At 36.0% G+C, this 288,358-nt stretch overlaps 1 protein-coding gene across 1 annotated transcript; it reads left to right on the top strand.

The window, feature by feature from the left end:
- Positions 1 to 48,105: 48,105 nt before the first annotated feature.
- DIAPH3 (diaphanous related formin 3) lies at positions 48,106 to 285,130 on the top strand. Its single transcript, XM_082771110.1, has 28 exons — positions 48,106 to 48,393; positions 55,488 to 55,520; positions 67,964 to 68,137; positions 74,079 to 74,183; positions 80,662 to 80,792; positions 85,081 to 85,155; positions 85,241 to 85,310; positions 85,684 to 85,820; positions 86,287 to 86,392; positions 98,406 to 98,516; positions 98,947 to 99,065; positions 99,216 to 99,332; positions 100,242 to 100,360; positions 100,507 to 100,571; positions 101,015 to 101,119; positions 103,581 to 103,910; positions 104,790 to 104,904; positions 147,867 to 147,962; positions 148,924 to 149,018; positions 154,651 to 154,752; positions 174,293 to 174,532; positions 179,860 to 179,989; positions 193,639 to 193,764; positions 202,613 to 202,776; positions 206,408 to 206,543; positions 223,765 to 223,860; positions 224,297 to 224,356; positions 283,185 to 285,130. The coding sequence occupies exons 1-28, from the start codon at positions 48,253 to 48,255 to the stop codon at positions 283,442 to 283,444; spliced, it is 3,558 nt and encodes a 1,185-aa protein (XP_082627236.1). The 5' UTR covers positions 48,106 to 48,252; the 3' UTR covers positions 283,445 to 285,130.
- The last annotated feature ends 3,228 nt before the right edge of the window (positions 285,131 to 288,358 follow it).

The following is a 288,358-nucleotide window of genomic DNA, read 5'->3' as shown; positions in this document are numbered from 1 at the left end:
AGCTTGCAGGAGTCATTAATTGATCATTCAGCCATGGAGAAGTAGCTAAAACTGCTTTGGACTTACTAGTGCTGACCCTGGAGGCAGAGTAGTTGTGATCATGCAGCACTATGCCTGACCCAATAGGCCCTGCAGATCTGAATGAGATCTGCACGGAATCAGCTGTATCACTTTTCTCTCCATAACAGGGTAATTCACCAGCTGGATACTCACCCTTAATAATCAAGGGTTACATGCCAACCCTAGGCAGAAGAGGTGGTATGACTCTTTTTACCTTCTCTTAACAAGTAAGCCATATTTCAACCACTTTTTAAAAATGACTAATGACCTTGTGAACACCCTATACTCACGCTCATTCATCTTTTCACCAGCAGATGTCAGGTCATACATTCTTGCATGAGGGGAAATCAGAAAAATGTGTTATAAGATCTCATCAAGAGGTATTTTTGTGATCTGCTCAGTAATTTTTAGCCTAAGCAGAAAGTGCTTCTACATCTTCTTTCACTAAATTCTATTTAACGTCAGATAATTCCACTTAAATGTAATGTATTTAACAGATGGCATTTTCCCCATTCCTCATGGTCTCTCCAGTTGCATTTACTGCAACTGCTGGTAGTAAGTTTGAATACTGGCAGCAGTATTTCAACAGAAAGATAATTGCCTGCAAGATACCTCTTCCCTACTTTCTTTTTTGCTTTTTTCTTATTTAAGAGGATGGGAATTCTGTTTCTTCCGTGCCTCATGGTTCCTCCTGTAGACCACCTGCTGGAGGTTATTACAACTCCACCATCACATCTATGACATTTTTTTTCCCCTAATTTATTTAAATTTAACTATTTCTGATGAATTCTTCCTTAAGAAATTGTGATTCTGGCTTATGATAGAAGTTATTATTTCCATATTTGCAGTCTCACTGACATGAAATTCAAATAATTGTATTATGATCAGAAACATGAAATGGATTTCATTTTGCAGAAAGTTGACATTTCAGCCAGGACAGATGTCTGTTATACTGATTTATTTGATTAGGACAAAATACTGTGAAACATTTTTCCATTATGATACTCATCTGCAAGAGAAGATTTCTTATTTATGTATGAGTAGAATGAAAGTGCTTTGACCTAGGACTGAAGAAAGTTCCTTCTCTCCTCTTCATATTGCTATTTTATATTTCTGTGTATCTCTGGATGCTCGTTAGGTAGCAAGACTTGAGACTTTTCCTTAGCAAGCTGGCAAATATCCTCCTCCTCTTCAGCATAAAGTGGCACTTCAACACTAAATCTGAGCTAGTATTTTGGCAGAACAGGATGAGGCAGAGATTTCTCTTTTATGGCAAACTTGAGCTTCACCTGCTCAGGCAGAGTCCTCTTTGAATGTATATAGCAAACAAGAAATTGGTAATTCTCTAGGAGGGCTGAACAGAATTCCAACTCTTGATGGCCTGTTGTGTTGGGTTTATGTGGCAAGGTTTTGGTAGTGAGGGCTGCAGGGGTGGATTCTGTGAGAAGAATACAGAAGCTAGAAGCTGCTCCATGTTAGATAGGGGCCTGTTTCAGCTGGCTCCAAAAGGGACCTGCCAGTGGCCAGAACCTAGCCATAAAGTGATGTTTGTGCATCTGTGAGAGCAGATTTAAGAACAGAGAGAAAAGAAAAACAAAAACAAAACCAAAAAAAAAAAAAAAAAAAACAAAAAAAAAAAACTGCTGGGCAACAGCAGCTGGGAGAAAGGAGTGAGAACCAGCCCTGCAGGAGGTGCTCCAGGCACGCAGCACAAGTTCCCCTAAGGGCTGTGGAGAGGTCCCTGGTGGAGCAGGCAGCCTATGGGGCAGATCTCCACACTGCAGCCTGTGGGAAGCCCCCGCAGGATCAGTTTGGGAAGGACGGCATCCCATGGGAGGGACACCATGTGGAGCAGGGGCAGAGAGTGACTGTGAAGGAACAGTGAGTTTGTTTTGCCTGTGACAATAATTGTTGAGTGATCCTTATCTCAACCCTTGAGCCCTTTCCATCATATTTTCTCCCCCTTTCCCTTTGAGTAGGGAGAGTGGTGGTAGTGGAGCATGGCTGTCCAGCTGAGCAAACTTGCCACACCTGTAAAGAGGAACCCTGTGGTAATATAATAGCTTTGGTTTCTTTTCTTTTTCTTTTTCTTTTCTTTTCTTTTTTTTTTTTTTTTAATTCAGTTTTCTTTCAGGGAGAAAAAAAAAAAAAAAAGCATTACTGAATTTATGTCTCTTGGCATATGAGTTCTAATTAAAAAGTAGAATCTTTCAATTATGGCATCACATGTTAAGAATAGACACTTGGCTTCTTTGTCAATGGGGGACATATTTTTGGATCCCATTTACAAACTTCACTCATAACTTTTATAAATTTTCCTCACTTGATTAAAAAGTTTTATCACATAATGGCAACGTTGGAAGTTGTGAAACATATATGGTGTCTTGGTATTTGAATAACAAAGCAAACATTGTGAATCCGTGTCTGCCTTCCATTCAAGGATATATTTATCTGTTTACAAGACCTTCACAAATCTCCATGGGATTACAAGAGTATCACATTAAAAAAAAATAAATAAACACACAAACCATGCTCTTCCATTTTGTTTTTGTTCTTTTTGAATTTTGAAACACCTTGCAAGTGTGTGGAGTGGGTTTACCTTGATTGGCTCCCAGACCTCCACCCAGCCACCCTCACTCACTCCCCTTCGTAAACAGGACAGGGGAAGAATTAAGATGGACAAAGTTGTGGGTTTAATGAGAAAACCAAAAATTGCACATGTAGATAAAGCAGTCTGGGTCAGCTGTCCCAGCTGTGTCCCCTCCCAAACTCTAAATCCCCACCCCCAGCCTTTGTGGGGGGGGATTGCAGAGACAGCTTGATGCTGGGCAAGGTCTGCTCAGCAACAGCCAAAACATCTGTGTGTTTCAGCCACAAGTACAAAACACAGCAACATATGGGCTTAACTCCATCCCGGCCGTACCCAGCCATACAGTGAGCTTCTGCCTGATCTCTGTGGATATGGAATCTCTTTCAGTACTTCCTAAAAGATCTGATGTTCCAAGTTTACCAAGACTGGGGAACATTAAATACCTGCAACTGGATACTTTTATTCACTGTGCCATGAGGTCTAAATTACTTCATTAAAAGACAAACAAACAAACAAAAAAAACACCACCAACAATAAACATATTCTAAGCAGTATCGTCTAAAAATGAAGATTTAAAAAAAAATCCTCAAGCCAGAATTGTTTGAAAAGGATATTTTTTGTATCTAGAGCTCTTCATGCATTGTAGGAATTCAGATTGTACAATCATGTATCAAAGATAACCATTAAAAGCCATAGCATATTAAAAAGAAAACTTTGGAGACAAATTACTTTGACATGGCAAATAATTCTTGGCACTGACAGAAAGAAGCTGTGATGTGAGCAGTTCTCTTATTTTGCTCATTATAATAAATGCCATCCCACAGATGGAATTCAAGCAGTAATTCCAAAAATATTAAATGATCTACTTTAAAAAATGAGTCAAGTGAGTCCTCCCTTTTAAAAGGCCGTGAAAAAGAAATTGTCTTTTTTCAGACTTGCCAGCAGAGAAGGGGATAAGCGGGAAGTACAATTGATCTCATCTAAAATCTTACAGTCAAGAACATTTATTATAGCATAAGGCAGAAAGTGAAAGATGCTTATAAATGAGATCCAACTGTCTCACCAGATGCATTCTGCTGAAATACTACTCTTCAGAGTGAACCTTTAAAACCTGAATTTGGAAAGCATAAGCCATGCTAAAATAAATCTAAGCTGATATATTCATTTGTAACAAAATGAATGTGACACATCATGGCTATGATGATATGTAATTTCACCCTGATAATTCAGTTTTCAGAGGTGATTTAATTTTTTTTAAAACAGTATTGAAAACTACAAGACATAGATTAGAATAAATTTCCTTGCCTCATACAGATATTAATTTTGACAATGTTCTCCCTAAAACTGAAATACAAAAGGTAAATCTGCTATTTTCTAAGTCATGTATGATGGAAGGGGTTGATACGTAATTATTTAAGTGCTCAGTAGGATTATCACTCTAATGTTTAAAGACTCAGCAGGAGTAGAAAAGGATAAGAAAATTAGAGCATGATTTATACATGTTACATTAAATAATCTTTCAGGCATTAATGCAATCCAGAAGAAGAATACTAACTCATCCTACTGCCCTGTGAAATTTGAACATAAGGTACGAGGCATTGTGAAGTTAAACTGCAGTGAGAGATATGACCATGGTATGGAGCTGTTTGATAAATGCTGTTGCAGCATTTGCCTTAGACGATCCTCAAACTGTGCCCATTAAAGTCAATGCAATTTTTTGTTGCATCTACAGGCAATGAATGAGACCTAGATTCTTTGTATGTGTTCTCACAAGCTACTTGATATTCTGAAATACTGTGCTGTCCTCCGTACAATTGTGTGTGTGTATGCAAATGTATGCAGACAAACATGCTATTAAGACCTAGATGTGGGATTGAATTTGGTGCCTTCACACTCGAATGTCTATCAGAACGAGTTACCATCCACCTCTCATATCATTGGCATGTGTAGTCTTCATTAACCAAGCTGTATTAAAATCACAACTCCAATATTTTGATTTAGCAAAGCGTTTAATCCTGTGCCAACTTTAAGTTGTAAGTAGTAGTGTTGACTTGACGGTGCTCCTCACATGATTGAACTTAAGCATGTACTTAATTGCTTGATTTGGGGCCAGAGTGCTGAGAACACTGTGGGAGGGAGCCTCGGGTACTCTGCTAAGCCAGACACAATTCAGGCCGTAATGGCTTAGTTCAAAACCCTTCCTTGCCGACAGGCTGAAACTTTGAAGAAGTTTTTTGTGGTTGTTTGAAAGGCTCATCGTGGCTCAAAATTCAAGGCAATAGGGGGAGTGAGGTGGTAGTACAGACTGGTTATAAACCAGAAAAAATAAGATCAGAAAGAACAAGAAGATTATGAGATACAGCAAAATGTCAAAACTAATAAGAGGAGATTTCAGCTATCCAGACACTCAGGAACAGGGACACAATAAGAGAAATAAATCAAGCAACAGTCATGTACTATATCCTCAATGTATTAAAAGGTGACAAGAAAGACAAAAGTTCTGACTTTCAACAGTGCAGCTGTTAGGAAATAGAGGTGGAGGACTCACTAATGACCACAATCCAGTTGGATTCATTACTGCAGACTGATACCACAAGAGGAATTAAATAAAAATAAAATAAAATAAAATAAAATAAAATAAAATAAAATAAAATAAAATAAAATAAAATAAAATAAAATAAAATAAAATAAAAATAACCAAGTACTTTGAATGTAGAAGAATTGAGAAGTGCTGAAGGGGATCCAATGGGTTAAGCACCTAATGGGAGAAGGGGAGGGAGGGAAGGACACAGAGGAAATGGAAACTGTTCAGAAAGCAATTACTGCATATCCAAAGGTTATGTGTATTATCCAACAATATGTGCAGTAAGAGGAGAACAAGAACATAGCAAATAAAAACAGAATTGAAAAAGATATTGAGAGATAAATAAAAACAATACATAAGCAGCTTAAAATTTCAGGTGCAGAGGGAGAACAGAAAATGTATACAATTAATTTAAGATAAAAGAAAGCAAAGATACAAAAAGTTCAAGCAGATAATGAAATGAAGATGGTAGAAGATGGTAGAAATAGACTAGTACCAGAGTATATCTCTAGTATATTAAGAAATAATCTGCAAAGAAAGCAGCAGGTTTTCAGGGTGAAACGAAGGCAGCATGATACTATGAGTTGGTCCAACTCCCATTTCTCAAGTCTGATATTACTACTACTGAAAGGTTTAAAACAATAGAGCAATCGACAACACTTGTTTTTAGACAAAATATTCTCCATTTACAACATACTAGGAAAAAGACGATCCTGCTTTCTCCATCTTACAGCTGACATGAAGAGAGGTAAATTCACAGAGTTTTCCCACAACCTTCCACCTTTCCCACAGTGACCCAGTGTACTGGGTCTGGCTGGGATGGAGCTAACTTTCCCTGCAGCAGCCCACATGGTGCTGTGCTCTGCACTTGTAGCTAGAACAGCCCTGGTATCACACCAGTGTGGTATCTATTGCTTCACAATATTGGCACAGCATCAGGACACCCTCCAACCCCCCAAGAGACAACAGGGGTAGGGGTGGGCAAGTGATGGGGAGGGGGCATCATCAGGGCAGCTGACCTAAACCGACCAAAGGGATATTCCATGCCATGTGATGTCACATTCAGCAATAAAAGGTGGGGAAGGGGAGGGAGAGGTAGGGCTCTCGTTATGAAGGTGTCTGTCCTCCCAAACAACGCCCCTGTGCGTATTGAAGCCCTGCTTCCCAGGACGTGGTTGAACATCGCTCATTGATGGGAAGTAGAGATTATTTTTTTTCTCTCTCTGTGCTTCCACATGGCCTTTTTTTTTTTTTTCCTTCCCTCTCCCTTTTCCCTTTAATTAAATTATCCTTATCTCAACCCATTAGTTTTATGTATTTATTTATTTACTTATTTATTTGTTCTTTTTCCAGCATACCTTCTTCTCCCCCTCTTCTGAGGAGGAGGGGGAGTCAGGGAGCAGTTGTGGTTGAGTTCAGCTGTCCAGCAAAGTAAAACCACCACACCCAGATGAATGAAAAGTAACTACGTGTTATCCTTAGCAGTCACTGCAACACACTGAGGCAGTTGCCTCTTCCACTGCCATCCCACCTCCACAGCGTTACACACAAGCTGGAAATTTCTAGAGGTGATTCTCTTTCCTCCTTTCTGCTAGCTACGTAGGAAATCTGTGGATTGTCCTCCTCAAGGCAGTCTTTGGAAATATGTGTTCTTCCCTTCTACATCCCCCAACTAACAACCCAAGCTCATTCTAGAAGAATAAGGCAAGGCAGGATGGTTCAGGTTAGAGGACCTATAATTTCTTAGAAGTGTTACATCTTACAGCAGTAGGATCTATAGTTTTTCACATCTATTTGGCAGTCTTATAGCACTCATTTGCCAGGAACAGAGCAACTGGCTTTTAAGCTGCCCAAAATGATGTTCCCAGAAGTAACCGTTCTATGTAAGCATGTTTTCTCTATAGCAACATATATTTGCCCCCAAACTATAGTTGTAATGTAAAAACAATTGCATGACACAGCAAAACAATATATTGATAGCCAGTAAAATCACACTACTTCTATGTTAATCAGTGAAGTCAACAACAGAAAATATTTGGCTCAGAGCATCTCTGAACTTATTCCTATATTTGAATAGGAATAATAAACTGTGGAGGAGAGTATTGTTTCTTTAATGACTCCTGTTTAAACTTTTCATTCTACTGAGCAGATTTTCTCTGAGTTTTCTCATTCAAGATTCTGTACTGTTTGGGAAAGCAAAATACAACATAGTCAAAGCCATAGGAACAACTGTGTTAAACAACAGATGACAATAGGAGGTTGTACTATTTGAGAAACTGTTCCACTCAATCAAATGCTGCATTTGGAAGCAGCAGATATGAGGGCAGACACTTGCTTATCACCGTTTGTAATAGAAGCACAACTGCAGCTCCAGTTCTACTTGAGATGGTGCAGCACACAGTGGGATACAGAAAAATGATAGCCAGAGAAGCTGCTCAAAGCCACAAGAGAAATCATGGGTTGTTTTAACAAAGACACAAAAACTCCTTGATATTCATGAGATTCAGTCACTGCTGATAAAAACCTTTTGCTGATGCTTAACCCTTTATAACATAGGGTGGTTTTCATTTTCACTGCAGTATACGTGCAAGCTGTTGTATGTAACAGAGCTAGTGGAATCATCCACTGAGGAAAAAGATGAGGATCATATACACCATGCATTATAATGGACTGTCAACCAGCATACATACTGTATATAAATGTGTCTTAATTTTATTTGTTCTTCTTTCCAGTTCTGCATCAGTGGGAATCTGCACTGAATGGCAGTGAAGCACTTAGACCCTTCTGCTCTCCTCTGCACCTTTCAGCAATAAAGAAATAAATAAGACCCCAGTCCTGAGGGTGAAGCTATCCTGCACTTGCAAGGAGACTCCTGACTTCTGTTGTTTCACACAGATCAAGTTAAAGGATTACGGTTTAAACTGCTAATTGCAATATTTTGTCCATTTTATTTGCATACTTCTCTTTTTTTCCTACAAATTATTCTGAATTTCAAAACATGGAAAAACAGGACTCCTGCATTTGACATAAACTTTTCATCTGATTTTTAAAAACAGCTGAACATATATTTTATTTGCACAGAAAAGAGTTAAAACCATTAGAAAAAAAAATGCTTTGCTTAAACTGTATTTAAAAAAAAATAATTCTCAAGTTTTTTAGGTGAACTAAATTATCCTGGACACATATAAATAAATAAATAAATAAAAAGGAAGAAAAAAAAAAAAAAAAGGAAAGAAAAGAGCAAAGAAGAACACGAACATATATTACTAGTGTAATTCATCAAAAACAGGTGACACTTCAATCTAATCCAGAAAATGAAAACACAGAACTTTATAGAGTTATAGGAAGTAAGCAATTTAAACGTACCATGGCACAAGGTCATCTAACAACGAAACCAGGAAGATACTCTTTTTTTTTATTCGCTCTCCTTCACTCCTTTAATCCTTCTGAATCTATCAAGTACAGATTAATATAAATCTTTTTAACAGCTAGAGGTGATCTTCAAATCAGAAAATTAATAGTAGTGGTCCAAATATTCTATAACTGGTCCATCTTTCCATTTTAATATGAAATGAAAGGCCACTTTACATAACTAAGCTATCACTGTGAGAAAATGTTTCTTTTTTACATAATAAAGTAATACATGTCTTAATTAATTTGTTGATTAATTTAAAATATATATTTTTAGGTAAAACTCAGAGATAGTTCATCTTGCTTAAAAGGGTGCTGATGTGGAAAAACAATTCTCAGAATACACTCACTGCTACTGATTCAAAATGCTTGCAGAATCCAAGTAGCCAGAGCTAAATGTAGGAGGCAGTGAAAATACACTCAATTTGTTTTGAAAGTAAACCTCCAAAGCCATTTCATAAGCAAAAATCATATTCGTATCACACAGATACTGTGCTTAAGTTTATGATTCCAATTAAGCCTGGAGAGCTTTCAATACTGTAGGAAAAAATAAAAATAAAAATAAAAAACTTAATTAATTCATATGTAAATACTTAAGAAAAAAATAAAATATCACACTGAACAGTGATCAAGTTCAGTATTAATATCATAAATTAAGACAGCATTTGAAAACTGACTGTCTAGAAGAATGATCGGAGTTCATACAGAACAATAAATTGTGATTTCAGCAGCTTATAAGCACCATGGAAACAACTGTGGTGTTGTATTCATTAAATCTCAGCGGTATATATATGAAAAATACTTAATATTGAAATACTGCTAGCGGTCTGGTGGCAGCAGGATATTACTCAATCATCCTCCTGAAGAAATTCATGGTAGAACTAGCAGACACTGTGTTGTGTACAGTTCAATCTGTCAATTAAAGATAGTACCCATGCTTGCATTTCCCACTACACAGTTAAACAAGCCAAAACCAAAAAGCAAAATGAAGCAAACAAACAAAAACACCACCACTGCCACCAAAAACAAACAAGCAAAAAAAATGAAAACCCCTCTATTTCTAGTCTTCTGGTTTTCTTACTGAAAGTGGTTTTTTTTGTTTGTTTTTTTTTTTGTTTGTTTGTTTTTTTTTTTTTTAAGAAACAAAAAGGCATTTTCTTGCTCTGCTGGGTTGTGGGAAGAATTAGCTAAATACCTCTTTGAGGTTCTATTAAGAGCCAAAAATAGTTGCATTGGAGGAAGACATAACCATCCCCATACTTCCCAAAGTCTTTAGGGTTGTTGGACCTCCAGGACACATGCAATTTCTTTACACCACTGCCTGCCTCTACTTACATCAGTATTGCTCTGTCCCTGGGCTCAGCTTTCACACAGAAGCATGAAGAGAAGCCAGCTGGAAGGGACAGGAGCCCATGGTAAGAGCACATAACTCTTCTTGCTCCTGCTTCTCTCCCTTGGCTGCACTGCCTGACATTGTGCCTTCTGGAAATGCAATGCATATTCAGACAATATAATTTTTAAAGGTGGTCACTCAGTTGGCATGTAAATTAGCTATGAGATTGATGGGGCAGGATTCAGGTCCAGACCATAGATACCTAAATATGTGTAACTGCCTCTGCTACATATACAAGATCTCACTTCAGTCAACAAAGATTAGTTTGGAGCCCACACATAGATGCTTAATTTCATTTTAGATGGATGTGCTAAGGTCTCAAAGAGATCAACCAAAGGTTAGCAGATGTAATACAGTACTTATCCTCCTGGAACAGCAACTGGTATTTGGGGAGTACCCTACATCATCTGAAATGACACTGAATGTCTAAGTGTGAACAAATGGATGAATCAATCCAGTCAGTGATGGTTGATGCATTTCATTCATCCTGTGGCAGATACCTGAGCTTCACAACTTCCCCTCTACCAACCTCTACTGCAAAATGATTAGGATGTATTTTTGATACTGCCTTATGTGCAACTAACATGGGAATATCTTTCTTCCTCTCTCAGATTTCCAGCAGATGAACATTGTTTAAAGCCTCACCAGTTTAAAATAAAGTTGGTAACAGGTCCATAATTATGTCACATTTCCCTGACCCTCATAAACCTTGTCACTGTACACCCTATTACCTAAATTCTACTGCAGAAATTTTATAAATAGAAAAAGAAATGGCTCATCCACCCCCAGTTCATAATTTGGAACTTGTTAGACCATGCACAGCATAAAGATTGGGAACTACCTTAGTTTGATAAGTTGAATTGACCAATTTGGCAATTTTCACATAGGGAACTAGAGGGGAAAGGAGGATGCTCCACTGTCCATTGAAAGCTAATTCAAAAACAGTTTCAAACTGCAAGGTGTCCAGAGCCAGGAGCATTCTCCTGAAGAGTCATACTCCCATTTCCTTCACTGTGGCTTCAATGTGGAGGCAGGCACACAGGGAAGATCTCTACAGTTTTGCCATTTGGTCTCAAGAGATCTTGACGTGCAGCAGACACCAAAGAGGTGCCAGGACATATCTCTGCAGCAAAGATGAAGAAACAAAAAATAATGGACAGAAGTTACTGATGGAAAATAAGTTATTTCCTGACATTTTTCTTAGCTTAAATGAATGAATATGATACTTTTGTAACTGTTGTTTTGTCTAGACATTAGATTAAGGCCAGGTTGAATGGGGCTTTGAGTGACCACATCCAGAGGAAGCTCATGGCAGGCGGGGTTGTACTAGGTGGTTTTAAAGGTCTCTTCCAACTCAAACCATTCTATATCACCTAATTCTTGATATGACCCGTGACAAAACTGAGCAGGAGGAAGAGGTCATCATAGCCATCTGACGCATTGCAAAAAAGGATTACACTTTATGCTGTGAATGACATGGGATTTGGCATGAAATTAGACTGAGAAGGAAGTAGGAAAATGGATAGTACAAATAGAAAAGCCAGAGGCAAAATGGTAACATAAGAGACAACAAATATATGCATTAAAAGGCATGAAGGTCCATGAATGTAGAAAGAATACCCCAAATTGATGCCTCGTGCAGTCAAAGGTCAGAGATAAAGAAAATTAAGCAAAGTGTAAGAGACTGGAGGCCAGTAGAAGCCAATTTACCTTGCTTAAATACTGTTGTATAGACTATCCCCTTTGGAGGATAACCAATAAGAAGTTTTGGCTGTGGTCTCTTCTCTTTTTTCTCCCCTAATTTCTCATGTGGCAAAGAAAAGGAAGAAAATTTAACTCTGAAGGCAAGATGATTTTCACCAACAGATGCAAGGAAATGGCAGGACCCATGCAGTCATTGTGTGATGTAGGAGAAGAGGTCTCAGTCCTCTCATAATTCATATCTGGTAGACAAAGACAAGAGATGGCATTCAGGGAGCACAATAAAAAATACCACAAAGTACAAATTCTATTTGTAATTGTATTGTAGCTGCTTTCAGCTGACTTCAATCATTTCGGACTGAAATCTACCCAAACAATGCATTACGGTATGAAGTATTTTATAGATGTCATCTAGAATTGCAGGACCTAGTCATGGCCAGTATGCAGGACTCTCACATAGGTTACAGGGATGACCATTTGTATTTATGAAAAGCATTTGATCTCAATATGTTACAACAGGATAGGAAACTGAAAATTTTTAATACTTTAGATAATTGCCCAGAGTTGCATGTGGTTCCAAATCTTCATTCTGGATTTACTATTTTATAACAGCACAAAGGGAATTTAATTTTTCAAGTAGCTGGTAAAGCTAAAAATGAAATATCATAAGAAAAAATGCCTGGGGTAGACCTTTCTGACCCAAACTTCTCTTTTGCCAGCAGAACAATTTGTCTCACCAGTCACTGTATGGGCTCCATCAATTGTACAGCTGATGTTTTTTTCTGGACTTGCATCAAACAACCTCAGTGCATCGATCAGGATGTTCTTAAACCTTTGTCCTTTGACGCTAAATCCAAAAGTCCCCTTTTCATGAGCACTCAACAAACAGACATTGATAACCTCAGAACATAACAATATGATGGATTTTATCTTGAAGGACCTAGAATAATTAAATGCAACCAGCTTGTTTCTGAAAGGTTTCCTTCAGCTCTGCCTCAAGGATCTGACATATTTGCTGCTTTTTCTGTTTTTTTTTTTTTTTTTTTGTTTGTTTTTTTTTATTTCTTTTGCTTTGTCAGGGAAAGCAATGCTGCTATATATCACACAAAATAGTGATGCAGAGAGGAGTGATGAGTGACAGAATCCAGCAGAGGAAAAGAGTTCAAATAGAAGAATTTCATATCTTAAGCTGTACAGGATTTGGCCAATAATGTAAAACTGTAAGACTTGGCAGATACCATTAACCAGGATTTTCTTTCCTAAAAGAGTATATATATATATATATATATATATTAAAAAAAAAAAAAAAAAAAAAAAAAAAGCTTTCTTCAGAAAAGCAGAAGTAGTCAACAAAAGCCCTCATCATCACTAGGAATGCAAATACAGGGTAAATGTCATTTATTCAGTGACATTACTGAAGAAAAATTGTGAAAGGCAAAGCCTGGAAGTAAAAGATCCCAAATTCATACTTCTGTCCATTGTTCATTTTTTTTCATTCATTTATTTTCACCCTATGCGTCTGTACAATTATGTGGCTTTGGGCCTCATTATATCCAACAGCTTCCTAAATAACTAAAATCTCTTTGTGTCCCAACTTGTAGAATTAGTTTGAGTGTTTCATGCACCTAAATGTACAAAAGATTTTGTACACAAAAATTATTTAAAAGATTTTCTTTTTAAATGTTCTGTTGTGTGGTCATCTCCATAGTCAGTCTCAGCCTAAGAGTGAACTAGTGAACTTTGTTTATCACACAAATGTTCTGCCTCATTGTATACATTCAACTCTCCTTGTAGTAGCCAGAAGTTTTCGTGGAAAACATTGTTCTAAAGAAAGAAATGATTTTTGGGTAGATAAAGTCTTCAAAAGACGTTTAGATGTAGAGCTTAGGGATATGGTTTAGTGGAGGGCTGTTAGCGTTAGGTTGGAGGTTGGACTCGATGACCTTGAGGTCTCTTCCAACCTGGAAAATTCTGTGATTCTGTGATTCTGTGATAAAGGAAAGAAGGAAGTAGTAACAGTTGAGCCCTCTTGGTACTCCATCAACAGAAGTACAGTTACAGTAAGATGGTACAGCATAGGTGTGCAAAAAAAAAATAAAAAGAAAAAAAAAGCTAGCAACAGAAATTCCCACAAAGTGTTCAAAGTGTTGAGAGACAGATAAATTACTCAAGGGTCTCTGGCAACCTGAGACAGGGTTAGTTCTTGCCAATGCACACTTTGAAGAGCTAAAGCAACACAAAAGCTGCCAACAAAGCTGCATGAGAATGCCAGACAGGGTTTGCTGGGGGAGGTGTGGCTCAGGGCAAGGCTGAGGGAAAAGCAGTGCTGAGAAGCAGTGCTGGGCATAGCTGAAGGAAATAGCTGAAGGGGTGAGGAGGGATGGAGAGAATAGATGGGGCAGCAGCTTACAGGGCAAAAAAAGGTTGGCAAGCAGCTGGTGAGGAAAAGTGGTGTGTACACGGTGCTAGCAGCTGGTGGTAGCAGTGTGGGGCAAGCACAGGGAGAACCAGCTGGGGCAGCAGGAGGCACAGCTAGCAAAGAACAGGTTAGTTACACAAATAACATGAACCACCACATTGGCTCACTCCAAATCAGGCCATGCTACTCAGTAAACTCTTATAATTTCACAATGTGAGTAAGAATAATTGCAGGAGGGTGATCATTTTACTCCCCAAGGGGAAAAACAAAACAAACAAACAAACAAAATAACACTATAAATTGTTATTGTTGTTCTTTAAGAGTTAATAACTGTTACTTTGCTTTTCTTGTCTCCCTCAAATAGGAATATTACTTCTTATGTCTATTGATTTGTGTGTGAGGTTTGTGCTTGTCAGGCACAGACAGATACCAAAGCAAGTAAAAAATCTGAATAACAAGTAGAATATACACGATATCAGTTTCTAAAAGCTAGACCTCCCTCTTTCATAATAATCACTCCTCCCACGATCTCATTTTGATAATGCCATAATAGCTGAATAAACAAAATTAACTAGATTAAAATTTGATTATACAGACCCACTAGATTATCGGTACATTCTTTTGTAAAGGAAATACTATTTTAAAGAAAAATATGAAGACTTATCTGATACAAAACCCCAGTGTCCATACTAAGTAAATACTAGCTGTAAATATAAAGTAAATACTTTTACAAAACAGCAAAGACATCCATTTAATCATTGGCATATAGCAGGCTCTGTAAATCCTGGGTAAGTTAAGATCACAAAATCAATTAAATTATATTATTACTATTCTCCCAACTCCCATAGTTATTTTTGATATTTCATTTTCTGACTGTCAGTCTAAATAAACCACATAGAAATTTAGAAGATATATATAGATGGTACCCACATTTAACTCTTATCACTGAACATTTGCATTTGAATCCAGACCTTTTTTCACTGTAGAAAAGCCTATGGAGATTACAGAGATGCTGCTGAGAAGATGGAGTCTCCAGATAACTGAATAAGAGGACAAAAGCAGTGTTAGGATTATATTGGCAATAGACCTCAACCAGATGTTCACTGACTTTTTCTGCCTTTTAAAAGCAGTGAAGCTTGCCTAAGTGAGACATTTTCAATAGTACTACTGTACCTTGGGGACTCTGAACAAAATTGCTACTTGCAAATGTTGATATTTTTTTCCTAAGAATGACAAATTTAGTAGTTACTTGTTTTTATTTCTAGCCTTCATGTTTGGTTAGCTTTCTTATAACTACCTTCAATCTACTATATCATTCTACATGTGCAATGAGCTCTCCCTGACCAGGAGGCAAATGATATATCTCCTACCCTAGTTTTCTGCTTTGCTAAAATTCAGACACCATCATTAGTCATATCATGCCATTGTCCTGATGGAAAATGCTGAATTACCATCAAGAGAAGGTCTCAAAATTATAAAGAACATTGTGTTTTGATGTGTCCTGTTTCCACCCCTTCAAAGAAGAAGCTTTCTTCTCTCAAAGCAAGAGCTTTCACCATGTGTATACTTCCACTGTTCCTATTCCTCTTCCTCTTCTCTATCTGCCAGGAGCTTTTTTATTTCCCAATTGATTCTTATTTTTGCCATTGAGTTTGTGTGTTGCTCCTTCGTTGTTTCTTCCCAGCCACCAATATCAGGGTCTGCTTTTCCACTGCACCACGCCCTTGGTAATCTTATGCCTCATTTACTGCTTATTCTTTAGCAAGACCATGTTCCCCCATTATTAATATTTCTGTCTCAGAGACAAATATCTGAAGGCATCAAGATATTAAGTGCTTTTGGAAGAATGAACAATTCTTCTAGAGCTAGATAGATTGGAAGGCACTATAATGAAAGCTTAATTACTCTTTTACAGACAATTACAGAACAGATCTTTTAAAGTAGAGCATCATCCTTTTCTTTCTGTGATCAGATTTCCTCCAAAATCAAGGACGTTACCCTCAGTTATCTGCAACCTCTTGGAATTCATCAGATGACTCTTATGAATCTACTGATTAATCTACTCTATCTGCTGCTTAGCACTGGTGAGGCCACATCTGGAGTACTGTGTCCAGTTCTGTGCTCCCCAGTACAAGATATGCACATCCTGGAAAGAGTTCAGCAAAGGGTCACAAACATGATTAAGGGACAAGAGCATCGTCCACATGAGGAGATGCTGAGAGCGGTGGGACTGTTCAGCCTGGAGACGAGAAGGTTCAGGGACATCTTATCCACATATACAAATACATGGATGGAGGAAATGAAGAAGTTAGAGCCAGGCACTTCTCAGTAGTGCCCAGGACTAGAGGCAATGGGCACAAACTGGAACATGTGAAATGCCATTTGAACATAAGGAAAGACTTCATAGCTGGGAGGGTCATCAAGCACTGGCACGGGTTGCCCAGGGAGGTTGTGAAGTCTCCATCTGTACAGATACTTAGAACATCACTGGACATGGACCTGGACAATCTTATGTAGCTGATCCTGCCTTGAGCAGGGAGTTGGACTAGAAGATCTCCAGTGGAGCCTTCCTACAAAAGTGATTCTGTGATTATGTGAATCAGTCAAGATCCTTGTGTTACAGACTGATCTCCATGAAAATGGACATTGAGTTCAACAGAAAGTTTTACAAACATAGGCAGAAGTTTATCTGAAATTCTCTACTGTGTAATTTTTTATATACAGGATATTGTAACTGACATAAATGGAAATACAATTTCTGTGGGTAAAGGTCTGTGACAGATAAAAACAATTCTATACCTAAACTTATGGTGAGAACACTTTTCCTATATTGGTGTCTTTTTTTTTTTTTTTTTTTGCTAGATATCCTAAACCCTTTATAAAAATTAGCTCTTATCAAGTAGAAGCAATTTATCTCTTTTGTAAGTTTAGGCAAATAATCCATCCAGAATTAACATGCAGCTTCTACCCCCAAGAATATTTTGTAGGAAATTATTTTAAAATAAGATTCAAATCTTTATAATTAAGAAGGGCAAATATATTAATAAGGATAAAGGGATACATTTCTAATCTCCAAGTTATGCAAATTACTTTGTGATTTATGTCATCTACTTCAGAACCAGCAGAACAATGGAGTTTTTTCACACGCATGACAATCCTTCTCATTTATGTGCTTGACACATTGCAACTGGATATTTATTCTTACGTAGGAAAGTCTAATGGCATTTAGACTAGAAGTGGATATTTTTATTTAAATATTTTAAAACCACAGTGTTTTACCACTGTGCGATTTTTACTGGGCGATCACGAACCGCATGAAGTTCAATAAGAGCAAGTGCCGGGTCCTGCACCTGGGATGGGGAAACCCTGGCTGCATGTACAGACTGGGCGATGAGACGCTGGAGAGCAGCCTAGAAGAGAGGGATCTGGGGGTTGTGGTAGACAGCAAGTTGAATATGAGCCAGCAATGTGCCCTGGCAGCCAGGAGGGCCAATTGTGTCCTGGGGTGCATCAAGCACGGCATCGCTAGTAGGTCAAGGGAGGTGACTGTCCCGCTCTACTCTGCGCTGGTGCGGCCTCACCTCGAGTACTGTGTGCAGTTCTGGGCACCACAGTATAAAAAGGACATGAAACTGTTGGAGAGTGTCCAGAGGAGGGCTACGAAGATGGTGAAAGGCCTGGAGGGGAAGACGTACGAGGAACGGCTGAGGTCACTGGGCCTGTTCAGCCTGGAGAAGAGGAGGCTGAGGGGAGACCTCATCACAGTCTACAACTTCCTCGTAAGGGGTTGTCAAGAGGCAGGAGACCTTTTCTCCATTAACACTAGTGACAGGACCCGCGGGAACGGGGTTAAGCTGAGGCAGGGGAAATTTAGGCTGGACGTCAGGAGGGGGTTCTTCACAGAGAGGGTGGTTGCACACTGGAACAGGCTCCCCAGGGAAGTGGTCACTGCACCGAGCCTGTCTGAATTTAAGAAGAGATTGGACTGTGAACTTAGGCACATGGTCTGAACTTTTGGGTAGACCTGTGCGGTGTCAAGAGTTGGACTTGATGATCCTTAAGGGTCCCTTCCAACTCAGGATATTCTATGATTCTATGATTCTATGTTTAAAAATATTATGCTTTATCATTTACATGGTTCTCTAATCTCAGCCTATTATTGTTCAAAATATTTGTTAGATACATAACTACAGGTGATTAAGGGGAAGTACTTCTTTCAGACAAAATTTCATGTTTCCTTTATATCTTTGCTATTTTTGGTCTACATTCCAAATACTGGACTAACCAGATATCAAATAGGTTTGAACCCTGTTGATAATAGACACATCCAATAAGTTTTAAGCTTAGAAGAGAACTGTATAAATTCAAACGTTTTGTTTCTGTCTCTCTTCCTTCTCACTCAGCTAATGTAACAATGAAGAACGAGATAATAATACCAGGATTGAGCTAATCATTGCTGTTACACGGTGTGTATACAGCACACTGAGACTCTGTATGCTGTGGTGAGGGATTAGAGAGAGGATGCCTAGATAACACAGTGCAGCAGTACAAGGAGATTCCTGAGCTATATCAAAACAAGATGAGAACAAGTTACTTGCTAATACAGCTGGATTGCTTTAAATAAGCAGATTGTTTATAAGTAGATGGGAGAGCTCCACATAGTGCTGCATGGTGTCATGTAGACATGCCTTTCTGACAGCCAAAATGAGTGGTAGGTGCAAAGTTCTCTTTTTTTTTTTTTTTTTTTTTTTTTCCTGTTTCCTTGCCTTTCTGCTCAGAATATGTTCCAGCACCTCTCATACCATGTACCTGATGGTTCTCACCCTGAGAAACACACCGTGGAAAGCATTTCACAGGTTAAGAAAGAGTGAGGGGGAGCTTTGCCAAGGAGCTGCTGGTGGCAGAGCATGGATTTCTGTAGGGCTGTAGCCAGGGGAATGGAGCAGTTAAAGGAACAGTTAAGTTGTGCAAATCAATGATGCAGAAGAAATGCACAGATGCTAGGTATCCTTTTAGTCTTTCAGGGAAATCCTGAGATGTGAAACTGTCACAATGGTGAGCCATAGGCTTATTTCTTTTTGCACTGTCTGCGCACCTTCAGCCATTACCTTCTTAGCACCATGCTAACCCCCATCCTTCTCTTTTGCCTTTTGGGTGCATTCACTGTGCTGCTTCTACAGTGTCCCAGGTAGCATGTTCTCCTCAGATGCACTATTTTTTATTTTTATTTTTTTTAAAAAAAGGAGCACTTTTCCTTTGTTGGTACTTTCTATACTTACCAAACCCACTAATTCAATAATCTTACCTCCATTTCCCTATTTAATATCCAAAATTCCTTTGACTATAATAACTCTCCAATTTACATACCCCAAGCCACATCTATGTGCTGGAGCAGCTAACTAATTTACACAATTGTAGGGAAACATAATGTCTTTTCAAATGTAACTGATCTTGTGTAAAGACAGAGAGAAATATTGGAAAGCCTGATCCCAGGAGGACTCTCAAATCTGGAAAGTACATTCTGTCAGCAATATCACTTTCCTGTAGTCAGACTCAGAAAACTTCATTACAGTCATGCCTAACAGGCAATGTTTTTTCACACTGAAGTAGAACACAGTTCTGCTCCTTAAGGTATACAGAGCAAGGGATGGTGGAAAGGCAAAAACGAGTTCCAAGTAAAGGGATCTATTCTTTGCAACAGAGCTTTGGAGAAAATAAATACATATTGAGAACACAGTCCTTAAAACACAGTACGAAACTTATTATTTGCCATTTATTGCCCTTTGGTTTACATTTCCAATAGTAAATGAAGGAATTTTCAAATATTTCCACTGGAAAAAAAAATATGAAGGCAAGTTTGAAGAAAAGACACTCTTAACTGTACTTTTGTTAATGCTGCTGATATCAGTGACAGCATCTCAAGCTTAAGGATAGACTAGTAAACTCACTAAGTCATCAAGGTAATTAGTTCTACCTACTGGACATTAAAACTGTTTAGTTCAGCTGATGACAAGGCACCCACTCCTTTGTGAAACAGAGTTAATGCAGCATGTTATAGGAAACATATCTGAGCATCTTAAAAGATATGTTTTCCTTTGTTATGTATTCATTCATCTGAAAGTCCTTCATAATGAAATCTGTGACTGTTCTGCATATAGAAATAAAGGAGATCACAAGGCCCCAGTTTAATAACAAAAATCACTTAAATAATTCTGATTATGTGAATAGGCCCACTGGAATATAAGGGCATTTTTCATGTGCATAAACTTAATTTTGTGTGTAATGGTACCTTAAATATTTTGGTCTACAAATAATGTAACTATGTACATATATCAAATGACAAGACACATTTTACATACAGATCTGGAAGCTCAAGTTTCCAATAACTTTATTTGTTTATTTATTTATTTATTTATTTATTTATTTATTTATTTCAATAAGTTTTTCAGAGAATCAGTAAATTTCCAGTAAAATCATGCAACTATACTTAGGCATAACCACACACTTAGACTACCATATCAATCAGACCTTGGCTAACAAAGGCTCTGGGGAGACATCACTGCAGCCTTCCAGGAAGTACCTAAAGGGGGCCTACAAGAAAGCCAGAGATGGACTCTTTGTCAGGATCTGTAGTGATAGGACAAGGTTAGTGGTTTTAAGCTAAAAGGAGGTAGACATAGATTAGATATAAGGAAGAAATTATTTACTCAGAGGGTGGTGAGGCACTAGAACAGGTTGCCTGCAGAAGCTGTGGATGCCCCATGCCTGGAAGTGTTTGAGGCCAGGTTGGCTGGGTCTGTGAGCAACCTGATCTAGTGAGAGGTGTCCCTGCCCATGGCAGAAGGATGGGAATAAGATGATCTGTAAGGTCCCTTCAACCCAAACCATTCCGTGATTCTATGATAACTATCTGAGAGTACTATAGAAAGGTACTGGGATTTCCACATGGCTGCGTCTCATCAACTTTTTGTAGATATATTTGAGTTCATATAGTTAACAAATTTCAAAATGTCAGCAGAGTTGCTGAATAACCTGCTGCTTTTAAAATCAGAAGCTTTTCTGAGAAAAAAATAAAAAATTCTCAATTGTTGAAAAAGAGTTTACAGGAGACACAGCACCACTTGCAGAACCACAAAGTTGCCTGTAATAACCTCCGCAAATTTATATAACACTTAAATTCACAAGTCAGTAAATGAAGGAAAAAACACCAATTTTTACATCAATAATAGAGAAAGGCAAAAGTCATTGTACTTGAGAAATATTTCCTTTTTTTTTTTTTTTTTTTTTTTTTTTTTTTTGGTACAAAGATAATTTGAGATAGGTGATTTCAGAAGAAAAAAATACTAATTTTGAAAATATGCAATTTAAAGTTTTATGATTTTAATCTGCTTTTCTTTCAGAATATCTCTACTTTGAAATAACTTTACCTAGTTGATCAAGACTTAAAGATAAAAAGAAATACTAAATTTAAAAAAATCTGTGAATTATCTGCAAAACAATATATCAATCTGCAGACACATTGGGTCCATGCAGTATATCATATATATTAGTGACTACAGCAGAAATTGCCTCTATGCAGGAATGCCTTTTACTTTAGGGAAAAGTATCCATCTCCACCAGAACATCAAAACCTTCAGAAAGTTGTTGAGGCTTATTTCCCTTCCGCACTAAGCATAGAGAGCACACATGCCAGAACTAAGACTCACATCAGTATAGGATGCATCATATACAGTAAGGCCGAGAAACACATATGGGAAGAGTATAGCAGCCTTCATGTACCTATACTTTTTGCAATGGCATGGGTAAGAAGACTCAAGTTGGTTTTGTGTCCATTATTAACCTATACCCATTCTTTTTTCTTAATAAAGTGTCAATAAAAAGAAAAAAAAAAAAAAAAAAGCGCTACTAATTAAGTAGTGAATTAGTCTTATGTTAAAAGGAGATTGAGCTCCCATTTTGTTTCACGGAGGTTAATAAGAGACCATCAACAAATAACTGTTTTTGCCTAATTTTGACTGCATAAGGCAAAGTAGCAATGATGAAGATATTTACACCCCTCAAGACATCAGCGTTTGTGGAGATACTTTACTCAGCTTCTTGAAATCCCCATTGATCTCATGCCATCAACTCATACGGCTCAAAAAGTCAATAGGCCATTACTACCCAGAACAAACAACAATTGCACCTAAATACAAATAATCTTCTGTTTTAAAATGCTTTAGAAATAATTGCTAAGTTGATCATTAAAAAGGAAATGAGATGGTCAGAATTGTAATAGCATCAATAATTAGTATCAATATCTGATGTTAATTCTTATTAATAAAATAATAATACTGCTACTAAGTGGCTAATAATTTTGTCAATAGTCAAGCAAGACATTAACCAAGGGGCACATCCCAGCATAGTTTTACATGAAGTATTTTCTTCCTCAAGTCTGTGTATATCGTATTCCTGATTGCTTCACAAAACACATTGAACTCACTAGCTATTGCACTCACTATGTACAATTTACTGGCTGCATTACAGTTAAAAGTAACAAGGAAGTATCGCGTTATTGACAACAGAGCCCTGAGGCACCACCATCTTGGCTGCTGGGCCCAGCCCTGCCGCACGGTGGGCCTGTCAGAGCCGGTTGGAACCCACTTTTCTTTAGCACTAAAACTTTAGGGAGGAATGAATGTAATCTCGCTTTTCAAAGCTTCGTGGTGAACTGAGACAGAAACACAACTTTTATTCACACAAATCAAAGTGTAGCAGCTGCTCCTGGCTGGTCCCAGAGCTCCATGTGTAGCAAGCATGGATTTGGAAGCATATGCTGACCACATGGGTTTTATCCTTTGGAGAACAGTGACAGCTGTAATGCTTTTTAACTGGCAAGGAAGTCCTCACCTTCACTGAGAGCTACTATATAGACATATACTTCTTCCAGTGTGTATGTTCCCTTTAATTTGATGCATTGCCAGAGCTGGTGCTAATCTGTCTGCTACACTTGTTGCAGGAGAAAATCAAGGCTTAGAAAGTTCTTCCAAATGTTAAGAAATTCTGGTGGAGATGGACCACAGTAACCCCAAGGTACTGCTCCCTCTGATGGATGCCACCTTGCCAAAACACCCAGCTTCTTGTGTTCTCCCACTGAATCTGAAACTTTTATACCTGGGGCTATAGGAAACAGGTTTTCATTTTGTTTGGCTTGGGTCCATCTTCAGGTTCCTGTTCCTCTGTTCTCCATATTCAGAATTTCCTTCTCTCTGTTCTTCCCCCCACCCCTCATCTGATGTTTACCAATTATTCTATTAGTGAACTGATGTAATTAATTTTACAGAAATAAAATCTGCAGAAAACAGTGCAGAATTATGAGATTTGCTACAACTGACTATGCTTATTACCTATGGAAATACAAATGCCCAAAGAAGATAAAATGCTCATCATTATAATGAAAAATGTGAGAGAAAATCAAATTAGAATTCTGGTACTTATTAACTAAAGAATGCTAGTGGGGGAAGTAAAATTTACATGAAACAATTAGAGATACCAAGTATGCTCAAAACTCTCAAAATACATTTTAAGAGTGTAAAGTTCATGCTTCCCCACACAATATTATCATGACAAATTGATTCCAATATTAAAATCCTATCAGTACAATGCATATGTCATTTTTGTTGCTGTAATATAGTTTTTTACAATGATCAATTCCCAATTATTAGCCTGAAAAGCATCTTAATAGACAGAAATAGAGATGAATACCTCATTATTATACAGCCAACATCAAGTACTTTCATCATTTCTTCCTTTTTCTTTCAAAGGAGGAAATTAAACCTCTGCTTATAAGATTTAGTGGTCCTTCAAAAAACAAAGCCATTAGAATGAGTGGCACATGATCAGAAAAAGTATATTCTGAGTGTCTGAGAAGTTAATAAGCTGTTGGACTTTGAGATATTAAGACAATAAATTCAAGATACAAATTCATGTACAAGAAAAGTTGTAAAATGTTCTATAGGATTCCATTTATTCACTTTGTGACAGTGAGTCCCTGTATATTATACTTCAAATCAAAATCCATAATGAAGACAGGTAGAAATAAGGAGGGGGGGGGGGGGGGGAAGAGAAGGGGGGTGGTGGAGAAGGACACTGTTTTAAAGGACAGAGAGAGCTTTTATCTGGTCCCTTGTAAGAGGAATTCTATAAGAGGGACCAAGTTAAGTGAGAAGAAAGAAAAAAAATGAAATTAACAAGTCAATAACCTTGATCATTCTGTTTGCATGTCTCCTCTAAGCCTATCAACTTGAATTTAGCTGTTAGGGTGAGGATTAATCTTTGAAGTATATGTGAAATCCACCAATTACAATTATTTTTATCACTTATACTTGCATGTAAATAGCATATATATGGAGCAGAAGTAGTCAATCGAGTTCCTTACATTTTAACAGTCAGCTACCTGACATTGTGTTCTGCTAATGTATTATGTGGTATCATATTGGGAAAGGACTTATAGAAAAATATTAAAACAAAGAGACAAAAAATCCTCAAGAAAAAGTCATCAAAAGCTTTAAAAAAAAAAAAAAAAAAAAAAAAAAAGAGGGAGAGAAATAAACTTATGGATGTGGGCAGTTTGTTGCATTAAAATTTAATCACTAATGAAACAATATTTGTCAACCAAATCAGTGGGGTTCTAAAATACAAGATGTCCAACAATTTTCAAAAATGTGTAGACTTCACAGTAAAGGAATTATCCTATAAAGAATGATAATGAGCTGAATTTGCAAGTGTTACTCAGAAGATATTCCTAGATGGGATGAGAGCATGACAAAAAACACAGAGGTGCTTGTTTGAAAAATTTTAAATAATGAATATAGGTATCATTAGGTATTACAATGAAACTCTAAGGGAGGATAACCAAGGTGATAGTAAAGGAGACACAATGTCAAATACATTTTCTGCAATAAATGAGCAATCCAAATCCAAACAGTTTCTCTTCTTTGCAGCCACAGCCTTAATGACAGGAATATTTCCACCAACACAGTGTTGGAAATGAGGCTCTACGATCTGTATTGACCATAGGAAGTTACCACTGCATTAAAACAGAGGCTAGGAGGAAGATTAATGAGTTGGTGAAAACCACATCTCAGCAACAAAGATCAGAGTACTCAATTGCAGCATACCGCCTCAGAAAACAGCTTCAAATTTTCTTCTTAATCTATGGGAATACAATTACAGACTATGAACAGTCCTTACTCTCTAATAAATAAAGCATCAAATAGAACAAAATGAAAAATAAATGGGCCAATTGCTGTGTGAGGTCAAAAAACCTGCTTTACCCTTTGACTTTAACAGTATTGCACTGGGTGCAAATTAGTATTAGTATTTGAATAATTCTGTACAAGACGGTCAATTTGTATGATGAAAATAGAACTTGCCTACTCAATACTCTATTTACAATTGCAAATGAAGGACTAGATTGATAAATCATCCAATTTCTGCCAACTTGAACACAAATAAGTTACCTATAGGCTGGAATTAATTTGTTGCAATGACATTGCAAGGTCAGGCGTTCTGAGGAAGCATTGTGCTAACCCCTCCTCAAAGGGACGATGGCAGAGTCATCTATTTGTCCCCTTCAGGTTTAGAACTGATGTCTTTAGCAACTTTTTTTGACATGAAAAGGTGATGGCAGGCCAGAGGAGGAGCTTCTGAACCAGCAATTTTGCAGTGACCTGCATACTGAAAGGAGAACAGTAGTTGCATTCCCAGTATTACTGTTGGTTCAGAGACTGTGAAAATGGAATTCAGTGAACAAATTAGCATCCCCACATAATCTCACATGCCAGGCTGCTATGGGGAATAGGTGAATATAAAATTCCTATCTGCATTCTTCATACGTTATTTTAACATGCACCTTTCACCTTGGAAGTGTGGCCCAATGAATCACTTGTCTTATCTAGAGTCTTCTGCCTTAAAGTTTTGAGGAGGAAGTGTGAAAAACTACAAAATCTCTCTGCATGAAGAGGAAAAGCAAAACAAAATACAAAGTTAAAGAAGAAAGAAGTTTTTCCTTAGCTACTGCCAAGTATCAAATTAGTTTCTGTTCATTTGAAGACTTACTTTGTATTAGCGTTTCTTCTGACATTACAGGAAACAGAACTTGCCTGAGGCTTCATCCTTTAAAGACTATTTCTGAGATGTTTTGCCTGTAATTGTTAGTTGTCGTGAGGTTGGCTGGCTCTTGGATCGTGGTTTGTGAGGACAGAAGTCTGAACAAACATATTATTTTTAAAACCATGATGATATATGATAGCAAAATGTCATTCATGTTCCATTTCTGTGTAGCAATCCTTTCTCTGCATACATGAGATATATACATAACAGTACATTGAAAGGGGAAATAAATCCTATTTGAAAGAAAAACAAAACCAAACAAAACAGCTCAACAGTTTAAAATGCAAAATGCTTAGTTACCTAAAAAAAGAAATCCATATCAATTCCTATGATTATCCTTGCCTCCAGATTGTGATGGAAAAATTAAGCAATTAAAATAAAAATGGGAAGCTTTTTTTGAGCCTGCTTGGAGCATTGAGACTGAAGGACACTACAGTAGTAAGACTTAACTTGATCTGTCCTGATTCTGTTTCTTACTTAACACACAGTCCTGTACAGACAGCTCAACTGATTTTATAACCAGGTAGTAAAATTATTGATCCTAAATACAGCTTCTAAATACCACTAAGAAGCAACCAGTAGTAACCATGGACAGCCATTTTAGAAAACTATATTTTATACTGTGAAAAAAGATAATAAAATATGAGATCTACTTTGCCTAATTTAGGTACTTGTCTTGACCTTAATGTCAGAAGGAAGCAATTCTAAAGTGAGTCCTCAAGTTCCTTCTATATTCAATGGCAAGAAGCATGTGCTTCAAAACACCTCTGAAAGGAAATTTCATGCACCTAATTTTGGTGTCTAAAACTAAGTGCTTAGGAGTATTTCCTTACTGTGTGTCGAATATCAGGGTTAAAATTTTGTAAACCTTTGTATAGTGTGAACGAAGCAAGAAGAGGTCTGTTTTTCTGTTTTCTTTCATTCATTTTCTTTCTGCAGGAGCACACCTCAAAGCAAACTGGCTCATATGCAACTTACCACATCATTCTAGGAGTAGTTTCTCCAGACACATTTTTTTTCAGTTGGTGCCTATGAAACTGTATGAAAGAATATTAATATAAACACAACTGGATAGTTGTAGTTGTAAATACACTTTTGAATGAAATCTTTACCTTCTTGCCACTGGAACAGCCAACTAACCAACTGCACAGATACCAGATATGTCATGTCACCCTCTAGGTTTCAAACCAAATTGAACTTACAATGTGCTGTTATCTGCTTCTTTAGGCAATTAGGGAATGATACTCATTAGTTACTGAGTGGTGTCATAGATAGCCCTCCTAGAAAATGGCTGTAACATTGTGTTCTCTTATCGGACATAACTGGTGAAATATTTAGCTATGGCTGTAGCTACCCTGTACAATTAAGACCAATAGCTGAAAGTAATTCCTTTATGACAGCTGTTAGGTCAGTGAAGGTTATTAAATATATGATTTGTTTCTATAAAAAGCAGAACACTATGAGTGGAAAAAATAGGTCTAAGTGTTGTATTATTTAATCTTAAGTAAGGTATCTGAGAAAGCACATTTTATGGTGCTAGGACTTGTACAATATCATGTAACTTTTCAAAAAATTACAAGTTACGAATTTATACTGCAAGGTTAAACACTTTTTTTGTAGCTTTTCAGTCTGACAGTACAAAGTGCTAGTTATACATGACATAATGAAGTCATACAAGACAGAAATGAATTATTCATGAAACCGGTCATACCGATTCTGAAAAATTTTGCATGTATTATTTTCCATATATTATTCTACAGAAAAGAAAAACTGGGATCAAATTGCGTAGACGAGCTTCATAGACAAATAACCAAAATCACTTAAACTTTTCAGTCCTTGTTTCTCAGATAGCTGTGGTTCAATTTCACCCTGCCGAATTCAGGTCTGATATTCAGGTCTGTTTGGGCTGGACACAACCACGTAGTCTGTAAGTGTGTTTGAGATGGATATAATAGCAAAGTAAGCTCTTATCATACTACAAAATCTTGAAAAAATTAAATGCAATGTTTTTCTCAGAGACACTATAACATAGAATATAGAGCATCTGCTGAATCTAACCTTCACCCTTGAATCTTACTATGACACTTGCTTCCCCCTTAACATCCCTTCATAAGGGATCTCTAAAGTAGTATAGAAGAAAAAGAATATGAAATAAATTATTCCCAAGTTACTTTGCTTGGTGAAACTTGCAGGTTTTAAGGTGAGAAAACAATAAATTTATCTTTTTCATAGAATAATGTCATTACTTATTAGATCCACTTATTTCATTACTGTATTTGTTTAATAGAGTTGACTCTTCAGTGATTTCTGTGCATGTATTCTTGCTCTGTTACAGAAGAACATTCAATTTTAGAGACAAAAAAAAATAAAGAACTGTTTGAATTCATGAATTCATTTATAACAATGGAGGAAAGAATGAGTAAAGCAGAATGTTAGAGTAGAAAATTTTCCTTGCAATGAGCAAGGCACTACAAATACACCTAGTGAACTTGAAAGTATGTTTTTTGTTCTCTGTGATGAAGAAAAATGTATAAGGCAATTCAGTCCTTTAGAGGTCTGAATTTTGTCTGCTTTGATATGAATACTGAGACAACTGGTTGGAGAGCTGTTCCTGATAAGAAATAAAGTGAAGTAGGAGAATGCATTTGAACAGTATATGGATAGTCACACTTGTAACGATTAAACACCATTTCATGCAGAGTAATTTCAAAAGCAAAATCATTACAAAGGGAACAAAATGTACTTTTACAAGAGCTTTATCTGACACGACAACACTATTCTAATATTAGTAACATATACTGGTTTCATAGTCTCTGTTTGTTTATACATCTTACTATCTGTGCCACAACCCTAATAATTACAAAACTAAGTATCACATATTTCTGCATATAATTTCTTTCCATTTTGCATTCTTACCCATTTTCCTTCTTATCTACTTTCTCAATTTTGAACCTTTTTGCTCTCACTACGTTAACTTCTGAAGAGAAGGATCATGGTTAAGTAGAAAGTAGGAGTGGAAAGATGATACCTTAATAGAGATGAAACCTTAATAGAGTGTAAGGGCATTAGAGAAGAAACTACAGATTTCTGAGGAGCCACAAAAACTGAGACATCATCTTGAAAACAGTTTCAACACAGGGTTCTTTCTAGTATTCTGAATCATGTGGCTATTTCATCTCAAACCTTCATATGCTAGTGATTTGCAAAGTGGAAAAACTCCATGCAACAGTACAGGCAGTGCTATGAAACATTTTTGCTGAAAGGGTCTGGAAAGGAAGCAGTCTTGATGGACCATAACTTCAATATGCATCAGCAATGTACCCTGTTGTGACAAAGGTTAAATGCATACTGGCCTGCATTAGCAAAAGCTTAGCCAGCAGGTCAAGGAAGTCGATTATTTGTCTTTGTTCAGCACTAGTGAAGTTGCATTTGAAATACAGTGATCAGGTCAGCACTCTCCAATATAAGAGAGATGTTGTCAAACTGGTGAGAATACAGCAGAGGGTCACTAAGATGGTTAGAGGGCTTGAGCACTGGCCATATGCATAGAGACCAAGAGGAGCTGGACTTGTTCATTCTGGAGAAGGCTACTGGGGGATCTGCTTTATTTTTTTCACTTTATTCTTTTTCTTTCTTTGTTTAAAATAGGAATATAGAGATGGAAGAGCCTGTTTTTGAGAACTGCACAACCGAAAAAAGGCAAGAGACAAGTCACTAGTTTCAACAAATAAGTTCCAGTTGAACATAAAGAAAAAATTCTTTCCAAAGAGGATGTTAAGTAGTGGAACAGGCTGCAGATATTATGGTATCTTCACTTTGGAAATATTCAAAACCCAACCAGGCAAGGCCTGGAGCAACTTCAACTACCTTCAAAGCAAACCCAACTCTGATGAGGCAGAGGGACTAGGTAACTTTCATAGGTCTCTTCCAGCCTGAATTATTTTATGAACTATGAGGAGATCATTTTCCTACTTATCCACAGAGCAATTACAACGCCATAATTCTGCAGTCATTTTTATACAGCATAAAACAGCTGAATAAAGAGTTCCAGTCCTATTCTCTTGCTCGGCTATTCATTCCCATATATTAACTCCTCACTTGTGCCAACACAAAAGCTCATGCTTCCAGGTGCTAAACTAGATGGAGAAAACAGTCCAAGTTAAAAATGGAATATTTATCTTGCCTGCCCCTCTGTCATAAGCTCCCTTTGTCCAGCACAATTGTTTGTGTGACCACAGCAGCAGGAAAAGTAATCTGGGGAAGGCTGAACTGCCTCTTTTGGCAGCTGCAGGAGTTTAAAGTGATGGTTAAACCACAGCATAAATTTCTCTAGCTTATCCACAGCCAATGCCCTTCAGCTCTCTTGCAATAAACTGTTTCTATGGCTATAATCTCTCCTTGTGGTTTCTGCTCAAAGACAGCTAACCTCAGCTGGTGAGCTGTGGCCTCTGTGGCATGTTACATCTGCTGTGTGATACTGACTGTGACACAAGCCAAATTATCAAAAATGTCAAACGATTTTTCATCTTTTTTTTTTTTTTTTAATGATTATTATTATTATTTTAATTTGAATTCCCTATTTACAAGAATTAAGGGCTTCAGCTGCCCCGAGAGGGTATCTCGCTTTATTCTCTAGAACATTATGACAAAACTAAAGTCCACTGAAAGTGATTTGATCTGGACCTCTATTTTATTTATTTATTTATCCATTTATTTATTTTCAGTGGAGGAAATTAGAAGGCCTTGTCACTGAAAATACTGTTCTTAATTGTCCACACACATCATAGAATCATAGAATGGTTAGCGTTGGAAGCAACCTTGAAGGTCATTCAGTTCCAACCCCAACATGCAGGGCTTGCACACCATAGACAGCCCAGTCCCCTTCTCCACTTGGGCTGGCACAGACAGCAGCTCCCTCATTTCCCCTTTTACATGCAATCCCTCTTGCACTGAAAAAAGGGGGATTGACTGGATATCCTTGATTGGATAACCTTGACTAGATGATCTTTAATGAAGAAGATGCTCTCACCTTGCATATACCCTTACACATAATTAATCCATTTGGGCCTAAGCATCTTTCCACATAACCATAATTCATAAAACCAAAGCCAATATCATTACTTTGCTAAACAGCATAGGTACAAAAAAAAAAAAAAAAATCAGATTAGGTTCCTATTTTTATTTTATTCAACAGAAATTCAAAATTATTGCATTTCCAAACATATTATATAAATTGCCACCCACAAAATTATAGAGGTCGTCACTGTTCATGTCAAGCAAGTTTGTTTTGCCTCATGTGTATGTTCATAGATAAAACACCCAAAGAAAAATGTTAAATACACAAAAATGTTGAATACACAAAGACAGGTCACAAGAATTTTATCAGCTTGACTATATTTTCAGTGATCTTTAACTGTATTTGCCAAGCATAACTGGCCAGAATTTGGGGGTTTTCATTGTGTGAAGGATAAAAATACATTACTGGAATGTCATTTAGGACTGGAGTTCAGTTTCTGCTCAGTCACAGATTCACAGTGTGGCTGGTGACAAGTCACTTCAGCTACTTCAGTCCTCAGTTCCTTTTTCTCTCAGATGGCGGTGAGCTTCCCTGCTTCCCAGTGCTGTTCTGAAGATCAGTACATTTGAGTTTTGAGGTGGTCAGACATTAAAGGCTTGAGGCCTATAAAATGACATACCTCAATGAAGATTCTGAGTAAAAGCTCCCTTCAAAGGAAAAGGGAATAGGGAAGATTTGAAAGAGCGTTTCACCTAAGAGGTTCAAAGCACAAAAGAGGGAATTCCTTTTACCTAATTTCAGTCAGGTGCCTACATTAACTGACTAGTCACAGAGTTAAAAGACTCGACTTACATAATATTCATAAAGCAATCTAAGTTATGTGGCATTGCTTTGTAGATGTAATTCTGTGGCTTCATCTACAGCAAGCAGCCTTCCTTGTTCCAGACATACACTGACTCTGTCATAGCTAAGCACACATACCAGCCCCTCACCTGCCCAGTGGACTTCTCTTCTTAGTCTAGGTTATCTTGGTCTGTGCATACACCTATGCCTAAGCTAGGAACACTGACAAATGCATGCAGGCTAAAATCCTCTGAAGAATATGAGATTCTCACACTATCACACCCAGTTCTTAACCCTTTTCTAGTTCCCTTTTTGTATGGTTGCTGTCAGCTAATTGTTCAGTCTGGCCTCTGTTTTGCAGTTTGTGAGTTGGGTAGGATTTCTCTGCCTGTTAAGAGATTGAAGGATTGCCTCTGGAGTCCAAAAGATGATTAACCTCCTAACTGGTGGTCTGAATCTCCAAATAGACAAACTGAGAAAACTGGCTGCAGTGCTTGGTACCCCAGGAATCACAATCAGTTCTTTAAAGACTTTTTTTTTTTTTTTTTTTTTTTCAGATTTTGGATGCCTTGACATTCATAAAACACTCAGGCACACTCTTATATTGTTTTAGGGTAATTTCAATTAAATTTAGCCCTTTACTAAGAAAAAAAATAGAAACATTTTTTATTTGAGGAATATAATACACAGAAAATCCACATTCCCTTATCATGCAAGATAAAATATTCTTTCTTTGTTAACACTATTAAGGTTGCACTTGTCCTCCCAATAGGCACCTTTATTAAAATTACTTTCTTACATACCATCCAACACTTATGTAAGTGTCAGATACTTTAAAAATCTGTCACTTAGCTAAAACTGACGGCCTTAGAGCAGAACATAGCAACTCAGAGAAACACTTTAAATTCTCGACCACTTGATAATGCACTACTGTAAAGACAGATTTATAACAACTTTTTAAACTGCATTGCCAGTCTTTGATTCCTCTTTTATTGCTTTCAGCTAATTTTCTGTTGAACACTGAAAGCAAGCATGTATAATGAAAAGAAACACAAGAAGACTCATAAAACGTATGGACTAGGCTTTTCAAAATTAGGCATAATCTAGTGTGTATTTCTAAGTTATGCATATAGAAACTAATAGTAGATAACTGACCACGTTCAACACAAATACCTGACTTGTACTGCACGGCAGGTATTGGATGTGTGAGTTAACTCATTCCACTGGTTGTTTCAAGTTGTGAGTATCTAACTTTGAAATTCTAGTCCATATATCCATTTACTACAATAAATCTATGTATTCTGCAAATTTAAGAGCAAGGAGTTACAAAAAGCAGTTATCATACTGGAGTATGAGATGTTCTCTGCAGGAAAAACAAAAAAAAAAAAGCTCACAGACAGCTTGTTTATGACTCGAAGAGTGTAAACACGCATCTATTTTATTTAACTCAGTAATCTTCTGACACAACTTGTGATGTGTTTGATGAGCAGGTTTCTTGTTCATCTTCCATCATAGAAGTAGCTCTGCTTTCCTCAGGGGTATTGACAGCTGGCAGCAATCAAAACCATCTAACTGCCAGTATCTCATTTAAAGAGAATGACATTCAGCTACAAAACTCCAAAATGCCTTTAACTCACTGTACTGTACTATGCATCTCAATGAAAAATATGTTCTCACTTAGAAAAAGAGATATTTAGACTTTCATTTCCTGGGAAGGTTTTTGTTCATTAGCCAGTACTTCAGAGGTACACAGCCCATGACAAGTTCACTCTTGACCAGACAATGTTCTAACTTCAGCCACAAGGTAGACTTGTCTATCATAATCCATTCTGAGTATGTTGTTTTTGAGTTAAATAATATGAAGCTGGCTTCTTTAGAAATAGTGTAATTGTTTTATCTGTGACCTTTCAAATAGAACAAGCATATCTCAGGAAACCACACTTTAAAATCAAATCACTCTGCCTATCCAGCTTTTCAATCTGCACGTGGCAAGTTAAAAGTAAGTTATCCCATAATGTGCTGCAATAGAGATTCCCATGTAATTTTGCCTTTTTTTTTTTTTTTTTTTCTTTCCTCTAGGATTCTCAAATAAGAAAAATAAAACCAACCAAAACCTTTTTTAAAGTCACAAATAGAACAAATAACTTTTTTTCTGGAAATTGCTTTGTCAGCATCTTGATTTGACAAGAAACATTGGAAACATCTTGTCTATCTGGAAAATGTTGGGTATTTAGTCTTCTAACCTGGAGTACGCTAAGTAGTTTGACACTACACAGTGTCTGCCCAATGCAGTTCCCAGACTGCTCCTGTATCAGGTTTTGATATACGTGTAGTGCAACTCTCTGGAAAAGCCAAACGACCAACTTGAATGCCCTCTTTACTCTAGAGAATTCTATATACTGCTCTATGGCAGGACTAACCAGAAGTGCTGATAGCAATGGCAACATCTTTTTCTGTGCTGTATGCACATCGTCAACACTTGCAATTCCTGCAGAGTAGTAAAGTCCATTTTCTGTTATTATTATTAATTATTATTATTATTAAACTTAATATGCTGGTAATGGCTCTAGTTATCATAGCATGAAGAGATCTGTATCTGAATTTGAACTCATGTATCTTTCTGTCATAGGCCTATGTTCTTCTTTATCCTTATAGTCTGTAATGTCAGAGCGCTGTTGACTCTACTTAAGCACATTTTGGCACTCCTGAATTCAGTTTCCAGGCAAATGCTAGCTAAGTTATGCTTTTATATGTTAATTTTGTCTCTTCCTGTAAACTCGGTTGTGTATTCCATTTTAAATTTGGACTTTTATCAGATTTCTTTCCTGGCATTACACATTTGGCTCCTCCATCTCTCACATACTCATCTATTTTTAGATTTTTTAAATGCATCTTTCAGGCATTTCACATTTATGTGTAGTGCCCCATTCTGTCTGTCTTCATAGTGTATTATCATGACAAGGTTACTTAATTAAAAGCTATGAAACATAACAAGTGACACAGAACCAGCTGCAGTCAGAAATAAGGGACCTTTTGATTGTCTTCTTCCCCATTCAGTGTTTACATGGCAAACGTAAGTGTTCCTTAAATGTTTTTGTTTTCTTTTCATATTCCAGGTAGAAGTGCTACTGATCTTTTAGCTGTCCTATTTTCCCACTCAGATTTTTTCCTCCACCATTTACTCATTGTGCTTGTGTTCAGCAACCCCAGCAGGCCAAAGCACAGGTCTTTATTCAGAAACACATGCTTCTGCGTAATAAAATATGAGTTATTGTAGTTCCTTTTTTTTTTTTTTTTGGCTTCCTAGTTTAAAACCAGTCATTTATAATGATAGTACCTAATTCCTCACTTTTTTATTTGCTTTTAACATGACATATTTGCTACAGTTTGCAGCTATTAAATTTTTTGAAGCAAACAAACAAACCCCCTGAATTTACAGGTCAGTTAAAAAAGCTGAATAGCTGAATACATTCTCTATTTCATATTCAGCATGTAACCTGCTGGTCAGACTCACCCAACTGATGAAGTGCAAACTACATGTCTTTATTTATTTTTTTTTCTATGTTAATGCATACTGAAAGAGATACACAACAGCATAAAATACCTGAAGCTAGGAGTTGTCCGCTATCAAAAAGCACAAAAGACCAATTCTGGGGTCTGTAATCAAGGGCTACAAAAGTCATATTGACTCAGGTCGTTTCCATGGAATATTCTATGAAATAATTTATCCAGCAAAACATTGGAGTAGGGGAGGGCTGGTACTGCTATCTACTCATTCCCAGAATAAATAACTCCATTGATTCAGAAAACCGACTACATTTCTCTCAGCTATAAAAATTAATCAAAATCTTATCTGTATGGTTTTACAATACTCATTTTAAAATTGTCATTCCTCTGCCATTTTTCCTATATCTGTATGGTCTTCCAAATATATTTTGCAACAAGAAGGTTTTTTTTTTTTTTTTCTTTCCATATGGGATTAGAAGCCATGCATAGAGCAGTTAAATAATAGTTACCGTTTTTTTTCCAGTTCTACTTCTGATCTCTGAGTGCATTTTTATGCCAAGGTGTTGTAGAGGGTCTGTACCTTTCTACTGTTATCCTAAGATGACTATTGCATCAGGTAAATCAAGAGTAGAGAGATTAAAAAATGTCATTAGCGCAGCTGTTTATTGTTTTTCCCTTGAGGTGACATCAGACATCAAACCCTTGCAGGTTAAAGCTGAGCCAAGGTATACTGCAGCAGATTGCCCATCTGGTGTGACTTCAGAATATTAAAATCTCCTGCAGGCTATCAGCACAAGGACCAGTCAAATCCTTTGTAGTGATCCAGACATCTTATTTCATACTGCACAGAGTGGTGTGATCTCCAATTAAGATGTTCAAAATCATCGTTATTAGCTTGTGATGAATGCTGATTGTATTATCCAACCACAACAATTCTGCAATTCATCTGTATCTGTCCAGCTAATATGTACTGAGTGAAACAAGGTTTTGCCCCAGAACCGAAATATTACAAGAAATCAGGGGCTGTCATTTACAAAGGGTAAAATCAAACACCTTTCTAGACTCTGTTGAACACTGTCACCATAGATTAATGTGATACAATTCCTAAGTGATTGCCAAATTGTGATTTACATAACAAAGACTGATCTGAATGAATATAGCTTGCATAACCTCCCAATGTAAAAGAAACAGCTGTACAAAGACAAATTTCAGTTCCAGATTTGCAGGCCAAGTTTTCCTGTTTCCAGCTAAAACATAAATGGATAATTATACCCTTCCCCAACTCCTCTCACAAGCCAGGCACATGTATAGTTTGAAGTTAAAAATAACACAAAAGTCTGAAAGCTTTATTGAACAATGTCAACTATAAAATATGGATTATTTAGTACATATGGTGAACACTGGCAAATTACAACATGCACTTAGTGATTGGAACATTAAGTTTAGAAAGCAAGTATGTTTTATTCTGATGTATCTGTTCTGGTGAATTTTCCCAAGTCAATGCAGCAGAAACTCAAAGGGAACATCTAGAAATCAAATAGAGTTTAGGTTTTCTAGCTTTTGCATATAATGCAAATATCAATCTTTGCATTAATCATGGTGTTTATTATTGTAAAATGCCAGGGTCCTTGAGCTGAAAGCATTTTGAACAAAAACAAGGCAATTTCCCCTGAAACCTTGATGTCTCTTTGTAGAAGGAGATAGTGAACAGATCAGAAGCAAGATCTATCAGTGAGAGAGGCTTGCAATTAAAATCTACATTTTTGTTGGCATACTGGTAAAGGAGAATTTTAAAGAAACATTTTAAAAGGAATAATGAAATTTCTTGCTGGTGCCTACAGATGACTTCCTCATATAGTTAATGGTATCTGGGGAGAATGCACAAAGGTACGTATTTAGAAACCTAACAAATCCACGATGGGACTGATGTCATGCACTGAGTAGAGAGAGAGTTCATTTTTTTTCATATTTCAAAAGGACCCAAGGTTGAAGTGAAGTTTTAATAGTGATTAAATCAGTATATTTTAACAGAAAGAAGGGGGTGGTGAGAGAAAGATGAAAGAGAAAGATGGAGTACATTTTGCCAAGCAAATGTGCTAGAAAACTTGGGTTAGTAGCAGCATTCATCCTTAATCACCATGCAAGTTAAGTCCATCCAATGGAACAGTATATTTGTAACTTATCATTTCCTGAAGTTTTTAAAGCAGCTTCATGTCCGTAATGATGACAGATTTCAGCAAAAGAAGTAAGGGGAACATTAATTACCTTCTGGAGAAAAAAAAAAAAAAATCTGTCTTCAATTTTCAGACTATCAAAAACTATTGTCAAAGATGTGCAGATTATCTTAACAGTATGATTATTCAAAGTTTTATTCTCTGAGGATTGCAAGAGAATTTTCTTGTTAATTCCAATGAGTTATTAATATTGCTAGTTAAGTATTTCTACCTTTCCTGAACTAATATGAATAGGCTTAATAAAATCTAGTGAAAGGGAGTGAATTTATTGACTGGAAATTGCTGATGTCCTCAGAATAGTTTAAGAAAATGAGATTTATCTAATTTATTTTCAGCTTATAAAAGTTAGTCACCTAGTCTAAGCCAGTTATGGAAGCACCTTCTATTGTCAGTGAAGACAGAGACAGAGAAGGATCTCCAGAGGTTTTTCTTTTCCCTTGTTTCAAATATGTATTTTAGGACTAGATGAGCTGCCAGGAGGCAGCTACAGGTACTACATCATCTTCACTAGCTAGAAAGCTTTGGTTAAGTATAACTTCATTAACCATAGGAAGAGCTTAGTTTAGTTCTGTATCTTCCAGATTGCCCTAAGCTGGAGAATATGAAACTCCCCTATGTATAAATGTATAATAGCCCCCATATATTTGTGTTGTTTTAAGAAATGGTAGTACTTGGAAATATTTTCTCATTTGAGCTATACACTGACACTTATTCCCAATACCATCACTGATTTGTGCCATGCACAGCCGTAGGTAAATCACACAATGTGAGTACAGTTAAGCATAATCATCACAGGGATGAGAGTCTTACAGAGGGGGAGGTGACATTGCTCTTAGGGAGGGTAGGTGAGTTAAGCTCACCATACACATAAACAATGCAGTTTTATTTGGGATGAGCACCTTCCATTGCTCAGTTCTCAGCACCACCCAATACACAAACCTGCCTGCTGCTCCTGATGCTGAGCTGCACGCTGCTCTTGCTTTGGTGCATGCTGTTCTTCCTCAGAGGATCCTGTATCTTGTTACTCTATTCCTGTTTCTAGAGAAGATGGAAAAAGAGTTGATCCATGTACTGCTCTGAATTGTGCATGTTTCAAACTGCTTTTGGGACAACATTGTTCCTTTTTCTACACTGTAGTTCACACAAAGAAAGCTGTTTTGAACATACATATCATCCACCCAAATCACGTATCTGAACAATCACAGCTTGGCCACCTTTATTAATATCTTAGTACAGTCAGCATCTGCAAGCCTGTATCACTTTGCAGCTCATAATATTCACTCTCTTTTAATAGGACTGAAAAAAGGTCTTTGTTGACACTTTTCTAGCTGGCAAACATGCACCTATCTGATGTCCAAATTTGAAACTCAAAAAACGTAAGGGTAAATAACAGCTTTATGAGCACTTATTAGGGCATAGTGATTGATTCCTTGGTGACTCCCCACTTGATTTTTAAATCTTGGCACAGTTTATTCCAACTTCTTTGAGGAGATTTCCTTTTCATTGGTACCAGCATAATTGTTCAAAACAAGGGGAAAATGAACTCATGAATAAAAAGGAATGCAGTTTTGTAGACAGATGGGGAAAAGAAATTACATTATTTTCCAGGGACTGATGGATACATAATCATGGATTTATTTTTACTTTTATTTTTTTCAGATTAATGCTGGCTGTAGAAGTAACAAACAAAAGGTCTTGAGCCTAATGAGGCCACTCAAGGGATTCATAAACAGGGTAGATCCTAGCGTATCTCATACCACATTATGGGAGAGAGGAGAGACCTTCACTTTGCCAGACAAGCTATTGCAGACAAGTGTAAAAACCAATGAGACCTTCATTGGGCAGCCTATCTTCCCCTATGCTGTACAGCCCAGATTGTTCATGTCAAGACTTTTTCCAGATCAATGAATCTTACTGTCATAGCCCTGAGCGCACAAATAGGCCTTAATTATCCTCAGCAGCTTCACCTGAGGCCTGCATTCACACCATCCACTCCTGGGCTCCATTTTAGCTCCATGCCAGGGCCTTCTGCCCCTTCTTCATCTCTACCGTGGGAGCGCTGGTCTCTGGCCCCAGCCAGGAAGTCTGTTGATCCTGAGCTGTGGTGTGACTTCCACACTCGACCTGTTTCATCACTGTGGACATGCCCACACATGAGCGGACTGTGTCTGACCCTCATTACCGTCACAGGACCTGACACTGACCTTTGGATTAACTTCCTGGCTCGACCTCATACCTGCTTCATCATCTTAGTTCATCTTTCTGGACTCCTGGAAGCACCTGGCTCCCATCCCCAGGCTGGCCTTGCTTAAAGGTGGTGAAATGGGCCCTGGCTAGCAAGGTCCCCTGCCCTGCTGGCTGTGGTGTAGCCCTCAGCTCCACATCCCTTAGGGAGAGCTGGCTCTCAGCATGCTCAGACACTTACACAGAGGTTGAGATTTTGTTCTCTGAACTTTCTGCTTATGGAGTAATGGAAACCACATTGACTACCCCACAGTTGACTCAACAAGTACCTTTTGGTTTCAAAAGTTTTTCCTTCTGCGAGGTTGTGCCACAATAAACTGAAAACCTTGTGCGAGGATATTGTTAACTACTGCCAGCCGAAAGGCACCCCTGTAATTATTACAATAAGTTTTCTCTCTTTTGCCACCCCTACCCCTTCAAACAAGCACTTGACATTTAGTTACTTCTCCAAGTCCTGGAGGATGACCTCTGTATCACAATTCAACATAATCTCCCTCATTTCCGTAGGAATATTTTGTAAAAATAAGTGAAAGTATTCACTTTTTTTAACCACCAGCTTTAACTTATTATAGCGGAGGTGAAGGAAAATGGAAACTTATGAAGTTTATTCTGATTCATACTTGTCAGAGAACTGTCACTTAAGAAACGAGCTTAGTAGTTCTTGTGATACAAAGCACACCTTCCAGATGCATTCTTCATCTTCCTACGACAAGAGATGACACTTCTGTACAACATAAGAATAGCAGCACATTGTACTCAGTTTGTAGAAGTGTAAAGTTATGTGCCCTACAGAGCCATTAAAAATCAGGCAAGGTCACTGAAACATGCCAGGGAAAAGAGGATCAAAAAGTAATACGCAGATTGGAAAGCAACAGGGTGAATTCAGTTACCCAGAAAATCTCTGGTTTCATATAGAATATATTTCAGGAATTCTCCCAAATGAGACTTTTTCTTTTAAAATGAGAGGAAGGATTTTTCTTAATGTACATCTACAGTTCTAACTGTAGCTGAACATTAAGTTGCAATAACTGTGATGTGATTACATCCATTATTCCTGTGAGAGGAAAAACTGGAATGATAAACTTAAAAAGATGGATTAGAGTGAGGAAATTGGTCAAAGAGAAATAAAAGCTCTATAAACAAATTACAGTCAATTCTGAGACTTCCACAATACATAACTAACTCACCAAAAGCATTATATATGCACGTACATGTATATATTTATATATATATATCTCAAAATGAGATATCTGTCAAAAGATAATCAGGGTTTTTTGAAAGCAGAGAGTATCACGTCCTAATAGGAAGTAATATAAATTATTGTGCGTAAAAATAGAAGACAGAATCTTAGAAGGAAATTTGAAGAGTGAAGCATAAAAAATGATGGAAGTATATTAAAAAGGAAAGCTATGAGGAATTCAGTGAGTTATCAAGTAGTGGAAGATAATTATGTCCCAGCATTCTGACATAAGCATTGAAAACTTTATGGTAAATGCTCTGAAAAATTTCTGTGCTTGATCACACTGCTATGGACCCTTGTATCCAAAAAGAACGTCATCAGAGTTTTATTCTTTGGAAATGTATTTTCTTCTTTTGGGAAAAACAAAACAAACAAAAAACACACTTTGTATTAATTTTGCTAGGGACATTTAATAGTATAATGGTAGAATAGACAAGGTCTAAGCAACTCATTTAATTCTGTAGGTGGCTCTGAAAATCCCACACTTCGTTTAAAATTATGTAACATAGCCTTTACTGCAGCCCATGATACTCAGGCCACTTACAATTTTTAATTTATATTAGCTGTCAGGCTTGGCCTAGTCACTTCTACTAGAGTTAGAACTGAAGATAATTTGGCCCATAATTAAATTACAAACCTGAACTTTATAATAATGTAGTATGCAAAGTATCCTAAATAGTACCACAAATCACATCTCCAATATCCTCATAAAGATCCATTTGATGAACTGTATAATGGACTTCACTGATTTTTTTCCTATCTAGGCAGTATCTTGGAGGAGGTATATTAAATTTCCTCAATTGACTGAGAGGATAGCCTAAAATATTTTGTGAGAAATTATTAGTAACATGTAATCTACAATAAATTAATGGAGCAAACTACTTTCCTACTTCTTATATCCTCATCTTTAACAGGGTGACTTTGAAAGCTTCAAAAAGGAGAACAGTGACATTCAGACTACAACTACTTCTGAAAGTCCTTAATTTAAATTCTAGCTAGAAAAAAAAAAGTGTGAATAAATACATTGGATGTAAAATTTTGTTTGACATTTCAAAAAGTTATGACTGATATAAAATCAATAACAGGACTGTGACATATGCTGTCTTCAGGGATACCTTTCTCATCTTTACATTCTGCTACACAGCTACACGGACAAAAGGAAACAGCCTCAGGTCGCACCAGGGGAGGTTTAGATTAGGTGTCAGGAATAATTTCTTGATGGAGAGGGTGCTTAGGATTAGAACAGGCTGCCCAGGAAGGTGGTGGAGTCACCACCCCTGGAGGCATTTAAGAGACGTGGCACTTCGGGACATGGTAGAGGTGGTGGTGTTAGGTGATGGCTGGACTTGATGACCATAAAGGTCTTTTCCAACCTAAATGATTCTGTGATTCAGTACCAGCAGAGTCTGCTGAAACCACTTGTTTTGTTGCTTTCTTCAGTAGCAACTCCCATGTAATAATTAAAATTGTATAAAAGTACTTTAAAGACAAATCTCAGTGGAAATTTCATTTCAGACTGAGGCTTCTAATTATATCTTTGTTAAATGTCTGAAATTCAGTGCTGCACATAACAGAAAAGAAGCCCTCCTCCTACAGTATCTCTTCACAACCTGAGTATTTTTTATAAGTGGTACAAGATACATATTGCATTGATACTTAAGACTGGTACTTACCATTGTACAGGTGTGACTGCCCAAAAGAAGCAATAAAGAATCAGAATCAAAGTCAACAAGTTTCCAAAAGTATTTTTGTTAGTAGCAGAAATGAGTTGCAATAAATATGATAACCATCATATTATTATTTTTTTTTTCTAAGAGATAAGGATGAAAACCACTGTTTTCAGAAGATACTAGTTCAGAGATTTTTAAGGAACTAGAAATATATGTGCCAAGAAGCCTGTTGAGTTCAACTTTACCAAATCTGTGATCCAAATGGCTCGGAGCTGCTTATCTCTACAAATAATTCAACTTCCTGGATAAAATACAACTTTCTTTAATTATACGTCCTGTCAGAAGGCCCTACTTCAGCCTAAAATATCCCAAATAATTTAATTATTTTAATAAAGCACTCTCATAAGACAAATAGCATCACTCATTCTTAAACCACCACATAAGTAAAATGATCTTGTTACCAAAAAAGAAACCAAGGAATCTCAAGGAAAATTATTATTTTTTAACAGTTTAGCTGAAACTCAGCTTTCTGATTCCCTTTAAGTAGAGATTCATAGCAAATGGAAGTTTTCTTGCTGAAGAGCTTAAGCAAAAGAAAAATTCAGTCCTGTATATAAAGACTATTAAAACCCAAACTCCTTTTCTTCCCAGTTTAGTAGACTCATGACTCTGTAACTATTCATAAATATGTAACTGTGTATCAGAAATTTTCTAATAGCTTTTTCCCATGTAAGGACGTCAGGTGATTGTTTTATTAGGCTGAAAAATTCTAGTTGCTTTCTTCTTCTGATTGTTAATTGCGATCTTACAGCATAGAGTTCTAGCCAGAAATTTTCAACTTTCCAAATAAATACATGCTAGATGTATTGTATGTGTTGTATTATAACATAACATAATATAAAATAACATATTTTAAAATAACATATCCTGCACCTGGGGCGCAACAGCCCCAAGCAGAGCTACAGGCTGGGGAGATGAGTGGTTGGAAAGCTGCCTGGCAGAGAAGGACCTGGGAGTGATGGTGGATAGTCGGCAGAATATGAGCCAGCAGTGTGCTCAGGTGGCCAAGAAGGCCAACAGCACCCTGGCTTGTATCAGGAACAGTGTGGCCAGCAGGGCTAGGGAGGTGATCGTCCCCCTGTACTTGGCTCTGGTGAGGCCACACCTCGAGTACTGTGTTCAGTTTTGGGCCCCTCGCTACAAGAAGGACATCGAGGTGCTTGAGCGGGTCCAGAGAAGGGTGATGAAGCTGGTGAGGGGCCTGGAGAACAAGTCCTACGAGGAGCGGCTGAGGGAGCTGGGCTTGTTCAGCCTGGAGAAGAAGAGGCTCAGGGGCGACCTTATCGCTCTCTACAGATACCTTAGAGAAGGCTGTAGCGAGGTGGGGGTTGGTCTGTTCTCCCACGTGCCTGGTGACAGGACGAGGGGGAATGGGCTTAAGTTCGCCAGGGGAGTTTTAGGTTGGATGTTAGGAAGAACTTCTTTACCAAAAGGGTTGTTAGGCATTGGAACAGGCTGCCCAGGGAAGTGGTGGAGTCACCATCCCTGGAGGTCTTTAAAAGACGTTTAGATGTAGAGCTTAGTGATATGGTTTATGGTGGAGGACTTGTTAGTGTTAGGTCAGAGGCTGGACTCGATGATCTTGAGGTCTCTTCCAACCTAGAAATAGAAATATGACTAAATGACAGTCAAATGATGTCCAAGAAAATACAAGAATTCCAGCTCTTTACAGAGGAAAAAGCGTAGTAAATTTTCCTCAACAAAACTTTAATTAATTTAAATTTCATTTCATTCTATTTAATACATGCACAACATGCATTTTCTCATAAATTTAACATAAATTTGTTCGCTTATTAGTATGATAAGCCAGGTTCTTTAGTAAATTTAATGTACGAACAATTTGAGTTTTTATCTCCATTTATCTTAATAACGGAATAATAGGCTTCTCAAAATACCCATGCTGTGAAAATCAAGTAACACCTAAATGCAACCTAGGTTGCATTTAAAGATATTACATTGTATTACATTTAAATTATTAGTGACTGCTATTAAAACATGAAAATGCAACTGTCACGGAGTTCCTTAGACAACAAACAGCATCAATGGGTTCTAAGAAACAGCATCAATGTGTTAAGATGAAGACAGGCTGTGCTTTTCTAACTCAATTTCTATGAGCATTAATTTGGCAATCCTATAACAATATCAGTGTAAGTACTTTATTAACTGTTAGGGAAGGTCTAAGATACATAGTCAATTGATATTATTTACAATAGCTGTGAAAGTTTGAGGGATTTGGAACAGAAGAGCCCATTTGGTGCTTTTCATGAGAAAAAGAAGAAATGATTTTCCTGAAAGGTCAATTCCAACAGTCATTTGTTTTGCTCCTGCCAAGCCATGGGAACTGGGGCTCTGTAAGGTTTTGCTTGCTGGAGTTCTTACATAGTGTTAGCAATAAGGACTGCTAAAATTGTATGATTGCTGTATAAAAACAACAACATTGCTCACAAAATCCTTCATAACTTTTATGTGACAGTTTAAGAGGACGTACATAAGTAAAGAACATTTAATTAACTGTTTTATATTCTTCATGTAGGCAAGAACTCGGCATCTCTAAATGAAATATGGAGAACTGCCTAAACTCGGTCAAAAGCCAGCTTACAAATGCAGTACACAGAGATTTATTTGAAAAACTGCCTCCCTGGAACAATGAATATCAAGAAGGTATTCATTTTTGTGGGTTTAAGACTTGAGTCACATTATAAAAAAAGAGATGGAACAGAATTGGGAGAGTCTAGTTAAATCCACCAGTTCAAAGGACAGATTTCGGAAATATCCCTACATTTAACTTTACGCACTTGCTTTGTCTCACACATTTTTATAACTGAAAAACTCTCATTCCAGAACAAAGATAATGCAAAATTACCAAGCTATACGCGTGCTCCAGCCAATATGCATGCTCCGTGTATAATCTCCGCACAGTTACGGTATTACTGATTCATTCTCACACGTTCTCCTCAGTTATGATTAATCTTGACCAACGAAGCTATTGGAAGAGTGTATTTGTTCTGTCAAGCACCTAAGAAGCACAAGAGGGGCAGTGTGAAAGATAATAATAATTGATCAAAAGTACTAATGTTTATTTTTGGCTTAGTAAAATTGTCTAATAAATTATTCTCTGTAGTGTTTCTCTATTATCGCAATACAGTACTTTGAAAGTGATATATTGGCACAAGCCATTGTGTTCTACCACAGTGCAATTAGGAGGTCCATTTAAACAGCTTTATCATACGCATACATAGGCTGATTAATTTTCTAATCAAATGTTCCAGGAAATCATTAACCATGACATTAAACAGTGTCGTGCTAATTATACTCTCCACAAAGAATTCCAATATAAATTTACAAAAGATCTATAGAAATGTGCCAAAGAACAAACAGTTTAATGTATTCAAATAATTCCAGCATCTACTCTAAGTAGCCCCACAGCTCCCAGCCTTGGATCCCAGTCCTGCAAAGGTCTAGTCTGGGGCTGATTGCTGCTTACTGCATTTTATCAGAGCTCCACACAATTGCAGGCATTACATTTTGTAGGTCACTACTTGTGTGAGTCATGCTAAGAAACGGATATCTTTAATTCTACATCATTGTGTTGGAAGGCACTCAAATTATTTGGAAGCTGTGTGTAATGCAATTTTTTGGGGTGGTGGTGAGACATTTTATTCTCACTGCACTCAACAGAAAGCTAAATGATAAAAAAACAATACGGGAACCTGAGCATCTTTGTTACTGAGCAACAGAAGAAAAAGGAAACTTGTGCTGTTTTAGAAAATGCTGTAGGTACGAATCCAGACCATTATCTTTTTTTCTTAATGATGCCTAACATTGCAATTTAGAAACACATTTTCCAGTATATATGCCTCCAGTTTTCATTATTATTCCAGCTACTCTTAATTTAAGATAAATGCAAGGTATTGATCACATTAACAAGAATTCAGTTCCCTTCTCAAGCATATAAAATTCAGTAATCTACGGGGCAATGACATCTCTATTTACTTGTGTTTTTCCTTATAAAATGCAGAATCTTGGAGGTCCATCAGTTGTGGAAAAACAAAACAAAACAAAACAAAAACCTCCAACAAACAAGGAATGCAGGCACAGCTCCCTCCCTACTTTGTGTTGGTCTTGCTGGCAGTTTACAGCTCCTGGGCCCATCGTGAACCCCAAATCTCCTCCTGAAGTACTCAGGGGAACCCCAAATCCCCTCCTGAATCAGTCAGGGGAACCCCAAATCCTGGTCAGTGCAAATACTGCTGCTCTTTACTGTAGGGCCAACCTTTCCCTTGGGTTACTCGGCTTTTGAAGAGGCCGTACCAACACACGTGTGTCAGACAGCCATACACCGTTCTGTGAGCGCACAAATTTATCGTTTATTTGTGTTTATCTCTAAATGCCCACACCCTTCCACCACTGAGGGAACCACCCTCTCAGGGCAAAGCGCCACAAGCCACCTCTTCCTTCGCTTTAAGTGGCGGGGTAAAACTTATTAGGGCCAAAATTAAACCACACCAAAATAATACAAAATATTCTTCGACACCCCACAGACCGTGCCCTTCCCGCCCCACCCCGCTCGGCTGCTCGGGACTACAACTCCCGTCATGCCTCTCGCCGCGCGGCCACCGCCTCCCTGCGCGGGAACGTGCCGCAGTGCTCTCTGGGATACGTAGTCCGCGTGGAGGGGGGAGCGGGACGGGGGGGGTGCACATAACCAGGTGCGGTCACTATCACCCCGCGCCAGCCCGTTCACAGGAGATTGGCAGGAGGCCAGCCAACCGCGACGAGCCCCCGCCGCTCCGCCGCCGCCGATTGGCTGGCGCGGGGAGGCCGGGGGGCGGGACCGAGGCAGTGGCGGGGCGATTCGGACGGCGGCGGCAGCGGCCACGCATTCCCGGGCGCTGACAGCCGTTGGCGGCCGTTAGGGAGCGGCCGTTGGCCGTTAACACCCCCCTCTACCTTCTCCCCTCCTCACCCCCATCCCTGCCCCACTTCGCCACCCCCTCCGGGATTAGGGGCTGCCGCCTGGAAATCCGCCGGCTGGAGGCGGCGGCTTTACCCTCAGCCCCCTCCCTGCCGCCCTGCCCGGCTTAAGCCGCTCTAATCCTCCTCTTCCTCCTCCCCCGGGCACGGCCATGGAGTCGCAGCGGCCCCGTTACCGCGCCCCTTCCTCGCCGCCATCCCGCGGCGGGAGGGAGCCCGGGGGGCTCCGTCGGAAGGGCCCGCCCGGGGCCGGCAGCGCCCCGGAGGCCGCGGAGGGCAGGAAGCCCAAATTCGTGAGTACAACCCTCCCTCCCCCCCCCCTCGCGGCCGAGGAGCCTGTCCCCTGCCTGCCCTCCTGCTCCCCGTCCCCTCTGCTTGGCCTTCCTCAAAGGGCACGGCTTTCTCTTGCAGCACACGCTTTCAGGTCTCTTTTTGGCGAAGCTTTGTTTTCTTAGTGGCTGTGGAGTGTCCAGGAGGTCTCCAGCCCTGAAGCGATGGTACTCCTACTGGCACTGTCACGTTTGGTTTTGTCACGGTGATGTGACCTCTCTAGTGAAAAACTGACCCTTAAGTTTAAAGTATTTAGCTCTTCCTAACCATGCCTTTACAAGGTTTGGTTAGCGCACCAGGAAATTGGGCAGCTCAAAAGAGCAAACAATTGCCTATGAAATAACGTGTATGTAAGATGTGCTGGCTAAAATCTACCTGAGGTTTCCAAATGTTAAAGCTGGGACAAATACACTTTCTACAAGTCTTGCATCCACCACACACAGACCAGCTGCATGGCATGCTCATATTGACGTGATACACATTAGTTTTTATGCTCAGTTCATGTGCTCTGGGCTGTGCTATGCACTTACAGGAGAATTACCCTAATATTTGTGTATTGCATTCCTGACTCTAAGGCCTCTTTGCACAATGTACAGTACCTGAGTAGCTGTCACTGGAGCTTTTGGGAAGGTGTGCCGTACTTCACATGCAGCTAGTTACAGCTAGCCAACAGGTGATATTAAACTGCTGGCTGGACAAACCTGTTTGGGAAGGTCACAAGTTGCTCATGGCGTTCCTGGTTCCTGGAATCCTTTGTGTGTTGCGGTTGCTTTCTTATTGCTGTTCAAGCAAAGGCCTCATGCCTATTTTTGCATGTTAAAATTGAATGTGTGAATCAGAATCACGGAATGGCTCGGGTTGGAAGGGACCTTGAAGCTCATCTAGTGGGATGCCACCCACTAGATCAGGTTGGCCAAGGCCCCATCCAGCCTGGTCTTGAACTGTGGCCAAGAGCTGTGTGCTCATCTCCATAATTGGTTAAGTGTGCTACAGGTCCTTGCATTTTAGCCATGCAGCTGACAGGGCTAGGTGATGTGTCGGGGAACATTCTTCAGCCTAGAGGCCCTGCGGGAAGTCCTGTGTGGTCTGCCCGCTCCAAAAGATTGGAGGGTGTTACTGCTCTGTGGCTTGAGGGCTGGGTTATTCCTGTGAGACGCAGATTTGTTTGTAATGGAGACTGACAGCAGTACTGAGGTCAAGATCTTTTATTTACTAGTGATAAAACAGCTATTACGTTCTTATTCAAATAGGATATTGCCATCCTTTCCACTGTTTTAACACATGGTTGGGGGGAAGAGAAGGAATTAAGGTGTTGCCAACAATCCCCTGTCCTCCCTCTGACCATGTGTTAAAATAGAAATACAAAAACTTGTAGGAATTATAACACTGCCAGATATGTGATGCAAGCCACTGAGATTTATTTTTGGAGATGAAGTCAGATTGGCTCTTTAGTGAAAGGATGCTTCTCTTTTAGCGCAGATGAGCTTGTTTTGTCTGGCCTGGAAAGTCTAGGCACGTATCAAGAAGGGCTTAGAGCATGTGCAGATGTGGGCATCAGCTGACTGACTTTTTGAGGCTACAGTATTAATAGATATATATATACACCAAGCCACAGAAAGCAAATGAAGTTGAATTTGGGAATTTTACTTCATTTTTTTATGCAGTCATCTTGAGGGTGTGGCTTTACTTGTTTTTCCCCCGGTTTCCAAAACTCTGTAAATAGAGATGACTGAGAATGTCCTGAATTCACGAGAATGCCTTGTGTTTGCAGCTTTCAAAAGTATTTGAAAGTCCCATACTACATCTTGATAAGTACTCTCAAAGCAAACGTGTTGCCCTGGGATGTTAATATGGGACTGAAGAATGACATTTCTCTTTCTAACCTGGGCTGTGTTCTAGATACACTATTAGCATGCAGAAACCCTTAAAAAGTCAGAGTTGATATTCCTTGAGCAGAGTATGGGGGTTTTGTCTCTGCCTTCATATAAAGTGCTGGGAGGAGTGTATTTTACCAGTCTGACTTGTGGAAGTTAATGGTTGCTAAAGAGCAGCAGGGAGTTCCATGCCCCAAAATCTAAGAATTTGCTGTAGTTGCTATAACCTTTGAACTGTAGTCTCTAATTCCTGGTTTGTCCCAAATAATAATCTTCTGTTGAAGAAACAGACATGGTAGTACAGGTTGTGAATATCTAAATAAAGTTAATAGTTGTAGACCTTAACCAGCTTCTCTGATTCAGGCTGGGTCACTTGGAGGGTACTAAGAGAAATGCTTTTTCTTTCTGTCGTATCATAGATTTCTGCCCTAAGATATTGACATACAGAATATTCATCACTTCTTAAAACTAAAATTGATAAATTCTTTCCCCTCAACCTCCTGCTTTCTTAAGAGATGTTTGTGGGTGTGGGGATGAATGGTGGGACAAGTGGTATGTATGCCTTGACTTGTTCATATCTAACTTTCCATGTAATACATCTTCAATATACTTTCATTAGTTAAATTAATTTTGTGTCAGAATACATAAAACCTCTCCTCACCCTGCTGAATTATCTATAATCCAGTCATAAATACAGGGTGAGCCTTTTCTGGGTTTGGCATACTTAGAGTGCAATACTTCTTCATTTAACCTGAATTATGTTTCTTATGTATTATACATTTATCAAATGCGGTTAAAATTAGCCATTAGATTCAGTGAACTAAAGTCATCCAGATTGTATTAGTCTAATTTTTCTTAGGACAAAGACTTCAAAATAAATTCCAAGTTGGTGTGTTCCAATCAATGCAACGTATTGATCTATCACTTGGGAGCTACCGAATCAACAGTAGTTAGGCCAGTCTGGAGAAGAGTTTCATTCCCTGACAGACCTTAAGGTGAAATTGGATTGCTGGTTAACAAAATTGACAGTGTTAACATGCAATTTTTTTTTTTATTTCTTCCCTTAAGAATATTCTTGTTTAGCAGGAGGAAAAACTCTTGATTTTTACCACTTCATTTAGAGGAGGCAGGAAGAGTCTTTGGGCTAAACAGTTGTTAATTCCAATTAAATGTCTTCTTGAAATACTGCATTCCCAAATAAACTAGTTTTTAGAAGAAGTGAATGTGAGTTGTAGTTCCTCAGTTCTTTGTTATTTTACTGAATAATAACACTCAGGAGAGAAGAAAAAAAAAAAGGAGTGGTGGTTAGTTTTGAAGCACTTACTTGCTTGGCTGTGTTTAACAGGTCCATTGTTTTGGAAGAGTGGGATTCTTGGAAGGGTGAAAGATTGGCTATGATACTGTGGTAGTTTAGCTTTTTGAAAGTTCACCGTTGAGGGCTAGAGGTTGGTAAAAAAAAAAAAACCAGAAATGGACTGAAGGATGGATGAGGTTGTACCTGTTTCCATGTATGTGTCAACCGAGTAGGAAATCTTGGAAATTCACTGAGCAACTGTTTGCCACTTCCTCTCCATGATATATTTTGTATCAAAAAATAAAAATTAGGAAATCATAGAAGCGGATGCTGGATGACTTGATTAAGTGACTTTTAGTTGCACTTTACCAGGACTGCACCTTGTAGGTGCTAGTCCTCAAAATGTCAACTTCAGTTCCTCGCTGAAGTTAGAAGTGTTTCTATTAATATCAGTATATCATTGACTAGTCCTCAGTGACTTTCAGGTTATGTTTTTGATTAAATTCTTTATGAAATTTGTATGAGTCAAGAAACTTTCTTGTTTGCACCAATCTGTTAAAAATAGACAAATTAACACTTGCATTTAATAGTGTTTATAAATCAAAGAAAGATGTAGTTAAAAGCAAAAGCATTTCTGTTTGACTGGCGAAGAGGAGAAAGGTAAGACCGATCTGTGTCAATATCTTTAATTATGAAGTGACTGAGTTATTGCTGCAGTTACGCTGCAGTGTAAGACCTTGAATCTAAATTAGTCTTTTAAAGAAATGATTGCTGAACAGATGTTACCTAAAACACTTTATTGCTGCTTTGTAAAATTGTAAATTCCTCATGCTGTTATTTTTGTTGGCATGAATTAACACTGTGGGTTATGAAATTAAATTTTAGTGCTGTGTTCTAGCACTTTGTTATATAACCTTACCTGTAAGCACCAATTTTGAGTTTAACTCATCAATGTCTAAAGAATATTGCTATGTAGAAACTGTCATGTTAAGATAATTTTGCCCTTAATTGCTTTTCAAACTACTTTGCAAGCAACAAAGAAAGAGTGTATGTGTGCAAAAGCCATTAAATAAATGCTGAAGTAGTATATTGGAAATTAAAAGTATGAGATGCTGTTGGGTTATACTGCAGTTTCTAAAGTGCACTTACAGACTGAGGTAGCAAAATTACAGAGGGAATATTGTGACAAAGGAGCTCCTGAAGTAATAACATCCACTGTTATAACCTAACTTACGTCTCTGTGACTGAGTCCACGGGCTTCCTTACAACCAACCTGCAGTTGTGCTCCTACTGTGGGATTGTGTTTGGGGAAAAACAGCTTGTATTGAATCTTTTTGGTGATAGAATCAATGGTAGTGTGTGATAAGTTCTTTCTCTCCTTCTAGTTTAAAATGGTACTGTGAGTTTGTGTGATTATATGTACGTTACCTCACCTAAAGATGTACAATTTCAACATCCAGGCTTAAGTCGTCCAGTTCTAAAACTCACTGCGTCTTGTTTAAATTCCTCTATTTTCTTTCTTCTCTTGTGTAGTCTGTAAGCTGTTCTTTATGTATCAAGCTCTATGTGTGTGGTGTTTTTATTTGTGTGTGATTTTTCTTTCCTTCTTTTTTGGAAGGACATTAAAAGAGATCAACGTAGCGTACAGTTTGATAAAATATTTGTTGTTGACTCAATGTTATTTTCCACATCTCTATACCCTCAAATGCTACTAGCAACTGGTTTTACTTCATGCATCCTTGCCGGAAGAGGAAAAGGGTGAGGGAGAAAGAAAAGATTGCCTGAGTTGTCATGTTTTAACCAGCTTCTCTAACTTACAAGCATTTTACCATAATGTTCAGACAAACATCTTCTGAGGTGTCTTACAGCACTTTAATATTAGAATGCTGAAGGATTTGAGCATTAGGTTGTAGGTACTCTGGGGTTTTTCTTGCTCTCTTAAGAAATCTTGTAAATACAAACTAGGCCCCATAACACTATCTGCATAAGCCCTTATGTGGGTATTTTCAGCCTCCTCCTCTGTTAGCAGTCAGTAAGCTGGAGGCTTAGGAGACTCATATCTGTATATTGAATTTCTTATACCATTATGGTGTCTTTAATTGGTTGAACAGCAATCTTTTTCTTTCTTTTTTTTTTCCCTCCAGTAATTAGCCAGATGACTTGTGTCATGAGGTGTTCTGATGTGCAGCATAGGGAACTTCCAGTCTTTCCAACAGTAAATTCCATTGCTGAACTTCACGGTGTAATTAAAAGGTATAACACTGGCTTGAACTATTCCATTCACTTGGTCTTTTTCAAAGAACAAAACCTGAAGCTGAAACATGTGCCCTTGATCCCGTGGATGCTGACAGTGTCTTCTGCTGAGTGCCGCAGAACATCCAGTCTCTGTTCCTACAATGTGGTGTGCTGTGTGTGTCAGTACAATGGCATGCTGTGTCGGTCTGACATGTCTCAAACTTCCATTTGAAGCAGATTACACAGCCTCGTACCATGCTGGAGGAGCTTTACAATGGTATCTGTATTGTCTGAGGCTATTAGCTGAGCATATGAAAAATGAATAAATACTAATTTCTTACGAAGTTCTGTTATAAGACCGTGTGTTCACAGTTCTTCAGTCTACTTCAATCAGTGTTTTCCCACTGACTGTTGTCTGTAGCACAGAGTGGGGTTGCTGTAAGTATGCAGTACTGACCTAGCTCCAGTTTTTATTGTTGGTGGTATAACTCACACTGTGTCACTGAGAACTGAACGTTTCCTCATATCTGATTTGCTTTTATTTCTAACTTCATAGCCACTTACCATACACTTCTTCCGTAGTGTCTTGATAATACTGAGGGTAGAGCTATCATAGTACAATAGTTGGCTTAGCACAAAATACTCTTCAGTATTGAAGGAGGAGGCATCAAAGATGTTGCAAGCAGTAATACTTCAGTGTTGTTGATTTGGTCATGACAACACAAGAGCTTCTAAATCTGGTTAATTTGGATAGAGCCCTTGACAATTGCTGCAGGTGCTGCCAAGCTTTGCACACTAGGCAAGGAGGGGAGCCTAAGAATAGGGAAAGAGTCAATCTCACCAAGCGTGTGGCTTACTGCTCTTCCCATTTTCCTGCCGAGCCTGTTCTCAGCCTTGTCACACAAAACTATGAATGGGATCCACGCAACACTGACTTGTCAGTCCATATATTCTTTGCTGCTTCTCTTGGGTTTTATGAAAGAGCTCTGTCCTAGTGCTTGTTGTGTCTGTCAATGTGCAGTGCAACCAAGTTTGTTCAGGACCCGTTGTTTCACATAGCAATAACTAACTGGTCATGAATGTTTGAATGTTGCTGTTAAGAAATACTTGTGTGAGTTTCTACTCATGAGAGCTTCATGTTTGGCTTGCAAGAGGCATTGCTTGAAAGCAGCGAACAGTCTCACTTGCTTCAGTTTTGCAGCTTGGCAGTCAGAGCTTTGAACTGCTGAGAGTTGATCTGTGTTCTTCCATTGGACTTAAAACCTCTTCACTCGTTCCTTGGTGGAGTCCACACAGCCTTTTCCAGAAGACAATTCTATTTGCTGAATTATGGGCAGCGTATTTTTTCTAATATATACATGTTCTAGTATATTTAGCTGTAAATATGATAAAACACAACTCGTCTCAAGCTTTTCTTTGTCTGTATTCTTCTGCACAACGTTATTCTTTTTAAAGATCAGATTGCATTTTTTCTTCTGTCTGCGCTGTATTTCCTCCTCTCCCCCCCAATTTGCTGTGCCAACAAAGTACAGCTTGTGAAGGAAATTATTACAATTCAACACTGAATTTGCATCTTCTTTTAAATAACAGTAACCGACACTTTTTTTTTTGATAACACGATTTTGACATGACTGGTTTCCTGTTTGATTTACAGCATTTAAATATCAAGACACTGACTGATGATGTGGTAAGACAACTTATGTTTTGCTTTGGCTTTGCTAAGCTAATAACCTTATTGCTAATGCAATATAAACAACCTTTTTTGCTACAAGAAACTGTCTTAATTGGGAAGTTAATTTAGTTAATTAGTGAAGTCTCACTAAACTGTTAATTATCTGTAACATACTCTGTTTGAGTAGTGAAAAATCTATGGATGGCCTAAAAGTATGTTCTAAGCATGGCTAAATGAGCTTGACAGATAACCGTGCCACTTTATATGTGGTATAATTAAGGAATCTGACTGCATGTTTAATATTAAAGTTATTTAGATCGCATGTCTGGCTTAAAATACCATGCTTAACTAACAGTTGCTTGTAAAAACTCATTAATGCTTACTTAAGCAATGTTAGATATGTTCACTATGTGCTAACAGTGTTTCTCAAACTTCGTCTGTCTTGAACAGCAGAAGAGGTTATCACCAAGCAGTTTTTTTTCCCCTTGTAATTAAAATGCACTTGATTCATTGTCTGTGCTATTCTTTGGTTGATAAGAATAGCTCTTCTGAAAGTGGATTGTTCTACAGAGTCTTTGAATTCACTTAAGAAACGATGTTCTGTAGGCATTTAAGGATCAGTTATGACTTTGGTATCTATTTTTTGCTATATATCATTCTGCTGAACTACTGTGCATAGCTGAGAGCTATGTATAGAGAGCTTGACACTGGACAACATACAACACACTTGCACCAGGAAAGAGTGCTGTTCCTTAGTTTAGGAAACAATGATCCAGTTATTGTTGATTAGCTGTGCAAAGTTGGTAGCATTGAGCATGTTACTGCACCTTGACTCTGTAGCTTTTACGGAAAGATTTTATATCCCTTATTCTAATGGGTAATCATTGGCATGGTAACTTGCTCTCTGCTGCATTATGCTTTACAAAATACAAATATTTTATTAATCCATTTCTTACAATTACAGTTTTGTATACCAGGAACTATGGAATACGTATATTTTCTTTTTAATTTTATTTCAGATAAGTTAGCAGAATTTCAGTATCTTTAATGCAGACTGCTTTTCTGTATTAGGATTGTACTGAATTATTTGTGAGATGGTGCAGATGAATTGTCTACTTAAAAAGACGAATCCTTGTAATGATGAGACCTAAAACACCTTGTTTTTAGAACACAGTTGACTAATGTATATTCCTTCTAGCTTTTTTGTTCAGGCACTATGAAGGCAGGAAACTTATTGCGCAGAAGAGGTGCATGTAGGTATCTGCCCAAGTATCCACTTGAAAGATCACAGTGGAAACAAGCCCGTTTCCTAACTGAAGTGCTGCACACTCCAGTAAATGGTTTGTAAGGCTCAAAAATATTGCTAATACACAGATATTTTTTAAAAAACTTATTAAAAAGAAATCTACTTATATGTAGACAAAAGTAAATGCATACTAAAATTGCTTATCACATAAAGTAGTGTAGATTTTTTTTAACAGCTGCTGTATAGAAAGGCTTTATAATTTGTGATATATAGAGAAACAAGATTCATGATGAAGTATGTTCTACGTATTTAAGATGTGACTATGTACAGGCCTAAACTCAATAACTTCTAATATTCTACCATGAGTTAAATGATGCACTTTCCAAGAAGGGTAAAATCATCTCTGGGAGAAGAACATATTGGGAATAAGAAGCCATCTAATGAAAGGTGTTCTTCTGTGCATCTCTGTTTATGTAAGTCTTTCTCTTACTAAGCTCTACTGCTACCAGTGGAATTTCTCATACTAAGAAGTTAATCTTTGACTGTCAAAGAAGGAATATACTTTATTTTTTTTCTAATCTTCTGAAGCTTTAGGGAAGAAAAAGAAGTTAAGATGTCTTTGACTCAGAATCTTTGTCAGTAACTTCTTTGATCTTACATGAAATATTTTATCTGGTAAAGGAAAGTAGTGATTTCCTTTTACTTTCAAACACACTGAACTAAATTGATACAACCTTTATTTTGCTGTATGTTCCCACTTCTCTAAGACTAATAAATATTTCAAATGGAGGCATAGGAGTGTTGTTTAACTCTCTCTCCTTTGTATATTGTTAATATTATAGCAATTCTTCGTGTATCTATGGCAGGGTGTTAGAGCAGACTTCCATGACTAAGCTGTTAACTTGTCTGACTAAATGACTGACAAAATGTCTGGAAGATTGACCAATGCTGTAGTTGTTAAGCAGATTCTCCAGATATTAAGTTCTGTTTACTGAGGATAGAAATAGTGGGCAGTCAAAAATACAATCTTGAAAATTAGAGGGTGGTGTTAGGTTTTTCTTCCTACTTGCAAGGCAGAATGTGGGGGGCACCTGCAGAAAGAGAAACTACACACAATGCTCTTAAGTTTTAACCTATCAAGTAGGAAATAGAGGTTTTGTACCTGTATACTTAATACCACATCTTCGCTAATAGATTGTGCTCACTGATCATTGACAGTGTCTTGTTGGTCTGTTTGTGCTTTTTTTTTTTTTTTTTTTTTGTGATAATGGGAGGGGAAGTCTGTTTAATACTTACCATAATGCAGTTTAGGCTAAAACTGAACAGTTTTGTAATCATGCCTCTTACTAATGAGGTACTAGAAGTAGTAAACAAACAACACACATCAGGTTGTCAGGATTTTTTTGTGCTACAAGGTTTTCTACTTTTCTAGAATAAAGACTTTACTATAGTGCAGCAACATCTTCTAGCAATAAATTTGTCTTGTATGGAAAGCCTGCTCTTCATCTGACAAAGAAAACACCAGGATCCATGACAATAATCTCTTTTAGCACTTGCATCTGGGACCTTTAGGTTAATTTTCTTCTCCAGAAACATTCCAGATCTTTACACAGTGATTTTTGGATGGAAACGGAGCATGATATTTTACAATTTCTGTCTTGTAAAGTTGATGCAGATTGATCTGCTTGGTATAATTGGACAAATGGAATATGAAAATACAAGAGTGATTCTCTCCCTTGTTTAAAGGTTGTCAAATCTGTTGGATTCATCCTGAACTTGAGAATTTTACATGACTTGGCTTGCGTGCTTTATGTGGTCCAGGCATCACTGTTCCTGGTGCTAAACCAAAATGCAGAGATTACAAAACTAATGCCAGAAACCTCAAATCTCATGGTAGGGTGCAGCTGTTGCATTGGCATGTTAGCTTAGGTCCAGACCAAGGCATGTCATATCTGATCTGGTAAGATCACGAAAAGAAAAGAAAGGTAAGAATGGAAAAGTCAAGGAATCTGACTGTGGTAGAAGAATGACCTAGTTTGTTGCTTCTTTTTCAGTATAGTGCAAAGTATATCTTCTGTGGCAAAACCACTGTAACTGTGCTACTGCTTACCTAGCTTATATGGGATTGTGTCTGTCATAACCAAGACTCTTGCATCCTGCATAAACCTAGTATTTCCATCTGGTACCTGCTAATTTGGTACAGCTACTTTTTCTGGTTCTCTCTCTTCCCACCTCCCCAAATGCTGGGGTCTTGTCACTACAGTAAATAGCTTAAACAGAGTATATTAAGAAAGATAGTTCGTGTTCCTAGTGCATTTTATAAAATTTAAGGTTGCTCAGCCAGTTACGAGATAATGGATTAAGTGCACAAGTTTAAGCATGTTTAGCACCGTTTTTTAGATGAACTCTTCCTGGTGAGATACATGGACAGTGTGCATGGAAACTTTTCATTTTGGAGTCCTACAAGATGTTGCACTTCAGCTTTTGCTTCAAGTATGGGTAATAGGAAATACACTTGGTATGTGAAGTCAAAAATTTTAAGTCTTGCTTTATGGATCTATCTTTGTACAATAACCAGTTGTTATTATGTGCATTGATACCAATATTCATGGTCCAAATTATCTCTGTAAAAGTCTGGCTAAACTGTCAGAAGTTGTTCTACAAATACTTACTGGTATTTATTCCTTTTCTCTGGAGTCATGCTCATTCTTCCACTGCCTGTTTGGGTCTCGGGGCTTCAGTCTGGGAAGGGAGCATAGCAAATTGTGTGTTTCCCAGGTCCTTCACTGAGCACAGCATCATAGGGATGGGAGCTTTTTTCTGCTGGAAGGACCATCATGTCTACAGTTGGCTTTTATTCTTTTTCCTCTCTCCCTTCCCCCTTCTCATCCAATGTCAATTTAGAGGAAGTTGCAGGCTTGAACTGAGGTAACAATATTGATGTTAAGATTGTTGATTTATTTTACAGATATGGCCATAGGTACTGTTCCTATAGATCTGTGGCAATTGTATCTGAGGAGATGAATTGTCATGCTATAACAACCATGAACTTTGGAAGAAATGCACAACTGACAGTTTTTCTTTGTCTAAAGAATTCCAACTTCTTTAGACAGTACTCCACGTATCAAGGATCTGTGAGTGAGTGTTCCTAGTATTCCTGTGCTTACGGAAATAGGAACTTTGTGTTTCCAAGTTTGATATAGGTGCTCTAAAGGCATGTCAGAAAACAGTTCCTCAAAACACTGCATTTCACTTCATTAAGCTTGGTTATAATTCTGTTAAGACACTGAGAACCTGCTCATATGAGGAGCTGAGAACTGTTCGGGTTTTTTATTTCTTTCTTCATGCATTCGCTTCCTTGAGCTTATCTAAGACACGGAGAAGAAAGCCAATACCCACTTGATGTAATGTTCTGTCCTTGATGTAGGTAACCTCTGCTGCTAAATCACTTCAGTTGTTCCCTACGCTCCTTCTCTGTGGCTGTAAATAAGACCAGCCACGCCAGTTGATTCTGCTTGATTTGTTGGCTCCCAGAACATTCACAAAGCGAAGCTATTAGTAGCATTTCTCAGAAAATAACTTTTATCTAGGAGTTGTCATCTGCAAATGGTTAATCACCTTCAACCTAAATTGCTCAGTTAACTTAAAACTGAATACAAGCACCATGGGTTTTGAGAGCTGTAATAATTTAATTACAGTAAAAGTGCTTGAGAATCTATTGTGGCATTTGTTTTTTTTTTTTTTTTTTACGTTTAGTTCAAATTCAGCAATATCAAGCAAATAAAACTTTGCTTTTAAGTAGACCATCTGTGTCCATAAGAATGAATTGATTTATTGGGCGACGTGTCGTCCTGCGTGTCTGTTCTGTGTAAAATTTCACCTTCGGTTGTTAGCAGCCTCAAAGATCCCATGAAAATTCTTGTAGGAAGTCACATTCCCTCAGTAGCAGCTGATGCAATCAGGTTTTTCCATGGATGTCCCATTCTCTTCTGAGTATCTTTCTCTTCCTGAGAAAGGCATTGAATCAAGGCTGGAGTGGAGCATTGACAGAACTAAGGAGCTCTTTTTGTAATTCTGGGTATGATACATGCATCTATTGGATTTTTAATTAAAAATAATAATCTTATAACAATAAACGATTTGTGTTAATTAAAAAGGGGAGATAAAGATGAGCAAGGCAGGATGGCAGGTGGAGTAATACCTTTAATTCCTGCCTGCAGCTCTGTTAGAAGGCGATGCTTCGTTCAGCATGGGTCTTGATGGGATGTTGAGCCAGCAATTAATCTAGTGTTAACTAATCTACTGATTCCTGCATTATCAAGTGTGCAAGTTCAATACGCAGTATTGTTTTATGGAGAATGGTATAAGAAGTTTTCACAAAGATCTAAGTGAGAGCACAAATACGTGTACTTTCTAGGGACCTGATCAGAAAGTGGGATGAGCCAGAAGGTTTGACCTGGGACATTCTATGGATCTCGTTATAATTTTGATCTTCAGGCCCACAGTATGTGCATAAAAGCAGTTTATTTCATAGCCTCTCTATTATTCTACAGAGAGACTATGAAATAGAAAAGTAATAAAAGTTTGGATGCTATTCATACTGTGATGGCTGCTTCATTTTGGCTTTTGCAGCTATTATTCTCATTATCAGCGATTCAAGTTGTGATACCTAATTTGCATTCAGTCTGAAATCAGCTCTGAGGGGGTGAATGCTGCTTATCTGGACTTGCCATTTTATCTTTTTCCTTAGCATTGTGTGTCATGGCTTTTTATAGGCTTTGAGAATGTCTAGAATACTCATTGTTTCAAACAGTGAAGGAGAACATTGTGTAATGCTTGATAGCAAGTGTGTGGGCTTTAAGTCCTATTAATATTTTAAGTAGCAAAAATACTGTTCCTGTGCTAAGAATAGTTGACCTTGCAAGCAAGTTGGCTACGTGTGTGGGCCATGTTGGGCAGAATAAGTTTTTCTTTCTCGTTGGGAAGGAAAATGGGGGAGGGCTAAATGAAAGTGGTAACAGCAGAGGCAAAGCTGCAGCTCCCCATCCGCAGGTCCAACCAGAAGTGGGGCTGAGCAGGCATGCACACAAACACAGGTGTGCTAATATACATGCATATGCCTGGCCACACTGATCAGCACAGCCAGCCACGCTCAGTGCGCACACAAACAGCACCAGCAGCCTTATTCTATTCCCCTGTCTATTTGATCATGGTGATGTTAGGGGGAAATGCACACCCAATGTAGGAACCTTCCAGTAGCAGGGCTCACCCACCCACTCTACCTGCTTGCACAAGCCCCTGCAGCTGCAGCCTCAGGCTGGGTGCTGGCACAGACCTCCTCACATGGAGGCTGATCACTGCTGATCACTAAATATCACTCCCTCACACACCCTCCCTTGCTCCAGTTGCTGGCACTGTTGGTACAACTATGGTCCCACTCCACTTGCTGGTACTTAAGGATACTCAGATTTCTCCAGTTGTTGGCACATGAGCTCTCAGACTCGTGTTGCTGATACATGCATTTCCATACACATTTGTACACATGAAGTAGAGAGTCAGGACAAGAGTTGGAATTGGCTCAGGAAAAGTACTGGAAATATAATTTAATATGATAAGACAAACTGCACTGGATCAACTATCGAACTCTTTACACAAAACTGGCCCATCTAAATGCCTTGTAACTTCATTTCCCTGTTCTCGTTCCTCTCCAAATCTCTGAGATCCATCATGTCCCCTGCCTTTGGCTCCCCCTGAAATGTCCCAAGATGTGTCTCATGCATCTGCCAAATACTTTTTCCCTGCATCTCATAATGTGTGTCATACCGCAGCGCAGCAAATCTCCTTGGTCTAAAAGGTGCTCTGGAGAGCTCATCGTGCTGGCTCTCAGGAGTGTGCTGCACTTGGACCACGGTGAAGAAACTGCTGGGAAAACCTTGGCAGGAATCTGGACCTTCCTCTGAGTCAACAATGTGGGGTGTTACCACGTGCCATTGTGCCCCTGGCTTATGGAGATTTGATGGGGTGACTGGTCCTGTGATGGGTTTGTGAGAAGCCGGGTGAAAGAAGCTTGGGCCTAACCACCCACCTTTTGTGCTCCTTTGTGCAGGATGGCTTTTTATCACACAGTCTTGATTCTAATTTTGATCCTACTGCTGCATGCCTCTTTTCTTCTTGTCATTCATACAGATGATGGACATTGAAGAAAACTTGTGATATGTCCTGTCAGTTGCTCCCTTTTAAGCAATTTCTTTAATATGACTGCATTCAAAAAATGTTCATTAGAATTTAAGTCCTTAAAGGAGCTGAATGTTGCTCCAGTGATGCCACCTTTGAAATAAATGGTCACCTTTACATTACTTCTAGTAATAAAAAAGTCCAACTCCCATCTTTTTAGCCCTGTGTGCATGATTTTTTTAAAATTTGAAGTAATGAGGGATTCATTCAGTCACATACCTTGTGCTACCGAAGATAACCAAGACAATTTTTAGTGTGTAGGTGCTGTCAACACTGTATTCTACACATGGTAATAGTGTCTCACACTGCTTAGAGTCTCCTACTCTACAGAGGGTATTACTGAAGTCGTAGTTTGAGAGGTTTTCTGTGGAACAAAGTAGTGGAAGGAGTGCTACAAGACTACTAACTATCTTACAAGATAGTTTTAAAATCTATTATAGGGTAAGGCACCATAGAGAGTTTCTGAGAAGACTCCCTCAGAACAGGCTGATGAATGTAAAAGGCTGCTTAAAAGTTGTCTTATGGTAACTTATGTTCGTGTGTTGACTGTGATTTACTTTTCATTGTGTTTCAGTTCTGATGCGGAGTTTGTGTTTCAGTTGCCTTGTCACTTCTGTCTTGCAAAGAATGCAGTCTGGCAGATTGAAGTGCATGGCTAATTATGGAAGTTGCAATCTTTGGCAGTAGCAGGCATGCAGACATAAAAACTAAAGTATACCCAATCAAACCACTGCTTTAAATTCAAGTTTATGAGAAAAGACTCCTCATGCCTCTCACGTTGGGAGATCTAGTCTTAATAATGAGAACTGTGTGAATTATATATACATGTATGTATTTTGTTGGTAGCTTCTCTGCTGTCATAAACAAAAAATGAACCATCTGCCCCGTTTCTGCTCTTTTATTCCATCTTAAAATAAAGAAAACCAAGTAACCTACCCCCCCCCCCAAAAAAAAAAAAAACAAAAAACAAAACAAAAAACAAACAAACAAAAAAAAAAACAACAACAAAAAAACCCCTAATTCTAGCCAAATTCTAGCCAAATTCTGGCTTTCTCCACTGATTGCTCAGAAGCCTTCATTCCTTATTGCATTTGAACTCTGGATGGTCTTCTGAGTTCAGTCAATGCATCAAGATTGATCTGTTTGGAGAATTTCAGAGACTTTACTATGGATATATTTTGTATCAAGAACATATGAAACACTATTTATTCTTGGTTAATTTTAATAGTGACTCTACAAAGACTCTAAGGGAAAAGTTTCTCCTCAGAAAATTATTGTTCTAAACACGTTGTTTCAGTATGGATCTGTATGTTTTTATTGGTAAGTGCAAGGCAGACATCTTTAATTTACAGACAGAAGGTGAGACCTTCCTTAAACTGTAGGGACACTTTGATACAAAGCTGTCTTTAGATATTCCCTATCGGCTAGCCTGGCTGAAACTGTTTTTGATGTAACATGGAAGATTATTGAACTATATTTTTGCCATTTGCTCTATGCACTTGGATCGCCAGCAGCATCAGTGGTAAATTTCATTACAACCAAGCAATGAAATTTCTGTAAAGTGCTTTTGGTGGACCATGAAATTATTCACTTGTTTTGGAGTATTGAGAGGTATTAACTTTTCTGAAGCACCATTAATGCGAAATTCAAGAGAGAAATGTATGTAGAATGGCCACACTGTACTGTTCAGGTCTTGTTGTGAATTTCCTTTTTTTAATCTATGGAATTCATATTTTTAGAATGCATCGTTCTAAATTATTTCAAGTAATTCGACATGTGTAATGTGCTTTTAATCCTAGGATCTGATTTTCTCTTGCTTGTTCTGCCTTATCAAACGTATTCTGAGAGCACATTTCCCTTCTTTAGGACAAATGGTATAGAACTGGGTAATTATGAGGAATATAAATATGACCTAATCTGTGGTGTTGCAAAATATCTATCATACAGCGAAGCATGCTAAAGGAGGTTAAAAGCAAAGCATAAACTAAATGTGTCAACAAGCAAAAGGAAGTAAAATTTCCCTTTTCATGGATGTTTTGGCCTTTGTCCCTGAATTCTGTTCTTCTGGAGTAAGAGTAGCTCTGGGACTGTGTGGGGTATTTCATATCACAGGTTAGGGTGGTTCCATCTGACCAGCTTCCTTTTGTCTTACGAACTCTTGCTCCTGTTTGTGTAGCAGGAGAAGGAAGAGGGGATGCTTGGGGAATGAAAGCTGTAAAGAAGGGGGTGGAAAGGAAAAGGAGACGTTTGGAGGAACAAGTGCTCTAAAGAAAGGGCTGAGATTTTTCAGGAGAGCGTAGGGCACGCCTTGCTTAAATCTAAATTACAAATTCTCTGCATGCTGAGTCATGTGCTGAAGTCTGTTACTTCAGCCAAAGTATTTTTCCTGTACCTCTGCTTCAAATCTGTGTACTAAGAATCTTCAAATAGAATGGTTTGTTTCTTAGGTTGTACCCTAGATAGCAAATGGGCACAGGAGAAGCTATTGGCTAATGCTTTTTTTTTTTTTTTTTTTTTTTTTTTTTTTTTTTTGGAGCAGGTGTACTGTCTTTCATGGCATCTGGAGCCCTGCTCCAGGTGGGGCCTTGCCAGGGCAGAGCAGAGGGGGACAGTCCCCTCCTGTGACCTGCTGGCCACCCCTCTGTTGGTGCAGCCCAGGATGCAGTTGGCTTTCTGGGCTTCAAGCGCACACTGTTGGCTCATGTCGAGCTTTTTGTCCACCAGAACCTCCAAGTCCTTCTCTGCAGGGCTGCTCTCAATGTGTTCTCCCAGCCTGTACTTCTGTCTGGGATTGCCCTGACCCAGGTGCAGGACCTGGCACTTGAACTTGCTGAATCTCATTAAGTTCGGGTGGGCCCACCTATCTAGGTTGTCCAGGTTGCCCTTTGGATGGTTTTCCTTCCTTCTGTTATATTGACTGCACCACCTGGCCTGCTGTCATCTGCAGACTTGCTGACGGTGCATTTGATCCCACGGTTGATGTCGTTGATAAGTACAGTAAAACAGCACCAGTCCCAAGACAGGCTCCCGAGGAACACTGCTCGTCACCAGCCCCTACCTGGATATAGAGCCATCAGTCACCACTCTCTGGCTGCAGATATCCAGCCAATTCTTTATCCACCAGATAGTCCACTCTTCAAATCCATCTCCAATTTGGGGATAAGGGTGCCATGTGGCATTGTGGCTTTACAGAAGCCCAGGCAGATGACATCAGTTGGTCTTCCCTTGTTGACTGATGCGGTCTCTCCACTGGAGTACTAGGCCCCCAGACTGGTCAGGCACAGTTTGCCCTGGGTGAAGCCGTGTGGGCTGTGTCAGATCCCTTATAATATAATATGGTGTGTTTTTAAGATTCCGATCCAGTCACTGCAGTTTGCAATCTAGCTTCCCCTTTTGTTTGCTGTAGACTTTTATTTTTTTTTTTTTTAAGGACAGGAAGGGAAATTGCTGTCTGATCAAGATGTAAGATGGCTTTTGTCACTGACGGCTCTATACTTTGCTTCCAATGATGTTCCTCTCCCTTTTGCTTTTGTTGCATTCTCTTTCTTCCTGGGTCTTGCCTGTGTAATTATTCCTTTAGAGTGTGATTTCCACGCTGCCTGCTGGTTTGATGTGACACTGAAGGGCCCTATCTTCCATGCTGAGTTCTTTTATGTTTATGCTATATTTATTTTCTGCTTTTGCATGTTCTACAACCATCTGTATGAGTGGCTTGCAATCTATTTCTATGTTCCAAAAACGTTCCCTTTCAATTTTGAACAGGAAGAATTAATTTTTTTTTTTTTTTTCTTCTCCTCTAAACCTCTCTTTATGCATAGGCAATTCCTGCTCTGTGTTGACTGGAGTGGTACACTTGTACACAATTTTTGCCTCTAATTTTCTTTGTTCTCTCTGATCTTAACTCCACAGACTTTACTTGTCATTTAATGTGGTTGTTTTGATGTTCTTATTAAATGGTATATCAAGATACTTATCTTCAAGATGTATTGAAGCCTTAGAGTATTTTTTCGCATAGCATTGCAAAGACATAAGGCTATCAATATGGTTAAAATCTTGTCCAAAATTTTACGCATCAAATGCTACTGTAACTTTCTGTTGTGTTGACAAGTTTAATATTGCTGTTCACATCTGTTCAAAAGGCTGCTACAAAGATGATTAAGATTTAGCACATTTAATTGAGTGTCAGCTGCTTTTGTGTTCTGTTGGGCTTTGCCTGTATACGTTAAAATATACAGTCTCTAACACTGAGCGTGTTTTAAAATTCCAGTTAGTTAAGTCTTTACTGAAAAGTAGTTAAATACCAAACCAGGAAAAAAAACAAAAAACAAAGTGAAGTCAGAGTGTTTGTCTCATGTTGATGATAAAGGCTAAGTATTCTTTATCAGACTCTGAGTGTATCCTACTTAGTTTTAACAAAGGAGCTGAAAGTTTTTATTCTTCTCCTCAACTAATTTTTAAATAATCGTAACACAGAAAAGTACAAAGTTTAGGATAAAGTCTTTCAAATAAAGAAGAAAGAGAACAGTGTCTTAGTCATACAAACTTGTCTTTTAATCAAAAGTAACTTGGTTGCATATCTGTATATTTTGTTGGAATGTCAGAAGTACTGCCATTTCAGACTAAGGAAAAGCATTTTAAAGCTATGCTTTGGTAAATAAGCCTACTTTTTCCTATTCTACGTGTAATGGTTATGAAGAACTCTTCATAAATCTTGTGCTGGTTTTGTAGATATCTTTTTCCTCAAAACTTTTTCCATAAAATTCTCACGTGCTGCATGGTTTCTCCATATTTCCTACTAACTGAAACGCTAAGACAACTGACCATTATAGGTATTCTTAGGAAACCCCATAAAAGTAAGACAGCTAAATAATAGGTAAGTTAGAACAGAAAAATAAGAATGTTAAGATTCCAGGAATACCCATTAAGACTACCCAGAATGGGAACATTGTGTAATATACTATATCCTTTCTGTTTTCAGTTGGATAGATTTGCCAGTATAAGAATTCCAGGAAGCAAAAAGGAAAGACCTCCTCTGCCACATATGAAGCAGTCCCACTCTACAGATTGGTCATCCACAACTACTGATGTGGAGGATTTTGTTCCAAAACCCCTGTCAGAAAGAGAAATCATAGCACTGTTTGAAAAAATGATGGTAAGTGTCTTGTACTGACTTTCTTCACTTAAAGAATAATATGGCTGATGGATGGAACCCTTCTTTTCCTGCATGCATTTTGATCTTTTACCTGAATTATTATTATTGTTGTTAGTTGTAATTATGTGTTTTCTAGAGTGTTTCTGGGGAGGATAAAACCTTTGAATTATTTTGGCAAAATTTTTGCCCCACAAATACTTAAGGTAGAAACTTGAGGTTTCTGATTATTAGAAGTGAGATTATACAACAGGTTTTGAGGAGGAACAAGAAAAGGGAATCCTGCTTGCTTTTAAGATGACTTGAAACATAAAAGAGGCTTTATACCTTTGAATGTCATGACACGGTTTTGTTCTGATCTAATGTTCTATGCCACTTTTTACACAAAAAAGACTTAGCATTCATGCTTTTAAAGCAGTGTTTGTCTGCTGTACAAAGCACACACAGTCACAGTTTACTTCCTTCTTCAGGTGCTATCATTGCTTTGCTACAAAAGAGTGGCTGTCACTTGCCAGAAAGATCATGTGGCATTGGTACCACCTCAATAGGTTGATTTTTTTCATCTTTAAGTTATTTTTTTTGACATTGATGATGATGGGATTTTGGCAATTGAAAAGTAAACATGGAATGGCCTTGAGAGAGGAGTGAATTCTGAAGAGCACAAGAGGATGTTAACAAGGAGAGTGATTCCTAGATTATTCCTTTCTATGCCTCAAGTAACAAGTAATTGTCCCCTGTGAAGCACAAAGCAGCTACCAGGGACTGGGATGTGGAGTAAATTAAATGTGCTGAGAGTGAAGTGCCTTTATGGAGGTTATAATTCCTAGTACTCAGCAATGTTTAGTTTTGAAGATGTATTTGTACTGCTGTGGAGAGTTATGACTGAGCGATCAGTGACTGCTTTTTTTTTTGTATGTTTTACTCTGTGTGCATGGCATTTCTGTTCTGCATTGATTTTGTGTGAGTTAAGTCTAGTGGTTGGCTACTGTTGCCTATCTAATTACTGAGGGAGATTTTGATGCGATTGGAGATTATATTCTATTCTTATATTTGTAGAAGTAGGATTTAGGATTTTCGTGGTTATGCTGACAAAGAGGAAGGTTGATTCACTGTGTTACCAACTTCTTGACTTTCTATTTGTTGCTCATACATGGTTTGTTTTTCTTGGTATACCTCTGTGTCCAACTATTTTGATTCTGTTAACAAATTCTACTATGAATGGTAGTTGCTCAAATGTTAAAAAATGGAAGCTTTTTTTGTACAGTTACACTCAAAGTATGCCTCCTTGCACAGTCCTCTGCTATGCAAGCTGTATTTCTCCACCATCCTGCAGAGATTTCAGTGTAGGATAGTGTGTGATGTTGGGACTATGCCATAAAAAATAGAAACCTAAATTAAAAAAATAACATAATCCTAGGAAAAATCCTAGGAAAGTCACTGTTGCATATGTAGGTAAAGAGAAGTAGTTAAAACTATGGATCATGAAGCAATTTATACCTGTTTTATAACTTTTTTGCCAAGTCTGTGTTTAAGTAGTATGTTAAAGTATAAGATCCTGGATGATTTGAATGCCTACCTAGTTTGTTTGAGTAACAAAGTACTTGAAGTAGTGTATCAAGGAAGCTATCGGTATTGTACATGTATTAGCCGTAACATGTAAAACAGATGCAATTCTTCAGATTATCCACATTTGAATGGACTGGGATAAAAGTAGTTTAGTCACAGTGGATTATGTAGCTAATTAGATATTATAGCCCCTGGTTTGCAGTTTTGATTAAATTAACTTTTTTTTTTTTTTTTTTTTTTGAATGTTGTAATCTGGCTTTTAGAGGTACTTTTGCCCAGAATAAAAATAGTCAATTGGTCAGTACTGAAGGGAGCAGCTTCTAAATTCTGGCATTTCACTGGATGAATTACTTCACCTTTTCAGTTTTTGTGGATGCACAGTGCTTTGTTTTCTCAAAACGTTATGCATTGGCATCCTCTGAAGTTTTGATGGCTGAAATTATGGAAAAGCTCAAATTTTGATGGTGAATTTATGGAAAAGTTTATACAAACACAGCATCGAATCATTAACTGTTTGGCTCCTTTCATTTCTGGTTAGTGCAATGAGGAAGATAACCATGTGAAATGACCGGCTCTTATTTTCCAAAGAAGTATCACTCACCCATAGAATAAATGACTTAAAAGGAAATAAAAGAATGGAGTTGAAATACTTTTTGAAAATGAAGCCACATCTGACGTGCCCTTTGTGCCATTGTATACTTCTAATCTGTAAAATTCAATTGCTTTAGTGATATTTCCTTTGTATAGAAATGACAAAAAACAAGAAATGACTTACTGCACATATGGGCAGAATATTTCCTATAAATAAACTCTCTGTTACATCTTGGATTATGGAATATGTTTAGTGCTGTTAGGCTTCTTACTTTCCTTGCCGCCTTTTTTTCCTAATGTGATTAGACATTGGGTATTTTCTTCAAGAAAAACAAGCCTGTTGTTTTCTCTTGATTATTTAATAAGTTCAGGAGTTATTTTTCAGAAAACTTAAAAGAGCAAGTCTGAAAGAAATACAAGACTGCTTTAAACAGAAGAATGAACTTTGCAGTAGCTACAGGCAAATGCAAAAAGCTTTTCTTCTTTTCCCTTCCCCTTTATGTAGTATATATGTGGATTTCGATTTTATTATGAAAGAAAACCTTTGGCATATTGCAGGCAAGGCACTGAAGATGTGATAAGTTTTGGAAAATGTTGAAAAAGATCTAGCCATGTATTTTTGCGAAACTTAAAACTGAATACTTTGGTTTCAGTGTTCTTACACTTCTATTTATATGAGCTTTAAAAATGCAATTTAGGTATTAAATAAAATCCAGCTAACCTTATTAAACATACATGTAAAATATATTAACTTTTGGGGCCAGTATTGTTATAAAATTATATGCCTGTGGAAAGAAATCTTGAGGCACAGAATTCCAAAGACTGTTTTTTTTCCTGCAAGTTCTAATAAATAAAATCTGTTAATGCTAAGATGGACTTGATTTTAGTTGTTTCGAGTATGGCCTGTCATGTGCATATCATAAGGGATGTGCTGCCTGGTAGTAAGAGTTGTCATAAATATGTTGTTCTTCATTTTAATAGAAGGTAAAGAATTAATTTGTAACATTACATGAAATGAGAAATAGCTGTGATAGCCATGCTAACAAGGGAAAGGCTAGAGAGAACGCTAACATTGTTGCATTTTTGACAATCCAACTTGATTTTTTTCATAATTTTTAAGCTGAGGAGATATTGTAGATAAGGCATGAATATTTTAATGCAGTTGATGAGAATTTAAAAATGTATCTTTTCTTTAAGTATTTTGTCATAAACAAAAATTCTTTCAAAGCCTGTAAAGTAGAAACATCTTCCTTATCTGTTCTTATTTTAAATGCCTTTTAGAAGTCCCCAAAGCTTTATATCCAAAACTATACATTAATGTCTGAACTCACTGATGAATTGTAGTCCTGGCTAGTTATGTAATTAACTGCTAAAAGCTTAAAATGTAGGTTTCCAAATTACTATGTAAAGCAGGAGTTTTAACACAGGAATTCACATGCCCTTCCTTTGAGCAGGTGATTACTGAAGAAGATGACTTTGATTTTAATGTACTAAAGACACTAGTTTTTGTGGTTGATTATGTGCACTTTTTTGTCCTTTTAAAAAAAAAAAAAAGCTGCAGTGACTTTTGAAAGCTTTAGTACAGACAAGTAACTTTAAATATCTTTCACCTTTTTTTCCAAATGTTGTATACATAAAACTTATGTTCTACTTTGTTTTGTCCCAAGATATATGAAAGTGTCAAACATTGTCAAACATCATCCCAGTGATGTTTTTAATATATGCATACTTAAGCCTGATTACTTTTATTTTTATTGAATACTTGAATATTAGTGCAGAGGTTTTGGATGACTGACTTTCCAATCATACTGGTTTATTGATTTGTTTTGATCCAAGAAAAACTAGACAATGCAGTATTCCTTTTCAGGCTAATGCCTACACCATTGGTTTACTAAGAGGCAATGTGCAGTACATAGGTACTATATTAGGCAGCTGTCACATTCTTTCATGGATTGTGTTTGTCAGGAGGACAAGCGCAGTGCTTAGCTATTTCTTCCAGATCCAGGTAAATAAGAAAATAAAAGATTTAAGAACATTTGAGTTATCCTCAAGGGAGTTCTTATACCACGTGAAATGGATAGGAAAGACAAAAAAAAAAGAAAAAAAAAAAAAAAACAACAGATGAACTGGTGAGATTTTCATAACTATGCAGGGAAGATGTGACTATCAAAGTGAAGAAGAAATATTCAGGCGTGTGTGTACTTTTGTACTGCTGGAATTTTGATCTGGGCATAAGCAAATAGTTTCTCTATGATTTGTTGATCAAGGAGATACAGTATTTTGGAAAACAGACCAGCAGTGGGGAAAGATGGAAGTACGTGTGGCCTTTCTTGCTGCTAAGATGTTTTGCATTAATTTTCAGATGTAGGAAGCAACGCTAATATGTAAACTAGTTGCCAAGGAGGCAAAAGACTATACTATTATAATTTTTTTGAGTTAAAGAACTTTTTACAACATGCATCCTGTGCTTATTTGGTACTACAGGTAAAAGCAAAGATATTTATTAAATGCAGATTATACTGAAGTGAGGAATTTTTTTCTAGTCTTTCTGGAAAGGAAGTGGTAACATTTGTGGAGAAAAAAAAAAAAAGAGAGAATCTACATGAAATTGCCTTGTTTGTACTTTGAAGACGTTCAGCTTACAGGGTCCAGCATTTTCTGCAATATCTTCTCACAACTCAGATTTATACAAACTGCTAAATCTTTTTAGAAACATTTGATTCTATCCTATTCAATATGAAAACCGGGAAACGACAGGCAAACTTAACTTTCAGTGGTCTTGAAAAATGTTGGTCTTTAGCTTGCTTTCCTAAAATTCTGAGGTAATGAATTTGATTGCTTTTTGTCTTAGATTTCTGACTAGGTGAGATGAACTTTGACATCGAGATTGTTACCCACTTACTTTGTAGCACTGTTCCTGCCAAAGATGGTGGGGTTTTGTCTCATGAGTCTCAGCTGAAAGTAACTGCAGTAATTCTTGCTAAGCTTGGTTGACTGTCATAATGCTGTATGTGCACGTACGTGTGTGTGTGTATAAATTGTTTCTAAATGCCCTTTTTACCTTCAGCTTGATAGGAAATGTCCATTCTCACAAATGTAGAACTGATTACAATGATCAGAGAATTCCGAGGCTACAACACTACAATTCCCTGTGTCAGTAATGTCACCGAAGAGCTGCTCAGTGGCTTTCAATACGGTTCTGCCTCTGTGCTTTTTGGCCCTGGGTTTTTATGCTGGCATGAAATGTGACAGTGGTTTTGATGTTTTTGTGATCAAATCATCAAGAATTTGGTCCTCACATATTTAAAAGGTGAATATTATTCTGTGAACCGCTTTTAGGGCAAAGCAGATTCCATTGGCCAGCATTAAGTATTTGGGAACTGAGGGGAAAAAAATACAGAATTGATACGTCTTTAGAAAGATCTTTTTAAAGAGACAGGTTTAAGTACATCTTTAGCAAGTGTTAAATGACTTTGTTCTGTAGTTCAGTGTGTATGAAACTGTAAGTGATTTTGAAGAAGAGGTTATGGTGGTAATGGTCATGATGCACTTTTTTATACTGGCACAGTTGCCTTTTTTTTTTTTTTTAATCTGAGCTGCTGGGGAAGATAGATACACTTTTTGATGGCTTTAATAACATCTAACTTAGTTGTTTTTACAATGACTTTCAGTTGCTCAAGTTCATATTTCTGTGTCTTTTATTATTTTTAAGTCAGTCCTTTATAGTTAAACAACTGTATTGTTTGGTGCCATTTAAAGTTTCTTTTTTTTTCCTCTCCCATTCTAGGAAGATATGAATTTAAATGAAGACAAGAAAGTGCCATTGAGGGAGAAGGATTTTAATACCAAAAAAGAAATGGTGATGCAATATCTTAGCACTGCTTCAAAGTCTGTAAGTAAATTTTGCCCAAGTACATGAAACATGACTTAGTGTTTACATTACTTACTACTGGTGGGAAAAACCAAGCGCGTGTGTTACTTTCTTCCTACTAACTTGTTCCTCAGACAAAAACATTTTTAAAGGGTGTTATCTTGTAATTTTGCAAGCTGCAATGAAAGATAACTAGTGTAGAACCAAGCTGTCTGGAGGTTTTTTTTAAGATGAGCTACTAGTCCTTCTATAGCATAAAAATTCCTTCGTACCAGGAGATTATGAAGGTTAGCCTATTTTTCTTTTTCAGATGTTTCATGGGAAATCAAGAAACTTAGGCCAGTCTTACAACACTCTTGGTGTTTCTCAGCCCAAAACAACATGCTAAGTTTATATGTTGTTGATACCCCAAGACTCCACACTCATTCTAAGAGCTAAATTGTTTGGTCTAAAAAGTAAAATAATAGTAGGTCTAGGTAGTAACATAATAATTCAGCCACCCAGTAAGTGGGAGGAGGTGTTTCTGTGAGGCACAGATTCAGCTGTGTGATATAGTAGAGCTTCAAGTGAATTCAGCTTAATGCTGGAGCTGCTGGGATGGGAAACTCCCATATTCCCACCACCCCCCTCGTAAACTCTGTTGTCAGCGTTCTCTTTCAGTCCTCAGCAGTATTGGACTCTCCAGGTACCTCCTCTGTCTGGAAAGAATAATGCGCTGCGTGCCCTGGGCACTCTGCAAACTTTCAGTGTACCTTGACTTGACGAAAGAGGTGTCAAACTTTTTCAGAAGAGCTGAAGTGCTGAATAGGCTCCTGAATATTACGCATAACTAATCCTATCTCATGTCTTTCTTCCTATAAGTAACACCATAGTATTATCCTTTGGTGGTTCATATTTCTTAAACTTCAAGGAGATAGATGCCAAGCTATCTTATGTTGGGACAAAATTACTTATTTACAACCCCTCTACAGAGCTTTTACCAGGTTTCATTTGAAGCAGTTGTTATTACAAAGACTGTTAACATTAAGAACATCATTGACTTCAGCATCAGGCTTTCTCAGAAGTGAAGAACTCTTTTCCAGTATTCTCAAAACCTGGTTCTGTTGGTGATGCATGTAGAGATTATGCTGGGTTAGGCAAGGCTATGCTCAGGTGCTTATTTATGTATAGAAGACTGTGAGCTACCTCTACTTGTGCATGAGATGTCTAAAATGAATCCATCACTCCAGGACTCAGAAAGTTGTAAATAGCCAGAATTCTATTGACATGCATAGTCCAGTGCTCATTCCTTTGACTCCACTTTGCTTAGAAACTTCTTAAACAGTTATCTGACTGTATGCTTCTCTATGTCAGTCTACAAGCATGCTGTGTTCATCAGTCTCTGTAACGTTTTAAGGGGCTCCTGGAGAAGAATTGTTAAGAATGAATGATCTCAGTGCATGAGGTACTCTGCCAATACATTTTTGTTTTCTTGTAAAGTACTGTGTTTAGACGAAGCCTTATTTCTTCCTTTAAAAATGTTATCACCTGAGAGATATATATCATACTGCTTAAACCATCAAGGCTTGAAAGCCTTGAATGAAATTTCTGTCTGCTATGGTGTCATGTCCCCTTAGAGGGGACAACAGTTGTGTTTACAGGCTGTATATTCTCATCTACCAAATGTGGTGTAGTTCAGTCTGTTGTTGAGATTGTAGTCCCCACTGTATTTTCAGTCTTTTTGTAGTTGTTTGTATATACTACGATTACTTGAGGTCAGAAACAGTGTCACATTTTAAAGTACTATATAAACATGTGAAAAGATGTTCCAGCCCAGAAAAGTTTAAAAAACAATTTCCATGTTATGGTGTTAATACTCAAGTGGAAATAAAAGCAGCATAATGTTAACCCGCCTTAAGTTTGACTGCTCTGTATGTTAAACACACGCAGACTGGGTTTTTAAAGTGAGTTTTCTTCACAAGATTTCATTTTTGTTGTGCAGCTTACTCCCTTGTAATGTTGTAACTGAATTAATTAATGCTGACTTCATACTGCATCTGCTCACAGACCAGTTGTTCTTCAGTTGAGCAATTAAATTTCTAGAGGCACTGATGCCTCAAGATATTTCCTGTTTCTCAGTTAACTTGAGCATTTTGAACTTAAGCAGCTTTTCCCATGCAGAAATATAGCTAATATAATCAGTTGCACAATTGGTACCAGCTACAGTTCTCATTTTACTTGAGCAGCGGCAGATGTGTCATATTCTTATTATGTTGCAGAGCTGTGGCGTAACTGAATGATAAGTGGTGCTTGGTACTGTGGATACATTGCACACGCACTCGCATGGTTACCGGCATCTTTTGCAGAGGGTAATGTTCAGGTGGAGTAGTGAATCTGAAATAGGACGGCTGGGTGTCGATGCGAGTCTCTTGCTTGTGATGGTGTCTTTGGACAGGTCAGATGAGACTCCCTGAATTGTTGTTCTAGTGATTATTTTTTTGTAGTCTGGCTGGGCCTTTTTTCCCCATGAACTCTTCACATGTTGTTCTTACTTCCAAATTACTTCCAAAACATTTTCTAATTATCTTAACTTTGTGTCCTGTCCATATGACTGTCCTATATGACCATTTTGGCATCAAAAGAAAGCCATTTTACTGCTTATTTATAAAAGTCTTAGCTATATCCACCTTGGTCAATTTTACAGCAAGAAGTGCTGGGGGATGTCACTGGAAATGACAGATTCACCACCCAGGTTGTTAATCCATATGCTTAGGCATACAAGCAGTGCCTATCAATTAGTCTATGCACAGCAGGAGCTGCCAGGAGAATTTCTGGTACTTTTTGAAATTCCCACCTGGAGAGCTACTGCAACATTTAGTCAAATACTTTGTTGTGATGGCTGCTAGGAGTGCAGTTGGCCATCTTGTCTGTAGTCAGTCCGTTATCTCATCTTTGCAGAGACTAGCTGGGGAGATCCAGGGAACTGTATGTGTTACATATGCACACTAGCATAGCCCCGACCCACTGTTACACCACAGATGTGACTTAAATTTCCCCCTTATATCACAGCTATATCTGAAATTCCACAGACTGTGCCTCAGGGATATACACTGTCTGTTCTTAAAATGGTTGGGCATGTATTATAACAGGATGTGCTCTGTATACAAGCTGTTGAATAATCAGACAGCAACCCTTGTCAGTGATACCCCTTAGGCAGTTAATTTGTAGTGTTTTATGCAACTTATGGTGTAATTGGTTTTACCTTTCATGTTTTATTAAGTCTGTTATTCAGCTCTTACTGGTATAATTTTTTTTGAGATCTTCTACATTTGGCTTCAAGATTTTCTCCAGTTACTTCTTCCTTCCACTTTAAATACAGCTGTGTCGAAGCTATAAGGGACCTGGGCTTTCTTGCCTGACAGAAAGAAGTTATTACGCCATCTTGGTGAGGAGCGTGATTTTGGAAGCATTCTAGTTTATGGAATAAATTTGCCAACTAGGTGGCTTTTTACGGTGTTTAGTTTCTGGCATTACTAATGCGTACTGATAACTCTTGGACCCAGAGAATATCTGAAAGGGGTTCAAGTAAATTCCCTTTCTTTAGCACCTTTTTAACCTGAATATTATGTAGCTATGAACTAACCACAGAACATGAAAGAAAATTTAAAACACTGAGTGTTTTTGTTTGTGGGAACATTTTTTTACTGTGGATTATTCTTGTCTGGGTTCCCTTGATTCCTGATTCTAACACTCCCCAGTCATCTCATGTACTTTTTGGTGGTGTACATTTATTGGAATTGACGCTCATGTTTGAGCAGTTATGGATCTCTGTCAATTCAGAGCCATGTTTGGAAAGACATTCCATTTATTACGTATGGTATACCAAAATAAAATGACTTCTTATTTTTCCTCGAGATTCCATACCGTGCTCTTTTTCTTTTTCTTTTTTTTTTTTTTTTTTGTCATTGGGAATATCCATTTTTATAAGTCTGAGGAAATATAATTGGAGCAGAGAAGTAGTATAACCTCCAGTGTTCTGTTATCACAGAATAGAATGATGATAGAATGATGAAGAGACCTCTAGAGTTTGTCTTGTCCAACTCCTTGTGTAGTTCATAGTGAGGCCGCACCTTGAGTACTGTGTTCAGTTTTGGGCCCCTCGCTACAAGAAGGACATTGAGGTGCTTGAGCGGGTGCAGAGAAGGGCGACGAAGCTGGTGAGGGGCCTGGAGAACAAGTCCTACGAGGAGCGGCTGAGGGAGCTGGGCTTGTTCAGCCTGGAGAAGAGGAGGCTCAGGGGCGACCTTATCGCTCTCTATAGGTACCTCAAGGGAGGCTGTAGCGAGGTGGGGGTTGGTCTGTTCTCCCACGTGCCTGGTGACAGGACGAGGGGGAATGGGCTTAAGTTGAGCCAGGGGAGTTTTAGGTTAGATGTTAGGAAGAACTTCTTTACTGAAAGGGTTGTTAGGCATTGGAACAGGCTGCCCAGGGAAGTGGTGGAGTCACCATCCCTGGAAGTCTTCAAAAGGCGTTTAGATGTAGAGCTTAGTGATATGGTTTAGTGGGGACTGTTAGCGTTAGGTCAGAGGTAGGACTCGATGATCTTGAGGTCTCTTCCAACCTAGAAATTCTGTGATTCTGTGATTCATTTTTTACTATTTCTAAGAGCGGAGACTACAGTTTGCCAGGGCAACCTATTCAGTGCTTGACCACCCTCACAGGATATTTAAAAAAAAAAAAAAAAAAAAAAGAAAGAAAGAAAAACAAGAAAAAGTGGTCTTTGTGTTTTTACAGTTTTCTGTGTTCGAGTTTGTGCCTTCTGTCCTTTAACTGGTCACCCTTGGCGAGTTTCCTGCTTTACTCCCTCTGGTCAAATACATCATAATATTCATACTTATTCATAATATTACCCATAGCCTTCTCTTTTGAGGACTAAACAATTCTAGCTGTCTCAGCCTCTTCTCATACTTAAGAAGATCCTGTCCCTTCATGACCCTTTGCTGGAGTCACTCCAGTATGTTCCAGTAAGTCTTGTACTGAGGGCCCCAGAACTGGATGCAGCATTCCAGATGTGTCTCACCAATGCTGAGCAGGGGGGAAGGATGAGCATCACTCATCCTTCTAGATCAGAAGGATGTCTTCCCCTGTGGTCAGCTAGTTTTCCACCAGGACCTCCTGCGCACTGTTATTCCCCAGGTACGTTTCCTGCTGTGGAACTCCATGAGATCCCTCTCTGCCTGTTTCTCCTGCCTGTTGAGATCTTTCTGACTGTCAGCACAGCAGTACATCTGTCTGGTCTGTAAACTAGTCTTCCCAGTTTTTGATTTCACCTCTTCCAGAAACTTTTTCATGATGTTTTGCTTCCGAGAGCAGGAAATGATAGCTTTCAGCACTTCTTGAGGATCTACCAAAATAAGAAACTATCTTCTATACAAGGCTCTGTATAACATAATGAGACTATCTCACCTTTTATGGTGGATAATTTCAAGTTATTATTGCACTGCAAGTCCAGTTCTCTTCATTTTCTGATTTAAGCCAAGTCAGGCTTATAACATAATCAAGTATTATCAAGTAACTGTCTTTAATGCCATATCACAGAATAGTGAGTATTTCACACAGAAATGTTATTCTGCTCCCAGAAAAGGGAGTCTTTCCAGCATATCAAAATGGATCTACCCAAATATAGGTTGTGTACTGTTTTTTATTTGTTGTTGATGGCTTTTGTTTTTGAATTTAGTTATTTTTTTCTAAGAACTGCATCTATCCTTACGTCACAGGTAGGAATTATGTGGAGTAAACTTGTTTTCCAGTGTCTACAAATTTTGTCTTTGCTGCTAATTTAGAAAAAAAAAGGCGAGGGGAGAGGAGAGAATGCCCTTAAGAATAGGGTCAGTGTCTCTTAGATTTGCAGTTTTAATTGCAAATTGTAGGACTTCATTGGTTCAGTATTACTGTTGTTTTCTTTGAAACGTTGGATGTTCTGTATCCTCCAGACAAGTCATTAATATCTTGAACTTGCTTTTAAGCAACATTTGACATCACAAATGCAATGATGAATCAGTCAGTCTTTCAACCTGTATTGCTTAGATTAGATACAATGTAATATCCTGAAGGCTCTTCTGGTGCTCTAGTTCTTCAATCTGTATTCTTATATGGATGCAGCGACCTGTCTGGACACTTGCCCTGTGATCAACTCGGAATCTTTTTTTCTTCTGCTGAGAATTGAAAATTAAGATGTTTGTAATGCATAAACAGAATCCATGCATTAAAAAACTGTATTTCACCACGTATGCAAGATGCATACATTTGTTGCCTGCTGCTTTTGACTACTGGTCATAAACTTGATCATAAATCAGCAAAAATGTAGTCAGCATTCAGCATGCATAGTAGATGGACAACAAATACTGATTTAAGGATAAAATATTTTTCCTATTATTTTAAGAAGTGAAACCAAAGGTTAGCTATTAGTAATCTATTCAAGTGTACCAAATAAAAAATGAATGCATTTTCTGTGTTTCAGGGAAGTCTCAAGAACCGTCGGAAGATTTCACCCCAAGAGTTTATGCAGGAATTAAAATCTGGGTCAACAGATGAAAGACTAGTCACTTGCTTAGAATCACTTCGTGTGTCCTTGACTAGTAATCCTGTCAGGTAATACAGAATTTGAACATCATTAACAAATTTTGCAAAGATTGATCACGTTTTTATTTCCTCATGGATTAAAATTAATGGCTCTGTAGGTGGCATGTTTCAGGGTTTTCCATTTAATGAATGTATATGTATTAATGAATGATTATACCTTTTTTCTTTTTCTGCATTGATTATGCATCTTCTGCAGGTCTGTTTTTAAGTAGATGTCACTGATCTGTACAAAGTAATTCTAAGAGAATGTGAAACAAGTACAGCTCAGAGCAGATCACTGTTTTCTTGTGCTAAATAGTAAAAAGTTTTCTTTATTTTTCTTTTTGTAATGTTCTCAATTCTTTAATATTGTAATATACTTTGTCAGGGTGATCAATAATGAGAGATAGGCACCTTTTTGTATTTTTTTTTAGCCAGAAAACATAGTTTCATACATACATTTACACACACACACACACACTCACTTTATATATATATATATATATATATATATACATATAATAGATGTATAATATACACGCACATTTATACTATTTTATTCTATTCTTTTATACTCTATATTTTACTCAATTTTACTCGAATTTATAGCTTTTTGCTGTAGATCATCTATTTAAGCCACTGTTTGAACACATGATTTTGTGAAGTGTTTTTGGTTTAGTGTAAAATAATACAAATGAACTGCTGGGGATGCTTATGTAGGTATGTGATTAAGAGGATTCAACAATTTTCTTCTTTCTGCAGCTTGCTGGGCAGAGTTGTTGATGTGTTGTCCTTTGTATGGGCACTTGCTTCTTTCCTTCTATTCATCTGTTTTTGGATTGGGTTGTCTTATTTAGAACATATAATGGTCCACATGGAAAAAATATGCTTTGAATCAACCTGAGTGCTTCTGACAGATGGTCTTACAGTAGATACTGCACTTCTTCCATGAATGTGAAACTACTTTTTGATATAGTATTTCATTCCTTTCTTTATTTCAAAACAAACAACAGCTTAGGGCATCTCTTAATTACACGTATTGATTTAACAAAGAAAACTTGAGCTGTTGACTGCAGAAGTCATGTGTCTGGAATAGAAACGCAAATCATAAGACATGCTCGTAAGTTTAGAGCAGTCTTTTCTCTCTGTTCTTGATACGACTGGATCATTTCATTTTTTTTGATTGTCATCCCCTTTGCTGCCCTTTTCTCACACACCAAGAGAAAAGTTAATCCTCCTATATGAAAGAACATACAGTGCTTGTATTGGAGTAGAACTCATTAGGAATTTACTGGATATATGGCCTAAGCATAGGTCTGAATTGGAAGGAGATTGACAGCGGCTTGTAAAAACAGCAGTAGACATCAATGTTGCAAAAAAAATGTACACTGCTTGTCCATAAACACATTTTAGTCTACAAATCAAATAAAGGATCCCGACCATAACAACATACGGATTCTAAAACAGTCTGCTGATGTATTGACTGGTGGCAAAAAAGACTGTTAAGATAGACCTCACTAGGCTTAAACAGAGCATTTTAAATAGTCTCAGGAAAAAACAAACAAACAAAACCCAACAAACAAACAAACAAACAAGCTGTTCATTAGGACTCCCTTAAAAAACAGCAGAAATGTAATGGCAGTGCAGCGTTCTCCATAATAAACACTTGCAGGCTCAACATTTTTAAAGCACATGCCCGCATCTTTCTAATGAGTAACATTAGAACATAATGAGTAACCCCATGAACGTTTATGTTAATTGGGTGCAGATATTCACATTTCTGGGCTGTAATCTTTTTGACAATATAGACAAAAAAAAAAAAACAACACAAAACTTCTTCCAAATATTTTAATCAGTTTAACTATTCTTGACATTCCAGTTGATAATGAAAGATGAGGCTCCACAACATTGTTTTCAATTAATTGGTTTTGGAAAGCATATTTTTAGCTCACAGAGAAAATCAGAGTCAAATGGTGTTGTTGAATAGTTTGATCCTGGTACTTTGAAAAAAAATAAATTTAAATCTATGGCTTAGTGCAAAAAATAGTATTTGTTTCCCATCACTAAAAAAAGAAAGCCTCAAGAGCGAAATGTATCCACCGATCTTGATCACTGTTCTTCAGGTAAATAAATAGGATGTTATTACCTCACAGGTCCCAACACAGTTGGTAAAAAGTAATTTGGAGATTTACCACAGCTAAATAGTATTACAAATAACATCGTAGTGCAGCTAACAAGTTATCTACAATTGTTGCTTTTCCTTTTGAATAATAGTTGCAACAAATTTGGATATTTTCATTAAGAGAACTTTTCTTAAAATAATTTGAGAATGGGACACTGATAGCTTGGTATTTTGTCAGACTGACAAAAAGCTGTGTTGGCTGTGGATATTGCAAGTAATCTTTGTTCTGCTGTTGTGGAAGCAGAGGAAAGGACAATAATAATGCAGCAGTATTTTATGCACTAAATCATTCTCAGCGCTCTCAACTGCTGGACATATGACAAAGTGGCTGCTCACAATTCTAATAAAAAATATGCTCAGAAATATCTAGGAGGATCATCTTTAGATCAGATATAGCCAGTTATACTCAAAATACTTGATGGTTGTTTGCCTTCAAGTGTGTTTAGAACAGAACACCAATCTGGGAAGGAGAAAACCTATTTTCGTATATATTTAGGTTTATACAAAGAACGTATAAAATCATCTCATCTGGTTCTATCTATAATTTTAAGACCATTACAATTCCATGTCCAGCAGATGCAAAGCACATTTTAATCCATTCCTGTGATGGGATTGGAAGTACTTGGTATTTCAAAAGAGCTGCTGCATCTACCTTGTGCTACTTCCAACAGAATGGCTTGTTATTTGTTAGTGCTAAGATCCCACCATTATAGAAGTATTTCATTATTCTGCTTAAAATGATATTATAATAATCAATTACTACAATAATACTTAAATTTTAATCAATAATAAATATTTTGTTACAGTGTCTGTGAATAGACAAAACAAACAAAAAAACAATGGAGAGGCTATACTGCAAGTGAAGTGAACATGATAATTTTTTGACTAATTCTGATCAACCTCTTTACGATGCTGAACTTCTGACATTGCACATGGGTTGCTCCCTTTTTACATTTTTTTTTTTTTTTAGTGCATGACAAGGGATTTCCTTAGCTTAAAATGTTTAAAAGTAATAATGTAAAGAATTCAGAGAAACTATTGTTACAACACCCCCAACAGAATATGTGTTTTGATGATGAGGATGGTGAAAAGTATTGCATCTGTGTCATGCTAGCTATATATGCTCCAGATAGAGATGGTTTTCTAACCGGTTAGTAGTTAAAAGTAGTATGGTAATTTAAAAGTGGAAACAAAAAGAGTATGCAAGAGAGATCCATTATGAAATAACTTTGTCTTGTTGGCCAAAGACAGTAATAAGAGATCCAAGGACTTGCCTTATGGCAGTAGTATGGAAAGTTGACAAAATGTGTCAGGAGGTGTTTCCTGCCAATTATGGAAAGAGATGAGTCTTCAAGTATCACCTTCCCTTAAATGACAATGAAGTGCAAAGAGCAGAATATGCCTGCTGCTATGACTATAAATGATAGTGTTGTCCATGAAACATAAGGTTAGGTAATTGATCAAACATTATTGCTTCAGCAAGATCAACAGCTACTGTCAAAGGGATGGCTGCACTACTGCTGTCAGCCACTGAGGAGAAGGACTTTGTAGATGCTCTGCCTACAGAGAAGAGAGGATTTGACCAATAGTAAACAGGACTGTGAAGCAGTTGTCATGTGTAGAAACAACTTGCCCAGGTTTAACCCCACCAAAGATAGATATAGCAAGAGCTGATTACCTGTTGTTGTGTTCTCTTGGAAGTATTCATATAAATTAATATCTCAGGCAGCCATTTCTGCAATTCCTTTAGGTATTTACTTCCTTCTCTGACTTTTCTGGTTATATTAGAGTATAACCAGAGGTTATACTTTTCTGGGAGGTGCTAGAACACTGAGTCGCAGAAATTGTTGTTTTTCTTCTCTTCTTTTGCAAGATCTTTAATAATTACAATTCTCTACCAAAGAAAGTATAACTGTTCATTTTAAAGTAAAATTAAAAATTTTAATGGATACTGTCATTTTTATTTTTTTAATGTAATTGGGTCAATGAGTGAACGCAATGTATCTTGATCCTCAATTCAGTAGAGTTGATCTTAAAATGATCCAGTTACACTGCTTTTGTTTATTCTGAAAATTTTCTTTTATTGTAAATAGTCTTTGAAGTATCAGTCATTATAATGTCTGTCTTTCCATGTAGCTGGGTTGAAAACTTTGGCCGAGAAGGTCTGGGGCTGCTCTTGGACGTTTTGGAAAGGCTGGTTGAGACAAAACAGTAAGGATGTCTTTCTATAAAATTATCAGCTTTTCTTAATACATAATCAGCATTTAATTACAATATATTTTTTTAATTTATTCAGCCAAGACAAAATTGTGAAGAGGAGTCAGCATAAGGTTATACAATGTTTGAGAGCCTTCATGAACAATAAGGTATGGGATTTTCATTAATCTGGAAATTTGAATTACTGCTGTTCAATCAGATGATGTAAATTATCAAAATACATAAGCGTGTGGAATTTGGAGAAGCAATGTATTTGTCAGCAGTGGCTTGAAGATCATTCTGCTACTTCTCGACAGAAATATACTCTGAGAATAGTGTAAACTTATGATGCTGATGTTTGTTCTTGTTACAGAATGAGTGACCTGTTTTGCACCTTTTCCTCATTTATTTTTTTAATTATTTGAATGGTTTAAATGTCATTTGAAATACTTACTTGAGGGAACTGTTACATTTTGCTTGGTATTCAGTATTGTCACTTGGTTTCCCTCCAACTCTTCTTACAACCATTTTTCTGTTGTTTAGTATGGATTGGAAAGAATTCTGGGAGAAGAGAGGAGCCTTTTGTTGCTGATCAAAGCAATTGATCCCAAGCAAACTAGTATGATGACTGATATAGTTAAACTCCTTTCTGCAATGTGCATTGTTGGAGAAGAAAGCATGTAAGTACTGTGTTTAGCCAGAAATAGTAAAGTGATTTTAGGATATCCAAAATTATAATTGCACCTAAATGAAATGCTGAAATTTTCAACTTATGTTTGAAAGTAATATCTGTACTATGCTGTCATTGTTGAAAATACCTTTTTCTGTAATTTTTGTTATGGTCATATCAATAAGACTTTTCTTTTTGTCATGTGAAGGAACTGGTTCGATGGAAAGTAGTTATGCAGCCATTTTTTTCTGTAAGATTTTTAGCATTACTTTTCAGGTATCTTAACCAATGTAATCCAGTAAGTCATTCTTCACTTACAAAAGTCTCCAAAGGAAACAAATAATGCTTAAAACTCCTACATTTGTACTTGAGATACTGAAACAGGTGAATTTTTTGGCAGCATGAGTCTTCAGATAACAAATGAAGAAGAAGGTTATATAACCTCTTCTAAGTGAAATGCTTTTATTTTCTTACAGCCTTGAAAAAATTTTGGAAGCTATAACAGCAGCAGCAGAGGAAAAGAATGTTGATAGATTCTCTCCTATTGTGGAAGGACTTCAGGATAACTCAGTTCAGCTGCAAGTAAGAAATCTTTTTTGCACAAATAGTCTTTGCAACAAGCAAAAATAAATTTACATATTTTCCTGTTTTGGGGCGGGGAGGGGGGAGAAGGAGGAGAGATATGGTTTCAAATGAGGGTCAAATTTTGTAGTTTTTTAAAAATATAATCTTTTAAAATGCATCATAGAAAGATTCAGTTTTAAGATATGTTGGGGTGTTGCAGGTTAATTTGACTTATATTTACTCAAATCTTACAGACTTTAGGAAGTAAACATACTGCCTTTTAAAATAAAGCATGAGTCATGCATTCAAATGCAAAAATATCTCACTTCTGTTGATATCAGCTAAAACTCATATAAATATTAATAATAAAAAAAGCAAGAAGAGGAGGAAAAAGCAAAAAAGGAGGAAGAGGAGAGGGAGCTTAAAGCCCCAGTTTTAGTAGGGCTGCAGAAGGAAATTATAGACTGTAAAACAAGCTTCCTTCCAATATTTCAAGGCTCTTGAGTCTGCATTTACCAGACTGAACACTGGGTTCATGTAGTTTTCGGTCTCTACATTTGGTATTTTTGCAAGTATCTTTGCAGTTCTTCAATATTAATTTTACATATATGATCTTATATATTTTTATTTTCCTCTGGAATCTGTTTCATCTAAATTTCAAGGTGAACGATGTTCAGTTAATCAGTTCCTATTGAGTATGATTTTTGTTCCATGTTTTAGCGTCCTGGAGATAGTAGGCAGTAGGTATTTGGGCCAGGAGTGCAACTGCAAGCTTGGGCATGTCAGTTTCAGGGCAACATAACATTTGTCTCGATGCACCTGTTCTTTTTTTTTTTTTTTTTTTTTTTCTTGACTTGCTTGTGAACTTTGATATTGGGTTGAGATAAAAGTAAAAAAATACCTCGTATTTGATCAACCTGAAAAAAATGAAAAATTTATCATTTTCTATTACTTTTATTGGCATTGTGTTAGTGTAATAAATATGGAAGAAATTAATATATAATAGTATGTACTAAGAAAATTTTAATCAGAAATATAATCAGTAAAATAATTAAAAAAACACAAAACCAACAACACATCAACAACACAGAAATTAGTTTTAATGTTGAATACTGGTAGTTCAGTTTCTCTTTTTATTAATTGAGCATCTTCTTTTTTTGACATGAATGTTAAAAGTTTTAAAAGTTTTAAAATACTTTGATCTAGTGGGGAGAAATGCTTTAGATCATGGAAAATGATATCTTCCTGTTGCAAGGGATTATATCTAACTTCAGAAAATGTAAGAGTCTGTATTTTCTACACAGCATATAACGGTTTGAGAATTTCCAGAAGGCGGATCACACCACTAACATGAGATGCCTAAAATTTAATAGCGTACAGTATTTCTCTGACCGTTCTTTGAGCTTTGTAGGGATTCAGTCATGAAATAACAGCATTTTGTTTTGAGTGCTAGGTTTCCAAATGTGATTCCTGCTTTGCAGAGTTGCATACGTTCATGTGTGTAGATTTAATAAGGAAGAAAAGAGCTATGACTCACTTTTCTATATCGTTCAAAAAGGGCATGAAAACTACCTTACAAGCAGCGCCTTAATTTACCTGCTGCTTCAAATAAATTAATTCTACGTACTTCACACTTTACCCTAGTCTCCACTTCTACATTTTTAAAAATTAAATAAATGTATAAAGGCCTTTATAAACCTTGCAGTATAAACTAAAGATGAGCTGATAGTTGCCATTTTAGATGAACATTTTTGAATAGGTTTCAGAAATTGCAGTCTTTGGTTAGCAGCCCCTTTGAGAAACAGTAATAGCTGCTATCTCTAAGTAGTTAGATCTTTTTTATAAATATTATTGCATTCGTACTTACTTAGAATCATAGAATACCCTGAGTTGGAAGGGACCCACAAGGATTGTTAAGTCCTACTCCTGGGTCCCCAAGGGACTTTTTCCTGAGATGCTTACCATTTGTAAGATACTGCTGATGAGATAATTGGTGCAGAAAATTTAAACTGATTTGCTAACTGTGTAGTAATGCTTATTTTTCTAGGATTGCCCTTCACATGCTAAACAAGTACTTTACTATACTAGTTATATACAGGTTATATACAAGTACTATAACTATACTAGTTATAGCTTCTTATGCTTGTGCTGTACCTCCATTTGCTGTGAGAAACTGAGAATTTACTCTAAATGTTATACTTGCAATACTTATGCTAAATACATTAATCTGGATTTACTGGAGTGTTACTCTAAGGTTCCTAAAAATAATTAAGATTTCACTGTTACATTCACTTTACCTTTTGTGGACATGAAAATTTCTGATGAAAGTTCACATTTTATTTAAACTTGCATTTGAACACTAATTCTAAAAAGCTTTTTTTCTTTTTCGGACTTTACAAGTGGTGGCTAGATTTGTTGTTGTTGCTTAAGACCAGAAAAATCAAGGCTCCTTGTGTCTCATGTGAACCAGTTGTAAACTTTTTTTAACAATGACATTGACCTGGTGGTTAATTTGACAGTGTTTTAATGAGACAGAAGTTTACAGTTGTCAGTTACTTGGCATACTTGCCTTGATTATCTACATGATATATGTAGTCTGCTTTGTGGCAGTTCAGTTTGACACTAACAACTGACCTTTTCAATTTTGAATTGACTAGCATTTCTGTTACTTGAAGGCTGAATATATAAGAAGCCTTAGTATGATAATTTTTGCATTTTAGTGAAAGCTCTGTGTATTTACTTTTTTATTTGCTGAAAGCAAAGGCTGTTCTAATTCTGAACTTCTGTAAAGATCATCCAAAATTATGGAAAGAGTACTTAAATATTTTTGGTTCAAGGCAAGATTGGTGATCCTAGTTTGAGAATATTGCTATAGCCAAGAATAATACTGAATTTATGGTTTTGTTAAAGTAAAGGTAGTTTAATATCTTATGCCTGTGCTCAAGAAAATGCATCCAAGGCAACCTGGTACCTTATGTACTTGTGGCAGCAACTGAAGAAGTCTAAATACTTTAGTTGTTGAAGTTATGGAGGCAGGAAATACTGTTCTTCTGTCACAACCCATTTTGATGTATTTAAGACCACAACAGCAACCAAAAAAAAATAGAGTTGCCCAGTTCTTCCTCAGTCTTCTTGTAGAATCAGATGAATGCTTCCACTCTCTAATCATCATCTTCCATCACTGTTCCTTGGGCAGGCAGTTTAACTAATGGAAGAAAGCTGTTCTTTTCCTCTTCAGTTCTAGTGGCAGATGTGATCTTATTATTTCTCAGTTAGAACAGAGAAGAGGTACAAAGTGCAAGAAGTACAACAAAGTTGCTATTCTTCCTTTTCCAATTAAGTTCCTGAAAAATGAGTGTTGCTTATTCCTGTGGAAACCTGCAGATGCTTTATGCCTATCCTAAAAGAAGCATTTTCACATCAAAGTTCTCATGAGTAACATTACTCTCAGTATTTATAGGTTGTCAGATAATAACATTTCATTTTTCTTTTTCATCTAATGTAAGAATGTGGGATCATATGGTCTGTGGTATTTTAGTTAGCTGAATCACTTGCTGATTCTTGGACATTCAGTGCTAATGAGATACTTTCCGTAACTGAGTATCTAATATGAGCAAAGCTTACTTTGTCTAAATGCAAAGACTGATAATATTTGTTTAAGATTCATGTAAATGTGCAAAGGTGCAATTGTACAGACAATACATCTCAAAGTCACTGCTAAAAACATTTTCTCATTAGCAAGGGGAAATAATTGATGAACATCAATAGGGTCTATAACAAACCAAGTCTATATCTGGTTTAATATCGGCAAATAAAATTTAACTAAACCTTCATTATCAGTAGTCTTTTCTACAATTTGCAGTAAGAGTGAGAAAAGTGAAGTAGGAAATGTTGGTGCAGTTTTCTTATTCTGAAGATGTGACATAAGATGATACTTAGTCATCTATTTAGAAATGATAATCTTGTCTATGTGAGGAAAAGCTTCTCTGAGCTACCGAGATATGGCTAGCATTTTCCACTAGAAAATCACCAGGTATATTCTGCCTTGTGTTCAGCTGGTAAGAATAGAAGTTTGATCTACTGGCTGTATAATCCTCAGAAAATGCATTCTGTAACTTGATAGACACCACTGTTTAGAATCAGAGGAAAATCAGGATTAAAATTTCAAGTTGTAACTTCTCACTTAGCAGAATGTATCTTATCTCATTGGTCTACTTTCTCATACAGAAAAACATTCAAAATTTTGCCATTCCAGGTGAACTCTATCATCATCCATGCAAAGTTCTTCCCTACCAAAAATATTGTCTGTCTACCTATCTTCCTATCAGTGTATGTTCATCTTGTAGATAAACATACAAAGCCAAGTATTGTACCTGCCCACCATGTGGCAGCAGGGAATTTAAAACATTCCAGATGGAATATACTTTCAAACCTGAAAATCTTAACATGGTAGACTATATTCAGCTGTAGTTCTTAAGGGATGAAGTAGGGAAAGAAGCATCTAACCACACAGACAGGTGAACTGAAAGGTTTGCTCTAAGCTTTTCCCTAAAGAAAGTGCCTCCATATGCCTTAACTGCATGTCTGTTATAAAAAAAACAAGATACTCTAAGGATGAAAATACTGTTTAGTTTAGAGCTGCCCCTCAGGAAATAGCATAGAAATTGCAGTCCTTGGCAACACAGCAAAATTTTAGAAAGTGCAGCAGAGAGCTGTGTATTACCATGTGTCTTTCAGTGTTAGAGCCAAAAATAATTTGACTTTTTCAGGCATCTTCTCAATGCTGACAAAATACCTCTGTCTGCAGAATCTACAACTTCTGATGAATTGGTTTTAAGTACAGATCATTCGCTCAGAATATTTTAGTCACGATGACTTCTGAGGAAGCTAATTGACTAAACCTCATGCTACCTCACCAGGAATACTTCACTAAACCTCATGCTACCTCACCAGGAATACCTCTTCATTATTGAAGATGAGTTGCCTTTTTGATATGGACATGGCCTTGCCTCTTTTTGCCCATGACTGAGAATTCAAAAGACTGTCAGTTTCATTCAAGGTAATAAGGTGTAAAAGAATACTGTTGAATTGTCAGTTTGGGCCCTCTCCTCTGGAGTGCAAGTAATGACTGATTCTTCTGCGTACCAATAGTTGACACTTACAGAGCTGTCAACTGGAGCATCACAGCATTTTGAATAAGTGTTTTGTACTTTGAGAATTGTCAAAGAATGATGTTGCAGTTGGGATAAACGTTCTTCAATTTTTGCTTAATTAGGAACATTGAAGACAAGTAATTATGAGTGGATACTGCTTAGAATTGTATATGTAGAGAAAAATGCTTGAAGAAGAGAATTACTTGTCTGTAGCTTCCTTTCTCCCTTAAGAAGTTGTTTCAACTATTTGTACCCTGTTTTCTCTTTGGTCTGACTCTTTATTTGCAGCATTAGAGGTTGGACAGCGGAACCTGAAAGGCCCCGTTTACACACCCTTCTGATAGGCTCTGTGAATAAGCAGTGAATATATTAAGAAACGGGAGCAAACCTATTGCTTGACTATTGTTAGATCTGAAGTCAGTGGTGCTCCCTGTAATTTAACAATTATAAATACCAGCTTGTATGTGAATCTTCAGAATTTTTAAAACATGCTGTTAAACAGCTTTAGTACTGCTTTAAAATGAAGAGCTATTAATCTGATATTTCTACAGAAAAGGCATGTACTTTTTTTTTATTATTTAAAAAAATGACAGGTTTTACTTATTTTCTGGGGGCATTTTTGTGGTTGAGATTTTTTTAAGCAAGTAGGCTCATATGGTGGAGGCAAAATTTCAGACTTATTCAAAACTTTGTTGATTGGGAACAAGCGAGTTTGCAAGTAAGCCAGCCCATCAAGCAAGTGAGCTAGAGGTTTGAATTCTCGTGTATCCAAGGGAAGTCTGAAGTGCAATTTAGTTTCTCAGACGTCACTGCAGATGCCTTTGTGCATTAAGCAAATGTGTACAGTACTTGCAGATACAACACATTTAATTCAAGAGGTTTCTTCTCACTCTTCCTTCTCACTCTTCTGGGCTAGAATTTGGAAGCTCAATACAATGCACTGAAGCAGCTATAATGGTATTAGCTGTATAATGTATTAGCTGTCCCAGTCACTCCATGGGTATTGTAAAGATCTGAACTGCTTATAAAATCCAGTAGGCAATTAATTAATAAGAATGGAAGTTTGGCAAAGCACACGGCTGCATGTGGGTATCTGTCTGCATATAGGCATCAATACATAAGCATCTGAAGTTTGAGCTGTATTGTACTGGAAAACTCTTGACAATTCTGTTTCTTGATTTTTTTCTTGTGCCTTATGCAGACACTAATTGTACCAGGTTTGCTGCATTTTTATTGACATACCTTTAAACATAGAGGTAAAAAATATTAATATATTTTATTCCAACTGCAAACCTTAGAAAAAAGTTTTTGTTTTTGAATCTTCAATGGGTTATTGGTTAAAATTGTCAGTTATTAACTTACTTGGATGCTGTTCTTCAAGCATGAGAAGGGTATTTTTATCTTGTGTTTGGTATGTGCCCCCAAAATCTAGCTTTCCCAACAGCTGTGTTACTAAAATGTTCACAAGTTTATTTTTTCCTCTTTTTGACAGATGTAAAATATTTTTTTCCTTATTGAATTGTTATTACTGATCTTGTATTCTACATTGATACGGGTGAACAAATTTCAAAATCTTGTTATCATGTGTTATCACAATAATTTAAGTATTGCATACTAATCATAGGATCAGAGAACAGCCCGGGTTGGAAGGAACCTCTAAAGATCATTTGGTCCAACCTTTTGTGGAAATAGGAGCCTAAATGAGATTATCTAGCACCCTGTCCAGTCACTTCTTGAAAACATCCAGTGATAGAGACTACACCACATCCCTGGGGAGGCTTCCTGTGATTGATTGTTCTCTCTAAAAAATTATTTTCTATATCAAATTGAAACCTCTCCCAGTTCAGCTTGTACCTGTTGCCCCTTGTCCTCTTCACATGTGGCTACTTCTGAAGAGAGAGCCTCTGTTCTCTTTGTAGCTGCCATTAAATAGTAGTTTCATTTGAAACATGTTATAAACATTTGTGATATAGTAATAGGCTCTTGCCGTTGTTTTTCTCATTTTTTTTTCTTCTTTTTAAAGTTTCATGAAGCAAATTACTCAAAGGTAGATTTAAATGAGGCATTGCTTACTTGCTTCCTCTTGTATAACCGCTTCTTGTTCTGCTTTTGCAGAATTCTGTTTGGAACTTTCACTGTTGTCTTTGTATTCCTATGGGAATAGTTTGCTAACAAAATCCACTAGGTCTTTGTCTTGTTTATTCCAGGAAAACTAACTTATGTTCTAGTTACAAACTGAAGTTGAATTCCCACTTGATCAAATTTGACTTGAATACTAGAACAGTGGTACTTTTCACTGATAGGTTTCTTGCATTTCACTGTGGTATCTTGTCTTGTTTTTTATTTGAAGAGCATGTGTGTACAAGTACCTTGTTCATTTGGGGAATTAAAAGAAAAAAAAATGTTTTAGCAGCAATTGCATCTGTAGACATCATTTCATCTAAATTACATTGCTACATCAAAGATTAAACCAGTTTGGTCTGGATTTACACTGTAGTCTACTTTCTTGATTGCCTCTTCCTTGATAGTTTAAATCAAATTAGATAAAATCTAATTTCTTGCTTACATGTCCATACATTTTATTATTTTTTTTCATGTTAATGTTGTAAATATACTGTTCTACACTACTGATAATAATGTCAAAGGTTCTAATTCTGTTGTAATCAAACACCATGAATTTTGTTTTATTGAAATATAAATGTAAATGGGCAGTAGAGTATATTATAACTGACTGTATGTTATCATCTACACATTTGTAGAGTCTCAGCCAGTAATACTGGTAATACAACCAGAGATACTGAATTACTAGTTTTGAATGGAAGAGCTAATTGAATCAAGAAAATAAAATTGAATGAATGACTCTTTTTTTTTTTTCCAGAGAGATAAAGCACTACAAAATCAGTGGCAGTAAAAAAAAAAAAAAAAAAAAAAAAAAAAGCTACTGAGGGAAAAATACAAATACTGACAGTGGATGTGGATGGATTTGTAAAGTGGACCTATACTAAATCAAATACAAAAAAAAAAGTTTAAGAATAAACAATATAGCCCATACTTAGAGAATAAGAGAATATATTCTGTAAGGAATTGTAGTACATTTCAACTGTCATTTGTAGCATCCAAGTTACAGACGAGTCTGGTCAGATCCTCCAAGTTGTTTTACTGTAATTTGTGCTATTTGTGGGCATAAGGAACACAGATTCCATTAAAAGTCAGGGATCTATCATTAATTTAAATAAAGTGTTAAAGGACTAATCAAATTATTGTCAGATAAACATGTCTGCTCTTATCCCGTGCCTCTGCTCCTCTGTGCTGCACTTTGTTTAGGGTCATATATCTACCTGCTAGTCATAGAAATATATGCATCAGTAAAATGTGCATATGAATCGTGTGCCACAAACCAAACTTGTACAAAGCTAAGTCAAATCTAAAACAAATAGGATAGTAGTCATTCTGATATTAGCCTACTCCTATTGCAGATAAATAAGCTGAAACAAAGATCCAGGCAGGCCAAGCAAAGTCTCAGTATAGCCTGACAAGTCTGGAGGCATGTATTCTTAGCTTCATACAAAGTTTCTAGCCTGTTATTAGTAAAAATATCTGGGCTACCAGCATGCAACACACGTTCTGAGCAAGATTTTAAAGGTCATGACAGACAAATATCGGGTATGAAGAGCTTATTGTGTTTCCAAAAAAGCTTGATTGTGCAAGAGAAGAGTCTTAATTTCTCCTGTATTGGGTACTATTAAGACAATTACTCGAAGATTTCAGAATAATAGCTCTGACAAGCACTACAAAGATGACAGGATCTACTGTGACAGTTTAAGTCCCAAACTTATCAATTTAGCCACTTTTCAAGTTGGTTGTTCAAAGAAGAATAACTGGGGATTATTTCTTATTTATAATTTTAGTGAAGCAGCCCCAAATCTGAAAGATCTTTCTCAAGGAAACATATTTTGTGAAGACAGAATGGTCAAATGGTGCAGTCCCATTACTTGTGTTCCTATTTAACTGAGTTCTTTTAAAAATGACTGCTAGAATAGTATTTTATATTGCTAGTATAGTATTTTTTTTCTTTCTTCAAGTCCAGTCTTATGCCAGTCAGAGTGGTTTTGCCTATTCCATGAGACTTACCAACATCTCATCAGTTTGTGAAAACGGTCTTTGCTTTACAGAGCTGTTCTGCATTTTTTCACATTGTTCATTCATGTTGCATTTAGTCATGCTATTCAAGAATTTTGTCCTTCTGTTCTAGATATTATATACTTTCAATATATTTGCACAGTAGAAAAGTCAAGCTTACCAGGCTACTGTTGTCCAGATCTTCCCCAAAAACATCCCTGCAAATATCAGCTTTTTTTTCGTCATCTTCCTGGGTGTGTCAATGTACTTTAAAGTAAGACTGTATATGCAGTAGTGAGTATTGAAGTAACTGTATATTTGATTTTATTCCTAACTTTTGGGTGAATCCTCTTTTGTGTCTTTTAATTATTGGCTTTGTTTATAAGTTCTTCTGCCAACCCCTAAACCTGCAAAAGATATCCTGTCTCTCTCTGTGTTCTACTGTGGGAACTAATTTCACACACATAGAACATCAATGAAGTGTTACTGAAGTTTGTTTTCTCTGGGTATACCTTCTTACTGTGATCTTTTACTGACCCTACAGGTTATCTGGTTGGCTTCCTTCTTTCTCTGTTCATTGTAGATATTTTTTGAAGATTGTCCCTCAAACTCTGTCTTCTTAGCCTGCTTAGATATAGCTTTATGTTCAATTGGCTAAAGTTTTGATTTTTTTTCCAGTTGATTAATTTTATTTAGATTTTTTATCTTGAATTATTATTGACTAAGACTGGAGTAAGATACAGAAGTTTACCTTAACATTTTTTATACAGTTGATTTTAAAAAATAATTGAACTTAGTGTGCTGTGTCCTACTGATGTCAATATGGTAAGAACAATAGTTTTTTATTATGTGAATCTAGATATTGGCATGCACTGAGCTTCATAGAAGTTTCAAAGGGAGATAATTTTACGTTGCTCATTCAAATAAAGGGAAGGAGGAAAGCAGCTTACTCCCTCCTCCTATTACTGTTTTAAAATTGTTATTGATACAAGGTACACTATATGATGGAGTAATATAAAAGTAGATGCTGTCATGGTACTTTTTCTCCAGCACAGAAGTTAGTATAGTGGTTCCAGTCATGCCACTCCTCCTTGTCCTCATGCCTCTCTGGAGATAGGAGAGATGGCCGTAAGTCCTGGTTCAGAGTTATTGTACTAAGTAACTCCAAATGGTGCAATTTTCAGGACTGGGTGTAGAATGTCTGACACAATGTGCTTGGTCCCCAGATATCTGATGGAGCTTACACACTGCTTCAACAGGTTTGCAGCTCTCACCACTATTTACAGATTGCTTACGTTCTTTAAATCTCTATGCTTATAACTAAGATACTTCCTTCCCCTGCAGTGTTAACTACAGTTAATCTACATGTTCTAATGCTGCTGTCAAGTAAACCTAATTTACATAGACTGCCATGTACTCTCAAAACAGTTTATTTAAAGTGATATATACAACTACTTTCATACTTACATTCCTTGCAGTAGGATAAATGATGATCATGTCTGACATGATGTGTCAGTCTGTGTCATCATTTAATCTTGATATGTTCTGAAGTATAAGTGCTTTCCTCTTGGAAAGCTCATGAGTACCTTTGTATTACCTACAGTCTGTACCAAAGTAGCTTGGCCATGTAGTTCTTCTGGTTATGTACCATATTTAAATTAATTATTTGGAATTGGAGACCTTATATAAATTCATTACTTGGACTTACACTTACTTTGAAGGTGACTGGGGCAGTATATTCCCAGTAGAGCCTTTTCCTGGACCACAAAATAATGCGTTGTCCTTTTTGGATGATAAAGGCTTTACAACAGAGAAAGTATTTGACATGGCCTGTTTTACTTGTTTACGTAGTATATTAGGCCAAGTATCCTAATTGACTTGTGTTTTTAAAAGCAGCTTAAATCTCTGGAAATGCACGAATAACAGATTTCAGGCGCACTCAAGCAAGATGTGCGATCAATAAAGAGGGTAAAAGGAAAACAACAACAACAAATTAAAAAAAAGAAATAATGGCTGCTGTTATCCTAGCAGGTCCTTCTTTGTGATTAATTATAATAATAATTCACTGTTGTTCTAGATGACTGTGAATCTGGATAGTTAATTCCTGCTGCTTCCTGCTGTGGGTTCTCCAGATAAATCTTCGTTCCTGGGAAGAGAGACTACTTGCTAGATGACCGTGGACTTGTATAGGCATCAGTTAACCTAATGCTTGCTTTTGAGCTGAAGTCCAGTTCCCATCAAGTGTTCTGTGAAGCTCAGTACATTATAAGAGGGAAGATTTTAAAAAGAGAAGGAGAAAAAAAAATAAACAACAACATTCTGCTCTTTAGATTCAGTTTAGTTTAAATACGTGTTTTGCCTTCTGATTTCCACTGTATATGCAGATGTTAGCTTTTACCATTTCTATTATGTCACTAAATATATATGTTTACAGAAATGTATGCTTCCATTGCATTATTTATGTATTGAGAATCGTGCTTATCAAGGTGTTTGAGGTAAGTGAACTTGCTGTTTGTATAAAATGGCAAAATTCAATGGAGTGAGAAAATACTCAATTTTTATGGAAATTTATGACTTGTGTTTGGTATCCATACCTCATGGCTGATATGAAATTTAACTATCTTAATTATATGATTATAATATATTGATAATCAGATGTGACATAATTAGATGTGTCTAATTAGGTAGTTTGTTATGTCTTGTTTTGACTGTGATGATTATTGAAAACTAAAAATTGTTTTATTTTTCCTTTGTTATAGGTAGCTTGCATGCAGCTCATCAATGCTCTTGTTACATCTCCTGATGATTTGGATTTTAGGCTTCACATCAGAAATGAATTTATGCGCAGTGGATTAAAAGAGATATTGCCAGTAAGCGCCTTGTAGTCTCTCTTTGTATTACTATTTAAATTACTGGACTATTTGAGCTTGAGGGGGAATCAGAGAACACGTTGTAATAAATTATTCTCAAAGGCATTTTATTAAGTTGGAGCCTGAGCAGTTAGATATGAGAATCAGCCTTAAAATAAGAATGAAAAGGTGAAGTGTGCTCTCTGAAGTTTGTGCTGAATTCTTAACCTTTTAGGACTTTGATTTAGAACATGCGACAGAATATAGTGCAGTCACTAGTTAAGCCAGGTTGAAGCCATGATTACCTTTTGAATATTTGACTTAGCTCTGTGTTCTTGTTATTTAAGCTTCAAAATGATGTAGACGTATAGAAATTATTAATAAAAGATACAGTTTATTTACTTAGGGTGACGCTAATTTTACTAGCTTTTCAATTGTTTCTTCCTTGCAGCAATTGAAATGTATAAAAAATGAAGCACTAGATATTCAGCTGAAGGTGTTCAATGAGCATAAGGAAGAAGACATGATCGAGTTCTCTCATCGTTTAGAAGATATTAGATCTGAACTAGAATATCCTTTTGATATCATCAAGAGAAACATGAACAAAATAATGTCTGTAATGGACATTTTTCTGATACAGCTTTTGTTAAAAAAAAAACTATTAGTCAACATTTGAATGAAATGTTCCCTCCTTGCTGTTACTTTCCTTAACTCTCTTACTGAAGTAAATGATGTTTACAACATGGTGTGGAATACAGTTAAGGACACCAGTGCTGAAGGATATTTTCTTTCTATTCTCCAACATCTTTTGCTGATAAGAAATGACTATTTTATACGGTATGTTTAATGCTATATTAAATGTCAGTTATGGATTAGGTGGTTGTTTAATCATTAATGTGCTTTTACAATTTTAAAGATAAATACATTTTAGTATTCTTCTGTGCTGAATGCAGTTTGGAAGTATTCCTTTGTGAATTCTTGTTCAAAAGTATCAGCTTTGAATATGAATGTCTTCCGTATGCTCTTTTTCCTCTTTTGCTTAGCATACAATTTTATATAGAGAGAATACTACTTTTGTTGAGATCTGAAGCTAATGTACTGCAAGTATAAGTGATCAGAACAGATCTCTTACTGCTACTGACATGATTCATAATCAACTGTAATTTTTTTGTGTATTTAGATCAAAGGACAAAAAGCACGTTATACACAGAAGTGCACTTTGTCCACACATCTCACCTTATTAAGAGTGCTTGCCTGACTTGGGTGCATCTGTGCTACACCTCTTCCACCCAAAAGGGTTTGAATTCACAGCTTGCATGTTCTAGTCAAGTGGACCAGCTGTCGTATCATTTGGCATTTTAGAACAATGTGATTTTTCATTCAGTTTACAGCAACAGGGTTGCAGGCACCCACAGTCACAAATATCATGAAAGCAGAAGGAATAAAACTGAAGGAAAAGCCTTCTCTCTGTTGATAAGAAGCAGGAAGGTGTCCTGCCTTTCTGTAGTTCAATAGGAAAAGAGATGTGGAGTTTATAATATAAGAAGGCTTTATATTTAGGTCTACTGGTAATTCAGGCTTTGTGTAACTGTTCTTGTACAATAAAATAGCAGACATATTTGTCCTTTGCATCTATCCTATAGAAGTAAGTCAGCCTAAATCTTTCAACCTCAACTGTATTCATAGACAGGATTTAAGTATATGTTAAAAAAAAAATGTTGTAAAAGAATTTACCTCTGTCTTTAGTCCACAGTATTTCAAAATAATTGAAGAGTGCGTTTCCCAGATAGTTTTGCATCGAAGTGGAACAGACCCAGATTTCACGTATCGTAAAAGATTAGATATAAATTTCAGCCACTTAGTAGGTAAGTGCTATGCATGGAAATATCATATCATACAATATCATACTTTTTTTCTGTATTTCAGAAAGCAAATTAGAGTTGTATCTATGGTTAAGAGTCCTGTTTTCCCTGTATATTTGCAAGCGTGTATTTGCTTGTTTTTTTTCCAGATATTTGTGTAGATAAAGCAAGATTAGAAGAATGCGAAGAGAGAGCTTCTGAACTTTCCAGAAAAGTATGTAATTTTTAAGTTATGTGGTCATCACGTGGACACAGGAAATTACTTAATAGCTTCATGAATAGTGTAATTGAAAGTGGCATAGCTTTTAACTTCAAATTACTATTATTACTTAGGTTGAAGTGGGAATTGGCTATTTCTTGTGGACTAGGAAGTACAGAAAAGTTGTAAAATAGTTACCTTAACTTAGCCTTTCTACTATTTATTTTAAGATTTCACGTATAAATCTCCCCAAAATCAACTGAAATATTTATCTAAACAGTGAACAGTTTCTCATACAGCTGAAGTATGAGAATAAGAATTTAGTTGTTTGTGTCTGCTGACTCTGTATTACCATACTTTACCAATTTTTTGTTAAGAAACCCAGAAGGAGAAGTGGGAATCCAAAGAAGGTATGTGGAACTGTCTAGTATCAACATTTTTTTCTTTTTTTTCCTTAGTTTGAAAAAGATTTTGTAGTTCATCAGGAGACCCAGGCCCTACTGCAAAAAAAAGAAGAAAGAATCAATGAACTTGAAGCAGAACTACAAGCTTTTAAATTGCAGGTATAGGACAGTTTAATGAGTGTCTGAAAGATTGCTTTTGAAATAGAATTCATTTTACTCTTTTTTTTTTTTCAGATTCTGATAGTGCAGTTGAGGGTGCTTCGAACAATCTTGTTATTGATTATTATTGACTGCTAGTTTTTTTGTTTCTGTTTTATACAAGGAATTGTAGTGTGACACTAATTAGCAATATGAGATCCCAGTTGATCCTTTTTGTGCCTGAGCTCTGTTAATTAACTAGTTTCTTGTTTCATTTGGGTTTTGCTTTCAGTGTCATATATTTCCAAAGTAATTAACCACATAGGGTAATAAGTCATATGCTTTTAGACTAGCATTTATCATTGTGATCTTTATCCCTCAACAGGAAATTATTCATTGTGCAGTTGCTTTGCTGAAGCCTTACCATGGATATCCAGCAGTGGAAGAAACAACTTGTGGCTTGATGAAAACGTTTTAATGATAGTTTTTCAAATTTCAAACATAAATAGATGCTATAAAATGTGATGGGGAAGGAATAGTGCAGATTTTTAAGTGATACTTGAACAAACTTGTAACTAATTTGTGTAACTAAAATTTGTGTAAGGAGACTTTGTGAGCAAGTGATTTTCCCTCGTCTTATTTTCAAGAACGAGGCACAATCTAAAAATGGCTAAACACAGGCAGTATTGAGAACAGCTCAGGTTGGAGGGGACCTTAAAGATCATTGAGTTAGAAGAGAAAACATGGATGTAGAAAGACGATGAAATATGTGTTTTGATCATAGAGCTTATTTATGGTTTTGAGCTTGTTTCTTTTTTCTTAAGTGAGGAATATTAGTTCAGCTCTGCGTTGGTCTGCTCAAAAATGTTATTTTGATTCAGGTTTCTGGTCAGAATTCACTGTTAATATTGAAGTCAGGCTTTAAAAAAGTAATTACACAATTTGTTGCTTTCTAAAAAAAAAATAATGAGCTGCGCATCATAAATTAATAAAGTAGTTTTATGCATATTTTTTGAAAACATACTTTATTCCTTTTTTTGTGAGTGAATTAGGTTTTATCTCCCATACTTTACTGTTTCTGTTGTTCACTGGGTTAAATATTGCCTTTTTTTTTTTACGTGCAGACAGTGAGCATAATATATGCTTACACTCATGAACTATTCTATTGTTAATTTTACTTGGAATATTTTACAAATAACAAGCAATTGATTACTTCTATTTAGTACTATTACTTTTAAATCCATTTTAAGAGGAATCTTTGGTTTCCATATGGCATCAACCTGTTACAACTATCTTTTTCCTGGTCTCATTCCTCATTTACTCTTTTTTTAGTATTTAGAGCTTGTTTATATTTGTTTTCTTTCACTATTTTTGGAACCTAATTCTTTGGTGTTGGTGTAAATAATGTAGAATTTGAGCAATTGAAAGCAATATTATTTATATATATTGATATTTAGCTATTTATTTTTAAAACTCTTTCAGTCCTTTGCTTAATGTATTGTCTTCTACGTTTGAAAACTAAAATGGTCTACTCCACTTCATAATTACCAATTAAAAAAGTTGATTAGCATTATGACCAGTAGATAAATACTTCTTATCTCTTCTTTTTTTTTTTTTTTTTGTTAGCTATTTAATGTTTAAAGGGCTGTGATAGAATTCCTTCAAATAGCAGAAAAAGTGTTTTTTTTTTTTTTCTTTTAGTTATGGAAGTGTGAATGAAAAAAAAAAGCCCATCTCCACATAGTACAGATGTCCTCACTATATTGAATATTGTCAGTGTGTTATCTTACAAATTTTTATTACAGTTGTCAAAACTGCTTCAATAAGTACTGTATAATATTGTCCTGCTACTACTTTTTCTGTCCACTTTTTTATAATAGGATAATGTTTCTTATTTTCTCAAATAGAATGGCTGCTAGATATCTGCTTATATCTGCAGATATAAGGCAGCCATAAGTTTTGGAAGGATTTTTTTCATCATTACTTTCTGCCTTCAATCCTGCAGAATGAAAGTGTTCCCATATTGGATTTTTTTTTTTTAACAGAATTATTAATCTTGTCATATTCTGGTATTAAATCCTACGAATATTTCTCTGTAATCTGTCGGATAAGTAGGAATGCTAGAAACTAGGTTGTTATTTCTTAATTTGAATTGAACTGTGGTAGTCTTGATAAAATTTCATCAAGATACCTATTAAACACTTCTTAGATCATGATCAATGAAATATGAGCGCAATATAGAATTTCAGTTTGTGATTTTTGGCATGCATCCAGTGCTCTGGATGTCTGTTTCAAATATTGAGACATCCAAATATGAAATTAACAACATGTTGGCTTTATTATAATTCATATTTGCTTGTCCTAGGCACAGACAACATCACTGACTTTAACTTTGCTTGCTGGATTTAATCTATAAACAATGATTGTCGTGGCATTTAGTTTATAAAAATATGAAACTGAATAAGAATATTTTCCTTATCAGTATGGCTCCTTGCCACCTGGCTGTCTACCATCAACACGTGGAGATGCATCTGTCGTTCCAGCAGATGCTACAGGACCACATCAGTTACCTCCGCCTCCTCCACCACTGCCTTCTAATGGGGCAATCCCACCACCGCCACCTCCCCCACCTCCTCCACCATTTTTGAATGCCTTGGGAATTCCTCCAGCATTGGGTGCCCCACCACCACCACCTCTACCAGGCCTGCTTGGGGCACAGCGGTCTCCACCTTCATGTACTTTGCCATTTGGACTGAAGCCTAAGAAAGAGTTTAGACCTGAGGTTACCATGAAAAGACTCAACTGGTCCAAGGTAATACTGATTAATGGCAAATACCTGATCAAAAATCTCTCAGAGAACTTCAGATAAATACATTTTCAGAAATAAGATTGTATAGAGCAATTGATGAATTAGTTAAAATTGTGTAAAATAGGAATACTTTGCGCCTTTAGTTTTTACAGTTTCCTGAAAATTGTGTTTCATTGACTCATGACTCATCCAGGCAAATACCTGGAAAAGTCAGTTCTGGTCTAGAGTACTAGAACCATGATGCCAGCATGCTTCCTGGATCCTTCTGTGTCTTGTCTTGTAGCAGACTGTTTACACTAGATGATTAGGTACTGCACAGTATCGATAGCTTTGCAGTTTCCAGTGAAGTGTCTTGCATCTATCTACCCATGGACTGTGGGAAGAAGCATTGTGGGTCTATCCATTTGTCCTCAGTGTAAATGTACTTATATAAATTTAACAGTTGAAAAGGACAGAATCCATCTATTTTTTTCTTCTCCATTGTGACAGGCTCAAGTGTACCAGGATTATCAATACATTGAGTTTTGGAAACTGTAACTATTTAGACCAAAACAAAGATCAAAATGAGATATTTAATACCTATTTGAATCAGTTGTGTTCAGAGACTAATTAAGCCTTACCTATGTTTTCAATCTAGACCAAAGATTGCTACATGTAGACCTTGGATAACATAGTGCATTGTCAGTATTGTTTATATTGTTTGTCCAAAAGTACTTACTGTAAGTGCTGTTATTTTGAATCAGAAACATTTTAACAATTCTGAAGTTGGATTGTATGTGAAAACTTCAGGTGTTTTACAGAGCTCTTAAGTATTTAATTTGCTTTGGTCTCTCCATGCTATCAGAATAATTGAATTAATTTTGATTTACCTCTTGCTTGTAGATCAGGCCACAGGAAATGACAGAATCCTGTTTCTGGGTTAAGGTAGAAGAGGAGAAGTATGAGAATGCTGACATGCTTTGCAAATTGGAACTTACATTTTGTTGTCAACAGAGGGGTAAGTAATTGATTGCTTTAGTTTTCAGCTTTTAAAGATACTTTTAGGTGGTTGGGGCTTAAATACTGTATCAAAGGATTTAGAATATAACATTAAAGTTACTTTTTTTTGGTGGAATGTGTGAAGAAAAAAGCATTTGAAAATCCCAGACTGCTTAAAGCAATAATGTTGAACTATTTTACTTTAGGGGTGGCAAAAATGTGTGACCCATAAGGAAAAAATTAACAACAACAACAAAAAAAAAAGTGAGAAATGTTTCCTGGTAATACAGACATTTGAAAGATTTTTAAATACAATTTTGTCAGAATACCTCAATAAAATACTGCGACCCAATCTAGAATCCAGAAGGTGATATATTTGCCCTCAGGTTGCATATGTTAATTGATGTTTTGGTTCCATTGTCGAGAATCTTTTTAATGCAGTTTTTTACTTTTCAATGGAACTGTAGCAACAATCATTTCTCCTGACGTTTTGTTTAGTTTCTTCAGCTTTTAATACCTTGTGGAAGAGCAAACTCTTTGAAAGTATTCCCGTCTTTAAACCTTTTCTCCCTTTCTGGAAGTAAGTTGTCTTACTGGTATAGTAGTTTCATTATTTTATTCCATATATAAAATGCCATGTTACTTCTTGACACTTTTTTCCTCATCTTCCTTGAGTGGTGTTGGAGATTCAGTCCTTTGGGGCAGCCAAAGGAGCACAATAATTAATTCCTTTTCAAATTTTCAAATTGAAACACATTATTATATTTTTAGCTTGTTTCAGATTTTTCATTGTGATTTTTTATTTAATGCATGGTATTATCAAGAAAACCATAGTTTTTTGTTTGTTTGTTAGTTTTCTTCTCTGTAACCAAAAATTTTTTACTTTTTTCTGTTTTTGTCAGATTGGGTTTTTTATGCTTAAGTTGCTGTAGCAGTATTTCTAATGAGTTGAGAGTTACAGTTATTAATGTTAATATTAATAATATTAAAAATGTTGTGCAAAGATAAAAAAGGCAAGAAAATCTCACTGACTGTAGTCATTTTTTCTTGAATCTATTAGAATAAGTCTAAAGATAATTGTGGTGCCTTTATAATGTTAGGAGAATTCCCAAGAATGTTCCCTGAATTAATAGGTTGGAAGGTTTAAAAGCCACTGGAGGAAATACTGTTTCCTGTGTGTAATTAAACAGTAAAATCTGGGAGACTAGATGATGTTGAGGCCAAACGTTAATGGCTCAGAGGAGGATTGTGAATCTCCCGCCAGCAAGAACATTGGAGTTAACAAGATTAACATCCCTTCAAAGTTGAACTGAATGGACTGGATACATAGTTTTGACAAAACCTAATAGAAAAGAATTAGTGGATCTACAGATGAAAAATCAGTGATGTATTGTTAAATCAAATGGTGTAATGGTGGTAGCGGATAAAAAAGCTTGCAGGGATGAATTTAAATTTTTTAGAGGTGGAGTTTACTGCTTATCTATATCATCTGGATGATATGTGTGCCATCTTATTTTTTTTTAAAGGAAGAGATGCTAAAGATTGTATTTAGAATATTAAGTAAGCATCTGAACGGCAACAAGGAACAAAAATTTCATCTTTGTTTTAGTGAGTGGTTTACCAAAATTTGCATGAATATTTAAACATATAGAGGCAGCACTGGGGATCTCAGTGTCTTAGCAATAGCATGAATCTTGGTACTGTACTTGGTACTGTAACCACTTTTAACTCATGGCTGTGGAGAAAAGGGATGTTTCTTTGCAGCTCATGCATTATTTTTTATGATAACACTTGGTCAAGGGTATTAGAGACCTGCATTTTTTGTACACCTCTCAGCCTTAAAAGAGATTTGTAACCATGCTTTCTAATGTAGAATCATCAAGCTATTCACTAGACTCAATTTGGGAACAGTCCTTGACTATTTCCAAAGCTTTATCTCTGAAACCCAAAAGATAAGAGAAACTGAAAATAGTTCTGTAACCAAGTGTAAAGAATGAACTGGTTTCTACTCTGTTGAAGGGTCTGCTTATGCACTCTTTTCACTGAAGTTGTTGTGGAAGGAGGGACCAGGATGTTCAATGATGCTTTAAGTAAATTTTCTTCTGATTTGAATACTTCAATCTGATCTTACTTAATGTTCAGTTACTGCGTTTTACCAGCTGACGTGCCAAAAGTATTTCAGTGTTGATCAAGAAGAGGAAGTCTTATGTGTATGTATAAAATCCACTGAGGAATTTCTGCTACAAAAAGGAATACAGAATAATATTGAAAAGATTTGAAGCTTTAGCAGATGTTTGTATAAAAGTTCGAAATGATGCTGATTCTAAATGGCTATTGAAGCAATTGAAATAACTGAAGATATTATGGAGACATTAAAGAAACATTACTGTGAGTAGAAAAAAATGAAACAGCATCAAGCTTCAAACTGTTGGAAAATCACTTTTGTTGAGGATGTTGGGTAGGTCAAAGACATTCTCAAATCATGGAATTATTTGGTTTGGAAGGGACATCTGGAGGGCATCTGGTCCAACCACCTTCTTAAAGCATAGTCAGCCTACTTGCCTGAGACTTTTCCGTCTGAATTTTGGATATCCCTAAGAAATGGAGATGTATGGCTGTAGGGTTAGCAACCTTTTCCAGTGTTTATTGCTATTGTGGTAGTTTTTTTTCCCATAACATCTTGTCGTAATATTTCTTGTTGCAACTTTTGTCTGTTGTTTTTTGATCATTGTACACCTCCAAGGAGTATCTGATTCCCTCTTGCTGTAACCCCCTGTTACATAGTTTGAGACAGCAGTAAGAGTTCCCTCGTCCTTTGTCTTTTCTTATGACTGACAATCACAGCTCTCAGCATTTCCTTCTCTGCATCATATGTTTCAGCCCTCTAATCATCTTAGTGGTCTTCTGCTGTACTCATTCCAAAATATCTACATTTCTTTGTAGATCTACATTAATATCTACAGTAATATCTACATTTCTCCACTGAATGTTTTTCAGTGGGGAGCTGAAAACTGAACAAATGCTGCAGATACTTTTCTTTGGGAATGAAGGGGAAATCGAGGGAAATAATCACTTCTTTGACTTATATACTTACATTGGAGCGATGACAAGTACCAAGGCAACAGTTGCTGATTGTACTCCTGTAGCAACTTACTGAAAACAAAGTGTAATTTAATTGTTGAAAAGCTCTTTTTCTGGGCTCAGAATAACTCTATAATCTTAAAGAACTGTAAGATTATATACATGAAAGAAATAGGCAAGGGCAGAGTGGCAAACGTACTCCTTTGTCATATAAAGTCAAATAGACTAACTGCTACACAGGGAATGTGGGAGGAGAATATTTGTTCAGAATCTGGAAATACTAATCAGGGTGTGGATGGAATATTTTCAGCATGAATACTTGAGAAAAGATTAAATTATGACTGAAAACTGTACATATGTTTAAGGTATTTGCAAGAAAACACGAAAGTTCATTCTGAGATATTACAAGAAATTATTAAAAAAAAAAAAAAAAAAAAAAAAGAAAAAGGTTCTGGACCCTCAAATCACTAGCTTTGTGTCAGCAGCTAAAAGAAAAGGGAGTAAAATTACTGCCTTACAAACATCAGTGTGGAAAATAAGGAACAGTCCCAGGCTCTCTGCCTGACCATAAAAAAAAAAGCAAGCAAACCCAAAACAACAATGGCAAAAAAAGGATAATGGAAAAAAATAAAAAAAGAAATCTGAAAATAAGTTGAATGTAAATGCTTTGCATGGATCTTCTTTGGTTCTTTCATAATTTTTCATTTTAAAGGCGAAAAGGAGTATGAGGTATTAAGGATAGTTTGATATTTGGAAGAGAAAAATCATAAGAAATATAAAATATTTAAGATTTATACTATAGTTGCAGATCAATGAAGAAAATATGTGAAGAGTCTTTCTGGCAACAATGGTATTAAAGAAATCCCTTACAATAATTCATCAAATCAAATAAGTATGACTTGAAGCTGACTGATACTTGAAATACTGAGCAGTGGAGCAACAGTAAACCTTACATGTGTTTTTGTATTATCTAAAGCCTAAAGTATAAGATGAATGAACAAAAATGCTTGGTATTGAATGACAACCCCTTTATGATAGATGTGGTGGAAGCCTGACGGAATGAGAGTAATCGATGGTGTAGGACATTGATATGCTGCCAGCTTTGCCTGAATGTTTAGATATACAGGTAGGAGAGTGGAGCTTAGCATGAAAAATAGTATGAGGTGTAGCGGCCTGAAAAATCTTGTGGGGGGATTTTCTACCCACTGTAGAAACATAGCGAATGGAAATTCTTTCTAATAGTAAAATATTGCACTGTATTAATAGCCCTCTGATCAGAAGATGTTTGTGGTGAGAATATGCTGAGATTAGAGAAACTGCAGATTTTGTGGCAGTAAAGTGGGAGATTTAACTACCTACATATGGACTTTCATCAATTACTCGTTAGGATGTTATGAGAAGATAAAAGCTTTGGATATGACAAATTACTGTTTACAGTATTCTGTAACCACAACAAATCAGAGATATTCTGGGAGTGGTCCTGGGTTGTGCACAGGATTTAGGAAGTAAGAGTTAGCAGCAGAAGGGAGAATAACCATAATCTTAATGGGCTGGGAGAGAACAACCGAAGTTAATCTAGCATATAGATATTCAACTTCAGGACAGAGAACTGAATGACAAATGTTCCAGCAAACAAGATGCTCATACCTACAGGTAGTCCAAAAGCTGTTCTGAAAATGCCATCTTAGAGAGTCGAGTAAACACTGTACTGTAATTCAGAAAAAAGTTCAACAAAAGCTGTAAGGGGGGAAAAAAGTGTGTGACTCTGTTGGGAAGTTAAAGACAGTATCACAGGGAAAAGAACAGTATTTAAAATGTGGAAGGCTTGCCCAAATGAATGTAACAGGAAAACCCATTAAATGTAGCAAGATAAACAGGACATTCTTCATTCTTTTTTAGAATTCTGAATTTCTTTCACAGGATGCTTCAGCTAATATTGAAAAGTGTATTTAAAGATCTGAAAACAGAAAGTTAGCTAGGAAATTGGTGGGACAACTTAGTGACAAGTTCGAAAGTTCAGCAGGTTCAAAGAACGTTAGACAAATTCAGGGACAATAGGTCCAAAAGAAATAGGAAAGGATGTAACATTCCTAGGCCACTGTTTGTAGGAAGAGGAGCTTCCTCTTTTGGGAAGTCAGGAGAATGGTGTAATAGTGATAAAGCTCGCTTTTACTGCAGAGGCAATACTGGACTGGAGAGATCACTGGTCAGACCCAGTAGGGCATTTCTTAGGTTATTAATCATGGGTATAAGGGTGCCTGTTGTTTGCTTGGAGTAGCTTTAAGCTACTATGTTTAACACTCACAATGCTAAAATAAGATGTTATATGCAAATGCATGGTCACTTATAGAAAGGAGAAAAGTAATTAAATGCCAGTAAGAAATGCACTCAGTTTGTGGGGCTACTTTGAAGGCATTAGTGTGAGAATATACAGCAAAAAGTTGGTGGATGTCTATGAATAAGTATAATTAAAACAGTGAGACAGTAGTACATAAGCTTTGTTCAGGATAACTGAAGACAGAACCAGCTATGTGTTGCTCAAAGTCTTCTTCCTGGTGTTGGAAGTGGTTTGCTAAAGGTGATTATAAGATTTCTGAGGTGTGTGGAGTGTACAGGATAGCAGACTGTAACCAAAAAGAAATACTTGGAAGTATTAAAAAAGAAAAAAAAAAACTGACAATTTGTTTCATCTATGCAAAATGTAAGAAAGGTAGTAGTTTTATGAAACTGACACTTTATAATTAGTGTGCTGGGTTTATAAATATCCTATTAATAAGCTGATTTGACTTCATCCAACAAGAGTCATTTTTAACATAATGGTTATATTTAATGTGTTAAAGTCCAAATGAGGATTAGAAATTGCAGATCAAACATTACAAGAAACCACTCCTAAATACTTAATTATTTTTAATAATATGGAGATAACTGTAGTTAATGGGAGATGGCAGGGAAAATTAGAAATTTATTCTTCTTTTTTTCCTAGATATCAAAGGGAACTGATCTAGTAAACTCTAGAGAGAAAGACTACATAATCTTTGTACCCTTTTTTTTTATTGACTGGGACAGATTTTCATCCTAACCTTATTGGAGACGGCAGTGCCTGATCCCATCACGCCAGAGCTCATGCCAGACTTGATTATTCAAAAATAAAGCACTTCTCTGGGAGTGCTATCTCTGTTGGCACTTATATTGACCTTTTCGAGACAGTTCTCTCTGATTTTTTTTTTTCTTCCTATATATCTGCCAGTTTTCTTTGAAATATGCCAGTAAGCATGCAGCATTTTCTTCCATTATTATTAGAGTTGAGTTTAGGGATATTTGTATAATTCCAAGATACATGTTAGAGCTTTTGTATGAAGAGTTTTCATTGTATACTGACACATTTAATATTGAAATTTTCATCTAGAATATATTTGGGTGATGGTTTTGCGTCTGCATAAATTCACATAAACTTCTCAGTCATTGTGTTAGTAAATGGCTTTTAAAAATGAAAAATTTAAGCCTGTGCAAGGAAATTTTTGTGTAGGCTAATATAATTGATAGAGTATTGAAAAGACTTCATTTTTAGAATTTCAAGACAAGGTGTTGAAGATCTTGTTTCTTTAGACCAGCTTTATTTTTCAAGGTGTTCTGACTTCTTAGTGCCAACTGAGTTTTCATACACTACGTAAGAAAAACCTGCAAGGACTATGCTGCTGTGGCGTCACCCAAATCTCAAGCATCTGAAACCACAGAAGAGGATAAATGCTAGCAAGAAAGTCAAATCAGCAATATAAATGAGATCAGTGCTGTGTTTGGTATGTTATGGCCCATTCAGCATGAGCAATAGAACCTAAGGGATTAGAAGTCCACTCGTCATATTTTCCTTCTCTGGAAGGCAAAATATTTACACAGAAGTTGCTCCAAACAGTGCTACTCGTAGGATCTCATTGTTAAAAACCTGTAAGACTGCCAAAAATACTGTCTAATAACTTCTGCTAATAATTATGAACTGTGTACAGGGAGAAGTAAAGCCTACCGTGTTTTGGTTTGGCTCCCTTGCAGTTGTATTTTAAACCTTGCCAGGTATAATTTAAACCAAAATTATTTTAAAATATTTTTATAGATAGAAGCTTTTTTCCTTTTTCATTATTTCTGAAGAATGCAGGAGTAAGCTATAGGCGGTTACAAGGTTCATCAAATAATAACTTGTAGAAAGGACTGAAATGTCAATGGTATCTTGCAATTCACTATTGTATTGGTGGTAAATATACTAGTTGTTTCTGTTCTTAACAGACAAAACAATCTGTGCTCCTATCTTGTTTATGTATCTGTATTAAATATATTGGTTATGTGCAGATTGATACATAAGAATAAGTGAATGAATATACTTGTATGGTGGGTTGACCTTGGCTGGCTGCTAGATGATTACCAATACCCACTCTCATAAGACGAGCTTTTCCCAAAGCTCAGCTTCATTTTTACATTTCCAGCTACTCTGCCCACTCCCTCAGAGCAGCAGCAGGAGAGATGGGCAAGTCAGGAGGATAAGGATCAGTTCCTAACAGCTTCTCTCTGCCTCATCACACTTCTCCAGTGCTCCAGTCCTTTCCACAGGCTGTTGTCATTGAGGATAAACCTGTTTCAGCATGTGTCTTCCACTGGCCACAGTTCCCTTTAGAACCTGGGCTGTCCAGGGGCTCCAGCTTCCTTCAGGGCATATTTGCAACCCAGAAAGCCAACTGTAACCTGGGCTGCATCAAAATAAGCATGGCCAGCAGGTCAAGGGAGGTGATTGTCCCTCTCTACTCTGCTCTCATGAGACCCCACCTGGAGTACTACTTTCAGCTCTGGGGCCCCCAGCACAAGAAGGACATGAACATTATTAGAACAAATCCAGGGGAGCATCATGAGGATGATCAAGGGGCTGGAGCAGCTCTCCTATGAAGACAGGCTGAGGCAGTTGGTGATGCTCAGCCTGGAGAAGAGATGGATCTGGGGAGACCTCATAGTGGCCTTCCAGTACCTAAAGGGGGCTTACAAGAAAGCTGAGGAAGGAGTCTTTGTGTAGTGATAGGACAACGCATAATGGCTTTAAACTAAAAGAGGATAGTCTTAGAAGTTCGGAAGAAAGTCTTTACTCAGCAGGTGGTGAAGCATTGGAACAGGTTGCAGAGAAGCTGTGGATACCCCATCCTGGAAGTGTTCAAGGCCAGGTTGGTTGGGGTTTTGAGAACCTGGTCTAGTGAGAGGTGTCCCTGCCCAAGGCAGAGGCATTGGATCTGGATGATTTTTAAGGTCCTTTCTAGCCCAAACCATTCTATAATTCTACAATATCCACTTGCTGTGATGTGGGGACCTCCGTGGTCCCCACAGTGTGGGCATGTGGCCATATGGACCTCCCTCTGCTGCAGGAAACACCTGTTCAAATGTATTTTTTTCTGTTGAATGTAGGGAAATCTGTGGTCCAGCACCTGAAGGACCTTCTCTCCCTCCTTCTCTGGCCTTGTGGTCTTCAGGGCTGTTTCTTGCACTTTTTCTTTCAGTCCTCAAGCTGATGTACACCATTTTGTCTTCTCTTAAGTATGTTTTCCACAGCTGCTACTGGCTTTGCTCACAGGCTTATATATGCCCTGTGGTGGGTCTGTGTTGGAGGTGTCTGGAACCAGCTGTGTCCAGCATGCAGCAGCCCCATGTCTCTTCACAAAGAAGCTTCCACTTTCAACACCTCAATACAATTTTGCACGGAAATGTATACGCTGGTTCTTTTGTGAGGAGGAAGGCAGTTTTATGTTTTTGGTGACACCGGAAGGAATTTATTAAATCATCAAGTATAAGAGCTGACAATTGGTCTAATAAGGTGATAGCTATATCTTCAGTGAAAAAACACCAATTGTGATGCAGCCTTTTGTGTGTGTGTGTGTCATGAGTAAGGACAGACCAAATTATTTTTGGAAAAATAAAAAAATAGAACAGAAAAGAAATAAAAGGTTAAAGCTATCTCAATACCCTAAAAGACCCCAGAAAGACATTGTTTGACATTTTGCAGCTGTGTTGCAGGGTTCTCTTCCGTAGCACAACCTTAGATAGAAGGCATACAGCAAGGCAGGCTTCACAGACTTGCCCTTTATCAATATTTAAAAAGCTCTCTGATGAAAGGGAAAGGGAGAGCTTTGTTTTAATTGCAGTGTAGATAAGTGTGATCTTTCTTACCAACACTTGCACTACCTTAGATGAATCGTATGAATACTACGGTTTGCTTTTTACCACAGTTTGATTAAAGGAAAGCATAATTCTAAGGTAACTGGTGAAAAATATTTTTACCCCTGGTAGTCTAGTGAGTCTATAAATGGGGGTGCTTGTCACTCAGTGTATCCAGAGGGAGAAAGTCTGCATCTACAGAAGCAGCAGATGCAGACTTAGTATCATGGGGTAAGCAAAAAGGGGCTTTGAAATGCAATATGTAAAGAAGGATTTGAAAGAATTTGCTATGATCTTTCTCTGATGTGCAGACAGAACATTTTCCTCCTTTCAGTTCTTGAGAGGGGCCTCAATGATGGACAGATGAACTCATGATATACAGCAAAGATTTTCATACCTAAAGTATAAATAGGCAAGTATTGATAAAATTTTGCCTGTGTGTCAGAGAAAAGTGGAAACAAATTTTAACACATTTTTTTTTCCTAATGGTAGTGTAATGTTAAAAGCATAACCTTTATTTTGCAATTATTTGAGGGGGGGAAGATAGCTACATTTTTTTCTACTGTCCTACCATGGATAGGAGAAAAAAATCAGTTGCCTGACTGTTAAATACTAAGGGAGATCCACTTAAAGAAGTGGGATGTGAAGCACTCCTACAATGTGACTTTCATATCCAGGTAAATACTTGGCAAACAAAAAGGAAAAACCTGAAGAGGACGTTAAAATGCGATCCTTTAAAATTCTTGTTTTGTGTTTGTAGTTTACCTAATGGTTGGGGGAATCCTAAAATAGCACTTATTTTGCAGTGTGATTCTTCTTGAAGCTATAATCATGATACTTTTCCTTTTATTTTCTTCCTTTGATAATTTCTTAGGATGAATTCTGCACTAAGTTAATTATTAATTATATAATGTCTGTGTCATCAGTACACTAATTTGAGCACATAAGAATCATCAGGAAGAGTCTGTACTTTCTTTTGGTAGGAGGAAGAGGCAGTCTGTCAGGAGATGTGATTTATAAAAACAACATTAGAAAAAGTTCTGTTGCTAGCACCGGTGCTTTGACTTGTATTTGCAGTTAAGAAATATTTTGTTCGATATTGCTGAAGAGTTTGTTACAGCACTTGTAAGAAACCACCTAAGCAAAGTGTCCATTCTACCCGAATTTTAATTCAACTTTATTGTAACTTTTTTTTTTTTCCTTCATGGGAGAGTTGCAGTATGTGTCATTATTAGGTGATCATCTCCTACCTTCTACACACAAACTATTTATTTCCTGTCAGCTTCGAACAAATTGAGTGCTTTCCTTTCTACTCAGTGAAGTGTCTTGAAGGCGTTGCTCCTGTAGTTCACCTTTACCTTTTTCTTTCAACGAAGCGATTTTTTTTTTCCCCCATAGTTGATTTCTGCTCAAAATGCAGTATTGGTCTGCAGTCAACTCATGTTTGATGACAATGTGTCAGTGCTGTCAGGCTAACAAAAGCACTCCACTCCCATTTTTTTTGCAACACTGTGGTAGGGAAAACCTTGGAGGGCTTTCATGTTTTAGAAGCAGCAAGAGTGATCCTTTATTGATTTCTAGTAGAGAACATTTTTATGATGTGGATAAATAAAATTTCAGAGGAGATAGATATTATTTTTATATATGTGGGGGGAGGGGGGGAGAACCTCACAAAAACTACTCAGTATCATGAGTCCTAAGCCGTAAATACCAATGGAATGGAAAAACAAGTATGGAAAGTAAAAAGCAAATTTAGAAATTCTGTCTTAAAAATTTCTGCCATTGTTTGGTCTGATCAGCTTTGTTTGTTTAATGGGCAATACTCATTTAGCTACTTCCCTTGCAACTTGTACTTTTGTCTTCTTACCTGCAAAGATCTTGCAGGAATTAATTTGCTGGTCTTTGTACCACATACAACATATAAAACTCTACACACCTACTACAACTTTTGGGGTTGTGCAGACTGGAGAAGAGAAGGCTCTGGGCAGACGTTATAGTGACCTTCCAGTACCTACAGGGAAAGCTGGGAAGGGACTCTTTTTCAGGGAGTGTAGGAGTAGGACAAAGAGTAATGGCTTTAAATGAAAAAAGGGTAGATATTGGATATTAGAAATTTTTTCCTATGAAAAAATTTCCAGTGGTGAGGCACTGGAACAGGTTACCCAGAGAAGCTCTGGATGCCGCATCCCTGGAGGTGTTTGAGGCCAGGCTGGATGGGGTTTCGAGCAACCTGGTCTGGTGGGAGTTGTCCCTGCCTATGGCAGAAGGATGGGAATTAGATGATCTAGATTAGATGATCACAGTTCTGTGATTCTGTGATCTTTAAGGTCCCCTCTAACCCAAACCATTTCATGTTGCGTTGTATGTTTATATACTCAGTGTTTTTAATTTCTGATGTAATGTTACAAGCATTTATAATCTGACTAAAGGTAACACTATATTTGTGTGCAATAAAACCTTCATTACAACAGTGCTTTTATTGTAGTCTTTTCTTCATTGTGAGCTAAGAAAATTTAAATGCAAGAAATGTTTGACAAACCTCACTTGGCAAGCCTTCAAAGTCATTGTTGACTATTAAAATTTAAATTTACATGAGCACTATTTTTCAGCCTTTAAGAAATCTGCCATTTAGTATCTTAGTGAATGGCTTGATTCAGAGAAAAACTATTTCAAGGGCAATACAATTTTTAAAAACAAACAAACAATCAATGAGATTGTGTTAGTGGAGGAAGCTGTACAGAAAGTTGATCAGGAAGCTGATCTTGAAGAGGTATGACTCTGGTATGCCCTATAGAATATGGTAGTGTATATGGCAGAACCTTTGGTTCTGTTTGCATTTGATTTGGTAATGCTGGAACAACATTTTAATTTATTCATATGTAAACATTGATTACAGGCCCTTTTCTCTTTTCCACTGAGGTTATATATTCTTTTTTTTTTTTACCTATTAACTCTATTTAAATATCATCTGACCTTATCTTGTATAGAACTTTTGTTAATTCAGATAGGGTCTTATGTAAAGAGCAGTAAGTTGATTACTTTATGTGAACATAGGGGAAAAAGGCTTACATTGTAGCCTTCTGCTATCATCTATGTATCTGAATCATAAATTTCTCATACAGTTTCTTCATTATAAGATTTTGCTAGTCTGCAACTATCTTGAATTGTTAATTTCTTATCAGGCTCTTTAAAAAAAATGAAATTGTATCTCTTTAATTTTTATGAAACAAGCATCGCCATAGAATCACTAAGGTTGGAAATGACCTCCAAGATCATCTGGTCCAAGTATCTCCCTACCACCAATATCACCCATTAAACCATAAAGGATGTGCATATTGTAAATGCCCTGTATGTGTTTTTTTCTCCTTTAATGGCAGTTAAACTCTCAATTTGTATAAAACCTTCAGAATTTATCTGAAATTGTAGTATTCAGGGATGGGGGAATAAATTGAAGTTTTGACCAAAAAAATTCTCTTATACGGAGGTTACAATCTAGTTCATTGTTCTGAAAACTGTCCTAACAGGACGTTTTTTTTTTTTTTTTTTTAATGGTAAGCTTCCCAAATGCTTTACTTTAATAAAATGATTCATTCTTCTGGCTTGTCGCACAGAAACAGAAGTTTATGAAAAGAAAACCCTTGGGATTATAAGATTTCTAGGAACTTGGCCCATTGAACTACTCAGGTGAAAGATTCGGTAGTAAGTCTGTTTTCAGGAAGGTGAGCTATCAGCAACAACTGCTTTGTTTTGCCTGTTGCAAATCAGTTGTTACTGTTGGATGGTGAGAAAACAAAGATTTATTTTAATTCTTCTGTTAATGAAATGTTTGGACAAATGCCCCCAAACCAGCCTTCCTCCTGATTGAACAAAGGAAAAGCTAAAAACAATAACTGTCTGGCATAATATGTAAATAATTATAATTATAGTTGTGTTCTTAGACGCATTCTTCTGGATCAGTTTGCTGCTTCTATTTTGATTTAAATTAAGGGAGTAAAGACAATGGACAACATATTCTTCTGTAGCTATTAACAATTTTGTATTTCTGTTTTAGGGCTTTGCTTCCCCACTCCTCCTCTTTTTACAGCTTGGTGGGGCACTGCTTTTCTTTTTAAATATTAGCTCACAAGATCGTTCTTCTGTAATAACCTTACTTGACTCTAACAGCACCTCAGTAATGAAATTTAGAAGCCTTATCTGCTTTATTACTCAGCTTAACAGTTATAAGACTAAATGTTTCCTGCTGTGCAGTCTGACTTGTCCTTTGATATAGAAATGACTTGTTCCTAAAATTGTAAGTGCGTCTGTATAGCTGGCAAGGGTTACAAGGTAGAATGAAACTACTTAGGGTGACTGCTTATCTTTGCAGTTCCTTGATCATGCAGAGTAATGCTTTGTGGGGCTTAAAATCTGGCTGCAGTGTACTTGATAGATGTGCAGCGGAATGTTGGTTTTTGTTGCTGGCATTTCAGTGTGAGATCTCAAAGTATTTGGTCATCTATTTGAAACAGTGGGAAGATGGAAAAACGCCTAAGTGTTCAGCAAGATTACTTGAATGAAAGCTGCTATCAAAGCTGACAAAATAGAAGGTAGATGTAACTGGAATGCATGAAGAGAAACCGGGATTCAAGGCTTAGTTGCACATTGCAGGAGAAATCTTGGCAGATGAAATTCGAAAGATCTGTAATGCTTCTATGAAAAGAAACAAACCCAGATGAATGACGCTAATATCAAATAGGGTTAGATCATTCCAACTGCAAGAAAGCTGAGGGAGAAAGTCTGCTGTCAGTGGTAATCTACTAGTATAAGAATTGTTCTTTTAATGCTCTGTAGAACTGAACTGGCAGTGATGAATGGAAGACTGGATTTGGTCATACTTGAGAAAGGGGAAAGTAGAATATGTTCACTGCTATCAGTTGACTCTTGGATGCACTGTGGTGGTTTCATACTGATGGCTGACTGAGCTCTACCGTGCTGCTCCCTCCCTCCCCTTCCTCAATGAAAAGGGGAAGAAAATACAGAAAAAGAATAGTTCAGTTGGAAACAACCTTCAAAGATCATCTTGTCCAACTGCCTGACCTCTTCAGGGATAACCAAAAGTTAAAGTATATTGTTTTGGGTGTCGTCCAAGCATTTCTTGAACACTGACAGGCATGGGGCATCAACCACCTTGCTAGGAAGCCTGTTCCGGTGTTTGACCACTCTCACAGTAGAGAAATTATTCCTTATATCTAGTTTGAATCTCCCTGGTGCAGCTTTGTGCCATTCCCAAAGGTCCAAACCTCAATTATCAGGGCGAAGAGACAAGCACCTCTCTCTCCTCTTGTTCTTCTCAGGAAGCTATAGAGAGCAATGAGGTTGCCTTTTAGCCTTCTCTGCTGCAGACCAGGCAAACCAAGTGTCCTCAGCCTCTCTTCATAAGGCATGCCTTCCATCCCCTTTACCAGTTTTGTTGCCCTCCACTGGATGCTTTCAAGGACCTGTAGGTCTGTTTCTCTTATTTTCTCACTCCACTCTGTTGTTGTGCAGCAGATTTTTCCCTTTTTAAAGTTCTGGTACTGAGGAATATCACAGTAATCAAGCAGGTTTTACTGCTTTTGGTATATAACCAATTTTTGATACAGATATAGTTGGAGAAAAAAAAGCACTAGTATCAGGAGCAACACCAAGAACACTGTGTTACTTTTTTTTTTTTTAATTTATTTAAATAAATGTTAAGAACAGACTTTGGCATTTTCTGTAGTTAACTATATCAGCCTAACACACTCTGTCCTTAGCTGTTATATTTAATTACACATGCGCATTGATAGATGTATTTATATCAGTCAATTAGGAGAATTGTAATGGCTTGTCTCCTTTATAGATTGCAAAAACAAACACAACCCCACTACTAAAACCTTTCCACATAAGTCCAATATATGCATCTATGAGTCTTTTTTACTTCTTTCAGATTAGTGTTGCTGAGAGTGTCTCGGAATGTGGACAAAACCTCAAAGTACAAAGCATACTTAAGACTAATTAAAAACCCTTCTGAAACACCAGTGGCAAAATCTGTAGCTAGTTTGAAAAGAGTAAGAGAAATTGAGGGCGAAGGGTTTCTTGTGTCAAGAGATTATTGTGCCTGTGATTTGTCAAGCAAATACTGTACGGTATTTTGTAAGAACTTTCACCCACCTTTAGGGTGAAATGGAAAGTATATTACACTTAATCTCCTTAAAACTAACAATTACAAAAAAAAAATCGTTTATTCCTACCAAAATCAGTGTTTGTTCTGTACTGTTTAGATAGGTCTTGGTACTTAATGAGACTCCAGTCTCTGAAGATAAGCCTTATTTGTTGATCCGCAGTTGAGTTTTTCTGTTTACTCTGGAAAACATTTATATCCAGCTTTTAGGAAAACAAAAAGTCATATAGATATAATCAAAGTATAATTCTGCTATGAAATCCACATTAAATGATAACTGTACTTCTGATAGTTGTATATTTGGGTCAGTTTGAATGAGTGCTTAGTTATGGTTGACAAATAAAACTGATAAGTAATCCTGATGCATGTAAGATTAGAGTAATTCATCAGAAGTCAGTGAAATGTAGTGAGCGAGTAGTCAACAGTTAGGCACATTTATCTAATGGGAAGAGAGAGATGAAATCCTGTTCTGCAGCATTTGGAGATGTTAATGTAATCAATACTGAATGGACTAAAGCTGATGCAAAGCAGACTTATTTTTACCCTCTTAATCTTCTTCCAGCATTTCAGAGAATGGTTTGGGTTGGAAGGGACCTTAAAGACCACCCAGTTCCAACCCCCTCCCACTAGACCAGGTTGCTCAAAGCCCCATCTAACCTGGCCATGAACACTTTCATGGATGGTGCATCCATAGCTTCTCTGGGCAACCTATTCTTGTGCCTCACCACCCTCTGAGTGAAGAATTTCATCCTCATACATAATTGAAATATATGCTCTTTGTTTAAAACAATTACTGCTTGTCCTATTGCTACGCTCTTTAATAGAGAGTCCCTTCACATCTTTCCTATAAGCCTGCTTAAGTAGTGAAAGTCTGCTATAAGGTTGCCCCGGAGCTTTCTCTTTTCTAGGCCGAACAATCCCAACTCCCTCAGCCTTTCTTCGTAGGAGAGCATGATGAGCCCTGCTTTGCTGGAAGTGGCTGACCCCCTGCCTGTCAATGGGAAGTAGTGATTGGATTCCTTGCTTTGCTTTGCTTGCACGCACAGTTTTCGCTTTCTCTAGCAAACTGTCTTTATCTCGACCTATGAGTTCTTGCACTTTCACCTTTCTGATTCTCTCCCCCATCTCACCTGGGGAGAGTGAGCAAGTGGCTGTATGGGGCTGAGCTGCCTGCCAGGTGAAACCACAATACTAAAGAAATACTATTATTGTTATTGTACAATAATACTAAATATATATAGAGAGAGAGTAAAAGGTCAAGTAACCGACTCTGTGTGCTTGACTGATTACTCAGAATCTCTTAATATAGAAGCTGCATCATCATCAGTCTCATAAAACTATAGCACAGGCTTTGAAGAACAAGAATTCAAGAAGCTTTAATGATAAGAGTTTTGTTACATGAATTACTAAAAGTATTAGAAGGTTTCTGGAGAGAGTTTTGCGTGTATGCTAATTGGAAAGTCTTCTACTCTTTAGTCTAAAATTGTATGCACAATGTTTGCCTGATACGCTACCTTTGGTAGGTACATTGGATTTCCTATTACCCATTTTTAATGCAAAATTACATTTCCTTTTTCAGCATCAGAGATTAACATTTGCAGTGAAGCTGCACTCAGTTTTATAGTATGGTGTGACAGTTATGTGTTCCTCTAGTCAATGAAGACAAGAATTGACTTAGATTTCTGTCATCACCATCGTTTTAGTCTCTGTCAAATACTGCACGATATACCAGCAGTTCAGTAAGAATGAATGCTACTGTTCTTTCCCATGTGCTTTTTCATACAGCATTTCAGAATGGTATATCTTAAAGCTTGTTTTCAATGGATGCTTTCTCAGTTTGAATCTCTTTCTCCTTTTACGATTGGCTGATCACTTCATTCCTTAATGTACCACAAGAGTGTGTCATAGTACAGTGAATGATCTGTATTACTGAGTATCTGTTACTGATTTGGTGAAGGAGGAGATAAAACTATAACAAATACAGACTTTGGAAGTGATTCTGTTGTATGCCTGTAACAATGCTAAAGAAACATGGTTTTGAATCCTGATGAAACATAGAAGTACTTTTCCAACTAAAAGACTATTTGCACCTTTTTTTTTTTTTTTAAAGGTAAGGTCAGTAAGTTTGTATTTTCAGTGAAATTAGTGAGAACCGAGAACACAATTTCCTAGTTGATTCCTGTTTGTGCCCAGTTCTTACATTTGTGTTTTATATTAGGGAAAGCTTTTATTAGAATATTTATGTTTAAAGAAAATCTTACAAACTTTTCAGATTTTTTTTTTAGACAGTGCACTTAATATTTGTAAGTAATTAGGCTGTAAATTAATAGAATAGCTTCTTTTGTGTTAGGAATCATGTACCTAAATTACTAAACTTATTCTAATCATATAGGTAAAATTATACTAATTTATTCTAATATTTTAAAAATGTATGGTGAAGTGATTTAAATGTTTTAATGTTCAAATTGTTAAATATTGTTCTAAGAACAGAACACTGATGTGTTCATGGAAAATTGTATTGCAGATTCTGATAGCCCCACTTCGGAGGAAAAAAGTTAAGGTGTTTACACACATTTAGTATGTAGGCATCTAATGCAGGCTTGTTTAATGGCTTACAGAAGTTGGAACTTTTTTGTATTTTTAAAAAATAGTTATGCTTGTGTATTAACTAAGCAAATTGGCTTTATTTCAGATTTAGGGATTTATTTCAAATTTCAGTGTTGGGAGCTACTGTTCTCATTACATTTTACTTCACATCTCTTGCCACTGAGTATGAATAAATAGCATTTACCTTGTTTTGTGGGTTTTATGGTGCTTTAACTGTTTTGAATAAGCATAAGTAAATTGTTTTTATTTATTTATTTATTTATTTTGAAAAGCTACAGTTGCTAAAGTTTGATAGTGTTTCCTTATGGTACCTATGGCATTTTAGTGTTGTAAGTTATTTAATTTGCTTTCAACTTCCCCAGAAACCTCACATTTGGCTCCAGCTATTCCTCATACCTAAAATGTTATGAGCTATTATGAAATATATGCTCTAAAATATGAAGCAACTGATCTAAAGGTAAAGTACAAATGGAGACATGGAAAACAATGAAATTTCTTGGAACCACTTTCACCATGTGGCTTTGCATTTCTGAATACAAATGAAAGAAAAGAGGTAGAAAAATCTCTTGAAAATGGTAATTCATTTAGATTATAAAATAACTTAATATAGATTCTGGAAGGAGACAGAATGAAACAAGAACTATTTGCACAAAATCAATGTGTGCACATATGACAGTAATATTAGGCTCAGCTTCCAGTGAGAATGAAATACTTGCCTTTTGTTTCAATATCTCAATTCTGGTACTGGAGAATATCAGAGTAATTAAGTGGGTTTTACTGCCTTTAGTATATAACCAATTTTTGACACTGATTTATTGGAGCAGGACCAAGAACACTGTATGCTACTTTTCCTTATTTATTTATTTATCTATTTATTTATTTATTTTCAATGTAAAGAACAGACTGGCATTTTCTGTCATTACCTGTATCAATCTAATAGTCTCTCTCCCTAACTTATGTTTAAATACACATACAGATTGATAAATACATTTATCTCAATCAATCAGGGGAGTTGTAATGGCGTGTCTCTTTTATAGATTGCATTGAAAAATGCTGTTTTCCAGTACGTAATAAATCTTTAAGAGTGAGACACTATGGCTGTAATTTACTGAACATTGCTACTCAAATGGTACATGAGTGTCCTTGTATTCCAAAGAAAAGAAAATGATGTGGTATGTGAGTAATCTGGTGTCTGTACGTCTATGTGATTTCCTCATATGGTACACACCTTCATGAGTATATTAAAAATACAGAAGTTTTGTCTGTTCATTTTTATTTTATTTTAATGATTTTTTGCTAAATTAAACTTGTGGCTACAGTTACTAGATGGTGCTTGCTTTCTTTTTTGCTTTGTTAGTTTTCTTCTCTTTCAAGGCTTTCTTCAGAAGCAGCAGAACATAAATAGACATTCCGTAATTTCATAAAATTAAATAAATGGTCAGTGACTCATTTTGTATGTTTTTCTCAGTTCTTATTAGTTTTTTTCCCCTGCTTTAGTCCTCTCCAAAATCAATACTTAAAATGGGCAGTCTTCTGAACAGCCTTGAATAATTGCCTTATTACAAGGTATTTTAAGGCATATAATCTAAATGAAGGTATGCTCCGTTTACCTTTACTTGCAATCTTGTTATGGCTTGAGACTACGAGAGTTTGGTGTTTAATATGATGGACACTCTGATCCTTACCAGCATAACTCGTGTTTAGACAGTATATCCTATAATAATGTAGTCTTTGGTTTAACACACATTGAAACTTCTAAAACCTCAGTAAGTATTCCTAATGTCCTATATGAACCACTGTTAATGGACTAGGCAACCTTTAAATGTGTCTAAAGTGATCTTACAAGTTGATGTGAGCTGTAGTGTGTTAAGTAGAAACTTCCTCAAGGAGGGTATGTTTGTAATCCTGTTGTTTCCAGCTGACTGAGCTCTGTAGGTCAGTCAGATCTCTTGGCCTATAGAAGTCTTTTAGTAATACTTGTCTTTTCTGATCTGTTTAACACCCCTGTTGCTTATTCATCTTCTAACAGTATTTAATGACATACTTTGGAAGCAAGTTGAAATGATTTAGAAAGGATTTTTTAGAAGAGATTTTGGCAAAAACTAAGATTCATTTCTGATGTTCAAGAGTTTAAACCAGTTCAAAGTGTATGAACTTATGTGTAATTAAAACAAACAAACACTTTTTTACTTAAATGTGTTTGACAATATTACTCAACACATCAGAAATAGTGTGGAGGAGGTTGATAAGAAATCAGGTTTAGGTGACAGAATTGCCTTCTTATCTTTTGCTACCAAGATTCAGCATACTTTTCAACTACTTGAGGCTTAAATCTGAGCACATTCACAAAACTGAGAGTTAAGAGCGTATCAGTAGTGTTTCTGTTAATGGCCTGAAAGGTGTGGCACGTGTTTTTGGGTGTGAACTGTCAAGTCTAGAACTCAGCCTGTACATGAGACCACTGACTTGTTCTTGGTTTTCAAGGATAGGGTACTCTGGAGTGGTTCTCTCTTGACATATTTTATTAAATGTTGTAATATAGTTTAACTGAAAGAAAAGTAATACTCACCGGCTTCTCTTTCCAATAACTATCTAAATAGCTATTAAAGTGATAATTTTTACTTTTACTTTTAGGTAGTAAATAGTTTTAACAAACTAATTATTAAGTATACTTAAACAGTACTGTATAAATCACTGCTAAATCAGGAAACGGTTTCATAGTAGTTAATAAGACAAGACAAGGAAGTTTCTTGCTCATTTTCTTTTCTGAACATCTTGTGTATTGTGATTGGTGTTTTAACTTTACATCTAAATAAAAGTCTAAATTTTTAATTTTATTACTTTTGTATTGCTCCCTTTCAGCTTCTGTTTTAATGCGTGAATACTTGTAGGAATTGTTTTAATTCTTGCTGCTGCATCCTGTTGTGATGTCAGCACACTGTAGTTTGACATTAGGATTTATTTCAAATTTCAGCCTTTCTTTTCAGTAGTGTCCTGTTTAATTCTTCATTTTATTTATTTATTTATTATTATTTTTAAATGAATCTTGGTGTCAGTGTAATGTTGCTTTGTTGACTAAGACAGCAGAAATTCTGGTTCATGTTATAGGCACCACTATATTCCTTAAAATAATTTCTGAGGACCAATGATCAAAAGGCAAAATTGAAATTCAGGTGAAAAACATAGCTTCCTATTAATAAAAATTAAAAATGGTAGGTTGTGTGGCTTCTTTAGTTTAAGGATATCTCCAGAAAATAATTACTGGTGTTCAGACTGAAGTCTGTAAGCAGTTGTTGGAAAGTGACTTTGATATGCAGTGTGTGAATGAAGGCCCAGTGCTCATGATGGTTAATAAATTCCCACTGCAAAATATGTAAAGCTATTAACCTAGCTTGTTGAGGAGTTATAATACAGATTTGTGCAAGGCGGTTCTTTATTCTTAATTAGAATAGTCCACAGAATGTGGATTATGTTGTTTATATTCACCTATCAATGTTAAGGCTGCTGGTAATATGCCTGGCTTTATTTATTAAATACGGCAACTTTATCCGCACAGGGTTTTATGTGACCTTGATTGACACCAGCTTTAGTCACAGAACTGTATAATGTGTTTATCCTGCAAGTACTCCAGTGTTGTCCTCTAGAGGCTTGATGTTCATTAAATTTTGTTTGTTACACTTAAAAATTGATTAATTTGTTGGTTGTTGGTTGCTGGCTAGTTTGAAAGATATATTAAGGCTGCTTTCAGTGAGTAAATACTCTGTTTTTCTCAGCTTTTTCTCAAACTATTTTGACAGAGTTTTATGAAGTGGAATGTTCTCTTGTGCAATTGTGAGCTTACCTAGAGTGTGATTGTTGCTCATATTGTTTCATATGCTAGATCAAGTTTCCTCACAGAGATAATTATTAAAAAACTGTAAATACATGCAAATCTGGGCTTCAGAGAGGAAAGATATTCCCCCCCCCCCCCTTTCCTGGACATTGAAGAGTAAGTCTATAAGCTGCTCTAGAGGCAATAGTTGTGCACTTAGTGTGTTCCCACTGCAAATGGTCTGCGTTCTCCGGTCTCTGTGGTATCTACTTCCACTGTGCTAAGTAGTGTAATTTAGTTAAGGCACATTGTATCTTTCTTTTAGGGAAGTAGATATGTGAAATATAAACTCTCCTCTAATTAGAGGAAAACTAACTTCTTTGCCTTTAAATTTGACTTAGTCAGGTTTATATATTTTTTTTTCTAATTGCTAATTTAACTACTTGAACAGAAGTAACTTCCTGAAGCCAAGTTTAGGCTTTAGGAAACCATGTTCTGTGTGCTAGAGTAAATCTCAATACTTATGTAGTTACTAAATTTGAGATATTGTAACTTCTATTGTTAATCTCTTTCCTAAATTTCAGCGGAATCTCCATCTTTTACTATGAAGAGATTATACATATTTGTAAGAATGGATGGGTCAAATTTGTAACTATTACTGTTTGATCTAAAACTAATCTATAAATGTGGAAGTTCAGTTACTTAAGTCTAAGCTTGTAAATTTCCTGGGATTTCTTTTTTTTTTTTTTTTAATCTGCTCAGTCTTTAATGGATCATTTAAGTTAAATCCTAAAATAAATTAGTAAAATATTTTGTTACCTTAGATCTTAAGGGGTTCCAAGTAAATGAAACTGAAATTTCAGAATTCTAAAGAAATGATTGGTGATTATGTCACGTCAATATATTTTACAGAATCACAGAATCACAGAATTTTCTAGGTTGGAAGAGACCTCAAGGTCATCGAGTCCAACCTCCAACCTAACGCTAACAGCCCTCCACTAAATCATATCCCTAAGCTCTACATCTAAACGTCTTTTGAAGACTTCCAGGGATGGTGACTCCACCACTTCCCTGGGCAGCCTGTTCCAGTGAAATTTTACATTTTTCCAGTGAATTTTACATTTTATGTAAGCAGCCTTTTGTAGTCAGCAAGATTGCTGATGTAACAAAAATGTAATGAAGACCTGGAATTATGATTGGCACTGTTATTTTCTCATAGAGGTGGTCATGGTCAGATAAATGTCTGTGGTTCTGCACTGCTTTAGATTTCTCAGTAATTTTTCAATGTATAGTTATGTATTTGTATTTGTTATTCTTTAATTTCAGAAACATTATGTTACATCAGTTTAATGTCTCTTTGCATATTTACATCACACTTTTTAGTTCTGTATCCAAAGACTTTTAAAAAAAAGTATTTATGCATTCCGATTTGAGTTTCTGCTGCTTCCTGTGTTCACCATAGCAACCTGAGGTTAGTACATTTCGTAGTTCTTTTTCTCAGCCTGTATTATCTATTATATTAGTCTGACCTTTGTAAGGTCAAGCTGTTCGTAAGGTCAGACTGTAACTTTAGAAAAGGTTCCAAACTTTAATTGTATTATAGTCTGATTAGAAACAGATCTTAGCATGTTGAATGACCTATTAATTCATGATTCTTATTAAAACTTGCAAACTCTGTATTTACTCTGTATGTATATAAATACATATGCTATAGTTTTAGAGATTATGAAGCTAAGTACCTTCTCTGCCCCGCCCACTGCGTTGCAGTTTGGAACTATGATTTCAGATCTGTTTCATACATTTCCTTAAAAATCTACTGTTATGTTTTGTATGTGTTGAAAATAATATCTATGCAACTTGAGATGTAGATTTTTTTTTAAAGTCTCTAAAACCGTAACAATTTCTTAAAATGTTTTATATTACAGTTAACCTCTGGCTTTAAATAGATTCACAGAAAATTATGGAAATACTACCATGCTTTCTAATGAAGCTATGTCGTTTCTAAATCAAAGAATCAGTTCTTCTGACAAAAGGCTTTTATCATACTAATTCTCAGAACAAAAATATAATGTAATAATTTCTCTAACATATAAGAGGATTTTATCCTATCAACACTTCAGATAAAATACATTTCATTGGTAAGATATAACTGACCTTTTATTTTTGTTGTTGCTTATGGTATACAATAACATTGAATAGCCATTGAGAAAAGCATACATTAGGTCTGTGAGTCATTTAAGAACAAGAACTATGTGTTGATTTAAAATTAACTGGACAAAGAAAAGACCATTTTAAGCACTGAACAGCAGTATTATTTGTTTCTTATGTCTAACTTACAGGTGCTAGCACCTATATTCAGAAAGTAGATGCATGAAGGTAACTCTGTGAATCATTTTAATGCTGATATAGCTTTAGCAACTAGAATTATTTTGTGAAGTTTCAGTATATTCTAGCTCTCATTTAAACTGAAAAAGTTGATTGATCGTAAGGTAAGTTCTAGATGTAAAGTGCATGTCCCAGCCACTCGCTAATGAATGAATGATATTGCTACTGAGGATCAGCACCAACAAAAAAATCAACATTATGGAGCAGGAATATGCTTGTGGATTTCTAGTCTCAGTATCATAAGTGGATAGAGAAACATCTTTTTACTGTTTGGTTTGAAATGGTACTGAACGTAGTTCTTTTTGGAAACTGCAATGACAGAAAAATCTCCAGTATTTGTGGAGATATCTTTTCAAACATAAGTCTTTCTTTCTGACTTGTACCTAGTGGCTATTTCAAATGCTTGAAGCTTTATGGAAACAAATACAGCTAAAAAGGACTGGAAAGCTTTGGGAGTGGGATTTTACATTTCTTCAGAGTCTGATACAGTACAATCCTGGCTATCACCCACTACGTTAGTGTGAACTTTTTCATATTAGTCATAAAAGAATAAAATTGAAGGCTCTACTTTGAAGTGGGAAACTGCTGTATATCCTCCCTTCTTACTGTTACAGGGCAGAGCTGGATTTCTGTTCAGGTTGGCTGGGCAAAAGGCATTTTGGATCCAGCTGCTGAATAAGTTTGAAAAGGCAGCAGCTCCCTATTTTATTCTTGAGAAGTGAAACCTTAATGCTTTAGGTGGATAGAAAAGATTACTGTAAGATTTGAAATTACCATCCTGGTTTTGGATAGCAATCAAACCTCTTATATTAAAACCCTCATCCCAGTTACAAAATATATCATGATAAATATTTTCTTGTAACACAGTCCTCATGTGTTCTTAGCCTGAGTTTAGCATTAAGAAGACAAATTCTCTGAAACTTGTTATCAAAAAAGAAATAAATATCAAAAAGGAAATTAAAAAAACAAACAAAAAACTTATCTTCAGAGCTTCACGGTCTGAACTATGAACATCTCCATCCAGTCTGAATAGTGGAGGTGCGTATTTTATTTGGCTGTGGGCAGAGTTCAGGCCACATTATTTCCTGGAGCTGGTCAGGATTTTGTGCCTCTCCTCTACTGGAAAAGAGGGAGGGAAGAGGGAGGGCTGAAAAAGAACCTTCATTTATGATTGCAAATTTAAAGTCTTGATATCTGAAGGCAAAAAATAGAAACTCTGATTTGTCTGGCATGTGATTTGGGTTAACATTGAGTCTTTGTGTAGATTCTGTCTTGACATATTTTTTTACATGTACAGAAGTTTGTGTTTTTTACCTAGAGACAGGTTCATCCATCAAGGATGCAGATTCTGTTTATTTACCTCCCCCCCCACAGTGTTTTCTTCTGGTGTGCTTTCTTGCTGAAATTTCCTCACCAAAGTCTGTCCAGGTAAAATTTCTGTGAGCGTACGTCTTTGCATCATTGGATACACTTTAAGTTCGATGCAGCCCTAACAGAGAAAATAATTATAATGGGTAGAGGGAATTGCATGTCATTGCATCCACTTTCTCTTTTCTGTAAAACAGTTAGCATTGACCAGTTCACAGTCCCATTTTCCAGAGTACATATAGGAAATGTCTGAGTGCCTTTGGGATTGTTGAGCTGTTCAGCTATGTTTCCCAGTATGCACTCCGCATGCTAGAGACCTTTCCCAGTGGCTTCTGCTGTTCACAGAAGGACGCTTCTTCCTTGTGTAACCCTTCTGTGATACCAGCTTGCACCTATGTACCTTCTGTGAGGACACAATCTGTTATGCCTTGTGTACTTTGCAGATCATGCTCAAGACTTGTACGTTAGCCAGTAACTAAAGCTATTTGAATACTATCTGAAGACTGTCTCAGTTTGACCTTACTCTGTTGTTTCTCATTTATCATGAAGCTGTAGTTAACTCAAATGAGGTTAGAGTAAAGCTCATGTACAAATTATTGGTTAAAAGTGCTCAAGTAAATACTAAAATGTTTATAAATGCCAAAGGCTAAAAAATAAAATAAAAATGTAAACCAAGAAAACTACCACCAACTCAAATGAAGAATTCTAAATAGCTCTCCATTTTTTCCATAGACTGGGCAGGTTAAACCGAAACAAGACAGTACGCACGCATGCAGCACATCCATCATAAGCGTATCAAGTTCTGGATTGTGGAGGACCCAGAGAGCTTCATCAGGCAGTGTTACAAGGGAAATGGGTGGGATGTAGGATGAATAAGCATTGATTGCCATATGGAGAAATCTTTATGATAATAACATAGTTGTTGGCTGTAGCAAGTGCCTTTATGCTTTTACTAGCTACTCCACTGCTGGTATTTCTAAGCATCATACCGCTTCTGAAAGAGTGTTTTTTATACTGTTAAACTCCAGGACACTATTACAGGTAAATGAAATGTGATATATGAGTGTGATGAGTAATGATGATGTATGAGCAGAACTTCTGATTGCCCTCAGTATGAATATAAACAACTACTCAAGAGAAGGGTTAGTAACTGGAATTCATTGAGACATATTATCTCTGTACGTATATAACCTTTACTATTTCAGAATTTGTAAGGATGAGAGAAAGATAAAGCACCATATTTGTAGGGCAGCTTGCCCAGTTTTGGGGAGGGATGTGTAGAAAGGAACATGATGACTTATGATGTGCCTTGCGAAATGACAGTGGCAAAAATACTATGGTATATTTGTGCACTCGTGCTAGAAACTGTAACTGTGCATGTCCATCTGGATAACGGATCTCAAAGAATTTCAGTTACTGATAAATAACTTTCCTTTCTTAGAGTAATACTGGCATCTCTATATCGATGTGCTTTTTTTCCTCTGTGCTGCCATTGAGAGATGGATGTTACAAAATGCAATCCATTGATAAACAACTTGTTTTAAACCATACCTGAAATCTTTTCTGTCTCCTGAAGGACACTTACTACTGGATGTTTGATGCAGAAGAGAAAACTAGACATTGTGCACTTTTTCTTTCTGTTCATTTTCAATGATACGAGCCCAGTATTCTGTTTGGAACAGACACATTGTTTTGTCTCCCATACTGTCATTAAGTACATTGTTTCACATGTCCCCACACTATGGCAGTGGGGGGAATTTTATTTTTTCCCTTCCTTTTTCTTAAAAAAAAAAAAAAAAAAAAATTTTTTTTGCTTAGCTAATTATGTTCTTTATAAATGTGTGTCACTAGCTTTTGCTGCAGTCGCATGTAATAGCTTCTTCCCACGTGAAGAGTTTGGGCAGCATAAAGGTTTCTAATGGACCTTCCATTACTATTATTGTTTGCATTTGAAAAAAGAATCTGAATATTGGAAATCTGTTTTTTTTTTTTTTTTTTGGTGGCTCTTCTTTTGTCACTGGACTTCTGTCTATATATATATTTTTTTTATTCTAGCAAAAAAAATATAGACCTAGTAATTACTGCAGTTATCTGTCACAATAATAAGAAATCATGCATTTTTATCATGAGGGCAGCCTTCCAACTGTGAATCATTTTTAAGAAATAATGTTTCTCCAGATATGGGAGATAGCTTCTTTATTTTTTCTTAGTCCGTCAATGAAACAAAAATATTAGGAGAACCAAGAACTCTACTTTCCTTTTGCTTGTTTTGGAATGCAACTATGCAACTATATGTTTAGGTGCTGCCTTTTGTCATTTTTTAGCATTGTGAATTTGATGATCTGAATTCTTGTATATCCCATTTATATGTGATACCGATTTTCTTTCAAAAGAATACAGTAATGTTAACATCAGAGTGTTTTGTAAAGATGGTACGTAGTTTGGAAGATATATAAATTGTTATTGTTATTTTATTAGATGATAATGAATTGTAAGTTAAGCTCCTTCAGTTTATATCACATGATGTAATTTCATAAATATTACATCTCTTACTGAGATGTGAGCTCAAACATTTGCGAATTTGTCATGTGATCTGCAGAAATTCTTTTCTTGGAAAGTACAATGCAATTGGGTCATTAAAGCCTAAAATATGTTAGGATTTCTTTAGTTGCTAATGAAATGTCTTCTTTTCAAAGCTGTTGAACAGGACAGATGACTTTTAAACTAATTGTAATTCACTGAGGCACCTTATAATCTATAAGAAAGTTCACCTCTGCACTGTTCCTGTCCAGCTGTTGTCTTGAACAATTATCAGCAAGTTATTGTTCTGGTATGAGCCATGTCATGCTTGAAAGTGAGATGAAAAAAATTAATGAGGGTGCATGAATGCTGGTTGATGAAGGTTAAGTAGATACAGTTACGCTCTCCGCATTCTTTACTATGACTGCTGAGATCGAAGCAGTATTCAGTAATGAGACCACACAAACAAATGTGCTGATTGACAGCTCTTGATTTAGCAATGAAAAATGTTGGCTGAAGGTGCATTTCGTTTCAGCCTAATATTCGGATTGCTTGTGCACTTAAAGACATTGGATTTAGCTTATACTATAGAGCGCTATTGTTCTTTTTCTCTATTAAATTGTGTATTAGTTTTCAGAAACCCATTCCACTGCATTTCTCAGAAATGAGGTATAAAATTTTTAAGTGAAGATAGCAATGTGGTTACAGCAAGGCAATACTGAGGGTTTTAATAATTATTTTTGGTGGGAAAACAAAGTTTTAATATTTATTTTTGGTGGGAAAAAAGGGCTTAGTACCTTTTGTATAAGTGATGATGGAATTGCAAGTCAATTCTCATCTTCATTGGCTGTCACACCGTACTATAAAACTGAGTGCAGCTTCACTGCAAATGTTAATCTCTTATGTGGAAAAAGAAAATGTAATTCTGCATTAAAAATGGGTAATAGGAAATCCAGTGTACCTACCAAAGCTAGCATATCAGGCAAACATTGTGAATACAGTTTTAGGCTAAATATTAAGACTTTCCAATTAGCATACACGCAAAACTCTCTCCAGAAAACTTCTAATACTTTTCACGTAACAAAGCTCTTATCATTAAAGCTTCTTGAATTCTTGTTCTTCAAAGCCTGTGCTATAGTTTTATGAGACTGATGATGATGCAGCTTCTATATTAAGAGATTCTGAATAATTAGTCTAGCACACAGAATCAATTACTTTATCTTTTATCAAGATTTTTTATTTTTAATTTTTTTTATTATACAATAACAGTAGTTCTTTACTACATGGTCACACATCTTTGTATTAGCCACAAACCTCCCTGTACCCCACTCTTACGAGACCCCACCTGGAATACTGTGTTGAGTTCTGGCCCCCCAGTATAAGAAAGACACAGACCTGTTAGAGGGAGCCCAGACGAGGGACAGGAGGTTGATCAGAGGGCTGGAGCACCTCTCTCATGAAGAGCAGCAAAGAGGGTTGAAGTATTTTAGCTTGGAGAAGGCTCAGGGGAGACCTTCCAGTACGTAAAGGGGACCTTTACGTACTGGAAGGAAAGCTGGGGAGGGACTGTCTGTCAGGAAGTGTAGTGATAGGATAGGTTGTAATGGATTTAAGCTAAAAGAGGGTAGACTTAGATTAGATATGAGAATGGATTTCTTTCCTATGAGGGTGGTGAGGCACTGGCACAGGATGCTCAGAGAAGCTGTGTGTGCCCTATCTCTGGAAGTGTTCAAGGCCAGACTGGATGGGGCTTTGAGCAACCTGATCTGGTGGGAGGTGTCCCTGGCAATGGCAAAGAATTGGAACTAGGTGATCTTTAAGGTCCCTCCCAACCCAAACCATTCTATGATTCTATGAATATAAAAAATGAGGGGGCAGATTCAGCACACTAATAATAATTTATTCCAGACAGTTGATAGAATTTGATGTCTTTTGACAAGATGATAGTTTTTTTAAGCAAAGTAAATTTGATAGGTTTAACCTCTTTTGCCTGCAGTAGGATTGCCACTGTGCTATACTAACATTAATGAAAAGTAGGATCAGCACAGATGTGTAAAAATTGGTATGTTCAAGATGAGATATGGAATACTGAAAAATGATGTATTGGACTATGAAGCTGTTTGTGGAGTTTCTGAAGGATCATTTTGGGGAATATGTATTTATTACATAGTCTCTAAATGATGTGTTGCCTATATGAAGAGAGATGAACTTGGTGATGTCAGACTTTGAAGTCATTATCAAATTGAAGGGGGTAGCACAGGTAAAAAGGTAAATGAGTAGTAGTTACAGAATTAAGCTAAAATTTGGAAGAAAGCCAAATACTCAAATATGGTCAGCAAATTTTGCTGTTTTAAGTCCATCAATTCTGAAAGATCTTGTAATTTTATTTCAAGCCATCTCAAGATATTCATACTGCATACATGATCAACAAAGTAAGAACCATAGGACTTTTTATAGAAACCTTAACCTATAATTTTGCTAGTAGGTATCAACAGAACTTTGGTACATAACAGCAATCTCAATATGTTCAATTACTTGTTCACATTACCAAATGCTGCTTCCTTTGCCTGGTATTCAGCATCAGACTCCTTAGTCCAAAGGGTCTGTATCTGATGCTGGGAGGAAGTGGGTAGGAGATGGGTGGATACAGGCAGCAGGATGAGAAGAGCAACTACAGTGGGATAGGTTGAACATGTAGTAACTGTCTTGTTAAACTTTTGCAGCAGTCATTAAAATGTTTCTTACCATCTTTGTTTAGCCTAGCTAGTACCCCTTTGTTAATGCCTTCTGGAAAACTACAGTAGCTGACTGACTTCTTACAAAGTAGGAGGGTACCAGTGATGTTTGAGAAGGGAGAACATGAGAACAAGTGTACATGTATGCCACAAGAGAGCAGAAAACTTGTAATAAATCATCTAAGAAAGAAGCTGTCTGAAGTAAACTAACTCTTTACTGGTTTATTCAAATGCATTTTACGTTATATAACAGCGGGGCATAGAGCTTGCTTTTTCTTGTTGTCAGGGTATCAGAGCCTAAATGAGGAGATGCTTATGCCTGGATTTGAACATAGGCTTAAGGTTAGCACTAGAATTGTTTACTTTTACTTGGCCTTTATGCACATGTATGTGTTTATGTATGTATCAGCTGTTGTTGCCCCCCCCCCCCAAAAAAAAAAAAAAAAAAAAAAAAGTTAAGCGGAAAAGAGCAGAACAGATTCTGGATTTCACAGAACTGTTTCCAGTAGGGAAATACCGTCATTAATATCTTTGCAATTCATGCTTTGTAATGTGATTTTTCACTTCTGCTGTCCCAGACCTGAGACAGATTAAATCACAGATGCACAGAAACTGCTGGTAACATCAGATGAAGGGATTAAAATGGATTTGAATTCTTTAATTAAGAGGAAGCAAAGATCATGTGTAGCAAGATGTTTTCTTTTTCTTTTAGAAGAAGAGAATTAGGATGGGAAAAGAACTGTTTAAACGAAGTGGAACAGGATAATACAGCCATGAGTAAATTTAAACTCGAGATTGGTTCCAGTCAACTAGATTAGAGAGGTTCTGGCACACTTATCATGTGAATGCATCTTTAAGAAAACAGCTCAGTATTTTGAAGGTAGAGTTTAATAGAAATATAAAAAGTGTGTATGCTGTGTTTCCATATATCAGCGGACAGTGATCCAATGACCTGGTCTTTGGATTATGAGAGTTCCTATTTTACATTTCTTAGACAACACTATGGTTAGTATTCCAGTTGCAAAAATTTACAAGTAAAGGATAGATTTGCTTTACTTCATCCTCTCTCCTCTGTCCCCATATACCACATAAGGTAAATGTGAACACCAAGTGCCACTGTAACGTTTGAAGAAGAAGCTTGGCTGCAAAATGCAGGATGGGAAATCTCCAGTGGTTCACCCGTCTCTTGCCATAGCCACTAGCCTCCCAGGTTTTGCAGCTTCCACTGGCTGCAGCAGTGAGCAGTTTTGCGCTGAAGACTCAAACCTAAACGTTTGACCTGCAAGTGTGTTGCTGCTACTTTCAAGTTACCATTCAGCAGAATGCCCTTAACCTGGAGATCTAGAGACAATGCACACTCATTATGTGCTGGTGTCTGATGATATCATGTCTGATATCTCAGGTTGGTAGAAATGACCTATCCAGATCAGGTGTTCAAGGTACTTCAGGGGCTGGTGTGAGGAAGTGCCATCATGTGTGATGTCCTTGGCCTTCTGTTGTCTGCATAGCTTTTGAGTCCGCCTGATGACTGGGGCTTCCTCATTCAGTTTCATTCAGAGTATGCTAGCTCTGCCCTAGCAATCCCATTTTGGTTGTTCTCTCCCCTCAGCCCGTTCAATTTTGGAGTCTTATGTACTGCTGTTTCTTCCCATAGATTAATGATCAATCTGCTGTCAGGTTAGTTTTGCCTCTTTCTTTTTGGTATGTAAGGCAACTGACAATGCTAGCTTGGTAAGTTTTTTGTGCCTCTTGTATCAGATCATTCATTCCTGCCCTTGCACTACCACATCTCTTTTGCTGTCATGTCTTTTTTTTGTGTGCAGTCACTTGATGAATTAGATTAAAAGCCTGATCCACTGTTTCTCTGTTGAAAAGATCTTGAATTGTTTTCAGGTGAGATCAGACGTTAATAAAATAATTAAAAATAACATCAGAACACATAGTGTACACTTTGAAAATGAATTTAATGAAAGCACTTACGAAAGAGCACAATGTGTGTTTGTAATGAAATGACTTTTACATAATTATTAGTATAAGTTGTCCTTTTTGTATCTTGACGTATCATTCATCTGCAAGGATATGTAGTAAAGCACTGAATGGTTTTGAGAGCTGAGTGCTGGTAAGACTGTACAGCACATCCTGAATTTATGAAGTGAAATTAAAGCTGCAGTTTAAAGGAAGGAGACGAGATTTTAAAGCAATCGTTTTTCTGTCAGAAGAGTCTTCAACTTACCTGTAGATATAGATGGTTCTGGTTTGCTCTAAATCTTACGCTGAGGAGATAAAATTAATTATGAAAAAATGTCTTATTAGGGTGTTCTAGTGTAATATTCTGAGAGAAGTATCTTTAAAGGTGAAGGTAATTTGTAATTGAAGATGTGTAACTCTTGTTTATAATTTAACGTTAGTCAGTGTCATTAATTTGGTTTATGTCATGTTTCAGTTTGGCACAAGTGTTTATGTCGCTATGCACTCAACTGGGGCAGGGAACCGATATGATTGAACACTAGCGTCTGGTATTTGCTGTACAGATAGAAAAGCATGCTGGTCAGTGTAAAGTGTCAGGAAAATGGGTGAAACAGCCTTTTTCAAATGCAATCCCAGCTTCTGCTGAACTGGGGTTGCAAGGTGATGTTCTGTGAGCATCTGGGCAGCCACATCACTTCATTGATGCCGAAGGGAAGAGAGCTGCCTGATACCTTCTTTCATACTCTTGTTAGGAATCCTGTCCTACTCCTGTACTACCTCTTTCATAAGTGGTAGGAATATACAGCCAGGAGAAAAGCTGAGTTGAGGAAGAGGAGGGATGGATTCACTTCTGTTATCAGTGGTGTTAAGCTATGTCTGCCTAATGTGAGCTGTGTAATGACACTGCAGCTTCAGTATTTCATCTGGTGACCTGTATAGTTCTCTTAATACAAAGTAATACTCAAAAATCTTTATATTTTAAGAAGGCATTGACACATTTAATTTAAACATTTATTTTTAACTACATGGATGGGAAAATTTATGTGAGGCAAAGAATAATTTAGAACAAAGAAATTTATGGTTAACATGGCATTTTTTTCCTAATGTCATGTGGATTTAAAGTGAGATATGCTTAACATGGCTTAGATAGGAAAACTGTCCTTCTTTTTCTGTGTAAAAGCTGGGTTTGTATATTTTAACTAAAGGATTTTTAGATGATATGCACAGAAAAGAGATTTCACTTACATTAAATACGGTCTTTGCTAGCAAACTGGTAAATCTCAAAATAGATGCTTTCAGCTTTGTTATATTGCTATCAGAACAATAAAAGCATTCATTTTTTTTGTTAGTTTGTTTGAAAATGTATTTGAACTTTTAATACATAGTAAACTTCTTGAGTAGTTTGCTGGAACTTGCTCTACAACTGTAATCCTCCAAATTTCTTTAATCTTTTAGGATGGAGTAGTATATGACGTTAAATTTAAAGACTGGCACTAATACAAAAAAAATGAATTCATTTATGTTCTATATATACACTTCATAAAACAAAGACAAAAAAGGAGATTTATGGTCTTAAAAAAAAAAAAAAAGTACATATTAATTTATGTCTTAACGGGTGAGCATGTGGTGTATACAGAAATAGAAACATGCCAGATAAACTCTATCTAAACCTCTGAATTGAATTAGGTCAAATATTTAAAGTAATGGAATCAATGGTCATTGCACGCTGTAATTATTTATATCTGAAGTCAGTCTTTTTATTATTTCGAAAAATCTTTTGACTTTTTTTGTGCTTTGTAATTCAAGGTATATGTGTGATTCATAATTATAACTTTTCTTGCTAATTAAATCAATTTAGTGAATAATTAAGGTTTCTTTTCACTGATGATTTTGCAGACTAGCATATTTTCCAAATATTTATTTATTTATTTTAAGAACTGTAAATTTAAGGGGAAAGAGCTTTAAATGGGAAATGTAGGACAATTCCACTAACTCCCTTGTTGCTGTGCTCTATGCTGTACCATAATTATTAATATTACTTTTTTTGCCCTCCTTTGCATTCTGTCCACAGCTGAAAACTTGTAAAACTGCAGACTTGAGGTGCTTGAATTCTCACTTCTGTGAAGTGTTTATAGTGGGAAACTTGACGCTGACTTCAAGGGGAATAAGGGAGAGAGGTAATGGCAAGAGGAAATTGCTCTAGGAAGAGACAGCTAAACTGAAGAGAGAAGGACTTTGCAGAACTCAGGAGGGCAAACTAGAGTTTTAAAATACTTTGTACTGTGAATCTTTTTTTTGTACAGGCATTTGTTTTCTGGCCATAGGAAGTGCTTTGGAGATTTTCTGTCTTCAGAGTCTTCTTGGACTGGAGGAAAGTACTTCAAGGATCTTATCGATCAGATACTGATAAAGTAATAATGACACTGATAAAATAATAATTTGAAGGTAACTTAGCAAGTAAGTTTGTGCAATGAGTTATAACTGTGGTCTTGCTTTCCTCGTGAAATTGCTTGTTACAGCTTGTTTTTTACTGAAGCGTTAACAGAATTAGGTAATATTAGTGATGTTTGAAAAACTTGTGATGCTTCTCTACTTCTCCATTCTTAAGAATCTGCAAAGCATAAGCAAAAGGTAGGACTAGGTGATCTTTTGAGGTTCCTTCCAGCCTAGGCTGTTTTATGATTGTATGAGAAGCTTATACTTGAGTCTGTTAGACAAGGATAGCTATTTTGTTAAGAGTAAGTCCTGAGTGAGTCCTTAAACGTAGTCATCAGGTTAACCTTTCGTGTGTGCTTTTAAATTAAAAGTTTCACTCAGTCAAACAGATATGATTGTTGTACAAGAAACAGAAGAGAAAAAGATTTACATTGGTTTATGCTCAGTCCAGACTTCGAATCTTTGAAAGTCAAGGGCTAAAAACATATATTATCATAAAATGACTTTTGACGGTACAGTGAATAAAGATATGAATGGGTAAAAGGCATTTTTACTTCTGTAAATAAATGATGATAAATAGAATAACAATTTGAAAAAAAATCACTGTAAGGAGATCTAAAGATAGCTTGTACCTTGGACTGTGGTCTAGAAATAAGTCATTGTCCAACTTCTGGAAACCATTTAGTGAAACTGAGAGAGTTTTGACATCAAGGAAATTAGGAATTGTTCATGAGAAGATTTAAAAAAAAATACATTTTTTTCAACTAATAGTCTTACTTGTAACCAGCAACACAGCATAGGTAGGGAAATGCTGTGGCACATTAATGCTGCTTAATGTATACTACTGAAGATAGATGAGCAGCATAAGCCACATCTTTGAAAGTTCCCTTTTTCATTCAGATTTGCTTAACAGTATGATTGTGTTTAAATTTCAGTGGCTTCAGCACTTTCTGGTGCTCTTCTAATTCTTACTGCTTTACTGAATTAGAGATAAGGTGTTAAAATTTTCATACCAGTGAAATTTGAGCATGGGGAAAGACTTTAATAACAATGCAATAGAAAAGTATGAATTACCAATTTTAATGTCTACCAAATAAAAATAAAAGAAACTTTGAGTAACAACCCTCTTTTCCACTTCCAAATTATAAAGATTAAAATAACTTCAATATATCCAATAGTGAAACTGTCTACAAATTATTTTTTTGGGGAGGATGTTGGGGGAAGCGTTCCATTGGAGGTTCTATCCCAACGTGCACTGTCAGTAGATGTTTTAGAATAGACCAATAAAATGGACAGAACAGACTGCTAGGACCACGGGTTATTCACCCAAGAACTCTAATGGAACTGAAGGATGAAGCAGCTCTAAAACTGCCCTATGAACTGTTCTGTGTAAACTGTAGTTAGAACCCAGGCCCGTGTCACAGGAAAGGAAGCACTTGGCAAATGCAGTGAAAGTTTTTGAAAAGGATCATATTATCCTCATGTTTGAGGATCTGTGATTATGGAAGTTGATATCCATGGTGCTCATATTGTAGAAAATGATTAATAAAGGGCAGAATTAGTTAACTATTAATTAATGGTTCATACACTGGTGAAGTCTTCTCTATCTCAGTAATGGTTAAAAGCAAGTAGGATTTTAGGAGCTGTTAGGAAAGAAAAACAAAATAATGAAAAAAAATGCATTGCTGTGCAACTCCAAGCTTTGCTGCATCGTACATATTTTGTATGGTTGTTCTTGCTATTAAAAGATATAGTAGAGATATAGCAAAACTGATCAAGATTATGGAGACAAATAAAATTAAGTCTTTCTTTGTACAGTGCATAATTAAGAATGGGAACTGTGCTGAAGGACTTCAATGTTTACAATTTATCAGAAATAAAAAACAATTATAGAAATGTATGGAAGAACAATCTGTTGAGGATTATTAAATGAAAAGATTTTGCTTGTGAATTTGACAGCCTCTGAAATGCTAATATATGAAGACTTGCAAGGAAGCAAGTTCTTGTTCTTGTGCAAGAAGACTACTTCTTTTACTTCTTCCTTGTTTCTTCTACATCCATGGAAGAAATTGACTTTGGATCCAACAGAGCATAGTTATTCCTCTGAAGAGGTTTTCAGGTGCAGCAATCTAGCTCTAGCTCTAACTGCTTTTGGTAACTGAGTCTTGCAGCTTCAGTTGCCTTGTTGTACTTAATGACTTGTGCTGGCTCATTGTCCAGCACTTGTGAGGTTCTATACCTCCTTTCAGATAACAGACCCAGAAAGGAAGAGTTGAACAATTGTCAGCCATCCTATTTCATGGAATAGTAGGTAACATTGCTGTACTTCTTTGATCATCTGTGCTCACCTCAGGTGCAACTGCACTCAGATCTTGTTATTCTGCTTTTGATAGCTTTTGCCAAGTGATGGGTCAACCTTGTAAGCCAAAGCAGCTATGTCTTGGTGATAGGAATATATCTTAAAATGGGAAGGTCTTGAAAATCACAGGAGAATTGTATGTACACTGGAACTAGACGAAATAACTTTACTGCTGAGGACACAAGTATGTTTTAATTTTCCTGTTTCAGCCAACACTACTGTAGCGGAAGGCACATCTGTATCTTCTTTCTCTTCCTCTCACAGGAAAACTATAGAAGTTTTATGTCATTCCTGGAGTTGAATGAATCTCGATTAAAGCTTTCAGTTCTAGTGTGGGATCAATCAAGTGTTTGGATTATAGCTAAGAAACAAATTCTTCTGATTTATATATATCATATTGCTCACAGGGTTTTAGATCTTGAGATGTATAATTTCAAAATTGGATTTTATTTTAAGATTTTATCAACTTCATTAAAAATGGAAGAGGGACGTTAGAGAGTCTAATGTCATTGTTTTTTGAATAAGTTATAATCATTTAGAAACTATTTGGTCAGTATAACTGCATTTATATTTTAATAATAAAATTAAGACAGTATTTCTGCTTTAAAAAACCTTGCCTAATGACTTAGTTTAGCTATTTGACTGATTTCCCAAAAGCAGTACTCTGTAACTATAAACTCTGGAGTTCGTTCCTAGAAAAGAGGTTGAAAGCCCAAACATTAAGTCTATTTGTTTAATCACTTTTGCCAGTGTACTAGTTCTTGTCATATGAATCAGCCTGTGCCAGTTATCATTGTCTTCTTGCAAACAAGGACCTGATATGTCTGTCTGTGATACGTATGTATTTACCTGTTTGTTGTTTTATTTTTTGTGTTGTTCCACCTATTCATGCCATGATTGTATAGTGTTTCAGTGGGCAGGATGCATGCACCTATAAAGATTCTAAGCTGAAGTACTTATTTACATGCATTAAATGGGATGTACATTTACAAGAAATAGTTGAAAGAAGACTGTATTAAGTAATATAAAAGGTGCTAGGTAATAAATACAAATTGGAACACCTTTTTGGATGTTTTTATCTTTTACAGAGCTATAAGAAAAGGCATTGGTATATTATAATTACTTTAACTCTCATACATATTATAATGCTTCAATGATTTTCTCATGCAAATATATATTTTTTCAGTATTTCTATGTATCACAAAATACCTGTCCTATTGTTAAGGGGTTATAATTTTTAATAAGGTGGGTATTTTGTGGTACATTAGAATACTGAAGAAATAGGCTGAAAAGCTTTGAGTAAAATATCAATAAATTAGCTCATGTAGGATTCCATCCACATATTCATAAAGCACTATGCTATAGACTTCCAAATGCAATGTCATATGTGTAAAATAGTCTTCTCACCACTCCCATCAGGCTCTGATTTCATTCAGATCGCTGCCACAGATGGAGAGAGTTGACTACAGTTGAATGTGTATATGGATAGACATTTGAAAGAGGCAATAAAAAGCAACCTTTCTAATAGCTAAAACTCATTTGAGCTATTTGTTCACCTGCACATTCAGAACTGCTAATCTTGGCCTTATGTTAGTAAGGATGTGGAACTGTGGAGGTAAGGAACTATGGTTGGAACTGTGAAGGGTGTGCAATGAAGACTGCTTGTTTATACCATTCTGTTTCCCAGACTCAGACGTCCGAGCATCAGATGAGGTGCTACTGGCCAAAGATGCTATAGGTCTGATGCTTGGACCATGTGTATGGCCACAGTCTAATAGGTGTAGCATGGAGACAGAATATGTGAGGGTGTACAGGAATTAATACCTGACATTACCGTCTAGTTGCATAATACCTGAAAAAAGACATCTGATTTTGAAATAAGTCAATGGTATAATATGATGGTCCAGCTTCAGGAGCCATGAGAGCTGGATATGCATTTTGATATCACCTGGTTTGATTGTTCTCTGTATGGAACAAGAATGTCTTATCACTATTATCCTCGATAGCCACCTCTTTTCTGTAGCAGCTGCCCACTCTCAGTGGGCTGCTTTCTCTTTTTCCCGTGTAAGCAGAAGTTTTCCATTTTCTATCTTTTCTGTTTTCTATATGCTTTCCTTCCTGTCCCAGTGCCCTCCCCAAGTAAAAGTCTAATTACTTATTTTCTTTATAATCTAGATATTTACTTCACCGGTTCAGATACTCTATTCAATTTTTAATATATTTTTTTTCTTTTTCCTTTTCTTCTTTTTTCATTTATGGAAGTAGTTTTGTGTCTCTCTCTCTCTCTCTTTTTTTTTTTTTTCCCCTCTCTCTTATAAATTAGTCAGCAAACTAGGTAAAATTTTCTAGAGGCAGTAGTAAATATCAGAGTTTTCATTGCGAAGTACAACATTTCCTATGGGGAAAACAAGTAATATGTATGCTTTGCTTCTTTCTGCTGGCAACAACATTAGGATGTGACCTGAATTCTCCTGAAGAAGTATCATGTAAGTTTGCAGTAATTTAGTTTGTTGCATAATTGTATAACTGCATACAATACCTGCATGAGTTCCTGGAGTAAGTTATATATTTTTCCTTAGGGTTATGATACCTTTAGTATTGCTATAACTTTGTGTGTAACCTCTTCTTTGGTGAAAATTCCAGAGAGAATTAGTTCATTTGCAGCATTGTTTCTTGATATCAAAGTTGAGAGTTAAAATTGTGTGCAACTGCTGTTTGTTTTTTTTTTTTTTTTTTTTTTTTTTTTTTATGTTTGTATAGTTTTGTATTATCTCTGAGACTTGTAGTGCATGGATACTGTTTTCTACCCTGAGAAAAATGTAAATATGTTTCGATTTCAGCCCTTATTTAATTCCTAGTTCAAGGCTATCAGGTCAATTTTAAGTAAATTCAAGTAATTACAGTATATTAGTGTTATTATTAAGGAAATTATTTTGTTTCCTATAAAATAACGACTTGTCATGTTCCAGACTAGATGTAAATTATTACTGTATTTTCATTATGGTTCAGACTAGTAAGACATAAAAATGGTGTAGAACCAGTGCCACAGAGTTGTACGGATGTAGTGGCATCTGCAGCTGCAGCACTGATTAGATAGGCAACTCAAAACTGTTAAGAATGACAGTTTTAAGCATGTAGTCAATAAGGAGTTACTGCTGGAGAAAGCAGTTGTATGATTTTGAGATCCACAGCCCCCAACACATCCTTCTGGATTTGGTAAGGACTATACTAAAAGCATAGCCAGAAAAAAAAATGAAATTTTAGTGGCAACCTCCTTTTTGTCTGGTAGCTCTAGTGTCATTCTGTTCCTATTGTGAGCATAGGATGTTGAGTTCTCAGATTGATGGTTCAAACCTATTCCTTTGTTTTCACATGTGTAGGGAACAAAGTGTTTCAGTTTTCCTGGGACAGGAGAATGATAACCTCTTTGATAAATCCATGCTAAAAGAAACTCAAGGCCAACTGGTTCTGGGTAGGGCAAGGAAAATAACTAAAGTGGATTGTGCCTTTCGTAATCCACTTGCCAGGACCCTAGATATCTGTCCTTCTTCCAAGGACTGTTTTATGTCTTAGTTCTGTGATTCCATCTTTTGGAAAGCCAGGTTGTTTTCTGCACTGTGGCTTATCTTCAAAAGCAGGTGTAGTGTATTAAAAGTGATTTGGAAGATGATTCAAATTTGCGTGTCCACCAACTCAAAAGGGACTAGAATCCAGTTCCTTCAATCACTCTGTGAGGTCTTTAAGTTCTTATCTCTTTGGTAATAGTCATACTGGACAACACAGCTCAAAGACATCAAGAAACATCAAGACATCATTTAATCTGTCTTCTTATCCTGAATAAAACCTATTATGCTTAGAAAAATACATTTTTATTTTTTTTTAAGAATGTCGTAGCTGTCAAAGCTCTCTTTTAAAATCCACAGAAGTCATTCCAATTTAGGGAAGTGTTCCTGGTAATTCACACTACATCTGGTTTTGTCAGGAATCATTAATGAGCTAGAAATTGTAATCCTAACAATTCCATTCACTAAAACACAAAATAGGTTCAATATATATCTTTGAAATATAAGATTTGGTGCATTCAAGGGTAATGTTAGGCTTGATGAATGTCTTCCCAGATCAGAGAGACTGGGTTATCTATTTTGGGGTTAATAATTCCGTAATCAGGCAGGCAAGTATATGATATGGCTACTGTCAAAAGGACAAGTCTTACTGACAAGCCTTCTCATTTATATCCATCTCCTGAAGACAGTGGTATATACTTTTATTACCATATATTTTCTACTCAAATATTTGAAGCATGTGTGACAATTTAGGACAATCATACTGCAAAGCTTGGAAACTAATTTCAGATGCTAGATAATTAGGTAAATAATAGGAATTCATTGGGTGAATAACGTTTGACAGTGAAGATTTGTGCTGAATTAAAAAACAATGGAGATTGGATATAAGGAAAGATTTGTTTGTTTTTGGTCTTTTATTTTGTTTCCATAATAGCTGGAATGGTTCTTTTCCTAGTAACACATTATCAAGCATCTGTGTTATTTTAAGTAAAATTCTTATGACAGTGTGTAAATAATGAGAAATAAATTCAGCTTGTATAATGTGTTTGGAAGATCCTATTTGTATGAACTATAATCTGAAAAGAAAGAATAAGCCAGAATTTCCAGCACTGTTAATGCGTGTTTATGCAATCACTTTGCCTTTATGTTATTTTCTAACAAGGTGATTACATCATATATATAAAAAACCATCTTTTTGGAGGAGATAAGGAAAATAGCTAATAAGTATGTACTCACTTATATTCCAAGGTAATGTTAGTCTTTGAATGAGCCTGTGGTCTATGATAATTATTTGTTTAGACAAGGGGGCACAAAACCACATAATTTGGGGTTGTTTCTTTATTGCTCAATGTTGAGAGGTATTCACATACCTTCTTTATGTACCTTCTTTTTTACCTTTTTTTTTGTTACTGTTAAAATCCAATTCAGTGTATTAACCTGGCCAGGTTGACTGAAGTCAGTTGCACGGTATGTTAAGGATTCTTTTATGTCCTCAGACAACTCTTACAATTAGTATTAGCATCTTCATTCAAGTCATATATTAAACAAACAAACTTGTTCTAGAAGGCTAACATGCTGACAAATTTGACTGACAAACAAAAACTTAAAGATTAAGAGCACTAAATACAAAACCACTATTTTTTGTTTGTATATTCAATGATTTGTTCTTCTCTTTGTGCATTGACTACACTTGGCAGGAAATATGTTCTGTATTCATTAATGTTTTCTCTAAATATCATCTAAATATCGAAAGCTAACAGTGAGTGTGTTTGTGCTTACTTTGGTAGTAAAAAAAGAGGAGGAAGATTTTGAAGAAAAGAAATCCATTAAGAAACGAATCAAGGAATTAAAAGTGCTGGACCCAAAGATTGCACAGAATCTGTGTAAGTAGATTTTGGTTTTATGATAAAGTAATGTTATATTAATATTCCATTAAAAATGTCTTTCTCTCTTGTGTGACTACCTCATAACCACTGTTTGGTTAAATGTGTGAGAGTATGCTTTATATGTGTGGCATTAAACTCAAACATGTAAGTTAATACAATTGAAAATATATGTTAAAAGAAAAGACCCAGAAAACAGTTAAACAATATCTCTCATTTAAGAATGAGTTTATTTCATTAGGTATCCTAAGCAATAGGATAAATAGGATACAGCTGAATATCTACTACCTGTCTTTATTTTCAACATATTCATTAAGGATTACTGCCCACACAACCAAAAAGTCAATAAAGACAGTAATGTCTACAAGATGTCTGGCCAACCCTCATGCACTTTGCAGAAGAAAGCAATAATCAGTACACTGCACAATAATACACAAATAAAGAAGCCAAAGTTTTGGCAGACGAGAGTGGTATAATGAATAGGTAACTAAAGGCAGGCAGAAATAAAATTAGAAATGATCTTATAATGGTGAAGAAATAAACAGGTTTATATGAAAAAATAATATATGTATGTATATATATGTATTAACTGCTTATATGGTTTTGGTAGTGGTAATTTTCTTGAGCTGCTTTTTTTGTGAGAAAGCACTAATGAGACTGTTGAAGAAAAAAGCCTAACTGTCATCTTGGTACAAAATACTATGGTGGCAATGACTGTCGTTGAAAGTAGACTTGTCTAAGTGTTCTTTGATGCTAGATGTTACACATGACAAATGGATGGAGAAAGCTGGAATTACTGGAGAACAGTAAATAAAAATACACTTTAAATTGTTCTCTTACGTGTATTACTTCTCTTATGTGTATTGTTTGTTGACCTTTAGATGCTATACCCTACTTAATTGATGTTTTATAAGAAGAAATAAATTGTTTTCTTTAATTGTGGGTTAAATATTTATTTCAGCAATTTTCCTTGGATCTTTCCGAGTGCCTTATGAGGAAATCAAGATGATGATATTGGAAGTAGATGAAACACAGCTGTCAGAGTCCATGATTCAGGTAAGGAAATTTGACACTTGAAATCCCAGTATTTCAGGGTAAGCATCTCATCAAATAGAAAACTGTGCCTAAAAAGCCTCTTAATGTACACTGTTTGGCTATTAAATCACTGCAAGAGTTATTTTTTTCTGTGAACTCCGGTTCTTTTTATATTTGTAAAGCTATTTTTTTATGGAAGTAGCTGAGTTGATGTTCTCTACTTTCTGTATTCCTATTATCTAAACCTAAATTGATTTTATTTTTGTTTGTATATTCAAACAGCTTATGTTTGTTCCCTGGTTACTGTATATTCTTTTAAAATTTGTTTTTACCCCAGGCTCAGCTGCACAAATCTTTTGTTCTTGTTGAAAACTAGGTGGAAAGGGATATTTTCTTCTACTCTCTCTTTTCTCTTTCCTCTTACTAAGAATCTTGCCTTAGGACATCCACACTGACCACATTTCTTCCTTAGAGCTTATTTGGATAGTGTTTTTCTTTTCCATATTATTTTATTCAAAGTATGATTCTGTGTGAAGACAAAAGATACTCAAAGTTCCTTATGTTTTTCTATTCGCAGAGTTATTTAAAGGATGATAAGTTGAAGAATTCCATAAAACTAATTCTAATACAAATGCTTTATTTTAGAACCATGGGGAAAAAAAAAACATTTGGAGAAATGTCTGGAGGTCATCTGGTCCAGTCTCTGCTCGTAGCCAGGACAACTAGAGCAGATTGCTTAGGACCTTTCCCATTAGGTTTTGAGCATCTCCAAGGATTGAGATTGCACAGTCTTTCTGGATATATTTTCCAGTGTTGGACTACCTTTATGGTGGAATAACATTTTCTTGTTTATCCAGCTGGAATTTTCTTTTTTGGCACTTGAAACCTTGGCCTTCTGTTGCACCCCTCCAAGACGAGCCGTATTATATCTTCTTTATATATCTTTCAGGTATCTTCCTGATATATCTTTCATTGGGAACCTGAAGACTACATTAAATTCCCCTGAATCCAGTTCTGTTAAACTTGCACAAATGCAGTTCTCTGAACGTCTCTGCTGTGTCCCCAAGTTGTATGCCATGTCCCACAGTCATCTTGATGACGCTTAATTAGATTTGCAGGGATCCTTCTGTAGACCAAGATTGCCATTCTTTTGGATAGGATTCCTATATATTGTGATGAACTTCAATTTTTTGTAATTATGGCTCCTATATACCAAGTTTTAATTGTGAACAATGTACTAGTAATGTAGTGTAGGTGTTCCCTAAGGAGTATTTAGATTATTGACATGTACAACACACCTGAAAGTGTGTTGGAGAGATGGGCACGAGTCCCTGCTGAAACATCCCAAAAAGATAAAGTTAGATTTTTAGAAGCATAAGCTTTTTGCAGATCTGTTGATTAGTGAAGAAAGAAATATAGGTAATAAAAAGAGATAAAATGAGTTGTAACATTCAGACTCCCGAGATTCAAATGTATGACTCACACTGCAACAAGTAGCAATTTGGATTCAAAGGTCAAAACAAAACAAAAAAATTAATTTTTGCATGCTTTGCCTGCAAATTGAATGTTCGCCATATTGAAATGTCAAAATAAGATCCTACTGAGGAGACTGTATGTTCGACATGTACCTTTTCGTGCACTATGCAGTTTGGGTGTCATCTTTTATCACTTGGATTTCAAAGATCTTTAGACTCTGTTGAGCTATTTAGACTTCACTTTCCTTTAAAGGGAATTTGTCTACTGAATGATTTGCAGGATGGGATGTTTTTCTTAGGAAATATTTGAAAGAAGAAAGATGAGCCATCATCTCCAGTGACTGCATGTATATATCATTGTGTAATTCTTTCTATTTTGTTGGAAAATGGAGCATCAAGATGCAGTTAATATTGCCACTGAAACTATGTATTGCTTTAAGGTTATTAGGATGAACAGAGTAGTTTATGCCTTAGAGCTCATTGTTGATGCTAGTTTGTGCTTACATCCCTTTTCTTTTTCAAGGTTTTCTCTGTGCTTAGAAGATGCATGATTTGTCTCTTTATGTATATAAAATAAATATGTGGGGTAATAGCTGAGATTCTGTAGAACTGCATGACAATCTGAGAGGTAGAATATGCTACACTGTTATGTTCAGCTTGACCTCTGTCTCAGAGTTTCCATGTTTTCTCTGAATCTCTATCATGCTGTTTGACCTTATCATTCTTTCCAGTGGTGAAAATTCAGCTTCTTAATGATATTACATCCTTAATAATACTGTGAAGCAACCTGTCTGTAATATATATTATATATCAATATTATGAAAAACTGACAACTTGATGTATTATTTCCTTGTGTGTAATTCAAAGAAAACGAAACATTTTTTTCGTTTTTCGTGTTTTTGAGATCAGAAATGAGAGTCTACAGTCTTGGACAAGTTAGTGTTTGAGTCCTTTTGTGTTTGGTTTTGTAGGGGAGGGAACAATTTTATTAAAAAAAAGGATAAGAGACATTGAAGGACCAAAAGTGAAGTAAGGAATAATGTCCTACAAGAAGACAATGATATTACCAACTGCTGCGACTGACTGAAAGTCAGTGTAGTAGAATACAAGTAATAATGCTCACAGTATCCTGTTTGAAAGTTATATATATGTAACAAGGCATGCTGCTGGATGATTTCAGGTCACTTGTTTTTTTTTTTTTTAAAAGGTGATTATACATTATCAAGCCTAAATGAAATGGAAAATTCAGTGAGACTTATTAGCTCCAAATTTACTTTGCAAGTTTGTGTGTAATCATTACTGTCAAATGGCTTTATCCAAGCTTCTCGTTTCTGAGTAAAACAGTTCAGTAAGGACTTTGAAAATGGTACCATCTAAGTTCAAACCTCGAAAAGCACTTAGACATCTATCCTCCTTTGAAAGTGGTTGAATCGTGTGTCTCATTGCCTTAAAAATCTAGTATTCCCCCTCACATATGCTGAGGTTACTAAATAAATTAAAATATCCATCTGTATTGTCTCTTTTAAAGCATGTCTGCTTTTAAAAACCTAAAATAGTGTTGGGTTTGGATATCCAATGAAAATGTAGTTCTGTGTATTTTGTTATTCTGAGAAGAGCAAAAGCATACATAGGTTTGTATGCATGTGGCTGTTTTTACATATTTATATGATACCTTAAATATTTTGTTGGTTCTCCTTTTCAGAAATTTCTCATCTTCACCATTTTTTTTTGTCTAGCTGTTAATATTGCCCAGTAAATCTTAATGTCACAGTTTCTGAAGTTGGAGAGTTGTCCTTAATCCTACCTTTTTGTTATACAGAATGCATAAGTAAAATGTATAATTTGTGTCTCTCTTCATCCTGTTCCCCTCCCTTCTCTTGTTAGAATTTATATACTTCTGAAATATACTTCTGAAAAATTAATATACTTCTGAAAGACATCAGAACTCTGAAATTTATGCTGTAATCCAAATAGTCATTGACTAATTATCAGAATGTTTCCCGTGACTTAGTCAAAATTCTTTCTCCTGCTTATTCTCCTTATTCTCTGTTTGATATTCAAAATGTATTTCATCTCTAGTAGTTCAAAAGCTTTATCTGAACACCATAAAGCCGCTTTGATACCAGCTGCTGCTTCGATTTTTTTTTTTTTTTGGTGTTCAATATTGAAAACATTCATACAACACTTGACTGTTCCTCTTTTTGAAAAGTTTTGTGATCGGTCTTTCTACATGCGAAAATTATTTTATTATCAAACAATGACCTTTTAATCTCAATAAAAATTAAGGAATTGTAGTATATTCAAAGTATTGGCAATAACTGTTATGTATATATCAAGACAGAAAAAAGTAGGTTATCAAAACCTAATTTAAAATGTGCCTTTTACACTTGAAATCTCTCTGCCCTTTGATGTCTGCTGAATTTTATAGATTTAGTGCTGGACATCTTAATTCATAATTAATAGATGTAGCCTTTTGTAGCCTTTTTTATTTTTTACAAAAATGTTTTCCAATTGTAATAACAGCAAGGATATATATGACTACCGTCATAAATTCTTCATGCTGAAAGTTAGTCTGGCACGTTCAAAACCGGATCCATAAAATTTAACTTTGCATTATTATTTTAAGCCTCATCATTCCTGCATTTTTACTGGTTTCCTTTTTTCTACCAAAATCCTTATCTGAGAGTGGAGTGTTTGTTGAAACAGTTCATTCTTTGACTATCATTTACTCTTTCTTTGGTTATTTTGGTCCTTGCACATAAGTCTAGCTTTTCTTTTTTTATTTGCTGACTTTACTTTCTTGATAAACTATGTTGTCCTTACAGTGGATGACACAAAATGCTTTAAAACAAATTACTTATCTTAGTCCTTAGAATCAAAGTAGTGTTTCAGTTCTTAAAATAGCGACTGTTTTTACACCAAAACAGAACAGTGATGAAGTACTGTCTAGTTCTTATCTACCAGAAAAAAAAGGTTTGATAAATGCTAAACTACCATAAAATGGTGATTGTACAAGAGCTAAGAGATTGAGTATAGGAAAACTAAAAGAAGTATCAAAGTGTTCAAGCTGGTTTTAAAAACCATTAATACTTTGGATACATGTATACTGGAATTACAAATCTAGTATTTTCATTTATTTTTTTAAGGCTATCAGAGGGAGATCCTGTTCACCAACTTGACTAAATGATTTTGTTGATTGCATAGCAATAAAACTATTTGCTTGCAGAGTAATAAAACAGATTTTGACTTAAGTGTCTGCTGTTCCACAGAGTAATGGGAAAGTGTTACAATTAGTCCTTCTGATCCATTCTTGAAAATATGGTAGTTGGTAGTGGTACAGCTGTGTTTGCCCAACCTGAATCAGTGTTAGAAGGATTGCATCTTTACTTCAGCTCAGAGAAGTACCTTCTACCTAGCTGGTAATTTATGTGGGATTCAGGTGCCTAAATTCAAATGACTATATGTAAGTGGAGGTGCTGAAGTGCTCTGGAAGCTCCAGGGAGTCTGAAGTCTTCTTAGATGATCAGATGAAGGTGTCATGTTTAGACTCTTGTGTTCACAAGGCATTCACTTATGTAAGTGCCTAAGCTTCCCATATGGACTTATGAATTGAGCTGAAGCTGGGTACCATCTCTGAAGTCCTACTTCTGGAAAGTGTGCATGCTAAGTAGTGTTCAGTGGGTTTAAGATTTTGTAGATACAGGCATTGCTTTACCTGTCATCACCTTACAGTCTGCTTTTGTTCTGAAATACTAGAAGGTAAATTATCCATTCTCAAAATATATTTTTTTTTTTCCTAGCATTAATCATTCTTGCCATACTTTAGTTAGGTACGTTACAGCTGAAATTCTTATTCTGCCTTCCCTGTCCTATTTACTTCTTTCGTTTTGTTTACACAGGGCATATCAAACATACTCATTACAAAATGGTATTTAGTAAAAGACAACAGAAACATGTATGTTCAAAGAATCAGCAGAAGATAGTGGCATTTAATAATTTGCTTTTTACACTTGGTAACCTGAATTTGTGGGTTACCTATTTACTTTCTATCAACTTTGGCACAGGAGTGTTGTCTTTGGAGTTCATGTTAGTGATGCGTAACTAATACCATTTACCTGCAATTATAAAAGCAATGCAGAATCTGAGATTTATAAGCCTCCTTCCTTTTCTTTTGATAGAATTTAATAAAACATCTTCCGGAACAAGAACAATTGAATGCATTGTCCAAGTTCAAGAGCGAGTACAATAATTTGTCTGAACCAGAGCAGTTTGGAATTGTGGTGAGTTCTTTTTTGTTAACACTATTTTTAATTTTCTTGCCTGAAATACAGTTTTAAAGCAATAAGAGCTTATTTTTTGTAAACATGAAGAGGTGGTATAGTAAAAAAGAAAAAAAAAATGTGTAGGTGGACATACCCATGGATCTGGAAGGCCTGATTGCCACATCCTCTTTCTTTAAAAAGCTAATTTAGATAAAAGAAACAAAAAAGTAGTATTTTCTGTGGCAAGGTTCACTGGAAGATATGGAGCCATTTTTTGAATTTCCATAATATGGTGGTTTTATCCTGCTGGGCATCTGAATTCCACCACTCTTGCTCAACCTCCTCAAAGGGAAAGGAGAAGAAAATACAATGAAAAAAGGCTCAAGGGTTCAGGTAAGGACAGGGAGATCGCTCGGCAATTATCGTAACAGACAAAACAAACTCAATGTCTTTGTCCCCACTGCTCCTTTATGGTTATTCTCTGCCCTTGCTCCACGTGGGATCCCTCCCACATGATGCTGTTCTTCACAAACTGATCCTTCATGGGCTTCCCACAGGCAGCAGCTCTTCAAGAACTGCTCCAACATGGGTTTGTACCATGGGGTGCAGTCCTTCAGGAACAGATCGTTCCTGCTGGGCTCTGCTCACAGAGGCCACCCCTGCAGCTTCACCCCACCACGAAAAACCTTGTCATTTATACCTGATGCACGTTGATTTTTTTTTCTGTTCTATATGTAAATAGGAATGAAATACTGTAGTTGTCATTGTGTTAACCTGTTCTGCCTTCTTCCTCCTATGTTTTATAGTATGCTTTATCCAGAGTACTTACAGTCACCTTTCACATTCCCAGTAGGAAGATATGTTTATTATATCTCCCAGGTTGAATTTCTAAAGTGAGAGAGAAAATATAACACTCCTGGTTGACTGTTGGTGGTTGATGCTCTATTTGAAAAATAATAAGGGAATACCATGTATATAGCTCATAATTCATAATTATTAATTGTTTTATCCAGACAAACACAGAATAAGGCTATTTCTTTTCCTGGATTCATACATCCATATAGGTCTTTTCGTTGTTCATTCCTAGTTTTTTCAAGCTAAGGTGATCACTGACAGCTTCATCCAGGATGATTTCCCCTGGAAGGAAGAAATTATTTTAGAATTCTTTTAGTATCTTTGGCTTCAGGGAAAAAGTATCATGTCATTGAGTACCATGTCATTGTAACAATATGTAGTTATTTTTGGTAGTTGTCTGTGTGGATATCAAATATTTGTACCTACATATTAGAATATCTGGAGTACATGTATAGGATATGAGAGCAACACTCGAGATTCTGAATCAACTGAAGTTATCTCCTTCCCTTTATTTTCATCTCCCCTGAAGGGTGAAAAAACTATCATAGATTCCCCAAATTTCTTCCTTGATCTGGAATAATAGTCTTAATATTAAATTCCATCATAAAGCAGATGTAATTAGAAGTCAGATGTACCAAGTTTAGTTTAGAGTCTCTTACGTTCAAAATTTAAGTAATATATTGTGATATATATGCTTCCTAAGAATGTATTTTCTCGTAGGCCCATATCTCAATCACTAGAAGAGATGGGTGGCGAGCTAGAAATGAAATTTCTGTATGAATATCAATGAATAAATTAATTGATCAATGAATAAATGCCATTGGTAGAGTCCCTGGTTGATGTCAGCTTAAAGCGGAGATGTTTGGAGAGGAGATGGTAAATGACAAATTGAAGGGAAAAACGATGTTAGAAAGAGTATTATGATAAAGGGGGAAAAACCAACATTATTTCATCTTTACCTATGCCATAACATGAATCTAGCTCACATATACATTTAGATGACACTATGATAAGCATCACAGGAAAAGAGAAAAAAGTTAATAATGGAATATGTTAAAAATACTTTGTCTAGCTTGATTTTCTGGTTTTGTCTTGTGCTATTTGGTGCCACTGAAGGCAAGTCCTTCTGTGCTTGTCAGAAGTGGACACCCTTTCTGTAAAACTTCATTGATTTGTTATGATTTTTTTCATCATGTTTTATGTAAGCATGAAACATTACTTTTTCTTATACATATATATGTATACATATATACATATATATATATACTTTTATATATATATATATGTATATATGTATATATCAAATTGGTGTCTGTTCTGGAATTGAACTTGCTAAAAGCTGTACTTTTTTTCCATAATATTAAAAGTTCACGGTTTCCATTAAATTAGATACTAGAAAATCAAAAGGGTAGATTGTTTATGTAGCAGAGAGGTTTATATATCAGTTTTTCTGAAAGAAATTAAAGTGTCCTGTGCTGAACAAAGTAGACTAAGCGTGATGCTCCTCTCTGATAACCTTGTTTCGAACCATGTTTGCTAGGATGATAGAGATAAGCACACATCTAAAAACTTCAGCAGTTTTTTCTGAGTCAGACAAATTACGGCAAAATGCCTGTAGAGATGGATTTGTACCGGTAAATTTAACCATGGCTGGCTAAGGTATGGACCAAGCTAAATCATTCCAACAGTAATATATGTGTAACTGATTGGGGAAATAGGACAATTGCATGCTGGGTTATGCATTTTAATCAAATTAGTAAAATGCAAATTTAAATAGCAAATATTTTTGCCATTTTGTCAAGAGTAAATATTGATTTAAAAAAAAAAGACATTTAAAAATTAATTCCACATAGCTTAATGCTTGATTTGCTATTTTTCTATTTTTTTTCTTTACTTTTTTTCCTCTGTATTTGAGCCTCAGCCAACCTAGAAGTCTGTCTTTTGCTCTTTAAAAATTTACAAATTTCCAATTCAGTTAAACTGTCTCAGCCCCATCTGATGGGAAGAGCTAGAATATAGCAGTCTAGGTCAAGTTTTGCTATATTTGTTTGTGGGTTTTCTTTTCTGAAGGAACAACTAGATTCTCACTGATTAATGCAAGTGTGTGCTTTCCTTCGTTTTCTATGGAAAACATAAAAAAACATCATTAGGTATCATTTTTCTAGCGTCACAGCTATGGTGAGTCTAGTGGAGCTGACTTCAGGGATCAAGCTACAACCAGTTTTTATCACCAAATGTTTTTCCAGCAATGTTCTCCTCCAAACCAGCGTTTGGTGCTGGCGAGACAGCCCCTGGTGCCATGAGTTCATTTCTGTCTTGAAAAAAAAAAAAAAAAAAATTGCATAAGTTATTTTTAATTTTTTTTTTGTTGGGAAGCAGGCTGAGAACTCCTGTTCATTTAAGGACCATGTACCGCTGCTGACATACATATAAAATGTTTTGCTTCATTTTTGTTCTTCTTTTCAAGTGAAGAGAATCAAACACGCAATACAAGACTTTGAGGTTTATCATTTAGTTGAGTAGTATCTCATAGTTATGGTATTTCAGAGAATTCAGAGATCATGTTAATTTACTCTGAAGTTGTGCTCAGGGGAAAGACTAAACCATGTGCCTCCCAAGAAACAGCCAAAATAGTGAATAAACTGATAATTACTACTTGAGTGATAATAAAATCTTTATAACGCAAACCTTCTTTTATCCTCCTGGCCTTGAATTCAAAGTCAAGATTTGTTACTCTGAAAGAAACAGCTAGACACAGAAGATACTGGCATGCTGTGACTGTTAACATATTGTGTTTTATTTCAATGTGAGTTAATTAACTTTTGCTGTTGGCTTAAAGACATTGAGGGCAAGACTCTAAGCAGTTCAGGTTCCCTCTATGAGAGTTTTGTGGTGTGAGGTTTTTTGTGTGTGTATTTGGTTTCTGCAATTATCCTTGTCTTTTTAAATCATATTGCACTTTTATGTTTTCTGTTCATTCAGCAGTAAGTATAAAATAAATCCTTTATTACTCTTATCTTCTCTTCCAGACTTTAGGTTTTCTTTAGATAAACTACTTTATTTTCCTGCGTGTTCTTTCTTTCACGTACTCCAGACTGCTGTCTCAGAACATAGATATTATCACGTATTAATATAGAGTTTTTTTGTTTTAACTTGCACAGATCCAAGAACTACTTTATGAAAACTGTGTTATGAAATTGTTTATGAAATCTCTTAACTTTATTAAGTGCTTTAACTTAGCTTCACAGTGTTACTGTAAGTTGATTTTGAATGCTGTATTTTGATGATCAAATGCTTCATGAAATATGTTTGTGTGTGCCAAAATCTAAATGTTCAATTGCACTTCATTTTACTATAGTTCATGTTTTCTACTTGGTTTACCCAGTGTGATGAACTTTCTCTTGAATTAATTTGTCATATTATTTTCTTGGAGGTTACATCAATTATGACCAATATTGGGTGACTTATTCTGTAAAACTTGTTAATGGAGAAAACTGGGTATGTGTTTAGAAATGAGTAGTCATATGACAGCACGCTTAAAATGTGAGACCTATCTGAGAAGAATGGGATTTCAGCTGCATGATCATCTTAGCAGTTGACTGTTGACATAAGTTTTTGCATTTGTGGTTGATTATTTTTTGTTTAGATGCTATATGAAATAAGAATTGGAATGACAAAAGTTAAATTAGAAATACATCCATGGATGTCAAGCAATAGTTTATGATTTTTCAAAGAAAAAAGCATACGTACTAAATGGTCATTCATCCTAGTTTAAGTAGTAGTTTTATTAAATAAGAATTGAATTTTATTAAATAAATTATTAGATTTTGGGAATCATTGTTACAAATAAAGACTTCATTGGATGTCGTGTTTTTTGTTTGGCATTCCTAAATGCCTTGGAAAATGTGTGTTAGCTACAAAACTAATATTTGCTTGACTGTACTTGTGCTGAACTACTACTAATTTTATTTTCTTCAAAAGGACTGTAAAAAAGACAAAAGCATATCTTTAAACAATTTCTTGCACTGTTAGAGCAATGTAAGGTAATTCTTTTGTGTGTATGGCATTGAAGGGGAAACTTTCTGTAGGAGAAGACCCATACTTTAACTTTCTATAGCATTTTTGTGGGAAATACCCAATATTTGACATTTTATGTCCATTGCTTCATATAGCAGTTGCTTTTCTTTTGCTTCCTGTCATCTTCCCTTTTTTGATGATCTTATAGTTGTATGTCAGCCAGATTTAAAGCTTCTAACCATCTTTTTCTTCTTAAGCAAACGTTTTGGCATTTGATTTGTCTGTCTTTGCTTCCAATTATTTATCTTAACTTTCTGGAAACTTGTCCATGTATTATTTTCATTTATGCATACAGCAACTTACTTCTCTCTGAATTTCTTGCTTCAAAAGTTGGTCTGTTCCATATTCTTTAGAATATGTATATAGATATAAATATCTAGTAGTCCATATATACATAACTGATAATAGATATGCATATATAATACGTATAGATGATAAGATATGTAGAATATACCTTTCACCTGTCATTTATACTTTCACGCTACTGCATGAATATATCCAAGTAAAAGTTATCTTCTATCCCTATTACAGCATTGATGGTTTATCTTTTCCTTGTATTCCATTGTTGTTGATGAGCTCATTGCTGGTTTTTGTCTTTTTCTGCTTATTTTTTTTTGTGTGTGTGTGTGTGCATTTTCCGTTTTCTTCTCACCCTTACTGTCTAGCTAATAAAACTTCCTTATCTTGATTGTGTACTTACTAAAGGTTGCTCTCTTTCAAAACTGCATTGTAGAAAGACTGGGTCTTGTCAGTATACGAAACCTTCAAGTGCTTCTTCCAAAGGCCAAAGACTACTAGCTTGGAGTGTATTTATTAGCCTTGTTGTTGCATCCTTTTACAAAACCCCTGACAGCTTCCCTCTGTTTTTTCTCATAGTACCATGAAATACTGGACAGTTTCCTGGCAGCAGTTGAAGAGTTTCTCATACTTGCACATAATTATATCTACCCCCTGTTGTAGCTATTCTATGGTCATGTTGAGTTTCAGCTACCTTTTGACTTCAGTGATTTTGTCTGGATAGCATGGCACCATATCTGTCCTGAACATTGATGACCATACAACATGTGTCCAGTTATAGCTAAGACAGAAACCAGTAAGCACAGCTGTTTTAACTGCCTGTGTGGTTGTGTTCCCCTCCCACCAGCCCCCAGTATAACTCTAAGGGGATAGTGTCACTTCCTGGGAGCAGCAGGGGCCTTCCATGCTGCTATTGCTCCATTTCAGTATGGTTTTCCTGTGTGCTCCAGACAGTTACAGTGTTCTAGACGACTCCAGTGTTGACTTGAAGACCGTCTTGTGTTGTTATCTCTTGCTTAGGTCTTCTAAAGCTTCAAGCTTGCTACCAAGTCAAGATGCTAACAGCTTCAGAAAAAAATAATATTTGATAATTTCCTTAAGATATTCTCTTAAGGAAAATTCAAAATGAGAAACACCCCATGGGTAATTTACGTATAAAGAACAGGTAAAATAATGGGATTTGGACCATGGAGATGTAGTTAAACTTCATAAGAAAAGAACTTGGGGATTACTAAATAAAAGAAAAATAAAGGTATTTTGAAGCAAGTGAAAACTAAAAGTTGCTAGCTCAGCTGCATTATTGGGAAACATGAGTTGTAGAGGAGTTTATTTATCAAGAACCCTTATAAACCTTTTTAATGACACATTATATTTGTAATTTAATGTGAAGTCATGGTCTAATTCTAACAGTTGCATAGGACTTCTTGAAAATAAGAACAAAAAGAAGTAATGGCTCAAATACAGCATAATTAAAAAAGTGATCCAGTAATGCAGCAGTATTAATTTCAGGCAAGCAAGGTTAGAGCCCTTTAAGAAATAGTGTGAGAAAAGAAATATGTGCTTATTTGAGGGACTGCTGGAGAGTTGAAATATAAGCCATTGTTCATTATAATTGTTTTTAATAAAGCTATAATAGATATGTGTGAGTCAACATTTGTTCAATGGTTTTTGAATTTAAAATATTCAAGCACTAAAGATTATCTTCTATTATTGTTCATTTGTATTAATTAGATCTGAGTCTGAGGTTGTTTTTTCATTTTTTTTTTCACCTTGAGATATTAAAATTGCAAGGGTCTTGAAGCAGCTGATAAGGGCATCTTATTGCTTGCTTGTTTGAAGTAAGCTTTCTGAACTTTTCCTAAGTTGAAGAAGAAATACAAAACAAAGGTTTATAATAACCTAAAACTTGGCCATTTCAGACCTACATGGAAAAATGAACCTAGAAAAAAAAGCTCTCAGTGCAGAATCTAACAGAAAGAGAAAATGACTTTTATTTACAAAATATTGATGTAAACTGACTTTTTCACCTGTTCAGTCTCATAGAGATTGAATTCTCTTGTACTTTTATACCCTTACTCGTCTATTATGTGTGCGTCCAAGCAGTCTGGCCAGGATTGCTAATGTGCAGCACAGAGGTCAAGGGACTTCCTTGACACCTTGTTACGTCTCTGAGCTTGTTCTTGATAGGTGACAGCAAGCTAGTTTTAGGATAGCTCTTTTATATGCTTTGCTATATGTTGTCAGTTGTTATGAAGCCGTCTTTATCTCAGAGTCTCCTAACTTCTACTTCGGTAAATCTTAGGCCATGCTGCTTCCCACGTCCTGGGTTCTTCCCCTGTGTTTAAAATACATATTTAGAGTTGGTTGGTAGGCTAGTGTCCTGGTTTCAGCTTGGATGGAGTTAATTTTCTTCCTAGTAGCTGGTATGGTACTGTGTTTTGGATTTAGGATGAGAATGTTGCTGATAACACACCGATGTTGTAGCTGTTGCAGAGCAGTGCTTACACTGAGCCAAGGACTTTTCAGCTCCTCATGCTGCCCTGCCAGCGGGTAAGCAGGGGATGCACAAGAAGCTGGGAGGGGTCAGAACCAGGACAGCTGACCCCAAATGGCCAAAGGGGTATTTCATACCATGTGATGTCATGCTAAACAATTAATGGTGGCTGGCCAGGGTGCGTGGGGGGTCTGCTGCTCAGGGTCTGGCTGGGCATTGGTTGTTAGGGGGTAGGCATTTCCATTGTGCATCACTTGCTTTGTATTTTCTTTTATCATTATCTTCCATTCCTTTTCTGTCCTATTAAACTGTCTTTGTCTCAGCCAATAAGCATATTATCTTTTTTTTTTTTTTTTTTCATAAATTCTCTCCCCCATCCCACATGGGAGGAGGAATGTGTGTGAGTGAAAGGCCGTGTGGTGCTTAGCTGCTTGCCAGGTTAAACCACAGCAGCTAGTAAGAAAAGGAGTAATTTATGTGATATTATGCAGCCCTGTTGCTATTCCCTAGGTGCTACTATGCAGGGTCTTCTGATAACTCATCTATGTTGTGGTCATATTGGAGTGTAGGTCTTCTGGTTGTAACATGAAAAAAAAATAATTCCTCAGTTTTACGGCTGGGAATGGTGTACTGAGAACAAGTGCAGGTTGTTCTATTGATATTTTTGTGCTTCTGTTTTCTGCTGCTTACATGTGCGCGTTTCTTTTTGTACCAACCTCAATATTTCTGTTAAAGAACTATGCAATAGGAGGAATTAACATTGGCATTATTATGTAGCCAGAGTACAGGAGCTTTGGTGAATGTCTATCCTGTACACAGGAAATGGCACTGAAAAAAAGGTGTTGTTGAACTCTTTTTACTCACTTCTACAAATTTGTTCAGTAACGAATGTGCACTTGAAAAAGTGCACTGACAACTCCTTTTTTTTTTTTAAAATATTATTATTATGGAGTAAATATCATGTTTGGAAGAATGAAGGAAGGATAAATATAAATTTAAGCATTTTGGATATATTGGCATAATTTACACTTCAAACAGTAGACTTTTGGAGGATGGAGTGAGTATGCAGTAAACTGTCTTTGTGTTGGAAGCCAGCCTTCCACACCCTCAAATTGCTTGTTTTAGATAGGGAAGGGTTGTGGTGGTTGTTTTTTTCTTCTTCTTGCTTCACAGCAGTGCTGCATTCCCAGTGGTCAAAGTTAACTTTGAGCTTCATATTTAGGCACAGCGCATCATAATCTTGATTACAATAACTATCCTCTTGTTATGTTGCTTTTTTGTGACTGACCCTTGAATAACTTAATGTTTTTGCTGGGAACCGCCTTCCCATTGAGTTTTTGACAAGTATAAGTTGCTTAATGGCAATGAAAGATATTTTAGGAACATCAGTGACTCAAAATTTGATTGCAGTGGTTGTAAAGTTAAAATGTATAGTTATGGGTGCAGTTCTAATAAAGAATAATGGATTGTAATGGATCAGAACATGATTCAGTTCTGTCCTCATTGCAACCAGTAGGCATACCTAAAACTGAACTGTAAAAGCAGGAGTATGGCCTATAAAGTTGTGAATTTCCCTCTGTTCACCACTGCTGAAGCATACTCAGTTAAAGTATTACAGCCAGTTTGGGGGTGTTTTGTACATTAGTTATAGAGGTGTGAATCCAAACATGGACTTGGACTTCAGAGGTGACTAATGACACCTCTTTGTTGTAGAAATGAGCAATATGAAGAAATATTGCTTAAGTTTTTAAACTTGAAACCCAAGGCAGGGTGTTCTCTTGAAATATGTGTAGGAAACATGGAAAAAGAAATGGAATTATATGTCCTGAATACTGATGGTTGTTATGGAAGTATATAATAGGTTTACATTTTTGACAAAAGTTACACAGGTTAGACAACAAACAGGAGGATTTTTCTAATAGTGGTAATAATTAAGACAATATAACTAGAGAGATTATGGAGTCTTTGTAGTCAGCCATCTCTTTGAGCAGACAAGCTAATACGTATTCTGTTGGCAAAGCTGATTCTCCCATAGGAAGGCTGAATGCAGTGAGTGACCTCCAAAGGTTGTCTCCCTGCTTATTTTGTATATTTATTGACTAAAATGTGCAAACACAGTACTGCTTTGTATAGATTCTGGCATATAAGCATTGCAATTAGTGGGATAATACTACTTAAATACTTGTTTTAGGAACGCCTTTCTAATGAAAATCAACACTTTGCACCTAGGATATATGACAAATCTCAGTTATAGCCTAGCTCATAGCATGATTATCTGATCTCTCCCTTTACCAAGCAAGCCATCTGAAAACTCAGCTTAAATGGGTAACTTTTTTTGTTTTATAGTGGATTAATGTAAAGAGTTGGTAAGAAAGATTTACTGAATTTATCTGCATTGCAGATTTATGCTGAAAATACTTGAGGCAAATGTTGGATGGATGTTGTGTTGTTTTTTTTTTCTTACTCTGTAATATGTTTTTATTTGAGAGGAAGAAAAATAATGGTTGATTAAAATAGCTTGTTGATGGTGATGATTCAGAGAATCCATCTAGCTTTTACAGTTTTTTATGAGGTCATGAACTCCTTTATTCCTTTTATTGATCTATGTGTTGTTTTGAATATGCAGTCCTTAATGTCCTTGGTGGTCTTTCCTTTTTTTGTACTAAAATCATTCAGGGAATAATAGTGACCAAACCCACATTCAGTTCTCATCAGTTTTTGTATTGGTTTTGAATATTATTCAGTGTTCTGAAAACAGTGGGATACAAGATGCTTCAGAAGGCTGTTTTTAGCAGTTGTGGGGATGATAAATTACTAGCTGACGTTTTAAGGCTTTGACTATAGTAATCAACTGAACAACACCAGAGAATTCTTTTGAACATTGAACCTTGATTGTCTGTAGTGCTAATTTGGTAGAATAGACGTTAACTGTAGGCATAGAATAGTCATCCTGTTGGCCTGTACAGAATTACATGTTCCCAAACAATTCCTGGGCACAGTCTGGGAGTGAGCATGAGCCAGATCTTATGATCTGAGTATCCAGTTAGATAATTGAAGACTTAAATTGGTAAGAGAGAGGCAGATTGGTTTATTAAGACAAGTTTTAATGATTACAAAGCAGATCTTTCTGCTTTCATCACAGGGGGGACAGAGCAGTACATCAAAGGGAAGTTGGGTACAAGCATGTTGGTTCCAACCATTGATAACCTGAGTGTCTTGCAGGCGTGTCTACACCTCTCGGGCCTGGCATCTCTGAGCACTTCTGGAAGTGCAGAAGGACACGACAATGTTTGGTCCCGTGTCATGTGGCTCCAGATTGTTGCTCTCACCATCCCTAGGTTGTTTTGGGATTCAGTTTATATACATGACTACCAGAATACTCAAAATATAATTGACTCTCTAAAGAGTTGTAGGTTGTCATGGTAAGTTAAGCTTTCTTGTTGCTCCAGCTAAAAATGTTCTGTAATGATAGCTCCCTGTCAGCTCCCCAGTGGCGCACATCAACTTCTCCCCACTCTCTTGCCCACGGAACAATGCTAAGGCTTAAGGATTATCTGTGCCAACTTACATTAGCAACTTGTTGCACCACAAACTGTCCGCAGTGGTAGTTCTCATCTGGTTCTGCGGTGTGCAGGGAGCTGAATCTAGCAGCAGGCATGTGAACTCTTCAGTGCCTGTGATCCTTAGTGACAGAAAATAGTCCTGGAGAAATTTGATTTATTACTATGGTTTTAAATCCATAAATGTAATTCCATTTCAAAAATCATAATTTTGACATTATTTATAAACAAATTTGATGCAAAAAAATTGCTAATACTTGTTACGATACTTTTAGTGGACCTTTGACCTTAGGTGTAGGTAACTATTATTAGCAATTGCATGCTTTAGGATAGTGTCTCAAGTACCATGTGTGATAGCTCCTACTAAAGTTTATCTTAAAACTTAAGATATTTGAAAATATGTTCACATATAGTTTGGGAGTGAGAAAAAGAAACAATCTTGATCACTTTTATTTACTCAAAGATAAAATTGAGGGAATTATGAAATATTGTTTCAGAAATAATTAATATCTGGACCTTGTGAGGAACATGACAGCTAACCTGAATAGAATTTGGCAAGCTATCCTCATGTGGCTTCACAGCTTGTTCGCTGATGGATGTGTTTTTAATGAGTTCATACCAAAAGAGAAGATTTCACTAGAGTAAATTGAAGATTAGAGTGAGGCCTGATGAAGGCTAGTTTGTCTTAAATAATTCAGCAAACACTTAAAATGATCAATTCCATATTCAGCTGGTGATTTCACCTGTATGTTCACACTAAGGATAACTCAGAATGTGTTAATGTCTTCCACTGGTATCTGGGGAATACCCTACTATACCTGAAGAGGTGTTCCTAATACTTGATGCTTGGGCACAGCCGTACCTAGTGCCATAAATAGCACCATTTCAGTTTATTTAAGATCCTAAAGTAGTGAGGTGTATAAAAATATATTTATGCCAAATAACAGTCAAGTTACTTAAGTTGTTCAGAGGGGAAACATCCTTAACTCTTACAATGTTGATGTCTTTCAAACTTTAAACCTGAACAGGGTGGAGAACCAAGCTCCAGAAATATCTTCTGAAAATGATCTGAACTAATTTGTCAGTTTGCAATTGACAAGAGTGAGTATTTCTATGGATTAGATTATATTACTTCAGATGCATCACTGCAAGACGATTACTCTGAATCAACATCTGTAAAAGATTTGGTACCAGTAGGTCTCACTCTTATCCTTGTTCAGTTGTGATGAAACAGTTTTGCATGATTCTAGTTCAAAAAACAAAATCTAAGGAATGGATTAAAAACAATTGTCTTGTTTCTTCAGATGGCAGGCAGTGGTGTTTTTTTCTTCTGGCATGGACGTAGGCTCTCTCTTTTTTAGTTTTCTCCCTGGAGGTCTCACTACAACTTCCTAGCAATGAGGTTGCATGTCTGAGAGTTTTCATCTTTTGTCTCCAGCCAATCAGTGATTCACATTGCAGATTCCTCTAAACGTCTTGAGCTTGTCTTGAATCTACTTTGATGCAATCTCTGTAAAAACTCAGTGCAGTTCACACGGCATTACTGATGAAAATTGGTGCCATATTGTTTTCACTTAAGAAGCTTTGTCAGATGTGTCTCATTATGACTCAATGTAACTGCAAAACTATCACCTGTTGGTAGACTGTTTGGATTTTCTTTTACCCATATAGCAACAACTTTGTGGAGTATATTGCAGTAGTTTGGCAGTATTCACACTTTGGCTTGCAGTTTCCTAAAATCAAACAGAGCAATTTTTTATGTAAGATTTCTTAATATTTGACTAGAATCTTGGGTCTCCAGGAAAAAAAAGAAAAAACAAACAAGTGATTCTGAGCTTAGACATTTTGACTTGACCAAGAAATGCAAATTACAGTTGAAATTAAATCTGAGGTAGCTTTTCCTTAAAGATTCTAAGATTAATAGCAATTTCTTTACACCTGAAAGAAGACTTGCATGGGGCAGCTAAATTTAGTGTGGATTCTACTATCTGTTTTTCTCCTTTTTATTTCCATGCCTTCAGTGATCATGAAAGAGAATCAAGAAGAGATATACCCAAAGCAGAATTTCTTCACTTGTGTCTTGAAAGGTACTGCTTCAAGATTAAGGGTACTCAGGGAAAGACAAACTTCCTTATGACTTGTATTTTCACTCTCTTAGTCTTAGGAGTAGACTGCACAATTTCCACTCAGTTTGGAAACATGCCACATAGGTGGCCTTTGCCACTTGTATTGGTTAAAGCATTCCTTACTACTTCCCAGCATATCCTTCCTGTCTTTGTTCAAAGTCTCTTCCCACAATAATAGTTTTGATAGTTGATGTCTTACTGTAGAGGCTGTTCCCCATTTTATCAGCACAGAAGACTTAAAGCACCTAAACCTTGGTGCCAGATAAGAATGGAGCTTTGTTGGGCTTTCAGAAAATTTGAGTTTGGGTTGGTAACACAGGCTAGAACAATATTTTGGCTTCACTAAAAATATCAACAATCCTTTTGAAGATAATTTTCATGTGGGGATTTGAATATCTTAAGAAAAACTCTTCTGAGTAAGGACCTTGATCAATCCATGATCTCTCAACAACCTCAAGTATTGTTTGGGAAGTTAGTCATTTACGTTAAGTTGATGCATCCGAAGGACTGTAAAGTGTAGGGCAGCTGTGCTAAAAGAATCTTGAGGCTAGTCAGCATCTTAGATTTCTGGAGCTTGAAACAAATATGCACTTATTCTAGCTTCTGACTGTAGAGCTCAAAGGAGCTCCTATGGACCCCAAATCCTTTAGTACTTACCCTCTCTGTTATCATTTTGTAGAAGTGGGGAACATTTTTCAAGATATATGAACATCTTTCCAACAGCATTCACTTATGTGATGTTTCATGTCAGACAGTTTTTGCCATGGATTGCCTGTGGTTCCAAATGCACCAAGTAACTATATGGAAAAAATTTCTGAATTCTCTGTTGACAAGACTACAGAAGATCTACAGCAGAATGCTGTTTCCTTTCCACTACTGTCATCATCATAGACACGTATCTTCCTGATTAGGAAATTAACTTAGATGCCTTGTTGGGTCAGTACAGAAGACTATTCTAAATATGAATGTGTTAGTGATCTGCGCTTTTTCTGAAATGTGTCATGTCTATCACATCAAAGACATAATCAGCTGCTGATGATGTCTGTTATCACTGTATACTGCTCAAATAATTACGTATTGTCAAATTCTACTTTTTAGTTGGGAGTAAGTATGGTGGTTCAACCTGGTGGAAAATACTAAGCCTGCTGTCATCACTTTTAGACATTCCCACACAGACTTTGATCTTCTACCTATATCTTCATAGCCTGTATGTTGGGACACTCAAAGTAATAGCATTAGGATGTGGGTTTCTGGTAGCAGCCAGAAAGCAAATGAAGGACTCCTTTAGAACTAAGCTGATAAGATTTTTCCATCTAGAATACAGCCAGATCTCTCTTACTTTTAGAGACTCTTCGTGTGGTTTGATATTGTATTATTCTTGTTTAAATTTCTCAATGACTTGTGCCCTTGACTTCTGCTGTAAATTTATTTATTTTTGCCATCTGGCTGAATTAGAGGTTTTGTAGAGGACTTTTCCTATGTCAAACTCTGACTTGGTTTCCCATGAGGAAACCTTTTCAGTCTGGTTGCATCTGCTCCATATGTACCTTTTAATGAAAATAGCTTTTCTGACGGCTGTTACATCTGCTACAGATAGGAGAATTTTGGAGATTTAGACCCTCTTATTCATAGATGATACCTTTTTAGGAAGATAGTGTTGTCTTAACTCTGAGAAACAAAAGCTGTCTGTGTCCCAGTCTGATCAAGATGTCAGTAAATCTGTGTGTTTGATAGTTTCCATCTACCTGCCTCAGCCTACAAGCAAACAAAAAAACCTTTGTGTGTCCAGGTTGAACAACAACTCTTTTTTAACCTGGATAATGGATGTGTGCTAACTGTATTTTCAGATAGGATAAAAAACAATTAAAAACAAAAACAAACAAACAAAAAACACACACACAAAAAAAAACGCACACACAAAAAAAAAATTTATTCTCAGAGTGGAACATACCTATCTGTGAATTTCAGCAGGAAGCCTATTGCAGTGTATAGCAGTCTGTTACGTCAGCTTGTTTCGAGAGCTGTTATAGCCCCTATTGGAGATTTGGTTTTATTTTGTAGGACAGGTGACCTCTGGAGCATTCAAAAGGAGGGTCCTTTCTTCAGAGATCCGCAGGCTGGTTCATCTTTTTTGAATGTAATGCCATCAAAAACAGTACCAGGCATTTTCTGCACAGTGCATCAGTGCACTGTCATCCTCAAGACACGAGAAGGCCATCCATGTGTAGCTAGGAGGTAATTGATAAGTGTTGTCCCTGTGTCATACACAGTATGCTCCTTTCTCTTCTGCTGTGGATATCCTCTAAGAAAATATTGGGTTTGGAAGCAACCGAGACAGTGGTACAAACTCAAGGTGTTTATAATTCAAGCTAGGGAAATGGAGCAGCAGGATGTGCCCTCTATCAATGCAAGAATGGCTGAAAAGTCATCAACTCAAATGGTTGCTTGTACACATAACACGTAAATACGGAGATTTTCTGGTTTATTGTAAGTAATTTTAAGCTGCTAAGTATTATTTATTTGGGAAAAAAAGTGTGTCAAAGCTGAAGGAAGATGTGCTATTTCCACATAGCCATAAAAAAAATTTCAACAAAAATGCTGTTCCATTATGTTGTTAACTTTCCATATGCTGAAAAAATGTTTGGTCTATTCCAGAATGCTCTGTCTTCACAAAGATACCAGACGCATTGACTACCTTTTTCAAATTGAGCAGGGTGTTCTTTTTTTCTTCTCTAAAAAGTGGATAATAGGCCTTTTAAGGTCTCAGTTTTTCCTTCCTTGATATATTTTTCTGCTCTTTGAGTGCCTGAATTTAAAGTGTTAAAAATTCACACTTCTTACCTCTGTGCTCTGTAGAGTTCACCAGTGCTACAGTGATGGCAACTATGTTTTCCATTGAGGATATCCTTCCATCTTACGTTTTAGTCATACTGGCTGTACGTGGTATTTTACTTTTTCAATGGGAATGCTTTCAGATGCTCTGACAACTTCAGGACTGTTGATCCTTTAAGGAAATGATATTGTGAAACTGGAACCCTTGCAGTGTTTTTCTCTACAAGCTTGGGTTAAGAACAAATCACATTCAGTGATGAAAATGTAATGTCAGTGTGACTTCTGAGACATGTTCCTTTACTTGACATCAACAAAGCAGACAGTGAAGGTACACGCTTACCAGATGGCACACTGTTGCAAGTGCTTTTTGAATTATGCTGTAATTGAGAGAAAAGCCTCTCTTTGCTGTCGCATAAAGAACTCAGGGAGCTACAGCCAGGTAGCTCAAATCAGCTGTCAATTCCCATTTGGGCTAATGCATAGTGATAATAGTCTTGTAGACTATTACTTGAAAATTGAATAATTCATTACCCCTACAGTGAGTTCTCTTACGTGTTGTCCACTTGTCTTTTAACTTTCTACCTCAACATCCCTCTTTAGTTATTTTATTGTCTGATTTCAAGATTCTGCTTTAGGTACATAAGGTACATAGGTAGTATATGTTAAGTATAAGAAAAAATCAGGACATGAATGTAAGCATCTCAACATTACCAGAAGTAAATTTTTAGCATCTTTTGTGATAAGGTGTATGTATTTCACTGTTTGAATACATGTGTAGACAACATTTCACAAAGAAAGCCGTAAACTGATAAAGGAACTCCCCATCTCCTCTCTTCCTAATTATTGACTTAGCAAACAGGTAAACAAACAGTACCAAAGGCATGCATTTTACATGAACATGAATTTCAGAGTATTAATAATAATGATAATAATAATAGCCAAATGGCACTTCAGTTGTGTTTCTGGTATATGCCTGTTTCTGTTCGTTCTTTAGAATTTATTATGCATTTCTGCTTCCATCGTTAAGACACGTACAGAACTAGATCTATTAACCTCATTCTGATGAAAACTTTGCATGTTTCATGCATCTGTGTTTGTTCACGTTTGTGCAACACATCTTTGTGATGTAAAGTATCTGATTATTTCAGTTTCAGGAACCTGCCTGTCTGAGAAGCCATGAGTAAATAAATCATGCATCATCTGCTGTTCTCTAGTACCTTTAGTTTGGTACCATTTAAAATCATTGCAGCTTTATTCTGTTAGTTCCTCTGGTTTGATATTAATGGTCATCTCTGCTGCATCCTGAGTAGGGAAAAATACTAAAATTCTGGATAATTTTAGAGCAGATTGATGTTTTTTGAGTCTAGTCTCAAATTTCTCCTGTCTGATCTGAAAACAAAAGTTACAATTCAGATATGATAAGTAGCTTTGCACTTGTTTTGTACTAGTAAGTAAATTGTTTCAGATAAATGAGATAATACTGATTTTTCCTGATTGGCCTGGGAGAATAACTTCGTGACACATACCTCGTGACACACAAATTATGTGTGAAGGTGTAAAAGTACTACGTTAATTTTAGTTGGGTGTTAGGTATTTCCATCTCTATTCCATTCTGAAATTTCCAGTGTAACTTCAAGTCCTGTTATCCTTGCTTAATAATTGTTCAGTAATAAATTTACCACCCTATTGGATGCTACTTAGTTGACGATAAGTACACAGTATCTGCCTACAGTTGATACTGAGCTAACATCCAGACTATATATATTTTTGTCTTTTTACTATGGCACCAGGCCAGAGATGGTCTGTAAACTAAAGCTCAGTATTGGCTGGAGTATACTGTGTGCTCTGGAAGCTGCTTTTCAGTTTAGTTTTATCTGAAAGATGCCCTGTTCATGTGCTTTGCTCTGTGATGTAAACAGAAGTGTGGATACTGGAAAAGATTCCTTATTTTACTTCAAAATTTCTTGTCTGAACCAAAATGCAAATGTTTATGTTTACTTCAATAGAACCATGATCAGGTGGTTGCATTGCCAGACAGGCATTGCAGGCATGGCTCTAGTAGCATAAAATACTAACTCTACCTGATTTTTAGTACTACTGTCACAGAGAAACCAATAGAATGGGCTGTAAATTACAGTCTCTTTTGCTTCAATGTCACATTCATTGGATTAGACAGTCCTCAGTATCAGCTTAGGATAGCTTAGATTTGTGTTTGTTTTGACTTGACACTGAGATGGATAAAGAGTATTATCCATTATGCTTTTCACTGACTCTACTGTGGTATGATCAGCACCAAATAACTTGTGAATGTTGTACTGACAGCTATTTTCACATTGGTATACTACGTATGGGTTGAAAAATGTTCCATAAATCCTTAGATATTACTGTGGTTTGGAGGGGGATTTTTCCAATGTAAAGGCAAGTTTTTAAGGCCACTCTATGGCCTTAAAAATATTTCTATGATAGAGTTGGATGGATAAGTAGTATTCTGTAGGCTTGGGAGATGGAGGAAGTTAATTTACTGAATGCATTCCGTGTTCCTTGATTTAAAGAAATAATACAATTTGCAGTCTTGTTTAGATGTAGGAACTAACGTTCATAGTATCTCTGGGGTGGGAATTCAGGGACCTAAGTCATATGGGAAGACTGAAACTTCTGTTGAAAATGCCTGACCAGAAAAGCGTAGAGAAAGTCAAGTCTTTTGCATATGATCTACAGGAGTTACTGTTTTCCTAGGAGCATTCTTCTGCTTTACCTAATTAACTGTATAAGGTCCAGGGCTATAGTGGGATATGAATACTGGCACATAATAATGCATGTTTTATTAGTGTTTTATAGCTTCGATTTTTCAAAACTGTTATTTTTCTGCAAGTTTAGAGTAAGCTGTTATTGAAATCAGCTTTTAAATATTTGCACCAGAAAATGAGATTTGCCTTGTTTGGGTACATCCTGAGTTATACAGAATTTGTGAACTACTTTTATTACTTTGCAACTACTGGGTCATAAACTTGGATTAGTTTTATAGGATTTGGTATATGAGTTGACAGATGTGATATATGATGACACTTTATCGTTTATTGCTTACACATACTAGTTATTGGGAAAGGATGGGGGCAGTTCACATTAACCACAAGATGGGATTTCAGTTGCTTACCCAAGTGTCTCTCATTCATTCGTTCATTTGCTATCAGTTATAGCAGATATATTGCTTCTTCAAGCCTGTCACACCAATAAATCATTTCAGATTGTATGCATTTGTACAGTGCCAAACTGTAGCATGAATTTTAAAGGAAATCTCCTATTTTCTTTTCAATCAGATGAGCAACGTGAAGAGACTACGGCCACGGCTCAGTGCTATTCTTTTTAAGCTCCAGTTTGAAGAGCAGGTGAACAACATCAAACCTGACATCATGGCTGTCAGTGCTGCCTGTGAAGAGATAAAAAAGAGTAAAAGCTTTAGCAAGCTGCTGGAACTAGTATTATTAATGGGAAACTACATGAATGCAGGTTCTCGGAATGCACAGACCTTTGGATATAATCTCAGCTCCCTATGTAAAGTGAGTTTTGAAATGTCCAGGTTGAGTATTGCATTCACTTCTTCATTTGTTTTTATTGCACTACTTAAATACCTTGTTTTGATGTTTTCCCTACAGTTGATTCTTTGTTTTCATTTTTTTTTCTTCATAATTCTTAACATTAGTTGATGATTTGAACAATACAGAGTTTATCTGTGTACACTCATCTTGAGACTGGATTGCATTTAAACTTTTAGAAGATTCCATACTGAGGAAATAATAATCATAAAACAATAAATAAATAAGGTTATGGAAGGACCATATCAATGTGATATTGGTAGCATTGTAGCCTTACATGTCTGAACACTTCTAAATCTGTCATATGTATATTTTTTTGATAGTTATGTTTTCTTTTACATAATTTTTTCCTTATCTGATTTCCTTTTGTTGTTGCTCAGTTTCATCAATTCCCTATGTTTTCCCTATGTTTCTTATATAGAAGTTGAAAGAGTGAAAATTTAACATATATGCAAGAAGACATCTGTACTTCCCTGAGCATTAATTTACAAACAATTCTAAGCCTAATTGCTTTCTACTTACTTTTTTTTTTTGTTTTCTTTCCCTGTGCCCTCTGGTCACAGCAAAATCTGAACAGAGAGTGTATGTAATAATTTTCATAAAAATGAAATTATTTGGAAGCTATTATGTACTTTTTATCTTCTCTCAGCTTCTTTGTCTTTCTACACGATGGAGAAAATGCATTACCTTTATGTTAACTAACACATTCTTTAATCAGCCTGACTCTGCCATGTTTCAGAATTCTTTCATTATGGTTCTTAAGTGTTCGGTGCAATACCTGTATCTTGAATATTCATAGAGAATAAGTTATATTCCTTCCCTAGTCTAAAGTAAACATTTAAGCATTCATCAACCACCTAAAATACAGCATAGATGAAATTATTGAGTTAAAGGTACAATTTGTTGAGAAATGTATTTAAAAGGCAGATACTAAAGGTTCTCTCTCCAATTAGGTGCATTTACTTCTTAGGTATGATCTTTATGAGAATCTATCCTAGGTCCAATTATATTCTCTGTATTTTTAATGCACATCATAACTTAAAAGAAGAGAGAGAAATATACTTATGAAAATAGTATGAAGATAGTTGTTACAAGCACTTTGCAGATCAGGATTCAAAAATGATCTCAGAGAAATAATTTAAGATGTGGAATATGAAAATTGTGTTTGAACTACTCCATGTAGGAAAGCGAACTGATGTGCACAGATAACGAAAGTAAGGAATGAATGGCTATACAGAATTCCAGAAAATGGGCTTTAGGTCCTGGTTTATCCTTACAGTGCTCTAGTATAAAATATATTTGACAAATAGTTTGTTAGATTTGCAAGCTTCTGGGTTATTTAGCTTTACAGGAGGCTATGACATTCTGTTGGAGGGGAGAAAAATCTGTTTTAGTGGACCTTCTGTGTATTATAAAGAAGGCAATTGTCTACGAATTTCTTGATACAGATATGTTTTGATGAAGTCTTTACTGTATTACTGTAGAAAATGTATAGACTGACTAGCAAGAATCTAGGGGATAGTAACAAGTAATACTACTAAATGTAGAAAAAAATCAAATGTAGGTATATTTAATTTAGAAAGGAAAGAGTAACGTGAGGAGGACGCAAGTGTCCTTTTGTTATTAATTTATTATAAAGAAGGCATCTGAACATTTGGTTTCTATGTAGTTAAGGTAGTGATGGAATAATTGGCTTTGCTGGTAGCAAAAGAAGCTTGGTTAGATTTAAGAAAGCTTTGTAGCTGCAAAGATGGTTAAAAAGTTGATAGTGAACGAGATTGTGGAAAGCTTTTGAAATCCAGGTATACTAGTGATTCTCAACGAATCCCTATGAGGCCAAATTAAAAGCTGAAATAAATAATAATTTGCTTACAGTATTTAGTTAACTAGTTGGTAACTGCATGTGGGTTTCTTAGAAACCTGGAATAATTCAGGTTGAAAGGGACTCAGTAGGCATCGAACCTGCACAGAAAAAATACTCGTTAAGTGTTTATATAATATATTTATATACTGGGTGATGTTGATAGAAAGCTTTAAGCTATTACAGAAAAAGGTAATTTGCTCCTCATGATCAGAATGCTTAGAACAGCAGAACCTTGTCATTGTATCATGTCATATGATTAGAAACGTCTGTTTTGTGCCTTTCAGCACTTCATTAATTATGCATAAGCTTATATGATGGTATTCAATATATTTCATTTATGTAAGGAATCTGTAAGTACAAAAGTAAAGTTCAAATGACAAAGATTTAATATATATTTGATTTGACATCACTAGTTTGTAAATGCCAGACCACACTGTTTAAAAACTTATTTGGAGCGTTGGAGGGTAGTGCCTCGTCAATATAGTTGAAGATGACTTAATAAAGAAAGACCAGCTATTACAGGTTCTGATGGCACAGGCAGAGCAGGGACTATGACCACTATAGAGATAATCTGTAGGATTTCAGATCTTTCCCATTGGATATAGTTGAAGACTTGCTGTTCTGAAAGGTGACATTTCCAGAAAGAGAATCATTGTGAGTCTGTATTTACCATCTGACCTCTTTCAGCGAAGTAATACTACCAGTGTCACCTGAGAATGCTATATTGTAGCATCATCCAAGACAAATCCTGAAATACTACAATACTACCAGGTGTTCAGCTCATCATCAAGAGCTTTCTTCCTTCATGATACATGGCGATATTCCAAAATATCAGCACATTTGATAAAGAATTCAAGATCCAATTTCTATCACAATTTGTCTTGCTTGCTTCATTGTGCCTATTTAGTTAGCCTCACTGTTGAACAGCTGGGTTTTAGAGTTAACCCTGGACTATCCAGTCCAATGTTTATCAGGGTTCTAGTCACCAATTCCTAATTCACCTCATCCAATTGTGGCCTCATTTAGGAAGTCCGTGAGTGCCAAGCCTTCACTGGTTATGAAACTGTGTCTTAGATCACTTTGTCTGGAAATACAGAGGTAAAAGAATGTATGTGAAATTTTTTGGATTTTTCTGAATTATGTGTTGTGTCTTGGTTAACACATAATCTCCTCTGTTCTGAGAATAATAAACTGGTTCAACTGTTAAAATATATGTATATATATATACACATATATATACATATTATTAAAACCTCAAAGAGGACCCCACCCAAACCTATACTCCCTGGCCCAAAAACTAGAAATCTGCAAATTGCAGGCTGCTTGGTAGACTGCAATGCAGTTTTCAGTAGGGGTTCACAGAACTTGAGAAATTCGCAGTCACTTCTGTCCTTCAAAGCTATTGGCTTCTGTAATATTTGTGGAATAGGTGATTTATCTGCTGTTCTTCATTCTCTTCTCCAGCTATGCATAGAGAGCTATATAAAATATCTGCTTTGCAAAAGATAATCCCCTATCTTGCCTTCTCCCTATATCATGAATAATTATAATAGGTCTGCTGCATATTCTCAGAAGAGAGTTATAATATTGGTGTGCTAATAATAACTTATTAAATACTGTTAAATTAAGAATAAATGCATGTCTATAACACTGGTTTATTTTTAAAACTAACTTTTGCTAATTACGTGCATTTTAAACAGCGTCACATTGTAAAAATTGTGTGATGTTCCAACAGTTCAGATATTTATCACTGAGAATCCCAGTACAGTAGAAGTAATTTGTTTTATAACACTGCATACAGCAATGACCCTAGAATATTTGCTGTTGTTGTTTTTTGTGTGTTCCGTTTTCTGTTTATTTTGAAAATTGTCTCACATTATTATTAATCTATTTGTCTGAAAGAAAAAGTAAACATTATGGATGCATATATCTCATCAGATTTATTAAAGTAGTATCATTTTGATCTTTGAAAATAAAATGCTGACTTTTAACAGAGAAGTATGAAATGTCAACCTCAGTGATAAGCACCATCAAAAATTCTCCATTTAATTTGACAGTATGGGAAAAGCAAACAATATACTCTTATCTGGTTTTTACATCACATCAATCAAGTGCACTTTAAGTGATCTCTGAGTATATTGGGAAGCACAAGAAGTGTGGAAAAAATCTCTTTACAAAAAATTGACAATCATGGGAAACCTGTGGTAATACAAATATTATGTATATGTATGTATATTTAAATTGAGATCGATCTTGCTTTCAGTTCTTTATTCAGATGTAATCCCCATATAGCTCTGTCTGGTTTTGAACTCTCTTTGGAAAGGAAGGTCATTCTTTCTTTCAACCTTGTTGCTGTAGTTACTCTTATGCCGCTATGCTTTGCTAATAACTTTTGTTTTTCATGGTAACTAAACTAAGGAACAACCTTGAAGTTGAAGCAAACTAATGTAGATTTTCTACATTTTTTGCGCTAGTTCTAATACTGTGTTAAAGACTTTTTCCCCGGTAGTCAGATGTACAAATCTGTGTGCAATTATGGCAACCATTTAAGATGTGTGTGTACTTCATATGTGCTTAAGTACGTGTACTTCTTTTGTTGAATAGCTCGTGCAGAAGTATTTTTTAAAAGTAACACGCACTTTGATATGAGATGTCATTTTAGAATGACATATAATGCCATTTTCTGTTTCTAAAAATCTCTCTGTGGATTTGAAAGTCTCACGTAAGCAGAGATGGCTACAGCAGAAATGTATGACTGTTTACTTATTGTCAGTTAGTGTTTTTACACAAATAGATGCAAGTTTTAAATGGACAGACTTAAAATCATTTTGTATGTATAAATGATTCGGGCAGAGAAGTTAATGTTTAACAATTTTGGAAGTCAGAGGTTTTGAACAGTCAAGTCTGTGAACTCACTTGCCCTTGTTGAGAGTTGAGAACAACTAGAACTTGGTGCAGGCTGAAACTGTAGTTTTCACCACATACATCATAGTAGGCTAGGGTTAGCCTCATGTATAAGAAATCATGTAATGGAGTGGGTGTGTTCATCATTCATTGTTAGAATTTGCTGATTTAGTTCTGAATTTTTGTTTGTTTGCACTTCTGCAAGTCTTTTCAGTTTCACAAACATTGCTATATTGCTTAAATAATTATATTTTAAAAGAGAAGTGTTTACTGTTTCCGAGTACAGAACTCAAAAATATATATTGTATATAGAGAAAAATTTTCTCTATATTTTTTCCTAGGAATTTTTGGCAAGGATGGAAATAAAAAAATCCATTACTTGGGGTTTTCTTTGGGAGCTGTTCAAGTTCAACAGTTCATTCTTATCTTTTTTTGTATTCACAATTAGTAATATGTATTAATTATCAAAATATTGAGGTAATCTAATTCTCAGCATTTTAACTTTTTTTTTTTTCCTGTCTAGCTGAAAGACACGAAGTCAGCAGATCAAAAAACAACATTGCTCCATTTTCTTGTAGAAGTGTGTGAAGAAAGCTATCAGGATGTTCTGAATTTTACTGAGGATTTTCAACATTTAGATAAAGCTAGTAAAGGTTTGTATAACTCACCTGTAAAGGTTTGTATAAGTAATTTAAATTTTTGATTCTGAGTGCGTTGCAGTGTGTTTTTAATGTGAGATGTTTGTTTTATGCTAACATTTTTAAGTACACATTAATATTCTTCAAATCATAGATCACAATTTTGAGCTGCTACAAGTGTTGTTTAACATAATGTGTATCATTCAGTCCTCTCATTAACTACAGGATTTTCCATTACATTTCTTCTAACGTATCTTTGAGACTTATTGTCCAAAACAGATTTCTTTTAAAAGTCTTTTTCTATTAAAAGATCTTAAACCATTTTCATCTTTCAGTCTTTTATACAGCATTATTACTGAGTGTCTTTTAGTTCAGAAACTCTGAAAGTCTATTATACCGTCATTTAATCTTTTCTAACTGTGAATCTGAACACTTTTGTCTTCCCTGTATGTATATTTCTCATGCAACAGTAGCGTTGGAAGTCTGTAAAATGACTTCCTTTTTTACTGCTTCATCATGCAATGTAGAGTGTAGTGAATCTCAGTATAAGCAGCAGCAGATTTTTTACATTTAATTTAGTAATTAAGAGATCCTTCTGCATATTATGTCACAGACTAAGTAATTTAAACTGACTAAGCATGGAGTTAGAAACTGACACCACCCCAGCACTGTCATACTTTTGCAGAAAGAAGATTGGATGGGCTGTCTCAGTTAATCATTTTCTAGTTTATGTCAGTGTAGAGAATATCGCTGTTTATCTGTATTGCGCTGTACACTATTGCTCTTGTGCCTCATTCAGCCTTCCAGATGTAGGCTGCAGCTTTCCAAAAACTGTTCTGGATAGAGAGAACTCGAGATAGTGGTCACTCACACTGAGTTTGCTTTCTGTTATCATGGTTCCTAAAGTTTCCAATTATGGTTAGTGGATTATAACCATTTAGAAGTTCAAGTATGTTTAAATATCCGTCAAATGCTTTAAGACCCTCATCTAACTGTTTGCACTGAAAATAGGATTTCCTTCTTTATATATATTTATTATGTGTTATTTTCATAGAACCTGCTGTTAACTGGCAACTGATTTTTCCTTAATCATATATTATTGGCTTTATTGTGCTTGAATTTATTATATTAGCCAGAATAACTAAAATGGTCCATATTACTGGCCAGTATTTCAGTGTAGGCAACCATCCTCTATGAAGCTGTTGATTGTCTTTTGTAAAGCTTCTGAGATATAAACAATGACCATTCAAAGTCCAGTCAGTAAAATCACCAGTTAGTCCAGGTTTTCTGTTCTTTTTTTAGCTATCTGGTATTGATTTGATGAATCTTTGATCTCACTGAGTATGTTGTAGGATGAAAATCAATGGCCTTGTTTTCAAGTTTATACATTGAGTTTACTTCAGTGTATTATATGAGACATATTTTGCATTTCAGTTTCACTGTATGACAGTCTTGCTATATGCTGGGTTCCCTACCTGTAAAAGTCCATTCTGTCTTGAAGACTCCTTCAGCACTACCTTTTTGGAAAATCCAGCAGATCCCAAAGACTACATATGGTTCATGTAATTTTAAAACCTTTTAGTGCTTTTGCAGAAGTATATTTTTATCAAGCAAGTTGATTTAATATGCACTTAGATTTGTACAGTAAATTTTTAATGAAGTTCTTATTTCTTCTTGAGCTTACCAACAGGTCAGTTAAAAAAAAAAAAAAAGTCTTAAGTCTTTGGTTCTGACATAATGGACACACCTGGTTTGATGTAACCTATGGACAGGCTGATGAAGACTAACAAGTTGGCCAAGAATAATGGTGAATAATTCACCTTGTGGCTTCTACAGTGAGACGGAAAACACAGTGGATATTACAAAGAGTCATTATGGCTGCTAGGGAGAGCAATAGAGGAGAAGTCACCAAAATCATTTATCTTCGTGATCGTTTAGCCAAATACACTTTTTACAGAAGAAATTATGGTTATATTAGAGTAGAATTTGAATATAGGGCTTATAGTTACTCTTCTATGCCAGGAAACAGTAGTTGGCACTTAACAAGAATAATTCTTCCTGAGTTGTATATTGTGGCTGCAGTTTAGACTTCCAGTAAGTTTGAAGAACTGCTGGATCCAAAGGTTACATTTAAGGTTTATAGGTTGCTGACAGTGCTGAAGGAAAGAAGCCAGCCTGGCTTTTATTCTGTCATCTGCTAGGACTTTTATGTTTACATATATGCTGCTTTGTTAGTGAAACCTGTTGGGTGAAAAAATGCATCATGATTTGCTGGGCTTACTTCATATAATGATCTTTTCTTTTTGTGAACCATTTTGTCCATATTTTCTTTCAGTGTTGTTTTCTAAATCTTGTTCTCTGCCATTTGTCCTAGCAATGGTTAGGGTCTTGTGGAGGTGGTGGAATGCCATTCTCTTCATGGTTTTACTGAACTTTGTGCCCTGGAGTAATTTTTAAAACTGATTCCCAAGCATAAATTAGTGAAATTTCATAAGAATATTTTTTCGTATACTTCTCTTTATTGCAAGCATTTTTTTTGTGACCTGTTTTTATTTCCTATCTGCATATTTATTTCCATAAATACATTGATTTCACATTTTATAGGCGGGATAAAGCTATTATTTGCTAGTGTCCTTTAAATTATAAATAAAGATTTTCTGTTAATGTTGTTCAAATGGCACTTGCACCTTAATTTTAAGTTGAACACGCTGTATAAAAATGGAATTATACTGTGCATGTTGGTTCTTTATTGTTTTTAGGTTTGATCTTCAGTTTCTCCCACCATCATGTCATTGTTGACAGTCTTCTACAAATTTCTCCCTTTTAGAATTCTTTAATGATACAACTGTCTTTTTATCAGCCACACCTTTTGTAGCCTGCCTTATATCTTTTCATATTTCATAGTAGCTCATTCTTAGAACTTCTCTGTCAAGTTATTTCTGATGTGAACATTAAAACATTAAAATGTTTAGCAATTTTTTTTATCCTTTTTACAAGATAAATTTTTGCTCATTCCATTTCTTTAAACAGTGTCCACTAAGTGTTGTACATTAAACTGTTAACATCGCTTGCAAGACTTTAAAAGCAGTGAGAAGGTTGTGAAGCCAACATGTAGTTTATGGTACGCTTTAAATTGGAAAACATTCAAAATATGTACATTAATTACTCCTTTAGAAAAATATATTTCAATTTTTTTAATTCAGTTTTGACAGGGAAGCAGCAAAGAACATTTATTTTACCTGTGCAATTGTAGTTTACTTCAGGGTATTTAATTTGCCCTTCTTTTCCCATTACATGCTAAAGTTACAGTTTTTACTTTTGTAATACTAGAAGTAGGCTTAATTCACTGCTACAGTACATGAATTAAAGATACCTTTTTGCTTTGAAGTATAACAAACCCTGTTTTTTAAGTACTTTTAGATCAGCAGGAGGAACTTTCATTGTGGCTAATGAGCTTACTGATATGACAGTTTCTGAAGATTCATATAATTAAAGCTGTCTCTTCTTTTAAATGTAATGACTTTCCTACTTTTCTATTAGTATTCCAGATGAGAAATATTTTGTAATTTAGTGCACTTCACTAATTTCTTATTTTATGGTATTCTAAGGATTTATATTGCATTTACTCAGGCTGCTGTTTTCTTTGATTGACTATAATTTACTCAGGCCTTACAGGTAACCATATATAGTATTCCTTTGACATTTTAGTAACTGTGTAAAACTGCAAGTTTTTCTTCCTCTAAAAGTCATCACTCAATGTTACTTCTTAAGTAGATTAGCTATTTTCTCATTTTTGAGACTTTTTTCATGGATAATTAGATATATATTTTTTAAAGTAGGAACCAGATTGTAATTTTGATATATTTTGGAAGAAAAAATCATATAGTAATAAATTGCAAGTGTTGCTATTAGTTAGCTTTCCAGGTGAGAATTGTAAATGTTTAGTTAAATGTTACTCGATGTTCACTGAACGAAGGAAAAGAAAAATAAATCTTGGGAAAGTACTGGTAAACACGTAAGCATTGAATTTAAATGAAGGAGAGGAAGAATTTGTCTTACCAATTTTGGGGGTTAGATACTTAACGTGTTTGCTGCCTGAACTCTCTTTTGCTAATACATGTACGTTTAATATTCACACTTTTGTTAATGCATACATTTGTAGGTGTTGTTTTTTTTTTTTAGAATTCCCATTATCACATAGTTATTTTTGATATTAGAAGTATTTTAACCTCATCTTTTCTGTAATGTCTTGTTTTGTGCGTTAATGCCAGTAAGCAGCTAAGCACCACTTGATCACATAGCCACTCAGTTGCTCCTCACCAGTGGGATGGGGAAGACAATCTGGAGAGTAAAAGGAGAGAACTCATAGGCTAAGATAGTTTACTAGGGAGAGCAAAAACTGTGCACACAAATAAAGCAATACAAGGAATCCATTCACTGCTTCCCATCAGCAGGCAGGTATTCAGCTATGCCTGTGAAAACAGAGCATCATATGTAACAGTTAGTGGGGAAGATAAATGCCATAACTCCAAATGTCTCCCCTCCTGCTTCTTTCCCCCCAGCTTTTATTGCTGAGCACAACGCTGTACAGTATGGAACAATCAGTTGGGGTCAGCTGGCCTGATTGTGTTCCCTCCCAGTTTCTTGCCCATCCCCAGCATACTCACTGGTGGGGCAAAGGCACAGGTTGCCCAGACACGTGAACTCTTCCTCCACAGAGATCTTGAAAGCTGTCTGGACATGGTCCTGGCCAACCTGCTGTAGGTGTCCCTGCTGAATCAGGAGATTGGACCAGATGACCTCCAGAGGTCCCTTCCAACCTCAACCAATCCTTGATTCTGTGAATCACTGCTTCTGTCTGGTATTTGCTTTTTCTGATCCCCATCTATGGCACAAAGAGACGAAGTCTGAGAGTGAAGTTTAATCTAGGTTCATTAAAATCATAGAATCATAGAATCATAGAATATCCTGAGTTGGAAGGGACCCTTAAGGATCATCAAGTCCAACTCTCGACACCGCACGGGTCTACCCAAAAGTTCAGACCATGTGCCTAAGTTCACAGTCCAATCTCTTCTTAAATTCAGACAGGCTCGGTGCAGTGACCACTTCCCTGGGGAGCCTGTTCCAGTGTGCAACCACCCTCTCTGTGAAGAACCCCCTCCTGACGTCCAGCCTAAATTTCCCCTGCCTCAGCTTAACCCCGTTCCCGCGGGTCCTGGCACTAGTGTTAATGGAGAAAAGGTCTCCTGCCTCTTGACAACCCCTTACGAGGAAGTTGTAGACTGCGATGAGGTCTCCCCTCAGCCTCCTCTTCTCCAGGCTGAACAGGCCCAGTGACCTCAGCCGTTCTTCGTACGTCTTCCCCTCAAGGCCTTTCACCATCTTCGTAGCCCTCCTCTGGACACTTTCCAACAGTTTCATGTCCTTTTTATACTGTGGTGCCCAGAACTGCACACAGTACTCGAGGTGAGGCCGCACCAGCGCAGAGTAGAGCGGGACAATCACCTCCCTTGACCTACTAGCGATGCCGTTCTTGATGCACCCCAGGATACGATTGGCCCTCCTGGCTGCCAGGGCACACTGCTGGCTCATATTCAACTTGCTGTCTATCACGACCCCCAGATCCCTCTCTTCTAGGCTGCTCTCCAGCGTCTCATCGCCCAGTCTGTACATGCAGCCAGGGTTTCCCCGTCCCAGGTGCAGGACCCGGCACTTGCTCTTATTGAACTTCATGCGGTTGGTGATCGCCCAGCTCTCCAACCTGTCCAGATCCCTCTGCAAGGCCTTTACGCCCTCATTTGAGTCCACAACTCCTCCAAGTTTGGTGTCATCAGCAAACTTGCTCAAAATACCCTCTATTCCTACATCCAGATCATTTATAAAAATATTGAAAAGTACTGGTCCTAAAATGGAGCCTTGAGGGACCCCACTGGTGACCGCCCGCCAGCCTGACGCAGCTCCATTTACCATAACCCTTTGGGCCCTGCCCGTTAGCCAATTGCTCACCCATCGTATGATGTTTTTATTTAGCTGTATGGGGGACATTTTGTCCAGTAGGATCCTATGGGAAACCGTGTCAAAAGCCTTGCTGAAGTCCAAAAAAATCACATCAGCTGGTTTCCCTTGGTCCACCATACGGGTGATCTTATCATAAAAGGAAATCAGGTTAGTTAGGCAGGACCTACCCTTCACAAACCCATGCTGGCTGGGACCAATGACTGCTTTGTCCCCCAGGTGCGCCTCAATGAGTCCGAGAACCAACTTCTCCATGATTTTACCAGGCACTGACGTGAGACTGACAGGCCTGTAATTGCTAGGGTCTTCTTTCTGACCCTTCTTGAAAATTGGCACAACATTTGCCAGCTTCCAGTCTACCGGGACCTCTCCAAATTCCCAGGATCGTTGAAAAATAATTGATAGAGGTTCCGCGATGACATCCGCCAGCTCTTTCAGCACCCGGGGATGAATCCCATCCGGACCCATGGACTTGTAGGGATCCAGGTGGAGTAGCAAATCCCGCACACATTCAGGGTCAGTTGGGAGTTTGTCATCCCCACCGTCCCGGCCCTCCAGCTCAGGGCACCCTGGGTCCCGAAGCCCATCATCGGCATTGAAGACAGAGGCAAAGAAGGCGTTAAGCGTCTCTGCTTTGCCTACGTCATCGTCTGTGAGGAGACCTTCCCTATCAAGGAGTGGCCCTATGTTTTCTTTAGTTCTCCTTTTTCCATTTACATATCTAAAAAACCCTTTTTATTTTCTCTCACAGACACAGCCAGCTTCAACTCTAGCTGTGCTTTGGCCACTCGAACTTTCTCCCTACAAACACGAACAGCATCCCTGTATTCTTTCCATGACGCCTGGCCCTCCTTCCAGTAGCGAAACACTCTCTGTTTCCGCCTAATCTCCATTAGAATGTTCCTGGTCAGCCACGCCGGCCTCCTGCCCCGCCTGCCTGACTTGCGATATTTTGGAATTGCCTTATCTTGTGCTTCTAGGAGGCATCGCTTAAAGAGTGACCAGCACTGGTGGACATCGAGGCCTTCAAGAGCAGTTTCCCAGGGGACCTTACTGACTAGTTCCCTGAGCAGCCTGAAGTCCACTTTCCCCATATCTAGGGATGAGGTTTTGGTGGCACTTTTCCTTCTGTCACCATAAATTTTGAACTCAACCACTTCATGGTCGCTATGACCGAGGCGGCCACCAATCACCACATCTCCCACCAGACCCTCTCTGTTTTCTAGCAACAGGACAACAAATGCACAACACTCCCACCTCCAACATTTAAAAACATTAGGACAGCTTGAGAGAGCAATATTAATGTATGTGCTAAGCACAATTTATATGTCAAAAAGAACATTTTTCTTATTACAGAATTTTGAAAAGTTTACGGCAAATTTCTAAGTAGTATGAAAAAAAAAATTCAATTATGTATTGCTTGATTGCTTGGGCTTTTTGTTTTATCTTATTTTCTTATTTTAAGTAGCACATTCACAGGGTAACCAGGATTACTGTTTGTTGGATGGCTTTTTTGTATGTTCAGAAAACAGTACAAACTTCATGAGTTACTCCGTACTCCATTACACTCAATCAGTACCAAAATCAACAGATGATTCCTGTTTTGCAGGTTGCACAATTATGTAAGTTCTCATAGCAGACTCAGATGTGAAATAGTCATCCATTCAGAGCTTTATTTGAACAATATTTGTAACTAATATGCTGAACACCTTATCTTAATTTTTATTTTATTTTATTTTGAGAGAAAGGTGCCCTTTTTAAATGCAAGGTTTATTTTCCAGTTTACTTACAGTTATATTTGGGATGTTCATCTGCCTTAAATGGTAGTTTTCACAAATGATGACCATGCAAAATAACTGGAAGACTTGTTACCAAGAGAGGTCTGTTTTTTGTTTTTTTTTTTTCCCATGTCTGTAATCTGAAAATTATTTTTGTTGGCTTTTCTGGGGGGAAAAAAAAAAAAAAGAGAGAGAGAGAGACTCGAGTAAAAAGAGTATTAAGCAGTAGTGAGATTTAGACAAATAGAGTATTATTTATGTACTGGAATAATGAAAAGGGTAGATATCTGCTAGAAGACAAATTAAAAACATCAAGTAAGTTATGCAGAAATAGTTTGCAAGAGAAGCATTAAAATGGCAGAAAGGGCAATGTTATAGAAAAGAATTGGATATGAATAAATTGTGAAGATGTTTAGACTCTTGAAGATGAGAAAGTTTAATTTTAATAAGCAAGTGTTGTAAGTGCATCTATATGTGTGTGTCTCTCTACTTGTACAGCTATTTTAAGATTAGAGATTTAAGTGTTGGGATTGTTTAGAAGACTGATAAATATGATCAGTTTTAAAGTTTAAAACTTTACTGGACTGATATTTATTAACATTTCATGCTAATGGTTCATTCTTAATTATTATAAATCAATATTACTGCATGGTGAAAGCAGTTACTAACAATGATATCCCAAATTAGCTGAGAATATATATACCCTGCAGTCAGCACAGTACTTCATGGTCTTGGTTCCCAAGGGGTGAGGTGATGAGGCTCAAAAGCTCTTCAGTGAAGGAAACCAAAACTGATGCGTGTGTTGTCTTTCTCTCCCTCCTCCAAATTATCCACATGTGTACTGTGCAACACAGGGATATTATTTTCCTGTGCTGTGGCAGGTGTCATATCTTGCTGCTTGGCCATTTTTTCCCCTTGGTTAGCAGCTGCTTCTTCCTTTCAACAGCAATCCAATGATAGACAATTCACTGCTGGTCAATTATTCATCACTTGGGGGAATCAGTTTTCAACTTTTGCCCATATTTTCATGTTTTGAGCTTAAACTGTGCATCATAAAAATAGACGTGGTACCAAGCTTCTTTTTGCACGTAAAGTTCTCAAGACAGCAGACCAGGGATCTTGTGGAGTTACTATAGGGCTCAGCTAGTATAAGGTCTGAGGTCTATTCCTAGAGATAATAGTACCATTGTTACTAGGAACCTGGGTACAAAAGCGTCTATACATTGTTTACCAGTTATGCTACACTACTGTGCTTATATTTGAATTCAAAACAGGAGAAAATTAATTAAATCCTGCTTAGGGAGCTTTTGCTTTCATGTGTGCAGCTGGAGGCTGCTGTGCCTACAGAAGAGAAAGTCCTCAGGTTTGAGAGGCAATGCCATTATCAGAGCTTTGGGAAAAAAAAATCCACAAGAGTAATGTATAGCACCTATTTAAAAAAAGAAAAGTCAAGAAAAGAAGACTATGTCTGTAGAAGGCAAGAGAAGGAGGTCATCTTGGGAACAATAAAGCATACATGCTGTATTTTTAGTCTTCATCTGTGACCTTGAGTGAATATATCCAACTACATTTTATTGCAGTTAATGGATAGCTGAGACTATAGCTGAGCTCTTTCCACTAACTATAGCTGGTGTTTACAGAAACCTCCTAATACTTTGCCTCTGTGTTTACATACTATTTCTGTGTTAGTGCTCTAGACCATCTGACAATGAAGGTTTTTCTTGTTTGCTTTGTTTTGCTTTTTTTTTTTTAAGGCTATATTTTGTCATTCGATGATACTAAACAAATACTACATTAATAGTGTATTGACAATTTTACAGAATCACTCAGTGGGCTTTGTCCACTCTCTGGTATCCGTGAAGTTCAAACATTGTCAGAATCTTTTTTTGCATGGTACAGTTTTCCACATCAGGCCAGAGACCAGCATGTCACTGTCACTCTCTCCACCTCAGAATGTAGTGGCCAGAATAGCACAAAAAAAGCTAAACAGCCGTAGGCGAGAAGATGATTGTATTGGTATGGGGATGGTGACCAAGAAAACTGTCATAGAGGTTGGGCAGCATTTGGGATTTCTAAAACACCAGCTGAAATATATGTTGCAAAAAGTAACTGAAGGTTTGCAGCAATATAAATGAAAGAGAACACAAGTAGTACTGCTTTGCTTTAAAGAGTTATTTCTAGGATTAGAGATGAAAGGGGTGTTGTCACAAAACTAGAAGAAATATTGCTTTAGTTTTAAGCAAGAATAATGATCTGGAGGTGGGGGAGAGGAAAGGGTTTCCATAGAAATTTGTTTAAAGAAAATAAGAGTTCCATATACTCGTGTTGTAAATACCATTTTCCATTTCTGCATTCTGAGATAACTGAAATATGGAACTAAAAGTTCAATAAGTACGATTTTTACCAAGTTTTACTGTGGCTACAATAGTGTTGTATGATTACAGAACATCTAAGAAACTGAGCAGAAAGGATTGATTTTAGGCAATTACACATCTCTTTATCTGACCTTAATGATATGAAAGTTTTTGGAGGAAAGAATAATCAAACATGTGGAGGTTAATCAGAATGGCATAAAATGAAAATGAATAGAAAAAGTAATAGACTAATTTGCTAGCTTTGACTTTTTTTTTTTTTTTTTCTGGACACATGAAATCTATCTTGACTTCAGAAAATCACTTGATATAATGTAAAATGGAAAATCGTTCATTAGAATAAAAAGTGAAAGAAATGTACAATGCTGTCTAAAAGGAACATGGCAACAAAATAAAATTGCGGTATCGAAGCAACAAACATATCTGACATACAGTTAGGCAGTATTGTCAGTGGAGAGGAAGATTAGATTGTCATTACTGAATGGTCCTGAGGATGTAGAGTAAAAGAAATGAAAGTCGATAGTATGAAGTACAAGATCATGCATCTTGATACTGTAATAAGAGCTCTGGTCAAGAAAAAAGGATATTTTACCTGAAGATAATCAGATAAGGTATTTCCAGCAGGAATAGAAATGCAAACATTAAAAGGGCTGGTGAGCCTGAAATGGTACGTAGAGAGGTTTTAATACAGATGCAGGTACAGAGGCTTCTGGAATAGTCATGGTATTAGGAAACCTGAATCAAGAGAGGTAACATTAAGAATAAAGTTGTTTCAACCCTGAAAAGCAGAAAGTGAGGAAGTCTAATTACTGTCTTTAATTTTTTTGACAAGGATAAGAGAGTTCAGAGGGTATAAATGAGATATTCTTCAGCCACGCATGCATTGTATTTCATCAAGCAACTTGCTTTTGTGGGCTCACTAATATTCAAACCCCTCATCTTTCACTTAGTTTCCAAACATATTATATCAGTTGTTCACTTCAGATTTGCTTGGGTTTATATATGAATCCTCTCAGGATTAGGGGTAAAAGTTTGTTCCCCCCAGCCCACATTCCTCTTCTTCCATTCTTCTATGTCACTTCAGATTTTTTACCTTATTTTCTAGAGGGCATGGGTGAATGCCAGTAAGTATTTCATGGGATCTTTTTTCAAGGGCTGATTAGACTTATAGTTTCATTTTTTCAACTATTTTCACTTAATTTAAAGTTGCTAAGACAATAATTCCAAACTCATACCAATATGTTGCAAGCTAGCCTCTATGTGAGACTATCAACAGAAGTATAGTCTTAGAGAAAAATATATCTAGTAGATGTGCATTGCTGAAATGACAGGAATGCTGAATGTTTATACTGAGGAACGACTTAAAATCATGACAGAGAGAAAAAGAACAACCAGCTACAGAATGAGGCAGAGATGTAAAATTCTTGATCAAATACATATCTGTTCAAGGTCAAAAGAACTAAAGGAAACAAAATAAAAAATGGCTTTGCTGAAAGCAAGAATTTGAAAATCTCAGTGCTTTGTCACCGAGTTATAATACAGCCTGTTAATCAGCTCTAGGCACTGAGATCCTTTTTATTAATCTGGCAAAAAGCAAGTGACTCTTTCTCAGCAGCTACCTGCATATTTTTTTTAAACCTGTGTATTTGCTGGGTTTTATCATTCTCATATTACGTATGTTAACTTAATTTTCTGCTATGAACTCATTTTAAGGCAAGACAAGCTATTTTGTGAATATTAACATATTAACTATCTGATTTTGGTAGTTAATATTAAGCACAAGATATATATTCTGTGTTTCTTAGGAGCTTTCTAAGTAAATTTGTGTCTTAAAGTTATGTGTGCCCACTCCCAAAGGCTTCTTTTGCCAGCAAAAATATGACTTTATATTAAAAACAGGTTGGTTTCTGAAACCTGTGAAGACCGAAACACATCTGTAGTTAGCATTGGCACCTTCTAATTTTAGCTCTGTTTCTGAAACAGTTTCTTAACTAGCTAAATGACCTATCTGGTGATGATTGGGGTTTGCCAATCACTGAGTGAAAATCTGCCATGTCTGACATATTGTTGGAAAGCAGTGAGTTAGAGTAAACAGCGGATTCTTTAAATTATGATTATAAACTGAATTGAGTTCTAAATTATAATGTGAACATACATTTATATTCCCTTATTCTTTTTAAGAATGATGATTGTATAGAAATGGCTTTTTTTAGGCTGCATTAGCATTTTCACAGGTGATCATTGATCATTTTATACTTGTGTTAACCTTTCTGTTATGAATGGAATTGTAGTTGCTATGCAACATTTTAATCCAGTCATTTGGGGACCCTTGTCAGACTTCTCTGAGAGAAAGATGTGTGCAGTGAGTGTATCTCATTTTCTATCACATAATGCTACTCAGGAGGAAATCATGGATCCATTGCAGATCTTACTGCCTTCATAGGGTCAAAAGCTTTATCCAGTGTTTTTGTAGATGAAGGTAACTTTATGTTTATAGGTACAGGGTATTGTGAACGGAACAAATGATGGAAAAAAAAAGTAAGGTGTGCCATTGGACTAAAATTCAAAGTATGTTCTTCTCTAAATATTTTTTTCAATGGAACATGTTGAAGTGTTAATTTTACTTCATAAACAGACAGGAAATAAGTTTTAACTGACTTCAATACTGTAAGTCCAGGCTGGAATACATGCTAACAGGAGTTACCCTGATCTTACCATTATGGTCTTGATATTTTAAACAACTATTTACAGGTCAAGTGTTCAACTTCCATGCATTCCTTCAAGTGTTTGGAAGTTGAATTTCTCTTTTTCTGATAAAGAAAGTTTACAGTTTTTCTGCATCCTGCTATAAATCCCTCATGTTTTCTCTCTGCTCTTTTCATTCTCCTAAGCGCTACGTTGCTCTGGCTCACCTCAGTGTCTGTACTTCCCTCTACCTTGAAAAGCACTTTGGCTCTGGTAGATTTTGTTGTGTTTCTTATTAGGTATTGTGCTATCAAACAAAGAAGTTGAGTTTTCAGTTTCAAACACAGGTGTTTAATGACCCCATTTTCTCTGTTTTTGAGAGTCTTATTTTCTTCATGACCTACCATACAAATGTTGGTATTTTTTCTGTTTTAACAGAATGAGATTTAGGAAAGCTCTGTGGTGCTTGGCGTCATTTCAAAACTTTCCCTCTAGTTAATCAGAAGAGACAGACTGGCATATGTATATCTCAGGTTACTTAAAACAGACTGTTAGTAGCAGTACTATATCTTAAGCATAAGAATAAAACAAAATTCAGCATTCAAACAGCATTCATCTAATCAGAATGAGGCAACTGTGTAAGCGAGGAGAACAGAGCATTGGAAAGTGGCTACCCTCATCTTGTAATTTGGTCAGTCTGCTTTTATTTCAGAATTTAAAATGTATGCTGATTTGGATAAGGGTTTATCTTGCATATTTTACAAACAATGTTTCTCACTTAAGGTGTTAACAGAGTTAATGTACTGTATTTTAGTCTCAGCAGAAAACCTGGAGAAGAGCCTGAAGCATATGGAGAGGCAACTCCAACAGCTTGAGAAGGATTTGCAGACTTTTCCAGTTGCTGAAGATAAGCACGATAAGTTTGTAGCAAAAATGTCTATATCCTTTGGAGTATTCCTTAAAAAAAAAAACACACACAGAAGTAGTTTAACTGCACTACTTTAAATGTCTTTGCCTAGCTTTTATCTAGTCTGTAGCATTTATTTCTGAAAAAATATAACTCTCTTCTCTCAAAAACTAAATACATGAACAGCCTAATTAAACTATTCATCTGTAATGAATAGAATGAGGGGAAAAATGCTGTCAGGTCTTATTCTGTGTATAAGTGTCTTAGTGAAAAGTAGTTAAAATAGGACTGTTAAGCACTTGACTTTAATTGATTTTTCTCATAAGAATATATTAGAGAAGTATGTACATCACCTTGAGTTTGTTTGTTTGGCAGTGTATGCATTACCATTGAGAATGATTTTGTACATGCAACCATGAAAACAAAATTTCTCGTATTGCTGAAATGAGATTCATAGCTTATGAAAACAGGTTTCTGGTTTTATTTTTGTCAAAATTCCTCTTCTCACTATTTATTCCAAACCCTACGGCCAACTTAACTGCCTGTTTCTCTCATAAGAAACCTTGTGACAGGAAGGTCATTCTACAAGAAAATTTATCTTTAACTTAAACCTCCCTACTAGGTGTTGGCCATATATGCTTGGCACAAAGAACATGCTGGAAGCAAAAATATTGGCAGACATAGAGAGACAAGTTCAGATTTCCTTAGTAGGTATAGTTAGGTTATTACCTAACTGGAAGACTACTTTGCTATGTATAGGAGGACTTGGGAGACAGTTATTCGTTGCTTTTGATTAATCTAATACTCTTAAATAAAAGATGGCAAGAGGCCCTGAGGCCAAGTGGATATACTAGCTTTTGTCATTGCTGCATAGGGCCAATTCCCTCTTCAGTAGACTAGCTACAACCAAAGTGTATACAACTTGGCTTTAGGCCTTCTCTGGACTCTCTGAGGTATCAGTAACCTTTCAGTGTTATTACTAATTTTTGTAAGGTCATGTATTTTGTTGGTGAAATAGTTCTGTTTTTTGTTGTTGTTGCTGTCAGTGCCTTTCTTTTCCAGCTCAATGTGGTTTTGAGAGATTTGTTGCAACCCACCAGCATGGTGTCTCTGTAGGGTGAAACATAAGTTTTGTATCTGAAGAAGCCAATAGTGTAGAAGAGAACTTGGAGAGTGGTTTTGAAAGCCAAGAGGCAAAGTATTACTAGGAGGTTAAAGGGAAACATATCCATGACAGCATTCTCAGAAATAAAGCTAGTCTGTCTGTGCTTGGTTAAGAAAATGATGTGTGGTCTATGAAGTTTATTAAGAAATTAAATCTGTGAAAAAGGTTAGACTCCTCTTAATCTAAAAACATTATGATTCTGGCATTTAAAATATCCTATAACCTTTTACATTTTTAAGCTGAGGACTAGGGTTTGAAGAAACAGATAAATTAATATACAGCTGCCTTTAGAGATGTGGTTATAATCATAGAGCCATAGAATCATTTAGGTTGGAAAAGATCATCAAGTCCAACCATCAACCTAATACGTCCATCGCTAAATCATGTCCCTAAGTGTTACATCCACACATCTCTTAAATACTGCCAGGAATGGTGACTCCACCATCTCCCTGGGCAGCAAAAAAAACTTGTAATTTAAATAAATAAAAAATGTAATAAAGCTAGGAACATAATTATTAATTATTATATATATTTATAAATAACCAATGTAAAATACTGTCCAGAAGGGTAGAACATACGAACAGAAGAGTTTTCTCAGCAAATGATTAAACTGTAGCATTTACTTTCAAGATGTTGTAGACAATGATAATAATTTCATATAAGGCTTAGATAGTTAACTAAAGACAGTATGTTTAGAGCTCTAAAACACAGTAGCCCAGAGGTAGCTTTAGCTCAGAAAATGACTAACCTGGAGACTGTCAGAAGCTAAATACTACATCAGTTTAATTACCATGCTATACTTACCCTATTTCCTTCTTGTTTTCCCTAATCATTGGGTATTGATTGCTGTCAGAAACAGGTGAGATGAATATTTTATCTTACTCAAAATAAATCAGTACAAGTAAAACCAGCCATACTATATATTTCATTATATTACACTATTCAAACAGTATTTTGAACAGAAAATGGCATGAACAGGAATAGTTTGCCCTCACCTACTACCTCTCCCAGTAGAACGGCAGTAATTTCAGAACAGTAAAGTTTCATATGGTTTCTAGTAACGTCTATGAACACACTAATTAAAGAAGCTCACTTTTGGAAAAACAGGAGCTTCAATAAATTACGAAGCAAAAAAGGTTTGATGTAAAGGTTAGATAATCCTGCACAGCATGATGAAGCCTGGACCTGTCTTTACTTTTATTCCTATGACAAGGAAAGCTGAATGATGGTGAAGTCTTGAAAGGCATGCAGCTCATAAAAAGAAATCAGCAGGAAATCTGAAAAAGGAAGGATGGTGCTTTGTTGGAAATAATTTTTCATCCTGAGTACAATTAGGCTCCATGGACAAGTAGGCTATTACATCCTGTCACTAAATATCACAACCCAGAGGCCCCTAATGAACTGATTAGCATTCTTGTTTCTTTAGGAAGTCAGATAGATGCACAGTTGATGCACTTTTATTGACCAAGTCTATAATTATGAATGTTTCCCTTATACATTAAATTGTGCTGGTTTGTCAGTCATCTTATGTATACTAGCTGAAAAGAAATGATAGTCATTATTGTAGTTCATTCGTTTTCTTTAATTAGGACAGTCAAAGAATATTGAAATTATATTGATTTAGACTATTAAATCCATTCAATGTAATGTTCAATAAAAATCACAGTGAACAAAATACACTTGGATGTTCAAAGTGAAAATTTAGTGCCTTTATGGAGAGTGCTTAAATTACATATTGAAAGCTTAATTAAGTAGTTTAGTCTACATCTTCTATATCAGTCCAGCTCACATCTCATGATTTTCTAAGTAGCAACTGAGAAATTTGACAAGTTGTAGCCTACCATTGAGTGCATTTGTGATAGCAATTTTCACAAAAGTTTATGGAACTAATACCTGAGAGACAGTAAGTTGGTTGATGCCTTTCTTCTGGTAATACAATCCTTTCTTTCTGATCAGTTCCCTGTTCCTCTTCCCTGTTGCTTATGCTAATTTATTAAGGGAAGAAGTAGTACTTAGCCAAATCAAAGCCTGATTCAAGTGAGGAAGAAGAAAACCATTTCAATTGCCAAGCAGAAACTACACGCTGCCTGTAAACTGCTGCTTATCCAATCAGCCACATAGTTTGAACTGTGCAGTGTCAACAAACCAAAACCTGTAAGATATCCTGGCATCCTAGGGGCGTTGAAAGATTACAGGATCTGGTTAGGTGAAAAAGGATAGCATGTTGCTCTATGGGATGTTGACTGTGTGGACAGGTAATGAGAGAGAGGGTTTTGGCAAACAATTTAAATTTAACTTAAAGTGTATAATTCCTGTGTGTGTGTATATATGTATATGTGTATATATATATATAAAGGAATATATGGCTTTATATATATATATGTCAATTTCTTTTAGTATTATGTTTACTATAGAGATAAAAAGGATTGAGTAAGTCAAGGAAAAGGTATTATTTGACAAATAACCTTCATAAGGTACTAATTTAAAAATCTAAACATTTGTATTTGCGGTAGAATGGATGCAGGACTTTGAGACTTTTCAGGATGTCCTGAATTAAGAAACATCCTGTCAGTAACCTGACTTGTTCTATGAGTTTAGTGTTGGATGAATTCTACAGTTCATTGAAGGTAAGAATCATCCTTCTTTTTAACTACCTTTCACAAAAACCTGGAGACGAGAGAGCTCAAGGATATTACCTATGTATATAAATATCTGAAGGGAAGAAGTCAAGATGACAGAGGCAGAATATTTTCAGTGGTGTCCAGTGAGAGAACAAGAAGCAATGGACATAAAAGAAAATTCAGAAATTTTTTTAAACAGAAATGGGAGGAAAATTTTACTGTAAGGGTGATTGAACACTGGGACTCGTCCAGATAAGTTGTAGAGTCTCTACCCTTAGACATACTCAGAGCCTTCTTGGACAAGATCTTAAACAGCCTGTTCTAATTCATCCTGCTTTTTGAGCAGAAGAGGTTGGACTAGATGATATCCAGAGGTATCTTCAGCCTCAACCATTCTGTCCTGTAAAGAGCTTTGTGTGCATTTCTTGAACTATTATAATCAGATAAGGAATTTTACTGTTGAACCTTGCTATCTATATTAATTGAAGACTCTGTGCCATGTATTTTTCAGATAATTGCATATATTTTCCCAAGAACTTCATGTGGGAAATTCTAACTTGAACCCTGCAAAATTCACACCCTTTAGTTTTTAAAAAAGTTGAAATTCTGGGAAGTGACCTCAAAGTCTACTTACACCAGTCTACTTACACCAACCTTTGAAAAGTTTGCTTTGTTTTTTATAGAGACTATTGCTGGCCTGGGTATCACAGAATCACAGAATTTCCTAGGTTGGAAGAGACCTCAAGGTCATCGAGTCCAACCTCCAACCTAACGCTAACAGCCCTCCACTAAACCATATCCCTAAGCTCTACATCTAAACGTCTTTTGAAGACTTCCAGGGATGGTGACTCCACCACTTCCCTGGGCAGCCTGTTCCAGTGCCTCACAACCCTTTCAGTGAAGAAGTTCTTCCTAACATCTAACCTAAAACTCCCCTGGCTCAACTTAAGCCCATTCCCCCTCGTCCTGTCACCAGGCACGTGGGAGAACAGGCCAACCCCCACCTCGCTACAGCCTCCCTTGAGGTACCTAAAAAGAGCGATAAGGTCACCCCTGAGCCTCCTCTTCTCCAGGCTGAACAAGCAGTGGCAGGTAGTGGCAGTCTTAGTTCCATTTTGAAATTCTGATAAAATATAGGCAGCACCTGTTAATCTTTTGTTCTTATGCAGAATCATATTCCTTGTTGGATTTTCTACACCTAATGCATAGGTTAGTTTGTGAAAAAATCACATGTAGCACATATGGGGTCTTATGAGGAAATGTTTGGCAGGCTTAACATCATTCATTATCTGCTGTAGAGTAACAGCTACTTTTACGTGTCTTGATACCATACACTATATTAGTATTTTACATAGTACAATATATTAAAATCAGTATAAACTTAAGACAGGCAATCCACCATGAGAAGAGCTGCCGTGAATATGCAAGAACAAACATACAGCAGTTTGAAATTTTGCCACATATATTACTCATTTCATCCCTTCGTTGTTTTCCTGTACTATTAATGAGCAGAATGATGATCTGTAGTCCCATGAGTGAAAAAAGGCAGTCCATGAAGTGAAGCCACTTCAGAAAGTTAACAAATAACTAACTTTTTGATTTCCTTTTCCTCCCACCTGTGTTGCAGCTCTGCTGTACTTCTGTCTTCATTCATGCAAAGCCAATGAATTGTGTAGCTGATAATGCATATATATCAACCTGTTCATAATAATTACAGTTGGGATTGCTGTGCTCAGTGGTATTCCCTGTTGTCTCCAGTTTAGCTAGTGCTGGCTAACAAAAGCTGTATTTAAGGAAAAAAGGAAGAGGGCTTATTAAAAATACCTAAATTGAAGCATAGTCTCTGTAGAATGCGAAGAGCTTAGGGTATCCCGTAACATACCAAATGGAAAATAAAAATCTCAGAATTCATTTTGTCAGGGGTTGAAATACTGCACAGTAGCACATCTTTCTCAAATGCTGTATTTTGAGTTTAAAATTGTGCATCACATATTCAAGGGGAGTCAGTTTTAATAATTTAATAGATTAAGCACTTTATATGGACTGTAGTAGAAGGTGTCCCTGTCCATGGGAGGGGGTTAGAAGTAGATGATCCTTAAGGGTCCCTTCCAACCCAAACCATTCTGTGACTGTTAGCACAGCTGTAACTTTAGTCACAAAAATTTCTTCTCAAAGTTTCCTTGTTAGCGTATAGTGACATATCATTCATTTATAACATGAAGTTATGCCTTTTATTGATAATTTTAACTTTTTTTGGGGGGTATGATTTTTTACCTTCCTAGAAGATTAAAGAAACATACTGGCCTGCTTGATGTATGGCATCTATACCTACTGAAAGCAAAACAAAGTTGATATTTATCAGACTACTCTGGCCCTTAGAGACCCAGCTAGTAGCCATCATAGTGACTAATTTGAATATTGTGCCTGAGAACAGTATCACGTGATTTTCTGGCATAAATTCTAAATCATGAAAAGAAAGCTATTAGTTGTATACTTTATAGACACGGAATCACAGAACGGTTTCACTTGGAAGGGATCTTAAAGATCACCCAGTTCCAACCCCCTGCCATAGGCAGGGACACCTCCAACCTCCAGGGATGGGGCATCCACAGCTTTTTTGGGCAACCCGTTCTAGTGCCTCACCACCATCTGAGTAAAGAATTTCTTCCTATGTCTTATCTAAATCTACCCTCTTTTAGTTTAAAACCATTGCTCTTTGTCCTTTCACTAATTTCATGGTAAGCAGTCCCTCTCCAGATTTCTTGTAGCTTCCCTTCAGGTACTAGAAGGCTGCAATGAGGTCTCCCCGGAGCCTTCTCTTCTCCAGGCTGAGCAACCCCAACTCTCTCAGCCTGTCCACAAAGAAGAGGTGTTCTAGCCTTCTGATCATCTTCATGGCCCTTCTCTGGACCTCTTTGTTGGCATGCATCACTCCTGAGCTTGGAGGAGGTGATCCTTGAATATTAACCAGCTTCCTTTGGACCCTCCTCCCTCCAGGGATTTGTCCTGTGGTATTCCATGAAGCAGATCCCCGAAGAGGCCAAAGTCTGCTCTCCCAAAGTCCAGAGTGGCAAGCTTGCTGTGCTCCTTCCTGGCTGCCCCCGGTATGCTAAACTGCACCATTACATGGTCACCCATTTCATGATCAGTCATGTTAAGGCTGCCCTTTAGCTTCATATTCCCCACCAGCCCTTCCTTGTTGGTGAGAATGAGGTCCACCACAACACCTCTCCTCATTGGCCCCTCTATCACTTGGAGAAGGAAGTTATCATCAATGCATTCCAGGAACCTGCTGGATTGCCTGTGCCTTGCTTTACTGTCCCTGCAACAGATATTGGGGTGGTTGAAGATCCCCATGAGGATCAGGGCCTGTGAATGTGAGGCTGCTTCTATTTATCTATAGAGGACCTCATCCACTTCTTCTTCCTGATCAGGTGGCCTGTAACAGACCCCACTATAATGTCACCTGTCCCTTAATCCTGACCCGTTGGCTCTCTGTCAGCTCCAAATCCATCCCCAGGCAGAGCTCCATGCACTCCAGATGCTCATTGACATAAGAGGGTAATATCCCCTCCTCACCTCCCCTGCCTGTCCTTCCTGAAGAGCCTGTATCCTTTCATACTAACACTCCAGTCATGGGAGCCATCCCACCACGTCTCCCTAATGCCAATGGGGTCACAGCCCTGCAGGCCTGCACACATCTCTAACTCCTCTTGTGTATTCCCCGTACTACATGTGTTAGCACAGAGATGTTTAAGCTGGGCTTACGCATACACAATAAATTCTCTTTTACAATAATTGATAGGGGCAATGGGAGAAAAAGGTAAAATTGTCATTTCTTGTCTTATACATGCTTCCCTGCAGCTTGAAAATAAGGGAACAGACATATTTATTTAGCTGACATTCCATTAAACACTTTATGAAATTGTCCTACATAAGGAAATACCTACACACACTATTTCTTCTTTGAGTTTCTACTTTGTCAACTATATAATCACGTCTTGAATAAATGTGTTTGTTTTTTATTTGATTTCATTTATGTTATGCAGTATTTTGGTGCTTTTTATAAATTGCTTATCTCTTGTAGAAATAGTTCTGTTGTTTTCCACCTAATTTAATTAAATTGTATTGACATTGCAAATAGTCTTGGAAAGCATAAATACCTGCTATACCTAAACACCAGAAATAAAAATGGATGCATTGCTGTTGCTACATTTTAGAAAGCTGTTAGGATGAGGTTTTTATCTTTCATGTTTTTATTTTATTTTATATTTTTAATATTATTGTTTATTAAAATTTCTGGTTTTACTCTATTTTAAGTAAGGATTAGTGTTTCTTGATATGATAAAATATTCAGGTTAGTTATTGATATCTACCTAAATACCATCTTGCTTTTATGTATGAGGCAAAATGGCATATGTTTCAGTGAAGTTAGATACTAGTTCTAATGAAATTAAATAATTTCTTTATTTTAACATGAGTATATTTTAAAAATACGTTCTGAGGCTCTAATTTACCTAAACCAAAATTATGTGTTTGACCTTACAAAAAATCGTACATTTGTTTTTAAATGAAACTTCAGATTAGTTTCTGGAGGACTAGGGAAAGAGAGAGAAAGAGAATTCACTTGAGTAGCTTCTTCCAACAGGCTTGGAAACTATATTTTTAGATTCATCTAAGGTAGAATTATTATTATTTGTATTATTATTTGGTTGGTTTGGAAGATTTTTTGGAGGGTAAATGTAATAATGTTGTTACTTAGTTATATACCTAAACCTTTACGTTAAGCGAGAAAAAGAAAAAAAAGTGCTTGAAGTTAGACTAGTCCCATACATTTCATATTAAATTACCTGCTAGCAGGATAATCGTTAAATAAAAAGTGGCAGAGAAAAATTGATGAAAACACCCTAATTTATTTAGAGCGCTAATGTAAGCAGAAAATACTAGGAGGTGTATATGACATGGAAGGAATTATCTTGACACTTTATTTATTGCAAATGAAAAATGTATATGAAACACAGATCTATGTTAAGTGAAAAACTGTGGATTTGACAGGATTTACTGAGAACTCTTGCAGCCTTAACAGCAGCGTACAGCTTTCTAGTTCATGCCAAAGAAGATTTTCAGAAACTCTCACGGATGCATGAGAACATGGAAAAGTTGTATCAGAACGTGATGGGATATTATGCCATCGATCTGAAGAAAGTTTCTGTGGAGGAGTTCTTAACTGACTTAAACAACTTCAGGACGATGTTCATGGTACAGTCTGTTTATTTAATCCCTAACATTTCTTAGAAATTATTTTTGTACAAACATTATTGAACAAACTAAAAATAGTTTTCTTTCTCTTTGATAGCATATGATGCTTGTAAAAGAAATTTTACTTTGCGCATACTAAACTCTACAAAGTTAGGAGAAGGAGATTTTGAATTATAATTTGTGTATTGTTTCTTTTTGGTAGAAATGGAAATTCTTAATAGCAATTAATGTAATTTAATACAGAACCTTGTACATGTAGACGTACATCCAGACGGGGGAAAATCTGGAAGTCCATCTTTCTTAAATACATCTGTGTTTTCTTTTTAAAGGATGCTTGTTATTTATTTAAAAATAAACCTTTTAACAGACATTCTATGCATGCTTCTCCCATATGAAATCCACATCCAAGACTTTATTTATCTTTTTTTCTGCCTGCAGCACTTGATCAGTGTTAAGGTTTACATACGTAATCAGGTTCCCTGCTAAGCAAAATCAAATCTCCTTATCCTGGTTTAAAATATAGCATATTTCCTCAAACTCAGTCTGTTTCTAAGGACACTTAATTTATCTGACAATAGATTATCTAGGGTTTTATTTTTTATACATTTGAAATGCTTACTTCTTTTGCCTTCTAAAAGTGTGATCTTTTGGGGATAGGTAGCTAAGAATGATTTTATTACTTTTAGTGTTTGTATTATGTTTGAGAAACAGACATTAGGCTATTGTTAGATGGCTTTTTTCTGTGTAAAGCTCAGAATGCTGTTAAAAGCATAATTCAAAGTCACTGTCAGTTAGGGGACTTTTGCATTAGAGTTATCTGAAATAGTCATAGACACTGAGATTGGTTCAGTCATCTATCACAGGACATCAATCTGCAAGCATTATATACAAACAGATACGCAAACATTCACAAATACTCATTATAAAAGCATTAAGTTTTTTGGAAATTGATTTTTTCTTTAGGTATTTTTTGAGTCTAAACACATTTTCATTGTGTTTATAAATATTAATACTAGGTGTTCTTTAATCTTAATGTAGGTTTGTTTTTTATTATTATTTTTGTTCTACCAAAGTATGATTTCAGAGTTTTACCAGAAGTCTTTTCTGAAAAGTGAAGTAGGAATTTCTCACCAGAGTATTTCTTTAAACATTTGAGGCTTATTATATATATATATATATTTGAGACTATATTATTATATATGGCTATAAGCAGTCTTCTTGGCAAATTTCAAATTTCTAAAAAATATTGGAAGTTCTTGTACTGTAGTCAGTATAGTTGTTCTGGAAGAAGAATGATTAACTTAATGATATGCTTCAGAATACATACTCAAGACTGGTATATCCCTCATTTTAAAATAACCAAACAACTTTAGGAAGGTTTGAAATACTTTTTTTTTTTTTTTTAGAGTTCTTGTTTAGGATGAGTGGGGATCACTATCTTGGATATTTATAACTATATTCAGACTGTTAAAGTTGGGGGGCGACAGTAAGAACAGATTGTGTTGATTGGCAGAGAAGAGCAACAAAGCTCTGGTGCAAGGAGTAGAAAGAAAGACATACAAGGGAATGGGGGTTGTTTAGTCTGTAGAGGAGGCAGCTGAGGGGAGACCTTGTCACCCTCTACAATGACCTGAAAGAAGATTAGAATGAAGAAGGGTCCCTTTTCTCAGGTGACAAGTGATAGGATGCAAGGAGATGGCCTCAAGTTGTGCCGGGGAGATTTAGATTGGATAATAGGAAGAATTTCTTCATGGAGAGGGTGGTCAAGCGTAGGAACAGGCTTCCCAGGGAAGTGGTGGAGTCACCTTCCCTGGAGGTATTTAAGAGATGTGTAGATGTGGCACTGAGGAACAAGGTTTAGCAATGAAACCTGGTAGGTTAAGGTGATGGTTGGACTTGATGATCTTAAGGGTCTTTTCCAACCTAAATTATTCTATGATTCTGTGCACCTGATTTTTCAAATATGGACATTGATTATATTTTCCTAACTTGCTCAGTTCCTAATTTGAAACACAGGAGTCCGATTTCAAAAACGCTAAATGTTATGAAATTGTTGTGTTAATTTAATTTGTAATGTTTAAGCCACAACTCCCATTTAAATGCTGTGGAATAAAAATGCTAAATGCTCAGGTTCATCTTGAATTGGAGACACAAAGTAATGGTTGTGCTCTATTTCTCTGTATCTCTATTTTCCCATACTTTTCTTTGTCTGTAAAACTAGCACTGATACTGACCTCCTACTTCACAGCAGTGTTATAAAGATAGATTCATTAATGCTTTGAAACAGTTAGATATTATTGATGAGCATGATAGGAGAAACCTTGAGGAAAATTAATAATTCTGTCTTGCAGAGCACAGTTTGAAGGCTATATGAAAAGGGTGTGTGGATAAGGCATGAAACCACTTATCATTCAATGACACTAAACAAAATATTGAGTAGCTGCTCAGGTTTGAGTCTTTTTCGAAAAGATTTTTGAGATGCCTAGCGTGAGACACCTGAGGTTTGATTTTCAGAATTGTTTAGCATTGGTTTTGATTACTGACAAAAATGGAAGGTGTTTGGCATCTTGGAAACTTAGCTCAAAAGATGTTTAAACTTAAAGTCCAAAACAAAAAGACTACTTAAGTCACTGGTATGTATGGGAAGGTGAAGTTATGTCATTCTTCTTGTCAAGCGAAGTTGACAATTTAAATACAATTTCATCTACTTAGGATGCTTTTTGAGTTTTCAGTTCATGAAAATATTTAAATCTGGAGACATAGATTTCAGGTTCATAGCCAATGCTGGAGTGTTCTTCACAAAAGCTAACATTTATACTCTGTGACCACCAAATCTAGAGCACATTGAGCTGTCCAGAAACAAAAAACCGGTGAAGAATTTAGGAAGATTTCAGCACATGTGTATACCAGCAATGTTGCACTGATGTAAGCCACAGTAATTCACTGAGAATTTACCAGCGTATGGGGCTGCCATTAAAATCACGAAAAGGTTATCTTAAAAATGCTTTTTTAAAAATTATTGCATTTGGTACATTTTTTTTTTCTTGGTGTCTGAATATGCAAAATAATTAAAGTCTCTGAAACTCTCAGTTCTATTATGGCATTATTAGAACATTTGGAGTGCTTATTCATGATTCAAAATAAACAGCATTGTATGGCTATTAACCAGAAAACAAGAACTTATAAACCCACTGAAATAATGCATATGTAGGTAAGAAAAATACACTGCTAAGTCACAGAAGCAATTTTGTGTTTGTTTGTTTTCTTTTGTTGTTTTGTTTTTGTTTTTTTTTGGTGTAGGAGTAGCATGAGTAAGAATAAATGTTGAAACTGTTTTAGAACTACAAGTAAAACAGGTTGTTTAGATATTTTGACTTCTTCCTGCATTAATGTGTATTCTTAAACTGAATTTGTAATCCCTATTTGGGGCTAATTAGTATGCTTCTAACGTCTTTGTTCTGAATTTGCTTACTTTTCTGAATAAAATGTGCTATATGTGGAATACAAAATATTTGGCTATAAATTAAGGTTAGTTAGATGTGATTTTTAAGCTGTGTTTTTGTTTTTAAGATTCAACTTTCTTTTTGGTAAGACTTCAGTTTTAATGGAACCCTTTTTATTTTTTCCACAGCAAGCAGTAAAGGATAATATGAGAAGGAGAGAAGCAGAAGAAAAACAGAGGCGTGCTAAAATAGCTAAGGAGAAAGCAGAAAAAGAAAAACAAGAGAGGCAACAAAAGAAAAAGCGTTTGTTAGAAATGAAAACAGGTGAGTAATGTAGAAAACAACTCATTTTATCCAGCATTTTACTGGAAGCAAGGCTGCTATTTATTAAATCTAAATGTGCTATGGAGAAAAGACAGAATAAATCATCGCTTTTCAATGGTTAAAGTTTATGTCAAAGAGATTCTTACATTTTGGTTTGTTAACAAGTTTCTCTAGCTTATCTGATTTCCTCAAGGTATTTTAGAACTCATAATGTTGCTTAATATTTTTCCATTAGAACATATTGAATCTTGTGCGACCAAGTATAAATTCAGTTATGCTGAGAATCTCTTATGTTACCTGAGAACAGACACTCTCCAAAGCATAAAGTCATTTTATTTCTTTTAACCAGGGTTACATATTCATTTTTGTTCTTATATGAGAATAAGCCCTTCCTGAAGTACTATGGATTCTTCTTTGAGTATGTCAATTGTTATTTCAACAGGTCCCTGTTGAAACACCTTCAAAGAAACCTCTGTCATGCATTTTTAAAGTTATTCATTTATGCTGTGTTGTTTTTGTACCAAGAGACCACAGACACTGTGAATTCTCTGTTACTAAAGAAGATGTCTGATGAGTCTCTATACTGCTATATTTTACCTTAGACTGAGTTTCTAGAATCATTCAGAATGGTATATGACTTTGTAAATTATCATGAGATACTTTCATATTTATTTTTTTATTTTTTTTTCTGAGCAGACCTTGTTAACAGTTTCCCACTCAAACCCTGGTTGGCACCTTTGGCATAAATGATTATCTGTCTCTTTCACGTTTCACTAATATCTAGAGTAGACATGTGGCTTGAGGTGTGAGATTAAAGCTTTATGTTAAGATGGAAACCAAAAGGCTGTCCTCAGAACACAGAAGTTTTAATTCTTTAGAAGTAAAATCAAGACCAGTCAGGAAATTTTCAGTGACAATCTTTGTAAAGCTCACAGAAGATAGTCCAGAAGACTAGAAAAAGGGTAAAACTGATGTCTGTATTCATGTGCAGTTGGAAGTGGTTAGATATTTATCTATCAGACATGCTGTATGAATGACTGGTACTGCTTTGGATGTATAATTGATAGTCCTTTTGGGTAAACTAAAGTTCCTCCCCAGTCCTGTTCTTCCTATTTTCCTGCTTCTGTAAAACAGATGCTAATGTTACAGACTTCTGAGCCATATGCCCTTGTGTATATATATACATATATAAATATACACACACACACACACGTATATATGCGTATATATATGTGTGTGTGTGTATATATATACATATGTACATATATATGTATATATATATATATATATATATACATGTATACACACACACATATATATATATATATCCCTATGGTAGCTAAACCTACTGCTTCAACTAATGTGGCTTTGAACTATCTATTTATCATCCAGAAATCAGCTAAGACATTGAGTAAATAGCTGCTTTGTCTGTTAGTAGTTTTTGTTGTTCTTGTTGTTTGGTTTTGTTTTTATTAGAGCATATAAACATACAGAAAGAGATTTCTTGGCCTTGTTAGCAACCGCTTAAGGTCCCTCCACTAAACAGCAGAAGATAGTAAAAGATGATATTAAGGTCACCTGAAGCTGTAAGTGTATTTGATCTGATAGTCACTAAATTGGCCGTTGCTGTGTTGTTGTTCTGCACAGTTCTTTGTAAGGTTTCTTTTGCTTTTTACATTGAATTGTTAATTTAGAAGTCTATTAGAAAATCCAAATTCTTGGAGTGGAAAGCACTTTTCGTACATATATTTGTCAGCTAATACAGCAACAATGTGCAAAGTGGGAGCTTGGAGGGAAGAGGTTGTATTTTTGTTTTTACTTTGGTATTCTTATTACAACCATGCTTACTAAGAAAAGTAGCATAGGCTTTCAAAAAAAAATTACTTTTTCTTCTCTTTTCCTAGCTATAGATAGTTTGTTGAAAGACTAAGTCTTCTCCGTAAATCATTCACAAAATCTTTACATGTGACCTGCTGGCAAACATATAACCAGGTTCTCCCCCTGTCAAAACACTCAAACATTCTCATCTGGAAGGTGACATGACAATGTTGAGTAACTTATTTTTTGCTTCATATTGTCTCTTTACAGTGATTCTAGATCAGATATTGGATTTGTAGGTACATTGTTTCAAACATTGTGCGAATGAAGCCAATCAAAACTTCTTAATGACACCCTTTCAGAAAATATTTTCTTGGATATAAATAGATGCATAAAGAAAATATATATATATACATGATATATATAATATACATAATAAACATACTAGATATATATACTATGTACACACTATATATAATTTATACTATATATACACACTATATAGTATGTATATTATAATGTATATATATTATATATTATATTGCTCAATATAATATATATATTCTATAGAGGATAGTATGTATGATGTATTGGCCAATTCTTCAAGGTATCTTTTTCATTGAATGGATCACAGTATACTCTGCATCTCCACTCTTTATTTTTCAATAACATTACTTTTTAACTGAAAATGACAGAAAGGTTAGGGGTACCTGTGTATCATTTAGTTATATGCCAGTTCTGACTTTCTTAACTGTTTCTGTTAAAATTTAAAAATAATAATAATAATAATTAGTCTGACAATCATTAATGGCTCTGGTTATGCTAATAACTTAGACATTATTTTTCATTATCACTACAAATAAGTTATTACTATCAATCACTATCAATACATATTCAAGCAGTCAGTCTTTAACATTTGTGCCCTAAATTTTATGTAAGTATAAAAACCCATGGATTTGATTTTGTATAGATAGTAATGATACCATTGATAGTTGACAAGATTACATGACCAAACTCAAGACCTCTTTAGCAAGGGAAGCTAGAATTGAAGTGGGTATATTTTTCTTCTATTCTATCTTCTCTTCTCTTCCCCTCCCAACTTCCAGTTAGAGATCTTAGCCTCTAATACGATCACTTAGTTTCTAGACAGTTCCCAATCCTTGTTCTCTTATCCCTAGATTACATGATGTAAAATCCTTCAGGTGTTATTACTCTCCCAGGCCACAGTACTACCTTCATCTGGATTATTTTCCTTGCTTTGCTGCTTCTTTTCTCACATGTCAGAGCAGTCTTTCCCCAGCTTGAGGTTATGTTTTTTCCAATGACCATTAATTAGTGACTTGTTTACAGTTCTGGAGCTCCTGCTTTCAAATTGTGCCCATAACTTTCAAGGTCTGCACTGCTATCCAGTGCTTAAACTGGATTTATATCATCATCCTAACCTTGCTCTGTTAACCACTGGTCTTGTTTACAACACAGACATTTAACCTGTTCTAGATTCTCCTTTGTTCCTGAAGTCCCTTCCTTTGGATTTCTTCAGCTTTCATCTGCTTTTAAAAGTAATTTGAAGGGTAGGGTTTTGTTGTCAATGTCAACCTTCATGAGGATTAATATCTTGTATAAGTAACCATAAAAAAATAGGTGTTTGGGGGATATTACTGACTTTTTTGCATTCAGGAAAGAAAAAAAAAATATTTTAGAGAGAGAGAGAAATATGAATTTTATCTACCTTATGTTAGTTGAGTCAGTAAGTTGCATATAGCACACTATATGTATTACACCAGGTTTGTCTAGCACTACATAGATCATATTAACCCAAAAGGAAGATGATCCCAAATTTAAGGTAACTTTTAATTTTTATCTTCAGGAAAATAATATTATTTCCCTTCTGAGTGAATACAATAATTTCACCAGTAGTAATTGACACTTAATGCAAACATGGGAACTGAGGTGGTCCGAAAATATGCTAGCCTTCTCATGAACTCTAATCATCTTCCTTAGCCTTTTTTTTGCCTTTGGTATACATGTGACAACTTAGGCATCTAGATGATAGCTTATATGCTGTCATCCATACCTCTGCATGAAACTGCCTTTGAAGTACTGTTATGCCAAGTTCAGCACTGATATGGTCATTTTCTAAAATTACATAAATACAGATAGTGTCTGATAAGCTTTCATAAAGATTTCATGTTTTTTATATGTCAATTATAAATATTTATACTAATATATTCTAAATAGTAAAATATATCCAGTATTTTATGAATTTGCTGAAAAAGAAAGGTAGGCTTTATAATACAGATTTGAACCTCTGCTAATAAGACCATATTTTTTTGTTATTTATGTGGAATTGCTTGACTTATTCTCTTAAAAATATTTTTTTTTGAGACTTGAAGCTTAACCTAATGTCAGATCCAAATCCTTGTAAATTATAGTTTATTAAAATTCTGCATCTCTACTTTACATTTTAGATAGCGATGCTTATGTGGCCTAATTATCACAGCTTAAATGGTTCACTGTTATAAGAGGCTAAGTCTGAAGTTCACATAATAAAAATGAGTTCCAGATTTTCCTCTCAGCTCCATCCTAACTTGAAAAGTATATGCAATCCAGTAAAAATTTTGAACATTCAAGCAATGATGATATTTGATATTTTGAAATTTATGGTAATAAAATCTGCCCTCTAAAAACTGCCTGGGATACCAAGTGGTATTCATCATGAGATGCTTTGTCAATAACATTGCTTTACTTCCTTTTGTGAAGCCAGTTCAAACTATCCCATAGTATCATTCCAAAGGTAAATAACCAGTGAAAGGGGGATCTTTATGTAAATGCCACTTGTCTGCATACCATTAAAATTCAGATACATACTTTCTTGTGCTGTTCAGATTCTCAGTAGAAAGCATACCAATCAATTATTTTGATCTTACCACAGTGTAAAGAATCCTATAACTGTGATAACACAAGCTAAATTTATTGTAACGTAATTGAGAACTCCATCATTGTGGCATCCTCATTGTGTCTTACTTTGAATACTATTTAAGTTACAAGCCACTCTAATCAGTGATTATTTACAAAGGATGCCCTTTCCTATGCAAAAGCAATGAAGTGATGCCAAAATGATCTTAACATTCTAGATTGGAAATCTGATGCTTAGTTTGTTTTCAGTGTTGTTACTCAGTTTCACTTCTATCACAGCTAACTGGTTTTAAAACCATGTTTCAGTTATTTAGATAGTTATACTTAATCTGCAGCCAATTTTGCATCATTTCTTTTTGCAGAGCTTTTATACTGTTTATTTGTTTGGGGAAAAAAGAAGTCCACTTTTCACAGACTTGAGAGGAGTGCTTTAGGTTTTGATTCTTTAAACGTTTACTTTATTACTCTGCTAACTAATGAAAACATTTGTATTTCACAACTTATGTACTGTTTGGAAAACAAAAAGGCACCGTGGACAGCACTGACAGTATAAACAACGAAAACCATAAATGTAATAAAGTAATTAAAATTCTGATTCCATCAGGTAAAATGCTTGCTTTTGAAATAAAACAACTGAACTACCTATATTAATAGGTACCCCCAAAGGCCCTATTTCCCCTCTGAAGATCAACTTCAGAAGGCTTCAATTTTATTAATTTTATCTCATTGAGAAAGGAGAATCAATAGTTCTTAATAGTATTCCTTCCCTCGAAGAGGAGTGATGGACTGAAAATGTTGCAGATTATAAAGATCTGCTTCAGTTCCATAACAACTAAAACATCATCAGTGTTTTTTAATGTGTTTGTAATCTGTTTGGTTTTTTAAAAAAATATGTTTGTGGGGCTATTTTCCCCCAAACCACAAGTTCTGGACAACAGTAGGATTATTTCTGGATTTTATAGGTTTACGTAGGTATGTCTTTTGCAATGAAATTTACTGTGAAGTAGGCAAAAGATGTTATAATACTATGTATGAAGAAATCCTAAGAGTATATTAGTATCTAACAATTATTTTATGTAAGGGCTTTCTAGGGAGTTCCCCCTTTCAGAATTTCATGTGCTCCCTTCATCTCAATTTCTCCCTAGTGATGATAACTTTCTAGTTGTCCCCTGACTGCCTTCACTGGTTCTCAGATGGATCCTCTTCACCAAAAGAATTCCTGAGGTAACGTTTTTGCTATTGAGATTTATTCTCCAGGACCACAGTAGCCATGAAGACAAAGCAGGATAAATATGTTCCGTAACTAAGAACCACAACTTTTTCTCTTAAGTTAAATAACAATGAGTAGAAACAGCTTTGGGACCATATATAGTTGTCTAGTCAGCATTTACTAATAGTTTGTGGACAGTAAACAGTAAGCTCATGACAAGCTTGGATAGTTAGATCTAATTTTGTTTTATACCTCTTAAAAAAAAAAAAAAGAAAAAAAAAAAAAAAGAAATTCCATGCATGAGGAACTAGTTGTGACAGAAATTGACCAGAAGTCCACAGGAAAGGAGATGTGAACTGATAATGGAGCTTGGTTTTTAGCTGCGATTGTATTCTGGCAGTAGAACACAAATCTGGGTAAATTATTGAGAGTAAATGTTCCCTCAAGAATATTTGTCAAATTTGTATTGGAAACTGATACAGAGAATTATAAAAATACAGGCATGTTCTGCTGAAAAAAAAAAAAAAAAATAGCCTGAAAAACAATGTGTGATATATCTGCAGAGGCCACATTAAAAGCTGAGATACAGCAAAACCCCATCAGGTCTCACACTGTAGGATGTTCAGGGAATTAGATGTCTGTAGTGCAAAAAAAAAGTATAACTGATCTGAGTGTATATTAATTAAAAAACAACAACTAATAGTCACAAGACATATTCTAACAAGATCTCAAAGGTGCTAAATCTTCTGAAGCATGGAGGTGTAGATCATGCACTTGTTGGTAACCCAAGGGCACAGAATGCAGCAGTAACTGTTCATTTATACGAAGTATTAGTACTAAGCTCCAAAAGAACAAAAAGTTTAGCAGAAGCAATTATTCTTTCTGAAAATTTTACTTAGAAGTGCAACCTATGGAGATAGGTGCTGAAAGGCTACTAATTTGGGAAACTGAGGTTTATATAAAGCCCCTGGGGAGGAAAAAAAAAAAAAAAAAAAAAAAAAGCAATATTTGAGAGAGAGAAAAATAGTCAAAATGAACAGAACTCTTGGAACAAAAAATGTACAGACATTATTTACCCTTATTCTCATAATATTTGCCATTTATATTGTAGCAGTAAAATTTCTAAACAAATACATAAAAAATGATTGAAACTTAAAATGACATACCATTAAAAACAACGGCAATCTCTGGAGCCATTTTAGGGATTAAGACTAACATTTAGTAGAAATGCAGATATTAGGTTTTGGATTAAGCAGGCATTTCCTACTCCAATATAGGAGACTCCATAAGAGGGATACATTAGAGTCCTCTTTAAACTTATACTTGCACTACATGTAAATGCTTTTTGTTCTTTCTTTCTTCCTTTTTTTTTCTTCCCCTTTGAATCATCAGAAGTTTCTTCTCTCCAGTGGCAAAGTTGGGGAGGAATCAATATACTTATGAAGGCACTGGAGCCTATGCTTTATTTTTCATTTCCTTAGTCTAGGGCTGTAAAAAAGCCAAGAACCTCTTCTGCCATTGTCGGAAAGCTTGTAGAAGAGAAGGTCACGTTTCTGACTCTTCCTTTAAACTGAGTCTGTTGCTGCTTCTGTTTCTATGCAGTTCATTGTGACACTTATCTTCACTCAGCGATACTTCAGTGGTTCTACAGAAGTACAATTTTGTTGCTGCATACCAAAATATTTGTTTTCTGAAGCCTGCTGCCAGAAGTTACTATTAAATGCAAGTACAAATTCTGAGTCATAAACTGCTGGAGACCAAGACAGCATTCTGTGAAGTCACTGCATATCTATCTTGTCCTCTTTATAGATGTTATATGTATATGTATAGATAGATGATATATATATATATCTTTGCTGTTGACTACCAATAGACAAATGCAGGACTAGGTGGCCCTTTGATCTGATGCTCCTGGCTATTCTTGTGCATTTATAGCAGCTAAATAGAAAGGCTCTTACCTACAAAAAGCTGCATGGAAGCTTTCCTGTGCCTAAGCTCAGTTCTGTTACCAGTCTGAATGTTCCCACTCTACAAGTGACAAATTATATAACTTTTAAAGTTCCTTCAGGCCCTCATCTCTGTAGCACAGCTGTCAGTGTGAGTGATCATTGTGTATATTTTCTGATTTATTGGTTGTTTATAAATTTGAATGGAAGTAGTAATGTCTTTCCCTGTGCTCGATGAACTCCTTCAAAGGCACACAGTAACAAAGAAACAGATGTTCGTACACACCCCCACATATATGAGAATATCTGTAGCTGAATATAATATAAGAAGCTAATTTCACATAAAAATGCAAATAGAGTGGTTCTAACTGCTTTCTAAATGAAACTGTAATTGACAAGTCTCTGCTAATAGATTTTTTTTCCTCACTCCCTGAAACAACATCACTGGAAATACTAGTTCTTGGCTGGTCTGAAAAACAGATTGATCGCATTCTTGCCAGTGTCATTGGAGTTGAAGCTGTGTTGTGTAAAGAAAACAGAGAAGTCATATATCAACAGTAAAAATTTATTGACTGACCTCTTTGTATGTAGCTGGTTTTGTTCTGTTATGATGGTCTGTTTAATTAGGAGTAATCAAATAGAAGTATCTAAATCTTTTTTATTTTTATGAATTTATCAGTTTTATTTTTTTTCTGTTGAAAAGGCAGAATATCCCTAATAAATAGAAAAGGGGTCATCTTTTTTTTTGTTCTTAATATTTCTAAAAATATAGCACACTAGTAAGAATATTGTGCAGTTTTGCATGCTAGAGAACAGGTCTGTATGGAGATAAGCCATTTCATTTTCAGACCTATTTTTAGCGTTTTAGGATTTAGTGGAACAGTAAGCTACTTTTTATTGTAGCCATGTTTAGAGTTTCTGTTGTAGGTGGGCAACCTGTTCTAATGTTTGACTACTATCAATAGAGAAAAAAGATACACAGTTAAATGCAATTTCTTGTATTTCAGTTTGTTCCTATTAGCTACTAATCTGTCTCTGGGCACCTCTCTGATGAGCCTGGCTCAGCCTTCTTTAAACCGCACCCATGCCCCCATCTTCTCTAGGCTGAACAGTCCCAGATCACAGCATTTCCTCGTAGCAGAGATGCTCCAGGCCCTTATCTTCTTGGCCCTTGTCTGAATTTGTTTAATTATGTGCCTCTTTTGTTCTGGGGACCCCAGAGCTGGACCGAACACTCCAGGTTCACCTCACCAGTGCTAGGGAAAGGATCACCTGTCTTGACATGCTGGCAATGTTCTACCTTGGCCTTCTTTGCCTCAAAGGCACACTGCTCATTCATGGTCAATAATGTTGGCCACCAGAATTCAACACACACCTTTTTTGGTTTTTGTTTGTTTGTTTGTTTTTCCTGAAAAGCTGCTTTATAACTGGTGGGCCCCTGCCTGCACTGGTATATGCCTCACCAGATGATGCAGGTTTTTCCATTTTCCTTTGCTGAATTTCATTAAGATTCCTCTGTTCCTTCCTATTTCTCAAGGTTCCTCTGAATGGAGACACAGCTATATACTCTGTCAACCTTTCATCTGAATTTCGCACCATATGAAAACTTGCACACCACTTCATTGCTGTGGAATTCTGTTTATTCTTCTGTAAGTCCAATTTCCCTCAGGAAATCTTTTTGTGGATGTCTCTCAGAAGAGCTTGCTGTGGCAAACTCCGTATTGGATCTAGAATCAATATCATTGATTCTGGACAACCTCAGTGGAAAGGAGATTTACAGTTCCTATCTTCTGTTGTCACAGAAAGAAGAATGTAACTTGCATAATCACGATGAACGTGATTTTATATACTTGTCACAAAGTTCAAGATTAAGATGATTTCACTCTTGGTCCCATTATTTAAATGGAAATTTGGGATCCAAATGAGATGCAGAAATAGGCATCATACATCACATCATTAAGTATTTATTTTAATCACTTGTACAGAACCACTTCTAAAACCACATTTTACCTTTTGGTTTTCTATGGTCTGAATTGTCTTATGGGAGTTAAAATGATGGTGTTACCAACCTTTATTTCAACAAATGATCTTTAAGGGTTTGTGAAGGATGAAAGCTTTCTTTGCATTTTGCTTGTTGTGAACTCTTTGGAACTTGGGTCAAACTTTCATTCATAGGCTCAGAGTCAAAATCTATTTGTGTACAATAAAAGCACTATATGACAACTAAATGATGAGACAATTTTAGCAAGAGCAAACAAGACAGAATGAAACCCAATCTCTGCAGCGAGAAGGTTTAACAAGAAGAAGTAGGTGCATTAGTCATTAGGTGAATTCGTACTTTCTTACGTGATAATTTCTAGGGCTTTGAAGCACTAGCAAACACTTACTACTTTGTGTTGGGCATCAGTAAGAAACATACCTCTTCTGATTCTGGACTAGGCTGTTTCTGTGATTCCAGTGAGGTATATACTCATGTTTCTTGGGAGGGCTAGGCTTTTGCCTGAAGTTACCTCTGAGGAAAGACAAGTGAATACTGATATTCCTGGCAGAAGCTGGATTTAATACTAGTTAAATATAAAGGGAACGGTCATTTCAGCCAGTCCATCCAAGGCATACTTGGCAGCTATTTCAACTTTGCATCTGTACACCAGATTTTTTTTTTTCCTCACTGTAACATTTTTCCTCACTGTAACAAGTGTTCAGTTTTGGGCCCCTCAGTAGGACATTGAGGCCCTGGAATGTGTCCAGAGAAGGGCTATGAAGCTGGTGAAGAGCCTGGAACACAAGTAATGAGGAGTGGTTGAGGGAAGTGGGGTTCTTTAGTCTGGAGAAGAGGAGGCTCAGGGGAGACCTTATTGCTCTCTACAATTGCCTGAAAGAAAGGTATGGGGAGCTGGGGATTGGCCTCTTGCAGATAACTAGTGATAGGACTAGAGAGAATGGCCTCAAATTACTCCAGGGGTGGTTTAGGTTGGAAATGAGGAGACATTTATTAGAAGATGCAGTCAGGCATTGGAACGGGTTGCCCAGGGATGTGGTGGCATCACTGTCCCTGGGGGTTGTTCAAGGAAAGGCTGGACGTGGTACTTAGGGATATGGTTTAGTGGGTGATATTAGTGGTGGGGGGATGGTTGGACCAGATGATCTTGAAGGTCTTTTCCAACCTTAATTATTCTATGTTTCTAAGATTCTCACAAGGGTTTATATAAGGGTCAAAGGAACCCCTGTGCTGTGTTATGAATTATTACTCTAGTCTGTGCACCATTACTGAAATACCATCTAATAGCAATATATTCCTTCACTTGCCTATTAATGAAGATTATCTGATTGGTGGCATGGCTTTTGCCAGAAAAAGTTGAAGGCCTTAAGGCAAATGCAAGTTGAAGTCTGTACACATTCTGCATTTTCTGGACAAACCTAACCTTCACATCCACCGCAATTTCTGTACAAGTTTATGTCTGAATTTCATTGGGGCGAGGAGTGTGAGGTTAGGGGGGGTCATGTTGACACACGGTTTGAAACCTTCCCTTCTCTGGACATTGATTTCTTTGTATTTTTATATTGACAATATAAAGTCTCCATAAAGTCTTCTGACCCCTGTTCATGTAAAAGGCTGAGAGGTCTAGAAGTTATATGTCAGTAGTACGAATTTTTCACTGAATCTGTTTGTCTGAGAATCTGAGAATGAAAAGATGGAACCACTTCCACACACTGGAGCGCGCTTCTGAATTGAGGACTTCAATTATCTCCCTCTCATGGATCTGCTTCTCTGCTCCCCAGAGCTTAAATCATCAAACTCTATACCATTGCTCAAGTTTTCCTCTTGTGATATTCGGAAAACAGTCCTTCCATTTTTCACTCAGATGGAAACCTTTAATTAGATGGGCATTGCTTTGTACTGTTTGCAATCGATCATTATGCAACAAACATATAGTAGAGCACTTAAAAGAGAAAAAAATATATATATATTTTATTATATATACTTTGTTATTTTTTTTTCCTAAATCTCTCCCTAATATATCTGACCTTAATTACATCCTTAGCTGAAGAGAAAGACAAATTAAGGTGTTGTGGTTTCACACTGACGGACAGTTAAGCTCCACCATGCTGTTTTCTTACTCACCCTCCTCCAAAGAACAGGGGGAGAAAATATGATGATGAGAAAAGGCTCATGGATAAGGACGTGGAGATCAGAACACAGAGATAAAGACAGAGAAATCACTCACCAATTCCTATCACAGGCAAAACAGACTCAGAATAAGGGAGGTTAATGTAATTTGTTGCCTATTGCTAATAGACTATGGCAGTGATAACTAAAACCATACTAAAATCCCCTGATCCCCAGGCCCCCTGCTCCTGTGTGGGCTCCTCTCCACGGGCTGCAGCTCTGGCCCAGGGCCTGCTCCTGCAGGGGCTCTCCATGGGCCGCAGCCTCCTCCAGGCCACATCCACCTGCTCCACCGGGGGCTCCTCCACCCATGGGGGGGCTGCAGCATGGAGATCTGCTCCATGTGGGACCCATGGGCTGCAGGGGGACAGCCTGCTCCACCAGGGGCCTCTCCACAGGCTGCAGGGGAACTTCTGCTGGGTGCCTGGAGCACCTCCTACCCTCCTGCACTGATCTTGAGGGCTGCTGGTCTTGAGGGCTGTTTCCCTCAGCATTTTCTCTCTCTCCTCTCCCAGCTGCTGTTGTGTAGCAGTTTTTTTCCCTTTCTGAAATCAGCTCTCACAGAGGCATAACCAGTGTTTCTCACTGGCTCGGCTCTGGCCAGCAGCAGATCCCTTTTGGAAATGTCTGGAGCTGGCTCTGATCTGACACCGGACTCTGGGCTCTGCTGGGTTCTTCTCGCAAAGGCCACCCTTGTAGCTCCCTGCCCCGCTACCAAAACCTTGCTGTGTGATTCCAATACATAAGGTCTGGTTTTAATGTATATGTTTATCCAAATCGTAGAGTTTTAATTTCAAATGAGGCTTAGTATTCCGAAGTTGACCTCGGGAGCTTATCCCTTTAGTTACTTACCGTATAAAAACTGTATTTAATTGCAGTGCCTCAAAATTATATCCTGGGGGAAACTGATAGTCTAAGTTGCTGTAGATGAGTGTTCTAAGTGTGCAGACTGAATAGGTAGTGTCAATAAAAAACATGATATATATATTTTTTTCTTCTGAAGATTTGTTTGTTTTGTTTTGTTTATTTTGAGTGACTGAATAAAGCTTTGATTCCTTGAAAGAGGAAATAGACATATTATGAGATGTTTTTCTCTTGCTAAAGTGACCTTCTGGAGCATTAGCATCGAGTATGATGTTTTAGTTTACATTGGACAGTTGCAGGGAAACTGTAAAAAATAAAACATTTTTAATCCACAGTAATCTTGTTGCACCACTCTTACTTTGAAACAGTGCTGCTAATGATATTTGTGATTTTTCATGTCATGAACTACTGCTAGTCAAATTACAATATATATCATCTACTGCTTAAAAACTGCATAAAAATGCTGGGCTCGTTACTGCAGTATCTGTTGCTATCATAAGACATTAAAAGTTGTACTGTCAAGCTTATAATAGTGTGCTAAAGGAGAAGCATCTGTAGTATTTTTAAAATTTTTAAAAACATAATTATGAAATTAGGCAGTTTATATCTGACTTGGCACTGAAATGTCAAGGGCACAACTTACCAGCTATTACGGTAAGTTTACTTCTGCTTTAGATAGTATTTAAAAGACAGTTGTATGAGTTTTAATTAGGTATGATATTAAAAAGTATTTAAATCTCCTTTTCCACAACTGAAGGAAAAGAGATTATAAAAGTGTATATTTCTCAAAGGAATTAGTGTGGACTATGCAGCTATCTTCAAGTTGACTGGAATTACTAGTTCTAGAATGTCAAAAGATTGATACACTTGACTAATTAGGAAGCCCCTTGGGACTGGTGACAGCAGTCTGCAGCAGCTTGCGAGAGCTGATTTAAAGGTCCCATAGGAAGTGTTAATATTGAACAATACTTTCCACTCTTACACTATCACAATAGCTGTGTTGTACATTGTTCTCCTAGGGCAATTTAAAAGATTTCTAAAGTACTGCATGGTACACATTCATTTGTTAAAATTTCCATCATATAAACTTGGGCAAGGTTATAGATAGCCAATAACAGAATGGGTATTAACAGCTGCACAACATCACAGAAGGTGTTGAAATCAACTATAGGTTTAGGCATCAAGAAACAGAATTTGGAGCCTAACTGAAAGTGTAGAAGCTTGAAAAACAGGCTTTCTGCATGTTTTGGGTACAGAACATTAACTATGAATATTTCTATTTGCAATTGTTAAAGGTTCTTCAATATAGCTCTGCACAGTGTAAAATTACTAGAGGTGTGTGGGTTTTTTTTGTATTTTTTTATTCAAGTTTTATATATGCCATTTATTTTTCTGTGAACTGTTTTGCATGTCAATGAAAACATTAGTCTCTAGTTGAATTTCTGACTACAGTATATTTCAGATAAGTGTGAAAAATAGATGGTACACTTCAATGAATGTGTTCCAGCTATGCAACAAAAAGTTGTTTTTGCAGTATTTTTATTCATTCATTTATTTATTTATTTATTTATTTATTTAATCTAGTATAGCCGATTATGCATCAGGTTTTGTACTGAAAACTGTTACGTTTTTGAAATAAGTAGGAATCCATGGTAGTCATGGAAAGGCTTAAAAAGGAAAACGGTAACATGCTGAAATAGGGTTGAAAGCAATTTTATTTTTTCTGTTACTCCTACTGCCTAAAACAAAGTTTATGAACTCTTCTTCTATAAACATTGATGGTATTTTGGGGATTGTGATATTACTGAGTCTTTTTTGAATTGCTGTCTCTCAAAATGTTTTTAAACTTTCCTCCAACATTCTTGTACTTTAATGTAACTAACAGTTTCTTCCTCAAGCATCACTTTGGGTTGAAACACTCAGAGTGTTTTCATTTGAGACATGAATATTAGAGAGTTGCATGAGACCAGATGGAAAAAGGAAAGGGGAGGGGGTGGAACACACAACAACAGGAAGCTGAATATATGATCTGACTAATTTTTAAGGTATGTTCCAATTAGTAGCTGTATGTTCCAATTAGTAGCTGTGCTGGTTGCACTGGTCATGAGAGAACAAACTTCAGTGTAGTAAAGCATATTATACTATATTCAAAGGAAGAGAAAAATCAGTATTTCAATCTTCACGTTTATTCTATATCTGCCATGTATTGCATAGAAAATAAACGAGCTTAAACGTTATACAAAATTGTAAACTATTTGCTAATTTTCCATTATTTCTGCTTGTATATAGAGGTAAGCACTTTAAGTTAACTGGTCCAGTAGTTTGGACTAGAGAAAAGAGTATAACTAAGGATGTTCACAGATTAGAGTTTTGTCATTTTGAGGACCAGTATCTTGGGGTAGTAGGAAGGAAGAGTGTTCTCCTTAGGGGAATACTTTTAGGAAATTCAAAACCTGAAAACAAAATCATTCTCTAAAATACATTTGTAGAATTAGCAAAAATTAAAAAATGGCTAAAAGCTCAAGTGAAAGGAACAGAAGTACTAATGAAGTGCACTTTGTTATGTGGTAATGCAATTGTACAAAAACAGCTTAAAAAAATATTTTTAGTCTGTATGGAAGCAATGAAGTAGCTGCTGATGTTATAGAAAAAATGTCAAAATGTTTAAGAAAATCTAATTTAATTTTGAATCAATGTTATAGAACATCTGTTGTGAGCTTTACATATGTTTATATGTGTATTTCTCTGGAGTTTTTGAAAATAGAAACTCTTATTACCTTTATTGAAATAGTTACCACTATTTGGCTCTAAGTCATATCTGAAGATCATTTTTCTTGTGGACAGGAAAGCTCAAATTTTGAGACAAGGACTGTGTTTGGTTGGTGGTTGTTTTTTTAACTAATGATTTGCATATCTCAGTTCACAAAATCTTGTGCCTCTTTCTGGAATGCTTTCTTCTTTGGCTTGTGAATGATATCCAGGCTTAGATTCTTGGAAGCCAAATTAGATTAAACACTTGACTCTGTAGAGTAATGAAAGTAAATATGTTGTTTCTAGAATGTCATGTTCATAATTTGGCCCATGCTGATTTGAGAGTTGTCAGGCCATCCTGTCTGTAACTTTGAACTTCTTTTGTCTTATTTATTTATTTTGTTGTCCTTGAAACCACATACCTTAGAAAGATGATAGAATTCTTTAAGCCTTAACAAAAGATGGAATTCCTTTAAAGAAGGGAAACAAATAGAAATAGTATTTGGAAGAAACATTTCTCCTAATAGTTTTCCCCATATTCAAATCTAGAAGGTTGTCTTCCTTCCTTACTTGTAGTCCATCACTTTCAGAATTCCTTAAATCGGTAGTATCTCTTCTCTAGCTAGATCAGATTCTAATCTGAATATTACTGTTACCAATAACTGCAGAATCATGTGATGTGTCTGACTGTATCCAAGGTGTATGTTGACCTTGGGAGTTTTGCCTAGTGAGGCATAATGAGTTTTCTGTCATGTAATTCTTTATTGCTCTGTGGAGGTTTTTCATCGTATTAGAAATCTGTGGTGTTGTGTTCTTCGTCCTCACGGATGTGGAGACGAGGGGCTAATAAGGTTCAGAAATCTAAGCTTTTCTGATGTTTTTATTTGAGGAAATAAAAGTAAGGTTTTTAATGCTTGCGATTAATTATAATCTCATGGTAACATTCATAATTCTTTCAGGGGAATATTATACATACACATGTGGTACTATGAGTAGAATTTTCCTGAACTACATCAATTATTTAATATTGGCTACAGGTTATTAAATATAAAAGGAAAATGGCTTTTGATTAAAGCTACCTATGGATAACACTCTGTATCCTACCTAGGCCAATATTGTTCCTTCAGCTTCCTGCTGAGAAACAATTTCAACTTTTTATAACAATAACTGAAATGATCTCTTTTGTCTAATATAGCAAATCATTTAAGGGACAGCTCTCAAAAGCTGACATGAAACCGATTATTTGCAGTTGCAAAAGGGTACTGAAATGAAAATATGAGTGAAATGACATTTCATTTAAAACTACAGTAGAGAAAGAACGAATGTGAAATGAATGGAATAAAATTTGGCCTAAATGTAGAGAGGACCAAATCCATTCTGCTTAGTTGTGAGAGAGCTATTGTTAAATGTTAAAAACCAGGTTAAGTTTGAAATAAGTAGTTTTAGTTCTACCATCAATATCTTCTATTGTTGTTCATTGTTGTTATTATTTATGCTTTGATGTTGCTGTGGTAATCAAAGAGTGTTCCTTCCCTCTCTCTGCTACAGAAGGTGAGGAGACTGGAGTGATGGATAGCCTGCTGGAGGCCTTGCAATCAGGTGCAGCTTTTCGAGACCGAAGGAAAAGGATACCAAGGGCTAAAGGTGAATATTACATTTTACTTTTTACTTTCCAGAAAAAGTTAAAAGTATTATTGGTCCAGTGCTCCGGAACCTAAATGCTGTCGTGTTTAATTCATTTTTTCTGCAGTGACATCTTTCAGGGATGTTCAGGCTGTTTTGCTGTTGTCCGTAGTGCTTTGGAGATCAGTGTACTGAACTTAGCATAGCCAGATTGTTAACTCTCTTCCATACAGCCTTGTGTACTTTACATTTTGGGGGTTTATACTAACAACAGTTGAATGGGGGAGGTAAAAATCATCTTGCCCTGCCAGTGCATCAGATTACTTCACTTATATTAACTGTAGCTATACAACTAGAAATATCTAACTTTAAAATATTTCTGCTTGCTAATGTTGTTGCAATACTCCAGTAACTTTCAGAGAGGTGTTTTATTTCCATTGTTTTCTTGCTTTTGCAGACATACCACAAAATGTCAGTCCAACCACACAGAGGCCTGTGCTGAAAGCTTGTAACCATGGTAATGAACCATATTCATGAATTGCATGCTCTTCTTAACTTAGCTTATGTAGTCGATCTGTGCTTTCAAAAGATTGCCGTGATATTTTATGTTTTCTACATTAGTGGAATATGAAACAGTATTGGAACCTGGTTCTTAAGGTTCACATGGATATTACACCCTTAAACAGTACTTGCTGATTACTTTGCAAATCTCTTCTATCTATTGTAGATTTTTTGTATTTATTTATAATTTGATTATGGTTTAAAATGTAGTACTTTGATCCTTAAGATCCTGAAGAACAATAATGCAGGGTTTTTTTAAAAAAAAGATTATGAACTGTGTTAGAAAGCAAAGATTGTGGAACATTTCAAATGTTAAGTATTTTTGATACCAAATTAGAAAACCTTTTCAATTCATTCTGTTTGTCTTGGTTTTCTTGGTAATACAGGTAGTCAGGATATAAGCTATCATTTACCAGTAATTCAGAAGTGATGTATCAGTAAAGAGGAAATTAATCGGTTATTTTATAGTAAAATATTTCTCCAAATATTGAGCATGAGTCTTATGCATGTGTTTATGCATAAACTCCTGAAAAAATCCCACTGAATCAGTAGGACTGCTCCTATGGATAAAGTTACAGTGAGGGCATTGGTATTTTGTCACTCTGTTAGATAATAGAACATTATTACATTAGCTGTGTTTTAATAAAGCCTGAGGAGTATGGAGCATGTTTTCAGTGGTTCCTAATATAGTGGTCTCAAGAAAAAGTTTTACATAGTATCTCTGTTAAATAAAAATTCGTATTGAAACTTAAAGAAAAAAAATATCTTAATTCTCAGATTTGTAAGCAGAATGCATTCTCTTGATATTTAAATAAACTTCAGAATTTATAAAGCAGATGCCATCACATTGAGGATATTAATTATACTTCATATTTCCTACATGTTTATTTCTTAAGTGACTAGAGTAGAAAAAAGAAGATACAGATTTTGTCATTATTAAACACAAAATCAAATAAAATAGAGCTAGAAGGACAGCTGAAAGATAATTTAATTCACTTCTAGGAATTGGCCCAAGGAAGAATGAAGTATATTTGACAGGTGCTTGTCTGGCACATAATATATTGATATTTAAATAATGACTACAGAGCACATCTGAATTTATCCTATAAGTGTTACCGCTTGTAAGAATAGTTATGTTGAATGTTGCTTCTTTTCGGTCCATTCTATCTTTCTATCTCCAGTTTCCAGTTTTCAAACTATAAATGCATTTGGACAAACATGAGGGCTATGTTTTATGATCCAGATGAAAAAATAAATAAAAAAACTAAGACTAAAAATTCTGCAAAACCTTCACACTGATTTGTGCCATCTGATGAATATAATTTGGTACTCAAGTTTAATTAAGGATGATGTTTGTTTTAGAAAAGTAAAAGTAAACTCTTGGATGTTTTGTTGTTTTTACTGTAGTCACTTTTCCATATAGTGTCTTGAGACAATCTTATTCTAAGACATTTTAGAATGAATCCAGCTTTTATTGCACCTGTCTTGTTTGCTATGAAACTGGATAAATACTATCTTAAACTTATTTTTAAGGAATTCAGTAGTATGTTCTTGACTTGCAGACACTTGTCACAATATCTATATGTTGCTGCTTCCTATCTTGAGCCAAACAGAGCACTGAACTTGATGTTGTTTCTGGGGAGTTTAATGATAAACTCTACATGGTCATTGAGTTCATCTATTAGACTTTTCTGTTCGTTTTCTTATAATTTTCTTATAATTTTCTTAATAATTATAAGGCTTCTTTAATTTTCTGGTATCAAGGAGTTGAGTATTTTATGTAAGTTTTATTTCAGTTTTGTCCTCTTTGTAATTTTTTTTTGCACTTTATGTCTAATGTTGATAAATATGCAATAACCTATTCTTTCTATGTATATATGCATGTTAGGTAATGTATACTATATATGATGGTTTATTTTCCATAGCTCATTTATATATACACTGTATAAGCAAGAAGTCTCTGATTTCAGCTCACTTAAGAAAAAAATGGAATATGTCATTAGACAGAAAGATTGGCTTGCCCTGTCATTGATTTTTTGTTTTTCCCAATGTGAAATTTCAAATGATTGCTAAATTTTATATCAGAGTGCCTACAAAGCCACTAGTTTAAAATATGTAGAAAGTGATAAAGCACTTTTCTTGTTTGCTTCTTCTGATGAGACTAGCAGATTCACTTACAGTGAGTATGCTTTATTAATACACATTGCAGATTCAAACCTACGGTGTACTTCTTCAACTCATAGTGCGGTCAAAAAGAATTACAAGCCAGGAGTTGAAATATCTACCTACTGAATCATTCAGAGTGTAGCAATCTCTATTGGGCAGATGGCATCAAGTTCTAACTAATATATATGTTTAAAAACCAAACAAAAGCTCTTTCATCTAAATTTTTCTAAAAATGTGGAATAGAAATTGTACACCAATGCAGATGGGAGGTAGAAAGAAGTGGCTTCACGTTTCATAGAGAATAGCAAGGGAGAGAATGCCCACTCTGTCCATAGCTGTAATATAAATGGCAGCAGGACGGAAATTTATTTAACTATTGCCATTGTTATCCTCGGTACGATACTGCTCAAAGTAACAAACTACCACTTACTGGTGAGGCTGAAAACAAGTTCTATTAAAAAAATAGAAAAAGAATACAAAGGAGCAAGCCAACACCATATAGCTGTAGAACTGAGAACAGAAATTTCTTCCTTTAATTAAATGGACTGGGAAAAAAAGGAGGAGGAGGAAATTTTGTGAAATGCTAGCCACTGGTTGGCCATTTTTCTCATGATGATCCTTTGGGCTCCACAGAAACCTCTGATAGTATTCAGTTGTTATTTCTGATTTAAAAGGAGTACCGGTTCTCGTTCTGCTTCCCGGGGTGGCCTCTTGGGTGTATTTTATTTTCAGTCCTACTACACTCTTATTAAATAGATCGCCTTTTTTTCCTAACATGGTGTATGTTTTTGTTTTGGTTTGGTTTTGGTCGTTTAGTTCTATTCTTATTTCTGTGATCAGAATTGCCTAAAGAATACAAATCTTCTTCACTTGATCTTTGTTGATGTTGATATGATTGGTATATCTATTTCTTTTGTTTCCATTAATGCTGTTTTGTTTTGTTTTATTAACAGTTGTATTACATATACACTCAAAACTGCCTGTTAAGGTTGCAGTTAGCTTTAACTGAAAAGAACCACAAGGTGCAGAACTATTGCAGTATATGCTTTTTCTGTAATTCCTGTTCATACTACTGTATGACACAAGTAGCATGTTAGTATAGTTTTAGTGTCTTTGTATTTCTGTAAGGTTTTGATTCAGACTCATCTAGTGGGGAAGCTTTTTTATTTTATTAGGAGAGCAGAAGAAAGCACTTAGTTATCAGTCATCAGGATTTTTCACATTAGAAGATCTTTTCAAGCAGCTAATACCTAAGGTTGATCTGGGTTTATCAGTTATTTACAACAACAGTCAAGACACATTAGCAGCTTGCTTGTTTATTTCAAGCTTGTTATGTTCAAATACACATAGCACCATATCCAAGGCAGCTCAGAGCCCATTGCAGCACAGAAAGCTGCATTATTCACTAAGTTTTCAGTCAGGCTTTGCAGCCTGCATCAAGTTCTCTGCTGCTATGGCTACGCATTTATTTGCAGTAACATTAACCAAGGTAATGTTATCTGAAATGCATAAATACAAATTCTAGATACAGCTTTGATTGCACATATATATATCTCAAATGAAGTGCAAAGTGTTTTTCTTTACAAGTAAGTTGTATTCAAAATGCTGTGAGTAAAGAAAAGCTACAGTAAAATGGAAGTAGAAATGCAGGTTGCTTTTTGTGACTGCAAAGGCTGAAAGAAATCTTTCTTTTGCAGTCAGCTAGGTTGTGGACTACACTTACAAAGGTAACAAGAAAGTCTTGCTTCTATTTTAAAAACAAAATTACATTGTAAGGGTTAGTCTTAATTACTGTAGCTTTTTGTTCAGTAAATATATAAACAATAGAATAATTTTCATGTCATATTTAGTCTGAAGCATTTTAAACACCTCTGTTAAATAAAACTCTTGCCCAGCAGTGTCATTCTGGTCCCAATTAAGCTGAAGAAAACCCTTTTTTCATGTTCTGTGTTTTTTTTTTTCATCTCTTATTCATAATAGAACTGTCATCTGAGGTTCACATTAGTGTCTCTGCTACCTTATTTTGACAATCATAGCTGGCAATGAGCTCAGGCTCATCTTAATTCTTGAAACCAATACTGCAACCACTTGGAGGTCACTGTTTTATTTCAGCATCGCTGTATTTGACAGCATATGATGATAGACATTTGAACCTAATTTTTCCGTATTTTTTCTTAAAGTTATGTATGTCGCTGTCTTTTCCATAACTGTATCTAGTGAACATTAGGGATGTACCTAACACTGGAGAAGCACTGAAGCCTGTTAAGATATTTTTTTTCCAGTGCATGTTGCTTAACCCATAGCACTAAAGATGAATTCTTGAACATCACCAGTTCCTCATGGTAGATGCTGTTTTTAAGGCATTATGCATGTTAGCCTGTTCTTTCCATCTGGCTAAATGTTTTTAACTCACATATGGAAAGAAGGTAGAGATTTTATTTTTTTATAAGGATTTGTAAAGGTTTACTCAACAGACTAGTTTCCTCAATGGGAGACTTGGAATATCTAGGCACTGTTATGAAATGGAAACATTTAATAGGATTTCTATTAAAAAAAAAATACTTCTCAGTTTTCCCATTTTAAGTCCAAAGCTTAACTTCAATATTGGCTTCATAGGTCAAGTAAAATTGCTGCTTATTCTAACAGAAATAATTCCCCTGAAACCATCTGCACTGTTTATAATAAAGAGTTTTTTCCTGGAGCAGACAGCAGAGTTCAAAGAAATTGTGACCATAAGAATCAATTTTGCATGTGTGAAAAATAACCAGACAAGGAAAGTTAATTTACTCATTTTTATTTGTTTGTTTTGAACTAGTTCTGCACTGGCATAGTTGCACATGAATACAGTCTGACACAGAGGTGGCCCCAAAGAATTTTCATTCCAAAATATATAGAATAAATTTAATTTGCTTGCAAAGTTTTTAGGATCTTTATCTAGGGATCTCCCTCTCTTGTAATTTTATGTTGGAGTGGAGAAAGTGTTTGACTCAAAAGGGATGAAAGGCAGTGAGAAGAGTTCTGGATGAAAAATGATAGTTTGATTCTATCAGAATCTTCTCAACAATGTCAGCAACATCAATGTTGCTGTAACTATGTGGATGTAACTATGAGGATGGACATAAAGAGAAATAGAAAATAGCCATTTATTTATTTTTTTATTTTGAAATATCAAGTGGTGGAAAATGGATATGTTAATGCACTTGTTAGTATTGTGAAAAAATTGGTATAGAAAGAAAACATTAATTTGCCCTCTGTATAAGCCAAACCCAAACTGTCAACCTCTTAACACTACCCACTTTTAGATAAGATAATGAGGAATGGTAATCCTACAAAAAAAATGTCTCTGTTATTCCTTTAATAAAATCTTCTGAGATTTCTGTTATCAATTCCCATCAGTAAGGGAGCATGTGCAACTTCCTACCATTTTGTGTCTTACCTTGAAGAATTATATGTGAACTTATAGGCATCAAAGAGGATGAAAGCTTTTAAGAGTAAAAATTCTAGGTGCCACCTTGAGACAAGAGGGACCTTATAATGGGACTTATTCTCCAGAGGTTTGATGAGTTCATTCCTAAAGTGAGACCTTTCGAAGACCTCATATTAGACACTCAGAAGAGCTAACTGCTTTTGTAAATACCTTGCTGGCGTTCATCGGTACTAGTTCAATAAGAATGCTTCTTTCAAGGGAAGCAAGGACGTTTTTCTGCAAGATAAGAACTGTGGCAAAGAGGTGACATTTGAAAGCAGTGACACTGTACATCCCATAATTGCACATACAGTAAATGTCAGCTTCATAATCGTCTAGCTGGCTAGCCAGACTTCCAAGAGCTACTACAGGTAACTTATATATTCAAAGCAGTCTTCTGAATATGCATCAGTGGACAATCTTAAATCTGTGAAGGGAGCTGTAAATTACCAACAATTTACCCATATTTGTCTTTTCATTGTTTAGTCACGCAGAACTTTCCATTCAAAGACAATTACTGAGTTGATCTGTATAGTAAAGAGGGTTCTGTCACTTCTCAGACTACTTTTCAAGTCTCTTCCATATTTGTTAAACAAGGCTTTAGGTATAAATTACCATTTTTTTTTCCACTTCTGTTTATTGTTTTCAGAGCATTAAGAACAAGTGGTATCTAAACTTCTTTCTCTTTCCTCAAAGGCTTTAAGAATTCAGATCCAAATAGAATATCTATCAACCGAACAACAGCCATAATCCTCATTATATTATTTTATATATATATAATTTTAAAGGCATTATTTTTTCTTTGGGGAAAAAAAAAAAAAAAAAAAAAAGAAGAAAGGTGAAACACCAGGTAGTGAAATAGTGAAATTTCATCAGCATGACATTAGAATTTAGTTTTGTCTGGTTAAAAGGTGCATGGTGCATTGCGGACACAAGCTTAGATTGGTACCGTGTATCAGTGCTGACTGGAGTCCATTTTGTGACTCAGGCAATGTCTGGTAAATGCAACAGTGAAATCTCAACAGATGTAGAGGAAACACAAAACATTACTCATTAAATTCTTTAAGCGCACTTAATTCATCTTTCATTGCCATGTAAGTGAATGTGTTCCCCTAAATGTGTTCCCTTAATGTTCTGTTTTGTTTTTCTTTCCTCCTTTGGGAGAATTTAGTTTCATTTTTATCCTAAGTGGTTGTTGCAAAAGAGTAAAAAATGTGCAGTGTGAAAGAAATACTGGAGTTATGTTTCTTCCTGATGTTTTTCATTGCAAGTAAACATTCAGGAAATGTGCAAATAAAGGACATTAAATAGATGCAGGGGAAACAAGAGTATCCTATTATTTCTTCCTTTTGTAGGGTAGGAACACTTGGAAGTGGAATACTCTAAAGGGAAATTTGCATTTAAGATGAACCAGAACTGGTGGTTGTGTCTGTAAGTTGCTTGATAAATGTAGTATCATCTTTGTTTCATTCCAAGAACAGATAAGTCTTGTGTATTTCCATCATACATGCCTGAGGCAAAATTGACATCAACCACATAGCAATAAAAAGGCTCAGAAGTTTTTCTTGGTGGCTCAGACTTAGAGATCATGAGTGGCAAAGGAGGCAAATACAGGGGCAAATGCAGGTTTCACATAAATGACGGAAGGAAAGATGATAGCCAGAATAACACTGCATGAGCTGGAGTAGTGCAGGATAACAGCTAGACTACAGTTAGATCATTAGATCCTACGGAAGTGGTAAGTGGTTCTGGAAATTGTTTTTTTTTTTTTTTTTTTTTTTTTGAGAATTCATCAGTTTCATAGTGATCTACCTTAAGCTGTTTCTGGCATCATACATATATGAAATATAGCAGCTGCCAAAAAGATTTCACAATTCACTTACACATCTCATCAATGCAAAACACCTTTGTGAATACATTATGCTCGCACTCTTGGTATTTTCACTACTTGTGACTTTCTGCTTCCCGTTTACACCGTATGTGCAGCCTTTTAAGTCACCGTAATGCAGCACCCAAAAATTTTACCCAGTATATTTTCTTATGTACATGTAGCTTACACATACAAGTCATACAAGTTTTTAAGCCATTTCTGGAAGAGTATTTGGGTTTTGAAGGATACTAGGTTAATAACAAATCTACTCACTTTCAGTATACATTGTAATGTAGTTTCACCCTTGTTCTTGGCAAAGAATATTAGAGTCAATTGTAGAATCATAGAATGGTTTTGGGTTGGAAGGGACCTTAAGACCACCCAGTTCTAATCCTGTGCCATGGGCAGGGACACCTCCCACCAGACCAGATTGCCCAAAGCCCCATCCAGCCTGGCCTTAAACACTTCCAGGGATGGGGCATCCACAGCTTCTCTGGGCAGCCTGTTCTAGTGCCTCATTACCCTTTGAGTAAAGAATTTCTTCCTAATGTCTAATCTAAATCTACCCTCTTTTAGTTTAAAGCCATTACTCCTTGACCTCTCATTAACTTCATGATAGAAAAGTTCCTCGCCAGCTTTCTTGTAGGCCCCCTTCAAGTACTGTAAAGCCACTGTAAGGTCTCCCTGGATGCTTCTCTTCACAAGGCTGAACAATCCCAACTCCCTCAGCCTGTCTTCATAGGAGAGGTGGTCCAGCCGCCCCCTTCCCCTCCCCCCTTTTTTTTTCTTTGAAAAATTATAGGAATGTCTTGTTAGTAGGTGTAGTCTTTCTATTACAATATTTTTTCATGATAGCTTAAAAAACTTTCAAAGTTATGATCATTTTTAATTTTACTGAAAGAAAGAGTTCTCATGCTTTATTGTCTCGTGACATTCATCTAACTTATAAAAATAATAAAGAAAAACAGTTATCTAAACCTACCATGTTGACTGTATATTTATCTAATGAATATATATATAATACAATGTAGTACAATGTGTACATGGACACTTGATGTACCTCTGGACAGACTACTTTGTCAGCTTGGTTCTAGATAGCTATTTGGAACAAATTTTGGATATCAGAACATAATTTTTGATTTTCAAAACGAATTTGGATATCTGTGGGATAACACCTAATTGAGCTGTGCAGAGACCATGTCCAAGAATTTTGACAGGTATTAAACCACAGAAACATAGAATGTGCTGTCATATTAAGCAGTCTTTTCATAGGCTTCTGTTCTATATCTAAAATCAGAATTAAATAATTTGATAGAGTAGAGTATGTATTTTCACACCTAGAATCACTTTGTCACTCGGGTTCTTCCCTGCCATTTGAGAACCTGTACTGGCTAGAAACACAGCATTTTGCAATAATCACTGCTTATAAACAGAAAAAGGGAAAACATTTTAGATAATCTCAAAACAGGATATGCCTTTCATTTTTCTTGACTGAGTTAAATTTGAGATGAATTTCTACAACTTCACCAATAAACAGTTGTGAGAAGTGATAAAGTTTGTATTAATATCATAGCTGTTTGTGTCATGGAATGGAATACAATCAGCTGGTTTGGTATAAACATTGTGGATAAAAGAGCTTATTAAAGCCATGGGTAAACTTGTCAGAAAATGCCTGCCTATGGGACACCAATTAACAGGCTGATACTTTCATGGTTGGAGCTTCCATGTCCCCATATGCATTTTACTTCAGTCACTGGATTAAAGACTGAATGTTTTCTGTGGCAGGAATCATAATCTGCTTTCCTCGTTCAATATGAATATTTGAATCACTGGGCTCAGTAACGTTTGTTATTTATAGCAGAACTGTGTAAGTAGAGAAGCTAATGAACAGAGGGAATTTTCCAGGGATATGGAAAATATGGTTTAAATCCATTCTCTAAGGGAATGGTGGAATCTGGATAAACCAGGGTTAAATGCAGCTGAGTGAGGGTTTTCATAATCCAATTGAAATTGGCACCCTTTCTTACTGTAGGCATAATTACATTTGATGATTTTTTTCCATTTTCATAGTTTCAAAAGTAGAGATTCTTCCCCAAATACCATACTTCAATTCCTTGCTAAAATTGCTTTTTCTTCCCATAAGAACTGTGTCTGGAGAAATTTATCTGAGGCCCTATTCTTATTTCAGCGTGTGCATTTTATGCATTACTGTTGTTACCAGAGAAGGGAGAGAGATACTTTTTCTTGCTGTATTCTAAAATAAAAATATTTTTTCTTCTGTCTTTTCCATGAGAAAGTAAAGTTCATGACATCTCTCCTTTCACTCTGCCATCATTAGCTGAAAAACTGGGTGAGTCATCCTAGTTATTCCAAACCTGCTGATAACCCATATGATCACGGTGCCAACTTAGGCTGGTGGAGGAGCTTGGAGAGGACTCCATTAAATTTTGGTCAGTGTTTAAAGAATGAAATGAGATTAAATGAGAACTACACCAAAAGAAACTTTTTGGTGCTTAAAGCTGGTAGAGTGCCCTTTCCTGTCCTCTGGTCCAAAGCAGTTCCAGGGTGTTTTTAGTTGGTGGTAGTGGTGGTTGTTCCATTTTGTTTTGGTTTGGTTTTTATTTTGAATCTTGAGATCCATAAGGTCTGCATTACAGATGTGCCAACTATCCAAAACTAAAAATGAAACCAGTAGGATCAAAGCATTAAGCATGTAAGGTGCTTTTTAATGCTAATTACTCGGGCATATCTCAGGTATCAAACATTTTTAACTGATCTCTCAAAATTAATGTATGTATTTAATTTCTTGAAGAGTATTCATACCTCATTAATATAGATTCCCAATTTATTGAGCTTATGCTCTTTATACTGGATAAAGAGAGGGACATACCCACATTAGACAGGAATTAGCTTCTATAAATTGTTAATAGTCAGTGAGTTTAGGCATCTAATTTAAGTGACCTGAATAGGTTTCTCCATGTTTTAATTCTATATCTATAATAAAGTTAATAGAAATTGGCACAATGCAATGAATACTGAAGATAAAACAATAGCTTGAATAGTTGCTCCTTAAGTTAGTATATTCTGTCCTGGGCAAGGCAAGAGGGGGGAAAGAATAATTCTCTTATAATGCATATATATAAACATTTGCATTAAATTTGGATAGCCAACTTTCTTGTTCTTCCAAATTCTTATTCTTTGATACTCAACTCTTTCTACTATAGAGTGTTTATGCAATTTATATTATACTGCTAGCTACAATGGTAATAATTTCTAAGTCTGCTAATGTTCCATTAGAATAGCCGGATAAAAAGTAAATGAATCAGTACTGTGGTGTTATGTTACATATATATAAAATCTTATTGATATGCAATATTTAAAGTTAATGTTTCGTCACTGCTGACTTGTATAAAAATGTAAAAGTTGCATCGAATGTAATTCTGGCAGACTCTAGAATACATTAAAATAGTTAAAACCAGCAAGTTTATCAGAATTATAAGAAAACTGACTCAGCTAAATATTTCAATTGGATATATTAAGTTCATAATTTCAGCCTGAAGACTAATATACATATAATAAAGAGTGATGCCTGAGTAGTTGCAAACTCTGTTCTGTCTATTCAGCAGAGGATAAAAAGTAGTATGCTATCAGGTTATCCCTAGTTTTATAATTGTACTGTAGATGGTAGTCTTCCCCTTTCCCTAAGAAATACAAAACCATTTTAATTCTGTGTGATCCATCATCAGGCAACTACTCAAAAAAGTAACGTTCTTAAATGCTCTCAAATGTCCAGTAGCAAAAATAAATGAAGGGCAGAGTGCATTAAGGGATTTCCAGTTGTGTCTCACAGGGCAGAGAAAACTGCTGCGAGAGAGCTCGTGGGATAGCTCCTACTCTTGCTGCCTTTAGCAATAGCTTCCTGACTAATCAGTCTCCAGCCTTACCCCAGTGCTTTCAGTCTGTTCTTTCTCTGTTTGCCAGTCACCGACTGAAAACAGGACACAGCCAATTACTCTCCATTGAGCTTACGCAGTTGCTGTTTATCCACCTAACAGCAGTTGCCCTGAGATCATTTTATTGAAAACTTGATATGTAGTGAGATCTCCTATTAGAAAATGGTAGTTGTGTTTCAGCATCATCAAAAATATATGAATTTTACAGTTTAAGATGGAATATCTTATTTGGAATAGTTGCTTCCTATGGGACTGAAAACGAAGTATGCTAGAAGTGGATTTTCTTCCTTTTCCATATTCCAATGACAGTCAATTAAAAAAAAATAAAACAAAAAAACACACAACAAAAAGAACTATTAATGACTGTGTATTTAATTGAAGGTACAACTGTCTATATCCTATTTCATATTTTGGGCTCTGAGCACCTTACATGGATCCTTTTTTCTTCCTTTCTGGTTATTTCCGAAGCCTTTTGAGAGACACCTACGTTTTTCTTGTTCCCTACCACATCTTGTCGCTTTCTTATTCAAAGCCCATCTTTCTTTCTTATCTATGAGAACATTCAGCAGTACCACTTACTGTAGTGTATAAAACATTTTACTCTACTTCAGTCTGTAACTGCAGACTTAGCCTAATAAAAAGGGTGTTTTTGACTTGCACCGATAAACTGTAAAATACACTGTGGCCTAAGTGAGAATATTACTTGTTACAGGAATCTTCTATACTCACATTAGTCATAAAGCTTTGGGGAAATTGTGCATGTTGAAGGAACTAAGCAACCAGAAAGGTTGCAGAAGAATCTCCAACTAATCTTTTGTGGGAAATCTATGGTAACAGCACATACAGTCTACTTGTGATTGTTGTTGGTGTTTTTTTGTTTGTTTGTTTCCTGTTAACTGCAACGACAAGGGTATGCATTAAAAAAGTACGGTTTAGCTTGTTTAAAAGAAAGATAAGAAAGAAGCAGGTCAGGAGTAACTTACAGTAATATACTGTCCAAACTTAAATACCCGTACTGTTTATGTCCTTTTAAAGATGTGGGGGGAAGCTGGCCTTTGGGGGAGGTGTTCAGACATAGAATCACAGAATAGTTTGGGTTGGAAGGGACTTTAAAAGATCACCCAGTTCCAACCCCCCTGCCATGGGCAGGGACACCTCCCACTAAACCAGGTTGCTCAAAGCCCCATCCAGCCTGGCTTTGAACCCTTCCAGGGGGAGAATTGCATTCTTTGACCTGCTGGTCACACTTATTTTGATGCAGTCCAGGATGTGATTATCTTTCTGGGCTGCAAGCACACATTGCCAGCTCTTGCTGAGTTTTTCATCAACCAACACCCTTAAGTCCTTCTCTGCAGGCTGCTGTCTGTCCACTGATTGCCCAGCCTGTATTCATGTTTGAGATTGCCCAGCCTGTATTCATGTTTGAGATTGCCCTGACCCAGGGCCCTTGGCCTTGTCAAACCGCTCGTTTTTGCACACAGGTCCTCTCACAAGCCTGTCAATGTCCCTCTGGATGGCATCCCTTCCCTTCAGTAGATCAACAGCACCGCACAGCTTGGTGTCATTTGCAGTTTGCAGAGGGTGCACTCAGTTCCACTCAGTCCATGTCACAAAGGTGTTAAGTTGTACCAGTCCCAATACCAACACCCAAAGATCATCACTCATCTCTGGTCTCCACCTGGACATGGAGCCATTGACCACTACTCTCTGAATGCAACCATGCAACCAACGCCTTACACACCAAGTGGTCCATCCATAAAATCATTTTTTAGAGATGTCATACGATCAAATCTCCCATCCAAAGTGTATGCCACTCCGAATCTGTATTTGCTCAGAAATTGCCATAAGATGCACTTTAAGAGCTGATAGCTCCAGTCTCACACCATACAATCCAACAAGGTTTTCTTTATCCCTGCTTCTACAGTGCTAGTACATTGAGTGATTGCAGGGTATTTCTCTTATACTTAGCACTACTCTGCTTTTAATTTAGCCCCTCTTCTCCCCTCCCTCCCCCCCACCCCTTTTTAATAGGAATGCTTTTCTTCTTTTTTTAGCTTGCAAATCTTTATTCCTTTAGCCTTCATTGATATAGTGAAATAGTTATTTAAATGTTTGCAGTAAGAAATACATTTCTGCAAGTGATAAGAAAACTTATTTGGTCAAGAACACTTTTTTAACAAGAATGTTAACTGCATTTTTATGTGGAAATAAAGTTTGACTAAAACTAATATTCCTAGGTCTGGTTTTGTCAAAGTCAAACTCAAAAAGTTAGGGAGAACAATATGAAAATATGAGAAATTGGAAAGCTCTTTTTAATCTGTTTGTTAGTAAATGGCACACTCCACTGCCTTATGCTTTTGGCATCAGTTGTCAATTTCAGCCTTAATTTTGTTAGTTATTAACGTGGATTCTCTTATGTCAAATTGTTCACCTTCAAAAATTTAATGGAGTGCAGTGAAATTTTACAGTCTGATAGTTTTCTTGGAATATGCCTATGGACCAGTTCACTTCAAGGTGCTTTATATTCAGAAAGCATTGCAACCTCACTGACCTAAAAAAGATTTTCAGATTTTGGAGATAATCATGCACTTACTATGTTTGTATGAGGTACACTGGCAGCAACTGGGAAAACTCAGACTATAAGTTGCTGTTTAATTGTTTCTTTCTGTTGAAGCCTGGCTGCTTCTCTATAGTACTAACTTGTGTTCCTTCTCCTCAGGACAAAAAGTTTGGTGGTTCTCTCACCAAATAATATTTAATTAATTGGTATTTGAAGTCCTATTAATATTTTATTGTTTGGTGCATCAAAGAAATTAAAGCTGGGCTTCAAAACTAGGCCATTTTTCAGTAATAATTTCAACATGTAACGCAAGTAACATATAGTTTAACAGACTATTTACCCATCGCTTCTGTGGAGTTTCTTATCTTTGAGGTGTATGACCTGACTAGTGCAGCAGATTTAATTTTAGCGTAAACTTGTATAGAAGTGCTATGTAGAAGTGAATGAATTCATGCAAAGAAAGTTGAAATAACTTTGAGTTTACTCAGTAAATCAGCTCAGGCTCGTTCAGTCCACCCAAGAATAGAATGTCTATCATTTAAACTTTCCATTGGGATTTGTTGTTGGAAGTGTACATAATATCTCATTACAGATCAAAGCTCAAGAGATAGTCTGTTGTAATCTGTATTCATGGAAAGTGGCTATATTAATTTTCATTTCACATTTTTGTAAATAAAATTCCATTAATTATTAACGAAAAATGGAGTGACCGTTGATACTCAGAAAACTTGATCGCAGTGCAGCGTCACACAGAAGCAGTGATTTTTCCAGGATACCTTTTCTAAAACTTGGGTTTCTAATTAATATTACTTGTTTCTTTTTTGTTGATGAATTTCATTTTCAACACTTTAAGGAAACAAGAAATATGATAGTCTAACCAATATTATTTATCAAACTAAATTAAAGTTTAAAGCAAGTTAAATAAGACTATCTTCCAAAGCAGCAACAAGATAAATTATCCAAGCACTATCACTGGCACTTATGATCAGAAATTTGCATATTTGTTTTTCAAAAAACAGAGCTTACCTAAGAATTTGTTTTCTCGTGCAACAGAAACGATTGTCTTAAAACTAAAATCTTGGGGGAAGGAAGGGCTATTAGTTTAAAGAAAAGTGTTTATAGGTTTTTGTTTGTTTGTTTTTAGAAATTGACTATTTTGTTCCCGTTCCCTTGCTACTTTTGAATATGAAAGGAATTAGGGAAATAAATTATTTCACAGAAGCAGTGATGCCAGAAATGAGATTCTGATTTATTTTTCGATAGTCACTTTTCTTAATCTACTCTGGTAACAGCCATTCTTTATGTGTTGAGAGAGAGAAGAAAGCACTTATTTTGCAGAAAGTCAGAAAAGCATCTTCATTTTTACTCCTTCCCTGCGTATAGGAACCTGTCCCAAAATAATAAATAAATAAATAAAAGGGTGGTAGCTGACATCATAGCCAAACTGACTTGGAGACTTCAAGCGCGGTAGTTTTTTGTGTGGAGTATTTCATTACTGGATAGTTTATTAAAAGGAACCTGCTGAAGGAGTGCATTCATAGCCATTATTCAGAGTGGAGCTTGCATTGATAAAGGCATAAGCATTGTCAAACAAACAAACAAAAAGGACTAATTCTAAGACATTTTGAAAGTTTAAAAAATTCACAGCAGCTTCCTGAGTTAAATGTGTGGCCCAACAGGAAAAAGCAGCATGAAGTTCTCTGTGTTGTTTGGTTTAAAAGTTTTGACCAGCACTTATGCAACACTTTATTTACACATTTTAGTTTCTGTTACAATATTTTCAGTTAATTCAAATTCAGGCCAAATTAACAGCTCTATGTGCTTTGGGATAATTAAATTACTGTCTCCTCTTATCTTGGCTCACCATGCAGACTATTGCCCACCCATATAGCTGTCTTTACTCCATTGCTATAGCAGCTCGGTTACTTAGAAATAAATCTTTTCTTCTCCCCATCAGCTGCTGTGAAAAGAATGTAAACCACCTGTGGAAAAAAAAAATTTTAAAAAAAAATTAGCATATTTGGACGGACTTCTTGCGTTTACGTGTTTGGCTGTATTCCAAGTGGTGTGTTTTGGGGGTTTTGTTTCGGTTTGTTTTTACGGCTGTGTAAAGGAAGGAATGAGAAAGATATTTCAGCTGTTCCTACTTATTAAAATTGGCCTGGATGTACTGCTTGGGGGGAAGGGGGGGGAATAATAATAGTAACAAAAAAAGGGGGGCGTGAGGCGAGGCCTAGCGAGGACGCTGCAGCCCCGCGTCGTCGGGGCAACCCGGGTTGCCGTGGCAACGCCAGGCGGCTGCGGCCGCGGGGCGCATGCAAATGGCGGCCCCGGGCGGCCCCCCCTGGCCCGGCGCGCTGGAGGGGTCCCTGCCGCTGACTGCGGCTGGTTTTACAACCTGTGGAGCATCCAGCACCGTTTTATTTTGTAGCGTTCACGTGGAAGCACACAGAGCTGCTGAGGGCTCTGATTGCCTTCCATAGAAACTGCAAAAAAAGTGAAATAGCCCCTCATACTTGTGAATGTGTAAGAATGTGCTTTGATAGTAGTAAAGGGCTCAGTTTCCTGCACAAGGGACTGTTTTTTGTTGTTAAAAACGTGCGTTGTTCATCAGCTTTAAATAGGATTTCTAAGCTGTGTTTTTAAGCTGTTTGCTGCAAAGAAGGCTAATGACACTCTGTGCAACACATTGCCAGTGGGTCGAGGGAGGTGGTCCTTCCCTCTGCTCAGTCTGGGGAGGCTGCCGCTGCAGTGCTGGGCTGTTTTGGGATCCCTAGTATGAGAGAGACATGGACTTATGAGAGAGTCCAGCACAGGGCCATAGAGATGATGAAGGGACTGAGGCACCTCTCCTGTGAGGACCGGCTGAAAGAGCTGGGACCGCTCAGCCTGGAGAAGAGCTCAGCAATGCATGCACATACCTGAAGGGAGAGTGCAGAGAGGACAAGACCAGGCTCTTTTTAACGGTGCCCAGTTCTAGGACAAGAAACCATGGGCACAAACTGGAACACGTGAGATTCCATCTGAACATCAGGAAGCACTTACTAACAGTACAGGTGACAGAGCACTGCCACAGGTGGCCCACAGACTGTGGGGTCTTCTTGGAGATCTTGAAAAGGTGTTTGGACATGGTCCTTGGTGGTGTGCTCCAGGAGTCCCTGCTTGAGCAGATGACCTCCAGAGGACCCTGCCAACCTCAACCATTCTATAATTCTGTGTCTTTACATACCAGAGAGAATCTGTAAAATAATCAATTACATTCAACCTTAAAAAATCTCATCAAATGAAGACATACTTTTTGTTTATTTCTGAGAGGTGAAAATTGGTTCACTGTTAAAAGTGTGTTTTCAAGTGACTGAGATTTTTATTACCCTTGTACCACATAACTCGCTTAAAAGGCAGAATGTTTGTTTTTCTGCTTTTCTTTCCTGTCTGTGCACTTAAATCTATTTAAAACATCCAATCCTTTTTTTTCATCTGCAAGAAAATGATGGGAACTGTCTGTATGGTGAGTGTTTTGTAGTTTTGTTTTGTTTTGCTTTTGTCAGGAGGGTGGTGGTGTTAAAAGTTGAAACAACACACTGAGAAAGTACTAGGAGAAATCTTGGGCTGAAGATAAGGATGATTCACTCCTTTGTAACTGAATCTGTTGTTGAACAACAGTCTGCCATGAAGTACCTCCACAACTGTAGATGTATTTGGGAAAAGGGTGGAGTTATGGAATGGATTACTCGGTGAGGAGCTTGAGTTTGTGAAGTTATTACCTAAGAAAAATGTCTGCTGCAGAGCTGTGCATATATATTGTTCTTTTCTCTGATGGGGAAACAGAGAAAAAAATAAATTTGACCAAATATGTACATTTTTTCCTTATTGTATTGAAAACTGAAATTTCTTTCCATTTGGTATGAAATATTTGCTGTTCCGAGAGAAAGAAGAAAAGCAATAGAGAAAGAGAGAGATGAATGTTTCTGCCTTTGCTCAACATCCAGGTTACTTCATCATTTAGCCAGGGCATGAGAAACACAGATTCAGTTTCTATTCTGTCCTTGAGAATATTTGTGAATTTGCCAGAAATAAAATAATTCACCAGTCTACTGGGTTAAATATTCAATCGGTACATGAATTAAGTACTCCAAGTACTCTGATTATCTATGGACAGTGGGACAGTCCCGATGGGCTGAGTGTCTAACTTGTCTGAAAGACAAATGGCTTTGACAGAGTTAATCAAGACATCCAGCCACTGCTTTAGATCTTCAACTAACTTCTTAGGTGAAGTTGCAAGGTTTAGGGCCTCGATAATTACAATTTAGACAAGTTTTGGGTCAGAGCATAATGTCTAAGATTTAGATTGATCTGTGGACCTGTTTTGCAAGGTGCTAGATTTTCTTTGCAGATGATGTGATAGTAAAATCAAAAGAAAACATGTCTGCAGCCTTTCTTTAACAACTTTCATACAACCCTTTCTTTTTGTAATAACCCATGAAAACATGCCACAATATATGACAGTTTTTTGTCTTTGAAGAAAAACAGTCCCAAGGCACCTTCCCTGAATTCCGTGGGAATAAAAAGTACTGTTTGGCATAGTTCTGTAGATCATAAGACCAATACAACTTTTATGCTTTTCTTCTTTCTTTTCTTTTGAAGGTTCATGTTTTGCTACAGTATTCAAACAAATATAGTGACTTCTGAAAAAATTTACTGTTCTAATTTCACCTCATATTTTTCCAGATCATCTCCCACATTGCCCTTTTCTGGCTTCTTCATGGGAGAAATTGCTTTAAAAAGATGATGCATCAATTTAGGCAAAAGCAAGATAAATTTTTCTACAGCTTCAGAAAAACGTCTCCCGTATTTTTCTTTCAGATAATCCTCAATATGAATTAAGCTTTGGTGTGTGTTATCCAGTCATTTCCTGGATATCTTATGGTTCTTTTTTTTTCCCCTTTATCCTTTATCTTCCATCTTAGCCATTAGTTACGGTTAAGAGAAGCAATGAAGAAGACAGTATATATTTCTAATGTCTCTCCTGTTTTTCATACGGTAACAGAAGGTTAGAAGGTAACATTTAGGTTACATTTTCATACCAAAGAAAAATATTGTTCTTGTTCTATATATATTAAGAAAAAAATGAATAATTTTTTTCATGGGTTTTACATTGTTAAGCTAGCATCTTAGAATTGTAGTTATTGACTCATAAAGGTTGGAAAAGACCTTCAAGATTGTCAAGTCCAACCATCAAACTGACCTGCCTATCTTCCACTGCTTCATCAGCCCATTTTTTTCTTATGACAAATTCTTAGATTTCGATATATTTGTCACAGTAAAATGTAAGAAGAAAAAAGCTTATTTCCACTGGCTACACTTAAAGATTCAAGTAAGTGATTGGCAGCGGTAAGATGACACTTTGGGTATAAGTGCACATTTGGATAGCAGGTGATGTTTTATGGCTTTCCATAATGTAAGAGAGAAGTCTCTTGTTTAATTGACCTGTGGCATTCAAAATCGGTAAGTCGTTTGTTCCTTTAAAATCTGCAAGTTCTTTGATGTGTTAGTATACCTGTTAAATACCATCTATCTGAGAAGGCTGTTAGTCGATAGCATTTGCCCCAAGTACCCAGGGAAGGAAACTCAGAGAGACAAGTCATTTGGAAACTGCTTATAATCTTAGTCTTGCTATGAATACAAGTGGAAGATCTCGAAAGACATTCAGTTGAGGGGAAAAAAAAAAAAAGTGGCAGCACTCAAGAACATCAGAAAGAGAATTTCAGTCAGCCTGTAAGCATGACTTGTTGATTTATTTATTATTTATTTGTTTCTTTCTTTATTTGTACAGTCAGATGAACAAAAAAAAAGGCTAGGAATGAGTTTTGGCTATTTTAACTCATTTTGTGATGTTCTCTTAAATCTTTTAGAGATTAGTGTAAGGAATCCTGTGAATGTCTTTGATGGTGTTATTTTATTTATTTACTTTTTTCAGAAGGGAAAACAAAATTATCTGTTCTTGGTCAATCAGTATTCTCTCCCAGAAGAGTACATATCGTAGTATTTCCACATAGAAGAGTGAGGTATTAATGGGGCTGTTCTCTGCTGGTTTAACTATCTAATCTTATTATGAATTGGACATTTCTACCTGATTTATGTAAGTACTTAATAAGTAATATTTTTTGATACGGGTATTACTAATCCAGATAGTAATGTTACAATGAAGTACTACTACATCATTCTTCCGCATACAAGGATAACACGGCCTGTGTACCAAAATACCCAGATTTCTGTCCCAGTGTATGTCATTAAAACAGCATCCTCCCCCCAGCAACATCTGAACAGTTGTTTGCTAGAAAACCAAGTGTGAAAGACATTATTTCTATGTATAAGCTATAACTTGTTAAATACCATGGCTCAGAGCTTCACACACTGCAATAAAGTTAAAACATTCACCAACTGCTTTAGGCAAATGAGTAATTCCAATTCACTTTGTGATACAATTCTTTTTAGATCAGCCCTGGAAACTTTGGTATGAAGTAGATCCGTGTGTTAATTTATGTAGTTTCTATATTGTCACACAATTCACTGTGCCACTTGGTAGATCAGTGAATTCTGTGAGATAGTACACGTTATATCTGCAACTATTCACAATGTTTTAAAGCATTATAATTAGTTTTTCATGTTTATAGCATATTAAATCGCTACTTTTTTTAAAGCATTGACCGCTTAACTCGTCGTGGTAGGAAGAATACAGAACTTACCTATTGCCTCGTGCTTGAAACGTCCGAGTTTCATTTAAACAATTCACTGTTCTGACTTACACGTGTGATTATTATAAGGCCATAATCATTGGTCAGAAAAAGCAATTCTTGTTGGATCAGCGAAGATCAGTATTACCTAATAAAGAGAAAATTCCCAGCAAAGATAGCAGCAGATCTGTTAGGATTACAGATGGGGATTCTTTCGGTTCCTCCTCCCATCTTTAAAAATGATTGATGCTTTATATTTTGTAAGTGTTGCTCTGTTGTCGATGCCTAGGAAGCTCTAAAAGAAACTAGTTTTATACATTAACCTTCCTGAATAGCTTATGCGTTAAAAATTATAATGGTAAAGTGAAACCAGATGGACTGAGTAGAGTTGACAGCACCTTTCTCAGTGATGAAATTGCTATTGATTTATGACAAATGCTAGTAAAAGCAGGCAGGGACTTTTGTTGCTGTCAGATGAGAACTGAAAGTAGGCAGGTTTTGTTATCAATCATTTGTTGTCGGTATAAGACAGTGGCAGGCTGTTATAATTGATTTGATAGCTCTGTCTTGAGCTCTAGTGGCCACGGCAGATTGTGGCAATGCAGCAGTGCAGAGAATTGACATGAAAAGGAAGTGACATGACTCCTCAGAGGCAAAGTTGTATGATATAAAGGGTTATGTTATCAAAACATTTTATAAATCAGAATTTTCAGGCAGAGATGCAATTTATTGATAGCATACAGTTTTGAGGTTAATCTGGAAACTGTTTTACCATACATTGTGGCATTAATTTAATAGATGTTTTATGACCTAAAAGGATTTGCATGGATAAAGAGACTTTCTCTTTCCTTTGCCTTGAACAAGCAGCTTACATGATCTCATTCAGCTTGTTCTTTTGATAAAACTTTTGCCACGATAAGGTATCTGTCCCAGTTATGTCTGCTGCGACTGTAGATTATCACTATGACACCTTGATCAGCTGTAATAGGCTGTTTTTTAATGATTAAATTAAAATCAAAACCAAAAAAGAAACAACCCAGTGATGGCTATTGGAGACCTAGTATGACTATTGTATGAGACAAGTAACATGAAATGTTAGTTGTTTCTCTGTCCCTTTTTTGATTCCGAAGAATTCTGAACTTTGAGGTTCCAGCTAAGTTAATTAACAAAGGCACATAATCAGCCTTCCCTACAAGGGTAAGGATTATAGAATTAAAAACTCACATTGCAGAGAATTATCTTAAGAAACATTCAAAACATATTTTGGTATAATTACATGGAAGTTATGGATATATTACCCTCATCCACATTTATAAGTATGAAGTTTACCAATTAGATACAGACTTTATTCCCAAACAGAATTATGTTTCAATAATAATTGTATGTACATGAAAACTTAAGAGATGAGAAAGGATCATATTTTTTTCTATAAACTGGGGATTCGTGGCTAGGAAGGACTCAGACAAGTAAGCAGGTGGAAAGAGCAGACTTATTTTTTTAATTCCACTGCAGTATAACTGTAAGAAAAGTCAGCAATTCTCTTGACTGTAGGAAAGGAAGTATTTTCGCAATAAAGAAAGTGAAGTATTGATGCCATTCACTGGTGTTCAAAAATAATTAATTTAAGTAGGGTAAATGTAGAGCAGAGCTGCTAGAATAATATAGAAAAATGGAGACTATTTAAAATGAATTAAATGATGCAATTGAAACAGCCTGGTCTGTTTAGTCTCACAAAGGCAAGAAGGAGGTTTGTTTATGTGTAGATACATGCATGTGTGTGCATAAAATACACACATACACGTCATATGCAATATAATTATATACAATTACAATATAATATATAGTATATAATGTTGTATATGTATATGGGGGAAATGTGGAAGAAGAAATGTTAACAACATTAGCACAAGAACAAGGGAAAATGAGTTATAAATGAAGTTTTGAAAATAGCATTCTATTAGGATGAGTGATTGATTAAATGTTTTTAAAATATCACCTATTAAACAACAAGTGAAAGTATGTTAACATTATGGTTGAATATAATAGGGAACTGGGTCTCTTAAGACTTGTATTCTGTATTTTTAACTGTGATTTACCCATACTTATTTGTAATTTTTCCCAGTCTATGCCTATGTGCTCATAGGGCTTCTCTCTCTTAGGTAAAAAGCTCTTTCAAACAGAGATGGTCATAAAAAGTTGTCATTTGCAAAGTTTTTTGCATTCCAAATGTCAACCATAACTATATCTTTTAAACATAATGACTTCCCCAAATCCTTTCCACTGCTTATTACTTAAATTCTCTCTTACTTTTCTGAGATTCTTTTCAGGGAATCCATCTCTCCCTTAAAAAATATTTATTTTGTTTTATGCTGAATTCGAAATGGATATTCACTTCATAGCAACATAGATAGGACAGAGAAAGAAAAGACAGCTCATAGAGCTAAAGAGGGTTCATATTTCATACTGCTTTTTAAAAAATCCAGTTTAAAGAGGGTGTTAGGTGGATAAGAAGTGGAAATCTGCTTCAATTTCATGGGTGTTTTGATAAAACACTTGAAGCTAAGATCTAAAGAAGACACAAAAGGAATACTGAAGTCTGCAAGGAACCTGGAGAGAGTGAGAAAATTGAAACAACTAGAATTAAAGTTGTAGGTAAAAGCAATATTGTGGGTATAATCTTGAAGATTTGAGTTTCTGTAACTGAAAAAACTTGTAATGAGATCGCTGTTCCAGGTCCTAAATGAGTTACTCTGGGAACAAAAATCAAAAAAACTGTTACCTGTGAAAGGAAGCAGTTTTTTGAAGATTTCGGAGTTAAATTATTTGGTCTTTTTACAGTCTGTTCTTCATCTTGCATTCTACATAGGTGCAACCACGGTGAGACCTATGAGCACAGGGTTAATATGCTACTGAGCGGCTGCAATACATGTAGAAATACTGATCCAAAACCCTACATGGTGTACTCATAAAAAATGATGCATTTAGTTCCTCTATTTTTATGCCACTTTTGTACTAAAGAGAACATTGCAGATTGAGTCAATTTAAGCTATAAGCAAACACGGGAAGTTCTGTCCCACAAGAAACAGCCCTGGAACATGCAGAAGACAATCTGTTTTAATTAGCTACGACCTTTAAGACACCATTCCAAAGTCTGACGTTCCTGGTTTTCAACATAGGTGGGGTACTGAGACATCAAAACAGCTTGTGTCAAAGGTGACTGTACTTAAACTAAGCTTTAAGTAGCTTAAACTATTTAAACTACTTTTTGCTTCTGTGTCCTTGTCTCCTTACTTTGTCTGTTGCACTTCATCTTAAATGCTGATCGTTTTATGCTTGTTTCCACAAGCAGTCTATTTTTATATACTGTGATTTGTTTAATAAACTTCCCCAGCTGAGTAGAAGGCTTGCTCATTATGAAGCTGACACTGAGGACTCTTACTGAGACTTAGAGCTAAAACTGGCTGCTCTGTACTGATTGTATGCTCATTATCCCATGGGTTTCTAACCCCTACCCCTGCCTCCCCCCAGAACAAATTCTGAAGATTCACTTCAGTTATTAAACTGGTATTTTTCTCCACCCCATAACACACAATTCCTGTTTTCTACTTGCTGTTTTGGACTCCTATGTCTGCTTAACAAAATTTGAAGCATCTGAAGTCACAGGAATGCAACTTTCATCCTCCAGTCTCTTACCGTAATGGGCTTACGAGTACAAATTCTAGAAATTCCTCACCTTTTCTTAGGTATTACAAATCCTCTTGTAGGGTACAAAACAATTAAAAGGTAAAATCTAAATTTACATATCCTGTAAGCTAAATAAGATGTGGCATTTGAGCTTAGTTGTAGCTGGATAAAATTAGTAGCTTGTTTTCATTAATGTAATTTCACTTCTTTGGCAACTCGTTATGGAGATAATGTATGTAGCTACCAATTTTTCTTAGTGTACTCATTCAGAGACACTCCTGGTCACCTGCAGTAGACCATTAACATTTCAGAGAGGATTTCATTAACATTTACATAGTATCTCATCAGACCGTCCTTTGACTTGATATAACTTGAGACAAAATCACCTCTGAAATTTCCCAAGGTGCTTCTTGCTTCTGAAGCTAGCATGTCAAAAGCCCTAGAAACTTGCATGTTTTTAGATTAGAATATTATGACGAGACTGTGATTTAGCCAAATCTTTGGAGGAAGTGCACCAGAAAGTTCCTTATTTATCTTTTCAGTTACGAAGAAAGTTTGCTAAAGCTGGGCATGATTATTTCCTCAGGCAGAAAGGAAATGGCCCCACCTCCAGAAGGTTCAAATTCACCTGCTCTGCAAGGGTCAGGAGATGGTAAATAGGAAATGTGTCTCCCTGCTGGTGTGTTTTTTTTTCACAAAATGGACATTACTACATCCACACAGCAAACTGTGAACAAACTTTTCAACCCTTCCCTATATCACGTTGTTACCTAGCTGTGAGTTGAGATGAGTTGAGTCACTTGAAGGTGTTTAAAAGTTATCTAATGCCATGGGGAAAAAATAAAGAAAGCTTTCAGTGTTTGCTTCTGTGATACCGTCCATGAATTTTTAGTTGCTTTATTTCTTTCTTATAAATGATTTTTATTTTTAGCTTACTTTATATTTTTTAATTTTACTCCTCCTTCTCCTGCACTGAAGGGTAAGACTGTGCTATATTGCTATAGATTATATATTTATGGCTTAATATTTTGTGTTAGGAGTTTTCTGGGAACGCATTTTAGCTTGAAATTTTAATTGTATGCATTTATACCTAATCTATGTATTCCATTTTTACTTTCTGTGGCTTTATTATTATATTTTTCATGGTTTTCTGTCCATTATTGCTCTGCAAAAGACCAATGCAAAAGAGGAAATTGGTAAGCCAAGCGAGGTAAATAATGCGGAATGATCCCTTATAAAAGGGAAATTATTTTCTTTATTTTATTTCTTTGAATTGCAGTTGGGCAAATGTGATTTTTAAGTTGGCTGTGGCCTTTTTCTAAAGCACTTGAAAACATTTAACCAGATACTGATGCTTAACTAAATCTTACGGAGGTACTCAACAATCTCCATCATTCTTTATCTTCCTAAAGCCTTAAGATTTTTCCTTTCACCATGTTTCTGTTTTGTTGTTTTTTTTTGTTGTTGTTGTTTTGTTTTGTTTTTTGTTTGTTTTTGGTTTTGTTTTTTTGTTTTTTTGCTTGTTTTTTTTTTTGTCTGTTTTTTGGTTTTGTTTTAGCTGCCTCTCCGTTGTTATTAATGATTCTGTGTTATTAAAGATTCTCTGTTATTAAAGTTTCTGTGTTTTGAAACTTCACAAGCATAAAAATTACAAAATTACAGCCACTTATTACAGAAATTTTAAAATGAGACATTTTACTAGGACTGGAAATGGATTTTTACTCATCCACTTACCATTTGTATATATGGACAGATATTAGTGTATACCTATAACATGTTAAGGCCTATAGCATTTCAAAATATGCCCTAAAGCATTATAAACATGCGTGTTTCAAAACCTGCTCTAACAATGCCAAATTTTGTGTACTTGGAGATCTCTCCAAATGAATATTTTAGGTATGGTCTGTAATATTCATCATCTGCTTGTACATCAGATTCAGTAAACAAAATGCCTGATATCTCTGTGTGAATATACCTAGCTTTAGAAAAATATTGGTTGTGCTGCCTAATTTTATGTACTGTGGATTTTTTATTTATTTTTTTTTAAAGAGAGAGAGAATGGCTAGTACTTAGTAGCCCTAATTACTTAGCCCTGACTTAGTAGCCTACTACTAGCCTAGGCTAGTAATCAGGCACCTGATCTTGATATTTTAAAAGTCATGTGCCAATTCAGGGGGAAAATGCTAAGGAAAAGCCTAGCTATGAAAGGGAGAATAATTATTCCCAATTATCCTTGTGGAAATTCTGGGGAGTTAAGAAAAGTATCTATTACTTTAATTTGTGACACTTCTTAATTTTAGTTCTAATCTATGTTGGGTAATCCTGGGTTGTGGTTAGGTCATAGTGATTTAAATACTCTTTCGGGAATCAGACAATGAAGTATGGTTAGTTGGGAATGGAAGTGAGTACGTAGCCTGATCTGTAAATCTAAACACCTGGGTATAAATACCATTCTAATATTAAATCCTTCAGTTCTACCATTTGTTTCTTTTTTCTTTCTTTGTATATGTTTGGAAAAAAATGTTATTGAGTGGGGTATATCACAGTAGAAGAAAGACAGTACTGATCTTGTGAACAAGGAAGAGGCTAAGTTGTCCTTTTAATGTATCTTCATCATCCTGTGGCTTTCTTTGGTATTTTGTTGTCTGTAGATTAAAGAGCACCCATTCTTTATTATGTATTTTCTTTTAGATTACGATTTTTAGATGTTCATGATTTTCATTAGTCTCTTGATAACTAAAAGGAAAACGTCAAACTCTCCCATGTAGTTTCGTGTCTAAAACTGGACAAAGAGTTGATGTTGATGCAGGGAAGGACTAAAGTATAATTTCACATATCTTAAAACATGATGTCCCTGTTCATACCTCTTAGAAGCAGGCTGACATTTTGACTTGGATTGAGCAATTCTCTTACTCGTTATTCTCTTTATTGTTATAGTCACAACATTTGAATTCTTCTAGTCTTCTTAAACCAAATCTCTCCTAAAAAAATTTCCAGTGTAGCTGCAGTTGTCTTTGAGGTTACTTTAATGTTCTGGGTCTGATTTTATCTCACTCTGGTTGGTTGCTTGTTTTTTCTAGTAAACATAGAGCTGGCTGTGCATTCTATGACATATATTTCCTTTGTTCCAACCTGAGTTGTAGTCCTGTCAATGATATTAATTATGTTCAAAATATTATTTTAGTGTACAGTGAAGTAAAAGAAGCCAATAAATATTAGAGCTGATGTGACCTCATCCACTCATAGATTTCTATCCCTTTTGAGTAGTGAAACAAGTCTTTATTTATTTTCTCCTCCTTCTTATCAGCATATTTATAGTGTGTTTTTTGTTTGTTTTGTCTAGTTGTATCTCATTCCGTGCAGTGATGTTTCTATTTTGTCCTTAGACAGTAGCGTTATTCTTATATATTCGTCCTTACTAATTCTCTCCAATTACCATGCTTTGTGCTTTTCCTTTCTGAATTTCAAGTCATAGAAGACCTTGTGAGTTAATCAACTTGATTTCTTTACTACCTTTTCTGTACTTTCTCTGCATTGAAGTAATGGGGTTTTGAGACTTTTATATTGCATTCTTATGAATGTGGCAATAATTTTGAGCCCTCTTTTTTTCCTACTATTATTTGATATGGGATCTTACTTCTGTGTAAAAAATAACGTGGGCTGTGTTTAGGGTGAAGCTATTAAAAACCATATTAATTTGTCCTTTTCTAAAGCATTTTTGAGAGCTTTAAGACATTTGTAGCATTAATCTAAATTGAGAAATTTGGTATTTCAACCTGTTTTTATTAATAGGTAATAAGTTCCCTTTTATAGATTGAGTAACTTACTATATCTGATAACTTTAAAAGGTCCTCTAATTTAAAAACTGGTCTGAGAAAAATATACTCTTGGAGAAAAACAGTTTTGTTTTATTTCTTTAATTACATTTAAGAATACATGATGTATTGGTTATCTGACACCAGTTAAAAATTTCAGAGTAGTATAAAATCCATATTTCAGTAAGATTTCTGGTCAATAAAATTTCTGATCTCCCACATTAAAGAGGTTAAAATAAGTAGCTGTTCATGCGAATCTGTTTGTTTTTCAGCTATGCCAGCACTGAAGATGAATAGTATGCTTTTTAATTATTTTTGAAAGATATCAAATAGCAAAAGTGGGAAAGAGATATGTTTTTAGTGGCATTTGGAAAATGTGGAACATTTCAGCTGACATATCTGAGACCACTTGATACGTACTGATCAATATGCACACTGAAAGACACCATGTTCTTTATTTTGACATTTTGAGATGTTTTCTTCAGCATCTCAAATTCAACATATTTATTTAATATAGTGAAAAACTTCCTCATCCATGTGTTTCTACCTTGCTAAGCTTGTATGTATTCCAAAATATATGGAGTATATTGATATATTGATGGAAGGAGTTTTTTGCCAAAGTACTCTAATTTTTCTTAGCTATGTGATCCTCAAATGCTAGAGAGTAAAGTATAATGATGCCAAGTTGATCTCATTGTTAGTGCAAAGTAGTAGAATCTGATATGCAATGACTACATGATAATTTCATTAGAAATGAAGACAATATTTTTCCATTAAAGCTACCATAAGGTAGTTTATTAAATGAGCAGTAAAATAGCTTCACGGCCACAGCAGTTGACCAACATTAACACTCTGATGTTCATCTTCTCTGAATGGAAAATTATTCTATCATTCAGAAAAATTCTGTAGAATGTGTTTAGAAGTCCAATGTTGGAATAATGCTTCAAATATTTAAAAGAGTACTAAAATAGTGCTAAGAACAAATTCCACCATGAAACAAAGTAATTATTTTGCCAAATAGGTTACATAGGTATATTGTGTTGTAGGTACCCCATCTGTGATGTATGGTTCATAATCAGTTATTATGAGGAGCAAGAAGCCCCTTGGGAATTTGGGTTGCCAGACAATATACGAAATATACCTAAAATCACACCCCTCAATTTAAAATTGTTTTGTATTTGCCAACAGTGTATAACCTGGAAGACCACAGTACAAGGTTTGTCTTCAACAGTAGTGTATCTCAGAGCATGTTGAATACAGTCTGAAGATGTAGAGATTATTGTAGAGATGTAGAGACTTAGCTAAACAGGGTTGAACATAGTAAATACCAGAGAATTATTTTATATGTTTACTTTAAGATACCTTAATATTTGAACAAAATAAGCTTAGTTCTTTATTTTAGGAAGGCTGAAAATGAGTTTAGAAAATAGCATTGTTCCCCTTTCTAAGAAGTCGATTAGCTTTTCTTTTTTCCCTTTTTGTTGACTAAGACTCTTACATAGACATCTTTTCAAGTCTTTGTATTTTTCCCTACTATATTATGTAAATAGTATTTTGGAATCCTTGTAATGGACTTGATAAATCTTTCTTTGGCAGAATAAGTCTGTTAAAATGTGAAATGCCTTTTTCTGAGTTTGGACTGCCAGCTGAGATTTTGCTAAGAGTCACTGTTTCAAAGCATTTGAGTAGAGCATTAGTAAAACTTGTGTTGGCATTAATAGTTACATTAAAACCCGTTTAATCAATAAAGCTGAAAATAATACGTATGCACGCACAATATATGTGTGTATAAAATGTATATATACATATTTTATTTTATTTTTTACATATGCATATATACATTCATTTGTGTATCAGATATTTAATAGTACCAAAGTCATGGTGTGAAGAATGCTAGTACTAAAAAATATTCTCTAAAATATATTCAAATGTAGATTACTTTTGTTACTTCTGTTTTTCAGCTGTAGGAAAACAGTTTTCTATTTTGTTTTTAATTTTGAAATTTTTCGCTTTTGTATAAAAAATACTCTGACTTTTGTACCTCAATCACTCCAGAATTCAGAGCAGGTCAATTCTGCCTGAAATTCTTTGACTTAGGTAAAATAGTGTAGTTTATAGAAAAACAAGCAAACAAAAAACTATTACATAAAGAATCTCTGCCATCAAACTCTATTTCAGGTAACAGTTGTTGCCTCACAGTTTTTGACTTGCTGACAGTGTTAGGATGAAAATAAAAGCTTGTAATGAAAATATCTAGAAAATAATTGTGTATTGTGAAAATCATCCTATTGCTAATTAATATTTAATTTATCACTGTTTGTATTTGTGATTCAGATTTTTTCAAAGCTTATTTCTATGTGTATTTACAATGCTAGTTCATTTTCAAACAGCTTGTTTTCATATTTTAAGCTTTAAATATCAGTTTCCCCTTGTGACAGTTGTACCACAGGAGAAGCCCAGTTTGCAAAGTCTAATTACAGTAAAATTCTGATTCCGTTAGTGGTGTTATTGGCAAGAATTCTGCCCATGGTGGAATTATGCTGGTGGCAAAGTCAGATCAAAAATAAAAAAATTCTCAAACCTTAAAGATTTGGTTTTGAGGTTCTTTAAAGTGAAATCATGTATTAGACATTATCAAACGATTTCCCAGCAAGTGCAGAAATATCTGAATTATTATAATGTGAGGTTCTAGCTATTTGCAATAAGAATGTAAATAAGGTGGCACAAAACCTTATTTACAATGACTAATGAAAGCTGTTACACTGCAATCAGAGTGATGCAGAGCAACAGGGCAATTCATTAGGAGAAACACAGTTAACAAACAGCTGAAGTGTGCCAGTTTGTGCCAGTCTGGACCTTTCCCTTTCAATTTCGAAATATATATATATGCTGGTTTTGGTTTATTATGCTAGACAATTCTTTCTGAGGAAAAGTAGGTAGTAAGTAAGGTTATTGTTGCCTGCTGATTTCTGCTAACTCACAAAAATGCTTAGGGGAGATGTGTCATATTTGGCTTTGTTATAGATAGATAAATATGCTTTTGCCATGTTAAGCTCCTTAAACATGCTGTACTTGTGCTTTGCTGCAATAGGATGTTGATTCAATACAGCATATAAGCACATACATAAGTCCCTCCTGACTTCAAGCACCTCTATTTAAATTCAACTAAGCTAGATCAGGGAATCAGTAATGTAAATCAGGCAATCTGGACTTAAATTATATGCTTCTGAACTACAGCTTCTGTAATATTACAAATGTATATCTAAAAGAAACAGTACTGACGTTTGTGATTGATTTTCTTTCCATTTTCATATCTTTAAGAAATGATTACAAGAAATAGAAATTATAAAAGCTATATTTAATTTCTTTTTCTCTTTTGTACAAGCAAGATACATGGGAAAAAAAAGAAAATTGTCACAGAAACTAAATGATAAGTTTTATATATTTCAAGACAAGCTTCATATGATATTTTATTTTTTTAATGAAACAAAAATAAAGAATACTTTAAGAAACTGATTTGACTTGTATAAAATATTCTCCTGAGGAGCCCAGATGCTGGTGGAGGCATTCAGAGATACAATTTCTTGCAGAGCATCTTGTATTTCTTTTTGAAACAGCATTTTGTGCAAAGTAGTTTTTCCTGATCTTAGTGCTGAAACTGTAAATATCATTAATTTTAAACATTTAAAATATTACATACTGATATCTCACTTGCCATGTTCTTAATTATATATATCAACATTTCCTTTATATTTTCAGAAAATGCCTTTCATTAAAAGGTGAAACAGATTCAGCTGTTAAAGCTAAGCTATTAAGCTCAGTTTTTCTATTCTGGTTTTCACAGAAATGTGAAAGGTTTTGGCTACAAAACACACCATGGGCATCTTAAGTGGTATGAAAACCAGACAGTACTTGCAGGATATTTGCACTTAGATTGCAGCAACACTGAGATTAGGGTCCAGTCTGATTGACTATATGAGATAATCAGTTTGCTAGAACTGTTAAATGTTCTTACTACATGTAACTTTTTTATGTCAGAATAAAAATAAAAGAATATGCAGCAAAGTAGAAATAGTCCTCTGAAAGAGGGAAGAGAATTGAGCCTCTATAGTGAATTACAGGGGCTCAGTAGGATAGGTGATAGAATTTTGGCTGGTGACTGCAGCTTCAAGATTCAAGCAGTAGTTACCCATGCAATAGAGCAAAGGTGTGGCATCAGAATTTGGCTGTCACTATACAAATGTTTTGTCATTCTCTAGGATGTGGTTAAGCCTTGCAAGAAAAACAATTCCTTGTATTCATAGAATCAGTCCAGCTGGAAAAGACCTTTAAGATCATCTAGTTCAACCTTTAACCTAGTACTGACAAGTCCACCACTAAACCATGCTACTAAGTCCTACATCTACATGTTTTTTTAAAGACCTCCAGGGATGGTGACTCAGCCTCTTCCCTGGGCAACTTATTCCAATGCCACTCAACCCTTTTAGTGAAGAAATTTCTTCTAATATCCAACCTAAACCTCCCCTGGTGCAACTTGAGGCCATTTCCCTATGTCTTATCATGTGGTGCTTGGGAGAATAGCCCAATCCCCACCTCACTACAGCCTCCTTTAAGGTAATTGTGAAGGACTATAAGGTTTCACCTGAGCCTTCTTTTCTCCAGGCTAAACAACCCCAGCTCCCTTAGTTGCTCCTTATAAGACTTGTTCTCTTGACCCTTCACCAACTTCATTACCCTTCTTTGGACACGCTCCAGCACCTCAGTGTAGTGATGGGCCCAAAAACGAAGAGAATATTTGAGGTGTGGCCTCACCAGAGCTGAGTACAGAGGAAAAATCACTTCCCTAGTCCTGCTGGCCATACTATTTCTGATACAAGCCAGGATGCTGTTGGCCTTCTTGGCCTCCTGAGCGCACTGCTGGCTCATATTCAGCTGGCTATAAACCAATAACCCCAGGTCCCTTTTCACCAGGCAGCTTTCCAGCTACTCTTCCCCCAATATTGTAATATTTCTCATATAGATGGACCAAAATCAATGTTAAAGTCTTAAAGAAAAGCTTTATGGATCCTTCACTGAGATTTCCTCTGTGTTGCATGGTGATTCCTGTGCGTGAATGTGAATGTTCCATATGTGAATGTGATTCCTCTGCTTAGTGCGGTATAAAGTAGACTTGGTCCCATCTGCTGGTGCTTTCCCAAGTTTGGGATCCAGAAAATGTGCAGTCAATTAAACTTTATTTTAAAATTCCTTAAAGATGTATAAGTTTCAAATTATTTAACTGTTCCAGTCATTCTTTATCATTCCCTGATCATAATTAGGAAGACTTTCCTAAGAGAATGCATCTGTATGGACTTTAGAAGGATGGGAGATGATTATCTACACCCATCTATAGTTTCATATTGTGCCATTAATTCTTATCTGTAACATATCAAAGGGTCAAGTAAGATTTAAGTGTTCATTTCAGTGCAAGCAAATCTCTATATCTATTGCCTGTTACAGGATACCTTGGAAACTTATTTGTTATTAATAGTTAGAGCAACAGACATGCAACTGTCTTAATGCCATTTGGAAGACAAACTTGTTTTTTAACTCTGGTATGTTCATGTTAGTGCCTAAAGAAAAACCCCATTAATACATCAGTTTGATTTCAGTATGGAGAGAGAGAAAATCTGGAGCTTGCTTATGTGGGAGAAAGAATAAAAGGATCAAATGGCCTAACTACTGTATTTCCAGCTCTTCTTCTCCTAAATAAAGTGGGATCTTGCAGTCATAGGAAACTGCTGTTCAAGAAAAGGCCATTTTATTGTCAAGAGGCTAACTGAAAATTCAAAAATGTCTTGGCAACTACAGTTTATTTATAATATTTCCATGATACACAAGTACATGTATTTATTAAATACTTTGTCAAACTTCTCTCTAATTGTATGTGGCTATTTTTATTAATTATGTGCAAATTCTGCTTCAGACAAGTAAATCCCTTGTTGTATACACATTATTCAAAGTACATAGTTTTAATTAATAAATAATTTTGCTTTTTACAAATTACAAATCTAGCCTTCCAGAATCATGCTGCAAGTTATGATGCGTTAAATGACCAGCTAATCCTTACATCCCATATAGTTTTCAGTCTTTAGCTTCAGTCATTAGTTGTTACCACCTTTATTATGCGTCCCATCCAAAATGTGTGCCATCTTTAAAGGCATATAGTTATTATCCTTCATCTCTTTTCCTTTAGGTTGTGCAGGATGTTATTATTACTTAATTTCTGCTTTTCTGCCATATGTCTTCCAAAATGTTAGCATATGTTGTAACTGAGATTTGCATGGTCACTGTGCTTACTGGAAAAATGTGAGCTTTAGAATTTACCATGTCTGTAGTCATGTTTGAGTATTTTCAAGTTGTGCTTATAAGCAGAACTGTTCAGAGTTAGAAATCTGATTTCAACTTCAGTTGTAGGGGAAAAAAGCATGATTCTCGAAATAACTGAAGGATGTTATATGCACACTAGCTTGAACTGAATTGCACATCATAAAGCAGTTGGTGCTCCAAAACTGTTCTAGTGCCATACATTTCTGAAAAATAATTCTATAGTATTCCATCTTTTGTTCTTGGCTTTACTAAGTCATCAGATCGGTAATCATACAACTGCATTGCTCAATTATTGAGACCTGTTTGTCTCTTATCTCCTATAGTTATATTAACCTATGTTTCTTGTATGTAAGAATAATACTGTATTGTCCAAAGAAGACTATATATAAAATGTAACATAGTTGTAAAAATTTTGAGCTGATAGAGTGTTTAAAAGTTCTAAAGTGGCTTTCCATATGTGGAGTAATGGTATCTATGATGTATTAATACAAATTCTTTTTCTCTCAAGCCCCTTAAGTTCAGCCTGCCATATGTCTGCAAGTGTAAATATTATGTACGAACGTTTGTTTATAAGAGATTTAGAGGTGTAGTTGATCCTTACTACTGTATCCTAGAAGTGCACATAATAAAAATATAAAACTGCAGCAGTGCAGAAAAAATTTCAAATTAATAAAGGACTAAGAACAAAGTTTCATGCCTCATGTAGTACCAAGATCTGAGCATACTATTGCTGGTGAAGTACACCCTGGAGTGGAGTCAGACACTCCAGAAATACTGTTTCTTCCATCAAGCAACTGTATGTAAGTGAGGTGTGCCACCCGTTTAATTCATATGTAGCTGCTTATACTACAAACAGACACTTAAGGTCCAGAAATGAACCGCAAACAGTTCACAGACACAGAAAAAAGCGTCTTCATCAGAACAGTGAAAGCAGCTTTATCCAGCACAATCCAGATTGGTGTTGGGAATTATCAGACAGAGTAAATAAAATCCCCATGTGCAACACCGTTCTGTCATTTCGTGTTTGTTGTCTGAAGGACTGTGAAAGCTGTATAGCCAGAAGGGCCATGTGGTCAATGTTTTCTAAGTAAAACTGAGATTTAACACTTACAATTTCAAATACATAAACTCAAAACAAAAACAAACAACAACAACTCCATTTAAAAAGGTTCTTTATGGAATAATTGCAGTTATCCATTTTGGAGAAGATATTAATAAGAGCCAGCTGCAAGATAGTCTATTGTATACCAGTAAGATGGTTGTTATTAAGCTACTAGATCTGGTTACAATCAGACAATGTTTCTTATTTCCTTTAGAGTAATAAAATGCAATGGAAATCTTTTCTGCTTCATTTATGAAAAATTGCTGTGAATGAATACAACCTAACTTAGATTTTGTAGTCTAAATCCCCAAACATCCTTGTACGGTGTTTAATACATTAGTGGGCATACATGTAGGGTTTCTTAATTGAATTGCTATAGTCTTGTTTAAGAAGAAAAGAAGAAGGAAGCATTGGTGGGGTGAAGGTAGAAAGTTTTTAGTTCATCAAACAAGGATCGCTTACCACCATAAGCATAAAATGCTAAAGCCTGCTTTAGAGACCTCCATGTTTCTGTGGCCATCATAAGTTTTAGAAACTGAAGGATAAAAGGAACAGGAGCCCTGCTCTGTGGCTTCCTGCTGCGAGATAACAAAGACAGATTTAATTCCACTGATGTATATAATAATCTTAGAATGTGAATCTGCTGTGAAATTGGTGATGACAACTGTGTTGTATTGTCCTATTTCCATGATGTAGGGGGAAACAAGGCTTTTGCCCACGGTTGTGCCAGTGGTCTAATCAATGTCAAAATTTTTTTAAAGCTTATAGGTGCAGTTAGGATGATATGGCTTGTTCAGTGTCCAGTGGGGAAGTTTTACTAGAGTTATATGACAATAAAAATGAATGCTATACAGCACACAGAAATTAATATACTGTGTGTTAGGAATGACCGCTTTTTTGTGAAAATGCTTTCTGTTTAGAAAATTCCATTTGGTGCAATAGAAGCTCTTTTTAGAAATACAGTTGTGTACAAAGAACCTTCATCATTGAAATTAAGCTTAATTAAGAAAGCTTAATTAAAATTTTATACTTTGGCTTATAAGAGCATTCTTGTCAACAATCTGGAGATTCCACTTTGAATCTGTTGTTTTCCAGCTAGTCCTACCATGTGGGAGCAAACCTTCATCATGCTACAGTGCCTAATCACATCTAAGCAGCAAAATCAGCGGGACCTGTTTTTGTGTTCCTTCATCAAGACTTGGTCTGATTTAAATCTGGCAATAGATAGAGCTTAACTGAACAATTCTGACTTTTTTTTTTTTTTCTGTGTTTCTGTTCCCTTTCAAGACTGCAAGCTCCAAACTCGTCTTGTATCTTAACCATTTTTAAAGGTGAATAGCTTTCATTGTAGACAGAAAAAGTATATTAAGCAGGACCCTGTGTTCCATTTTTTAAATTGTCTGGAGCTTTTCACTGTAGTTTTCAATTCCTTATGTCTTTGCTAAACTTGTTTGTTTTAGATTAACTTTTCTATGGACTTCTACCTGAGGTTGAGCATTCCCCACCCCTCTGGGCATGCCTTTTCTCCTCTCCCCATACTAAAAGGGAATCCGAACAATATACAGAAAGAGACTGAACTAAAACTTATCTGTAGGAGGAAACTTCTGACTTCTAGGGTTATGGCAGACTGGAACTCTTGATCAGGGAGCAAACAGAACTGGAGAATTTGACCAGAAAGGGGATGGATATGGATAGAGAGTAAGGAGAAGAGACAAAAAGGAATTAGCTGGCTGGTGAAAATGAGCTGACAGCTGGACACTTTAGTAAGGTTGGAGAAATCAGAACTGATAGCTGAAGCACAAAAAGTTTTGGAAAATGGTAGAAAAACTTACTGTATGATAATTAAATTGTTGCATCTAATCAAATACTGAAGATAATGAGAAAATTACGAACACGATGATAATGGTCTCAAGTTGCACCAGGGGAGGTTTAGGTTGGAGATGAGGAATATTTTCTTCATGAAGAAGGTGATGAAACACTGGAATGGGCTGCCAAGGGAAGCAGTGGAGTCTCCATCCTTGGAGGGTATATAAGAGACGTGTGGACATAGCACTAAGGGACATGGTTTAGTGATGGGATTTGGAGGTTGATTTTTGATCATTGGACTTGGTGATCTTAAAGGTATTTTCCAACCTAAATGATTCTACAATTCTGTGTTCACAGAACAAGAGGAATTTGGCTGTAAATAGTAAGAAAGTATATATGTAAGCAGTTATGAAACATATTGTCTACAGAATAAACAGCTGAGATTCTTACCTTCAGTAGAAAAAATGCTAATACAACTTGATTAGATATTTAAAGGCAGTTTTTAGATTGATAATTTAATATATTTAAGCCAATGCCATAGTTATTGCTAAATGTTCAACTTTTCTTACATTTTTTTCTTACTTTTTTTAAAAAGCAAAGACTTGGTATTCATATGGACATAATTTTTGAGTGTTTTCATTTAAGTTTGGTGTTGCATTAATTATTTTTTTTAGCAAAAATAATGAAATATGGCTTCTTAACTGTTTTAATAACATTTTTTCAATATTACCTCAAAGATCGGTCTTTTCCCAGGCATTCAGGCATGTTTAGAAATACCCCTTTCAGCCATATTTTGAAGTGCTGTCTGGTAAATAATAAGCAAATGGGACACTTCTTATACCAACTTTCTCAACTTTGTGACTACACAAAGGAGATGTCACTATCTCTACGCCAACAAAGGCTAAGTTTAATCTGAGTTGCTATCTCAAATAATATGGTTCGTCAGTGATAGCTTATAAGTAATGATGATTCCCACCATATATTGGAGCAGCTCCAGAAGTACCTTCTTACAAATCTGTCATCCTCTAGAACTATTCAGTCATTGCATACCGAGCTTTCACTTGTTCTTTATTTTTCAGAACCCATAAAACATTTAATAGCACTTTGATAGTTCTCCTTCACTTGAGTCAGTAAAGAGATACAGAATTTAGCTCTTAAGGTTATTTTCTTTTGAAAATGGAGAGGAAAAAAGGGGAGAATTCAGGAAAGAAATACGATGTCATATAGAAAGGGGGGGTGAGAGGGGAGTAAAGAAAAGAAATAAAATGCTCTGTGAACTTTATTGTTCGTGTAGCATGGTTACTACACATTTGTGTTTCTTAGTTGATAGACTGTTTAAGTGAGTTTTACTTACTACTCTCCATAGTCTGATGTTACTGTCCTGTGTGAAATGCACAGGTGTTTTTCCTAGTATATTTGACTCCTGAATTCAGCTGTTGTGATTAAATGTCACCCAAGTTGAATTATGAGGTTTGAATCGTTTTATCTAACTGCCTATTTTTTGAAAAAAAATATATGATCTGACTTAACAGCTGTATCACACCTTGAAGTTAGGTTTGAACCAGATGACCTCGAGAGGTGTCCTCCAACCTAAATTACTTTGTTGTCTGAGAGATTTATGCCTCTTTATTAAATCTAGTAGAATTAAAACACATGAGCAAATTTGAAAGTTACTAGACATGCAGATGTCTTGATTATGAAGGATTTATTTTCATCAGAAGCCATCTAAAAATTTTGTTCATTAATTTTTAGTAATATTTTCATATAGAAGATTGGCAACTCTTTGATTAACATTAAAAGATGTTTTTTCATACATTCCTTGGGTTAAGGTTTTAATGAGACACCAAACATTTAAGAGAATTGCATCAGGAATTTTATTAGGGCAGCTGTTCTACAGAGGCAGTACCAGAGTCTTCTGTAATTTCGTATCAGCAACAGCCTTGGTATTTCTTTGCATCTTCTTTATTGGGTAAATCTAAAGTTTAAAAGGCCTGATTGCCTTCTCTTTTTAGGGTGGTAAAGTAAGGTTTGGACTACTTTATGAATGAGATTTCATTGGTCATGCAAATTAAAAAAAAAAAAAAAAAAAATAGAAAACAAAGCAACAACCAGCTATCATTCCATGTCACATAAAACTATTTATTGGCAAGTCATCTAATCAGTTCCAAGTTTTGTTTTGTCATGTTTAGGCAGACTGTTTACCTTCATGACAAGCTGTGCATTTCTTAAAACTGCATACCTACTGAGGATTCACTTGGCTAGCTTCAACAGATCACATATTTGATTGCAGAATTCACTAACTATGGCCCATCCTTTGTCCACTAACAGATTTCTCTAAAATACATATTCTGATATTACAACTTTTGTCTTTGACTTTTTTCTTCTGGCAGTAATAGGCATCTCAATTAATAAAGATGGAAAAAAATATTTTGAATTGATGGAATTAAACTTACCATAAATTGAGTAGCTTACCTTGTCACATTCAAATTGGAAAAACAAAAAACTACTGTCGAAAATTCAATTTAGCATTGCAGAGATTACTGCAGTATAACAGCCCTTTATCTGTAGTAGTGTACAAAAGCACTTCTAACAGTGCATCAATTTTCACAGCCATTTAGTAGATTAGAAAGCAATTGTAAACAGAGTAAAACCCACATTAACTCCTGTCAACAGCCTGCCTTTTTCTCAGTTATGGATTTGTTTGAAATAACAGTGAAGTCTAAAGTGATTGCATCAACATCACAGATTGTATTATAAATATGAATGAATCCATTGTAATGGACTGCATAGTAATATATGGCAGGCATTTGTCCTCCCCATCAAAGTAACAGCTTTTGTAAAGGAAGAATAGCTGTGACATAAGGGAACATGTCACTCTACAAGAAATTATTCCTCCTGTTGTGAAACTGTAATTGCATCAAGCGACAGGTTTTTATACTGCCCTGAATTTTATATTATAGTAATGTACCATTAATGCTGTTTGGTCTTTCTTTTAACTGAAATCTGCTAAAACATAGATATATAGATATATAGAATATCTATATTATATAAAAATATGTTTTAATATATACAGTATTTATTAATGAACATTTATTTATTTATTTATTTATTTCGAGGGGGAAAGAAGGAAAGCAGTTATGAATGGTTTTGCTTACTTTGGGAAATTATTTTTTCTTACCACTGCTTAAAAGCAATAAAAACAGTCGGAATGAAAAGAATACCATTTTTTTTTCCAAATTGGAACTCATTAGTTAGGACAGTGATAATTGCAATAAACTGATTTATGGCCAGTGGTAATAGTTGATCGTTAAAGAATTGAAGATCCTTCATAAACAGTAACATTCACAGCGGGGTGTGTTTTGTATTTCTCTGGAGGGTTATATTCCACAAGAAAGTACCTAATGTCTTTAACTATACTATAACACTGGACACTAGACATTTCCAAATGCCTGTTTGTAGAAGGTGTACTAGTGCATATCTTTTTAATTGCTTCTGTCTATTAGAGTATTCCTTATAGTCTAAGGACACTTTCTCTCCTACTACGTGATTTCTTTTGTTAGAAAACTGGCTGCTGATGAATCATGATGAGTCCTGCTACAACTGAATGTTTCTCTGTAGGAAAAAAAAAAAAAAAGGTAATATATGTATATATGTAAAATATGCACTACTGTACATATTTAAGTTCCAAATTATCAAATACGGGATATTAAACACTGAAGACCTAATTTTCAAATGAGGACAAATATGATATTTCCTATTTGTGGGAGTAAAACCTGTTAGTGAAGTAAATAGTTACAAAGATAAAAGTACAATTTCCTTCAAATCGTGAGGATGAAGTATGAGCTTATCTTCAATCAGCTGTTGTATTTCATGGTTATTTTTTGAAATATGATGACAATTGTTCAATGAGAAACATCTTACATGACAGCTTCAGCAACTAATAAAAAATTAAATTTTGTCAAAGAAAGTTAATGGCTTTTTCCACCTAGTGAGTGTATTTTCTTTGATAACCCATTTGTAATTATAGTTTCTAACCTTCAAATATTTACATTTCAGTGAAATCACAGTTTCAGAAATGGTGATTTCACATTAATGAACTTTCTGTTTTACCCTGTAATAGCATTTTTTGACATTTTATTTATGTTGTAATATCAAGAAACTGTACTTATATTTTTGAGAATGAAAAACTGAATTGATGCTATATCTGGGTTTATATTATTTCAACCTTATTAAAAAAACTCTCATGCTTTGGTAATGATAAAGGACATTTAATTAGGCTTAATGAGAAGCAATATAAACCATCCATTTTAAAATATACAGCAGCATCATAATCATGTCGTTTCTTCATTACTCTTTTCTACAACGCTTTTTCTAACCTAGGAGATAGAGGTGATTGGGTGCTTTCTTAAACTGGTCCCAGCATCCTTCTGTGTTTTACCTTGCTATTGGATTTCATCTCTGTCAGTCAAGTAAGACTGAACAAAACTTAAAAGCTGTTCTGAGCACTAGATTTCTGTAATCATAAATTTGGATATCTTGCATTTCCCTATCCTTCCTTTCATGATAGGCAATCAGGTGATCTTCCAAAATCCCATTATCCATGATAACATTTATGATAATTCTTTCCAAAATACTATGCCATCTAATGCCTATTTGTATGTAGACAATGCTCTATATAATTACATTTAATTATTAACTTTATCTCACTTTTTGTTTCCTCGTTTTATTTAACTATCTTAATGATCTGTGTTAAAAAAAAAAAAAAAAAAGTCTTAAACAGTTTAAAATCAAGTGAAACCACAAATGAAAACAGTCAGTTGAAACTAGCACTGGTGAAGGTCCCAGGGTTCGAATGTAACATGCTCTCATTAACACCCAATAGGATTGCACTTGAAACTAGTCTGTTATTACTGCACTAATGCCAGCACAGTCTTTTCCTAATTGTGTTCACGTCATCCTTAAAGTAGCCAAGAATTAATTTTCCTTTGATAATAGCAGAAATGTCTTCCCCTGGCAGGTGAGGTCATTTCTCTTAGTCCAAGATGTACCGGTCTTGCTGGCTGGGAAGTGCCTCCTCGACAGCCAGACAGCTATCCATAACTCTAGGCTCAGTGCTGTCTGTCTACCATCTACCATTTAACTTAATCAGCTCACTTCTCTGTCTGACTTGCACCACTTGTGTTAAAAATAAAAAAAATAAAAATAATTAAAAAAAAAAACAAAAAAACAAAAAACAAAAAACAAAAAACAAAAAAACAAAAAAACAAAAAAAAAAAAAACATTTTTTAAGTTTCCAACCCAGGCAGGTTTCAAGACCAATAAAGCAGGTAAAAAAATTTCATGGTCTAATGGAGGCATCAAAGTTCATGGAATCTGATTTGCCTGTTGTAACCATCTTTTTAAAACTAATCTAAGCTGGGCTCTCTCTTTAATCACAAGAAGGCAACAGATATCTAAAGTATGTGCTTTTAATTGTAAGGCAATCTGAAGATTGCCTTTTTCCCTTGACTAGTCCCTTGACAGTGCAATCTCTTTGCCATTATTGTCCTGCAGAGTCAGGCATAATGATTCTGCACAGAGGCTACAATATTCTACAACCATTTCATCACAGTGGAGTACAGCACTAGTGGATGCATAGGATCTGTAGACAACATCCCACGCTTTGTGTTGCACTTGAAAATTGCATAGCTTGTACAGCACTAAACAGCCTCAGCCACCTACAAATGGCTTATGTGCTTCCCTATAAAAATATATATCTCAAAAATTTGAAATGTATTTCAGTGGGATCTCTTTTCTGTACCGCAGTCATTCCTACCTTTATGGAATGCTGTGGAGCTGTGTGTAATCTGATAAGGGAAATTACATTTTATTTTAGTTTGATGGACAGAAGTAACTCAGGTTTGTTTCTGAACAGAAAATGGAAGACTTCCAAATATAATATGGATGTCTATTCAACAATAGTGAAAAGTGAGCAAGATGTATGTCCAGAGATGAATAAAAATGGAGGTCTAAGTAACTTTATATATTTATTTCATATGTAAAATAGCTTTCTGTTTTACTACTACTGTTATTATTATTGTTCTTAAAGGTTTTCCCATGTTGGAACTTGAATGCTTTTCTTTGCTAATGCTTTAGCTTTATGTTTTTTTGCAATAATTCAAATTTAATATATTTATTATGTTTACAAGTGAGAGGCAAATGTTCTTTAATATATGCATAAAGTATGATGATAAGATCCAATGAAAGTGTTTTGTTTACTGTGTATTTTGAATGGCAATGAGACTATATGGATTAAAGTAATGTTGAATAACAGGTGCTGCTGTAGTTTTTATCACTGCATACTATTTTTAAATTTATTTTTTTAACTTGCTACATACTCTAGTAAGCACTGTTACAGGATTTATTTATTTACTTATTTATTTTTGAGAAGGAGCATTTTAAAAACTCTCATGGGTCTTAATTCATTTTTCTTTTAATTCTTTCATCTACTAATCTAGTAATCTTAGGTAACACAAATTCAAACACATAGGGCTGAGCAATATCTAAAAATCAGAGTTGCCTTGCCATACAAAGCATCATATTTCTATCTCCATCCCTAAAAACTAAAATCAAACACTGGCTATGAGGTTCTTAAGTTCCAATGTACAATACTGGAATGTATAAATTTTGCATAGCCAGGACTAAATCTAAGTCAGCTTCAGTTTAAAGCAGTGATGATTTTCATGTGAGGGGTAGGATTCCATATACCAGTACAGAAATAGAAGTCATTTATGTTATAGGCTGATTTTTAAATTCTGAGTTTGTTTCAAGCTTGTCAGAAACTTGTGAAGCTACACAAAAGTATCACAAATCTGTAATGCAGAGGAACCTAAATAACTGTAAGATATAACCTTAATAACTGTAAGATATTCTCTAAATATGCCTATTTAGAGAAAAGGTGGTGAACAGAAAGGATTTTAAGAGAAGGAAAAATACGTGTTAACTAATGGCTGAGTGGCATACTTAATAATGACTACTTTCATATCTGCAGTTCTTGTCAGTGTAATATACACAGAGTTCCTTTGTTCACATCCAAACTATTCTCTGTAGCAAATATAATACAATTTATTTCAGTTCTATTCTGTATGCATCAAGAAGAAACTTTGTGAAATTCTATAGCTTGTGTTAAATAGGTGGTGAGATTGTGCCTGTAATGTTCTATATGGTCCTAAAATCACCGAGAGCAGAACATGGGGTCTCTACAATCTGCTGTCACTGCATAGTCTAGACAGGCCACCTTTTATGCAGACTTTTATGCAATCAAAAGCTGGAACTTTCCAGACACAGAACTTGTAACCCTTAAAAATAGTATCTGGTGACTCTGTTACTATTAGTTGCCTGGAGAGCAGGCATTCACATATGAGTTAGCTGCCATAAACTGTCTTTACCTGTTTCAGATATCTACATTAAGGTGAAATGAAGCGCACTTCAGAAGTGCTTGTTTCTCCTCATTGACTGTGAAGGGAGCCTGAGGCAACTAGCACAAATTTGTTTAGTACAGTGAGTCTCACATGGAGGTCACCGGCCTTTGATGAGGCACAAGGACACAGAGGACTAAGCATGCTGCATTATTTCAAATAATTTTATACAGTACTGAACAAAGGAGCTGGTTTTGCTTCTGTAATTGCAATGCACTTACACAAATGTAATTGAACTTTTGTTCTAAGGTGTATACTCTTAGACAGTAGAAGATTTAAATATACACATACATTTACACTTAAACAGCTTATTGAAACTGTCCCAAGTTATGGAAAAACTCTATGTGGTTTGCTGCTCAGAAGCAGCAAACATTTTTAAGTGAAGACATCAGACAACTTGTAGCTTATACTAGCTGAATTCTTAGAGGTTGAGGATATTCTCCCCCACCCCCAATAGTATTCCTCAGTTAGGATGTAATATATAAATATCTAGCCAAATTTTTTACAAATGTCTTCAGAGTCTGCTGAATTGTTATTCTTCAATGGTGCTGGCTGATGTTGAGAACATAGATTTGTGCATGGTGTTATCTTACTACCCAAAACTAAAAATTACAATTAAAAATTACAATTAAGAATTTGTTCTATAGTATGTTACTTTGAAATGAGCAAATATGTGCTTGAGCTTTGCATTTTAATAGATTTTACCTAGACAGTTAGCTGCTGAACATTTGGTTATGTTTCAGTAGCATTTGTTTTCCTTCATAGCATTTAAAGCTATTTGGGTATAACATTACCCTATTGAAATGAATGCTAAAATGAGGATTCTAGGAAAGATTTGGAAATATAACTCTAACGTATTTAGCATGACTGAGTAACTTAATTGATGAGCTGGCAATGTGTTTACAGAACATATTCATTCTAGGAAAAAATGTCATTATGACAATTTCAATTATTACATGCAGTGTGTTTCCTAAGAAGAATTTCTAGCTTTCCTTTAGCATACGATGGGAGAAAAAGAATTTTCTCTTTTAGAAATGCAATGGTTATATATGACATGAGGGTAACCTATGGACATCCTGATCTACATGAAAATTTAGTGGGGGGAAAAAAAAAAAAATAATGGCAGGGCAGGAGGGGAGTCAGGAAATTTCTGAATTTATTCTCCTGAGCAATCAAGTGGTTTCCATCAAAGATGAGCTTGCTGCCAGAGCCAGCTTGTTTTGTAGTTTTTGTCTACGCTAAATAGATGTGTATAATCTCTATAGTTGCAAAGTGGTAACTTTTCAGTGGTTACAGACATTTGTCAAAGCACACCCAAAAAGCAGGATGAAGAGCACAGACAGTGTGAAGATTGTGTAGTTATTAAGACTGCCAATGGCTACTTTAAGGCACTTCAAGTTTCTGCACATTTGCATTTCAGAAGGAAATGTAGGATGCATTGCTGGGGAGTCATGGGTTATGTACTTGGAGCTGAAGTATAAACTTTTCAAGGGTGTATGCCAATATAAACTGATACACCAAACAACCGAACAAAAGCTGAGACATGGAAATGTGTTAAGCAAATATCAGAACTGTGAACATCTATCCTGAAAGTCGTAAAAGTCTTAAAACTGGCATGTGAAAAGCTTTCATCAAATTTAGATATACAATGGCAACCAAGTAAGTACAGATCTGTTACAATATCAACAGTTATACTGGGTCTGGCTGGGCTTGAATTAACTTTCATCCTGGCAACCCATATGGTGCTTTGCTTTGTGTTCCCAACAGAACGCTGTTGATAACACACCAATGTTTTGGCTGTTGCTGAATAGCCTCAAGGCTTTCTCTCTCCCACCCCCAAAGAAAGCAGGCGAGTAGCCTTGCACACAGCAAGTAGGCAAGAGGTTGGCAGGGGCTGTAGCTGGGGCAGCTGACCCAAGCTGAATGAAGAGATACTCCATGCATAAAACATCACGATCAGCAGGAAAAACTCAGGGAAAGGAGGAGGAAGGAGGAAATATTTGTGGTTATGGTGTTTGTCTTCCCAAGCAAGCGTTAGGCGTGCTGAGCCCCTGCTTTCCTGGATGTGGCTGGACGTCTGCCTCCAGATGAGAAGTAGTGTGTGAATTTCTTGTTTTGCTTTCGCACGCAGCTTTTGCTACCTGTATTAAACTCTCGTTAACTTGATCTATACTAGCCTTCTCTCTCCTTCTATTTTCTTCTCATCCCAAGGGAGAGGGGAATAACCAAGAGGCTGGGTTTTTGTTTGGCTGTTGGCCAGGGTCAATGCACCACAACAGTAATTCTTTTTAACACATAATGTTACAATCTTAAACATGTTTTGAAAGGATTACATTTTTTTCCTACTTCCTTCAGAAAGTCAATTCACAGGTTTTATGATTTAATGTGTCATAGCATGAAAAATATTTAGTTAAATGCTCAAAGTAACTGAGGAAAGGAAACCACTAATGCTAATTCAGATAAACTTCAGTGGTCTTTGTTGTAATCTGTTGTCCTCTGAATTTTCACTGTTCAAGCATTTACATTTAACATGAGAAAGCGTTTGACCGTGCACGCTACAGAGAAGTAAGTTAAGCATGTATTTTTCTCTTTCTGACTGAGTGAACTTGTATATTATTATTTTAATTACCCCTCAGGCAATTTTCTGATGTGTGGTTGTGTGCAGGTCAGTGTTCTGCGAGTCCTTCAACATGACAGTTCATAGAATAATTATCCTGTCATCACACCTTGATTCATTGTTACGTAGTTTCTTGGGCTTTTTCTCTTACTCACATTTGCTTAGCAACCAGATCACACGGCTCTGATACTTATTATTCAAGTAATCACCCACCCCAGCACATAGATGCATCAATTAAAGCTTTACAATGAAGTATATTGTTCTGTGTAGAATCCTCAGGTGTCAGGAATTAAAAATTGATTTTAAATGGTACAGACCTTCTTCAAATGGATAATCTGGGTTTATATTAAACAAACAAGCCTACTAACATTCTAAACAAAGAAAGCAAGAGGTCACAATCGATAGGAAATTGATGATAAAATTATATTTTGTTCTTAAAATGCATGGTCTTTTATAGAGATTTATCAATATAAATGCAGCACTGAAATGTCTGAGTGCTGAACATCTATATTAGATATGTTTTTTCAGATGCAAATCAATTTTGTATCTGCTTTATTGACTCTTACATATATTCTTTGTAAACATTCTCTGGCTAATTTTCAGATTTGGGTAAATTTCACAGCAAATTATTATTAGAATGTGACTTGAGTACCGAGAAGCTGTCAAGATGGTTCACTGATTTAATGTTGGCATCCTGCAGCTTTGACTGTAATCAGCAGATGCTCTGGCATTACCATAAATGTTTTCTTAACCATCTCTGTCAAAAAAGAGATTTTTACTGTTTGGAGTCTGATTAAATTCAGTTTGGCTTCTTTTGCATAATTAATATACCATGATGATCTCTAACCTTTTGTTTTTAATATCACCTTTTGAGCGAGACACAGTTGCAAGGCTGCTTTGTAAGTCAGAACAGACAAAGGAATACCAAGTCTATATGTAAATTTATATTTTTTTTCAGTGTCTTAGGAGGTCTTGCAGCTTTCTGCCTTGATTTCTCAATTTCTCAGTGAATGTAAAGGGATTATTTTTTCAGTTTCTCTCTCTCTTTTTTTTTTTTTTTTTCCACTCTATCTACATGAAGATTTTCTAAATGAGAGAGAGGTTTCTGGCAAACCAAAAATGTTTTATGTCTTAAATTTCTTAAAAGTCAAATTTTTACATAGGAAAGTGTAATTGTTACAATATGGGACATTAAGTATGTTCATCAAGTGAAAAATGCATACCATTGATGATGTTAAAGACAGCGTTTTGAATTTGCCTGGATTGGATTAATTACCTATGACATTGTGTCTAGAACTTGCTTCAGATCATAATTCAGTGATACTGAGACAAGTGAGTAGAAGCCATCTTTAAAGAGTAATTCCTTATTTAGATTCTGTTGAAATCCTAGTTATTTTCAAAGTGATTTCTTGCACTTGCAAAGTACATCAAACACACCTATGGCTGGATCATGTGCAGAGTGGATTTATTTTATATCCCATCTCCCTCCATACATGAGCAAGGCCAAGTTACAGTCCACCCAAGGGAGGAAATTATTAGGTGAAAATACACAGCATTAATTAGCTTCGTACAAAAAGAGAGAGAATTGTGAAGGAGTTTATATACAACCTTGAAGAAGGAGCAAAGGATGAATTACTTTTCTGTGTGTTTATTTCATAATATTTAGTTTTGTGTGAGGCTCTTCTTAAAAATGTACCATTTCTTGCTACATGGTTTCAGTCTCCGTGATAGCATGCTTTCGACTTACATTTTTCTGCAGCATTTTGACAAAGAAGGAACCATAATAATAATTATTATTGAACAGTGACAGTCACATGGACTAAGATGATTCAGCTTCATCCTATCTCCAGTGTGTTCATGAAGGCAGTCTTGGTTGTTAAGTGTACACGGGTCAAACCGCACAATCAGGTCTTTGCTTCTGTCCTGTTAAGTGAAGAGCCTGGGAGCCAAATGCTATTCTTGCAATCTTTGGGATAATAGTGGATGACAGAGAAGTGCAACAGGTGATAAAAGACCTTCTTTCCCAACAGTTTGACCTGACATTACAGAATACTTGTGCTTTACCTTCAGTATTTCAACCTACCAATACTCTGATTGCTGATATAAACCTGGAAATGGAAATTTGGGCTAAAACTGTTACTATCAGAAACAGCATAAAAACTGGCTAAGTGGATGAGCTTAGAGTTCAGTGTGAAATTCTAAAGGCAATTTATGTACTAGACATAGTTACATAGTTTTTGTAGAACATTTATTCTAAAATTGTAAACACTTGACAGAAGCAACGACGTGATTTAGAACTGCAGTGCATGGAATCTCATCAATATCATTCCATTCTTTAGGACTTGCTGCTTTGTTGCTTGGGTTTGTCTAGTTTTTATTTTTCAGAAGAATGAGGCTCCCTACTGTTGTTATTTTTTGTTGTTTATGGTGTGTGTGTTGGGGGGAAGGCACAACAATTGGTAAAAGAAAGCCACTATTTGTGTGTTTCTTTTCCATTTTGGTTATTTTCATCAGCATGTTATTTATCATTACCCACTGCAGCTGCCTGTAGCTTTCCTTTGATGGCAGCAGTCTTTATGCATATTCCTTAAATTCTTTATCAAAGTGTACCTTGAAAGCAGTATTCATCTATAGGTAGATACTATGCAGAATATTTTGGAGACTAAATGCATCTCCTGCTCAAAGACATCAGTTTAGTATGTGGGATCTACATAAATTAAGTTCAGCTGAACAGAGTATAACTTGAGACTACAGAACTCTATGTATTTTGTCACAAACCACCTATTTATAGTCATGATTTTTTACTCTATTAACTCTAAAAAGGATTTGAAATGGCAAGCTACAATATGCTTGTGTACAAAGTAAAAAGCCAAGTAATAAAACCACATTTCAGAAATGTAAAATAGTCCAAATATGTTAACTGCCATATTTTATCATAGATCATTATAATTTGCCAATCGCTTCCTGTTCTGAAGAAAAGAAAAAGGTGATGTTTATTCTATTTGTACATTGGGAGAAATCCCATAAACACCTAACTTGCATAACATTTCCATCCACCGAAAAGCCCACTGTCATTGGTTGTGCCTCATCCATACAGATAGGATCAAAATTTATCTTTTTACACCCCTAATCTCAACATAGATAAGATTAATTTGTATTTATTAACAGTACAGTCGTGCCAAATTATTTATCCTTTAATTAAGAGACCCATTTAGGTTTTTAAGGATGATTCAAACCATTAGCTGTAGGAATCAATAGCGACCATAAGTAGGTTTCCAATTTGGAAGTTTCTGTTTTGCAGTTTCTAAGAACTTCACAATATACCTTGATTTATGGAAAGATGCATATGAGAACAAGACACAGAAGATAAAATGGAATGCAGACTGAAATAGGGAGGAAGCTAAACACATAAGTCTGAATTAGCCATCAGACATCCTCAAAGGTTTCTTCCCTCACATGAAAAGCTTGGATGAATTTTGTCAGTAGTTTGATGCACAGTTTTGTTCTCTTTTCATCTTGACAGGCACTCTAGACTTTCATTTAAATCCCAGTAACTTAAAGTTGCATTTCTTGTAATGAAAGTCATTGCCATATTAGAGGTGAGAGTGTGTTAAAAAGAGAAAGTGGTCCCATCTCTACACAAATGTAAGGTACATTTGGAAAAACAGGGAAAAGATCTAATGGAGTGATCAACAGGAGCGTAGAGTAGTCTTTGAGAAGATGTAGGTAGGGGATTAAAAGATGTAGGTAGGCAAGGGATTAAAAGAATTTTGAAAGGCTTTGCTGTAGGGCCAGGTAAAAGGGAGCTGGTCCAGCACAGTTCATTTCTTCACAAATTAGTTTGCTCACAGTTTATAATTGATTAGCTTTGAAATTTAGTTTCTATAAATCCTCTATCGTAGTCTCACTTAGTTCTGACATATTCTCTTCTTGCCTGTGAAATGACAAAAAATATTTGGTGTTTCTGAAAACTTAGAGAATCTCATCTTAAATTAAAGTATTGATTAGTGTTTATTCCTTGCATTTCACGCTTCTTAATAAAACACTTGAACAGCAGTACCAATTAAATGCACGTTTTTATTTTTTATTTAGTCTTCTAAATTTCAGTAACACTTTTCCATGCCTTTTCTGCTTTGGATTAGTCAAGTTGTGAGCATGAAATATAAAGGTGTAAGTAATTACTTATCAAACAAAGATCATCTTAGTACAGCTAACACTTTTTAGGTGCTGGGGCTGCAGGGTATAACTGAAATAAGTTGTAAGAACACATAGTGCTCCTTTAATATGTTGGGGACATTCTCCAATCCTACCCTTGTCAGTCACTGAAACTGTAGAAAAAAATATGAAACTAATAAAAAGTGACAATAAAATATATTTAAAGTATTTTCCATTATACTCTCCAGCAAGGAGATATCCCATTTTTTATGAGTCATGTTACGTGATAGGCATGGACCTTCTAGCTATAGCAGTCTTTCTTATTACATCCAGTTCTGCTTCTGGGTGGTAAGGTAGGCTTTTAAGAAAGAGAATTAGGTGTTGTGATGTTCTGTCTTCTAATGCCAATGCCAAGGGCTGGGAATGGGTTTCAGGGGGTAAGCTCTGGGCTGTATAAATTACATTAATGAAAGATAGGTGCCTGAAAAAAAAATGGCTCACATGTGTCCTGTACCTTAAGCTCTAACAGAAATGTGAGGGGAGTGGGAGAGAGGGCAATGCGGGAAATGAGACCCTCATTTCCGACTTGAGAAGAAAACAAGAAAACGATTTTTGTGTTGTTCTTTCTAACAGTAAAAAGCCAAGAGTTTGGAGTCACACTTTGAAAAGTGAAGGGGTCCTTCCTTCCTTCCTTCCTTCCTTCCTTCCTTCCTTCCTTCCTTCCTTCCTTCCTTCCTTCCTTCCTTCCTTCCTTCCTTCCTTCCTTCCTTCCTTCCTTCCCTCCTTCCTTCCCTCCTTCCTTCCCTCCTTCCTTCCCTCCTTCCCTGTCTCTCTCTTTGTAATTGGGAAATTAAAATAGGTAATGCTAGAAGACAGATAGAGTCCTCTTATCTCCAAGCTATTGTGGGTTGGCCTTGGGTGGCAGCCAAACCCCCAGCCAGCCACTTGTTTGGTGCTCAAGCCCCCAGCAGGACAGGGCTGGAAAATAGGAAGAGCAGGACCAAGAAAGGTCACGGGTCGAGTTAAGGTTCCATGTGGTCCCTTACGGGAGGCAACGAACAGCACAAGGGGCTGCTGGATCCAGCCCTGCCCCACAGCAGGGCCCTTGGAGCCAGCTGGAACCAGCCCTGTCTGCCACGGGGCAGCCCCGGCCTCACCTCACAGAGGAGCCCTGCATCTCCCCAAATACTTTGACCAACATCTGGATGGCAGCACCAGGATGCCAACATCCAATATAGCTGTCCCTGTTAGAGGTGAAGCTAGCTCCATCTTGTCCTGAACTTGAAAACAGAGGTCCTCAAAATGCCTGCCAGCTGTGGTTGTATTCAGCCTTTCAAAATTAAGTCTGTCTCAGTAGTAAATCTTAGCCAGCTGAAACATAAGCCATTATTGCCTAGTTTACCTCAGAAAAAGTAGTTCATATTTGAAAACTGTTTTGCTGTTTTCCTCTACAGCAATGCACCAATGGATCGTTAATACTTTATGGGTGGTTAATACTTTGGTATAGGCAAGGGAATCCATCATGGATACCTCCAGACTAACTTTTCAAGGCTTTGTCTTTATTTAGCTAGAACATACAGGGATGATGGGAGCATACATCAATCTCCTTGCAAAGCCCATTTTATGTGACCATGCTCTAAATACATAAGATTTCATTGGCACATGCATGATGGTGCAGTCAGTATAATTCGTGGAAGATGGATGGGACTTCCAGACTGAGGCTGGACTGCTGAAAATATTCAGGCTTATGGGAGTGCTGTACAGTTGCATCCAAAATCAGCATATCGTGCTACTCTCTGGGGCATGTCCCCAGAATATCTTCTAGCAAAAGCAAGTCATGACTCATAATGTAAGAAATAATTTGCGTTGGTGGTAAGGTTGGTGCGTAAGTGTTGGCTGAAGAAAACCTATCAGCACAGACATAGCTTCAGGAGTACAATGTGGCATGTGGAGCACAAGCCAAACAGATAGGAAGTAAGTCCACTGGGTCTTTGAGCAATTTCCCTGTTAACTTGGTAAAAGATGTAATGAGTCTGTAACGGCAATTGTTCTTTCCTATATTATGATTTCATCATGCCCCACATTGAGATGTATGACTGTAATACAAGCTTATCATGCCATGTAATGTCGTTCTCCTTATTGTATTTACAAATTTATTTTTCAATCAGTGTACAAGTATTTACATAAAAAGCAAGTTTGTCCTTAGCATTAAGACTTTTATTGAGAAACTATGCAATGAAATAAAGCTTTTCAAAGTACTTTTTTATTTTAAATATTTATTAGTGGCTTTAAAAAAATCCATATCTCTACTTCAGTAAGTCTCTTGCAATCATTTTTTTTCACTATTAAAGGTAATATACAACAGCATTAGGCTGGATTTTAAAATCTCCAACTGATCATATTTTGTTTCCCCAGGTTCACAGCAGGCAGGTCTCATATTACTGATTTCTTTTGTTCACATTACACAATTTCCTTTTTCTGAATATAAAGTATGCAGCCTTTAATAGATTATAAGCATATTATTGTAAGTCGTTCTATGCTAGGACACCATTTAAACTAAGGAAAGCTATTAAGCACAATTTTCTGTCAACTGAATTTCATGAGCATTGCTGTTAATCAAAGTAATTTTAAAAGACTTGCATCGAGATGATAGTAGTTTTTTGGCTGTAGGTTATGTGAATATGATTTTGAAATGTTTTTGATTAACAGCAATGTTCAGGAAATTCATATCTGAGAAAACTGAATTTTAATAGGTCTGAAGATGTCAAGGACCTACAATAGCATTTAAATGTCATACAATCTGAACACTGAGACTTCAGTAGTGTACAATGCAATCTCTGCCTAACCCATGCCTGGAAGCGTTTAGTAGTGGTAAAGTCAAAACTATTATGGGTAAATGTTTTCTCACTCCAGCCTTTAGAAGCCTTAACTCTGAAATCAAAGGTTTTGTTTCTTTCATCTTCATCTGCACAGTGATTGTTACAATACAGGTGAATGACAGTTTTTGATTGCTAAGAGTGACCAAACATTAGAAACAGTCTTAACGGATGCCAACTACGTCCAATGTGTACAGAAAATTAATAAATTCTGTCTTTATCCAGTGATTTTTAATGTCTGCTTTCTTTTTTGTCTTGCTGCTGCATGAAGGTACACCTCGCTACAGTAGGTGGACAAGTAGTGCATCTCCAGCAATGTAAGCTTTCTTATTAACAAGACTTCACCTAGAAGTGCCTCTCCATAAGCAGTTTTCTTTTAACTGTATATAACGTTATTCTTTTTGGTTAACGTTGTATTTGAACCAAGATATATGATGTGTGAATGTATTTATTTTATTCTGTGAGTTGATTCAAATATAGTTTCAAAATATAGTTTCAAATATAGTTTTTGTTCCAAATAAAAGCAAAAGCTAATAAATGTCCATAGTGTAATGGTTCAAAGTAGTTTAGAAAAAGTCTGTTATTTCTGCCTGGTTTATGGATCTTCTGGGGGTACCCTTGTTATAGAGAGGAAAGTATTAAAATGGTGGCCCAATGTGACTAAGCCATTTCCTTGCTGTTGCAGACAGACATATAAAAAGTATTCTCTTAAGAAACAGATCGAATTGCTCCTTATAACTGGTTATATTTTTTTGCTCTCACTTTATTATATGTGCATTCCAGAACTTCCTTAGTCTGATGGTTCAAAATATTCAGGTCTCTAACAGAAATATTGTAATAGTTATTTGTTTTTGTGCTCACTTTATCAGTTAAGTTTGTTTTGGGGCCTTTCCTGAAAGTAAATAGCAATATTCTTCCTAGCCTTTATCACACTAAAGTAAACAAGCTCTTCTACTGTCCCGATCCAGGTTACATGTTGAACATGTTACATGCAGATCGTAGCCTTATAGTTTTTAACTCACTGTCATGGTTTCAGTCACACTCGCATGTATGGTGCATTGGCTTTTTTAAACCACCCATCAGTTGTAGGCTGAAAATGCACTTTTGGTTCCTGTAGTAGAGGATTTGAGGGAGCTCTGGTAGTAATCCAAAGAAATGACTTTGGAATGGATGGGATACCAAATCACTAACACATGAAAGCTTTGAGTTAGTGTGCGAAACAGTACAGAGTTTGGGGTTAACACAAATTAATTCCTGTTGTATTAAAATAAACCACTGACAGGGTAGAAAATATTATTTCTTATTAATTAGTGAGAGTTTCTACTTTTCTTCTTCCTAGTATCTAACTAGTTTTAAACTCTGACTTAAATAGCAGTGATCCTTCATTCTACTACAAAAAATACCACCAGAAACATATGTACCTCAAGTATTGCAGCAGTTCATTTTTTACATGCATATTTAACAAAGTGAAATGTAGGACTGTGAGTATATATGTTTTCTGAGACAGGCCCAGCAAAGTTCAGTGTTTCTGAATAGGAATCATAACAGGCAGTTTAATAAGTTTGGAATTGCCTACAGCCAAATCTGCTACTACGGGACATACAATAGACATAGCAATATGGACAAGCACAGGCATGGCAAAATGGCATACGAAAGACATGCAATAGGCATAGCAAAATGGACATGCATAGACATAGCATGTATATCAGTGCTATATAGAAAAACCCTCCTTGACTGAAATAACATATAGGGAAAAGATGCCACCTGATGTAGGAAGCATCAGAAATAACTTTAAGATGATACAGCTGGAGACAGAGAAAATCTTTTTCTTTTTTTTTCTTTTTTTTTGAATTGACACTAGTCCTGCAATATTTTTGTAACACAGCTTGAAACCAAAATATTCTCATTTCTTAGGAAGTGTGTTAATCACTAGAGTATCATGTATTAAGAAAATGGAAATATGATTGTTTCAATGAATTGTGGCTTCTTCACTGCACAGGAGTTACAACAAGCAACGTGAGGACTACTCACGTAAACTGGCTGGTGTTTAAAGCACTTTCCTAATGCCATTTCCTGTTGTTGCAGGACCCCTCAAACAGAAAGCAAGGACTCTGGTCTTTCAAGTTGACTCTGTTCACTAGTCTATGCCTAGAAAGTCATGATTATCAGTGACATTGTTCCAATTTTTATGGGAAAAAAAAATGAAAAAAGAAAAATGTATACTGAACTTTGTTCATTCACTTATCCCCACACAAGAATTCTAGATTGTAAGCAGCAAGTTATGGAAGACATCTTTCTGCACGGTTGAATCAGAGTTTCAAAGTGGGATGAGACTGGGGATAAATCCTAATATCTAACCCGAAGCAGTTTCTTGCTTAGACTATCACAGAATCACAGAATTTCTAGGTTGGAAGAGACCTCAAGATCATCAAGTCCAACCTCTGACCTATTTGCTGTTCTAAGTCACTCTAAGGCACAGTATGAGAAACTGGGGAAAATATTGGTGGATTTTACTTTGAAGCCTCCATGCTAAATGTTCGCTTCATCTTTTATTCAGTGTAGTTCATCATACTTAGTTGATCCTTGTGCTTGACTATTTTGTGGTGAAGATTCCTCTGAGCTGCAAAGTAGTCACATCGTGGTACACAGTACACATCTGCACTTGATCTGTGATTATGAGGATTATTTTTTTTCTGCTTTAAAATGTATTGATTTTCAAAACACCAAGAGTTTTTCCCACTGCCCCTAGGTTGTCTTCAGCAGAGTGCAAACTAAAGGGCTACGATGTAGCTAGTATTTTGTATATTGACACAGGTAGCATGCATTTATCAACCTACAAATACGTGTTCAGAATCAATAAATGTAAACATTTAAATGGAATGGGATATTTAAATTATATATGTTGGGTTTATTATGTGTAATTATAAAGATGTATTCATCTCCAATCTTTGGCCTTCTGTGATTCAGAAAAACTGAAATGTATGCTGCTGCATCTTCAGGGTCAAATTATTTTTCATAGTATTAAAAAAAAATAGGTCATTCAGCTAAGTGAAGAAAATCTGTTATTATCGAATTTTAATTAACAATTGTTTATCTGATTTAGAAGATGGTAGAAAGAAGGTATTATTTTCTTCCACTTTCCAAAAGGTGATCGTACTTGTAAAATTTGCTGAGATTGTCCAAGAAAGTGTGTAAAATCCTCATCCATCACCGAGAGCCCCTGGTCAGGAAATGACAGTGCAGTAAATATCTTCAGCAGCTGCCTTTTAATGTACAAGCTGTTTTCAGTAGGAATTTTCAGCTCTCACATAAAACACACTGTCATGAGTGACTGCCTGTGCTCCAAAGTCATTACTATTGGGATGATGGAACATCTTTCAGCGAATAACCAAAAAACTTTAAATGTCACGTCAAGTTTGTTGAAGCCATTTTCAAGCCTTGTTCAAGGTTACATGAATATTGAGTATGCCTGTTTTTAAAGAGTTGGAGATCTATGAGAGAGACCTCTCAGGTGCAGGTACAGCAAACAGCCACTTGATTTGGTGTTGGGTGTGGGGAAGCAATCTGTCTGTTAATGCATGTCAACCCACCAAAGCTCCCAAATCTTAACTGAGTGCATCTCCTTGAGACAGTTAATACCAGAGATGTTTAGCAAAAAGTAGCAAGTTATGCAAATTTTTAAAATTATTTAGCTGCCTAAAATATCACAAAGGAAAGAAAAATTATTACAATGGATAAATAAATTGAAATAGATTTTTTAAACATTTTAAAATTTGATCAATTAAAAATATATAGGAAATGTAATTAACCAGATAAAAATTTGGAAGTCATTGTGAATTGCTGGGTATTCTGTTTTCTGTTTGACTTCAGTGAGAAAGAAGGCTCTTCAGGCTCTGTTCTTAATTTCATGGGGAATATGGATGCTAATCCAACAAAGTCATGTAAAGTCTGTATCATTTCCAGAGGACCAAACCTCCTGCTTTTGAAGTGATTTTTTTTTTTTTTTCTTGCCTCTTTGGCCATCATTAGTCCCTCTAATGCATCATCTGCATAGATGCAAAATTTTGTCTGGTCAAGAGGTGTTTTTTGTTACAAAGTATTGAAACTGAGTATTTTAATATTGAAATTAAGTTTGTTTGTTCTGTCTTCTACAGAGAACCAGAAAGCACAGCCAGAGAAGTCATGTTCACACCACAGTATCAGTTTAAAATCGACAAAAAGCCCAGTCAACAAAGAAGTTACTTATGACGTGGAAACAGGTTCTTCTGTGGCACGGAGCAAGACTGTTGGGAGAAAGGAAGCCTGTAATGGAGAAGGCAACAAAGAAAAGAAAACAGAGCGTATTGGGTCTCCTTCTAAGGGAGAAGCCATTCCAGAAGTAGAAGCTCTCCTGGCAAGACTGCGAGCACTATAGAGTTCACTTTATATGATTATATAAAGGATTAAATCAAAACTTAAAAACAAGCTATAAAAGTGTATCTCTTCAAGATACACTAATTTTCCATTACTGACATCACATACTTTTGAGTTTCAAACTTCCCTAGGTATTAATACTCTACTTCTAAACTTTTTGCAAGACTCCACAAAATGATACTGTAGTTTTGCTTAACTTCCAAAAGATTTTTGTTATATATTTCACCTACTGAGACCACAAAAAAATGTCAGCAGAAACAAATAATAAATTATTCCAAGACACAATCCTTTTAGTCAACAGGCTGCTGACCACATGTTTTGAGAGCTTCTCAAAATAGAAGTAGAGTATCTTTTAAATATTGTTAGATCATCATGCCTGGGAATAAGGGTCAGTAAATAACAGGAAAGGCAGTCTTATATTTTCCACTACATTTTTTATTCTGAAGAGATTTTATTATCTAAAAAGTATTATTATAGCATCATTTGCAATTATAGTAATGGGAAATGTATATCATATAAATTTCTCAGCCATGTTCTAGTTTGAGTTCATTGAAGAGTACCAAAGCTTGCTTAATTATATATGCATTTACAAAAAGGAAATCCATGGACAGTAAACAAAGAATCTATGCAAATAATATACTTTATGTGTGAATAATATATCACTTCTATTAAGTTTAGTTATAATGATTATATCAAGTTAATATATATGATTTCTATGAATGCAATGTTTTGCGGTTGTGTCCATAGTGGGCAAAAGGTCTTTCTTCACAGTAATTTACGAATGTAATTTTTTATCTTTTCACATGTGAGTGAGGTAACATGTTTCTATAAAAAGAACATATAATGGAAAAGGTTTTTACAAGTGTTTTTTCACAAACTCATTTTCCAGTAGCCCATAAAGTCTTATTTGCTGGCACAATAGGAAACTTGCACATAATTGCTTCTCTTTTATCGCACTGTCATTGTACATTCTTACATGTTCGCTATCATATTTATTAATTGCACATCATAAAGAATTGCTACCTATGTTACCAAGTAGGAAGATACTATTAGTATCTTTGCTCCATTATTTAAAGCTTCCTTATTATAAGACTGTATTAGGTATCTAATATCTTTCTACTAAATTACTCTATTTTTCTTTACAAAATGCTGAAAAATATGTCTTTCAATAAGAGTCAGTTACATGAAACCAGTGTTTCAATGCTTCAGTGCTTTTTATATCCTTGTTTAAGTTGCCTTTTTACTTTCTGCACTAAACATTAATAAAGTTAATTAGAACTCTGAAATTGGGCCTGTTTATACATACTGCATGGAGTGTTTTTCATCCATCATGGGAATCAATCTCATGTTTCTGGGGCTGTTGTAACTACCATTACACACTCTAATTACATTTCCAGCATTTGCTTAAAAAAATAGGAAGTATGAACAGAAGTCAGGGAAAGATGCAGAGAAATCCTACCAGACACTAATTTCTTCAGCTCTACTTGGAAAAAAAAAAAAAAAAAAAAAAAAAAAAAGGCAAAGCTGCCATATGAGGCTGCCTTTGGTGCCTTTTAGTGGTTGAGTAGCAACTGCTACTGTCATAATAACTAGAGCATGGGTCACACGTCCAGTCAAATGTAAGCAATCACTGTGTGTAATACAACTATTACTAAAGTTCAGCTAAGGTCTTCTGCACCTTGTCAACTGTTTAGACTTCCTACCCTTGCTTACAGGGTGCCATACAAATTACTATCTACAAAGTACAATATGCTTGACTAAATAAAATTGTTTCTCAAACACAATGAAAATGTATGTTGAAGAAAGAAAAAAAGACTGCTGGAGGACGCTAAAATGGAAGGGCTGGAAGTGGAGAACTGCCTCTAAAATACGAACATGATGACCTACTAAGTGAAGGTGGAAGTACAGATTCATTTTCCTAAACAGTTTGAGGAAGTTTGTTCATTTGAATTAGTGGCCAGTGGAGTAGAACACAGTAAAAAACTGACGATTCAGGACACTACTGTGTGTATCAAGAAAATAAAATATATGAAACTACCTACTGAAATTTTCAGTAGACAAAGTGTTTCTAGCAGCCTAGCATCTTCTGATTTTAAAATAAATATTTACATTTAAAATTATAGATCTTAAACCACACTTTCGCACAGACTGAGAAGCTGTAAGAAATGTATTCCAGGGCTTTTAGTCCTTCTTAGATATTGTGTTTCTGAATTAATCCTTTCAAGCAGCCATCAAGTTAATTCACAGTTTCTTTTGTATAACCAGGAGAATAAAAAAGGCATACAAGTTTTCACAACCTATGCAAATATAATATGTAATTTTTCTGCTTTAGTATTTCTTTGTAACATCATGATTTGATGTATTCAGAGTTGGAGTACACAGTCCAGTTCAAGTGCACAGCAAGTCTTCTTTCTACATTTCATCTTTCTTTAACTTACCTTATAAGTAAACAAATAGGTCATTTTGAATATGAAAAATGCCTAAATTGCCTAATAAGTTCAGGTAAAAATAACTGAAAATTTTATGTCTGCATTATATTACTATGCTTTTATGTTTTTATTAAAATATAAAGCTCAGCTTCTAAATTGTATGGGGTAAATTGTTTTAATTCAATTTAAAAATTAATTCATTAATTCAATTTAAAATTTAAATCTAATTAAAATTTTAAAAAATGTGGGTAGACTTTTAATGCTGTGTGCTAGTTATTGTTAGTAAGACATTTTTAGGATGAAATCTATTGCCTGAACTGTAGGACTGGACTATATACCACTTTTCCTAGCTATTGAAGAAGGTTTCACATTCACTGAAAACCCCTCTGTTTCTGTAATTCACACCTGAAAATTAAATTCCTATAAAAAGAGCTTCCTGATATCTTCAAACATGACTGTTCAAATAAAAGCATTTGAAATAATTGTGTGAGGTACTTTCCACTGCTTGTTCTTTACTTGATCGTCACACAGAAGGCACAGAAAGCAATAGCTTTTCTTACCAGTGAAACAGTAAAGGTCTAACATGTTTTTGATACTTCACATTCATTTTGGATGACTTTATTTCACTCAGTAAAAGAATTTTGCTTATTACATCAATTTTCAGTTTATATGCCACATTATTCATGGCAGTCGTCTAAATTCGTATTTACATAATTCTAATGTTTTGACCTTCTCAAGATATTAATGTTTGCTATCAGTCTCCTCAAGCTACTTGCAAGCAAGCTTGACATCTGGCTTATGGACCGTAGGTAATATGCTAGTCCATGTGAATGCAGAAGGAAAAAATGATGGTAGCTACTTTATTACAAAATTGCACAATGGCATCAGGAGATGGTGGCTGCCATGAGATGCAACACTGCTCTGAATTAAGCACATCATTAAAGAAGCTTGGCCTGGAACCTGAAATAATTGTAGTTACTTCTGGTTCTCTTACTTACAGCAAGGTTACTGAAAAGACCACATGTTGAAAAATACCTCAGATGCAGCTTTTATAAACAGTTTTCCTCCAACACACAATTTACCTTGCTTTACTCATCTGAAGCCACCTCATGTGACCAATCCTCAGCCTGGCCCAGCCAAAATCAGACTTCCTGGACCTGAATGAGTTAATGCTGAGCAGCTTGAGGCAATACAGCCCTTTAGGCTTTTATCATAAAAGCAGAAAAAGACATTTGCTGCTAACTCTTCTTCCACATCCACTTTTAATGAACAGGAACAAATTATAATTTTCACACTAATCTTTCCAAGTCTTACAACACTTGGTAACTATAAAACAAATGGGCAAGAAGCAAGGGATGGTAAACCCTGAGCTATGGCACCTAAAACATTATAATAAGCAGTCAGGGTCAAGTGAAAGAGATCAGTGACAACATTGTTTTCTCTGGAACAAAATTAAGCGATACTACACCAATTTCTATTTTTTTAATGTGATGTGTGGGTTTTTGCACCTGAACTAAAGCAGAAAAATAACTTCACTTGTAATTCTAAGTCTGAGGAACAGTTTCTGAGTCTAAGAAACAGTTTAGTTTATGGAAAAAAAAAAAAAAAGAAAAAAAAAGAAAATGAAAAAGAAAAAGTCTTGTAGCTTTTATAAGTTTTCAGTCTTATATTATGCCAAGATTCCTACATGTAAGAAATTCTGAAATAACCATCTTGCATTAATTATGCAATAAATTAATCAATTTGATTTAAATTATTCTGGCACGTGAAACAAGCACGTTTTCTTCCTTTCCAAATATACTTCCTACATTGCACTATTTTGTGTTTTACCTATAAGATCAGGGCTATACATCTCATTGTAAAAGCATGCCAAAAAAGCATTCTGGCCACTGTAACACCATTGAGGAATAAACAAGAGGTGGTCCAGATACAATTTTTCTCTCCCTTCCAGTTACAGAGATAGCCATTAAGTTTGATACATAAGCTGAGTGCATTCTAAACCTCTCTGTACTTTTATTTCCTTCAGTAATGCAGCTTTTTCTTTTTGTGATCCATGCAATGCCATACACTGAAGAATTATTAAGGGAAATATTTTTTGACAATGCACCAAAAATACACCGAGCAGATGACTTGCATGCAATGTCAGTCTCATATACCATAGAGACATAACTGTTGAAGAAAATCCAAGCAGAAGCAGATAAGGTATTTCACTCCACCAAAAGAAAATAGTTCCTTTCATCTAAATGAGCTTATTCTGCTATGGGTATTGGAATTGTATGTATTTCTGGAGGGTAATATACCTCTGTTTTTAAGGCTGTTCTATTACCCAGAAAAATAAACTATGAAAAGACGGAAGTGAGGAGACCAAGGAGGAGAGTTGATTAATGTGCTGCCTGATTTCACTTTTGGGACCTGAAATTGCATCTAGTGCAGAATGAAGGAACTGGAAAAAAATAGTCTCATCTGACATCTTTAAAGGTCATGAA

The sequence above is a fragment of the Aythya marila genome, assembly GCF_965140915.1.
Source record: "Aythya marila genome assembly, chromosome: 1".
In the NCBI taxonomy this organism is placed as follows: domain Eukaryota; kingdom Metazoa; phylum Chordata; class Aves; order Anseriformes; family Anatidae; genus Aythya; species Aythya marila.
Note: the sequence above shows the minus strand (reverse complement) of the source record. Positions and strands in the feature narration are given on the sequence as shown.

Excerpts from the sequence above, each read along its gene's own strand:
- DIAPH3 (XM_082771110.1), top strand. The coding sequence starts at position 48,253 with ATGGAGTCGCAGCGGCCCCGTTACCGCGCCCCTTCCTCGCCGCCATCC. Across the intron at positions 99,333-100,241 it reads AGAAATGACTATTTTATACG|TCCACAGTATTTCAAAATAA; the intron begins GTATGTTTAATG and ends CTCTGTCTTTAG. Across the intron at positions 206,544-223,764 it reads TTTGTTAGAAATGAAAACAG|AAGGTGAGGAGACTGGAGTG; the intron begins GTGAGTAATGTA and ends TCTCTGCTACAG.